Consider the following 223,175-nt stretch of genomic DNA (forward strand, 5'->3'; position numbering starts at 1 on the left):
TAAAAGTATGAAATTAGAACACTCCCTAACACCATACACTAAAATAAACTTAAAATGGATTAAAAACCTAAATGTAAGGCCAGACACTATCAAACTCTTAGAGGAAAACATAGGCAGAACACTCTATGACATAGTCACAGCAAGATCCTTTTTGACCCACCTCCTAGAGAAAAGGAAATAAAAACAAAAATAAACAAATGGGACCTAATGGAACTTAAAAGCCTTTGCACAGCAAAGGAAACCATAAACAAGATGAAAAGGCAACCCTCAGAATGGGAGAAAATATTTGCAAATGAAGCAACTGACAAAGGATTAATCTCCACAATTTACAAGCAGCTCATGCAGCTCAATATTAAAAAACAAACAACCCAATACAAAAATGGGCAGAAGACCTAAATAGACATTTCTCCAAGGAAGATATACAGATTGCCAACAAACACATGAAAGAATGCTCAACATCATTAATCATTAAAGAAGTGCAAATCAAAACTACAATGAGATATCATCTTACACGGGCCAGAATGGCCATCATCAAAAAATCTACAAACAAGAAATGCTGGAGAGGGTGTGGAGAAAAGGGAACACTCTTGCACTGTTGGTGGGAATGTAAATTGATACAGCCACTATGGAGAACAGTATGGAGGTTCCTTAAAAAACTAAAAATAGAACTACCATATGACCCAGTAATCCCACTACTGGGCAAATACCCTGAGAAAACCGTAATTCAAAAATAGCCATGTACCAAAATGTTCATTGCAGCTCTATTTACAATAGCCAGGACATGGAAGCAACCTAAGTGTCCATCAACAGATGAATGGATAAAGAAGATGTGGCACATATATACATGGAATATTACTCAGCTATAAAAGGAAACAAAATTGAGTTATTTGTAGTGAAGTGGATGGACCTAGAGTCTGTCATACAGAGTGAAGTAAGTCAGAAAGAGAAAAAGAAATACCATATGCTAACACATATATGTGGAATCTAAGAAAAAACAAAAATGGTCATGGAGAACCTAGGGGCAAGACGGGAATAAAGACACAGACCTACTAGAGAATGGACTTGAGGATATGGGGAGGGGGAAGGGTAAGCTGGGACAAAGTGAGAGAGTGGCATGGACATATATACACTACCAAACGTAAAATAGATAGCTAGTGGGAAGCAGCCGCATAGCACAGGGAGATCAGCTCGGTGCTTTGTGACCACCTAGAGGAGTGGGATAGCGAGGATGGGAGGGAGGGAGACACAAGAGTGAAGAGAAATGGGAACATATGTATATGTATAACTGATTTACTTTGTTATAAAGCAGAAACTAACACACCATTGTAAAGCAATTATGCTCCAATAAAGATGTTAAAAAAAAAAAAAGATAGGACTAAATGATTGCTAAATTCATTGGTCAAAATTTTGTGGTTTCTGTTTTTGCAGAGGCATTTATTAAATATTCACTTTAAATGAACAATACTGGAAATATGGAAGAGTGACATTTACACATTTTTAATTTTCAAAATCAATAATTCTAAGGTTTCCATTCCAATACATTGCATTTCAGTTTTGAGACATGATGTTGAAATGTTCTATTACGTTTAAAAAAAAAAACACTGAGTTGCAGGAGAGAGGTGGCTTAACGTCAGTGCCTAAATTTACTGTTACTGTTAGAATTTACAGAACATTTTGCTCCCTTAGAACTGATTTTGGCATAAAACATGTTGACAAGATTTCATGTGTTTTCGACCACAATATATTCCTTTGCCTGTTTTCAGTTTTAGTTCACCATTGACTTAGGCCTTTTTGTGCTTCAGCTATCCATTTGACTCTCATTATGTATAGTAAGATGTGAGTTTTTAAATACAGCGATACTCAGATAGTGATTTTACATATAGCTTATTTTATGAGAATTTAAAAGCTGGGTTCACTCAGAAGAGCTTGAGAACTTATGGAAATTATGTTCTACCTATTTTCAAAATTTAAAAATTAACACAGATAAGAAAAAGTGAAGTAGCAAAGTAAAGAGAATTTATATTAAGTTATATAAACCAAGGCAAAGAGGAAAACATAATTGATTATATAACTCTTGGTCTAATAATGGGAAACATAATTGCTATCATTAGTTCTTCAAGAGAAAAATGTTTTTCTGGTCTTTGTTTTTTATTTTATTTTTAAATTTTTTTTTTTACTAAGCAATATTTGCACAAGATTTGAAATTCAGTGAAAAGTAAGTCTTCTTTCCTCCCCTGTACCTTAGTCACTCAGTTCATTTTTAGGGGGCAGTCATCATTACCAGTTTCTTGTGTGGTCTTCTAGAGCTATTCCATGTATCTAAAATATAAATATAATTTTTCTTCAACACCTAAATCTTAACCCAAACTGCACCTTATTTTTGTATTGGCACATATAGAATTTTCTCAATAAAAAATTGCTGTGTGATATTCCATTGTACAAATATTTTATTTAATCATTCTTAAATTGATGGATATTTAGATTAATCAAATTTTTCGTGAGGATATAAGGAATTGGTCAGAGTGTATGTGCATTTAGAATTTTGATAGATGTTGCCCACATATCCTCCAGAGATACTACCAATGTATACTTCCACCAGTGTTCTTTGAGAGAGGCTGTTTATGCCCTTAACATCGTATTTTATCTTTTTTGCCAATTTGATGTTTATTAAAATGATATCTCATAGTGTGATATTAACATTTTCTTGTTCTTTTCTCTTTTTATAAGTGAGGTTGAATGTTTTTTGATTTGCTTACAAGTTACTCTATTTCCTTTTCTATGAACTGGCTGTTCTTATTTTTTGTCCATTTTTTTATTGGGTGTTTGGTCTTTTTAATCTGTGAGAGTTCTTTACATATTAAGGAAGGTATTAGGCCTTTGTGATATGGCAGATATTTTCCCCAGTTTTTCTTATTTTTTTGTCTCACAGAAATTAGATTTTTATGTAGTCAGTTTTTCACTTTTGAGTTGTGTGTCCTGTTTAGACCTTCCCACTCCATGATTATTAAATTCTCCCATTTTTTCTTAGAGAACTGTAAACAAGTGTAATTTTATGTTTAAATCTCTCCATCTGGAATTTATTTGTATGTTAACCATGGCCTTGAGTTTTGAATTTGACAAAGGGCCCCTGAGTAAGAGGTGTCTCAGAAGGCAGTTAGATGAAAAATGCCAATGTATTCTATCTTATATCAGCCAAACTCTAAAGGCAAGTTCTATGTAGGACAATTAGTGAAATATGGTAGTATTATAGCTAATGCATTTTTCTTCATGAAATTTGGGGTTTCTTCATTCATTTACTTAATAAATATTAGATATTTTTTGTTTAAATCAGCCAGAATTGGATTCTGTTTGTAGTGACACCAGAATCCAGTTGAATGTCCGCTTTTCTCTCTAACCTCAAAAGAATTATTCTAGTCCTTATTTCAGTTGTCATGTTAATCCTCTTTTGTGTCCCAAATCAGCATATTAAGCTCTATCACCCATGCTCCAAACCCACTGCAATCTGTTTTACATTAACAATGTCATAGTTTTATCAAATATTTTACATATATAAAACCAAACCCATTTTTCCCCAAATTGGTTTCCTTCTTCTACTTCGTTTCTCTTAATGTCAGAACCTTCCTCAAAGACTTACTCTCATAATGACTACATATCTAGTCAGTTGCCAAATTATTAATTCTATAACAGGTACGCTCAAGTGTCAGCAAGTTGTACTCTAAGAACTTGGAAATTAGAGAAATAAGTTTTTTTTTTTTTTGGCTGTGTTGGGTCTTCATTGCTGCACGTGGGCTTTCTCTAGTTGCAGCGAGTGCGGGCTACTGTTCATTGTGGTGTGGTCCTTCTTTTCTGCCTTCATTTGCATTAACTGAATATTTATTTTTAGCATTCCATTTTAATTTATCTATTGGCTTTTAAATCTGTATCTCTTTGCATTACTTACTTAGTATTTGATCCATGGATTACAATGTGTATCTTTAACTCTTTATAGTTTATTTAAGGCTAATATTGTATCACTGTGTTAAATACAAAAACATAGCAATTGTATAGGTCCATTTACCCCTACTCATCATTCTTTATGATACAGTTGTTCTATGTATTATACACATATACTATGAACTCCATAATAACTGTTAAAATATGGTTTCATCAGTCATCTGTAATTAAAGAAACCAAGAGAAATCTGTCTCTTCTTTACAAACATAGTTACCATTTTCAGTCCTGAAGTTCCAAATTTTCTTCTTCCTTTAGTCCAAAGAACTGCCTTTAGCATTTCTTTTCTTTTTTTTAAATTAATTTAATTTAATTTATTTACTTTTGGCTGCATTGGGTCTTCATTGCTGTGCACAGGCTTTCTCTAGTTGTGGCGAGCAGGGGCTATTCCTCTTTGCAGTGCACGGGCTTCTCATTGCAGTGGCTTGTCTTGTTGCGGAGCGTGGGCTCTAGGCACATGGGCTTCAGTAGTTGTGGCTTGCGGGCTCTAGAGCGCAGGCTCAGTAGTTGTGGCATACGGGTTTAGTTGCTCTGTGGCATGTGGGCCCTTCCCGGACCAGAGATCGAACCCGTGTCCCCTGCATTGGCAGGCGGATTCTTAACCACTGCGCCGCCAGGGAAGACCCTAGAGAAATAAGTTTGCTCTCAGAATTAAACTATGGAATCTTCAAGACCCCTTACTAATAGTAGCTAACATTTACTGTATGTTACAGAAACAATAGGAAGGCAGAAGAAGCCAGCTTGGAAATGCATAACCTAGTTAATTAGTTCCACAGCCCCAGACAGCAGGGACCATAGGAATGGTCTCATGGTAGGAGCCCACTGAGATGAATGAACTATCACCCTTCTCTATCCTTATTACTTGGTCAGGATTCAAAGTCAGGGGAGAGAGTATTCTACTGACCTAACTTAGGTCAGTGTCTGACCCCGGGATGTGGTAGCATCCGGGGGAAAACGTCAGTACAGTTATCTTTGGCTTCTGCAAGAGGAGGCCAGGAGGCCTACCAAAACTGCATACAGTGTAGGAGAGGTAATTCCCTCAAAGAGGTTGAGATGCTGCTAAGAAAGGGGTATAGCTGCTGGGCAACCAAAAACAAGGAATGTACATTGTAATTTATGACTTGCTCAAAGTCATACTACTAGGAAACAGCCTATCCGAAAGTCAAAATAAGTCTAACTCCAGAATCCATGCTCTTATATTAATGAAGTGGTTCTCAGCTTGGGGTGATTTTGCCTCCCAGGGGACATTTAGCATTGTGGAGATATTTTGCTCATCACAATGGCTAGGGACAGGTGCCACTGGCATCTAGTGGATAAAGATCAGGTATGCTGCTAAACATCCTAAAATGTACGTTACAGCCCCCCATAACAAAGAATTACTGGGCCCAAAATATCAATAATGTTTAGGTTAGAAACTCTAACCTGGGAAAATATGGCATAGGGCCATATTCTTTAAATGTGTCAATCAGAAGTGTTGGCAAGCAATAGAGTATGGTAGGAAAAGGATCAAAATGGAGCTAACTTTGGTTTAACCACTCAAGCCCTGCTCAAGGGAATGAGGGTCCTTCTTAGATTGGTCCTGATAGTTGATCCTAATTGTGGAAATGGTTGCACGAGGCTATCTCGGTTTGATGCTTTAAATACAAAATGAACTCTTGTCTGATCTCATGCACATCAGTTATCAATTTGTTGATAGTTTGATTTCCCAGGTACTTTGGTTATAGCCAGATCAATACAATTGTCTGGTCTCAATGGAAGTAGTAGTTCTCATTGTAAATTCATATGTTGTCATTGTGATTTTTATACATCAGTTCCTTATGAGATTTGTTAGTGTCAGTTAAGATACTTCTGTGTAATTAAGTTTGGAAAACTCAAATTTCTTTTTTCCCCCCAGTTTTATTGAGATATAATTCAAGGTGTACATAATGGTTTGACTTACATACATTGTAAAATGATTACTGCAATAAGTTTGGTTAGCATCCATCATCTCATATAGATACAATTAAAACAGAAAGCAAAAAGAAAAAAATTTTTTTCCTTGGGATGAGAGCTGTTAGGATTTACTCTCTTGACTTTCATGTGTATCATATATCAGTGTTAACTATAATCATCATGCATGTATCCCTGATACTTATTCATCTTGTAACTGGAAGTTTGTACTTTTTGACCACCTTTCTCCAATTCCCCCTCCCCCAACACTCTGCCTCTGGGTAACCACAGATCTGATCTCATTTTCTATGAGTTTGTTTTCGATTCTATAAATTCGTGAGCTCATACAGTGTTTGTCTTTCTCTGTGTGACTCATTTCACTTAGCATAATGCCCTCAATGCCCATCCATGCTGTTGCAAATGGCAGGATTTCCTCATTTTATTTTTTTTTGGCCACACCACGCAGCATGTGGGATCTTAGTTCCCTGACCAGGGATCGAACCTGTGCCCCCTGCAGTGGAAGTGCGGAGTCCTAACCACTGGACCTCCTGGGAAGTTCCCAGGATTTCCTCATTTTTTTTGTGGCTGAATAATATTCCATTATATGTATGTATGTATGTATGTATATGTATATATGCACATATATATGTATACCACAATTTCTTTATCCATTAATCCATTGATGGACACTTAGGTTGTGGAACACTCAAATTTCTGAGCTTCCAAGTTTAAGTTGCTAAACTTTGTCATAAGTTCATGCAGGTAAATGTCACTATGGTAGTTTCAAGATGAATTCTTTGACACTCCTCCCATCAGGAGGTTGGGGTGTATTATGTCCCCTTCTCTTGTATCCAAATGTGCCTATTACTGCTTTCACCAATAGAGTACCACAGAAGTAATGCTATTGATTTATGACACCAGGTCACACCTTCTGTCTTATTCACTGAAACACTCAATCTTGGAACTCTAAGCTACCATGTAAGACATTTGATTACCCTAAGGCCACTGGAGACGTTATGTGTGGGCATTACAGTTGATGGTCCCAGCTGAGCTCCCAGTTAACAGCCAGCCTCAACTGCCAGTTTGGCAACACAATCAAATTAATATCTTGAAAATAATTTACATATTAGTCATTTTTCCGCTCAATTTTTTTTCAATATAAATGGAAAAAAGTAGAATGTGAGTGAGTCTCTTGGACATCTAGCCATGATTTTATCCCTAACCAACTGCTATCAGACTGCAACCTCACGAGACCTACAAGTGAGAACCACCTAGCTGAGCCCAGTCAACCTACAGAGCTGTGAAATACAGTAAAGTGCTTTTTGTTTTATTTACTTATTTATTTATTGTGCTGTACACTCAACCTATAATGTTCTATTTTAATTGTCCTAATTGTTTTCAAATTTGTCTCCCAGTTACAGGTAGTGTTGTTCTTTTTTTTTTTTTAATTTTTATTGGAGTACAGTTGATTTACAATGTTGTGTTAGTTTCAGGTGTACAGCAAAGTGAATCAGTTATACATATACATATATCCACTCTTTTTTAGATTGTTTTCCCATACACACCATTATAGAGTATTGAGTAGAGTTCCCTGTGCTAGACAGTAGGTCCTTATTAGGTCGTTTTTGTTTTAGCCACTAAGTTTTGCAGTAGTTTGTTTTGCAGCAATAGATAGCCAGAATAGCCACTTGAGAGCCTCTCTGGGTGGGTTACTGGCTCTTCCTAAGTTGCATCTTCAGGTGTCTTCTTAGAATTTCAGATCTTCCTGTAGAGTGTCTTTTAGTTTCTTGTGTTCATCTTCATTCCCACTGACACCATTCTCTTCTGTACTCTTATTATCTCCCATTGCCCAACTGATCTTTCAGCCTTCAGTGTTTCTTCTGGAAGAATATTCGTATATTAATTTTCTTAAAACACAGTTTTCATCATGTTTCTTTCGAAATCAATATTTTTGCCAATATTTGGAACAAATGTAATTCCATCTCCCAGTACAGTTTAGATCTAATCTTGAACTTTTGCCATGACCGTAAGCTTTATACCTTAAACAGTCATGAAATTATTTTTTCAGATACAAAACTCCAGGATTTTATGTGACACTTATAAAAGATATTTGAAAAATAATTTTATATATGAATGACCCAAGTTTATTTTGCATAGATATTGATTTGCTGCCTTTGTGCAAGTAACTGCAATGCATTGTACTGATATTTAGGTATATGGAGGTTCTTCAAATCTTAATAGCCCCCAACTTGCAAAATTACTGGAAACCACATGTGCTATATTGGTGCCAGATATGTCATTTATAGATCACTCTTTCATAAGCCAGCAAACCAATTCATATGCCCAAATCATTTCCTTTCTGGAGAAGGTACATTGTATCAGCATGGTTACCATGTGTGGTAATTGATAATGTCTGTGCCACATGGCTTACTTTACCCTTGTCCAACCCAGCTATTCTACCACTTATGATTACCATATGTTACAGCACTCTAGGTTAATGGAATCGTTTCCATCTTCCCCTCTAGTCACAAATGTCATTGTGGCTCAATTCCATCAGCTCCACACTCAGTGAAGAATAAAGTGTTTGGTATTATCTGAGCATAGGAGACAACTTTGTGTGGAGTTTTCATATTTAGTTGTCTGCTTCTTTTTCATTTAAAAAAGCAGTTGGATTTTTTGATGAATGCTCCAGAGTGGGTAATGGGCATCTGCTGACTAAAAGAGAACATGATCAATATCACTCGATTCTTGCATGTATTTATTCTAAGCAAATATATAAAGGGAATTAGGGCTTCCCTTGTGGCACAGTGGTTAAGAATCCGCCTGCCAATGCAGGGGACACGGGTTCGAGCCCTGGTCTGGGAAGATCCCACATGCTGTGGAGCAACTAAGCCTGTGCGCCACAACTACTGAGCCTGCACTCTAGAGCCCGTGAGGCACAACTACTGAGGCCGCGTGCTATAACTACTGAAGCCCGCGCACCTAGAGCCTGTGCTCCGCAACAAGAGAAGCCACTGCAATGAGAAGGCCGCGCACCACAATGAAGAGTAGCCCCCACTCGCCGCAACTAGAGAAAGCCCACGCACAGCAACGAAGACCCAATGCAGACAAAAATAAATAAATAAAATAAATAAATTTTTAAAAAATTAGATAACATAGGTTTTTTTAACCACCATATAGTGCTTTTGGTTTTTGCAAAGTGAAAACTAGTAGCAAAATGTTGAAGTGGATTTTTTTTTTGAGTCAATTCGTTTTATTTTTTAATCCTTTTAAAATTAATTTATTTATTTGTCTGTGCCGGGTCTTAGTTGTGGCATGCGGGATCTTCGTTGTGGCATGTGGAATCTTCGTTGCAGCGTGTGGGATCTTTAGTTGTGGCATGTGGGATCTTTTAGTTGCGGCATGCAGGATCTTTAGTTCTGGCATGCAATCTGTTAGTTGCAACATGTGGGATCTAGTTCCCTGACCAGGGATCAAACCCAGGCCACCTGCATTGGGAGCATGGAGTCTTAGCCACTGGACTACCAGGGAAGTCCCTGGAGTCAATTCATTTTAGAAGAACCATTTATTATAGAAGGAATATATTACATCTTTGCCATTTATAGTATCCTCATCAGAAAGTACCATCAACCCCTGCCCTCTTCCTATTTCATAAGCATGTCATAATAAGTTAAAAAAAATTTTTTTGATTCCTCAAAGAGCTAAGCAAGGTAAAAATAAAAGATTGTTATCATTAATGGTTAAAACATTAAGAAAAAAAGTTAGAACCTGTTTTAGGGACTTCTTTGCTTTTTAAGACTGATGAAAATAATGCATGTGGACCTGTTATTACCTGATGTGAATTTTAATTTTGACAGCTGTGGACTCTTGCTGCAGTATGAACATATTAGCCATCAAGAGAAGAGGAATAAAAATTAATATAGCAGTAATATTTTTGGCAGCAAATGGATATGATTTAAAAGTTATATTATTAATCTAGGATGTAGAGGATGTAGGTAGGGTATATTGAGAAGAAAGGAGGAAGATGTTCTTATTTGGAAACATTTATGTGCTCAGTTTTTTCAGTTGACAGGTATTCTCTTGCTCCCTACTAGTCAGTTTGACAACACAATCAAATTAATATCTGAAAAAGTGGGCTTCCCTGGTGGTGCAGTGGTTAAGAATCTGCCTGCCGATGCAGGGGACACGGGTTCGAGCTCTAGTCCGGGAAGATCCCACATGCCGCGGAGCAACTAATCCCGTGCGCCACAATTACTGAGCCTGAGCTCTAGAGCCCACAAGCCACAACTACTGAGCCCACGTGCCACAGCTACTGAAGCCTGCGTGCCTAGAGCCCGTGCTCCGCAACAAGAGAAGCCACGACAATAAGAAGCCCGTGCACCGCAACGAAGGGTAGCCCCCGCTTACCGCAACTAGAGAAAGCCCGCGCAGCAACGAAGACCCAACACAGCTAAAAATAAATAAATAAATAAATAAATAAATAAATAAATGTATATCTTAAAAAGTACTTATATATTAGTTATCCTTCCACCAATTGAAAAAACATGAATGAAAAATTACACATTTTTATATATGCAATATAACATTTGTCATTAGGCCTAGCCTTAAACATTTGCCTAGGCACTAGATCAGAGATATATGTAAGTCCCTCTCACAGTTTCCCCAATTATTATTAACATCTTACATTAGTGAGGTACATTTGTTACAACTGATGAGCCAATATTGACACATTATTATTAACCAAAGTACATAGTTTACACTAGGATTCACTCTGTGTTGTATGTTCTATGGCTTTTGACAAATGTCTAATGATTTGTATCCACCATTGTAGTATCATACAGAATAGTCTTTGCTTCCCTAAAAATCCCATGTTCTACCTATTCATCCTTCCCTCCTTACCCTTGAACCACTGGCAGCCTATTCATAATTTTTAATTCCAGGAAATCATTTACTGCTGACTTCAAGTAAACTCAGTGTTTGAGTAGTACCTTTGAAGACCTAAACTTGCTTTAATGTCAGCTTGATCCATTTATAGTTCTTATATATATATATTTTATCGTTCTTTAAAGTATTATTTGTTATTGTATCAATTGAGATCCAGTTAAGAAAACAGAGGGAATAAAATCAGGAAATTGGTTACACAAGTGATAGAAGAGCTAAAAAGCCAAAAGGGAAGGTGAGGCAGTGTCTTAGTCTGGTTGGGCTGCTAAAACAAAAAAACCATAAATATGGTGGCTTATAAACAACAGAAATTTATTTCTCACAGTTCTGGAGGCTAGGAGTTCCATGAATAGTGTTCTGGCAGATTCAGTGTCTGGCACAGACAGCAGTCTTTTTACTGTGTTCTCACATTTAGAAAGGAGAGGGGTCTCTCTTGGACCTCATCTTTTTTTTTTTTTTTTTTAACATCTTTATTGGAGTATAACTGCTTTACAATGGTGTGTTAGTTTCTGCTTTACAACAGAGTGAATCAGCTATACATACACATATATCCCCATATCTCTTCCCTCTGTGTCTCTTCCCTCCCTCCCACCCTCCGTATCCCACCCCTCTAGGTGGTTGGACCTCATCTTTAATGGCACTAATCCCATTCATGAGGGCTGTGCCCTCATAACCTAATCACTTCCCAAAGGCCCCACCTCCTAATACCTTCACCTTGGGGGTTCGGATTTAAACAAATGAATTTTTGGAGAACACAAATATTCAGTCCATAGCAGGCAAGATTAGGAAGCTAAAACCAGCTACCATCTCTAGGCTGATGGACAAATGGAAGAAGATGTTTCTGGAGCTCAGGGACTGGTGTCACAGACAAAAGCTGGAATTGCAATGGACAGGTTCAGAGGGAGCAAAGCTATAAAGGAGATGCAGCAAGCATTAGGACTGAGGTAGGGGACAGGGAAGAAATATCTTGGCTTTTTTCCTTTCCTTCCACCTTCCAATTTCCTGCTGATGTCGCCCACTGGGCAAATCTCAGCTGGAAGTCAGCTGTCAAGGAAGCTGGTGAATGCAGCTTGAAAGAGTCAGTACCCCTACAATACAGAGGAGAGCAAGGTAGGAGAAGGAATGGATATGAGAACAAAAAAAGGACTAAACAGTAATCAATTCTTTTTAACTTTAAAAATCAACTTTATTGAGGTATAATTTACATACAATACACTTATTTAAAATGTACACTTTATTTTTGACAAGTACACCTATATAACCACCCAGTCAAGATATCAAACATTCTAATCACCCCCACAAAATTCTGTCTTAATCCTTTGCCATGAATCATCCACCCCACATCAGTCCTAGGCAATCACTAATCTGCTTTCTGTTACTATAGATTAGTTTTGCCTATTCTAGAATTTCATATGAATGGAATCATGGAGCATGTACTCTTTTGCGCCTGGATTTTGTTTTACTCAGCATGTTTTTTTTTTTTTTATAAATTTATTTATTTATTTTTTATTTTTGGCTGCGGTGGGTCTTCATTGCTGTGCACAGGCTTTCTCTAGTTGCGGCGAGCAGGGACTACTCTTGGTTGCGGTGCGCGGCCTTCTCATTGTGGTGGCTTCTCTTGCTGAGGAGCGCGGGCTCTAGGTGCGCAGGATTCAGTAGTTGTGGCACACGGGCTTAGTTGCTCCACAGCATGTGGGATCTTCCCGGACCAGGGCTCGAACCCGTGTCCCCTGCGTTGGCAGGCGGATTCTTAACCACTGCGCCACCAGGGAAGTCCCCACTCAGCATGTTTTTGAGATTCACCCATGTTGTTGTGTTTATCAGTAGTTGATTTTTTTTTTTTTTTGGCTGAGTTGTATTCCATTGTATGAATATACCACAATTTGTTTATCCATTCATCTACTGATGGACATCTGGGTTATTTCCAAGTTTGAGCTGTTATGAATAAAATAAAACTATTGAAAAAATTTATATACAAGGTTTTTTTGGTGATGTGTTATCTGTGTATGTGTTTGGTGGATATGTTTTCATTTCTTGTGGGTAAATATTTGGGAGAGGGATTACTGGGTCATATAAGAAACTGCCCAACTCAACAATTCTCTTTAATCTTTATTTTTTAGATTTTTATTCTTTTGGCCGCACTGTGTGGCTTGTGGGATCTTAGTTCCCCGACCAGGGATTGAGCCTGGGCCCTCGGCAGTGAAAGCACTGAGTCCCAGTCACTGGACCACCAGGGAATTCCCCTCTTTAATCTTATAAATATCATCATTACAATGAATGTCTATGAAAGAACACGTGCATTTCCTCCAAAGAGCTAAGGGTTAGAGGGAGAACAATTCTTACGACAAATCTCAAAAAAAAAAAAAAAAAACCTTAAAAAAATTAAAAACACTTAATACATATGCTTTTTATAGCTCAATATTTTAAAATAGACAGCAAGAAAGGGGATTAGGGAAGTATAAGAGGAGAGGAACTAAAGAGGAAAGTAAAGCAATGCAAAATAGTGACTAAAAAGACTTCTTGACGATGGCAAAATCATCCTACACAGCTGCTCTGAGATCCCAGCACTGCTGTCAGCAACCTTCTGGCAAAGCTACTCTGTCAAATGGATGCAATAGGATCCATGCTGATCTTTTGTAAAGAAATATCTTTATTAAACTAAGCAAACACACCTCTCATTTATAGTAATGTGGAGGTGTAGCCTTTTTCTTTTAGTAGTAATGTTTCCCCAACATATAACACTTCCCTTTGATATGTGGGTTGAGTCATAAATTAATGTCACAGATGAATGTCATCTAGGTGAAGGGGGCAACTACATTACAAAATAGGAAGGTGTAGCTGGATGTGAATTGTTACAGTTGACAGCTATGTACTCTTGAACTAAATGTCATCATGTCAAATTCTGAGATATTAAATAGTTGTTGGAATGTAAAATTGTGGACATTTTGATGTTTTGCAGCCTTATAAATTTTGTCAATCTTTCCTAGACATTCTGAAACGGAAATGAACAGGTGAGTTGAAAACAAAGACAAATGAGGAATTTAAAGACTTTCTTGGCATCTCATAAAGAAGTTGCTCTACACTGGTGATGTTTTAAACAAAACACGTATAAATACATTTAGCTTGTCTGGAAACAGACTTATTTATTAGGTCTTTCCATTTACTTTTGAGACAAAAATAAGTAGTTACAGAGGACTCATGTGCATTACTCACTATATGCTTTCTATCGTGTATTAATTAATCTCAAGCTAGGAGAGAATGGATGTCTGTTTTACATGATGCCATAATGTACATTAGTGAGCTCAAGCCATTTACTCTTAAAATAACAGTATCACGTCAGGGATTTAGAATACAGTATTATATGAAAACAGTTGGCAGGGAGACTCCTTCTGCCATTAATAACTGACTAGAAATGGTATTTCAGACCCTAAATCCAACTGAAACCCAGAAACAATAAATGGAGAGGATGGGGTGGATATTTTGTGAACATGTTTTTCAAAGTAGAGAAAGAATCACTATATTTTTGCTGAATTATATGTTGCCATGGACATGGCAGTATGCAGTAATGATGCTGTCATCTATACCGCTGTATAACAACACAGCTTCTCCCTCTCCCACCCCCCTCAGTAAGGCTTGAAAATAGTAGGTTTGTGTGTAGTTTGGTAAGAAAATTAGAATAATTTAAAGTTGTTTCAGTTTCAATCTACAAAAGAAAGAGGCTCAGGGGGATGGGGAAGAAGAGCAAACAAAATGTACCAAAAAATACATATTATGTAATAAAGTCTAATATATATTACGCAGACACTAAAGAAGGGTGTCTTGGTGTGCTGGAAAACTGATGGCTTTGCAGTGAAAAGACCTGGATTTAGTCCTCGTTACATCATTTGCGTGTGACCTTGAGCAAAGTCGCAATGTATTTAAGTCTCAGTTTTCTCATCTATAAAATGGAATCATGGTAATATCTTCTAACTTGAGGCGCTATTGTAAGGATTAAAGGGATGAAAATGACTCGTAAACTATAAAGCCCTTTAAAAATAAACCTTTATAGACGTATTATTACACTGTTGAATCTTCAGAGGCAGAGAAGAGTACAGGAAAAAGGGTCTAGACAGGCTTTGGAAGCTTACAACCTGGGTTCTAATTCCAATGCCATGGCTAGTAGCTTTGACACCTTGAAAAAAGGAAATGTACTTAGGGACTTCCCTGGTGGTCCAGTGGCTAAGACTTCGTGCTCCCAATGCAGGGGGCCCGGGTTCCATCCCACCTGCCGCAACTAAAGGATCCTGCACGCGACCGGGCAGCCAAATAAATAAATAAATATTAAAAAAAAAAAAAGGCGTGTACTTAATCCTGTTTCCTCTTTTTGAGAAATGAGGATAACACCACTTTCTTCACGGAATCAAATGAGAGAATGTAGGCAAAGGAAACTATCACTTGGTAGGTGTTGGATGCCTTCCCCTGCAAACTATTAAACTAGTGTCATCAACAACAAAAGGTGTTCACACTGTGGTATCTTTCAACAGATAAGCACCCTAAGGCAAGGCAGGACGGATAAGGAAAACTGAGGTAAATCCAATCCAAGTGGGAACCAACAGCTAGACCTGGAGATGTCTTAGTTCTGTCTTATACACTGGAGGTTAGGATATCCATACAATGAAGACATTCAGAGTTGGAGAGGGGACAAGTCGAGTGCCCTTTCGACTCCGCGGACTCGACGGGAGGGACCCTGAAATTCTTAATTAGAGCCGGTTGCCATGGCGACAGTCTCTAGGCAGCGTGGGCTGAGCTCTTCGTAGGGCTAGAGGGTGGGCCGTCGCTGGACCCCGCGCGCGCGCCCGCGACCAACTTTCCCTCCAGACCAGAGAGGGGCAGCGCGCTCCGCCTCCGCCCCCGGGCCGCGCACGTCCGGGCTCGGCGGCGCGCACGCCTGCGGGAGCCCTCTCCAAGCAACCTAGTGCTGATCGCTTGTGCCGGTGCGGCAGTTAACCGCCCTTGCAGGAGCCCGTGGCTCGCGAGCAGCCCCCTCCCCTTCCTGGGCTTCCCCCACCCACTTCCCGGTCGGCTCCGGGGCATGAGCAGCGATGGCCGGCTGCAGCCCCGAGGAGAAAACTTACCGGCGCTTCCTGGAGCTATTCTTGGGCGAGTTTCGCGGACCGTGCGGCGGCGGCGAGCCCGAGCCGGAACCCGAACCCGAGTCGGAGCCCGAGCCCGAGCCCGAACTGGTAGCGGCTGAGGCGCCCGAGGCTTCGGTCGAGGAACCCGGGGAGGAGGCGGCCACTGTAGCCGCGACGGAGGAGGGGGAGCAAGAGCAGGAGCAAGACCCCGAGCCCGAGGAGGAGGTGGTGGCGGCGGAGGGCGAGGAGGAAGAGGCGGCGGCAGCCCGGGGGCAGTCGGCCGTGCCACCGCCGCCGCCGCAGCCCCAGCTGCCGCCGCTGCCCCCGCTCCCGCGGCCGCTGTCGGAGCGCATCACCCGCGAGGAGGTGGAGGGCGAGAGCCTGGACCTGTGCCTGCAGCAGCTCTACAAATAGTTAAGTAGCGGGGCTCGGTTGGGGGTGGGCCCGCTGTCCCCGCCGCACCGGCCTCGACGCGGCTCCCTCGGCCCCTCAAACTGCTCTTTTCCGCTCTTCATGCCCCCCCACGCCGGTGCCTGGCGCGGTTAAAAGCGCCCCCGCTGCTCGGACTTGGGCTGTTGTCTGCGAGCTGCCCACGCCCGCCGCGGCCCCCGCGCCTCCTGCCTGGCCCGGGAGCCGCCCCCCGCGCCCTCCCGCCGGGCCCCGTCCCCTGCTTCGCGCTTCTCCCCGGCCGCCCACTTCTTGCTCCACTTCACACACCCTTTCCCCTTCGTGCCTTGGAAGGTCCTTCCTTCCAGTCTTGAGAGCTCCCTCTTCCCAGCTCTCTTCTTCCTCCTGGAGGTTTCTTCCCACCCGGGTCTGTCTTTTCCCAGCCTGAGTCCCTTGTTGTTTGGCGGCGGAGAGACGCGACTCCTTTCTGGGCAGAGCTGCTAGGTGCCTCCTGCGTAACCGCACCAAAGATGATAATCCCAGCCCCAGATGCACAGGAGGAGAGACTGGAGTAGATTTTCTGTCGGGCACTCGGTGTTGAAAGTGTAGATGGCTTAATACACGGAAGCCTAGTATCTTCGTCTAACTCACAATTGAGGGAGGTGGGAAGGAATTGGGAGGGACGGGTAAGCAAAATTTTACATGCGAGCCTTCAGGTGAAAGACAGTTGTAATTCGTTAAAGTGGAAAACTCTGGCTGGTTTGATTAAATTGCAATTAGGTGCAGTATTTTCAGTCCATTAAGTAGATGGGGTAGGGGAGAGAAAGCAGATGGCTTAGCTACACAGATGAAAGTCTAAAATAGAAAGGTCAAGGCTTTTCCTTTCCTCCCAGTTTTTATGGGCTTGAAATAGAAAGTTTACAATTGCTTTTCTTTCTAAATGGAATTGTTCTGAAATAATGACAAAGGAGAATACGAACAAGTTTCCGAGAACACTGGTAAACCTGGGGAGTCTTTCCCCATTCTGCTGATAGTTGTAATGAAAGGTGTTACTCTGTACCCCTCAGAAAGTTTACTACTGCAAGATTCACTGCAGTTAAATTCACTTCTTGGATCTTCTCAAAAACCTAGATTAAGAGAAGGACCTGGAAAGTAAATGTTTTGTCTTTATCCAGCCTAACAGACACCTGATCAAATCACTCTTCCTGTTAAAACAGAGGCTTGTCAATAGGGAAAAAGTATTTAACATGTCTGCTGTAGAAGTGGACTGTGTTGATGTCCCACACTTTATATGCTATTTAAAATTTAATTTTGAAATACTATCTGGTTACCAAAGTAATAATGCTTTTTGGGAAATGCAAAAGATAAAATGGCATGTAATACCACTACCCAGATATAAACAGTATTACCATCTTAGAGTATTTCTTCCTAGTGTTTGTAAAGTATCATAGAAAAGGGCTTATGAAATGTCATTTTTAATACTATATAAAGACACTTAAGATTTCCTGCTTAAAATAAAATGGAAATGTTTACCAAAGTGGAAGGATTTATCTCAGCATCAGACTAATTCTATTTTGACAATTCTTACCTTTACAAATGCAGTTGCAGAATTAAAGAAACACACATTTAAATATTAGAGAAGGTCCATTTTAAAAAAAAGAGTCATTACTTTAGAACAACTTTGAACATGTGCCATTGAAGGTTTTTTAAAAAATGAAATCTATGTAAAGATGATGGTAAGTAGATGTGTGTTTTTCCACATGGAAAGGAAGCAAGATTTTCAATACATGTATAAACTAGAAAAGTATTCAAATTATAAAATGGCCATCTAATTGAGAACAGAAGTTTAGATTTGAAGTAAAACTAGCAAAATTAAAGTTGGAAAACATTATTTCACCTTAAATCAGAGATTTCATCATATATACTGTTTTGTGCAGAAGCTATTAACCTATTTTTATTCAGATATAAAATGGCTGGCTTGTTTATGTAAAGTATCTTCAAGGTCCTTAACAGATTAAAAAAAAAAAAAACCCCAAGTCTCACAGTTTAAAAACACATACTTTTAATGCTTTTATTTTTTATTTTGTTATTTATAAAGGAAAATCATATCACTTAGCCACAAGAATCGAGACTGGAAGACATTGGAGGGATAGATCATTTTCCTGTTCGCTTTATTTTACAGATGAGAGAACTGAGGATCCAGATTCAGAAATGACAAATTATGTACAAATGATTCCAACATTTCCATAATCTCTGAACCTCAGAACTCTCCGACATATTGAAATGTTGGGTTGTCAAATTTCCTAGGAAATACTTTGAAATAATTCTGATTAGGGATATGTTGGAATTGCTAATTTGGAGAAGGTGAAGATTTTTTTTTCCCAAAATATTTTCTCAAATACCCACTCTGTTTATTTTGGGAATTCTTAATATTCTTTAAAACCTCTGTCATGCTTGTCAAATAGTGCTAAAATTCTTAAATGAAGTTACTTGAAATATATATTCACCAATTTCACAGTTGGGACTAATGTAAGAAGAGAATAACACTGCGTATAATAACAGTTTCATGAATCTCTAGCGTGTTTTTTTCTGTTAGTATTTTAGAAATATACAGTATGAAACTGCTAAACAGACAGGTTCGCTGAAGAAGAAAAGGGTGCTTACCTTCTCAATACTGTTTATGTATACACTGGCTGAAATTTTACTTTTAAAAATGTAGTGAATGTCTTTGTCACTATTTTGCTTCTCTCAGAGTTTTTAGAATAAGAACAGCAGATATATTTATCATTCTTCATTTTGGTAAACACAAAGCTTAGGATTAGCTTGAGATAAGCAGTTGCTTAGATAAGTAAAGGATCAAGGTTTAAATGGACAAAATATGGTTATAATTAGCAACTTAAAAGTTTTTCAGTGTTCGGGACAGAATTTTTGCCATTAGGCTTCAAAATAGGAAATGTGTACTTAGATATTTCTCTGCTAGATATAAACATGTAACATTTTGAAAGAAAAATAATTCAAAATGGTAAAACTCCCCTTGGATGAGAAAGATGTCTGTTGTGGGCTATAAATAGTTTTTTTTTTTTTTCATGATTCTTCCAGTAATTTTTTTTTTAAATTTTTATTTATTTATTTATTTATTTTTATTTATGGCTGTGTTGGGTCTTCGTTTCTGTGCGACGGCTTTCTCTAGTTGCGGCAAGTGGGGGCCACTCTTCATCACGGTGCGCGGGCCTCTCACTATCGTGGCCTCTCTTGTTGCAGAGCACAGGCTCCAGACACGCAGGCTCAGTAGTTGTGGCTCACGGGCCTAGTTGCTCCGCGGCATGTGGGATCTTCCCAGACCAGGGCTCGAACCCGTGTTCCCTGCATTGGCAGGCAGATTCTCAACCACTGCGCCACCGAGGAATCCCTTTTTTTTTTTTTTTTAATTCATTCATTTATTTTTGGCTATGTTGGGTCTTCGTTGCTGTGCCTGAGCTTTCTCTGGTTGCTGTGAGCGGGGGCTACTCTTCGTTGTGATGCGCCGGCTTCTCATGCGGTGGCTTCTCTTGTTGTAGAGCATGGGCTCTAGGCGCAGGCTTCAGTAGTTGTGGCCTGCGGGCTCTAGAGCGCAGGCTCAGTAATTGTGGCACACGGGCTTCGTTGCTCCGCGGCATATGGGATCTTCCCAGACCAGGGTTCGAACCTGTGTCCCCTGCATTGGCATGCGGATTCTTAACCCCACCAGGGAGCCCCCCTACATACTTTTTTTGAAGGACCATTTAAACAAGTTTGTTTCAACTAATTAAACCTTAAGAATCAATAATAAATTCATGCAATACTTTAGAACTATATCACTGAATTCGTCTATTACTTGTCAATAAAATATTCCAATGATTTGGAACCTTTAGCTGTTAGTATAAAAATTATCTCCTTTACTCCCTTAAACTAAAATGCCCCCCCAAGAGATTAAAATAAATACTTTCTAATGACATAATATTAGGATTTCTGAGGTTAATGAATCTCTTTGAAAAGGTGGAGGTGAGATATTTTATAACTTGAAATAATTTACAAATAAAATTTACAGCTGATCTTGTAGCAGATATGAATAACCTTGGATAGGCTACATGGGTCAATACTGTATTCTATTTCTCTATATTTTACTGGGGATAAATCTATTTGTTTTAACCCAGCAGAAACAAATACTCTGAAGTCTTTATTAGAACTGTATGTCATTACGTTTTTAGAGCAGTTTTTTTCCTTAGTTGTTCATTTAGTCTGGGTTGGACTTCTCAAGGGGGAGACAGATATCCCAGCAGCCTGACAAAGTTAAGTACTTACACATGGTTTACAGTAGTAATGAGGGTGGGCACTTTAAAAATGGCTTGGAAAAGAAAATCATTGTTTATAGTTACTAATAATTCAGTTATATTGAGTTATGTGCCTCATTAATGACTTTGAGATAGGTTAGAAAACCATTAAACTTTGTCTATGTATATATATGGAAAAATACATGGATGCAAGTTATACTACTCATTTAGAATACCTTTTTTTCGTATTAAAAAGTAGTAAGAAGTAGCAAAAAGAAGACAATAAATACCAACCATTCAGTGTAAGCCATACTTTTCAGGTTTTTCTTCTGCCTCTCAGGCTGCCACTTCTCTGTGAGCTTTTAATACTCTGCCTAACCCTTTTATATTGGTGTTTGGTCCTTGGCCTTTTCTTTCTTTCTTTTTTTAAAAAAAATATTTATTTATTTATTTGGTTGTACTGGCTCTTAGTTGCAGCAGGTGGTCTCCTTATGGTGGCTCACAGGCTTCTTAGTTGTGGCTCACTGGCTCCTTAGTTGCAGCACATGAGCTCCTTACTTGTGGCAACTGGGCTCCTTAGTTGTGGCAGGCAGACGCCTTAGTTGTGGCATGTGAACTCTTGCTTGCGGCATGCATGTGGGGTCTAGTTCCCTGACCAAGGATGGAACCCGGGCTGCCTGCATTGGGAGTGTGGAGTCTTATCTACTGTGCCACCAGGGAAGTCCTGGTCCTTGGCCTTTTCAAGTCTGGTTGACTTATTTGTCTGTAGTGAACATCAATCTCTCCCATGATTGTGGTTATTGTAGTTATTCTAATGGCTCCCGACTCTGTCTCCGTCCCTGCTTTGACTGCTAATTGAATGGCTCTATCTAGATGGCTAAATATCTTCTCAAATTAAACTGTCCAAAACTGAATTTAATCCTCCACCTCCCTCTCTCTCCCCTGCAGAAGACAAAACTAAAACCTAATTCTCTTTTTGGTGGGTTCATCCCTGATTTCTCCTTCTCTCACCCTCACATTCAGTCAAATTTTGCCTTATAAATATCTCATAAATATGTCCTTCACCATCCCCACTGTTACTGTCATCTCTTCCAGTCTTACTCTTCAAAATATTCTCCCCAGTGTAGCCAGTGATTCCTCTAGAGTCTAGATTATGTAGATTGACTAATTGTCACCCACTGCTTAAACATTTTTACTCTTTCCCTGGAGTTAGCCAAACTGTGAGGTCAAAGGCACAGTCCTCCAGAAAGCCAGGTCTGCCTGAGGCAGAAGTTTGCAAGGAGTTAGGGTCGAAATACAAAGTTAGAGGGAAGAGTTCACAGAAGACCACCCTCACTTCTGACACTGACTATAAGTTTGGGGTTTCTCAAAAACACCTCCAGATTTGATAATTCACTAGAAAGAACTCGCTGAAAGCTATTATATTAATGGATTATGGTTCATTATAAGGAAAAGATACAAATTAGAACCAGCCAAAGGAAGGGATGCATGAGATGCTATCTAGAAGGGTTTCAAATGTGAAGCTTCCATTGTCCTCAGGAATGTGTTTCTCTCTCATGGAGTATTGCCAACCCAAGAAGCTCACCTGAGCTGCAGTGTCCAGAGTTTTTATTGGGACGTACTGATTGATTGCTCACATGGTTGAACTTAGTTTCCAGTCTCCCCTCAGGCTGATACCATGTGATCCAAGGGGCCCACCTGAATAACGAAGACAATCCTGTTACTTTAGAAATAGGGATTTAGAGGTTACTCCCAGGAACTGAGGACAAAGGCCAGACCTCTTTTTGGGCAAAGCCAATTATTTACTGTACACCTTCATCACCTATTTCTCCATTGCCCTCCAGATAAAATCCAAACAAAGCTTTATAATCTTATCAGCCTCATCCCTGAATCACTATCCACCCACTCCATCCCACCTCTAGAAGCTACGCTTCAGCTGTTTTAGACTATTAATATATTAGTTTGAATGTGCTGTGTTTGCTCTTACTTCTGCACCTTTGGATATAACATACTATTCCTTCTTCTTGATCTACCATGCTATCCCACCCTCACCTCACCCAGTCCAATCTCTTACCCATTCTTTAGGTCTCCATTTAACATCACTTCCTTTGTTCACCAACCTCACACATAATGAGTTAGGTGTCTCTTCCACATCCTCTTACAGAATACTCAGTGCTTATTCCTTTTGTAGCACTTGTTTAATTTATTATTTTTTTGTCCACAAATATTTATATATCTTTTACTTGACTAGTGGTCTTCAAAATAAGGTGTACCCAAAATAATCCATTTCAGTGAAGGAATAAAATATTAAAATCTTTTTCCTTGTATACAAAATATGAACTTAAGGGAATTCCCTGGCTGACCAGTGGTTTGGACTCAGTACTTTCACTGCCGTGGCCTGGGTTGAGTCCCTGGTGAGGGAACTAAGATATCCTGCAAGACATACGGTGTGACCAAAAAAAAAAATGAACTTAGGTGCTAGTAATACTTGATGTGGGAAGCATGCAGTCTTAGCCGGAGGTAACTCCTGGAGGAGACAGTATGTCTCTCACAAAAAGCAAAGCCCTTACCTTGGAATACACTCTTTTTCCCAGGCCTGAGGAATGTAAAAGAGATTAGCTAAGCTATCTCAAGCCAGGAGACCTCAGGGAACTGAGAGTCCTGGTTGTTCCCTATGGCTGGGGGCTGTGTGTGAGCCTGGTTAAGGGAAGATAATGTTCAAGGATAGTTGTTGTAAACTTGTTGACGTCCATGGTAGTGACTGAACTGAGACGATAAGCAATTCCATGGGATTATTGTCTAATAATAAGTTCCTTTTCTGTCTATATAAGATTCAGTAAATTCTAAATAAAGTGCCTAGCAACCATCAGTTGTCTTGGTCCTTCTGACCCCATTCTCACGGTGCTATTCAGTCCCTTACCCCTCTCCATCGGGACCTGGAAGACCCCCTGCGGTGGCCGGACCATCGCAACTTGATATATTGATTGAGGTTGGCAGCTTGTTCTGTATGACAGCTGACTTCATGTCAGACATGGTAAATGAGGTATCCTGATGAAGTGCAAGTTTCTTAGCTTAGAAGAGTTGACAGTGGCACCCTTACTCCAGTTTTCAGAACATTATGAATTATTGCAGTTTACCTGCTCTGATTAAATCGATTCATTGATTATATTTACTGGTTTTAACAAAATTAGCCCTTACAAAATAGACAATTGACTTTAAAGATTCCTGCAAAGTGCTCGCTTTGACAGCACATATACTAAAATCGGAAGGATACAGAGAAGATTAGCATGGCCCCTGCACAAAGATGACACGAAATTCGTGAAGCGTTCCTGAGGAGACTCTGGTGCTCGCCATGGCTGACGAAAAGCCCAAGGAAGGAGTCAAGTCTGACAACAACGGTCAAAATAATTTGATGGGGCAGGATGGTTCTGTGGTGCAGTTTAAGATTAAGAGGCATACACCACTTAGTAAACTAATGAAAGCCTATTGTGAACAACAGGGTTTGTCAATGAGGCAGATCAGATTCCGATTTGATGGGCAGCCAATCAATGAAACAGACACACCTGCACAGTTGAAAATGGAGGATGAAGATACAGTAGATGTGTTCCAGCAGCAGACAGGTGTCTACTAAAAAGGGAACCTGCTACTTTACTCCAGAATTCTGTTCCTCCAGGCCAAGGAGACATTCTCAATTAGAAAACTGCAATTTGGTTCCACCACATCCTGACTCCTGCTGTGTAGTTTCTCTATTCTTTCATTTTCCTCTTCCCCATTCCTTTATTGTACATAAAGTAAATGGTGTATATGCACAAGCATATTGCATTTTTTTTAAGTAAATGGCCAATGGTATGTTTTGATTGACATCAAATGGAGATGGAATGGGGAAAAATACTGGTTCTGTGAAAATACCCGCTTTTGTCCATGAGTGGCATGCTCATCAGCTCTTATCTTTATATTCCAGTAAGTTATTTTGCTCTCACTGTTTAACAAAAAAAGAACAACATAAAAATTCTTGCATACCTTGTTCGATTGGAGAATTTTAATGTTTTTCATTTATCATTGTAAAACCAAGGACAGTTTTACAACTTTTTTGTATGTAGCTGTTACATGTTCATGTTACAATCTGTCTTTAAGTAGGGATAAATTACTCTAAAAGAAATGAATCCTAGATAGTTTTCCCTTCAAGTCAAGTTTAAATAAACTTCTTGTTTAAAATGAAAAAAAAAAAAAGATTCCTGAAAAGAAATCATGGGTTGAACATAATATTTGTAATGCACATGTAAAAAGGAACAAAACTTAAGAGCCTATATTTCTCCCATCCTTACTTATGTTAGATTTTTTTAAAGGTGATTATATTTGATGAGAAATCCACAAAAATGGAACTATTAAGTAGATTATGTGGAATACAGCTTACTCAACGCAATACTAATATATTGCTGGTGAGAGTGGTGTGTATGCATGGATGTGTATGTATGGAATTTATATTTGTATATATGCACACATGAGAAATGTGTATCTACATTTGGGGTGGGGGTATTCATGATGCTCCACAGTTTTTTTTTTATTCTTTTTTTTTAAACATCTTTATTGGAGTCTAATTGCTTTACATTGTTGTATTAGTTTCTGCTGTATAACAAAGTGAATCAGCTATACATATACATATATCCCTATATCTCCTCCCTCTTGCGTCTCCCTCCCACCCTTCCTATCCCACCCCTCTAGCTGGTCACAAAGCTCCAAGCTGATGTCCCTGTGCTATGCGGCTGCTTCCCACTAACTATCTATTTTGTGTTTGGTAGTGTATATATGTCAATGCTACTCTCTCACTTCGTCCCAGTTTACCCTTCCCCCTCCCCGTGTCCTCAAGTCCATTCTCTACGTCTGCCTCTTTATTCCTGTCCTGCCCCTAGGTTCTTTAGAACCATTTTTAAAAAATTTTTTTAGAGTCCATATATATGTGTTAGCGTACGGTATTTGTTTTCTCTTTCTGACTTACTTTACTTTGTATGACAGACTCTGGGTCCATCCACCTCACTACAGATAACTCAATTTTGTTTCTTTTCATGGCTGGGTAATATTCAATTGTATATATGTGCCACATCTTCTTTATCCATTCATCTGTCTATGACACTTAGGTTGCTTCCATGTCCTGGCTATTGTAAACAGAGCTGCAATGAACATTGTGGTACACGACTCTTTTTGAATTATGGTTTTCTCAGGGTATATGCCCAGTAGTGGGATTGCTGGGTCGTATGGTAGTTCTATTTTTAGTCTTTTAAGGAACCTCCATACTGTTCTCCATAGTGGCTGTATCAATTTACATTCCCAGCAACAGTGCAGGAGGGTTCCCTTTTCTCCACACGCTCTCCAGCATTTATTGTTTGTAGATTTTTTGATGATGCCCATTCTGACCGGCGTGAGGTGATGCATCATTGTAGTTTTGATTTGCATTTCTCTAATGATTAGTGATGTTGAGCATCCTTTCATGTGTTTGTTAGCAATCTGTATGTCTTCTTTGGAGAAGTGTCAATTTAGCTCTTCTGCCCATTTTTGGATTGGGTTGTTTGTTTTTTTTGATATTGAACTGCATGAGCTGCTTGTAAATTGTGGAGATTAATCCTTTGTCAGTTGCTTCATTTGCAAATATTTTCTCTCATTCTGAGGGTTGTCTTTTCATCTTGTTTATGGTTGCTCCAAATTTTTTGATAGAGTGCTTGAGCAAGTGTTTGGAGGCAGTTGCATTAGATTATTAGCTACATGTTTGCCATCACATCCCTAGGTCAGTAATGACAGGGACGTATACAACACACAGTAAATATTTGCTGATCCAGTGAATGAGCCAAGAGATTAAAAATAAGATATTATTCTTACTACTTTAAACTGCTTTTTAAAAAACTTAGTAAATTTTGCTATTCTCATATTTTTAAAACTTTTTATTATAGAAAATTTAAAGTATATAAAAAATAGTGTCCTTACCACCCAACCTCAGCAATGATCAATTTGTGGCCAATCTTTTTTCATCTATATCTTCACACGTCTCACCCCACCTCCCATTATTTATATTCTGTGTAATTTTTAAATGAATACAAAATAATTTGATCACAGTTCTATTAAACATTTTAGGTGTTACCAATTTTTGGTTGCTCTAAGAATATTTTGACGGTCATCCTTTGAGCACACCTTTGGTTTTCTTAGAGTGTATTTATATATAGTATACAGTGTTGTGATTACATTTAGTATATTCACATATTTAAGGCTTTTGGTACATAGTTTTTAAATGTCTTCTAACAAGGTTTTACTAGTTTACTCTCTAAGCAGCTATAGATAAGAAAAAGATTATTGGTGTTATGAAATGATTTAAACATTTAGAAAATAACAGAGAATAATAAAAATATCCATATACCCACCATTCAGTTTCAACAAATTATCATAATTGTTTAAGATTATTTTAAGGAAATAAAACATTTCGTATGGAATTGAAGACTTTGTTGTCACTGCCTTCTATGAACCCATTCCCTTTTCTTTCTTTCCAGAGGTAATCTGTGAGTTTGGGGAATGTATCCTGCTCTATATTTTTATATTTTTACTACACACATATTTGTATGGTCAGTATATGGTGGGCTTTTTTTGTTTTTGTTTTCATAAGTAGCTATCTTGAGACTAACCTTTTTAAAAAAGATTTATTCATATTGATACACATAGATATAGTTTTTTCATTTTAGGTACTATATAGCATTCTATATGAGTGTATTTGTTTTGTTTATCTAATTTCCTATTGATGGACAGTTGAGTTTCTAATTTTTGCATGTTATGCACTATAATGGTTAAAAATAGCTGCTCTAGTGGGTAAATCCTGAAATCTCAAAAGCTTAACATAATGTTAGTTTATTTCTTGCTCATAGAGTACCTTCAATGGAGAAGGCACTGTGTTCTATGGAGTGATTAAGGGACTCAGGCTAATAGAGAGTCTGTCATCTTAAATTTGTGGTTTCCAAGGTTGCTCTAGGCATCAAAATACATCCAGCAAACATAAGAGTGGAGAATGGTATTGGAGGTTTTTAGGGGCCAGTCCTTAGAAGTGGCATATATAATTTTGTTCACTTTCCATTGACTAGAATTTCAGTCACGTGACACCACCTAGGGCCCACATTTCCCAGCAAACAGGACTGGGAAATGTAGCCACTGGCTTGGCAGTTAAGAAACAACTTTATACAATGTAGAAAAAACCACATAACTTCGGTGGATAGCTGGTATTCTCTGCTTTACAAATAATTCTACAGTTTGGACATGTCTCCTTGTGTATGTGTTCATAGATTTCTTGTGTATATACCTAGAAATGGAATTGTCAGATTGAAGTTACATACACTTTTACTTTGTTAGATATTGACAGATTACTTTGTCCAACAGCACTGTATGAGAGGTCTGGTTTCTCCATGTTCTCACTAATATTTGAATTGCAGTACTGCTTGTCTTGTATTTCTACACAGCTGTGTGCCGTTAATGCCACTGAACTCTGTTGGAAAGAGGAGAATAGTTATAGGTGACTGTGGTCTTGGTTTAGGGCATTTTGGAGGAGGACACTTGCCTAAAAGTCTAGACCAGTGCTGTCCAATAGAAACATAATTGAGCCACATATATAATTTAAAGTTTTCTATTAACCACATTTTAAAAATGGAAAGACAGTGAATTTAGTTTAATAATTTATTTCATTTAACCCAATGAATCTAAATATGTTATCATTTAAACATTAAACATGTTTAATGTTAAATATCTCAATAAAATATTATTGAGATATTTTTCATTTTTTATAGCAAGTTTTCAAAATCCTGTTTGTATCTTACACTTAAAGCACATCTCAATTGGAATATCCCATTTAAAATATTTAGTAGCCACTTGGGGCTAGTGGCTACTGTATTGAATGGCACAGGTTTAGATTTAATAACAAAAACTTTAATTCTATAACACATATCTGACATTTAATTTCAAAGTCATATTCATTTATTTATTTAATATTTATTTATTTATTTGGTTGCCCCGGGTCTTAGTTGCGGCAGGCAGCCTCCTTAGTTGCAGCTCTAGGGCTCCTTAGTTGCAGCTCACTGGCTACTTAGTTGGGGCATGCAACTCTTAGTTGCGGCATGCATGTGAGATCTAGTTCCCTGACCAAGGATTGAACCCAGGCCCCCTGCATTGGGGGCACGGAGTCTTATTCCCTGTGTCACCAGGGAAGTCCCTCAAAGTCATATTTAAATGGATGCTCACTCCAATTACCAAATTCATATTTATCTAGCCTTTGGAGAAACAGCAAGCTGAATTGGTTTTTCCTAGATTTCTTTCTTTGACTAGAGAACTATATATATATATATATATATATATATATATACACACACACACACACATATATATACACATATATATGTAAGATCTTTTATTTATTTCTTTTGGCCATGCTGTGCGGCATGCAGAATCTTAGTTCTGTGGCCATGCTGTGCGGCATGCAGAATCTTAGTTCTGTGACCAGGGATCGAACCCATGCCTCCTGCAGTGGAAATGCAGAGTCCTAATAACCACTGGACTGCCAGGGAAGTCCGGAGAATAATATGATTTAGATTTAGATTATCGAATTGTTAATTTCTCCTCACATAGTTTATAGTGTGGTAGTTTTCTATTGCTGTGTAACATGCTACTGAAACTTAGTGGCTTAAAACAACATCCATTTATTATCTTACAGTTTTGTAGGTCAGAAGTCTGGTAATGTTCAGCTGGGTTCTCTGCTTAAGGTCTCGAGTCAAGGCTGAAGTCAAAGTGTTGGCCAGGCTGGACTCTTATCTGGAGGCTCAGGGGAAGGCTCCACTTCCCAGCCCATTCAGGTTGTTAACAGTCTAGATCTTTGTTATAGATCTGAGGTTCCCATTTCCTTGCTGGCTGTGGGGTGGTGATGAGGTGGGCTGATTATCTATTGATAGAAACCACCCACTTTCCTTTTCATGTGGCCCTCTCTATCTTCATACCAGCAGTGGCACATCAAGTCTTCCTTATGCTTCAGTCTCTCTCGCTTCCCCTGCTATCAGTCAGAGAAAGCTCTATGCTTGTAAGGGCTCATGTGATTAGATCAGGTCCACCAAGATAATCTCCCTGTCTTAAGATCAACTTGCCATATAGTATATAACACAATCACAGGAGTGATATCAAATTAGTATTCACAGATTTTAGTGAGCATCTTTGGGGGACCATTTTGGTAATTCTTTGTGCTACAGTAGAGAAGGAAGATGGAAGAACATTTTAATTATTTTGTTTAGAGGTCTTTCAATTTCACTTCTAAATGAAAGAAAAATACTTTGCCCATTTCTTTTTGTCTCTACTCCCACCAGTGTGGTCCAAGCTTCCATCACCTCTTGGCTGGCTGTAGCAGTACTCCTAACTGCTATTTCTTGTTCCACGTTTCCCTCCCTTCAGTCAGTTTTCCATATAACAGTCATCTGGGTCTCACCTTGCTCAGCCACTATGCTTTAGTCACAGTGGTCTTGATTTAGTTCCCAGAAACTGCCATGCTCTGTCCTGCCTCAGGGACTCTGTATTTTTGTTTTCTTTGCCCCAGCAACTTGCCCCCTTCTCTACAACTGTCCAACTCAACCATTAGGTCTTATCTTAAATATCTCTTCCTCATAGAGGTGTTTCTTTACCTATGGTCTAAATTAAGTCTTGGTTTTTGGTTTCCATGGTATCCTTTACTTTTTCTCTATATCCACTTATCATAATTTATACATATATGTATTCATGTGTTAGTTATTTGATGTCTCTGTCCCACACTGAGGGCAACAGATAAAGAATGTTTTGTTTACCTTTGTGTATCCAGCACCTAGTACAGGTCCTGGCACATAGTAGGCACTCATTAAATATTTATTGAATAAATGAATGAATCTTCAACTTTTTCTCTGCTCGGTCCAGGTTGTTTCCTTTCTAGATTTTTATAGGCCTATTCTCATTACCTTCTTTCTCTTTGTTATTATTTTCTTCCTTTGCTCTACTCTGAGTGGTGGAGGAACGTGGCTTCCTGTTTTATGTTATTGTTGGTATGTGTTAACATTTTCAACTAGCAGCAGAAATATGTTTGCAGTTTTTATTACTGATTAATACTCCACAATTTTGTAAATGAAAATTTTTGTGGACTTAGAAGAGTAGTCTTATGTAAATTTGTTGAGAATATTGTGAACAATGACAATTTTGAAGCATAATAATACTTTGTAGAGAGTAATGAGCTAGTAGTTAAAAGGTTGAGAGTATTCTTTTTTTAAAAAAAAATCTTATTTATTTAGTTATATTTATTTTTGGCTGTGTTGGGTCTTCGTTTCTGTGCGAGGGCTTTCTCTAGTCGTGGCAAGCGGGACCCACTCTTCATCGCGGTGCGTGGGCCTCTCACTATCGCGGCCTCTCTTGTGGAGCACAAGCTCCAGACGCGCAGGCTCAGTAGTTGTGGCTCACGGGCCCAGTTGCTCCGCGGCATGTGGGATCTTCCCAGACCAGGGCTCGAACCCGTGTCCCCTGCATTGGCAGGCAGATTCTCAACCACTGCGCCACCAGGGAAGCCCGGTTGAGAGTATTCTTAATTCCTTGTGTGTATTTTCACTTAAGGTTTTACCTTCTGGTGTATAGCTCTGTGGAAAACCAGTCCATTACTTCCTATCTTAGTTTAAGCCATCAAAGAAAAAGAACCGAAAGACTTTAACACAACACTGTAAATCAACTATACTTCAATAAAAAAAAAATTAAAAATAAAAAGAACCAAAAGACTAATCTGCTGGGTTAGAAATAGCAAAGAAGAGCTTTTCCTAGTGACTTGATTTCATAATGAATTATAAGATTCCTACAGAAACATTACAGTTTTTGTCTTTTATAGATTTGAAGCATTTGACCTACTTCTACCACAAGGCACAGCCTCTGATCTTTGATATTTATTCACATTTTTCTACTTTGTGAATCTAAAAACAAAAACTAAAATAAAAACTGGTTTTTAATAAGCTTGTTTCTTGAGAAGTATATTGTGCTACAGCCAGTTTTCACATTTGCATATAAAAATAAGCAACAAAAATGTAATGCTTTTAAGTTGATATATATATTTATAAAATTGTCTTTGAGGTGTGTGGTATATAAAATTCTTTCTTAGGCTAAAACTCTAGAGGGCAAGAATCATGCTGTAAACATGTTCTTCATTGAACCTAACAAGTTATCACATAAATATGAGAGGTGATAGTCATTAAATCAGGCTATCACTGATTTTGCAATAGGAATGACCTCTGAAGTTTTGGAATTTGATTTCTGGCAACACTGAATATTTATTAGTTCATATAGTCTTGGTTTAGGCAGCTTATAAATAATCTCATATACTACTTAGAAGGAGACTTGTATTATTCACAGTCTACTTATACAATCAGAGGAACATAAATATTTTCAGTTTTTCAAGGTCATATGGAAAGTTAGCTGTGCATCTAAAAATAATTTTCAGTCTTTTAAGACAGATAAATACAACTTTGCATTTAAATGCCCTTTACTAGGGTAGTCTGTAATCATAAATATCTTTCTATAAGACTTAGTTAGCAGTGTAAACCAGAGGTTTACACCTCTGCACCTGAAATAATAATTGTAGAACTAGTAGTAGTAAGCTGCTCCTGTTTCTGTTGTTGCTACTACATTTATTGAGAGCTTGCTCAGGCACTGGTTTATATTTAATACCTCAGTTAATCCTTGCAAAAACTATTTGATGTTAGGTTCTATTATTAGCCCAATTTGCAGATGCGAAGGCCAAGGCACAGAAAGTTTAAAGAACTCAAGTTTCCACCATCAGTGGTGTCACTAGGACATGAACCCAGGCAGACTGATTCCAGGGGTTATAGCTATAAAGTTCATTTTATGATTTTCATGCTATGTTACAAACATGTTTCTATAGGGAAGAATCACAGTGAAGATGCAATTCAATTGTTTGATTTTTGAGCACTGCCATTTCTGAGTTTAGGCTCTTTATTTCTTGCCTTGATTACTTTGGTAGCCTCCTAACTAATGTGCCTGCCGTTAGTCTCTTTTCCCTCTAATCTAGGCTCCCTGGGTTTTCTGACATAATTGAATTCACTGCAGTTCTCTAAAGATATCAAATTATTTCTTGCCTCTCTGCCTTTGTAGATGCTGTTTCTTCCTCATGGAACATCACTTTCTTGGCTAACTATAACTAACCTACCTTTTGAGGGAGAGAGGGTGGTTGGATTTTTACTATCTTCAACCATAAAGTGCTATGTTATTAACTATAAATAAAGAACATGCTAAGGTTTTTGCACCAAATATTTTTCTAAACTCTGGCCTCTAATGAAAGACAAGAAAAAACTAAAAATTCATGCTGCTTATTAAAAACACAATTGAAATCCAGAAATTCTTTAAACAGTAGACTGACAGAAAGTTCACAACTTGGTATATAGCTCATAAGGTGCCTGGAGATTATTTTTTTCCATTTTGTACTTGACTAATCCTGCAATCTATTTCGATTTTTTAACTTCAGTATTAATTGTTGAAGTAGCCAAAGGCACCTATTTTCTATAGAGTTTTAATGCCTAATATAATAGCCATCTACCCAACACAGTGTTTCTTGGAAAGAAATCCTTTAAAATTTTTTTAAATTAAGTATAAAGAGAAGTATTCTTTTGTTCTGTTAGTTTGCAATCTATACTAATGTCATATATTCAGTATGTTATCTTTTAAAAGCCAGTAAAATACATATTGATCATTAATAAGCAGTGGATTATAGATTAATATGAAGCAGTGATCACTTGTTTTCTAGAAGTGTATTCCCATCATTGGGTCCTTATGCTGTAACATGGTTTTGGAATCATTATCATTGTAAAATCATTATTTCTTTGCATAATGCACTCAAGAATGGCTCAAAATAAAGCCTGTCCTTTAGTCAGAATTCCATTTTATATATTAAAATATCCAGTTTATGTTCAACATATACATGATGTTAAAGTAAAACTATCCTTGACTATCAAGGAGAGGGAGGAGGAAATAGGACAAGTGATATCACCTTCTAATGTAGGTCTGTAAAAATATATTGAAGAAGTGCACAGGTGCGCAGGTCCAGCGAGCGCAGGCGCAAAAAGGGCGCAGCTGGAGCGCAGCTCGGTGTCCAGCTTGCGGGTGTCCGAGCTGCCGCGGCCGGAGAGGAGTGGCCGGACCTGCTTGAATATCCACATTTCAGTTTCTACACCTATCAAGAGTTTTAATTCATCATGGATAATCTGTTAGCAGAAGAAATTCAGCTGAGGGCTAACCAGGTTACTGATGAGTCTCTGGAAAGTACAAGGAGAATCCTGGGTTTAGCCACTGAGTCTCAGGATGCAGGAATGAAGACTATCACTATGCTGGATGAACAAGGGGAACAACTAAAACGCATAGAAGAAGGCATGGACCAAATAAACAAAGACATGAGAGAAGCAGAGAAGACTTTAACAGAACTAAACAAGTGCTTTGGCTTTTGTGTATGCCCATGTAATAGGACAAAGAACTTTGAGTCTAGTGAAGCCTGTAAGGCAACATGGGGAGATGTTGGAGACAACTCTACTAGCAATGTAGTATCTAAGAAGCCAGGCCGAGTGACAAATGGTCAGCCTCAGCAAGCAATGACAGCAGCAACCAGCGGCTGATACATTAAATGTATAACAAATGATGCCAGGGGAGACGAAATAGAAGAGAACCGGACTCAAGTGGGCAGTATCCTAGGAAATCTAAAAAACATGGCCCTGGACATAGGCAATGAGATTGAGGCTCAAAATTGACAAATAGAACGGATCACAGAAAAGGCTGACACCAACAAAGATCGTATTGACAATGCCAATGCCAGAGCAAAGAAACTCATTGACAGCTAAAGCTACTGCTGTACTTCTTTATCATTTATTCACCTCCCTAGCGCCTCCTTCAAAGCCATTACCTTTCCAGAGTTTGAAATTTGGTTCCACACTCTTCTAATCGGGAGATGATGTGGAAGAAGATCTAGGAGTAACAGCCCCCCTATTCTTTTATTTTCTCTTTTTCCCTTGAGGGTAGACTGCTGCTTAGTTTTCCTTCTAGTATTTTCTTTCTTGGTCCATACTCTTAGGTTGGTTTTCATACATCATATATAGTGTTATTTTTCATTCTCTCCATTTACTTAGCAGGTTCTCCTGCTTTCAAAATTTGGAAGCATTGCCAAAGGCAGCCATGTAAAAGGCAATGGGGGCAGGCACAAGGAGGAGAGGCAAGAGATAAGAAGTTGTTACCTCAGTAAAACCTGCAGACCCTAAAGCCAAAAGTTGCATAACCACAGTGAAGATCTAGTTGGGTTTAATTTCTATTTAAGTTGCAGTTATTGCCAATTTAGGCCAATGCTTGGTTTTGGAGCCTGTATACACAATATTTTTGTTATACATCACAACTCTGCAACCTCTGCTTCAAAAAAGAATAGAATGAGTTTTCTTAAAGTGAGCTTAATTTCTGAACTCCTGGTGATTCATCTTATGTACATAGATTCTATGATCCCATTTCATATTGCACCATATAGGAATACATGGTATAAATGAATGGCTTTTTATTTTCATATTATTAATAGTATCATGGTCCCATTACAGGCCGATTAACCTCATAAATTTGTCATTAGTCTTTGAAGAAAAAACATGTAAATATATATATATAATATGAGAATTTCTCTCTACAGCAGGGCTTAAAATTTTTTGGAAAAGTTTGACAAAGTACATCACGTGAATTCAGATTTACCTCAATGCCAAGAATTATGTTTAGATAGGAAAAAAGAAACTTGTTTTGATCTCAGGTAGAAAATAGTTAGATTGCTTTGAGTTTTATGTAGCTTTAAACTATTTTTAAAACTAGAATTTATTCTGTTTCACTAAAAATGATTCAGAAAATTATGTCTTTGGTTTACTTATTGATGATTGCACTGTGATTCTCTTAGCCTTTTGTATTCAACTTCCAGAATCACATTTGTTTAGATCCTGAACAGTGTTATAAGAATCTGATTGGTATTTGTCACCTTTATTTAAAAACTAGCTTCTGCACACTTCAAAGCTATTAATGTTGATTGGTTTGACCAATAACCAATGTTTGATCCTTACAATTAAATTTTGTAACTAAAAAAAAAAAATATATATATATATATAAGATCAAAATACATTGAAAATCAAGTGTAAAATAAAAGCATTCTCTCAGAATGAGGCCTTATAAATACTCAAACCAATTAAACATTACAGTGGAAAAGTTCATTAAATATTACATTAAGTAATTAGTAATTTTTATATTCCTACATAGGTCAAAATTACCAAACCATGAAACTGAATTTCTTCTCATTTCCCCAAGGACTATGAAAGAGATTTTAATTAAGCTTTGCTATGTTAAGAATTTCCTTGATTTTAGAAAGCTGTTTGTATGTTACTACAGCTTTTCTAAGTGACTGTCTACATAAAGATAACCTTATGTGTGGCTTGGTAATTTTGTGGTTAATGTATACCATGGAAAAGTTATTATAGGAATTCAATTCATGAAGCATGTATGATCAGCTATGTTCAAGCAAGATATTGAATCATTTGGTATTTTGTAATATGTATAATTAGTAGTAAGTCCTAATATGATTAGAGTTAAAGACAGTGTCCTTTCTTGAAACTAATGTTAATGGCGGTTGTTTTCTTTACTTATTCACTTGTTTTTCACCTCATTATAGAAAGGATTTCAAGTGGCAAGTTAATTTTACTATAATGGGAGTAATATTTATTTAGTCATCAAAAAAAGTTAAGTATCTACCATATGCTAAGCATTGTGCTAAATGCTGCTTATACAGAAATAAAATACATGTTCCTTTCCTCAAGAAGTGTGTGGTTTAGAGGAAAACTCAGACAAGTTAACCAGCAAGTACAGTACAATGTGAGTACAATAAAAATTATTATTAACTCTGTTATGTAGGAGGTGATATACTAAGCGCATTACATTGTTATTTTCTATTTTTAAATCAGGAAATTAATATTTAGCAACATTAGTTAACTCATCTAAGGTCACACAGTAAGTGGTAGAATCAGAATTTGAACTCAGATGTTTCTGACTCCAAAGCTTTTTATCTTGCTGCCTCTCTATACTGGTAGGAGTTAAGACAGAGTGATGCAGAGGATTTATGGGGACCATAAGGTGGGTGTGCCAATGTAGGCTATTAGGTTCTGGAAGAGGATGCTTAAATTGAGTTTAGAAGACTAAATAAGAATTAGCCAAGAGGAAGAGGGAGCTGAAAAGCATTCCAACAGAGAGACCAACTTGTGCAAAGGCATAGAGATGAGAAAGCGTAGCCCACTTGGGGCTTGTAAGCCCTTATTTCTCTGAATAAAGGAGAGTAAACCTGCAAGAAAAACTGGAGAAATAACCCTCAAATCATTCATTAATTCATTTATTCAGTCAACACTGGGCACTGTAGACTGTATTCACTGCATCTCTGGGATGATACTGGAATTTTTAAAACTACAAGTCATAGAAATGCCACTAATGTTAACAAAATGCCACATAATCAGGAAAGAGAAGAACTTTATGCTCTTTTGTCCTCTAATTTGTTTTATTTGGCTTTTAGAACAATGGCTTCTAAATTGTAAAATCTCTCTCTCTCTCTTTCTCTCTTTTTTCTGATCATTTCTCTCATCATACTACCTGATGCCAAACTGTGTGGAGATTTTAGAACTGAAGACTGCCTAAAGTGTTCTCAATTCAACTGTGCTAAATTCTATTTACTTCCTAAAGACTTAAGAAAGGCTAAGTATGTTTCTCTGTATCAGTATCCCCTGTATGACCTTATCTTTCAGAGGATAAATGTACTAAAAGTACTAAAATAGATCCTTTCAAGGACATGCTTGGAGAGAGAGACGCACATCAAGCTGCTAGATGGATATACAGGACAACGCAAGACCATGACCCAGATATAAATCAACATATAAAATCTAGGAGGTAGGCAATGGTTTTTCTGAGTTTGAAGGAGTGATGTTTATCATTAGACACATTTATCATTCAGTGATATGATTATTAGTTTGTTTTCTCCATCTTTACAATCTAAAGAGACAGTCTTCAACATTCATTTCAAATGCTGTCTTCTAGTAGAAGAATTTCCCTGAGGTCAGCTGGAAGTAATTATTCCCTCTCCTGAACTTCCCAGCATTTTATCTGTATCTTTTTAAAATACATCCAATAATTCCTTTTTATAATGTCATTTATATGCATGTCTCATCTCCTCCTTTAAACTGTACGTACCTTCATGTTTGATCCCCAGCACTAAGCTTTGTACATATAAGGCATTGAGCTAATATTTAATGAATTAAAGCATAGCATCCCTATCATAAACTAAATCATTAGGGCAGTGTTTCTTAAAGTGTTGGACATGAATTACTTACTTCAGGATCACCTGGAATGTGTTGTTCAAAATGCAAGTTCCTGTGCTTCTGCCCACACCTACTGAATGAGAATTTCTGTGGTTTCCAGTAATCTTGTTTTGAGTAAAAACACTAGATAATTATGATGTACACTAAAGTTTGAGAACCCACTGCCTTAAGGAGAATGCAAGAATCCAAATTAAATTTACATTGAATTGCAGATGTGCTTAATGCTAAAAATAATAAAGTATAAACCATAATGGAAAAGAATATTCAAAAAGAATGTATGTATGTGTATAACTGAGTCACCTTGCTATACAGCAGAGATTGGCCCAACATTGTAAACCAACTATACTTCAATTAAAAAAAAAAAATAAATAAATAAAGTAGCGAGACTTCCCTGGTGGTGCAGTGGTTAAGAATCCGCCTGTCAATGCAGGAGACACGGGTTCGATCCCTGGTCCAGGAAGATCCCACATGTTGCAGAGGAACTAAGCCTGTGCACCACAACTACTGAGCCTGTGCTCTAGAGCCTGCAAACCACAACTACTGAAGCCCGCATGCCTAGAGCCCGTGCTCTGCAACAAGAGAAGCCACCGCAATGAGAAGCCCGCGCACCACAACGAAGAGTAGCCCCGTTCGCTGCAACTAGAGAAAGCCCGCGTGCAGCAAAGAAGACCCAACGCAGCCAATAAATAAATAAATAAATAAATATTAAAAAACGGTATTTTGTACATAGCATATAAGATGAAAATATAAGAAGAAAGAAATGAACAGGAAGATATTTTCAGTGAAGTTTATCTGTATGTCAGGAAAGATCAATGTTCAATATTCTGGAACTTTAGTCTTAAAAAGCATATTTAGATGTAAATAATTTAGAATATTGATGACCATTTTCTTTGAATGCATTTGAAGTAAAACACCATGGTTTTATAACTAAAGACTAAGAAAAGATGCTTTGAACATTCTTATTGGCACATTCTTGTATTGCTGTATGCATAGATGTCTTTTAAGGCATGATTTCCTATAATATAGTTTGTGACTCATAGTTTTATTGTAAGAAATAGTGTGGTTTAGATACCATTTAACAATATATGCTTCTCCTTATCTTTAAAAACACACTGTATTTTAGATTTACTTGTCTGTGAATGTTTTTATCTGTGATTTTTAAAAATATGAAATTGTTGGTAGAATGTCAACTATCTTGACTTATGTATTGTTTAAATTGATAAGGGCTAGGATAAGCTGTAGCAAGCAAGTCCAATATAGATCTTCATCATCCAGGTAGTTCTTTTATTTCTGAAATATAAATTGTTGGGCTTCCCTGGTGGCATAGCGGTTAAGAATCCAATCCGCCTGCCAGTGCAGGGGACACGGGTTCAATCCCTAGTCTGGGAAGATCCCACGTGCCGTGGAGCAACTAAGCCCACGTGCCACAACTACTGAGCCTGCACTCTAGAGCCTGTGAGCCACAACTACTGAAGCCCGTGCGCCTAGAGACCGTGCTTCGCAACAAGGGAAGCCACCACAATGAGAAGCCTGAGCACCTAAACAAAGAGTAGCTCCCGCTTGTCACAACTAGAGAAAGCCCACGTGCAGCAACGAAGCCCCAACACAGCCAAAAATAAATAAAAAAAAAAAAATTAAAATATAAATTGTTTTATAAACTTAAGCTGTTATAATAGTAATAAAAATAAGAAGCGCTTATAATGGAGAGAACTGGTCCAGGTACTATGTATATATTAATTCATTTAATTCTCACAACAACCAAATGAAGTAGGCAGTGTTATCAACCACACTTTGCAGGTAAGGAAGCTAAGGTATTGAGAAAGAAATTTGTCCAAGTTCACATAGCTGGTAAGTGGCTAGGATATGAACCCCTACAGAGTAGCTTCAGAGTCAGCACTCTTAACCACTCTGCAATAACGTTATTATTTTTTTTTAACTAGCACATAACTTGACTTTGTCTTAGTCACTATCAGGAGCATTTTCCAGCAATAATAATAATAATTGGCAAATGTTTCCAAGTAAAAATTTTAAGCAAATTCAGCGTATATCTAAACATCATCTTTTTTGAATGGTCTTAATGCTATTCCTACTTTTACTGATTTTACGTAGTAATATCAAGATTTCTTACTTAAAATTAGTTGGCTGTCAAAAGATTGTTTTGGCGATCTGATTGACACGAGTGAAAGTCCAGTAAGTTTATTTTATTTTTTTAATGTAATTTATTTTTAAAATTTTATTTGTTTTATTTTTTGGCTACGTTGGGTCTTCATTGCTGTGCACGGGCTTTCTCTATTTGTGGTGAGCAGGGGCTACTCTTTGTTGCGGTGCACAGGCTTCTCATTTAGGTGGCTTCTCTTGTTGCAGAGCACGGGCTCTAGGTGCACGGGCTTCAGTGGTTGCAGCATGTGGGCTCAGTAGTTGCAGCACGCAGGCCCTAGAGTGTGTGGGCTTCAGTAGTTGTGGCATGTGGGCTCAGTAGTTGTGGCTCATGGGCTCTAGAGTGCAGGCTCAGTAGTTGTGCAGCACACGGGCTTAGTTGCTCCATGGCATGTGGGATCTTCCCGGACCAGGGGTTGAACCCGTGTTCCCTGCAGTGGCAGGTGGATTCTTAGCCACTGTGCCACCAGGGAAGTCCCAGGTCCAGTAATTTTAATTTTCAGAAGCTATTGGAACACTTAATCAGATTTTTAAAAAACTATATTTATTTATTTATTTTTGGCTGCGTTGGGTCTTTGTTGCTGCGTGCTGGCTTTCTTTAGTTGCGGCGAGTGGGGGCTACTCTTCATTGTGGTGTGCGGGCTTCTCATCATGGTGGCTTCTCTTGATGCGGAGCATGGGCTCTAGGCATGTGGGCTTCAGCAGTTGTGGCATGCAGGCTCAGTAGTTGTGGCTTGCGGGCTGTAGAGCGCAGGCTCAGTAGTTGTGGCGCATGGGCTTAGTTGCTCCACGGCATGTGGGATCTTCCTGGACCAGGGCTCAAACCTGTGACCCCTGCATTGGCAGGTGGATTCTTAAAAGCCACTGCGCCACCAGGGAAGCTCCACTTAACAGATTTTTAGAAAATAAAAAAGCTAGATAAATTTTCACACTGATTATTTTTAAAAATTATATATAAAAGATGTTTAGTAATATATATTCTTTTTGATAAAGCACTGGAGTTTTTCTCTACAAAAAGTACATTTTTTTAAAATTTATTTTTTTGGCCATCCTGCCGCAAGGCATATGGGATCTTATCAATAGTTCCCCAATCAGAGATCGAAACCGTGCCCCCTGCATTGGAAGCGTGGAGTCTTAACCAGTGGACTGCCAGGGAATTCCCAAAAAGTACATTTTTTTAATTGGTGTTTCTGTGGTACACATGAATAAAATATTTGTCCTTGGTCTGTGTCATTTCCTCATTTTTAATTCTATAAATTGGTCATTTTAGGTGTCATTAATTGTTTTGTTTCAATAAATAAATACTGAAGGTGATTTAAGTACCTTGTAAAAATAGCTAACTTATGAATGCTATATATTAGGCTGTGTTTTAATATGTTAATTGTTTTTAAAAATCTATCCCATCAAAACACTAACTTGTTTAAAAAGTTCAGTTTTAAAATATCACCAACCTCTGTTATAATCAGGACAGCTCAGAAGAAGAGGAGATGTAAATTAGAGAAACCCAGAATGGAAAATAAAGAAGAGATTTTTTTACCCTTAGAATAAAGGGTTCCACAATGAGGAGGTGGGCTCTAAGAATCTTGAATAAGAAGATCATAGGTATGCGCAATTAAGTGGCTCTTAATAGCATTATTTTTATTTTTTCAATGCAAATTTATAATCTAGTAAACTGAAAAGCAGATGAACATGGAATTATCTGTGGAATTCTTAAGGAAGGGTCACTTTTATATGGGAAAAGATATTTCTTGTACTTTTATCTTTTGATCTATATTTTGTCATTTTGTTAATGGTGGAAAGAGAATAAACATCATTTTTTATGAACAAAATATTTTTTTCTAAGTTTGAAACCAGTATGAACCTTGCTGTAAATATTTAAGTTTTTAAAAATATAAATTAAATATTTGATTGTGCTACTAAACATATCATTTTACATGATGGCTAGGAGGAGTCAAACATAGTCAAGAGGGGTACCTAATGAGTACCTTTAGAGAGTACATAAAGCATTTAATAACTGTAGGAAGAATGATCATGTCTTATTTCTCAAATAAATAGAATTTTAATTTACTTATACAAGGAAGTTATTCTGTATTTACTTATTTTATGTAGAGTTTCCTACTAGAATATAAGCTCCCTGAAGGCAGGGACTATGTTTTACTCACCATCCTAGCCTCAATACCTAGAATACTGAATGCTTAGTACATAGTAGGTTTTCAGTAAGTACTTGATTAGTAAATGAATAGATGTTTATACATGTTTTTTTATCGTGGTGACATATACATAATAATTAACATGTTTTAAATGGCATTTTTATATCTGGTTAGATAAAAGACACATGCTCACTGTAGAAATATTTGAAACTATTATGGAACAGAAAAGTTACTTGTAGTTTGCAACTTCAAATAGCCGTTCTTTAGGAATATTTTCTTCTAATTCTTTTTTATGCAGATATATTTATAACTAAATTGAGATCACACATACACATAATACATATAGTTTTGTGCCCTGCTTTTTTAATTTAATACTTTCAAGTGAGCATTTTTCTAAATCATTAACTATTACTTGAAAACATGTTAAAAGGTTGTTAAGGGTCTAAGTGCAGTTTTGCTCAAAATTCACAGTAATAAATACATTTTACTTTGTGATTAAGACTATACATAAACATTCAATTGTATTAAAAATTGTAAAGCAGTAGTTATGAAGTGTGATGATTCTGATTTTTTCATATGTTGTTTTTTGAAATATGCTTGTCACATCCCTCCAAACTGATTTTGCATCTCAGTAATGGGTTGCAGCCTACAATTGGAAAAGTACAGTTCTCTTGTATGAGTATTCTGTAATTCAGTTATGCCCCTTTTATTGGACAAATTCGGTTCTTTCCATTTTTTTGCCGGTAGGTATAAGTTCTTAAAAGTGTGTTTGAGCATATTTACCAAAGTAATTTATGCTGGTTATAATAAATTGTTGCTAAAGTGTTAAAATGTAAAAGTCTTCTTTATCAGTTTGATGTATATCCTTTCAGATTTTCTTTTTTTCATGCAAAGGTGAGATACACTGTCAAATTTTTAAAATTATTTTTATGGCCCTCAGTAGAGTTTAATAACTTGGCTTACATTGGTCCTGGGCATGGGCGTTTTGTAATTTTTGTTAATTTTTTCCTCCAGTTTTACTAGGATACAATTAACACATGATATTGTGTTATGCAAAGTGTGCAAAGTGTAAAGTGACTTTCAGATTTTTCTGTGCAGTCATTCACTCTCTATATCAATCTCTATACACACATTTTTTCCCCTAAACAAAAATGCTGTTATTCTAACACCTTTTAAGTTTTTTAGTTAATGTATCATGGATATCTTTTCATATCAACATGTAAAAAGTTACACCATTCTTTTGTCTTCTGCCTAGTACTCCGTTATAGGTAGATCATATTCTAACCTTTCCATTGTTAATGAAGATTTGTGTTGCTTTTTTTTTTTTTGGCCGCACCACGCGGCTTGTGGAATGGTAGTTCCCCAACCAGGGATTGAGCCCAGGGCCCCCAGCAGTGAAAGTGCAGAGTCCTAACCACTGGACTGCCAGGAAATTCCCAGTTTGTACTACCTTTAATAGTATATGAGGGAAAAAATTTCCCCATAGTGTTAACATTGGATATTTTCAACCTCGATTTTTGCCAGTCTGATGAGCAAAAAAATCTCTTTTATAATTTGAATGTATTGGATTAGCATCTTTTCATATGCTTATTGGCGATTTATGTGTCTTCTACTAATGCTTGCTTATATCCTTTGTGGATTTTTCTATTTATTATTGATTTGTAGGAAATCTTTATGTATTATGTTTATTAGCCTCTTGAGTATTATATGTTGCAAATGGCTTCTCCCAGTCTATAAATCATCTTTGAAACCTTATTATGGAATCTTTTTCTATATAGAAGTTTAACTTTTTGTACTTGATCAAATCAGCTTTTTGTTTTCTTTATGGATTCTGGGATTTGTATCATGTTTTAAAGGGTATAACTGACCTTCTCCACTTACTTTCTTATATTTTCCTCTATACTTGCAGCTTTTCTTGTTTATTCATTGAGAATTAATTTTTGTATTTTTTGTATTACATTTGGCTACTTAAAGTTGATATAATTATTACTTCTGATAACTAAACAACTCATAATAAGGAAGATTAGTGAGTTTCTTTTTTGTGACTTTTTAAAAAAATTTTTACACGTTTATTTTTATTTTTTTGGCTGCACTGTGTGATATGTGGCATCTTAGTTCCCTGACCAGGGATCGAACCCACGTCCCCTGCTTTGGAAGCGCCGAGTGTTAACCACTGGACCACCAGGGAAGTCCCAATCAGTGAGTTTCTGAAGGGAGTTCTAATTTTGTTAAAATGCTTGACTTGATGGTAAATATAGTTGGTTTGAGCATGAATCTAAGCTTTCTAAGGAGTTGGAGTAAGGGTAGATATTTTTTGGATAGGAAAACGTTTAAACAAAAGTGCAGATTTCTCAGCAGGCTTCACGGCCAATCAAGTTCATTTGAAACATAACAGTAGGTTATTTGACAAATTGTTGCCTTGCTGACATTTTCTCTCTTAGACTATAAGGGGAAAATATTTATATATATGTATGAGAAAAAATCTTGAAGGGTATACACCAAATTATTACCAATGATTTTCTCTGGATGGAGAGATTTCAGATATATTTAATTTTTTTTTCTACTTACTGTGTTTTACATTTTTATCACCAAAAATGATATTTGTTTAGGGACGTCCCTGGTGTCACAGTGGTTAAGAATCCGCCTGCAAGTGCAGGGGACACGGGTTCGATCCCTGGTCCGGCAAGATCCCGCATGCTGTGGAGTACCTAAGCCCGTGTGCCACAACTACTGAGGCCGCATGCCACAACTGCTGAAGCCCACATGCCTAGAGCCCGTGCTCCGCAACAAGAGAAGCCACCACGATGAGAAGCCCGTGCACCGCATTGAAGAGTAGCCCCCGATCACTGCAGCTAGAGAAAGCCCGCGCACAGCAACGAAGACCCAATGCAATAAAAAAAAAAAAAATGTTATTTGTTTAGTAAAAATAATATAGCGGGGAGGTAAAGAATGCAATGAAGGATACTGCTACTCTGGATCTATTTATAGCCAATAAGGAAGAATTGCTTGGTGGATAGAAATGAAAGAAACCTTTGGAGACAACATGACCATATCATTATATAGTTTGTTATAGCTGGGGTAGAGAATTCTAGAAGTGGTCACATATATACATACTCTAGATTGTAGGAATAAAACTTATAAAAAGTAAACAAAAATATATATTGTCATGACCTTATGACCTGAGACTAGGAAAGGTGGGAAGAACACAAAAATAATTGTACAATTATACAATTACAGATTATAACGAGTTTTTTAAAAGGCAAAAGCAAATAAAACTACTTTGACTCCACTTGGAGCAATCTTAGCTCAGGTTTTAAAAGGACGTTTATAGAAGATGAATATATAAAAGTGACACAAACATTTAAGTGTGTCAGAAAAGCTAAAATCCGAAAATCACAGATGTGAGGAATATGCTAAAGATAATTATAAAATCTTACAGTTATATTCAGAAACAATAATAAGGAAGATACATGCTTACTTAATATTAACAGCTCTTATTGGTTTCCATATTTTCTATCAAGGAGAACAATCTTTATGCTGTAACAACAACAAACAATTACCTAGTAAAGAATAATTAAAGTCCAGTATAGGTGAAATTAATTAAGGAGGCATCTAACTGCTCAATAGGACTTTTTTTCATAACCTGAACTAGTTATATCTGAGGATGCTGTGCATACTTGTAGGTGAGAAAGCTAAACTTTGAGGAATTATTGGGAATAAGAAGAATGGAAGTGAGCAACAGGTAAGGACATTGACAGCATGTTGATCAAATTCAGAAATGACACAAAGCTTGTTGGACTTTTATGCAAGAAATGAAAACAATTTGTAAGTCCATGGCAACAAGCATTTAACAGATTGGTTTAAATAAGAAATTTAGTATAACTAAATATGTAATCCTGCATTTGGGTTAAAAAAAAAATGAGTTGAAGAATTGATGAAAAAGGATAAATAGCCTTGTGGTAGTATTTATGACAAAGGAAATTTCCCTGTTGGTAAACTTAATACGAATCAGCAGCATGATTTGCCTGCCAAAATTTGATTATTATGGTTTTCTGAACAAGGGAAGTTAGTTAGGCCACACCTAGCCTGTATCCAGATTTAGGTACCACGTTTGAGGAAATTGGCATAAGTCCCAATGACAGCAGTATCAGGCATTTGTGGTGTAGAAAAAGAAGTAGACTTAATGTGAACCATAAAGTAGCTCTGGTACCAAAGATTATAGAAAAACAACTTTCAAACCAACAGAAGGAAGAATTTTCTAGTGCTTAGAAAATAAGAGGCTGCCTTGAGAGGCATTGGTTTGTGTGTGTAGAGTTTGAGCAAGGCTAGTTTACTACCCAGGTAAAGGTGATACAGAGGGTGTTAAAATTTAAACGACTTTTTTTTTTTTTGGCTGTGTTGGGTCTTTAGTTGCTGCATGGGGCTTTCTCTAGTTGCGGCGAGGGGGGACTACTCTTTGTTGTGGTGTGCGGGCTTCTCATAGCGGTGGCTTCTCTTGTTGTAGAGGGCGGGCTTCAGTAGTTGTGGCTTGCGGGCTCTAGAGCACAAGCTCAGTAGTCATGGCGCATGGGCTTAGTTGCTCTGTGGCAAGTGGGATCTTCCCGGACCAGGGATTGAACCCGTGTCCCCTGCATTGGCAGGCGGATTCTTAACCACTGCGCCACCAGGGAAGTCCTTAAATGACTTTTGAATGTATTGGTTTTGCATTTTTTCATATGCTATTCATCATTTGTATATCTTCCTTGGAGAATATCCACTCAAACCCTTTACTATTTTTTACTTGGGTTATTTGTCATTTATTATTGGGTTGTAAAAGTTTTTTATATATTCTGGATACAAGTCCCTTATCAGATATATGATTTGTAAATATTTTCTCCCATCCTGTGGGTGTTTCACTTTCTTGATAGTATCATTTGCAGCACAAAAGTTTAAAATGTTTTATATAGTCCAATTTACATATGTTCAGGCATACCTTGGAGATATTGCAGATTTGGTTCCAGACCACTGCAATAAAGCAAATATTTCAGTAAAGCAAGTCACATAAATTTTTTGGTTTCCAAGTGCATATAAAAGTTAACGTTTATACTACACTGTACTCTATTAAGTATGCAATAGCATTATATCTAAAAAACAATGTACATACCTTAATTAAAAAATACTGTATTGCTAAAAAATGCTAACCATCACCTGAGCCTTCAGTGATTTTTAATCGTTTTGCTGGTGGAAGGTCTTGCCTTGTTGTTGATGGCTCCTGACTGATCAGCTGGTGGCTGCTGAAGGTTGGGGTGGCCGTGGCAATTTTTTAAAATAAGACAGCCATGAAGTTTGCCACATCAATTGACTCTTCCTTTTACAAACAATTTCTCTGTAGCATGCAGTGCTATTTGATAGCATTTTATCTATGGTGGAACTTTTTCAAATTTGGAGTCAATACTCTCAAACCCTGACACTGCTTTATCAACTAAGTTTACATAACATTCTAAATCCTGTGTTGTCATTTCAACCGTCTTCACAACATCTTCACCAGGAGTAGTTTCCATCTCAAGAGTAGGTTCCACTTTCTTTATGCATTCATAAGAAGAACTCCTCATCAAAGTTTTATCATGAGATTACAGTAATTCAGTCACATCTTCAGGCTCTACTTCTTTTTTTTTTTTCGTTTTGTTTTTTTTTAATTTTTAAATTTATTATTTATTTATTATTTTTATTTTTGGCTGTGTTGGGTCTTCGTTTCTGTGCAAGGGCTTTCTCCAGTTGCGGCGAGTGGGGGCCACTCTTCATCGCGGTGCGCGGGCCTCTCACTATCGCGGCCTCTTGTTGCGGAGCAGAGGCTCCAGATGCTCAGGCTCAGTAGTTGTGGCTCACGGGCCCAGTTGCTCCGCGGCATGTGGGATCTTCCCAGACCAGGGCTCGAACCCGTGTCCCCTGCATTGGCAGGCAGATTCTCAACCACTGCGCCACCAGGGAAGCCCTCTACTTCTAATCTAGTTCTCTTGCTCCTTCTACCACATCTGCAGTTATTTCCTCCACTAAAGTCTTGAACCTGTCAAAGTCATCCCTGAGGGTTGTAATCAAGTTCTTCCAAAGTTCTGTTAATGTTGATATTTTGACGTCTTTCCATGAATCACACATGTTCTTAATGGCATAGAATGGTGAATCCTTTCCAGAAGGTTTTCAATTTACTTTGCTCAGATCCTTCAGAGGTATTGCTATCTATAGCAGCTATAGACTTAAGAAATGTATTTCTTAAATAGTAAGACTTGAAAGTCAATATTACTCCTTGATTCGTGGGCTGTAGAACAGATGTGTGTTAGCAGGCATGAAAATAACATTAATCTTGTATATCTCCATCAGAGCTCTTGGGTGACCAGGTACATTGTCAAAGAGCAGTAATATTTTGAAAGGAATCTTTTTTCTGAGCAGTAGGTCCCAACAGTGTGCTTAAAATATTCAGTAACCCATGTTGTAAACAGAAGTGCTGTCATCCAGGCTTTGTTGTTCCGTTTATAGAGCACAGGCAGGATAGATTTAGCATACGTCTTAAGGGCCCTAGGATTTTAAAGGCTACTGCAAGGTTATTAATTGGCCTAATTTCAATATTCTCATGTCTCAGGGAATTAGGAGGCCCAAGGAGAGTGGGGGAGAGAGGTGACCGGCCAATTGGTGGAGCAATCAGGACACACACAACATTAGTAAGTTTGCTGTCTTATATGGTTCATGGCACTCCAAAACAATTACAACAGTAACATCAAAAATCACTGATCACAGGCCATCATAACACAATATTAATGAAATATTGCAAGAGTTACCAAAATGTGACAGTGACAGGAAGTGAGCATACGCTGTTGGAAAAAATGACACTGATAGACTTGCTTGACTCAAACAAGGTTGCCACAAACTTTCAGTTTGTAAAAATAAGCAGTATCTGGGAAGTGCAGTGAAGCAAAGCCCAATAAAGTGAGGTATGCCTGTATTTTTTCTTTTACTTGTGCTTTTGGTGTTGCCTAAGTTAAGTTCACAAGGATTTACTCCTGTGTTTTCTCCTAAGGGTTTTATAGTTTTAGCTCTTACATTTAGTTCTGTGATCCATTTTGAGTTAATTTTTGTGTATGGTAGGGGTTAGGGTCCAACTTCATTCTTTTGCATGTGGATATCCAGTTGTCCTAGCACCATTTGTTGAAAAGACTGTTCTCTTCCCCACTGAATTGTCTTAACACTCGAATTTTTAAATAGTATAACTTTTATTTTTAATAAGAAATATCAATATAATAACTATGGAAGATGAGAAACTAATGCATAATTCTACCACCCTTGCACAACTTCACTATTTTGTGTATTCCCTTCTAGTCCCCATCCCATAAACATATACATTTTATACAGTTGCAATCATAATGTGCTAATTATATATATTGCCTTTTTCACTTAGTATATGAATATGATACACACTTTCCATATTACTATATAGATTTCCAAATTATTTTTTGTTGTTGCCTAAATGTTCCGTCTGCAGGCTCTTACATAATTTAATAAATCAGTCCCTTATTTTAGATATTAGGGTTTACTCTAATTTTTTATTACTTAAATAACATTGTAATGATAATCTTTGTGCATAACCTATTAGGCTACTGTTGGATAATTTCCTTAGATAATTTTCTGGAAGGATTTCTTCCAACAAATATTGAAAACCAACTAGAGACTAGCTATATAACTTTGATTTGGGGAATCCTGGGTTGCATGTGTTGTAGTTGTTGGCTCATTTAAGATAACAGTAGCAGCTGATACCTCTGACTGTGGTTCAGGCAATGTGCCAAATAGTTTGTGTGTGTAGTTATATTTAATTATCCTACAAATTCTATTAGATAAGGTATTCAAGGCCAAAGTTTGATAACTTGTCCAAAATTATATAACTAATAAAAGGCAAAAATGGCATACAGGACTGTGTGGCTGCAAAACTCCACTGGCTCCCAGACCGGACATACACAATTATAATGGCAAGATTCTTACAGAGTAGGCTCTATTAGGTTAGGTATTTTGTGCAGAAGTTCTCTGAATACACATGACTTGTTAAGTACGAATGCATTATTGGCCCAAAGGTTGTTTTTAAAAGATAGGAATTAAGACTGATTTTTCTCTGTAAATTTAATGAGTCATTATTCTTGGACCCCATGAACTAATCATTTTGTATTATTTCCATTTGTGTAGTGTTGCCATTCCAAATGGTCTAGAGAGCATGCATAACCAATATAGAAATTGTTTCTTGACTCAATGCAATAAAAAAGAAAATGGAAAAGGAATTAGAAATCTTTGATACTTAAATGTAAATCAAAATTTCCTGATATCTTAAATATATAAATTTTAGTATTTGGGGGAGAATATACACAATAGCATTTCTGATCAAGACATCTAAGTCCTATATAATGTATATTTAATTAATAGTGTTCAGCTGTTAGTAGCTATTTCAATTGTAGAATTATTAAATGTGTTTAGTATTTGAAATAATTGCCTACAAGTCATAATTATTGCTCTAGCCTGAAATATAAAGAGGAAAATCAGAATTATAAGAATAAAATGATGCTTGAAAAGAAACATTAATTTTGAAATGCTAATAGTCTGAAAAAAACGGCTCTGCCACGTTCAGAGATAAGTTTTCTTTAAAGCATGAGAATGCCACTTCTTTATAGAAATTCTTGTTGCAGGTTTCTGTTTTCACAGTCTTTCAGTACATCAGACTACGTAAAGTCTCTCCTTGATTTTCATCCAAAGAGGCTCTTTTCTTAAGGTGGCGACTGGAGTAATTTGTATGCCCTAGACAGAAGAATGAGCCTCTTCAGTCTGGTGGAATGATATTTTCATCAAGGTGTAGCTTCAAGAGGGATCACATATAACTGTGAGGGAAGAAGGGTACATTTATTTTGCTGAAGAAGTCCATTTCACCAAATGCCAATTCCCTGAATTTGCTTCTTTTTAACTAGAGTTAGTTGATCAGTTTTCATATTTTTAAGTAACATTTCAAAGAATATTCAATTTGTTTCTCCTCTAATTCCTTGCTGCCGTTAAGGAGGTGGACAGAGAAAAACTTTTCATATTCAGGAATATAATTGCAATGAATATATTCTTTATCAGTGGAGAATTTGGAGACTTTAGGCCTAGTCCTCTTCCTTTCTCTGCCTCTCAGTCTCTGGTGACATTAGCGGGGATTTAGGGCAAACAAATTGAATGTTCCTTTAAATGCTATTATGAAGACAAATCCTATCAACTCAAGACTTAAGGTGAATTCAGTGAATTGGCCTTTAGATAAAATGATTTTTGGTAAATTTACTTTTGGCCAATGACTCAGAGCTCACCTAACCAGCCAGATCAACTGAATTAATCCTAATAATGACGTGGCAGATGCTTCAGGTGTATTATTTTCATATCCTCAAGATTGAGAATTTTCATGATGACAGATCACAAAACAGGCTATCAAACTTAACATGAACGATGGCCTAGTAAAAGCAATTAGATGACCTTTTCTATCTTCTATGATGATAGACTTCTACACCTTGAGCCTTTCACTCTCACTGGAGCTCAAGCCCATATTTCTAAGAGAACATAGGAAGCATAGTCACTTTTCTTTTTAGTACATCCAAATCAAGATTCTGCCTCTTTCCTCACCAAATAGCACCTCTTTAGAATTTCTAAAGACTCAGTCATCTCATTCTTTTCCATCCCCACTTCTATTCAGTTATTCCCCACTTTCATTCTGTCATTTTTTTGAAATGTCTCAGAGTCTCTATTCTTATTGCAACCACCTTAGTTCAGGTCTTCATTTTTATGCCTTGTAGTTGTTTTCCTGCTTACATCCTTCTCTCTGGTAGTAGGTTAAATTTACACTGCTCTCATCATGTCTCTCTCTGAGGTAATCCCAGGAACTCTGCAGAATTCACTAGCTAACCTGTCTGTCTCAATGTGTAGGATGTTTTATCAGAAGAGCGATGATCCAGTAGTGCTTTTCTTGTTAACTTATCTACCTGCTGTCTGAACAAAAGGCATCTTATTCTCATTTTTTCTACTTAGATGACTTCTAGATGTGATCTTCTGCATGGTACTTGTGATCCTAGCCTATTGCCTTCTCCTGATGTGATACACAAGAACCCTGTTGCCTATTTCAGACATTCAACAAGCATTTGATTTTTATCTAATTCCATGCTCTCAATTTATCAAGTAATCTAATTTCTCAGGCTTCAGTTAGATATCATTAAGATCTCTTCCCTTACCACTGGCACCATCACCCCCGCCCCCTCAAGACTGGGTTAGACATCTCACCCATGTTCAGTACAGTATATATCTCACTATTTTGAAATAGCTAGGTTTTTTTTTCCAGATATAATTGACATATAACAGTTTCAGATGGACAGTGTAATTCAATGTTTGTATATATTGAAAAATGATGACAGTAAGTCTGGTTAACATTCATCACCGTACGTAATTACAATTGTTTTTTTTCTTGCAATGAGAACTTTTAAGATCTACTCTCTTAACAACTTTGAAATGTACAGTATGGTAGTACCATACTGTACATTTCAAAGTTGTTAAGTAGTACAGTCACCATGCTGTACCTTACATCCCCCCGACTTTATTTTATAACTGGAAGTTTGTACCTTTGACTCCTTTCACCCACTTCTTCCACCCTCACCCCCAGCCTCTGGCAACCACCAAATCTTTTTTTTTTAATTTTTAAATTTTTATTTATTTATTTATTTTTGGCTGTGTTGGGTCTTCGTTTCTGTGTGAGGGCTTTCTCCAGCTGCGGCAAGCGGGGGCCACTCTTCATCGCGGTGTGCGGGTCTCTCACTATCGCGGCCTCTCTTGTTGCGGAGCACAGGCTCCAGACGCGCAGGCTCCGTAGTTGTGGCTCACGGGCCTAGTTGCTCCGTGGCATGTGGGATCTTCCCAGACCAGGGCTCGAACCCGTGTCCCCTGCATTGGCAGGCAGATTCTCAACCACTGCGCCACCAGGGAAGCCCCCACCAAATCTTTTATGAGAGTTCGGTTTTTAATTTTTTTTTAGATTCCACGTAAAAGTGAGATCATATGATATTTGTCTTTGTCTGACTTATTTCACGTAACATAATGCCCTCAAGGTCCATTAATATTGTTGCAAATGGCAATATTCCTTCTTTTTTATGGCTGAATAGCACTCCATTTTATATATATATATATATACTACATTTTCTTTATCCATTCATCCATTGATGAACACTTAGGTTACTATCATGTCTTGGCTATTGTAAATCATGCTGCAGTGAACATGAGGGTGCAGATATCTTTTTGAGTTAGTGTTTTCATTTATGGAAGTTCCATTTTTATTTTTTTGAGGAATCTCCATGCTGTTTTCCATAGTGACTATATCAATTTACACTCCCACCAACAGTGCACAAGAGTTCCTTTTTCTTCACATCCTTGCCAACACTTGTTATTTATTGTCTTTTAGATAATAGCCATTCTAACAAGTATGATATCTCATTGTGGTTTTGATGTGCATTTCCCTGATGATTAGTGATGTTGAGCATTTTTTCACGTACCTGTTGACCATCTGTATGTCTTCTTTGGAAAGATGTATGTTAAGATTCTCTACCCATTTTAAAAATCACATTGGTTTTTTTGCTATTGAGTTGTATGTTTTGGAATATGAACACCTTGTCAGATATGTGATTTGAAAATATTTTCTCCCATTCAGTAGTTTGCCTTTTCATTTTGTTGCTGTGCAGAAGATTTTTAGTTTGATGTAGTGCCACTTGTTTATTTTTGCTTTTGTTGCCTTTGCTTTTGGTATCAAATCCAAAAAATCATTGCCACGACCAATGCCAAGGAACTTACTGCCTATGTTTTCTTCTAGGAGTTTTATGGTTTCAGGTCTTATGTTCAAGTCTTAATCCATTTTGAGTTAATTTCTATGTATGGTATAAGATAATGATCCAGTTTCACAGTTTTGTTTTGTTTTTTTTAAGTTTTTCCCTTTTTTAAAAAAAATTTTTAATTTTTTGGCTGCACCATGCAACATGTGGGATCTTAGTTCCCCGACCAGGGATCGAACCCACACCCCCTGCATTGGAAACATGGAGTCTTTAACCACTGCACCGCCAGGGAAGTCCCAGTTTCAGAGTTTTGTTTGTTTTTATCTTCGCCACCAGAAAGTAAAGTTCTTGAGGGCAGGCACTACGGAATTTTCACTCTAGCACAACGTGTGGCAGTTCTTGTGTACTTGTGAAATTGTTATTGAATAAATGAATTATTGAGGACTCAACTATGTGACAGACACGGTGATGTACATGTCATTGAAAAAGGCAGATATGGTTTCTGCCTTTATGATCTGGTGGGAAAGGCAAATGCTAAACAAATGGCCAGTTAGGGTAGTCTGGTAGACACCATCAATTCCTTCCCTTTATATCCATGCATACTATTTTTCATGTCAAGAAGTAGAATCTAGTTCTCCTCACCTTGAGTCTGAACTGGCCTCAGTTCCTTGACCAAAACAATGTGGCAGAAGTGATGTTTTGAAACTTTTGAGACCAAATCTTAAGAAGCCTTGCAGTTTCTACTTGGGTCTCTTAGAATGTTTTCTCTTGGAATGATCCCTCTCAAAACCCAGCCACTATATTGTGAGAAACTGAAGCCACATGGAGAGGGTTTGTGTAGGCACTCAGTCCTAGCTGAGCTTTGATAACATCAACTTGCCATGTGAGAGAGCCCTCTTGGACAGCTAGTCCAGTTGAGCCTTTAGATGACTTCATTCTCCAGGGCCATCTGACTACAGCCACTTGTGAGAAGATCAGGTGAGAACTACACAGCTAAGCCTTGTCCACCCACAGACTCTTGAGAGAGAATGAATTGTTTAAAGCAGCTAAATTTAGGGGTGGACATGAACAGGAATAAAGGGAAAACCTAATTTAGATGATCAGAGAAGCCAACCTATAATTGTTTAATAATGTTTTGTCTTTCCTGCTCAACTATACATTTCATGAAGGCAGAGACTATATCTGTCCTGTTCTTAACTGTATCCCCAGTACATGGCATATATGCTTAATACCTGCTGAAGTAACGGTGAAGAACTTTTACTAGATTCTCAAAGAAGTCTATAACTACAAAAGGGTTAAATTTACTTCATTAGCAGAAAAACATTCCTCCTTGTCCATCTTGTATAGCAATGCTTCATTCTATTCAAGCACAAAATTCCAGGTTTTCTGGACTGACTAAATACCCTACACCCAGGACTCAGGTGATTGGGGCATTATTTTCCTTCCAAAGATTATGGCTGAGCACTAGGCCTTTGAACAACTGTGGGAACTTAATCATGATGGGGCACATCACATACATAGATGAGGTTAGGCAGATGATGAGAGGGACTGATGCCAAAGAGCACAGAAGTGGGCCTACTTACTGGAAGAAAACTAAGGCTCAGATGAAGTCTGTTATTCTATCATATCCTCTGTAACCCTTACCTATTTTATTTTCTATTATTCCCCACATGAACTGTCTGCCTAATTTCATTTTAGTATGGTCCAGGAAGTAATTCTTTACTCAGGTTTTACTTAACATTGCTTCTTCCTCACACACCATTCTTATTCCCACCTTTGTGTCTTTCTTTGCATGTGTCTTTCCCCTTCCCTTGATTAGCCTTTCCTCTCCTTTCTGCTTATATATATCTTTTGGGATCTATTTTAAGTCTGCTTCCTCTCTGAAAAGTCCTGGAAGATTCCAATTTAAGTATATCTCTCTTCCCTGAGATTTTTTTTTTACTTTACATGAAGTTTACTACCTTTTTAAAAAAATTAATTTGTTTATTTATCTTTGGCTGCGTTGGATCTTCATTGCTGCTCATGGGCTTTCTTTAGTTGAGGCGAGCGGGGGCTACTCTTCCTTGCGGTGCGTGGGCTTCTCATTGCGGTGGCTTCTCTTGTTGCGGAGCATGGGCTCTAGGTGCACAGGCTTCAGTAGTTGTGGTGTGCAGGCTCAGTAGTTGTGGCTCACGGGCTCTAGAGCGCAGGCTCAGGAGTTGTGGTGCATGGGCTTAGTTGCTCTGCGGCATGTGGGATCTTGCCGGACCAGGAATCGAACCCGTGTCCCCTGCATTGGTAGGCAGATTCTTAACCACTGCGCCACCAGGGAAGTCCCAATTTTGCCTATTTTTAAGTTGAGTTGTTTGTCTTTCTTGTTACTGAGTTGGATAACGGTCTTTTTTAATTTAATTAATTAATTGATTGATTGATTTTTGGCTGCATTGGGTCTTCGTTGCTGAGTGCGGGGCTTCCCTAGTTGCAGCGAGTGGGGGCTACTCTTCATTGCAGTGCACGGGCTTCTCATTGCGGTGGCCTCTCCCATTGCAGAACACGGGCTCTAGGCTTGTGGGCTTCAATAGTTGTGGCTTGCGGGCTCCAGAGTGCAGGCTCAGCAGTTGTGGCACACAGGCCCAGTTGCTGTGCGGCATGTGGGATCTTCCTGGACCAGGGCTTGAACCCGTGTCCCCTTCCTGAACCAGGGCTCAAACCCGTGTCCCCCGCACCGGCAGGCAGATTTGTAACCACTGCGCCACCAGGGAAGCCCGTGGATAACAGTCGTCGTTTGCGAATATTTTCTTCTATTGGGTGAATTGTCTATCCATTTTTTTTTTTCTTCTTCTTTTTTTATTAGCTGCGCCATGCGGCTTGTGGGATCTTAGTTCCCCAACCAGGGATTGAACGTGGGCCCTCGGGAGTGAAAGCACAGAGTCCTAACCACTGGACTGCCAGGGAATTCCCTATCTATCCTTTTTTTAAAATGGTGTCTTGAGCGAGCAGAATTTTTAAAATTTGATATCAGTTTTTTCTTTTATTGTTACTGCTTTCTTGCTCTAAGAAATCTTTGCCTATCCCAAAGTTGCAAAGATACCACTTTTAACCTTATGTTTAGGTCTCTGATCCATTACAGGTTAATTATTGTGTTCAGTGTGAGGTAGAGATTGAGGTTCACTTTTTTTCATATGGATATTCAGTTGTTCTGACATGATTGTTGAAAAGATTTTCCATTTCCCATCGGATTGCTTTGTTGCTTTTCTTGAAAATCAGTTGATTAGACAAATAAGGTTTTTTTTTTTTTCATTTTTCTCTGTTTTGTGATCTGTTTGTCTTTTTATATGCCAGGATCATGCTGACTTGATTACTGTAATTTCATGCTAAGTCTTGAAATCAGGTAATGTAAGTCTTCCAACTTTGTTTTTCTTTCTCAAGATTGCTTTGGATTTTTTAGGTCTTTTGCATTTCCATATGAATTTTAGAATCAAGCTGTCTATTTCTGCAGTATTCCTGGTAGGGATATGCATGGGATTGCATTGAATATACACAGATCAATTTAGGAAGAATAGAAATCTTACTAATGGTGAGTCTTCTAACCCATGAACATTATATATATATATATATATCTATATATATATATATCTATATATTTAGTTTTCAGTGTAGAGGTCTTGCATGACTTCTGTTAATTTATTCTTAACTGATTTGTTTTTTGAAATGATTGTAAATACAATTAAAAAAATATTTTCCCAATTATGTACTACTAGTATCTAAAAATACAACTGATTTTTTAAAATATGTATCTTACAACTGATTTTTGCATGTTGACCTTGTATCCTATAACATACAACTATTAGGTTTAGTAATTGTTTTTTTTTTTTTTTTTTTTTTTTAAATTTTTTTTTTTTTTTAATTTATTTTATTTATGGCTGTGTTGGGTCTTCGTTTCTGTGCGAGGGCCTTCTCCAGTTGTGGCAAGCGGGGGCCACTCTTCATCGCGGTGCGCGGGCCTCTCGCTATCGCGGCCTCTCTTGTTGCGGAGCACAGGCTCCAGACGCGCAGGCTCAGCAATTGTGGCTCACGGGCCCAGCCGCTCCGCGGCATGTGGGATCTTCCCAGACCAGGGCTCGAACCCGTGTCCCCTGCATTGGCAGGCGGATTCTCAACCACTGTGCCACCAGGGAAGCCCTAGTAATTGTTTTATATATTCTTTAGGATTTTCTATGTACCCAAATTATGTCATTTGTGAGCAGGTACAGTTTTACTTCTTCCATTCCAATCCTTGTGCTTTTTTCCCCCCTTGTCTTATTACACTGTCTAAAACCACCAGTACAACATTGAATAAAAGTGGTAAGAGTGAACATACTTGCTTTGTCCTTGATCTTAGGGGGAAACTGTAAATCTGTCACCATTAAGTGTGATGTTAGCTGTAGATATTTTACTTGTCCTTTGTGAGATTGGAAAAGTTCCATTCTGTTTCTGATTTTCTGAAAGTTTTTTTCATGGATGGATATCAAATTTTGTCAAATGTTTTTTCTGCACGTATTTAAATGATTGTATGTTTTTTGTCCTTTATTCTGTTAATACAGTGAATTACCTTCTTTTTAAAAAATGTTAAACCAATCTTGCATTCTGGGGATAAACCTCCCTTAGTCATGATATATTGTCCTTTTTATGTATTGCTAGAATCAACTTACTAATATTTTGCTTTAGATATTTACATCTTCATTAAGGACCTCAGCCTGTAATTTTTTATTTTTCCCTTCTTTTCCACTCCCTCCCTTTCTCAGTCTTAATCTCTCTCTCTCCCCGCACGCTACCTCCTCCTTCTCCTCCTTTTTCTTTTTTGCTTTTTAGAAATTTATTTATTTTATTTATTTTTATTTTTGGCTGCGTTGGGTCTTCGTTGCTGCGCATGGGCTTTCTCTGGTTGCGGCGAGCGGGAGCTACTCTTTGTTGCGGTGCGCGGGCTTCTCATTGCAGTGGCTTCTCTTATTGCAGAGCACGGGCTCTGGGCGCGCGGGCTTCAGTAGTTGTGGCACGCGGGCTCTAGAGCGCAGGCTCAGTAGTTGTGGCACACGGGCTTAGTTGCTCTGCGGCATGTGGGATCTTCCCGGGACCAGAGCTCGAACCCGTGTCCCCTGCATTGGCAGGCAGATTCTTGACCACTGCGCCACCAGGGAAGCACCTCTCAGACTAGGTTTAATTCTCAGTTAGCCAGATTTTAGTGAATTATCCATATAGTTTATCAATATTTTATAGATCTTTGGAAGACATGGAAGTAGTAAGAGAAGGAAGATGGCATTTCAAGTGCATAAAAATAGTTTTGACTTCACATGTTGTGATCCACTTGTTTCATTATTATAATAAATTTGATTGAACTTTTAAAGATAGGCCATCTACTTTTTACAGTTTCTAAATATTATGATCAGGTATAATAGTTCTTTGATACTCAGATTGTTTGAGAAAATATTAGTTAAAATATACCCTGTTACAGAATCTTTTTGCTGTTGCTCTCAAATGGTGCCATTATCCTCATATAAATACATAGATCCACTTGTATGTACTGATATAATTTTATTCCAGATATTCTGTGATAATATGTGACTTTACCAAAATAGCCCTGAGTGGGAGGAAAATTAACATACTAGTAGTGTTATAGGTATCAGAAAACAAACTACTCTCATTTTCTGATCGTTAAGGATCTGGAAATATTTTTTTCTTTTAATATGAAGAAAGCAAATATGCTATCCTTGCGTCTATGTAAAATCATTGCACCTATAAGAACAGGTAACCTAAAGGTATATGATTTATTAAAATATGGATCCAGAGAAGTTCTAGTAACTTTTTAGGGTGAGGCTCAGACTGTTCTCATACATATTAATATATTGATTTTGATGTAGTCTTTTTATAAAAACAAGTTCAACTTGTTAAACAAGAGGTATGGCTCATATGATCCCATTCACTAAAGAAGTATGACACAGATTATGGTGTTTTAGACTTATGAAACTAAATAATCGTTAGAAAAGGATTCTTTTTTAAAAAAAATTAATTAATTTATTTTTGGCTGTGTTGGGTCTTTGTTGCTGTGCGTGGGCTTTTCTCTACTTGAGGCTAGTGGGGGCTGCTCTTCGTTGCGGTGCGCGGGCTTCTCATTGTGGTGGCTTCTCTTGTTGCAGATGGGCTCTAGGCATGCAGGCTTCAGTAGTTGTGGCACTCGGGCTCAGTAGTTGTGGCTCACAGGCTCTAGAGCGCAGGCTCAGTAGTTGTGGTGCACGGACTTAGTTGCTCCGCAACATGTGGGATCTTCCCAGACCAGGGATCGAACCCATGTTCCCTGCATTGGCAGGCGGATTCTTAACCACTGCACCACCAGGGAAGTCCCAAGGATTCATTTTTTTTTCAACATTATATTCTCTTCTATATTCTGTCAGGTACACAGAAAGTACCTGACTTTCTGTGTAATGTGTATGTTTTGGACTCTGCAAAGGCAACAGCATAGGTATGAAGGAAGAGTTGTTTTATAGCTTAGGATGAGAATTGATAATTAATTTTTAATGTATTGATTTTGATTTTCAATGAATGAATTGAGTTCAGATACTCAGTACTTATACTATTACATTTTCTTCCGTATTCATTATCTTATTTCATACTGGCTTGTCCTCCCATCTATGGAAGAGTCAACAGGATCCAAAATTGTGGTTTCATGAAGGGAAATAATAATTACGTGTAATATGAACAAAATATTTACCAGTATTAGTGTTAAGTCCTCTTTTCTAGCAGGTATGTAAGGAAAATGCTATACAAAAATGTAAAATTATTCTCCCCTTTGGAAAGTTAGTCCTCACTAATTATTATTTACGTAAGAAAAAGGTAGAATTTAAAACACATAGGACACGTTTTCAGTAAAAAAAAAAAAAACTATTTAAATCAAGACCATTTTTTCATATGGTTTTTTGTTTCAAACCCCTAAGTACTAAATGTAATAATTTTTGACAGCAGCAGTTCATGCGTTAAGTTTTGGAGTTTAGAAATATTCACTAACCATGAGTAAATCTCAGCAAGGAGTCATCTAGGTAAGAAGAATGCCATTTCTGTAAGAAAGATGCATTTAATCTAGTGATACTCTATGATGTCAAATGGTATAAAACATTTATTAAGCTGTGTAATAGATAGGACTCAGTTCTACTCTATCCCTGGAGCTCTAATAAATTTTTAACAAGGAAAATAGGAAAACCAGGGGTGTCTTCCCTTCTACAGTGCCCAAGGCATTTTTCTATCTTTGAGAAAGCCAGAAAAATATGGGCTAACTTTTCAAATCTTACATTATAATGTTAAGTCAGATTCTGGTATGTCTAGGGGATCTCAGGTACTAGTTCCATAGCACTAGAGAAATTCTTTTGCTTTGGTTTGTCTTTTTTGTTTGTTTGTTTAAGATGTTGTGTGTGTCTAGTTTTAAAGCTTTTAGTCTGTTCAGAGTTTCCCTTGTATTTCCATAGCCACCAGGAGGAAATATTAGATAGTGATGAGCCATTTTAATGGAATAATCATGAATAATCATGAACAAGAGCCTAATGTCAGATAGACCTAGGCCAGCTCTGCCAAGTTAGCATTGGACCAGTTAGCTAACTTCTTCAAGCCTCAGTTTCTTCATCTATGAAATAGTGATAGGATTATTGTGAGCATCAAGTGATCAAATTATATGCAAAGCACCTAGCACAGTGCCTGGCATATGGCAAGTTCTTCTTATTATTAAAGATTTAAAATATACCATACTTTATTAGTAATAAACTAAACATAAGAGAGTTGCTGTGTTAATTTTTTAAATTAGCTCAATTAATGGTTTTCAGTTTTGTTTATGTGCTTCATGTTAATAAAACATAGAAAATGTAAAAAATGTAAAGATAATTCTAGCGATGTTCTTAATGATTCAAAGATGATGCTTTTGTCATTTGTATATGTATGCATGGTTAGAGCAAGATGAATTGTTCATACCAAGCAGGGGGAATTTTTATATAAATTGGTCAAGGAACGTGCCACCTGATAGGACGTTAGAGGAAAAATAAATTGGTAAGACTTACTATATATCAAGTGCTATATATACTCTGTCTCGTTTAACTTCTTTAACAGGCCTCTGAAACTAGGAAGTATTTCAGTTTTGCAGCAAACAGGCTTCAGGAATTAAAATAACTTGCTAAGGTCACGCAGCTTGTAGCGTCAGAATTGGGATTCATACCAATCGACTCCAAAATCCATGTTCTTTATTACTATCATTTTGCTGAGAAAATTAATAGGATCAGAAATGTAAACTATGTAGAAAAGAGGCTAAGATGGGAACAGTTAGTTGACAGTATAGGGATTTAGTTGAAAGAGTAATTAGATCCCTTTTCTAACTAATAAATGGTAAAAAAATATGATGGGAGAAAACTCAGTGTGTGAGAGTTTTTAGCTTTCTGCTCTTCCTCTGTGTGTTAATGACAGTTCTGCCTTTGCTAATTCAATTTCCTCCATTTTCCCCTCCCTCCAAGGAGGGCTTAGCATATGTCAGACTAGGTCTTTGGTGATTTGTAATGTAGAATTGAGAGACAGGGATGAGGTAGAAGGAATATGAAAGTAGCCACTGCAGGATAGTCTAATCATATTATTCCATGTTTTCTGCTTTGTACCTTGTCATGGTTGCATTAAAAAAAAAAAAAAAAACTTTTTGGGACTTCCCTGGTGGTCCAGTGGTTGAGACCCCATGCTTCTACTGCAGGGGTTGCAGGTTCGAGCCCTGGTCTGGGAACTAAGATCCCACGTGCCACATGGCCAAAAAATTAAAAATTAAAAATAAATAAGTTAATTAATACATAAAAAAAAAGTTTTCAGTGGAGTTCTTCAAATCTCACAGTGAATGCTAGTAGCTCCTAATTGTAGCAGTGTTAGAAAATGTTTTATGTTGATAATACTTGAACTTAGATATTTGAGTTTACTATGTTATTCTCTCTACTTTTGAATATGTTTGATGTTTTCTATAATAAAGAAAATGTCTTAGTGATCATACTTGATTGTTAGGATCCTTCTGTAATCCTGGAATGTCAGAACTATATCTTGTATATTGTTATATATTTTTGAGTGCCTTACATGTAGTAGTCACTCAATAAATAAACATCTGAGTTGAACCGAATATAATATTTTGTTGCTCAATTTTTTAAAAATTTATTTATTTATTTATTCTTGGCTGCGTTGGGTCTTCGTTGCTGTGCATGGGCTTTCTCTAGTTGCGGCAAGCGAGGGCTACTCTTCGTTGCAGTGCACGGACTTCGTATTGTGGTGGCTTCTCTTGTTGTGGAGCGTGGGCTCTAGGCGCATGGGCTTCAGTAGTTGTGGCGCACGGGCTCAGTAGTTGTGGCACACTGGCTTAGTTGCTCCGTGGCATATGGGATCTTCCCGGACCAGGGATCGAACCCATGTCCCCTGCATTGGCAGGAGGATTCTTAACCACTGCGCCACCAGGGAAGTCCTGTTGCTCAATTTTAAATGTAAGGAATATTTAAGTAGTGGTTGATATATAAAGTAAAAATGGGCTTTTTGGTTAATGCTGTTAAGGTGAGAAAATGTTCTGAAATTAGATAGTGGTGATGTTTGCAGAACTCTGTGAATATACTAAAACATTGAATTTTGAATACTTTAAGTGAGTACGTTTTATAATATGTGAATTATATCCCAGTTTTCAAAAAGAATATAAAAATATGCAGAGACAAGATGTAAACTCGGAGAAGATAGTTGTAACACATACAACTGATAAAGGAAAGAACTCCCACAAATCAATAAGGAAAGACAACTCTGTAGATAAATAGACAAATTACAGGAACAGGCACATCACAAAGAGGAAACAAGAGTAGCCAAGAAATACTAAAAAGATGCTCACCCTCATTAGAGATCAAAGAAATGCAAGTGGTAAATTCAATGAAACAGAATTTTTACACTTACTGATTTGTAGAAATTAGAGTTGGATCATCCCAAGTATTGACAAAGATGTAGAGGAGCAAGAAGGCTTATATGTTGCTGGTGGGAATGTTAACTGGTACAGTCACTTTTTTTTTTTTATAAAGAGATTTCTTGTTTTTATTTATTTATTTATTTATTTATTTATGGCTGTGTTGGGTCTTCGTTTCTGCGCGTGGGCTTTCTCTAGTTGCGGCGAGCGGGGGCTACTCTTCGTTGTGGTGCGTGGGCTTCTCATTGCGGTGGCTTCTCTTGTTGCAGAGCACAGGCTTTAGGTGCGCGGGCTTCAGCAACTGTGGCACGTGGGCTCAGTAATTGTGGCTCGCGGACTCTAGAGCACAGACTCAGTAGTTGTGGCATGCGGGCTTAGTTGCTCCGCGGCATGTGGGATCTTCCTGGAGCAGGGATCGAACCCGTGTCCCCTGCATTGGCAAGCGGATTCTTAACCACTGTGCCAACAGGGAAGTCCCAAAGGTCTCTTTTCAAAAAGCTTAACTACGATACCATTTTCACACCTAGAGAGATTAACAACAATTCTTTAGTGTCATCTAACATTTAGTCAGTTTTCAAAGCACTATTCAAAGCAATCTATACTTTGCATTATTTTGATATGTCTCTTAAATCTCTTATAATCTGTAACAATTTCCTGACCCTCCATTTTTTTCTTGCCACCTATTTGTTGAAGAAACCAGATCATTTGTTGGTAATCTGTAAAATGTTTTTTGTAAAATGGTAGGTAGTTCTGGAGCAGCACATGCTGTCCAGTAGAAATATAACATGAAACACAAATGCAAGCCACATAATTAATTTAAAATTTTCTAATACCTGCATTAAAAAAGAAAAAGGTGAAATTAGTTTTGACACATTTTAGTCAACCCAAGATATCAAAAATATTATCATTTATGTACTCAATATAAATAATTATATTTTACATTCTTTCTTATTTTTTGAAATCTGTTGTGTAATTTACACTTACAGCATATCTCAATTCAGAGTGGGTGTATTTCAGGTGCTCGGTAGCCACAGGTGACTAGTTAGTGACTACGCGATTGGGCAGTGCAGATCTAGAGGCTTGATCTGACTTAGGTTTGAGTCTTTGTCAAGAACAGTTCATAGGTGGTGCTTTGTATTTTATATTGCATTCCAGCAGGAGGCAAATAATGTCTTTTTTTTTTTTTTAATGTTAAGCTTGGTCCAAAGTTTCAGTTACTGTCAACATGATCATTTAGACTTTCACCTAATGGTTTTAGCTGCCATTGATGATAATTGCCTACATTCATATCTCATTAATTGTTGAAAATGGTGACTGTCTAATTCTGTCATTACTTCTGCATCTAATAGCTGAATTTTTCTGTGAAGAAGAATTTTCCCTAATCAGTTGTTTGCTTCTCTATTAAACTATTCTCTATCATAGTTATACTTTTTGTTATTAGTTTTTAACTTAATTGAATAGTGGTCAGAAAATATGGTCTGTATATGATGCAGTTTTTGAAATCTATTGAATCTTGCTTTATGGCCTATTGTATAGTCAGTTCTCAAAAATATTTCATGTGTGCTTGAACAGAATGTGTATGCCCTAGTTGTTGGGTACATTGCTAAATATGATTATAAAATAAAACTTGTTAATTATATCATTCACATTTTTAGTATCTGTACTGATTTTTTTGTCTGATCTATCAATTACTGAGAGATGAGTTATAATTTCTTCTATTATGATAGTGAATTTATTGATTTATTCATGTAATTCTATTGGTATTTGCTTTATATATTCTGGCATTTGGCTATTAGTTACACACAAGTTTAGAACTGTTATGTCTTCCTGGTGAATTGAACCTTTCATCATGTAGTGACCCTCTTTACTTTAGTAATACTTTTTGCGCAAAAGTTTATCTTGTTTGATATTAATATTGGTTAGTATTGTCTGGTACAACTTTACTCATCTGTTTACTGTCAATCTCTTTTCTTATATTTTAGATGTCTTTTGAGAACATATATAGTTGGATTTTTAAAAAATATTTATTTATTTGGCTATACTGGGTGTTAGTTGAAGCACGCGGGATCTTCGTTGCCACATGCAGGATCTTTGTTGAGGCATGAGGGATCTTTAGTTGCGGCATGTGGGATCTTCGGTTGCTGCATGCGAACTCTTAGTTGCGGCATGTGGGATCTAGTTCCCTGACCAGGGATCGAACCCAGGCTCCCTGCATTGGGAGCGTGGAGTCTTAGCCACCATTGGGCTACCAGGGAAGTCCCTATAGTTGGATTTTAATATTAAAAAATCTAGATTGACAGTCTTTTTAATTATAGATGTTAGTCCATTTATAGTTTCTTTTATTACTGATATAGCAGGTTTATTTCTACCATCTTTTATGTTTTTTATTGTCACACTTTCTCTGCTTGTTGTTGTTGTTCTTATGGTTCTTCTCCTCTCTTCCTCCTCCCTTCCTCCTCCCTTCCTCCTCCTTGTTTTCTTTTTCTTGTCCTTCTTTGGAATATATACACAATATATTTCTTCTACTGGTTATTCTAAAAATGTTAACATGCATATTTAACCTAAAACCCAAAGTTAATCAATATATTTACCCAGTTTCCTTATATGACAAGGACTTCTGAATGTTTAAATGCTGATAAATTTTCCTTAATGGTGATTGTTTGTTGTCTGATATTTTAGTTCTATTTTTAAAAAATTTAATTCTACAAAGTAGACATCATTGTTATCATTTTATAAATAGATGTTTGTTTAGATTTATTCATGTTTATCTTTTTGTTGTTGTTAGAATTCCTGCATCTCAAGATAGACCTTTCTTCCAAATTCCCTTCTTACTAAAGTACGTAATTTAGAAGTGTGCTTAAAGATCTCTTAGGGGACTTCCCTAGTGGTCCAGTGGTTAAGGCTCCATGCTCCCAACATAGGGGGCCCGAGTTGGATCCCTGGTCAGGGAACTAGATCCCACATGCATGCCGCAGCTAAGAGTTCCATGCCGCAACTGAAGATCCTGCATGCCGCAACTAAAAGTTTCCCGCATGCTGCAGCTAACAAAATCCCATGCCCCAACGAAGATCTGCAACTAAGACATGGTGCAGCCAAATACATAAATAAATTAAGTAAATAAATGTATATATATTTTTTAAAAAAAGGTCTCAGTACTTAATGCTATCAGTTTTTGTTTGATCATGTCATTATTTGCTCTCACACTTTAAAGATTGTTTTATGTATTTCAACTCCAGGTTGGTGGTTATTCTTTTAGCTCTTTTATAGTTATTATTCCTCTGTCTTCTGAGTTTTATTGTTGCTGTTGAGAAATCAGCTGTCGGTCTGTTTATCAGGTATCTGTTTTTTCTCTCTTGTGGCCTCTAAAATATTTTCTTTGCCTTTGGTTTTTCCAGTTTCCCCCACACTGTATATAGGGTGGTTTTCTTTTTTTATTATCTTGTTTGTGATTTGTTGGGCTCCCTGAATGTGAGAATCTATGGTTTTCATCAAGCTTGAAAACTTAGCCATTATTTCTTCAAATATCGCCTCTTGTCTAGTCTCTCTGTTTTCTTCTTCTGTAACTCTAATTGGATTAAACATTAATTAGATTATTAAACATTCTTACTTTTTCCTCTTTGTCTTTTTTTTTTTTATTTATTTTTTTATTTATTTATTTTTGACTGTGTTGGGTCTTTGTTTCTGTGTGAGGGCTTTCTCTAGTTGTGGCAAGTGGGAGCCACTCTTCATCGCGGTGCGCGGGCCTCTCACTATTGTGGGCTCTCTTCTTGCGGAGCACAGGCTCCAGACGCGCAAGCTCAGTAGTTGTGGCTCACGGGCCTAGTTGCTCCGCGGCATGTGGGATCTTCCCAGACCAGGGCTCGAACCCATGTCCCCTGCATTAGCAGGCAGATTCTCAACCACTGCGCCACCAGGGAAGCCCCTCCTCTTTGTCTTTTAACTTCATCTCTTTTATGTCTCCATTTTGTATCTGAGTAATTCTTTAGATCTCTCTTCTAGTTTAAACTGTGAATTTTCACTTTAGGTTCATCTATCCTGCTGTGTAACCTGTCTACCAAGTTTCTAATTTTAATTATATAACCAGTTTCTAGAAATTCTATCACGTTCCTTTTCAAATCTGCCTGCTTATTGAACGGAGTTTGTTCCTTATTCATATTTTTATATCCTTTCTTGTTTCTTGAAATGTTATTCTGCAGCTATTAATTTTCACTGTCTTTGTGGGCATGAGTTTCATGTTTATTATTTTTGCTGACCCTTAATCACAGTGGCTTGTTTCCTATGTTTTGTGATTTTTTTTTTTTTCACTTTAAGCAAAGTCTTTATTTTCAAGGAAAAAGTATATTTTCTCATTTTCTGTTCTTGGCATAAATTTTAATTATTTCCAGTGGAACCAAAACCTCCTGAACCCCTTTCAGTGTCATCTAAAACTTGAACTTCCTCTATTTCTGGGTGAAATATCCGTTCACAAATGAGCTGTGCAATTCGATCAACCTTTTTGACTTCAAACTTTTCTTTGCCAAAATTAAACAGTACAACACCAACATTTCCTCTATAATCTTCATCTATGACACCAGCTCCTACATCTATGAAGTGTTTTGCAGCCAAGCCAGAACGTGGAGCTACTCTCCCATAGCACCCAGAAGGAAGAGCTATCTGAATGTCTGTTTTCACAAGGGCTTTCTCCATAGGTGGTACTGTGTAATCATAGGCACTGTATAGGTCATAGCCCGCGGCACGCTCGGACCCCCTGGTCGGAGCGGTGGCGTGCTCCAAAAGCCGGACAAAGCGGAGCCGCATGCCGCCCTCCTCTGCAGGCCGGGCCCGTTTGCTGGGGGAGATGACTTGTGCCTCTTGAGAGCAGGGCATGGCAGGGCAGAATGTTAGCACAAGAGGAAGCAGGCGGAACAGGAGAGAGCAGGATGAGCGCAGCGCACCGGTTCTAAACTTCCCGACAACAACTCCCCGCCCCTCTTTTGTGATTTTGATTGTGAGTTTATGTTCATTTATCTCAAGATAGTTTTCATAGTTTAGCCAGCATTTTTAGGTGACTTATAAGGTTTTTTTTCAGGGTACATTAGTGTTCTATTTGCCTGAAATGGAAGATATAAGATATTTTTAGTTAATTAATTAGGAAAAAATAGGAGAAATAATGTATCTACAGCAATATAAAATGAGACTCTGCCTTTTAAAATAGAAATTTTAGAATTCATTCTTTGCATTGTCACATCTTTTGTATGGTTAACTGTTGTCTTAAACTGTAGGCATCTAAGTGTGAAGTGTCCTGTTTTACCTGTCTCTGTAAGATATTACTAATTATTGATTAGCAGGCATAAAGTGAATGCATTTGTGCTGTTCCTCTAATGTACATTTTCTTTTTAAAGTTCATATCATTAGCTGGAGAAGAGAATACAATTCATGAAGTGGAATACAATTCATGAAAAATGAAAATAATCTCCTCCTTTCCTTCAGTTTCTGTGGCTCAGTCTTAAGGACCAAATAATGTATGGGTTATTTAGGGCAGCGGTTCTAATCTGTGATGTAGCAGTGAGATGAGAGAAATATTTTGAATCACCAGCATTAAGATATGATATTCATTATTATTCTGAAGTTATTTCATATGTTTCATATGTTTTCTCCCCCAAAGAAAACCCAGGCTCTTTTATGGGAGAGACTGTCTTCTATTTTGTTTGTGTATCTCTATCTTCTTTATGTCAAACTTCAGGCTCATATAAATCTCCAGCTTATTTAAAATACTTTTGTCTTGACTAGCTTGTACAATGGGACCTTTTTATCCTATTTCTCACGAAAACCTCATATTCTGGCATTTTTCTTACTATCATAGAAAAACTGTGCACATGGTGGAGAAAAGCCCAATTTAAGTCAACTTAGTGGGACTTCCATATCTATGGAAAAATCCTAAGATGTCTTTCTGGGCCATTTGCTTTTTGATATATCCATATTGTTCCTTATCCCAGTGAAAACAGATATGAGAGACTGTACTAGTCCTGTAATTAGCTAGTCCTGTAATTCTTGCCAGGATAGTAGGGGTTGCTCATTGTGAACACATTCTGCCGCCAACAGCTGAGTTGGAACATTGTGTTTATTTGTGAGAGGATTTAAATATGAACAATTTGGTATAAAGATTAAATAAGGGAATAAATTCTACTGATAAACCTGATGAAATCATTAGTCTTTTAAAGAAATATTACTAAATTAGAGAGAGGAGTTCATATTGAATATCACACTGAACATTGTAGAAATTGAAAAATCTTTGTATATTTCATTTAGAAGAGTTTTCTGGCTTTCTTGTTGCCTTTTTTGAGCAGTGGACAGATGTACTGGAGGCAACCTAGTTTGGTGTAATAAGCAACAGATTGGAATATAGAGCAGAAGTAGGTATATAATGTCAGGAGTCCAATTCAGTGTATATTTACTATGTACAAGAAACTTTTTTTTCTTTTTAATTTATTTTTGGCTGTGTTGGGTCTTCGTTGCTGCACGCGGGCTTTCTCTAGTTGTGGCAAGTGAGGGCTACTCTTCGTTGCGGTGTGCGGGCTTCTCACTGCGGTGACTTCTCTTGTTGCGGAGCATGGGCTCTAGGCGCTCGGGCTTCAGTAGTTGTGGCACGCGGGCTCAGTAGTTGTGGCACTCAGGCTCAGTAGTTGTGGCTTGCGGGCTCTAGAGTGCAGACGTAGTAGCTGTGGAACACAGGCTTAGTTGCTCTGTGGCATGTGGGATCTTCCTGGACCAGGGCTCGAACCCATGTCCCCTGCATTGGCAGGCGGATTCTTTTTTTTTCTTACCTCAAATTATATTTCATTATATTTTGAACATATATTTCAAAAATATACTTTTTTTTAAACATCTTTATTGAAGTATAATTGCTTTACAATGGTGTGTTAGTTTCTGCTTTATAACAAAGTGAATCAGTTATACATATACATATATCCCCATATCTCTTCCCTCTTGCATCTCCTTCCCTCCCACCCTCCCTATCCCACCCCTCTAGGTGGTCACAAAGCACCGAGCTGATCTCCCTGTGCTCTGCGGCTGCTTCCCACTAGCTATCTATTTTACATTTGGTAGTGTATATATGTTAGTGCCACTCTCTCACTTTGTCCCAGCTTACCCTTCCCCCTCCTCGTGTCCTCAAGTCCATTCTCTAGTAGGTCTGCGTCTTTATTCCCATCTTGCCCATAGGTTCTTCTTGACCATTTTTTTGGTTTGTTTTTTAGATTCCATATATATGTGTTAGCATACGGTATTTGTTTTTCTCTTTCTTACTTCACTCTGTGTGACAGACTCTAGGTCCATCCACCTCACTACAAATGACTCAATTTCGTTTCTTTTTATGGCTGAGTAATATTCCATTGTATATATGTGCCACATCTTCTTTATCCATTCATCTGTTGATGGACACTTAGGTTGCTTCCATGTCCTGGCTATTGTAAATAGAGCTGCAGTGAACATTGTGGTACATGACTCTTTTTGAATTATGGTTTTCTCAGGGTATATGCCCAGTAGTGGGATTGCTGGGTCGTATGGTAGTTCTATTTTTAGTTTTTTAAGGAACCTCCATACTGTTTTCCATAGTGGCTGTATTAATTTACATTCCCACCAACAGTGCAAGAGGGTTCCCTTTTCTCCACACGCTCTCCAGCATTTATTGTTTGTAGATTTTTTGATGATGGCCATTCTGACCGATGTGAGGTGATATCTCATTGTAGTTTTTTTTTTTTTTTTAATTATTTATTTATTTATTTATTTATTTTATGGCTGGGTTGGGTCTTCGTTTCTGTGCGAGGGCTTCCTCCAGTTGTGGCAAGTGGGGACCACTCTTCATCGTGGTGCGCGGGCCTCTCACCATCGCGGCCCCTCCCGTTGTGGAGCGCAGGCTCCAGACGCGCAGGCTCAGCAATTGTGGCTCACGGGCCCAGTTGCTCCGCGGCATGTGGGATCCTCCCAGACCAGGGCTCGAACCCGTGTCCCCTGCATTGGCAGGCAGACTCTCAACCACTGCGCCACCAGGGAAGCCCTCATTGTAGTTTTGATTTGCGTTTCTCTAATTATTAATGATGTTGAGCATTCTTTCATGTGTTTGTTGGCAATCTGTATATCCTCTTTGGAGAAATGTCTATTTAGGTCTTCTGCCCATTTTTGGATTGGGTTGTTTGTTTTTTTGATATTGAGCTGCATGAGCTGCTTGTATATTTTGGAGATTAATCCTTAGTCAGTTGCTTCGTTTGCAAATATTTTCTCCCATTCTGAGAGTTGTCTTTTTGTCTTGTTTATGGTTTCCTTTGCTATGCAAAAGCTTTTAAGTTTCATTAGGTCCCATTTGTTTATTTTTGTTTTTATTTCCATTTCTCTAGGAGGTGGGTCAAAAAGGATCTTGCTGTGATTTATGTCATAGAGTGTTCTGCCTATGTTTTCCTCTAAGAGTTTGATAGTATCTGGCCTTACATTTAGGTCTTTAATCCATTTTGAGTTTATTTTTGTGTATGGTGTTAGGGAGTGTTCTAATTCATTCTTTTACATGTAGCTGTCTAGTTTTCCCGGCACCACTTATTGAAGAGGCTATCTTTTCTCCACTGTATATTCTTGCCTCCTTTATCAAAGATAAGGTGACCATATGTGCATGGGTTTATCTCTGGGCTTTCTCTCCTGTTCCATTGCTCTATGTTTCTGTTTTTGTGGCAGTACCATACTGTCTTGATTACTGTAGCTTTGTAGTATAGTCTGAAGTCAGGGAGCTGGCAGGTGGATTCTTAACCACTGCGCCACCAGAGAAATCCCTGTACAAGAAACTTTGACAGACACTCTAGGCAGGGAGGGAGGTGGAGGTGGATATAAGGATGAATAAGAAATAGTCTTTTAAGTAATGTAAAATCCAGTGGGAGAAATAGGATCAGTAAATAATAGAAAATAGAATTAAACGAATGTTAAACAGAATTTGCAGTAATGTGCCATAGGGGAACATAGGAAAGAGCAATGAAGATTGATTAGAGAATCAGAGAAGGTGTCAGCAAGAATGTGGCATTTAAGTTGATTCTGGAAAAGGAGTAGTATTCGGATAGATGGCAGGTGTTGAGAATAGGAGTGTGAGGATCTCATTTTGGGGGATTGGTAAATGTGAAGGCATGCATGGTTAAAGCCCTGATTTTATGGAAGGATAAAGGAGAATGTAAGGCCAAACTATATGAGTATTTAATTTTTACTCTGTAATGTTAGTAACAACTAACATTTCTCGAATATTTTCGTGTACTTGTTTGAGACTTATAAGAACAGCTATGGGAGGTATTATTTCTAGCCCCAATTTATACATGGTCTTGTGTGATTTAGTGGAAATATCTGGATTTTTTATTTACTTTTTAAATTGAAGTATAGTTAGTTTACAATGTTGTGTTAGTTTCAAGTGTACAGCAAAGTGATTCAGATATACATATGTATATGAATATGTATTCTTTTTCAGATTCTTTTCCATTATAGGCTATTAGAAGATATTGAATATACTCCTTGTGCTATACAGTAGGTCCTTGTTGTGTATCTATTTTATTTTATTATTTTTTAAAAAATATTTATTTATTTGGCTGTGCTGGGTCTTAACTGCAGCACACGGGATCTTCGTTGCCATGTGTGGGACCTTTGTTGCAGCATGCAGGATTTGTAGTTGCGGCATATGGGATCTTTAGTTGCGGCATGCGAACTCTTAGTTGTGGCATGTGGGATCTAGTTCCCTGACCAGGGATTGGACCTGGGCCCCCTGCATTGGGAGCGCAGAGTCTTAGCCACTGGACCACCAGGGAAGTCCCTATCTATTTTTTTGTTTTTGGCTGCATCAGGTCTTAGTTGCAGGATCTTCGTTGCAGTATGTGAGATCTTTTGTTGCGTGGGCTTCTCTCTAGTTGTGGTGCGTGGGCTTCTCTCCAGCTGTGGCGCGTGGGCTCCAGGGCTCGCAAGCTCAGTAGCTGCGGCAGGCAGGCTCTCTAGTTGTGGCACACAGGCTCTAGAGTGCACAGGCTTATTAGTTGCCCCATGACACGTGGGATCTTAGTTCCCTGACCAGGGATTGAACCTGTGTCCCCTGCATTGGAAGGCGGATTCTTAACCATTGGACCACCAGGGAAGTCCTATCTATCTGTTTTATATATAGTAGTTTGTATCTGTTAATCCCAAACTCCTAATTCATCCCTCCCCCTTCCCCTTTGGTGACCATAAGTTTGTTTTCTTTTTTTCTTTATTTTTTATTTTTATTTTTTAAATTTATTTGGCTGTGCCAGGTCTTAGTTGCGGCACACAGGATCTTCGTTGCAGCATGTGGGATCTTTTTTAGTTGCAGCATTTGGGATCTTTTAGTTGTGGCATGTGGGCTCTTTCGTTGCAGCATGCGGGATCTAGTTCCCTGACCAGGGATCAGACCTGGGTCCCCTGCATTGGGAGCGTGGAGTCTTAACCACTGGACCACCAGGGAAGTCCCAAGTTTGTTTTCTACGTCTGTGAGTCTTTCTGTTTTGAAAAGTTCATTTGTATAATTTTTTTAAGATTCCACATATAAGTGATATGATACTTGTTCTTCTCTGTCTGACTTACTTCAGTTAGTATGATAATCTCTAGGTCCATCCATGTTTCTGTGAATGGCATTATTTCGTTCTTTTTGTGGCTGAGTAATATTCTATATATATATATGGACGTTTAGGTTGCTTCCATGTCTTGGCTATTGTAAACAGTGCTGCTATGAACATTGGGGTGCATGTAACTTTTCAAATTAGAGTTTTCTCCGGATATATGCCCAGGAGTGGGATTGCTGGATCATGTGGTAACTCTACTTTTAGTCTTTTTAAGGAACCTCCATACAGTTTTCCATAGTGGCTGCACCAGTTTACGTTACCACCAACAGTGTAGGAGGGTTCCCTTTTCTCCACACCCTCTCCAGCATTTATTGTTTGTGGATTTTTTGATGATGGCCGTTCGACTGGTGTGAGGCGGTACCTCATTGTAGTTTTCATACCCATTTCTCTAATATTAGTTTTTAAGTGACAAAGTCAACTGGATTTGAAAGTTGACTTTGTCACTTAAGTTTCGTGACCTTACTTGATATTACTGAGTATTAATTTTCTCATCTGTCAAATATGGATGGCACCTTCTTCAGTAGTTTGTTTCCAGGGATGCTACATAAGCCGTGCACTGCATTATTATAGGGGCAGCATTCACACAGACTAGGGATTGGCAGTTTTTTTCTATAAAGGGCCAGATGGTAAGTATTTTAGGCTTTCCAAGCAACAAGGTATCTGCCTCAACTGCTCAGCCCTGCTGTTGTAGCACAAAATCAGCCATAGGCAGTATGTAAAGACATGGGTGTGGCTGTATTCTAATAACATTTCACTTACAAAAACTGGTGTTGAGCCAGATTTGGCCCACAGCCCAGAGTTTGCTTACTCCTGACAGAGACTGGGATATGAATGGTGCGCCCTTGAGCTCTGCACTTACGTGGTATAGGTTGTTTGAAGGAATAATACGTGAGTTATAGGAAATATTTATTCACAGCATGGTAATAGTTCTAACTTAGTGCATGTGGGTGTTCAATGGTAAAAGTCCATCCACTTTCCTCTACATTCCCTTTTAAAGTTATTGCCATTGATTTCTTGGGTAAACCACGTAAACCTTTGCCCTTAACTTCAGAATTCTCAGTTAGTTGTGTAAGTCAGAGTGAAATCTTGAATGATGTTTTGAACTCCTTAAAATCAGTGTTAACTGGAAATTATGGCTGAGACATGGTTATAACTGAGTGCCACTCTATCCAGCAGTCTTAAACACAACATGATAGAAAGCTTGAAGTTTAAATTGATGGTACTGTTATTCAGTGTCTCATGTGATTTGTGTTTGTGTAAGCTAGGATTTTTACCTGGAGAGTGTATACTGCTTTGGCTCTCTTCAGAATTAGCATATGGAAGTAGTGCTGTCCTGATTTTGATCCCTGCCACATCAGACCACCACTGTATCGTTCTTGAATGCAGTTAATAATTGGGAAAAAGCATATGTTCTATTAGAGATACCCAGAAGGGGTGAAGTGAATATGGGCTTTCTCTTGACTTTACTTAGTTATAGCTTTGTTAATGCTGTTCCTTTCAAGGCTTTTTTTTTTTTTTTTTTTTTTTAAATATTTGGAGATTTTTATCAGTCGTTTTTCTGCAGTTTTCATGGTTTATTTTATTTCATGTATTTATTTTTGGCTGCATTGGGTCTTCGTTGCTGGGCGGGCTTTCTGTAGTTGCGGTGAGCAGGGGCTACTCTTCTTGTGGTGCACAGTCTTCTCATTGCGGTGGCCTCTCTTGTTGCGGAACACGGGCTCTAGGCGTGTGGGCTTCAGTAGTTGTGGCATGCGGGCTCAGTAGTTGTGACTCGCGGTCTCTAGAGTGCAGGCTCAGTAGTTGTGGCACACGGGCTTAGTTACTCCATGGCATGGGAGATCTTCCCGGACCAGGGCTCGAGCCCATGTCCCCTGCATCGACAGACGGATTCTTAACCACTGCACCATCAGGGAAGCATCTCAAGGCATATTTTTTATTTTTTTGTTTTTTTCTCAGTGCTTTGAAGAGTTTTCATATCAGATTATGTAAATCAAATTTTGATTATCTACTAGGGCTGATTTTTGACATTCCTTTTGAGTCTTGGTTTAGGAATAATAAATTAATTGCTGTTTTTAGGATATTATTTGCTAATCATTGTTGTGAGAATATTTTGATGTTGAACTGCCATACATAGTTCTGTTCTCCCACTCTCAATGTTAAAATAAAGTTTTTATAGTTGTCATTTGGAATAAATGATGTTCTCTAATTTCTACATTTGAAAATATTTCTCTTTATTCTATATAATGTATACATTCGACTTGCATTTTGTTTTTCAAAAAATTTTTTATTGTGGTAAGATATATATAACATAAAATTAATTTTAATTATTTTTAAGTGTACAATTCAGAGTTCAGAGGCATTAAATATAATCATAGTGTTGTGTTACTGTCACCGCTATCTCCAGAACTTTTTCATCATCTCAAACAGAAACTCTGTACCCATTAAATAGTAACTGTCCATTCCCTGCCTTTCCCTCTGCCCCTGGTAATCTCAAATCTACTTTCCATCTCTATGAATTTGCCAGTTCTGTACCTCATTCATGTAAGTGGAGTCATGCAATATATGTCCTTTTGTGTCAGTTTTATTTCACTTAGCATAATGTTTTCAAGGTTATTCATGTTCTAGCATGTATCAGACTCTCATCTTTTAATGGCTAAATAATACTCCGTTTATGTATGTACCGTGTTTTGTTTATCCATTATCGTTTTTTTGTTTTTTTTCCTGGCCACGCTGCATGGCTTGTGGGATCTTAGTTCCCCCACCAGGGATCAAACCTGGGCCCTCAATGGTGAAAGTGTGCTGTCCTAACCACTGGACCACCAGGGAATTCTCTATCCATTATATGTTAATGGACACTTGTGCTATTTCCACTTTTTGACTATTGTGAATAATGCTTCTGTGAACTTTGGTGTACAAATTATCTGAGTCCCTGCTTTCAACTCTTTTTGGTGTATACCTAGGAGTGGAATTATTGGATCATATGATAATTCTGTGTTTAACTTTGAGGAATCGCCAAACTTTTTCACAGTGACGGCACCAGGTGTTATGTTTTAAAAGATAGTTTTGGAAGGCTTTTTGTTACCTGTTTTTGAAAATATACTATTTTCATTTTAACATATGAAGATGGCTTAGAATTTTATAAATGTGTTATTTAGGAGCAATAACATTTCTAGATTTGCCTTTTTAGTACTTTGTGGTTTTTCATTTCTGTAAATTTGAAGGAAGTGTTTATTTGTTGTTGTTTTGTTTTGTTTTTTTTAACATCTTTATTGGAGTATAATTGCCTTACAATGTTGTGTTAGTTTCTGCTGTATAACAAAGTGAATCAGCTATATGTATACATATATCCCCATATCCCCTCCCTCTTGCACCTCCCTCCCACCCCTCTAGGTGGTCACAAAGCACCGAGCTGATCTCCCTGTGTGATGCAGCTGCTTCCCACTAGCTATCTATTTTACATTTGGTAGTGTATATATGTCCATGCCACTCTCTCACCCTGTCACATCTTACCCCTCCCCCTCCCCATATCCTCAAGTCCATTCTCTAGTAGGTCTGTGTCTTTATTCCCATCTTGCCACTAGGTTCTTCATGACCTTTTTTTTTTTTTCCCTTAGATTCCATATATATGTGTTAGCATACTGTATTTGTTTTTCTCTTTCTGACTTATTTCACTCAGTATGACAGACTCTAGGTCCATCCACCTCACTACAAATAACGCAATTTCATTTCTTTATATGGCTGAATAATATTCCATTGTATATACGTGCCACATCTTCTTTATCCATTCATCTGTTGATGGACACTTAGGTTGCTTCCATGTCCTGGCTATTGTAAATAGAGCTGCAATGAACATTGTGGTACATGTCTCTTTTTGAATTATGGTTTTCTCAGGGTGTATGCCCAGGAGTGGGATTTCTGGGTCATATGGTAGTCTATTTTTAGTTTTTTAAGGAACCTCCACACTGTTCTCCATAGTGGCTGTATCAATTTACATTCCCACCAACAGTGCAGTTGGGTTCCCTTTCTCCACACCCTCTCCAGCATTATTTGTAGATTTTTTGATGATGGCCTTTCTGACTGGCGTGAGGTGATACCTCATTGTAGTTTTGATTTACATTTCTCTAATGATTATTGATGTTGAGCATCCTTTCATGTGTTGGTTGGCAACCTGTATATCTTCTTTGGAGAAATGTCTATTTAGGTCTTCTGCCCATTTTTGGATTGGGTTGTTTATTTTTTTGATATTGAGCTGCATGAGCTGCTTGTATATTTTGGAGATTAATCCTTTTGTCAGTTGCTTCGTTTGCAAATATTTTCTCCCATTCTGAGGGTTGTCTTTTCGTCTTGTTTATGGTTTCCTTTGCTGTGCAAAAGCTTTGAAGTTTCATTAGGTCCCATTTGGTTTTGTTTTTATTTCCCTTTCTCTAGGAGGTGGGTCAAAAAGGATCTTGCTGTGATTTATGTCAAAGAGTGTTCTTCCTATGTTTTCCTCTAAGAGTTTGATAGTGTCTGGCCTTAAATTTAGGTCTTTAATCCATTTTGACTTTATTTTTGTGTATGGTGTTAGGAAGTGTTCTAATTTAATTCTTTCACATGAAGCTGTCCAGTTTTCCCAACACCACTTATTGAAGAGGCTATCTTTTCTCCACAATATATTCTTGCCTCCTTTATCAAAGATAAGGTAACCATATGTGCATGGGTTTATCTTTGGGCTTTCTATCCTGTTCCATTGATCTATATTTCTGTTTTTGTGCCAGTGCCATACTGTCTTGATTACTGTAGCTTTGTAGTATAGTCTGAAGTCAGGGAGCCTGATTCCTCCAGCTCCATTTTTCTTTCTCAAGATTGCTTTGGCTATTCGGGGTCTTTTGTGTTTCCATACAAATTGTGAAACTTTTTTGTTCTAGTTCTGTGAAAAGTGCCATTGGTAGTTTGATAGAGATTGCATTGAATCTGTAGATTGCTTTGGGTAGTATAGTCATTTTCACAAAGTTGATTCTTCCAGTCCAAGAACATGGTATAATCTCTCCAACTGTTTGTATCATCTTTAATTTCTTTCATCAGTGTCTTATATTTTTCTGCCCACAGGTCTTTTGTCTCCTTAGGTAGGTTTATTCCTAGGTATTTTATTCTTTTTGTTGCAGTGGTAAATGGGATTGTTTCCTTAATTTCTCTTTTGGATTTTTCATCATTAGTGTATAGGAATGCAAGAGATTTCTGTGCATTAATTTTGTATCCTGCTACTTTACCACATTCACTGATTAGCTCTAGTAGTTTTCTGGTGGCATCTTTAGGATTCTCTATGTATAGTATCATGTCGTCTGCAAACCGTGACAGTTTTACTTCTTGTTTTCTGATTTGGATTCCTTTTATTTCTTATTCTTCTCTGATTGCCGTGGCTAAAACTTGCAAAACTATGTTGAATAATAGTGGTGAGAGTGGGCAACCTTGTCTTGTTCCTTATCTTAAAGGAAATGCTTTCAGTTTTTCACCATTGAGAACGATGTTGGCTGTGGGTTTGTCATATATGGCCTTTATTATGTTGAGGTAGGTTCCCTCTGTGCCCACTTTCTGGGGAGTTTTTATCATAAATGGGTGTTGAATTTTGTCAAAAGCTTTTCCTGCATCTGTTGAGATGATCATGTGGTTTTTATCCTTCAGTTTGTTAATATGGTGTATCACATTGATTGATTTGCGTATATTGAAGAATCCTTGATTTCTGAAGGAAGTGTTAAGTAGCCATTTCTTTGATATACATCCACTGAGAAGCTAGAAAAATTCTTACATTCCAGCAAGTGAAACATGCTATAAATAAATTATGCCACTTCTCAAACTAGTTAACACTCAGGGTTTCCAAGCATTCTGAAACTTTTATGGTAATAAAACACTAAATTTTGCTTGTCTCCTAGAAAGTACTTGAGTTTCCCAAGAGGAATAAACTCTCTTTTTTTTCCTAAAGTTAAATTTGTACTGGATCTTGTCCATTATGAGTACCTTAGTTAAAAAGTTAATAATATTAAACAGGGTGAAAAAGAGATAGTATTTAATAACAGATAAATTTTATTCAATACTTACTGTGTCCGGACTCTGTGCTAAGTACTTTAAACACATTATCTAATTCAACCCTCATAGCAACCACCAAGTAGGAGCTCTTCATTATCTTTATTTTACAGATGAGGAATATGAGGCATACAGAGAGGTTAAATAAGTTACCTAAGGCCACTCAAGCTAACAAGTAGTAGATTCATATGTAATTCAGAACATCTTTACCCAAAAACATATTTTAGTGACTACTTGTTGGCACTAACAAAGATAATAAATGTATCTTTATTCCTATCTTAATGAATTTACAGTAAAGGTGAGCCCAAACCACTTCAGATTACTATTGTAAGGATACAGGGAAAAAGATAATTGATTTTAATTATAGATATTTGCGGGGTATTTATTTCCATATACAGACTTTAATTAGTATAAGCTTTTATTTAATATAGTCCCCAAGTTCAGTATCTTCTTGGTATCTCATGCATTAGCAATCCATATATAAGCCAGTGATATTAGATTACATAGATCCTGGGTAAAATTTACTATTGATGGTTACTGTCTCCATTTTGTACTTTGTTATTTTGTAGTGCCTCTCTCACTTTCTTGAAACTTTCTTGCTTCCTGGAAATACCTCTTTATGTAAGCTCCATAATGACAGGAATCTTTGAACAATGCCTAGTACATACTAAGTGCTCAGTAAGTCCTTGGTGAATAAATTTGTAAAGCTCTCTTTTCTCTTTATAAATCCTTATCAAATAAGATGATGAAATCTTGTACTATAAATGTTGTTATGGTTGTTGACTCTCCATAGCCATACTTCTAATTACATGTTTTTTCTTGAATAGATGAGAAACAATAAAACAGTGATAAAGGGCATGGATTTCAGTATCAGAAGGACTTGGAATTAATTCTGGCTCCACTTACTAATTATGTAACCTTGAGCAAGGCACTTAACCTCTCAAACCTCAAGTTTCTTATCAGGAGAATAGAAATCCTAACAGGATTGCTAGGAGGATTAAATAATAGAATATGTGTGATGTGCTAAACTAAATCCAGGACCCATTTGAATGTGCAATAAATGTTATTTTTCTGTTTCAGATTACTTATTACTTGCGAATCAACTATATAAGACATGATCAATGTCTTAAAGGAATGTACCTATTATGCTGTAAATAGAAAACACATATATACATAACTTTAAAACTCTAACAAAATATTTGAATAAGTTAGAATGAATAAAATGGAGACTGAATACACATTACTATTTTTAAAATTAAAAAAATTTTTGTGTATTTTTGACAAAAATATGTATTTAAGGTATACATCTGATGTTTTGATATATGTCTACATTATAAAATAATTACCACAATCAAACTAATTAACATATCCATCACCTCCCATACTTACTCTTCTGTGGTAAGAACACTTGAGATTTACTCTCTTAACAAATTTCAAGTACAATGCATTATCATTAACTATAGTCACCATGCTGTGAATTTATTCATTTTATAACTTGTACTTGTACCCTTTGATCAATATTTCCTGTTTTCCCCTACCCCCTGGTCTCTGGTAATTACCATTCTACTCTCTCTCACTGTGAGATTGACCTTTTTTTTGTTTGTTTTTTAAAAGACTCCACATATAAGTGAGTTAATATGATATATATCTTTCTGCATCTGGCTTATTTCACTTAGCATAACATCCTCCAGATTCATCCATGTTGTCACACATAGTAGGATTTACTTCTTTTTTAAGGCTAAATAGTAATTAAATATATATATCTATTTTCATTATCCATGGATCAGTCCATTAACACTTAGGTTGTTTCCATATCTTGGCTACTATGAGTAATGCAGTGAACATGGGAGTGAATATGTCTCTTCAAGATAGTGATTTTATTTCCTTTGGATATACACCCAGAAGTGGGATTGCTGTATCATATGGTAGTTCTATTTTTAAATTTTTGAGGAACTGCCATATTGTTTTCCATAACGGCTGTAGCAGTTTACATTCCCACCAACAGTGCACAAGGGTTTCCTTTTCTCTACATCTGAGCACTTGTTATCTTTTGACTTTTTGATAATAGTCATTCTAACAGGTATGAGGTGATAGCTCATTGTGGTTTTGATTTGCATTTCCCTGATGATTAGTGATGTTGAACATCTTTTCATGTACCTGTTGCCCATCTCTTTGTATTCTTTGGAAAAATGTCTCTTCAGGTCTTTTGTCCATTTTTAATCAGGTTGCTTTTTTTTGTTTGTTTTGTTTTGTTGGCTTTTTTTTTTTTTTGCTATTTATTTTAGATATCAAAGTATGACTTGCAAATATTTTCCCCCATTCTGTTGGTTGCCTTTTCATTTTGTTGATTATTTCCTTTACTGTGAAGAAACTTTTTAGTTTGATGTAGTGCCACTTGTCTATTTTTACTTTTGTTGCCTGTGCTTTTGGTGTCAAGTCCAAAATGATCATTGCCAAGACTAATATCCTTTTTTCTCCATATTTTGTTTTATGAGTTTTATGGTTTCAGATCTTACATTTAAGTCTTTAATCCATTTTGAGTTCCCATCAATTATTTCATCATAGTGTCCAAATTGTGCTAAAAGCTCAACAGAATTATTGTCTATGTGCTAAGTTATTTCATTTGGTATACAAATAAGTATTTAAAAATAAATACATTTAAAGTATATCATGAATAAATGAAATTACTTGCGGGGATAAGTCATAATTAGGAGTTAGTAGCAATAGTCCTACTGATTACTGTGCTGTATGTATAACAAACTATGATACTAAATTTTGTGTTATAATAAAACAAAACATGACTTAGTCTGAAACACTTAATGGTGTACTTAATTCTAACTGTAAGGTATGATGTTTCAAGTGTAACTGGTAAGCAATCCCTATAAGTGATTATACTCTATCTCTCTCTATATATAGGTATATATATAAAAAATTAATATTAATGTCCTTCAGCTAAACTTTGTGTTTTTATAGTCACCTGATTAGGAGGAAGGAGTTCACTAGAAAAAGAAGAAGCAATTTCATTTTAATATGAAGATTCCTACATTCAAGCCTCTTTTCCAGTGGGTGCCACTCAGGGGCCAGAATAATCATATATCTTTGTATAAACACTTTAGGTGTTTGATTTAACTTAGCTTAGAGCAAGTGGGTACTTTCCCAATATAATAGAAATGGACTCTTCATTGTAGAGCAAATATTAGGGCCTCAGGAAACTAGAAGAAAAGATGGAAATAGAATAATAACTAAAGTCCTCTTCAGCAGTGAAGGGAACTTATTTTAAGAACTGATGGGATTGGTGAAAGGGTTTTCTTAGGCTTACTAACTCCATTATTCTTTGCTAGAGGCAGGGATGGGAGTGAGCTGAATTGTGTGAAAACTGTCCTTTCCTAAGTTTCTCCCCTCATTCCGTCTGTAATGACACCAGTTATTCAAGAGTTATGCACCTTTTAGTACAAACTACTTTAATCAATTAGCTTTTCTAATAACTATGTGAGATGCATCAAGGTAAAGATTTTGAAAGGTGATCAAGGAAAAAGTAAGATAATTTTAAAGCATTTTAAGGCATGAGTTGGTGAAGGCAAAGCTTTAAGTGGGAGTTGAGATGGCAGCATCAGGGAGGAATCTGGCAGGCAGAAGATAAAGACTGCCCAGATAGAGATGAGGATTACTAAAAAGAGAGATGGAAAGAAAGATATAATAATGGAGGTGGGCAAGTAACAACAGCAAAAACAAAAACAAAACAAAAATAATGTGGAAAATAGATCAAAGAAAGGAGGCACTGAAACAAGGCACTGAATGAGATAAACAAGTATGTGAATAGGAACAGGCGTTATAAAATGTGAGCAGTGGTGGGTTGTTTACTTAGAAGGATAGTTGCTAACACACTCTCTCTCTCTCTCACCCTCTCACCCCAGTCCCCCTCCTCCCCCAAAGCAGGAGAGAATATGAGCCTGCCTCTGATTTTGTTATGGGTTTAGCTAATATTTAAGGTTAGAACAAATCAAAAATATTTGTGGGAATTCCCTGGCTGTCCAGTGGTTAGGACTCGGTGCTTTCGCTGCCATGGCCCAGGTTGGATCCCTGGTCAGGGAATTAAGACCCCAAAAGCTGCATGGCACGGGCAAAAAAAAAAAAAAAAAAAAAAAAAAAATTAAAAAATAAGTAAAAAAAGAAAATATATTAAAAAAAAAGCATTTGCCATATTGTTAGCTGGTAGGAAGAATGTCAAAGTTGGATGTTCTTCTGTTTCCATTTTCTATTTCCATTTTGTTCTGGCCTCATACTAGTATTTAAGTGTTTCCTAAAAATAGAGTGTATTCACATTCCTAAAGGTATAGCCCATAGGCATTTATAAACTTGCTCTTTGATTAAGATAATTCCTATTTTAAACACTGATTGGCCATGAATAGAAAATGTGAAAGTTTGGGTCTAATAGGTGGTTCTTTTCTGGAATACAATGTGCTTTTTCTTTTTTCCCTGTAGGGAAATTCTGATTATAACAAGCATAAGTTTAAGCCTCTGGTTGATAAACCTATGATATCAGACAGGTCTGCCATACTGCCAGGACTTGCTGCTGAAGAATATAGATTGTAATTGATTTTGTTGTTCAGGGTCTGTAACAACTGCAGGCTGCCAAAGTCAGTTGCACCACTCTTTCCCCCTTGTCACTTAAAATAGGAAGGCAGCAAAGTGTTGTGAAAAAGGTATGTCAGGAGAGCTGAGTTCTGATTATTCTTGCTCTTCTGGTTTGACCTAGGGCAAACCCTTCTAGCCTATTTTTTTCTGATTTTCAAAATGAGAATAATATCTCTCTTACCTATGTCAGCACATTATTTGTACACCAGATAATATAGTGTATGTGAGCACTTTTTAAACTATAAAGGCAAAGTATAAGAATAAAGTCTTAATTTCATTTTTGTCACCCAAGGAAAATTGTATCTAGTTGAAGAGAAGCTTAAATGGACATATTTCTGCCATATAAGCACTTCTGATAAATTGTTCAAGGAATGGGCAGGAAAGGAACTATAAAAGTAACAGGAAAATAATCATGTGGGTACTTGCATGAAAGGCAGACTTACTTGAAATTCCAGGCACAGGAATAGTTTCTTAGATTGTAATTATGCTGTTCTCCAAAAGATTTAGGTGAAAGGGAAAAGGCCTCATTTAATAATTGGATATGTTTTATATCAAAATACAACAGAAATGAATATAGGAGAATAGTTCTTATGCATCTATTGTTAACCTGTGAAATTTGGAAATAACATTGCTGCTGCTGTTTGGATTGCCCGTTGTTTGGTTCTTAATTTTATTTCCTTAGGAAATTGTCTTTTGTACATTCTTTAATTTTGTAAAATTAAGCATAGATTATGTTAAATATAGACAAGGTGGAAACTTAATTTTCTTACAAATTAATAGACTATCCCCAAATATACTGATGTTTAAGATACTATATTTGCTTTTAAAACATATGAATTATAATTGGAGAAAGGGGTTTGAAAGGAGATGAGCACATAGATGAAAATCACAATCCAGGGTAGAAAAATGTATGTAACAATATCAGTCAAAAATTTTATTTATACGTAATTTAAAACTTTTTTTTCCCTGTGATTAAAAACTGTAGGTTGACCTAAATATAGAGGTCTTAATCTGAGTGATCTGTTGAGCCAACACTTGTGAGACTGTGTAGCATGGGCACTCTATGTAAGAACTGCTAATCAACTGCTGCGTGCTGAAGAATAAACCTTTTATTTTTAAATCGTTGTGTACGCAAAAACTCATGTCAGAGAAGATAGACATTTCTCCAGTCTAAATATTATTAGTCATTTTAATTAAACCAATATAATCATTTTGAAAAGAGAAAGGATTCAGCTATAAAATATTTATTCTATTTTTCTGAATGAATTTAATTTGCCTTAGCTGCTGATAAATGTTGTTTTATGTAAATGCTAATGTTTACTTCTTTGTGGATTGTCTCACTTTTTTTTTTTAACTATGGAGAGAAGAAATTCATTTAAAATATCTAAGCATATTTCAATTCAGAAAAAGGTTGACAGTTTAAAAGCTTCGTGTTTATATTGATATTTCTTCAGGAAACAATGCTGGCAGGCATTTTCTGACATTCTATATAGTTTATAGTATATTTAAAAATATAAAAATGTTTTAATGGTCCCTGACATTTTTCTCAAGTTTATTCAGAACAAATGAAAACTCCTTTTGTGTCTTATAAAAGAATTTAGCTGGACAGATCCAGCTGTTGCATTTATAAATAGCTACAGATATCTACAGCAATAAAGGGTTTACTCAGGTTGTTATGGCAACTAAAATTCAGCAGAACCTCAAAGATAAGCTATATTGAAGGAGGAGAGTACTTTAAAGGTACATTTAATCCAATTATATGATAAAATTATTGCTTACTATCTATCATTTTAGATTGCAAGAGAGAAATTAGTTTTTTTTTTTTTTAGTTAAATGCTCATTCAATAAACATTTATTAAGCACTTACTGTGTACCAGCATTGCAATATGCTCTCCCAAAGGATACAGAAACGAATGGCCATAGTCCTTGCTCTGATAGAACTCACACTTTAGTGGGAAAAATGTCATATACAGTAGATAATGATGTGATGGAAATACAAATAGATAAATTACAGAGGAAGAAGCAGTAAACTGCACCTGAAGTAGTTGAGGAAGACTTCATTGGTATCACTGTTATTATTTCTGATTGTTATAAATGTTGTTATTATTTCTGATTGTTTTAAATATTTATAGGAGTTTAGGTTATTAGACCATTGCTGAGATTTCTTAACGTTTCCTCTGTATTACATAATGGTTTTATAATTTTGAGATTAAGGGTGTAGATGATTCTCATCAATTACATGCAAGAAAAAAATGACATTAAATGTATTTTCTTCTGGAAACAACAATATTAGTAACGTCATCAGCCTACATTTATTGAGCACTTCCAAGCTGCTATAAGCATTGTCTTATTTAATCTTTTAAAAATAGCTTTATTGTTATATAATTCACATTCAGTACAATTCACATACCACTTAAAGTATACACTTCAATGGCTTTTAGTATATTCACAGAGTTGTGCAACCATCACAATCACATTTTCATCACTGCAAAAGGAAACCTCACATCCTTTAGTTATCTCCCCCAATCTCCCCCACCCCCCAGATGGAGGCAACCACTAATATACCTCTGTCCCTGTGGGTTTGCCTATTCTGGGTATTTCATATAAATGAAATTACACAATAGGTGGTTCTTTGGGAATAATTTCTTTAATTTAGCATAATGTTTTAAAGGTTCATCCTTGTTGTACATATATCAGTACTTCATTTCTTTTTATTTCTGAGCAATATTACACTGTATGGATATACCATAATTTGGTTATGCCTAAAAGAATGTTTCTTTTAGTTAGTGAGTATAATGAAACCTTTTTGATGCAATGCTAAATGTCCTTCCTGCCTGTTTGACTGCCTTTGGTATTTCTTACTTTTCCTTTGGTCTTACTGTTGCTGTCCTAGTCTAGACCATCTACTAAAATGGCAATCTCTTTTTTTTTATTATTAAATTTTACTGGAGTATGGTTGCTTTACAATGTTGTGTTAGCCTCCACTGCACAACAAAATGAATCAGCCATACACATACAGATATCCCCTCCCTTTTGGACTTCCCTCCCATTGGCAATCTCTTAATTGGTGTCAGTGGCCCTAATTTCTTTGAAGGAAAGACAATAAACAGTTATTGAGCACCTACCCTCTGCAAGGCACTTTATATTATATCTCATTTAATCCTTACCAGACAGGTTTTCTCATCACTTCAAGTTGAGGAAGCTGAAGTTCAGGGAGGTTAAGTAACTTGTCCCAGCTTTACAACTAGGACTTGCCAGAGTTAGAGTTTATGATTCTAAAATCTATGTTTTTTCAACAATACGTGGTTGCTTCCAGTACATTTTAGAATTTTATCATATCTAGTTCAGTGATGAGTACATAGTGGGTGGTCAAAAATGCTTGCTTACTTGTATTGAATTCCTGTTTTAACACATCCTTACAGCATTTAAAAGCCAGAGAAGGACTAATGATCCTCTTACTATAAAATAATGATGCCTAAGGACTCACTCCACACTTCTTCTTAGAGTAGACCTCTGTCCCTGGTATCTCTGCCCTTGAGTGTGTGGTGGTGTTTTTTAAAATCTCTATATACCCTGTACCAAGCACAGGCCTGGCACATAGTAGGTGCTCAATAAATATTTGTTGAAAGAATAATCAATGAGTTAGGTTTTAGTGGTCTCGAATCCATCAAAATTGAAAACAAAGGTCTTTAATTACATACCTTGAGGGTAGTTGTTCTTCCAGTGGTTGTTTCTGGATCTGTGTTTGCAGTCACCCCAGAGACTACAGAGAATCTGTGAATCTAATGTAATAAAATATTCACATGCAGAAAATAGAGATCTTGAGGAGTTACAGCTTACATGTGAAGAAGGAGCCTTCACATCTTGAGAGTCTTGCTGTCTTAGAGCAAGCTTGTTTATTCAGAAGGAAAAAAAAAATACAGGGAGAAACTAAAAACAGACAAAAGCTAAATGGATAACTCTTAGTAATGGGATCATATCCTGGGTTCTGTTCCCAGCCTGGCAGCTGATTTACTTGGCTGCTCCCAGCCCCTGGCTTGCTCCCCCAGTAGTCTCATTTGCTTTACTAGTAGAGGAGAGGGCTGTGGTGAGGGCATGAAGTGAGCATTGTGAAACCTTGAAGACATCGGTAGGCTGATGAGTTACCACCATAGAGACCAGTGTCATGCTCATCCTCTGGCAGTCTTGGTTTATTGGAAGTTGGAAGGGCTCTGGAAATACCTGTGAGCATAGTTTGAAAAGTAAAATTTTCTTGAGAATGAAGGAATATAGGGTGGGTTTTTGTTTTACGAATATTAACCGTTGATCCCTTTTCTGGGGTTTTTAGTCATGGTCAGGAGTATTTGGAGATGAAGGAATGCTATTCTTTTATCTTTTGTTTGTTTGTTTGTAACTGCTTAATATTTGGGAATTGATGAACAGATCCAGCTGTTGCATTTATAAATAGCTACAGATATCAACAGCAATAAAGGGTTTACTCAGGTTGTTATGGCAACTAAAATTGCACAGAACCTCAAAGATAAGCTGTATTGAAGGAGGAGAGTATTTTAAAGGTACATTTAATCCAGTTATATGATAAAATTATTGCTTACTATCTGTCATTTTAGATTGCAAGAGAGAAATTAGTTTTAACTTGTCAATGTAAATTATTTTCCTTAATGTACAAAGATTCTAACTTACTGTCTGACTTTTTTAAGGAGGCTTTGGACTGTGGTGATGTAGTGGTGATGGATTGTACTGACCCATTTAAACTCTTTCTTAGTTCTCTTTGTAATGAGTTGAATGCTTATTTAAATCTACTGTCTAGGATTGAGGGTGTGTTTTTGAGTCCATGGCATATGGCAAAGCCTGCATTGGGCTTTAAGTCCATGATCTTACACTAATGGTTTATCCAACTGAACTAACCAGTTAAAATTTTTTAAGGCCATTGAAATACGTAGATCTATTCGTTTATTGTTACACAGTAGGTCTGGAAGTAGAACATTGGAAACTGTAGATTTTAAAAATAATTTCATTTTTATTTGATGTAACACCTGCAGTTTTTTAGGGTAAATTGAAATAGTATACTGTAAAGCTTATAATAAAAAAGAGCAATCTCTTACCCTTTTCTTCTCTACCCACAATTCCTCCTCAGAGGCAACTTTTTTTTTTTGGTTGCACATGCGGGATCCTAGTTCCCTGACCAGGGATCAAACCCCACGCCCCCTGCAGTGGAAGTGCTGAGTCTCAACCACTGGACCACCCGGGAATTCCCTGAGGCAACTATTTTTAATTCTTTAAGTTCTTTCTGGGGTATACCTCTATGTCTCTAAAGAATGTTTCTATTGCTGTTTCATGCTTTTTCAATTTTATAATCTTTGTTTCTTATTCTAGAAGGTAAAGATTTAACAATCTTACACAACTCCTGCTACCACTTACCCCCATCCCCCAGTATAATTATACTACAACTTTGGGTTGTAGGTTGAGAGTTATAATAAAGTAAAAATAATTTAAAACTTTTATTTTGAAATAATTTTAAACTCACATAGAAGTTGCAGAAATAGTAGAGAGTTCACATGTATTCTTCACCCAGTAGAAACAACTATCTCTATAGGACTGATACACAGATTGGCTGTCATCAGAAAAGTGTGGAAGAAAGGTGAGGCAAATCTGCTTTCTTTGCCAAGCCTCTGAAGCATACATTTCTACCAACAAATAAATGCAAATAGCAGGCATAAAAAGCCCCAAACCAAATTCATGTATGAGTATAAATGGATGAAAATTTATTACTACCTGTATCTGTGTGTATATATTTTGTTAAGATACTGAAAGAGAGAACTATAGGCTAAATTATATAACCATAGTATAATTATCACAACCAGAAAACTAACATTAGTACAATACTATTTATTAACTAAACTACAGACCTTATTTGGATTTCACCAAATTTTACATTAACTCTTAAAAACTTTTTTTCTGCTGTATAGGTCTATGAAATTTTATTACATGTATAAATTCATATAACCATCACCACAATTGGGATATAGAACTCCCAGAGAAACTCCCACATGCTCTCCCAACCCTAACCTCTAGCAGCCACTGATCTGTTCTGTATCACTGTAATTTTGTCATTTTGAGAATGTTATATAAATCATATAATATGTGACCTTTTGAGATTTTTTTTCACTCAGCAGTATGCCCTTGAGATCCATCTACACCGTTACATATATCAGTAGTTCATTCGTTTTTGTTACTGAATGGTAGTCCATTGTAGGGATATTCCACAGCTTATTTTTCCATTCATCCATTGAAGGATATTTGTGTTGTTTCTAGCTTTTGACTATTACAAATAAAGCTTATTATGAACATTCATGTGGAGGTTTTTGTGTGAACATGTTTTAATTCTCTTGGGTAATACCCAGGAGTATGATTGTTGAGTTGTGTGGTATTTGTTTAACTGTATGAGAAACTGCCAAACAGTTTTCCAGGTGACAGTACCATTTTACATTCCCAACAGCAGTGTATGAGAGATCCTGTTGCTCCATGTCCTTACTAGCACTTGGTATTTGTATTCGTTTCCTAGGGCTGCCGTAACAAATTATATAAACGGGGTGGTAATTTATTCTCCCATAGTTATGTAGGCTAGAAGTCAGAAATCAGGTGTTGGCAGGGCCACGCTTTGAGGAAAAAAACCATCCCATGTGTTTGCCCTATCTTCTGGTGGTTGCCAGTAATCCTTGGTGTTCCTTGTGTTGTGGCAGCGTAACTCCAGTCTCCGCCTCTGTCTTCATATGGCTGTCTTCCTCTGTGTATGTATCTGCTCTATTTCTGTATGTTCACGTGGTCTTCTTATAAGGACATCAGTCATTGAATTGAGGGCCTATCCTGCTCCAGTGTAACTTCATCTTAATTAATTACATCTGCAAAGACCCTCTTTCTAAATAAGATGACATTCTGCATTCCAGGTAGATATGAATTTTCAGGGGGCACTATTAATCCCAGTACAGTATTGTCAGTATTTTTTTTTTTTAAACATCTTTATTGAAGTATAATTGCCTGACAATGGTGTGTTAGCTTCTGCTTTATAACAAAGTGAATCAGTTATACACATACAATATGTTCCCATATCTCTTCCCTCTTGTGTCTCCCTCCCTCCCACCCTCCCCATCCCACCCCTCTAGGTGGTCACAAAGCACCGAGCTGATCTCCCTGTGCTATGTGGCTGCTTCCCACTAGCTATCTATTTTACATTTGGTAGTGGATATATGTCCATGACACTCTCTTACCCTGTCACATCTCACCCACCCCCTCCCCAGTCAGTATTTTTAATTTTAGCCTTTCTAATACATGAGTAGTGGTGTCTCATTGTGGCTTTAATTTGCATTCTATGATGGCTAATGATGTTGAACATCTTTTCATGTGCCTATTTGCCATGCATTTATCTTCTTTGGTTACATTTTTGCCTATTTTCTAATTAGATTGTTTATTTACTGTTGAGTTTAGAGAGTCCTTCGTATATTCTGGATATAATTACTATGTCAAACATGTGATTTGCTAATACTATTTTCTTCCAGTTTGTGACTGGTCTTTTTATTCTTTCAACAGTATCTTTCACAGAGCAAAAGTTCTTAATTTTGATAAAGTCCAACTTTCTTATTTTATGAATTGTACTTTTGGTGTCATATCTGTGAACTTTTGGCCTAAATTTAGGTCACAAAGAGTTTCTCCTATATTTTCTCCTAAAAATTTTATAGTGTTACCTTTAGATCTATAATCCCTTTGGAGTTAATTTTTGTATAAATTGTGAGGTTTTGGTCAAGGTTCATTTTTTTGGATATAGATGCCTATTTGTTAAAAAAGACTGTCCTTTCTTGATTGAATTGCTTTTATGCCTTGCCAAAAATTAGTTGTGTCTATATGTATGAGTCTATTTCTAGCGTCTTTATTCTGTTTTATTGATCTCTGTGTCTATCTCTCTACCAATACCACTATCTTCATTACTTTTATCTACATAGTCATTTTTTTTTTTAATTGGAGTATAATTGCTTTACAATGTTGTGTTAGCTTCTTCTGTACAATGAAGTGAATCAGCTATATATATACCTATATCCCCTCCCTCTTGGACTTCCCTCCCACCCCTGCCCCCCATCCCACCCTTCTAGTTCATCAAAGAGCACTGAGCTGAGCTCCCTGTGCTACATAACAGGTTCCCACTAGCTATCTATTTTACACATGGTAGTGTATTTATGTCAAACCTCATCTCCCAATTCGTCCCAGCCTCCTCTTCTCCCACTGTGTCCACATGTCCGTTCTCTATGTCTGTGTCTCTATTCCTGCCCTGCAAATAGGTTCATCTGTACCATTTTTCTAGATTGCACATATATATGCATTAATATGTTTGTTTTTCTCTTTCTGGCTTACTTCACTCTGTATGACAGACTCTAGGTCCATCCACATCTCTGCAAATGACCTAATTTCATTCCTTTTTATGGTATGAGTATATATGAGTAATATACCATTGTATATATGTACCACATCTGCTTTATCCATTCATCTGTCATTGGACATTTAGGTTGTTTCCATGTCCTGGCTATTGTAAATAGTGCTGCAATGAACCTTGGGGTACATGTGTCCTTTTGAATTATGGTTTTCTCAGGGTATATGCCCAGTAGTGGGATTGCTGGGTCATATGGTAGTTCTATTTTTAGTTTTTTAAGAAACCTCCATACTGTTCTCCATAGTGGCTGTATCAGTTTACATTCCCACCAACAGTGCAAAAGGGTTCCCTTTTCTCCACACCCTCTCCAGCATTTATTGTTTGTAGATTTTTTGATGATGCCCATTCTGACTGGTGTGAGGTGATACCTCATTGTAGTTCTGATTTGCATTTCTCTAATAATTAGTGATGTTGAACATCTTTTCATGTGCCTCTTGGCCATCTGTATGTCTTCTTTTTTTTTAAAAAGCACTAGGCCTAGACTGGTTTTTTGTTGTTGTTGTTGTTATTTATTGACTTTTATTTATTTATGGCTGTGTTGGGTCTTCGTTTCTGTGTGAGGGCTTTCTCTAGTTGCGGCAAGTGGGGGCCACTCTTCATCGCGGTGCGCGGGCCTCTCATTATCGCGGCATCTCATTGCGGAGCACAGGCTCCAGACGCGCAGGCTCAGTAGTTGTGGCACACGGGCTTAGTTTCTCCGCGGCATGTGGGATCCTCCCAGACCAGGGCTCGAACCCGTGTCCCCTGCATTGGCAGGCAGATTCTCAACCACTGCACCACCAGGGAAGCCCTGTATGTCTTCTTTGGTGAAATGTCTATTTAGCTCTTCTGCCCATTTTTTGATTGGGTTGTTTGTTTTTTTGATATTGAGCTGCATGAGCTGTTTGTATATTTTGGAGATTAATCCTTGGTCCATTCCTTCATTTGCAAATATTTTCTCCCATTCCGAGGGTTGTCTTTTCGTCTTGTTTATGGTTTCCTTTGCTGTGCAAAAGCTTTTAAGTTTCATTCGGTTTCATTTGCTTATTTTTGTTCTTATTTTCATTACTCTAAGAAGTGGGTCAAAAAAGATCTTGCTGTGATTTATGTCATAGGGTGTTCTTCCTCTCTTTCCCTCTAAGAGTTTTATAGTGTCCAACCTTACATTTAGGTCTTTAATCCATTTTCAGTTTATTTTTGTGTATGGTGTTAGGTAGTGTTCTAATTTAATTCTTTTACATGAAGCTGTCCAGTTTTCCCAGCACCACTTACTGAAGAGGCTGTCTTTTCTCCATTGTATGTTCTTGCCTCCTTTGTCATAAATTAGGTGACCATATATGTGTGGGTTTATCTCTGGGCTTTCTATCCTGTACCATTGATCTATATTTCTGTTTCTGTGCCAGTACCACACTGTCTTGATTACTGTGGCTTTGTAGTATAGTCTGAAGTCTGGGAGCCTGATTCCTCCAGCTCTGTTTTCCTTTCTCAAGATTGCTTTGACTATTTGGCGTCTTTTGTGTTTCCATACAAATTGTGAAACTTTTTTGTTCTAGTTCTCTGAAAAATGCCATTGGTAGTTTGATAGGCATTGCATTGAATCTGTAGATTGCTTTGGGTAGTATAGTCATTTTCACAATATTCCTTCTTCCAATCCAAGAACATGGTATATCTCTGCATCTGTTTGCATCATCTTTAATTTCTTTCATCAGTGTCTTATAGTTTTCTGCATACCGGTCTTTTGTCTCCTTAGGTAGGTTTATTCCTAGGTATTTTATTCTTTTTGTTGCAATGGTAAATGGGAGTATCTCCTTAATTTCTCTTTCAGATTTTTCATTGTTAATGTATAGGAATGCAAGAGATTTCTGTGCATTAATTTTGTATCCTGCAACCTTACCAAATGCATTGATTAGCTCTAGTAGTTTTCTGGTAGCATCTTTAGGATTTTCTATGTATAGTATCATGTCATCTGCAAACAGTCACAGTTTTACTTCTTCTTTTCCAATTTGTATTCCTTTTATTTCTTTTTCTTCTCTGATTGCCATGGCTAGGACTTCCAAAACTGTGTTGAATAAGAGTGGCGAGAGTGGACATCCTTGTCTTGTCCCTTATCTTAGAGGAAATGCTTTCAGTTTTTCTCCATTGAGAATGATGTTTTCTGTGGGTTTGTCATATATGGCCTTTACTATGTTGAGGTAGGTTCCCTCTGTGCCCACTTTCTGGAGAGTTTTTGTCATAAATGGGTGTTGAATTTTGTCAAAAGCTTTTTCTGCATCTATTGAGATGATCATATGGTTTTTATCCTTCAGTTTGTTAATATGGTGTATCACATTGATTGACTTGCATATATTGAAGAATCCTTGCATTCCTGGGATAAATCCCACTTGATCATGGTGTATGATCCTTTTAATATGTTGTTGGATTCTGTTTACTAGTATGTTGTTCAGGATTTTTGCATCTATGTTCATCAGTGATATTGGTCTGTAATTTTCTTTTTTTGTGATATCTTTGTCTGTTTTTGGTATCAGGGTGATGGTGGCCTCGTAGAACGAATTTGGGAGTGTTTCTCCCTCTGCAATTTTTTGGAAGATCTGCAGAAGGATAGGGATAGCTCTTCTCTAAATATTTGATGGAATTCACCTGTGTAGCCATCTGGTCCTGGACTTTTGTTTGTTGGAAGATTTTTAATTATAGTTTCAATTTCATTACTTGTGATAAGTCTGTTTATACTTTCTAATTCTTCCTGGTTCAGTCTTGGAAAATTGTACCTTTCCAAGAATTTGTCCATTTCTTCGTGGTTGTGCATTTTACTGGCATATAATTGTTTGTAGTAGGCTCTTATAATCCTTTGTATTTCTGCGGTGTCAGTTGTGATTTCTTCTGGCCTGCAGAGTTTCTGCTGAAAAATCAGCTGATAACCTTATAGGGATTCCTTTGTATGTTATTTTTTGCTTTTACCTTGCTGCTTTTAATATTTTTTCTTTGAATTTAATTTTTGTTAGTTTGATTAATATGTGTCTTGGTGTGTTTCTTCTAGGATTTATCCTGTATGGGGCTCTCTGCACTTCCTGGACTTAGGTGACTATTTCCTTTCCCATGTTAGGGAAGTTTTCCTCTATAATCTCTTCGACTATTTTCTCAGACCCTTTCTTTTTCTCTTCTTCTTCTGCGGCCCTTGTAATTTGAATGTTGTTGCATTTAGTGTTGTCTCAGAGGTCTCTGAGATTGTCTTCAATTCTTTTTTCTTTATTCTGCTCCTCAGTAGTTATTTCCACCATTCTGTCTTCCAGCTCACTTATTTGTTCTTCTGCCTCAGTTATTCTGTTAATGTTTCCTTCTAGTGTATTTTTCATTTCATTTTGTGTTGCTCATCTCTGTTCGTTCTTTAGTTCTTCAAGATCTTTGTTAAACATTTTTTGTATTTTCTCAATCCGTGCCTCCATTCTATTTCCAAGATTCTGGATCATCTTTACTATCATTACTCTGAATTCTTTTTCAGGTAGGTGGCCTATTTCCTCTTCATTTATTTGGTCTTGTAGGTTTTTACCTTGCTCCTTCATCAGTGACATATTTTTTTGTCATCTGATTTATTTTTTTGATGGGTGAGATTGTGTTACTTTCTTACTGGTTGTTTGGCCTGAGGCTTCCAGCACTGGAGTTTGTAGGCTGTTGGGTAGAGCTGGGTCTTGGTGCTGAGATGAGGACCTCCAGGAGACCTCACTCTGATGAATATTCCCTGGGGTCTGAGGTTCTCTGTTAGTCCAGTGGTTCGGACTTGGAGCTCCCACCACAGGAGCTCTGGCCTGACCCCTGGCTTGTGAACCAAGATCCCGCAAGCTGTGCAGGGTGGCCAAAAAAAAAAAAAAAAAAAAAAAAGCTGAACAATAACAAAGAGTAAAAAATAAAATAAGTTTAGAAAACTAACAGATATGTTAGAAAAAATTTAAAATAATAAAAATATTGATGAAACAACAACTGGAAGGTAAAACAGAACCACAGTAGCAAAAAAGAGGAGGAAAAAAAAAACCCGGGAAAGGCCTTGCCTGTTGGGGGCAGGGCTTATGCAGGGGCGGGGTTTAGGTGGTGGGCAGAGTCTCTGCTTGGGACCCACAGGGCAGGAAAAGGCCCTGGGGTGGGATGGGGGGCTTAGGCTCCTGGGCCAGGAGGGGCCCAGGAGTGCCTCTGGCTTAGGAGGGTGGAGGACCAGGTCTGGGACCCCAGCAGGCTCCCTGGGCCCAAGTGGGCAGGGGAAACACCCTCCTCACCTCCCCTGATCCTCCAGTCCTGCAGGGTCCCTCCCACCATCTGCTTCTCCTCCTCTTCCCCCCTCCTCCTTCCCATGCCCCTAGGACCCACACGGCCCAGAGGAGGCGTCAGAGGGCAGAGGACCTGGCTTGGGAGCCCAGCAGGCTTCCCAGGGCCTGACTGGCCAGGGGGAATGCTAGGCACACTCTCCCCTGATCCTCCAAGCCCCCAAGGGTCTGTCCAGGCATGGGTACCCCTCCTTTCTCCCAACCATCCTTCAGGGGCACTGGTCCTGTCCGGCCTCCACTTCTCCTCCCCCACTTACTTCCCCCCGCGTCCTACCCAGTTGCTCGGGGGTTCCTCCCATCTCCTTGGGCGTCGAGGTCCCCCACCAGCGTTAGGCAGGTGCCCTAGTTGTGGGGAGATGTGAACTCTGCATCCTCCCACACTGCCATCTTGACTCTGTCCCCCCATACATAGTAAGTCTTAAAAAGGATAGTGTGATACCTCCCATTTTCTTCTCTTTTTTTCCAAAATCATTCTAGCTATTCTACCTTCTTTGCCTTTCCATATAAATTTTAGAAACAGCTCGTCTATATCTACAAAAATATCCTGTTAAGATTTTTATAAGAATTGCATTAAACCAATTTCAGATAAACTTTGAGAGATATTTACTATGTTAAGTCTTCCAATTCATGAACATGTTATGTCTCTCCAGTTACTTAGGCCATCTTTTATTTCTTTCATCAGCATTTTGTAGTTTTCAATACACATATCCTATATGTATGTTGTTAGATTTATATGTAAGTATTTTTATGGGAGAGCCAACCTCTACAGTGGCCCCCAGTGACCCCACCTCCTATGTTTATGCCTTTGTCTAGTCATCTTTCACATTTTATTGTGGTGGGCCTATATAACCAATAGAATATGATAGAAGCATATGACTTCTGAGGCTACCTCATAAAAGACATGTGGCTTCTCCTTGCTTTCTGTCTTAGATCACTTGTTCTGCCAGCTGCCATGTCATGATAACACTCAAGCGGCCCTATGTAGTGGCTGGCATGGTGAGGAGCTGAGTCCTTCTGTCAACAGAGGCTTCTTGCTAACAGCTGTGTGAGTGAACCTTCTTGGAGGCAGATCATCCAGTCCCAGCAAAGCCTTTTGATGGCTGCAACCCCTGGTCAACATTTTGACAGCAATTTCATGAGAGACCCAAGTCAGAACCATCCAGCTAACCCACTCCCAAATTCCTGATACACAGAAACTGTTAGATAATAAATATTTGTTTTTTTTAAGCCACCAAATTTTAGGGTAATTTGCTATGTAGCAATAGATAACTAATACAACACCCAATCTACAAATCATGAACACTATGTTTTTCACAAGTGAAAAGTTATTGGTAACATCTATCATGCCAATGAACAAAACCTATGGCATTAATTTAGATAAAGATGGCTGAAGAACTTATAACTCCCATTTAGACTGTAGACTTTCTTTAATTCTAAACTCTAAATCTCTACCTTCCAAACCAGTGCTGTCAATTAGAAATATAATGTGAGCCACACAGGTAATTTAACATCTTCTAGTAGTTACACTTAGAAAGGTAAAAAGAAATTGGTGAAGTTAACTTTAATAATATGTTTATTTAAGCTAGTATATTGCAAAATATTGTGGTTTCAATGTGTAATCAGTATAAAAAGTTTCGAGATATTTTATATATATTTGTACTAAGACTTTGAAATTTGCAGTATATTTTATACTTATAATACATCTCAATTTGGACTACCCACATTTCAAGTGCTTAGTAGTCACACGTGGCTAGTGGCTACTGTATTAGACAGTACAGCTCTAAACTTTAAGGTGCAGGGGACTTCTGGGTATGGGAGAGTGAAGAGGTCAGCAAATATTCTCTCCAAAAGCAATTATAAACTGGACAAAATTTTCAAAAACAACTATTTCAGTGCTCTGGAAAAGGCAAAAAATTGAGAAGTATTTATTCATGAAAAGCTGCTGTAATTTCAGGTAAGAAAACAGTGGGAGCCTGTGACCTTTTCTGGGGCTGTTCCCATTCCTTTCCCAGCTTTGTCAGCATGGTAGTTTTAGCAAGATGCAATTGGCCTTGAAAACCAGAAGCTTTATTACTAGAGGGGGCAGATATGATTTTGAGCTGAAGATGAAAACCCTGACAACGTTATTGGTAAAAGTAGCAAATTTGATAGGAAATGAAAATCTGAAACTGTGCTAGCCTGAAGTTGCAGTCCCAATTAGGGTGAATGGAAGACTAGCCAGAAATCTGATGGGGAGACTCTGGAAATGAGAAAGCCATAAAAGGGCTAGATAAGTTTTCCACCCAGTCTCTGGAAGGCTGAAAGAAAGCAGAGGAGAGAATTGAAAGAGCCCAACAGAAACTCTGGATGCACACCCCTCAACCTATCACAGAAACATCAGAAGAAGGTGGAAACCTAATGGGCTTGATATGTTTGAGCACAATCTCTGTTCAATCATTGGCTGATCACTAAGCTATGCAGTCAATGGGGTGATTCCTGGGAAGCAGGCTAAAAAAGAAAAATAATACAAGAATGAAAAGCAAACAAACTGAGTAGATAAAGTAACAGCTGCACATCATGGGGAAGACAGTTTCTACAGATTAAGTCCAGGTAACCACAACAACCTTCTGGAAAAAAATGGGAATTCGGAGTTGCTACAGTATATTATTTAAAATTTCCAGTTTTCGAGACCTTCAAGATGGTGGAGGAGTAAGACGTGGAGATCACCTTCCTCCCCACAAATACATCAGAGATACATCTACATGTGGAATAACCCCTAGCGAACACCTACTGAACGCTGGCAGAAGACCTCAGACTTCCCAAAAGGCAAGAAACTCCCCATGTACCTGGGTAGGGCAAAAGAAAAAAGAAAAAAACAGACAAAAGAATAGGGACGGGACCTGCACCAGTGGGAGGGAGCTGTGAAGGAGGAAAGGTTTCCACACACTAGGAAGCCCCTTCACTGGCAGAGACGGGGGGAGGTGGTGGCGGGGAAGCTTTGGAGTCACGGAGGAGAGCGCAGCAATAGGGGTGCAGAGGGCAAAGCGGAGAGATTCCCGCACAGAGGATCGGTGCCGACCAGCACTCACCAGCCTGAGAGGCTTGTCTGCTCACCCTCCGGGGCGGGTGGGGGCTGGGAGCTGAGGCTCCGGCTTCGGAGGTCAGATCCCAGGGAGAGGACTGGGGTTGGCTGCATGAACACAGCCTGAAGGGAGCTAGTGCCCCACAGCTAGCCGGGAGGGAGTCCGGGAAAAAGTCTGGAACTGCCTAAGAGGCAGGAGACCATTGTTTCGGGGTGTGGAAGGAGAGGGGATTCAGAACACTGCCTAAACGAGCTCCAGACACAGGCGCGAGCTGTGGCTATCAGCACGGACACCAGAGACGGGCATGAAATGCTAAGGCTGCTGCTGCAACCACCAAGAAGCCTGTGTGCAAGCACAGGTCACCATCCACACCTCCCCTCCTGGGAGCCTGTGCAGCCTGCCGCTGCCAGGGTCCCGTGATCCAGTGAACTCTTGCATGGGAGAACATATGGCACGCCTCAGGCTGTTGCAACGTCACGCCGGCCTCTGCTGCCTGCAGGCTCGCTCCGCATTCCGTACCCCTCCCTCCCCCACCCCGGCCTGAGTGAGCCCTAATCAGCTGCTCCTTTAACCCCGTCCTGTCTGAGCGAAGAACAGACGCCCTCAGGTGACCTACACACAGAGGCGGGGCCAAATCCAAAGCTGAACCCCAGGAGCTGTGCGAACAAACAATAGAAAGGGAAATTTCTCCCAGCAGCCTCAGGAGCAGCGGATTAAATCTCCAGAATCAACTTGATGTACCCTGCATCTCTGGAATACCTGAATAGACAACGAATCATCCCAAAATTGAGGTGGTGGACTTTGGGGGCAACTGTAGACTTGGGGTTTGCTTTCTGCATCTCATTTGTTTCTGGTTTTATGTTTATCTTAGTTTAGCATTTAGAGTTTATTGTTGGTAGGTTTATTTATTGATTTGGTTGCTCTCTTCCTTTTTGCCTTTTTCTCTTTTTGTGAGTGTGTATGTGTGTGCTTTTTTGTGTGATTTTGTCGGTATAGCTTTGTTTTTACCATTTGTCCTAGGGTTCTGTCTGTCTTTTTTTTTTTTTTTTTTTTTTTTTTTTAGTTTTTAGCACTTGTTTTCATTGGTGGATTTGTTTTTTGGTTTGGTTGCTCTCTTCTTTCTTTCTTTTTTTAAAATTACTTTCCAATTTTTTCTTATATTTTTAATAATTTAAAAAATTTTTTATTTTAATAACTTTATTTTATTTTATTAGTTTTTCTTTCTTTCTTTCTTTTTTTCTCCCTTTTCTTCTGAGCCATGTGGCTGACAGGGTCTTGGTGCACTGGCCGGGTGTCAGGCCTGTGCCTCTGAGGTGGGAGAGCCAAGTTCAGGACATTGGCCCACCAGAGACCTGCCAGTTCCACATAATATCAAATGGCGAAAGCTTCCCAGAGATCTCCATCTCAATGCGAAGACCCAGCTCCACTCAACAACCAGCAAGCTCCAGTGCTGGACACCCTATGCCAAACAACTAGCAAGACAGGAACACAAGGCCACCCATTAGCAGAGAGGCTGCCTAAAATCATAATAAATTCACAGACACCCCAAAACACACCACCAAACGTGGTCCTGCCCACCAGAAAGACAAGATCCAGCCTTAGCCTCACCCACCAGAACACAAGCACCAGTCCCCTCCACCAGGAAGCCTACACAACCCACTGCACCAACCTCACCCACTGGGGGCAGACACCAAAAACAACAGGAACTACGAACCTGCAGCCTGTGAAAGGAGACCCCAAACACAGTAAGTTAAGCAAAATGAGAAGACAGAGAAACACACAGCAGATGAAGGAGCAAGGTAAAAACCCACCAGACCAAACAAATGAAGAAGAAGTAGGCAGTCTACTTGAAAATGAATTGAGGTAAATGATAGTTAAGATGATCCAATATCTTGGAAATAGAATGGAGAAAATACAAGAAATGTTTAACAAGGACCTAGAAGAACTAAAGAGCAAACAAACGATGAACAACACAATAAATGAAATTAAAAATTCTCTAGAAGGAATCAATAGCAGAATAACTGAGGCAGAAGAACGGATAAGTGACCTGGAAGGTAAAATAGTGGAAATAACTACTACAGAGCAGAATAAAGAAAAAAGATGAAAAGAATTGAGGACCGTCTCAGAGACCTCTGGGACAACATTAAAAGCTCCAATATGCGAATTATAGGGGTCCCAGAAGACGAGAAAAAGAAAGGGACTGAGAAAATATTTGAAGAGATAATAGTTGAAAACTTCCCTAATATGGGAAAGGAAATAATCAAGTCCAGGAAGCGCAGAGAGTCCCATACAGGATAAATCCAAGGAGAAACACGTGAAGACACATATTACTCAAAACTTTCAAAAATTAAATACAAGGAAAAAATATTAAAAGCAGCAAGGGAAAAACGACAAATAACACACAAGGGAATCGCCATAAGGTTAATAGCTGATCTTTCAGCAGAAGCTCTGCAAGCCAGAAGGGAGTGGCAGGATATATTCAAAGTGATGAAAGGGAAAAACCTACAACCAAGATGACTCGACCCAGCAAGGATCTCATTCAGATTTGACAGAGAAATTAAAAGCAAAAGCTAAGAGAATTCACCACCACCAAACCAGCTTTACAACAAATGCTAAAGGAACTTATCTAGGCAGGAAACACAAGAGAAGGAAAAGACCTACAATAACAAACCCAAAACATTTAAGAAAATGGGAATAGGAACATACATATTGATAACTACCTTAAATGTAAATGGATTAAATGCTCCAACCAAAAGACAGACTGGCTGAATGGATACAAAAACAAGACCTGTATATATGCTGTCTACAAGAGACCCACTTCAGACCTAGGGACTCATACAGACTGAATGTGAGTGGATAGAAAAAGATATTCCATGCAAATGGAAATCAAAAGAAGGGTGGAGTAGCAATTTTCATATCAGACAAGATACACTTTAAAATAAAGACTATTACAAGAGACAAAGAAGGACACTACATAATGATCAAGGGATCAATCCAAGAAGAAGATATAGCAATTGTAAATATTTATGCACCCACCATAGGAGCACCTCAATACATAAGGCAAATGCTAACAGCCATAAAAGGGGAAATCGACAGTAACACAATCATAATAGCGGACTTTAACACCCCATTTTCACCATTGGACAGATCATCCAAAATGAAAATAAATAAGGAAACACAAGCTTTAAATGATACATTAAATAAGATGGACTTAATTGATATTTACAGGACATTCCATCCCAAAACAACAGAATACACTTTCTTCTCAAGTGCTCATGGAACATTCTCCAGGATAGATCATATCTTGGGTCACAAATCAAGCCTTGGTAAATTTAAGAAAATTGAAATCATATCAAGTATCTTTTCTGACCACAACGCTGTGAGACTGGATATCAATTACAGGAAAAAATCTGTAAAAAATACAAACACATGGAGACTAAACAATATACTACTTAATAACCAAGAGATCACTGAAGAAATCAAAGAGGAAATCAAAAAATACCTAGAAACAAATGACAATGAAAACACAACAACCCAAAACCTATGGGATGCAGCAAAAGCAGTTCTAAGAGGGAAGTTTATAGCAATACAGTCCTACCTCAAGAAACAAGAAACATCTCAAATAAATAACCTAACGTTACACCTAAAGCAATTAGGGAAAGAAGAACAAAAAAACTCCAAAGTTAGCAGAAAGAAAGAAATCATAAAGATCAGATCAGAAATAAATGAAAAAGAAATGAAGGAAACAATAGCAAAGATCAATAAAACTAAAAGCTGGTTCTTTGAGAAGGTAAACAAAATTGATAAACCATTATCCAGACTCATCAAGAAAAAAAGGGAGAAGACTCAAATCAATAGAATTAGAAATGAAAAAGGAGAAGTAACAACTAACACTGCAGAAATACAAAGGATCATGAGAGATTGCTTCAAGCAACTATATGCCAATAAAATGGACAACCTGGAAGAAATGGACAAATTCGTAGAAAAGCACAACCTTCCGAGACTGAACCAGGAAGAAATAGAAAATGTAAACAGACCAATCACAAGCACTGAAATTGAGACTGATTAAAAATCTTCCAAGAAACAAAAGCCCAGGACCAGATGGCTTCACAGGCGAATTCTCTCAAACATGTAGAGAAGAGCTAACACCTGTCCTTCTCAAACTCTTCCAAAATATATCAGAGGGAGGAACACTCCCAAACTCATTCTGCAAGGCCACCATCACCCTGATACCAAAACCAGACAAAGATGTCACAAGGAAAGAAAACTACAGGCCAATATCACTGATGAACATAGATGCAAAAGTCCTCAACAAAATACTAGCAAACAGAATCCAACAGCACAGTAAAAGGATCATAGACTATGATCAAGTGGGGTTTATCCCAGGAATGCAAGGATTCTACAGAATACACAAATCAATCAATGTGATACACCATATTAACAAATTGAAGGAGAAAAACCATATGATCATCTCAATAGATGCAGAAAAAGCTTTTGACAAAATTCAACACCTATTTATGATAAAAACCCTCCAGAAAGTAGGCATAGAGGGAACTTACCTCAACATAATAAAGGCCATATAATGACAAGCCCACAGCCAACATCATTCTCAACGTTGAAAAACTGAAACCATTTCCTCTAAGATCTGGAAAAAGACAAGGTTGTCCACTCTCACCACTATTATTCAACATAGTTTTGAAAGTTTTGGCCACAGCAATCAGAGAAGAAGAAGAAATAAAAGGAATCCAAATCGGAAAAGAAGAAGTAAAACTGTCACTGTTTGCAGATGAAATGATACTATACATAGAGAATCCTGAAGATGCTACCAGAAAACTATTAGAGCTAATCAGTGAATTTGGTAAAGTAGCAGGATACAAAATTAATGCACAGAAATCTCTTGCATTCCTATACACTAATGATGAAAAATCTGAAAGAGAAATTAAGGAGACACTCCCATTTACCATTGCAACAAAAAGAATAAAATACCTAGGAATAAACCTACCTAAGGAGACAAAAGACCTGTATGCAGAAAACTGTAAGACACTGATGAAAGAAATTAAAGATGATGCAAACAGACGGAGAGGTATACCATGTTCTTGGATTGGAAGAAGCAACACTGTGAAAATGACTATACCACCCAAAGCAATCTACAGATTCAATGCAATCCCTATCAAACTACCAATGGGATTTTTCAGAGAACTAGAAGAAAAAAGTTTCACAATTTGTATGGAAACACAAAAGACGCCAAAGAGTCAAAGCAATCTTGAGATAGAAAAACAGAGCTGGAGGAATCAGGCTCCCAGACTTCAGACTATACTACAAAGCCACAGTAATCAAGACAGTATGGTACTGGCACAGAAACAGAAATATAGATCAATGGAACAGGATAGAAAGCCCAGAGATAAACCCACGCACATATGGTCACCTTATTTTTGATAAAGGAGGCAAGAATATATTGTGGAGAAAAGACAGCCTCTTCGGTAAGTGGTGCTGGGAAAACTGGACAGCTCCATGTAAAAGAATGAAATTAGAACACTTCCTAATACCATACACAAAAATAAACTCACAATGGATTAAGACCTAAAAGTAAGGCCAGACACTATCAAACTCTTAGAGCAAAACATAGGCAGAACACTCTGTGACATAAATCACAGCAAAGATCCTTTTTGACCCACCTCCTAGAGAAATGGAAATAGAAAGAAAATAAACAAATGGGACCTAATGAAACTTAAAAGCTTTTGCACACCAAAGGAAAACATAAACAAGATGAAAAGACAACCCTCAGAATGGGAGAAAATATTTGCAAATGAAGCAACTGACAGAGGTTTAATCTCCAAAATTTATAAGCAGCTCATGCAGCTCAATATCAAAAAAAAAAACTACCCAATCCAAAAATGGGCAGAAGACCTAAATAGACATTTCTCCAAAGAAGATGTACAGATTGCCAACAAACACATGAAAGGATGTTCAACATCACTAATCATTAGAGAAATGCAAATCAAAACTACAGTGAGATATCACCTCACATCAGTCAGAATGGCCATCATCAAAAAATCTACAAACAGTAAATGCTGGAGGGGGTGTGGAGAAAAGGGAACCCTCTTACACTGTTGGTAGGAATGTAAATTGATGCAGCCACTATGGAGAACAGTATGGAGGTTCCTTAAAAAACTAGAAATAGAACTACCATATGACCCAGCAATCCCACTACTGGGCATATACCCTGAGAAAGCCATAATTCAAAAAGTCATGTACCACAATGTTCATTGCAGCTCTATTTACAATAGCCAGGACATGGAAGCAACCTAAGTGTCCATCAACAGATGAATGGATAAAGAAGATGTGACACATATATACAATGGAATGTTACTCAGCCATAAAAAGAAATGAAATTGAGTTATTTGTAGTGAGATGGATGGACCTAGAGTCTGTCATACAGAGTGAAGTAAGTCAGAAAGAGAAAAAGAAATACCGTATGCTAACACATATATATGGAATGTAAAAAAAAAAAAAAAAGTGGTTCTGAAGAACCTAGAGGCAGGACAGGAATAAAGACATAGACGTAGAGAATGGACTTGAGGACACGGGAAGGGGGAAGGGTAAGCTGGGACGAAGTGAGAGAGTGGCATGGCATATATACACTGCCAAATGTAAAATAGATAGCTAGTGGGAAGCAGCCACATAGCACAGGGAGATCAGCTCAGTGCTTTGTGACCATCTAGGCGGGTGGGATAGGGAGGATGGGAGGGAGACGCAAGGAGGAGGAGATATGGGGATATATGTATATGTATAGCTGATTCACTTTGTTATAAAGCAGAAACTAACACACCATTGTAAAGCAGTTACACTCCAATAAAGATGTTAAAAAAAATAAATGCATAAATAAAATTTCCAATTTTCAACAAGAAATTATGAGCCCTACTCAGGAGAAAAAGCAGCCGTTAGAAATTAACTCTGAGTATGCCTGGATGTTGGATTTAGCAGATATAAGATTTTAAAACAGGTATTATAAATATGTTCAAGTAATTAAATCAGTAAACAAATAGAAACTAAAAGAACTAAATGGAAATTCTAGATTTGAAAAGTACAATAACTAAAATAAAAATTAAGTAGATGGGTAGCAGAAGGTTTGAGATGGCAGAAGAATGAGTTGGTGAATTGAAATTTAGATTAAGAGAAAGTATCCAATCTGTAGAACAGAGAACAAGAGACTGAAGGAAAATGAACAGAACCTTAGAGACTTGTGAGACATCAAATGTGTACCCCGTAAGTGCAATAGGAGTTCCAGAAGGAGAGAAGAGAAAGAGGCAAAAGAAGTATTTGAACTTATAATGGCTGAAAACTTTCTAAATTTGATGGAAAAACATTAATCTGCAGATCTAAGGAGGTCAGTAAACACCCAAGACCCAAAAAGATAAACACAAAGAGATCCACGCCTAGATACATTACAGTCATAATCAAACTACTGAGAGAACCAAAGGCAAAGAGAAAATCTTGAAAGCAGCAAGAGAAAAATGACTCATCGTGTAAAAGGGAACAAAATGAATAACTGTTTCAGTGGAGGCCAGAAGGCAGTGGAATGCTGGGGGGAAAAAAACATTGTCAGTCAAGATTTCCATATCCAGCAATACTATGAGGGTGAAATAAAGACACTCCCAGATAAATACTGAGAAAATTACAAGATATACCAAAAGAAGTACTTCAGGCTAAAGGGAAATGGCACCAGACAATAACTCAAATACACAGGAATAAGAACACCAGAAATGGTAACTATTTGGGTAAATGTAAAAGATAGTCTAAACATTTTTTTTTCTTTAATTTTCGTAGTAGCTTTTCAAAATATAAGATTGTTGGGCCTTCCCTGGTAGTCCAGTGGTTCAGAATCTGTCTTGCAATGCAGGGGACGTTGGTTCAATCTCTGATTGGAGAACTAAGATCCCACATGCCGCGGGGCAACTAAGCCCTCACGCCACAACTAGAGAGCTTGTGTGCCACAACTACAGAACCCATGAGCTCTGGAGCCCGCGTGCCACAACTAGAGAGAAGCCTGAGTGCCACAATGAAAGATCCTGTGTGCCTCAGCTAAGACCCAATACAGCCAATAAATAAATAAATAAATAAATAAATAAATATTTTTTAAAAAGGATTATATAAAGCAGTAAATATAATACTGTTTGTTGGGCTTATAATGTATAGAAATATTATATATATATAACAATACTAAGACAAAAGAAGGAGAAGAAAATGGAGCTATATTATAGCAAAGTTCCTATATTTTACCAGAATTAAATTAGTATTAGCATTAAGTAGATTGTGATAAGATATGTAGTTTAATCTCTAGAGCAACCAATTAAGAGAAATATACTAGAAGATAATCCAAAATTATAGTTTAAAAATAAGAGAAATTAAAATGGTATCCCAAAAAATTGTCTAACATAAAAGAAGGCAGTAAAAGAAGAATAGAGAACCTAAAAAGCTGTAAGACATACGGAAAACAGATAGCAAAATAATAAACGTAAATCCAACCATATTGGTAATTGCATTAAATGTGAGTAGACCAAACTCCAAAATTTAGAGGGTAGGATTTTTTGCTTTTGTTATTTATGTGTGTGTGCATGTATGTATGTATGTATGTAATTCAAATACCTTGGAATGGATATCTGAATTATGGTGATTCAAATATTAACTAACTGCCCTTAGATTAAGGATGCGATTTGTCATAATGGGGATGGGTGGTGAGGAGAATGTTCTTTTGGTATTTTGAGCAGGACAGTTTTTCATTAGGCAGGCTGTCTTATGTGTTACAGGATATTTAGCATCCCTGAATCCTGCCCACAAATGCCAGTGACAGCCCCACCCTCACCCCCAGGTTATGTTGTAGTAACAAAAGCTACCCCTCCACACAGACCTTTCTAATATTCCTTGCGGGAGCATGCCACTTCACCTGTTACCATCCCATCTCACCCCTAACCTTCTTGAGAAACAGTAGAAGAGATTTAAACAAACCATCTCACTGTATACTAAAGCATTTTAAAGTATTTTTTACGGATAATATAACAAAGGAGAAAAGAACATATGCAAAGATCCTGAGGACAAAATAGCTTGTCATGTTTGAGGACCTGAAAGGACACTGATATTACTGGGGAATTAGTGAGTAAAGAGGAAGGTGGCATATGATAACACTGAAAAGAGAGGCAGAGTTCAGACTGTATAGGGCCTTTATAGATCATGGTAAGGTTAGATTTTATTTTAAGTGAATTAGGAAGGCACTGAAGAATTTTAGGCATGTGAGTGACATGATCTGATTATTGCTTAGGTAGACATATATAGCAATGCTTTTAATCTTTTTTTAACTTCAATCCACAGTAAGAGATGTATTGTGACTTACTACACTTCAATCCACAGTAAGAGATGTATTGTGACTTACTACACACATGCACTCACACACACACAAATACAACCTGAAATCAGTTTTATGAAACTTAATACAATGATGAACTCTGATATTTCTATTCATTTTTAAAAAACATTGTTCACTCATAGATTGATTTTACAACTCATAAAACAGACCCTCTGTTTGAAAGACATGATTTATATGGCATACATGAAGAATATACATTTTTTTAGTTTTAGGGAAGACAGCTATGAAAAGTTATGAGTGAGGGGATTTTGAAGATAAATAAGACAATTCAAATATAAAATTGAGTTTGTGTCTGTATGGTGTTAATACCTGATACATTGATAATTTGTTCTATTCTAGAGCAAATGCTATAGGCATTGAGTAAATTCTAAAGAGGAATGAGGTGAGAATGTTTTTCTTGTCAGTAGGAAAAATTTTCTGGGCCAGATATCTTTAATTCTGCCCAAATAAGGGAATTGTCTCTGAAAACAGGAGTTGACCCACTATTTTCCAAGTCTGTAAGGGTACAATATTTATTTAGATTCTATGTTAGTATCCTTCCCTCCTGACCTAATAGAGATCTTGTGTATAATATAAACACCAATAAATTACCTGCATTATATTAGTGATTTTATTTAACACTTTCTTAATTTGAATACTGGTAGGAAATAATACTTTTTCTTTCCTGAGTGACAGTTTCTATAACTGCATTTACCAAGGAACTCATTCTCATCTTATATTCATCTCACAAATATATATGTATTAAATATTTAAGATTAGACTTGAAGGAGTTGAGAGAGATCTAACCACATGAAGAGTGTTGGGGACAGGGGTCCAGACAGAAGGGCAGAAGCCATGAGGCAGTTGAGAGCCACCATCATGGCTGAAGCTTTGTGGATGAGGAAGAGGGTAACCAGATATAAAGTTGGAAAAGTTAGGCGGGAGTCAAGTCAGACCCTCATAGGGCCTTTGTGACTCCTATAGGGAGTTTGAATTTTTTTCTTAAGCAAAGAGGTAACATGATCATATTTACATTTTAAGAAGATAACTCTGGCTGCTATGTGGAGAAAGGACTGGAAAAGGGTAAGAATTGAAGTAGGGAGACCAATTGAGAGGCTGTTGCAGTAATCTGTGTAGGCTAGGAATAATAGTCATTGGACTATGGTGGTAGCCGAGGAGATGGAAGTGGATGGATTCAGGGTATATTTGGGGGATAGAATCAACAAAAGTTCCTCATAAATTAGATGTGGGGATGAGAGAAAGAGCAGAATCAAGAACTCCCAGGTTTGTGGGAGCAACTTGAGCAACTGGGTGAATGGTGGTGCCATTTACTGTTTGGGGAAAATCATATAGGGCAGGGGAAGAGTTCGTGAATATATTAGTTTCCTAGGGCTTCCATGACAAAGTACCATGAACTGTTTGGCTCAAAACAACAGAAATTTATTCTTCCACAGTTCTGGAGAGTAGACTTCAAAATTAAAGGGCCGCTCTAGACCTGTAGAGGAGAATCCTTTCTTGCCTATGCCTAGCTTCTGGTGCTGTGCCAGCAATCCTTGGAGTTCCTTGGCTTGCAGCTGCAGCACTTCAGTCTTCTTCCATCGTTACATGTCATTCTCCCCATGTGTGTATATGTCTGTGTGTGTTGTGTGTCTGTGTTTCAAGGATTGGAGCAAAAAATATACAATATCAGCCTGGATCATCTTGTAGTGGCAGAAAGTAAGGAAGGACTTTAAAAAAAAAAAGCATTAGTGGGGGGTATGTCAAAGGGGCAGAGGAACAAACTGAAAGAGCTCTTGATGGGCAAGCCTGGAAACATTTGAAAGACAAAAAATAATAAATAATATAGTACTGTATAAAATAAATATCTGTGAGTCTATACTGATACAAATGAATAATTGGGTAAATTAATAAATGGAGATGAAGAGACAAATCTCTTCATACAGAATAATACCAAATTATGCAGGGGGGCATAACTCCCCACTCCTTAAGTATGGGCTGTGTACAGTGACTTCATCCAAAGAATACAGTGTGGAAAGTAGGAACAGGGAGACACAGAGAGTAACTTTATGGGAGAAATCTGATGAACACTACTTCAGCCAGATGATCAAGGTCAACATCAGTAGTCATAAATCATTATAAATAGTATGTACCTTTGATATGCTGTGATGAAAATGGTACTTAACCTCTATGATCTTCTTCGCAAAAGTCCTTAATCCCAGTCTAACCATGAGAAAAGCATCACAAAAATTCTAATAGAGAAGCAACCTGCAATTTACCTGACCAGAACTACTCAAAACTGTCAAGATCTAAAAAGAAACGAAGGAGCTAGAGGAGTCTAAACAGATATGGTGACTAAATGTAAGTGGTATCCTAAATGGGATACTGGAACAGAAAGAGGCCATTATGTGAAAACTAAGGAAATCCAAATAAACCATGGACTGCTTAATAACGTTTCAATATTAGTTCATAAATTGTAAGAAATGTACCATACTAATGTAATAATAGGGGAAACTGTGTATGTGTGTGGGGGGGTGGTAATAAACTCTGCTATATGCCCAGTTTGTCTTTAAATCTATTAACTGTAAAAATATTTTTTGATTAACAAAGAGATAGTCCTGTGGAACAAAGAAGATCATAGGGAAAATGGTATGTATGAAGTGATTAGTCATAACTAAGAGCCCCAAGCATACAATTTAAACAAATGTTAGACCTTCAAAGGAAGGGGCAGGGTTTGTTTTGCAAGTATTTGTTTTAGGCAAATCATTATAGTTTCTGTCACAACATTTTCATGCGTTTCTGTATACCATATTACAGTTGAATATGGAGATGCATTATTTGGGGGATTCAGTCCATAAGAATTTAATACTGTTTTTTGAGAAGTGTGTTCCAATGTTATTTTACCTTATATATGTCCTGAGATATAAGAGAATTTTACTCATTTTAGAGATTAAAAACAAGCATCTATATTTGCAAATGTATTGAATTATTATCTGAATTTATTATGAAGATTTTCTGATATGATGAGTTGATTTAAAAAGCTACCGGGAATTCCCTGGTTGTCCAGTGGTTTGGATTCCACACTTCCACTGCAGGGGGCCCAGGTACGAACGATGGCTGATGGTCGGGGAACTAAGATCCCACAAGATGTGTGATGTGGTCACAAAAAAATAAAAGTTACCAAGATTTCTGGTATAAAATGAATTACAGGTAATTGTAATTTATATTACAAATGGGTATATGGACTTGAATGATAAGGATAACATTAAAAGGAAGAAAGTAAAGTGTTTTAATAAAGATGAGAGTATAATGTTTATAGATTAAAACAGTAGTGTCAGGTATAATTTTTCAGTTGAGATTAAAAACTATGAAGAAAAATGTAAATAAACATTGTATGAGTGCTGGCCTGTATAATATATCCTTCAGTGTCTTCTTTAGTTTGAAAAGAATACATATTTTTAAAAATTTATTTATTTATTTATTTATTTATTTTTGGCTGTGTTGGGTCTTCGTTGCTGCGCCCGGGCTTTCTCTAGTTGCAGCGAGTGGGGGCTACTCTTCGTTGCGGTGCGTGGGCTTCTCATTGCAGTGGCTTCTCTTGTTGCGGAGCACAGGCTCTAGGCGCGTGGGCTTCAGTAGTTGTGGCACGTGGCCTCAGTAGTTGTGGCTCGTGGCCTCAGTAGTTGTGGCTCGTGGGCTCTAGAGCTCAGGCTCAGTAGTTGTGGTGCACGGGTTTAGTTGCTCCGCGGCATGTGGGATCCTCCCAGAGCAGGGCTCAAACCAGTGTCCCCTGCATTGGATTCTTAACCACTGCATCACTAGGGAAGCCCCCCAGTGTGGGCTTTAAAAGATAGTTTACCACCTCTCCACATGGGGCTTTGGAAGGCTGTCACTAAACTTATTTCCATAAAAATGTGTTAATGGAATTTATTTCACTGTTGAGTCTTATTTCTACCTAGAGTCTTTTATAGAGGCAGTGTATTTTATAAGGATTCAATGAAAAAAAGACATCAGCAATCAATCTTTGAAATATTGGACATTTGCCAAAATGTGATTTTTGTGATATTTGCACCTGAATAAGAAAAACATATACTAACTGGCATATCACATGATCCTACAGACAATTTGGTTTGAACTAAGACAGACCAGTGGTATTTAAAGGTTAAATTTTTTAAGTTAAATATTTCTGCTGATAATCTTTTATTCAAGTATTATTGGATGTTATCATTTTTCATTAGATTATTAGACTGGCTTCTCATACATGCATAGCTCATTTTATTGTCGTTAGCTTTGTTGTACTTTGCAGATGCTGCATTTTTTACAAACTGAAGGTTCGTGGCAACTGCACATTGAGCAAGTCCATCAGCGCCATTTTTCCAACAGCATATGCTCACTTCATGTCTCTGTGGCACATTTTGGTAATTCTTACAATATTTCAAACTTTTTCCTTGTTGTATTTTTTGTGGTGATCTGTGTTCAATAAATCTTTGATGTTACTGTTGTAATAGTTTGGGGGCGCCATGAACTGTGCTCATATAAGATGGCAAACTTAATCGATAAATGTGTGTGTTCTGACTGCTTCACCAACAGGCCATTCCCCCACCTCTTTCCCTCTCCTCAGTCCTCCCTATTCCCTGAGACAATATTGAAGTTCAGCCAGTTATTAACCCTACAGTGGCCTCTAAGTGTTCAAGTGAAAGGAAGAGTTACATGTCTCCCACTTTAAATCAAAAGCTAGAAATGATTAAGCTTAGCGAGGAAGGGACGTCAAAAGCTGAGGTAGGGACTTCCCTGGTGGCGCAGTGGTTGAGAATCTGCCTGCTAATGCAGGGGACACGGGTTCAAGCCCTGGTCCAGGAAGATCCCACATGCCGCAGAGCAACTAAGCCCGTGCGCCACAACTACTGAGCCTGAGCTCTACAGCCTGCTAGCCACAAATACTGGGCCCGTGTGCCACAACTACTGGAGCCCACGCGCCTAGAGCCCGTGCTCTGCAACAAGAGAAGCCATTGCAATGAGAAGCCTGGGCACCGCAACAAAGAGTAGCCCCCGCTCGCTGCAACTAGAGAAAAGCCTGCGTGCAGCAACGAAGACCCAGCACAGCCAAAAAAAATAATAAAGAAATAAATAAATTTATTAAAAAAAAAAAGCTGATGTAGGCCAAAAGCTAGGCCTCTTGGGCTGGTTAGCTAGGTTGTGAATACATAGGAAAAGTTCTTGAAGGAAATTAGAAGTGCTACTTCAATGAATGCATGAATGATAAGAAAGCAAAACAGCCTTATTGCTGATATGGAGAAAATTTTAGTGGTTTGTATAGAAGACGAAACCAGCCACAACATTCCCTCAGGCCAAAGCCGAATCCAGAGCAACATCCTAACTCTCTTCAATTCTTTGAAGGCTAAGAGAGATGAGGAAGCTGCAGAAGAAAAGTTTGAAGCTAACAGAGGTTGGTTCATAAGCTTTAAGGAAAGAAGCCATCTCCATAACGTAAAATGCAAAGTGAAATAGCAAGTGCAGATATATCAGTAGAAGCTGCAAGTTATCCAGAAGATCTAAGCTAAGGTAATTAATGAAGGTGGCTACACTAAATAACAGATTTTCAATATTCATGAAACAGCCTTCTATTGGAAAAAAATGCCATCTAGGACTTTCATACTAGAGAGGAGAATCTAATGCCTGGCTTCAAAGCTTCAAACAACAGAGTCATCTCTAGTTAGGGGCTAATGCAGCTGGTACCTTGAAGTTGAAGCCAGTGCTCATTTACCATTCTGAAAATCCCAGAGCCCCTCCCTTTTTTTTCAAAACAACCTAGTGTTTATTTAATTTTTGGAGGGGGGAACCTCTCCCCCACTTTATTTATTTATTTATTTACTTGGAGTAAAATTGCTTTACAACGTTGTGTTAGCTTCTGCTGTACAATGAAGTGAATCAGCTATATGTATACCTATATCCCCTCCCTCATGGACCTCCCTCCCATCCCACCCAGTCCTAGAGCCCTTAAGACTTATGCTAAATCTATCCTGCCTGTGCTCTATAAATGGAACAGCAAAGCCTGGATGACAGCACATCTGTTTACAACATGGGTTACTGAATATTTTAAGTCCACTGTTGGGACCTACTGCTCAGAAAAAAAGGTACCTTTCAAAATATTGCTGCTCAATGACAATGCACCTGGTCACCCAAGAGCTGAAATGGAGATGTACAGGATTAATATTTTCATGCCTGCTAACCAAAATCCATTCTGCAACCCATGGATCAAAGAGTAATTTTGACTTTCAAGTCCTACTATTTAAGAAATACATTTTATAAGGCTATTAACTGCTGTAGATAGTGATTCCTCTGATAGATCTGGGCAAGTAAATTGAAAACCTTCTGGAAAGGATTCACCGCTCTAGATGCCATTGTTACAGAGTCCAAGCTTGTACTGCTTGCTGCATGACAGGCCAATAAATTGAGAAACAAGGTAGTGGGGCAAGGAATAGCAATTTTATTCGGAAAGCCAGCAGACTGAGAAGATGGTGGACTAGTGTTCCAAAGAGTCATCTTACACGAGTTAGAATTCAGGCTTCTTCATCATCGGATGAATGGATAAAGAAGATGTGGCACATATATACAATGGAATATTACTCAGCCATAAAAAGAAATGAAATGGAGGTATTTGTAATGAGGTGGATGGAGTTAGAGTCTGTCATACAGAGTGAAGTAAGTCAGAAAGAGAAAAACAAATACAGTATGCTAACACATATATATGGAATCTAAGGAAAAAAAAAAAAAAGTCATGAAGAACCTAGTGGCAAGATGGGAATAAAGACACAGACCTACTAAAGAATGGACTTGAGGATATGGGGAGGGGGAGGGGTGAGATGTGACAGGGTGAGAGAGTGTCATGGACATATATACACTACCAAATGTAAAATAGATAGCTAGTGGGAAGCAGCGGCATAGCACAGGGAGATCAGCTCAGTGCTTTGTGACTGCCTGGGGTGGTGGGATGGGGAGGGTGGGAGGGAGGGAGATGCAGGAGGGAGGAGATATGGGAACGTGTGTATATGTGTAGCTGATTCACTTTGTTATAAAGCAGAAACTAACACACCATTGTGAAGCAATTATACTTCAATAAAGATGTTTAAAAAAAAAAAAAAAGAATTCAGGCTTCTTTTATAATAAAAGGGGAGAGGGTGTGGCTGGTTGTTGCAGACTTCTTGGGGCCTGCTAGACCCCAGAGGGGATGTGATAATCCTTTGTTCCTGCGGCTGTCCATGTAGGTCTGGTCACGACGTTCTTGTAAACCTCCAACAAGACAAATGTTCTCTGTTCTACAACTTTTTATCTCTATATGAAAAGTGCTGTACCTTTAAAAGTCAAGTCTGGGAGGCAGAACCTTGAGAAAGGTCTATTATGTATATGTCAGACTATAGGCAACATTATTTTTTTTAATTTTTATTTATTTTTATTTATCTATTCATGGCTGTATTGGGTCTTCGTTTCTGTGCGAGGGCTTTCTCTAGTCGCGGTGAGCGGGGGCCACTCTTCATCGCGGTGCGCGGGCCTCTCATCATCGTGGCCTCTCTTGTTGCGGAGCACAGGCTCCAGACCCGCACGCTCAGTAGTTGTGGCTCATGGGCCTACTTGCTCCGCTGCATGTGGGATCTTCCCAGACCAGGGCTCGAACCCGTGTGCCCTGCATTGGCAGGCAGATTCTCAACCACTGCGCCACCAGGGAAGCCCCTAGGCAACATTCTTTTACAAAGGTGCAGAACCAGCATGACTAAACGCAGGCAACAGAACACAAAGGTTAGAGCTAAAGGAATAGAACCAACATGGAGTCAGGTTTGTTCTCCTCTGTTACACCATTAAGAACATTCCTGATTCGTGGGAAGAGGTCAAAATATCAGCATTAACAGGATTTTGGAAGAACTTGATTCCAACCCTTGTGGATGACTTGAGAGGTTCAAGACTTCAGTCGAGGAAGTAACAACTGCAGATGCGGTGGAAATAGCAAGAGAACCAGAATTAGAAGTGGATCCTGAAGATGTGACTGAATTGCTGCTATCATGATAAAACTTTAACAGATGAGGAACTGCTGCTTATGGATGAGCAATGAAAGTGATTTCTTGAGATGGAATCTACTCCTGGTGAAGATGTTGTAGAGACTGTTGAAATGACAACAAAGGATTTAGAATATTACATAAACTTAGTTGATAAAGCGGTGTCAGGGTTTAGGGGATTGGCTCCACATTTGAAAGAAGTTCTCCTGTGGGTAAAATGCTGTCAAGCAACATTGCATGCTACAGAGAAACCATTCACGAAAGTACAAGTCAATCAATGCAGCAAACTTCATTGTTGTCTTATTTTAAGAAATTGCCACGGTCCCCCCAACCTTCAGCAACCACCGCCCGGATCAGTCAGCAGCCACTAACGTCGAGGCAGGACCCTCCGCCAGCAAAAATTATGACTTGCTGAAGGCTCAGATGATGGTTAGCATTATTTAGCAAAAAAGTGTTGTTTAATTTAGGGATGTACATGGATTTTTTAGATATAATGCTTTTGCATACTTAATAGACTGTACAGTATAGTGTAAACATAACTTTCATATGCACTTAGAAACCAAAAAATTTGTGTGACTCACTTTATTGTGATATTCATTTTATTATAGTGGTCTGAAACCGAAGCTGCAATATCTCCAGGGTATGCCTGTACAGTTGACCCTTGAACAAAACCTGTTTGGACTGCATGGGTCCACTTATACACAGTTTTTTTTCAATAGTAAATAGTACAGTACTACACGATCCGTGGGTTGGTTGAATCCTTGGATGTGGAACCTCAGATATGGAAGAACTGTGGATACGGAGGTAGACTATAAGTTAGTTATGTGTTCAAGGAATGACGTGGTCACTTTGCCCATTATAATAGGCTTTGTTTATGTATGAATGCCCAGTCTTAGTGTAGCCAATCGTATAGGAGAATTGTGTGACGAAATATGAATTTACTAGAATTTTCTGACATAGTACATATCTGGGTATATTCTGGTAGTCATCATTAATTAGCATTTTCAGGAAGGACCCAATGGTAGCATATAGCAACCTAGCAACTAGATTTACTTTACAGATTTCTTCCTCTATAATTCAGGTCATGGTTCACGATTTTCAACCAAATGGGATTAGTTCTTTAAAATGGTATATCACTGCATATAATACAGAGATCATCTTCTGGAATAACAACACTCCTTTCAAATGTGAACCATAAATCAATCTTTTGTCTCCTAATTGGAGCTACTACTATCCTACAATTGAGGCTGTGGTCTTTTGTTCAGCAATATTCAACACTTAGACGAAGCTATCAAGATAATGAATGCAACTGAAAGAAATGGGTTTGTCAGATAGGGCAGTGAATCTTAGTAAAAATATTTAGTAGAAATGCTTATTCAGATTACTCTGCTCTTAAGAGTTAGTAATGGAATTTCAGATGAACTTATTTCTAAAGGGGCTACTTATTTTTTTAATAATATAGGAATATTTTCTCGAAATAATGACCTTAAAATTCAAATTGTAAACTATATAGGAGAAAGCCTAGAATTCTAGAGTTCTACTCCGAAGCTCTTTAGTATAACTTCCTGGAATAGCACTTAATAGAAGTTTAAAAAAAGATAAATAAAAATTTAAGTCAGTAAATTATTCAATTCTCTGGCCACTTGTGGTTTAAAAAAACATTTGATAAAACTTCTGTTGTTCTAGTAACTTGTGGAAGCTCCTCTATCATAGCAAATAATTTACGGTAAAACTGCAATATGTTTACTATAAACACTACTTCCTATATATTATACTTCATTCCTCTAATAAATATTTCAAAAATTTTTTTCAGGTATATAATATCACACAAAGAACTGAGAACATTTTGGAGTTTTGTTTTACTTCCTTAAGAAATTACATTATTACCAAATCTAAAAGATGTGATTGAAAATATAATGCTCTTGATTTTTCATTCTTAACCTTTTTTTATAACGTCATTAAAATTTCTACTCACATTACTTATGCCATTGTAGGTCTAAACTCACAATTTACCCAAAACAACTTCAATTTACTGCAGATAAATTTTCATAACTCTCTGTAGGTTGCTCTGGCTTATCATTTCAATATCAACAAAATTTAGGAATCACCCTCTGATATTTTCTGCAGATACATTCACAGATTGACAGCAGATATTTTACTGCACTATTTAGTTCTAAGTTATACCGTCAGCATTATTGTTTTTCTAAAATATAGCACAATCTTTTCTTAGGTTATTATTTTCAAGTGATCACAGTTCTCAAGAAAGAAACTATACCAATGTGAGTCTGAAACATCAAATATTGAAGTAGAATACCAGATTTGTCTTTCAAGTGATGAAAAACCGTTTGTCAAAAGAAATAAAGTGTTTCTGGTGAGCTGATTGGCAAACAGAACAATAGCTAACAGCCAGATTGAAGTGTGATCTTAATTGGATTAGAATAAAATGCTCATAATGTTAGTTTTCTTTTTGCATGATTTTTGCACTACTGTGGAAATAAAGCCCACCCAAGATGAGAACAAACAGGCTATAAATTCAAAGCTTGGCAGTAACAAGAAAATTACCACCATCACTTGCATTTGGCAGATTCACATGGGAGTGGGCAAGTTTTATGGTGAAAAAGAAAAGATACGCTGATTGGAGACTGTTTGGCATGGGGAAGCTGAAATGCTAACTAGAAGCCAGTCATCTTAGGTAATTGGTTTGGGAAGCATATTTGTCTTTCTCTGGTTGGTGCTGAGTTGAAAGCGTGTGGTGGGCTGTGGAGAAAAAAAAGGAAGCTGGCAGTCATTGACCAAATCCTAACTTCTGAACTGATTGCTGCAGAGATGGTGATTTGACTTCCCAGGTTGTTTGCCCTCCAGAGAGACTATGTGTCAGAGTTGTATATGATCTGGTCATTGTCTATTTGTATAATCAGTCTCTCACTACTGAAGAACAAATAGACTTAATGTTTTATGATTTTATCACTGATTATATTCCTGTAGCTTTGAGAGTTCTATCAAGATTCTAATAGTTATAGAAATCTCCCCAGATGAAAATAGTATTTCATGTCTGAGAATATAAGATGAATTATGCCAGAGGGTTCATGCTGTAAGATGTCTATATGAAGATGTCATTACTCAGGTAGAAGTGGATTCTGGACCTCAGAGATACCAGTTAACAATAATAATATGTACCTATGTGGGTCTTTTGAGAAGTTAGTGAGAACCTGGTTTGGACTACATCAGAGAGCCTTTGGGTATTTTCTCAGTGACTTACTGGATAATTGGGACTTTAAAGATGTGTGGGAGAAAGTAACTGGCCTTTCCCCATTGGAAACTCTGCACATTGTGATTTACTATACAGCCTATAGAAAGGAGATTGGTTGGCTGTGATAAGGAGTATATATGAGTTCCTAAACAGTTTTTAAAAATTTTTATTTTGAGAAATTCCAATATTTAAATATTTTAAATAAAAGTAATAAAACGTGAATGTATAAAGCTAAATTACCCTTTATCCTCTCCCCACCCCATCTTTGTCTCATTTCTGTCTCTTTCCATGAGAGGCAACCTGTCATGAATTTGGTGTGCCTAACTCATGATTATTTCTAAAAACAATAGAACTTCTCTCTACTTAGCTAATTATAAATGTAAAAACAGAAGGTCTGAAAGACTGCTCTACAGATTTCTTTTAGATTAGTAAATTAATACAGCATAATGAACTTGAGAAACAGAACATTTTCTACCAAGTAGCTCTATAACCAAGTAGCTCTGTATTATATGTTACATAATATATGCTCTTTGTATCAATATCAATTTGTCTAATTAGCAGCAGGCAACTAGGAAAGAAAAGGTTTGGGGAAAAGGACCTTATGAAAGAAAGTAAGGTTTAAATTGATGGCTTGAGGAATGTGGACAAAAGTGAGTCAAAGGATATCCTCTCTTGATCTTGGCTGAACCTGTAGTTAGGTCTCATAAATTTACTTTGATCTTTCTTTGCTTGGCTCTTATAGAAGCAATTCTTTGTTTCAAAATGAACAGGCACAATATACACAGTGGTCCCCCTTATCCTCAGTTTTACTTTGCGAGATAAACAAATTCATGCTAGTTTTACGGCCACAGTGCTTGATACAATGCTTAGTTAAGATGGAAAAGGCATTAAATTTGTACAGTATTTTGAGAGAGACCACATTCACGTAACTTTTATTACAGTATATTGTTATTATTGCTCTATTTTATTATTAGTTGTTGTTAATCTCTTACTGTGTCTAATTTATAAATTAAACTTTATCCTAGGTATGTATGTATAGGAAAAAGCATAGTATATCTAGAGTTCGCCACTATTCATGGTTTTAGGCATCCACTGGGGGGTCTTGGAACACATCCCACACAGATAAGGGGGGACTCCGTACTGTACTTGTAAATCCCAGTGTTTCAGGTATTGCCGTTTTTAGACCCATATGGCAGAACAAAGTTCACTTTCCTAAAATTGTAATCAATTCTCCAAATATACGTTATCTCGTAAAGTCCCATATAAAAAAACTTTGGTCCCAGACATAATTTAATAGACTCCTATTCACCTTGTTTTTAAACACTCCTGTAATTTTCATGGGCAATCACAGTTGACCGAATGAAGAACTATATTTAGTAACTTATTTGAAAGGTACTGTAATTAAGTCTGTTTTAGTTCTAACCTTACTAACATCATGGGTAATACAAAAGGGGGGAAATGCAGCTCATCAAAGAAGAGACCCTGGAGATGGGATACAGTGAGTTTGAATCTCAGTGAAACATCCCGAGGATGTCAGCACATCTGCACTGTCATTAATGAGAGAGATTTTACAAATACCTCATCTGAAGAGAATTACTCCCTGGAGTACATACGAGTATACATCTCTTCAGTGGATAAAGAGTTTATGTTTTTCTGTTGTTGGGATGTTACATTTTTTTAAACTGACTGCATGATGAACACTGTGGTTTGTGGTTTAAATGTATTATGAACACGAGATTTTATTTTGCTTCAAGTTTCGTTTTTGCCCTTAAGAAGCACTCAAAATGCTATTCATACAGTAGTAGGGGTATTTGTAGTTTGTAGCATGCTTTCTTAGTTTCTCTTTCTGATAGTTTGCTGTTAGGGTATAGAAATGCAACCGATTTTTTGCATATTGATTTTGTATCCTGCAGCTTTACTGAATTTGTTTATTCTAACAGTTTTTAAATAAGTCTTTAGGGTTTTCTACATATAAGAGGATGTCATATGCAAACAAATAATTTCACTTATTCTTTTCTAATCTGGATGATGTTAGCTGTGGGCTTGTCATATACGGCCTTTATTATGTTGAGTATATCCCCTCTATACCTACTTTGTTGAGAGTTTTTTTTTTTTAAATCGCAAATGGATGTTGAATTTTGTCAAATGCTTTTTCTGCGTCTATTAAGATGATCATATTTTTATCCTTCATTATGTTAATGTGGTGTATCATATTGATTGATTTGTAGATGTTGAGCCATCCTTAAATCCCTGGATTAAATCCCGCTTGATTATTATGTATAATCCTTTTAATGTATTGTTGAATTTGGTTTGCTAATATTTTGTTGAGGATTTTTACATCCATGTGCATCAGGGATACTGGCCTGTAATTTTCTTTTCTTCTGGTGTCCTTATCTGGCTTTGGTATCAGGGTAATGCTGGCCTCATAAAATTAGTTTAGAAGTGTTCCTTCCTCTTTTTATATTTCTTTTAAAGTTTAATTTGTTTTAAGTATCTCTTGGAAATATTTTTTTTCTTAAAATTTTCTTTGCATGATTTCTTTCTAGCTAATTGCTTTGTATTCTCTTATTGATTTTGGTCTCTATCTTCCATATATAGACTTCCTTTAGGTTATCTTGTCATCTCAGCTGGCTGTTCTTTTTTTTTTTTTTAATATTTATTTATTTATTTGGTTGTGCCGGGTCTTGGTTGCGACAGGCAGGCTCCTTAGTTGCGGCATGTGAACTCTTAGTTGCAGCATGCATGTGGGATCTAGTTCCCCGACTAGGGATCGAACCTGGGCCCCATGTGTTGGGAGTGCGGAGTCTTAACCACTGGACCACCAGGGACGTCCCTCAGCTGGCTGTTCTTAAGATTGGGAGGCCTAAGCACAAGAATAGGAGTTTTGAGTTTCATTCTAGTATAACCTGGTTGGGTCATTTATTAGGGAATCTTCTGACCCTAACCCAGATTCATGACAAAAAAGTTTTCTAATCTGTCTGGCTCAATAGAATGGGGGAAGAGGACCACTAATCTTAGAATTCAGCATTTACTTATGCATGAAATCATTTAATCCCTTTGTTTTTCACTATGGTACTTATGCCCTTAACTGCCTGGTGTCCCCTAATCAAGAATCCCTGTTTTACCCTCTCCAGGGGATAAGTGGCAGACTTCGGCCAGGATTAGGGAACTAGGGAGAGGCAGTCACCTAGGCACGTAGAACGGAGAGAGGGGACCTAGGGATCTAACAGCTTCTTAAACAGTTTCACCCAGTTCTTATTTTATCCATCTCACTCCCCACTTACCTGCAGTTCTACAGGTACCTAAGTGTTGCCAGTTCTTGTTTGTTTAGAGGATTCTGTGGTATATATTGAGTTTGTTCTCAGCTTTCCTCACTGTTGGTTTTAGACTTGGCTTTCTCTCATCTGCTAAATCAGTTACCACTCTATCATCTACTTTCTGGTATCCAAAAATCTGTTGTTGTTGTTTTCTTTTTCTCTTTGCCTCCTCACTCTTTGGGATTATGTATTTTAAAAAATTCCCTGTACTGTTGTTTTAGCGGAGTTTCTGGAGGGAGTAAATTGAATGTTCACGTTCAATCTGCCGTCTTAGCCTGCCCTCTTAATATGATTTCTTTGGTAGAGAGGCAGCAGTACATAGTTGCTGAGAGTGTGAGTTATGGCACCAGACTGCTTGGGTTTGAACTCTGGCTCTGATACTTACTAGCTATTCGATTAACTTCTACATTCCTAATTTTCCTCATCTATAAAATGGGGGTAATAATAATACCTACTTCATAGGCTGACCGGAGAATTAATTAGTTAATTAATTTAAATTAATTTACTTAAAGCACTTAGAGCAATGCCTAGCACATATAGTATGCCTTTGATAAGTATTGGTTATTATTTTCTTCCATCTCTTTTCTTTGTCCTCTTTTCCTGGAACTCCTGTTAGTCAAAAGTTAATCTCCCTAGATTGGTTCTTTAACTATCTTTTCTTTCACTTTTCCATTTCATATTTAGTTCTACTTTCCTGAGGATTTTCATAACCTCTATTTTATGCCTTATTTCAGCAATTATGTTTTAAGTATCAAGTATCTCTTTTGATATCTGATTTTAATCTTTCATGATTTCCTTACGTTTCTGATGACTGTTGATGGTCTGTATATATTTGTTTTAAACTGATTAAAAGCTTTTTAGGAGTAAGAAGATTTATTGTGAGTAGCCTCATTTTGGGATGGAGACATGGCCATACATCACTCTGAGGAAGACTTTTCTCTAGGATTGCTCCATTCCTCCAGATGCCTCCAGAAAAAGACCTTACAGATTTCTTGCCAGGGCAATAAAATGCAAGTGTTTAAGGGTGGGGCGGGGGGTGGGTAGAGGAATGGTTAGAGGAATTAAAGTCCTGCCATTTGATATTTCGATAAATCCCTTTCTTTTTATTCTGTCTCACTTCTAGTCTCTACCTTGCCCAGTGTCTCCTAATCTAGAACACTCCTTTTCAATTTCTCTAGAGGTAAACTTTCATTCTCTTATCAGGGCTGGAGTATGTGCACTTAGCTGCTGGCATTCTATATGTGGGAGTGGGGAGGGGAATCAACAATTCACATACATACACTTTTTAAAAAAATTTTTTTATTGGAGTATACTTGATTTACAGTGTTGTATTAATTTCAGGCACATACATACACTTTCATCCTGTTTTTTCATTTTGTCCTTCCCCCCTCCACCCACTTGGTACTTCAAAGTCTGAGTCTTTCCCAGGTTCTTTGGGGGTGAATTGGCTGTCTTCTCACCAGGGTCCCTCTGAGGTTATAGTTTCTTCCACTTGATAAATCAGATACCACTCCTCCATTTGTTCTCCCTTTTCCAAAAGTGTATTGAAATATTTTATCTACTGTTGCCTTCTCTTTGGTTGCTTTTTCCTTGTGGATTTAAATGTTTTAATTTGCTGTCATTTTATACGGAGAAGGGATAAATGCATATACCTAATCTGCCATTTTTTAACCAGAAGTCATCAGATGAATGTTATTTTAAAAATATTTTATACTTGCTTTTAGTTATACTGCTTAATTATATAACGGATTGGCAATCTCTAACACACCGGGAAAGAAAAGACCAATTTTCTTCCTATAGATGTAGAGGGTGGCTGCCATGACCTCACCTTCCTCCTTATAGCAAGCAAGTAGTAGTGAACAAACTCAGGTCATAGGATCCAGTGGAAAGAGTTTGAATTCTTACAGCCAGGGCAGGTTCCTCTACCTACAGATAATTCACTGGAGCTTGACTTCTCCATCTCTGCTAGGAACAGGTTTTACTCAACCACAATTCTGTTTCCTTTTCTTCCCCTCTTCCTCTTACCAATTCTAATTCTTGGCATTCATTGAGGGCTTCTCTTTTCTGACACATAAGAAAGATAAGGTCCCACCTTGGCAACTCTAAACAACATGTGGTATATCCATATAATAGAATACTATTTAGCAATTAAAAGGAAAGTGGTATGTCCATGTAATGTAATACCATTTATCAATAAAAAGGAACAAACTATTGATGCATGCTTCAACATGAAGGAACTTCAAAAATATTATACTAGGGACTTCCCTGCCAGTTCAGTGGTTAAGACTCTGCGCTTCCACTTCAGGGTGCACAGGTTCGATCCCTGGGGGTCAGGGAACTAAGATCCCGCATGCAGTGCAGCGCAGCCAAAAAAATAAGAGTTGTTCTCCAAGGTGACCAATGAGCTATTTTTAAAAATTAAAAAAGCTTTTAATTTTTAAAAGCTATTCTTTCACTAGGTGAAAGAATCCAGATGCAAAGGCTAAATAATTGTGATTATGTTTATATTAAATGTCCAGAAGAGACAAATCTAGAGAGAATAGAATGACTGTTGGTGGGGGAGGCTGTGCATGTATAAAGGCAAAGGGTGTGAGGGAGCTCTTGTGCTGTGAGCCTAAATTGCTCTAAAAAATAGTCCGTTAAAATGTAAATTCAAAAGGTCTTAAAATGGGATTTACACTTTAAATTATAGGAATGTAACCATTGCATATATAAAGCTCTTTGTATCCTGGCTAGCAAATTTAAAATTATTATAGCATATAATTATTAATTTTTAGATTAACTTGTAGAGGTTTAGGTTTATTGATCTCGTAAGTGAGAACTTCTTTTAATATAATTATTTGGGGACTTCCCTGGCAGTCCAGTGGTTAAGACTCCAATGCAATGGGCACAGGTTCGATCCCTGTTTGGGGAACTAAGATTCCATATGCCACACTGCCACGGTCAAAAAATATTATTTGGATTCATTTCATTCATAATTTACCAAATGTTTATTGAGTATCTTTTATGTGCCAAGTACTAGTCTAGATCCTAAGGATATAGCCCTGAACAAAAACAACGCCTCTTCTTTCCAGGAACTTAAGTTCATTCTAATGGGCAAAAGACAGAAAATATTCATTCTAATGGGCAAAAGACAGAAAATAAACACTAAATATTTCAGTCAGGTGGTTTTCATAAGTGCTATGAAGAAAAAAATAAAGGCAAGATAAGGGACTAGAGAATGATGAGGTAGGGGTGCATAGGGAGTTTGATTATTGTTTTATAAGTTAATCAAGGAAACCCTCTCTGATAAGATTAAGTAGATATCTGAAGTAAGTGAAGGAGTGAGTGATGTAGATATCTGGGTGAAAAGCTTTCTAGGCAGAGGAATCAAAAAGTTCAGGGACAGTGAGGTGAGAGAATGCTTATTAGCAGGTTTGAGGAACAGCAGAGAGATTTGTGTGACTTAGAGTGAAGTGAAAGAAAGAAAGTATAAGAAGACAAGGTCAGAGAGGTGGCAGGGAATTAAATCAAATAGGGTCTTATAAACCACCATCAGAATTTTGAATTTTTCCCTGAATGAGATGGGAAGGCAATAGAGGGTTTTGAGCAGAGGAAGGACATGATCTGATTTATTTTTTAGCGAATCACTTTGGATGCTGTGTGGAAACTAGAGTATGAAGAAAAAAAGGTAGAAAAAGTGAGAGCAGTTTATAGGCTAACACAGTTGCCCGAGTGAGAAATGATGGTGGCTTAGACCAAGGAGGTAATCTTGAATGCAGTAAGAAGAGGTCAAGTTCTGCATATATTTTGAAGGAAGAAACAATAGGATTTGTTTATGTGGTATATGAGAAAGGAAAAGAGTCAAGGATAAATCCAAGGAGTTTGGTTTTAGCAATGTGAAGAATGAAATTGCCATTTACTAAGATGGAGAAGGCTTGGAGAAAAGCAGGCTTAAATTTAAGGGAAAATCAAGAGGTTGGTTTTGGACACATTCAGATGTGGCACCTATCTGAGTAGAAATACTGAGTGTGTGGTTGGATATAAGAACCTGAAGTTCAGAAGAGAGGTATGACTGGAGATACAAATTTAAGCATTATCTATAAGTGAGTGATATCCATGGAACTGGCTTTACAGTTACTATCTATACAAAAATGAAAACTTGTACTGTTTTTTCTTGCATTATGGGATGTTGATCTCTTGTTCTCTTCTGACCTCTTCTCTTTAAACAGTGATTTTCATCCTTCTTTTCTGTATTTTTAAATAGAATTTGAAATTATCAGAAGACTTTTATCTGTTAGCATTGTCAGTCTCATTAGCTTCTGAAAACTATCTTCCCAAACTATAAATGAATATTTAAAATGTGTAAGATGTAGCTCTTAATTGTAGAACTGTTGAATATAATTTAAAAGATGCAGGCCATTTACCAAAGGTGGAAAACGTGGCATTATAAACTTAAAATATAACATTTCAATTAGATAAGGATTTATGACATCATGACCCAAGTGTCTATGTGTTCTTTTAGGTTCATTTTAGTTTTTCGCTTTCTTTATTCTAATGAAAGAAAATGTGAATTTTTAAAGTATGTGCTTCAAAGCTATTGGTATAATTAATTACATGAAATGTAAATGTTAAAAAAAGTCTTCATAAAGTATTAAACAGTACAACTCACTTGTTCTACCTTTCTGTAAAGATTAACCTTATAGCAACATGACTGTTAAAGGATATTACCTGCTTTTTTATTATAATGAGCTACTTTGTGTGTGGGATCTTCTTTGTTTTTTGCTCATTGGAATCACTTTGGGAAAGTAATAGTTCAGTTCTGTTAACTGATTGAGGAAACTGTTAAAAATAATCTTGGGATTTTTCTAATGCATAGTTTTTACCATACTGCTTTTGCCATTATCCACAATAATACCTTGTAGAAATAACTAAATCAGTAAAATTGTGCCACATCTGCTTCTGTAAATTTCTACTCCATCTCTTAAGTGGTTGCAAATATTTTAACTATCTTCAGAGCAAGGTCTTTTTGCCCCCTACTAGAAACTTCAAAATGCCTCATAATATCTATGCTATTTAAAGTCTTTAAAGACTGTAAGTATGCATAATAAGCTGTCAGTTATCTTTATTATAGTTAATTATTCATTACTTATTCAAGACAAGGTACTATGCTATGTGTATCTAATCAGAGTAGTCAGTGGTTCCTATAAATAAATTTTATTCAAAGAAATATTTTGTTAACTAATGAATACATACAAATGCACACACACACTGTTGATTCTCATTATTCACAGTAGTTATGTTCTATAAAGTCACCACAAACACTGAATTAGTGAATAATGAGCCATATTTCCTAGGGGAAATATAGAGTTAGGTTCCTGTGAGCCTCTCACAACGTTTTCATCAACCAATCAATACACCTCGTTTTATGTGTGTTTCTGTTGATGCATTAATATTGAACTTACAGCCAACAGCACTATAACTCATGCCTGAATGAAGGTTATCGAATACACGTATTTTCTCCGTAAGGCACAACACAACCTTCCTGTTCTTAGGAACACTAGTTAGCACTTCGGCACTATGCTTGAGGACCATTTTAAACAGCAAAATCACCAACACAAAGCACAAAAATGAGACAGATGTGGCAGTAAATAGACTGTGAAAAGAACACTTTATTTACAGTATGAAAGCTGAAACAAGAAGGCAGAGTGGTGAGTATTGCCTTGTTTGACCTCATCTTGTAATGTGTGCTTGAGGCAACTCAAGTTTTTTGTCACTCTGTGTATGTCCATAAATGACTGAGAAAATAGTAACTTCAGGGTTACAAGTAAATTTTAGTGAGTACATAGGTGGATTTGCAAATAGAGACTCTGAATAATATGGACCTAATATATATATATATATTTTTTCATTCCTGCCTGAAGCACATTTTCCTTTCTTTTCTATCTCTTGACCTTCTACTCATTATTCAAGTCCCATCTTAAAGATTATCCTATCTCTGAAACCTTTCCCAGCTCTCTCAGACAGATTTAGCCTTCCCTCCAGTACTCATTGAGTGATCTCATATCGCCTTGTACATTTTTATAACATCTATTACATTTTATGTTAATATTTTTCAGGATTCTTTAGGCTATGAGCTCCTGAAGAACAGGGATCCTTTCTCATTCATTTCTGTATCCTTAGTACTTAACACAGGGTCTTTCACATAGTTAAAATTAAATAAATTATAATTGAATAACTCAATTAAATCTCTCTGCAAATGGGTCTGTCTTAATTCAAAATTGCAGACTATATTGAAGTGGAAATCGTTACACATTTTATACTAGTGAATATCTCTTGTTATCTCTGTTTTTATTGGTTCTTTTTTCATTTGGATGAAGCTGCTTTATTTGGAAAGGCATGAATAATGAACCAATCAGGTTTTTTTTTAAATTACCTTTTAAAGTTCTTCTGTGCAAACATGGACTTACTGAGCACAGTAATGCACTAGGCTCTGTATCAAACTATCCTGATTCTAAACTGCAGAGGAGAAAGTTTATACTCAGGAAAAAATTAGGATACATGCTTATGCTAGATTTTGATTTTGAAATTTCCAAAAATACAGACTAGTATTGAAAAACTAACAAAGCAAACACCACTAAACCCATGACCCATATTTATTGTTTTGCTATATTTAAAGATTTTTTTAAAACTAAGCCTTACAAATCTAAGTTGAAGGTCCTCTACATACCCTTCCTTAATCCTGTGCCTGCCCCTTCCCTGAATTTTGTATTTATCTTTTCCAGCTAAGCCTTATATATGGGTAGATTTTAGGATGCTAGGGCTCCTTCAGTGGTTTTTTGTTTGTTTGATTTTTAACAAAATATCATTCATTTAGTCTAGCACGTGGGATGAAAGTAGTCATGTGTCAGTTTCTATGTATACGCCTTTCTAGGGAACACTTAATGAGATTGCTTTTTTCTCCCACGCCTTCAGATGTTTTGTTTGTAATCCCTTAATCTAAATTATCAATTTATCTTGCAGTATTATACTTCTTATGATGATGAACTTTTTATTAACAGCCATAATCAGTTCTGCCCATAAAGCCATCATTGTTTTGCTTCCAAAAAAAAAATCTTTTTAGACTTTCAAAATGCAACAATTTCAATCATTCTGCTATAGGGGCTGTGAGGCACAAATAATATAAAAATGAACATTGAAAAATGTATACTAAAGTATATTAGAAACATACAGATTCATATTGTCATGTTTAGTTAGATAATTTATACCAAAAATTCATATTTTTTAAAATGTAATATTATTTTATTTCTGATAAATTAAATCTGACTTTGAATTGCCCAACCTGGTAAGATGGTGATTCATATTAGTCATTATGGGAGCCCATGGAGAAGAATGAAGCTCCCTTTCTTTCCTTCCTTTCTCCTCCCCACCCAAGAATTTAAGAGCCTTTTAAAAGAAAACAAAGTGGGATGGGCTCACTTGTCTGCAGTTTATCATGATCCTAACTGCTGTTCTTATTTAAAAAGCCCATATGTTCCTTAAAGTAAGACAACATTACTGCTTTTCGGCGAAGTTTGTGCATGAGAGTCTCTGCTGATTTTGAGCTCCCCCAGGACCTAGAGTATAGCCTCCCAAGGTGCTCCATGTAGCCATTCTTCTTGGTGGTCTTGCTATTTCCTCAAAGCACTGCTATGCAGTAGGATTCAGGTATCTGCTGTGCCTGATATTGCTGAACCTTTTCCATTCTGGGGAAATTGCCTTTGGGAGGCTCTTTCCCAGTCTCCCTGACAGCCCTCAGAAGCTTTGCCTTTAAATCAAACTCCCAAAAATAAAAGTTAGAAGGCAGATTATCCATGAGTAACTTCTATTTTCCATTCAGTAAAGATCTTCCATGAAATACGGAGCCCAAAGACCTGGTTACCTATTTAGAATGGGGAAGGGAGAAATAAATGGAGAACAAAATGCAAATTAAAATCTTAACAAGTTACCCTGAAACTCTTACATGGTCATCCATAGATGTACAGTTGCCACCCCATCTTTCTGCCTAGGGTTAATTATTAGTTGTTCAGTTTTTATTGAGCACTTATGAATAATGGAAACATGAATAATAAAATGAGTAAGCTGTATATTATATTTCTCTTGCTGTAAAAATCAGAGTAAAGCATCCTATTACATAGGCTTTTTTTCCTCAGTCATTTAGATGGCAAATAATATCTCCCAAATAAAATATATCATTATTGTATATTTTAATATACATTAAGGAATGATAAAGTACCACAGATCTATAATGAGTCCATAAAACCCAGATCTGTTACGTATCATTATGACTTTTACTTGAGCTTGAAATAATTTCAAGAGCACTCAACAGGGACTTCCCTGGCAGTCCAGTGGCTAAGACTTTGCGCTTCCACTGCAGGGGGCATGGGTTCAATCCCTGGTTGGGGAACTGGGGAACTAAGATCCAGCATGCCTCACGGTGTGGCCAAAAAAAAAAAAAAAAGACTGGAGAATTTAAGAACACTCGACAGTCATTATTGAGGCCTATACAATTCTGAGAGCTGAGATAGAGAATAAATTTGAGTACAATATGTCTTTACCCTTAAGAATCTTACAGACTAGTGAAAACTATACAAGCAAATAAATAATTCTAGTGTAATAAATGGAAAAGATGCTATGAAGGTATACAAGTAGAAAGAAAGGAGTCAAAGAAGTTTCCTGAAGCAGGTAATGCTTTAAATGAGTTTTTTAAAGCCCAATAAGGGTTGTTGACTAGGTGAAGAAGAAAAGAAAGGTGGTTCAAGCTGAGGAAATGACATCTATGAGTGTGTGTTAACATAAAAAAAACAACAACACATAGTTATGGCTGCCTCTACTGTGTAAGTAGTTCCATGTGACTGGAGCAAAGGCTGCATGAGAGGGATAGGTTGAAGGCAGAGAGCATGGACCAGATATGATACGTTCAGGTGTCTGCGGGCCTTTTGCCTACTTCTCCAGTAATCTTCCCACTGAAGACCTCCTTAGAGAAATAAAGCTGGAAGAATTTTATTAAACTGCCTTCCTTTACTATTTTGTTAAGTTTACCTTAACTCTTATGTAGCTACCTGTAAGTTCCTAATACAGTGCTATCCCATGGAGGAGCTATCTCTTAGCACCGTAATGACATACAGGTAAGAGCTACCTTGATATTTTATTATCTTGTTGCTAATTATCTATTACTTTTCACTATACATAATTTAATTCTATCAAACCACTACTGGCAACTGTGTTATTAAGTATTTGAAGTAATGGTGTTGTTACTCAGTAGAATGGAGTAAAGGAGAAGAAAAAAGTGAAGAAAAGCAGTTAAAAGAATGGCTTTTATTAAACAGCAAGATCAGTTATAAACCTACACTATGAAAGTGACAACATTTATGTGAATACTTGGGGATAATTTTGAATAATCAGTCATTCTACACTAATGATTTGTTTTCTCTAGTTAACGATGAAGTACAGTTTCTTTGCAGTTTATTCTAAAGGTAGCGCTAGTAACCAGATACAGCCAAATGTCATACATTAAAAATCAGTTACAACTAGGAAGTATTTAAAAAACTTCAGCCATTGGAAAAGCTGGTATAATTGTAACTGTTAGTCTGCCAAGAAGTGTACTAATTAGCCTGTGCCCTCATTGAAAGCAAGCAGGGTTAATGTCTTTGGCTTCATTAATTAATGTTTATAAATGGTATGCCTACTTTTCTGATTATAGCTAGAGGGAAGGTAAGGGAGACCATAGCTATGATGTTGCTTTAACTAGATAAAGTGGTTAACAATTGAGATAAGGTGAGAAACTATTAAAATTCTTAGAGAACTGAATAAATTTTGATACTCATCTAAATTTTTAAGAAATGTCCTTCATTTTACATTATGTATGTCTTATCTATGTGTATTTTATTATTTTATATAAAACACCAACAGCTAGAGTTTTAATTCTCATTTTTACTATGATTTTTTTTAACTTTTTTTTTTTTTTGGCCAAGCCTCCTGGCTTGCGGGATCTTAGTTCCCCAACCAGGGATTGAACCCACACCCTAGGCAGTGAAAGCACGGAGTCCTAACCACTGGACCACCAGGGAATTCCCTTTACTATGATTTTTAAAATGAGCATATTAATACTTTTATAATAAAAAAACAGGATATTTCCATTTTGAAAAAAAGATGACAGTTTAAACTGAGGTGAAACTTTTCAATTTGCTATATAAATCAAAACTTTAATTAAAATTATATTGTTGAAATACAATAAGATAATTTCGGGTTGAGAGATTTCTCACTTATTCAGCAAGTAAATATAAAATTTGCATTGCCAAAAATCCTAGTGCCTCTGTTTTAATTATTATTATTTTTTAATTGAAGTATAGTTGATTTACAATGTTGTGTTAGTCTCAGGTGCATAGCAAAGTGATATATATATATATATATATGTTTTTTTCCACTATAGGTTATTATAAAATATTGAATATAGTTCCCTGTGCTATACAGTAGGTCCTTGTTGTTTATCTATTTTATATATAGTAGTGTGTATCTGTTAATCCCAAACTCCTAATTTATCCCTCCCCCAACCCCACCTTCCCCTTTGGTAATCATAAGTTTGTTTTCTATGTCTGTGAGTCTGTTTCTGTTTTGTAAATAAGTTCATTTGTATCATTTTTTAAGATTCTACATATAAGTGATATCATATGATATATTTGTTTTTCTCTATCTGATTTACTTCACTTAGTATGATAATCTCCATCCATGTTTCTGCAAATGGCATTATTTCATTCTTTTTTATGGTTGAGTAATATTCCATTGCATATGTATACCACATCATCTTTATCGATTCATCTGTCCATGGACATTTAGGTTGCTCGCATTGTCTTGGCTGTTGTAAATAGTGCTGTAATGAACATTAGGGTGCATGTATCTTTTCGAATTATGGTGTTCTCCAGATATATGCCCAGGAGTGGGATTGCTGGATCATATGGCAACTTTATTTTTAATTTTTTGAGGAACCTCCATACCGTTTTCCATAGTGGGTGCACCAATTTATTTTCCCACCAACAGTGTAGGAGGGTTCCTTTTCTCCACACCCTCTCCAGCATTTATTTGTGGACTTTTTAATGGTGGCCATTTTGACAGATGTGAGGTGGTACCTCATTGTAGTTTTGATTTGCATTTCTCTAATAATTAGTGATGTTGAACATCTTTTCATGTGCCTGTTGGCCATCTGTATGTCTTCTTTGGAGAAAAGTCTATTTAGGTCTTCTGCCCATTTTTTGATTGGATTGTTTGTTTTTTTGATATTGAGCTGTATGAGCTGTTTGTATATTTTGGAAATTAATCCCTTTTTTAAAAATGGCATTGTTTGCAGTGACTTGTTAGCCAGCAAACACCCTTTGCCACATAGTGAGGAATAAATAGTAATGATCACTTAAACTTATAGCGCTTGAGATACATCAAATATAACTTAGTTGTTTTTTGTTTGGCCACACCACGTGGCATCTGGGATCTTAGTCCCCTGACCAGGGATCGAACCTGCACCCCCTGCAGTGGAAGTGCAGACTCTTAACCACTGGACCTCCAGGGAAGTCCCTAACTTAGTTTGTTTTTATTATTATATATCCAAACTGGGAGAGGGTGACTATCAACTTTTAATCATTATAATATGAGAAAGAGATGTCATACAGGTGAGTTGAATTCCGATATAACTGGATGACTTTATTTCCCCTTTTTGTATCAGCCTACTATTATATGTTGCATGTCATTAACTGGTCTAGTATATATTTACAGATCTACCTTGAATTTGCTTCTGTAGGAATATAGTTGCTTAACTACGCTTAACATATGGATTTACCTTCCTCTAGGCACTCTCATGAGAAACAGCAGTTTAAGGAACTGCTAATGAGCAAAGATTGTCTTAGCCCCAATTCTTACCATTTTCTGCCTCTCAGCTGCCAAAGTGTTACCTGTGTCCAAAGATCTTGTAATTACCCGAAATTGCCCCGCCTCCAAAATTGTTAATTCAGACATTCCATTCATCAGCCACATCCTCCTATTCTCCAGATTCATTTGTTCAAGCACCCTACTGCAACAGTTCTTTGATTTCATTAACACCTTCATTCCATTGGTTCCCTTTTATTTATTTATTTATTTTTAAATTTATTTATTTATTTATTTATGGCTGTGTTGGGTCTTTGTTTCTGTGCGAGGGCTTTCTCTAGTTGTGGCAAGCGGGGGCCACTCTTCATCATGGTGCGCGGGCCTCTCACTATCGCGGCCTCTCGTTGCGGAGCACAAGCTCCAGACGCACAGGCTCAGTAATCGTGGCTTACGGGCCCAGTTGCTCCGCGGCATGTGGGATCTTCCCAGACCAGGGCTCGAACCCGTGTCCCCTGCATTGGCAGGCAGATTCTCAACCACTGCGCCACCAGGGAAGCCCTCCCTTTTATTTTTACTCTCAAATTTATTCAACCTAGATTTTACCGTTCTTCATTATAATCATGCTCTTGTATATACGATCAGGTCCTTTGCCCTTCTCTCTTTGTATACCATCTGCCTAGCAAAACCCTACCCCCACTTTCTCTGTGACTACTTGCAAACAACTGAGCAGTGCTCAAGAAAAATCCATAACCAGGCTTGTGAGCTCACTGTAAAATCATGATAAACAACCTCAGCTGAGTAATTATTAACTCATTTTCTCTAGTAAGTTCACTCTTCTGCACTGCATATTTTCTATTTCATACTTTTTTGTCTGCTTAGACTTCCCGATGCCCTCTCCCTCCTTACCGCAGCTTGTCTCATAATTCATAGAGAAAATAGGAACAATTGAATGAAAATTTCCTCTCCTCACAGACAGGAGTTCTCCAGGCTCATCTGCATCTATCTTCTCCTCCTGTCCTCCTGTCAAAGACTGACCTCTCCACATGTGACCTAAGTTACATCTTTTTCTGCTTGCTTAGAGAGAGGTCTAATTCCATATGCTATTGTCTCTTCTGCATCTTTAGCTTTTTTTTTTTTTTTTTTTTTACTGGAACTTTATTATCAGTATTCAAAGATATCACTTTAGTCTCTCCCATCTTAAAAAAAAAAGCCCTCTTCTAATTACTATTATCACACTTTTTTCCTCCTTTATAGCCAAACTTCTCAAAAGATTCGTTTCCGTATCCTCACTTCTCACTGTTTTAAATTTTTTGAAAACAATTTTTAAAGTTTTATTTTGACTAACAGGGCTTCCCTGGTGGCGCAGTGGTTGAGAATCTGCCTGCCAATGCAGGGGACACGGGTTCGAGCCCTGGTCTGGGAAGATCCCACATGCCGCGGAGCAACTAGACCCGTGAGCCACAACTACTGAGCCTGCGCGTCTGGAGCTTGTGCTCCACAAGAGAGGCCGCGATAGTGAGAGGCCCGCGCACCACAATGAAGAGTGGCCCCCGCCTGCCGCAACTAAAGAAAGTCCTTGCACAGAAACGAAGACCCAACACAGCCAAAAATAAATAAATAAATAAATAAATAATAAAAAGAAAGGAATTCCTTTGGGAAGAAATCCTTTATTTTGACTAACAGAGTTTTTAACTTTAATATAATCAAATGTGTCAAACCTTGAAGGTTAGTGTTTTGTGTGTCCTTTTTAAGAAAACTTTGTCTACACCAAGGTCCTGAAGATTGATTTTCTAATTTTAAACTACTATTGTTTTCTGGAATAATTTTAACTTAGTTATGGTATATTATTTAATTTGCTAATATTTTCTTTTGTACTTTTACAAAAATAGACTATTTCCTTTTCTTTTACTGTCTTCTAATTTTGTTAGATTTTTGGTATCTAAGTTGTCCCTTTATAAAGAGAATTGGGATTTATTTCCTCTTTTTTTACTCTCTAGAATAGTTTGTGTAAGACTGGTGTTATTTTTTCCTAAATGTTAGATTTAATTGTTGAAGCCACCTGGACTGGAATTTTTCATGGGAAAGTTTTAAATTATGAATTCAAATTCTTTAATAGATGAAGGTCTATTCAGAATTTGTGTTCTATTTCTTCTTACAGAGTTTTGATAGGTTGTATTTTTCTAAGAGTTTATTTACTTTATCTAAATTTTAAAACTTATTAGCACCGGTTTTTCTTAAAATCCTTTTGGTTATTTGTTAACCTGTATGATTTATAACTCTATACCATTTTTCATTCCTGTTATCAGTAATTTATGCTTTTTTTCTTTTTGCCACACCAGGGTTGATAAATTTTATTAGTCTTTTTTTAAACTAGACTTTTCATTAGCTTAGTTGATTTTTGTTGTTGTATGTTTAGTTTTTTCATTCATTAATTTCTTCTCATTATTTTCTTCCTTCTTCCTTTTTTTGTTCAATATTCTGTTCTTTATCTTATTTCCTGAGATAAATGCTTAGAACATTGATTTTTTATGCCTTTTTTTTCTTTCTAATATATCCATTTTATAAATTTCTTCTAAGTGTGGCTTTAACTGTGTCCCACAAATTTTGACATATGGTGTTTTCATTATCATTAGTTCAAAATATTCTCTATTTTCCACTGTGATTACATTTTGACCCATGGATCATATGGAAGCAAATTATATAATTTTCAAACAAATGGTGACTTTCTAGTTATCTCTTAAATATTGATTTTTAGCTTAAGTTCACTGTGGTCTGAGAACATATTCTGTGTGATTTCTAACACAGGTTGTTGGAGCCTAAGTGAGGTGAGGAGAGTATCCATGTAGAGGAGCAATGTGATGTCAGGTTTTGAGGGTATCTGCATTGGTGGGGGGAAATCTATGTAGAGAGGTGATCCAAGTGGAGTAAGGAGAGCATCTATGTGGGAGGGTGGCCTAGAATAGGGAGAAACATGTTTGCGTGAGGTCATGGAAGCAGTAGCTCTGTCCCATCGTGGAATGTCAAAGCCCAAACAGCATGAGGAAGGTGTCCACGTCAGAGGCCTCTTGGCACAGGTTGTCAGAACTTGAATCAGGTGAAGTGGGTATCCACATAAAAGGGCATCCTGGCATTGATTGTTGGAGCCCAAGTGAGGTAAGGAGGGTGTCCATAAGCAGGGGAGAGGGCCGTTGGTGGATGGTATGGTGGGGATATAAGAGCCTAAAAAGAGTGAAGAGGGATTCCATGCAGGAAGGTAATAGTGTCATCACACTATGAGTGTTAGAGACTAACCTAGGGTTAGGAGAGTATTTGCAGAGAGTGGAGGCACCTTTGACCAGTGAGGGGCATTGGTGTCCAAGCAGGATGAGGAGAGCAAGCACTGGAGCAAGGTGGGGGTGGGATAACGGTAATGGGGAATTGACTACGTACAAGAGAATTGTTCATATCAAGGATATATTAAAGATAATAGGAGGTAGGGCTTCCCTGGTGGCGCAGTGGTTAAGAATCTGCCTGCCAATGAAGGGGACACAGGTTCGATCCCTGGTCTGGGAAGATCCCACATGCCGCAGAGCAACTAAGCCCGTGAGCCACAACTACTGAGCCTGTGCGTCTGGAGCCTGTGCTCCGCAACGGGAGAGGCCGCAACAGTGAGAGGCCCGCGCACCGCGATGAAGAGTGGCCCCCGCTCGCCACAGCTGGAGAAAGCCCTCGCACAGAAACGAAGACCCAACACAGCCAAAAATAAATAAATAAATAAATAAATTTATTAAAAGAAATCTTTAAAAAAAAAAAAAAGATAATAGGAGGTAAATATATTAAGGATAATAGGAACCAAGTTTCTTACTGTCGGAATAGAGAGTTAGACATATGGAAAGGAAGAAACCTAGAATGGGCTTTGTAGTGTTAAGTTGGAATTAGAGATTATCAGTGTGAACACATGGTTTTCTGTATCTGTGGACATATATATAGAAATAGAGATGAAATGTGTATATGTGTGTGTTCGTGTGCACGCAGATATACATACACATATATATTTTTTCATACATATATTCTCTAGCTCTGTCTACTGAGAAGGCCTGGAGGTAATTATATCCAATATCAGTGAGCACAACTAGTGCCCAAATATGAGTTTCTGAATACTATTACCCACTAAAAGGAACCAGAGTTATCTGTAAGAGTTGCTGATTCCAAGCTGGGGAAAGGATATAAAAGTCGATCCTAGAATATGTTGTGCCTGAAAATAAGAAGATGCTCAAAGAATGATGGAAAGATGTCAAAAAGACAGAAATAACCATTTTGAAAAAAAAGATGAAGCAGTTTCTTATGAAAGTAATCATATATATACCTAACCAATACTCCGTCTTTATATCTTCAAATATTGCCTCTTCCTCATTGTTTCCTCTCTCCCTTTGGAAGTGTGATTAAATGTTAGACCTGCTCTTTCTATCTTCCATGTCTCTTAACTCTCTTACTTTTTTTAAATTGAAATATAGTTGATGTACAATATTATGTTACTTTCAGGCCTACCACATAGTGATTTGATGTTTGCATGCATTTTGAAAGGATCACAACAATAAATCTAGTACCCATCTGTCCCCATACAAAGTTATCACAATATTATTGACCATATTCCTTATACTGCATATTACATCCCCATGCCTTATTTATTTTATAACTACGGTGTGTCCTTTTTTTTTGATTTTTACTTATTTATTTATTTGGCTGCGTCAGGTCTTAGTTGCGGCATGTGGGATCTTCATTGCAGCATGCAGGATCTTTCGTTGAGGCATGCGGGCTTTTCATTGCAGCATGCGGGCTTCTCTCTAGTTGTGGCGCGTGGGCTGCAGAGCGCACAGGCTCGGTAGTTGTGGTGCCCGGGCCCTAGAGCACGCAGGCTTAGTTGCCCCACGGCATGTGGCATCTTAGTTCCCCAACCAAACCTGCATCCCCTGCATTGGAAGGCAGATTCTTAACTGCTGGACCACCAGGGAAGTCCCCAGGTTTGTACTTCTTAACCCCATTCATCTAATTCCCCCCCCCCCCCGCCAACCTGCCACCCCTCTGGCAACTACCCATTTCTTCTCTGTATCTATGAGTCTGTTTTCATTTTGCTTTGTTTATTTTGTTTTTTAGATTCCACATATAAGTGAGATCATATGGTATTTGTCTTTCTGTTTCTAACTTACTTCACCTAGCATAATACCCTCTAGATCCATGTTGTCACAAATGGCAAGATTTCATTTTTTTATGGCTGAGTAATATTCCATCTTCTTTATGCATTCATCTATCATCAGTGGACACTTAGGTTGCTTCCATGTCTTGGTTATTGTAAATAATGCTGCAGTGAACACTGATGTGCATATATATATATTTGAATTAGTTTTTGTTTTCTTTAGGTAAATACTCAGAAGTGAAATTGCTGGATCTTGTGGTAGTTCTATTTTTAATTTTTTGAGGAACCATCATACTGTTTTCCATAGTGGCTGTAACCATTTTACAACTCCAAACAGTGCAAGAAGGTTCCCTTTTCTCCACATCCTCACTAACACTTGTTATTTGTGGGCTTTCTGATGATAGCTATTCTGACTGATGTGAGGTGGTATCTCTTTGTGGTTTTGATTTGCATTTCCTTGATGATTAGTGATGTTGAGCATCTCTCCATGTGCCTTTTGGCCAACAGTATGTCATCTTTGGAAAAATATCTATTCAGGTCTTCTGCCCCTTGTCTAATCAGGTTGTTTGCTTTTTTGATGTTGAGTTGTATGAGTTCTTTGTATTTTGGATATTAACCCCTTATTGAATATATCATTTGCAAATATCTTCCCTCATTCAGTAGGCTGCCTTTTCATTTTGTTGATAGTGTCCTTCACTGTGCAAAAACTTTTTAGTTTGATGTAATATCATTTATTTATTTTTGCTTTTGCTTCCCTTGCCTGATGAGACAGATCCAAAAAAATATTGTTGAGACCAATGTCAAAGAGTGTACTGCCTATGTTTTCTTCTGGGAGTTTTTTGGTTTCAGGTCTTACATTTATATCTTTAATCTATATTTGAGTTTGTTTTTGTATATGGTATGAGAAAGTTGTCTGCTTTGATTCTTTTGCATTTAGCTGTCCAGTTTTCCCAACACCATTTATTGAAGAGGCTGTGTTTTCCCCATTGTATATTCTTACCTTTTCTGTAATACATTAACTAACCATATAAGTGTGGGTTTATTTCTGGGCTCTCTATTCTGTCCCATTGATCTATGTGTCTGTTTTTAATGCCAGTACCATACTGTTTTGTAGTATAGTTTGAAATCAAGAAGCATGATGCCTCCAGTTTTTCCTGCTTTCTCAAGACTGCTTTAGCTATTCAGGGTCTTTTGCGTTTCCATACAAATATTAGGATTCTTTGTTCTAACTCTGTGAAAAATGCCCTTGGTATTTGGCAGGGATTGCATTGAATCTGTATATTGCCTTGGGTAGTATGGTGATTTTAACAATATTAATTCTTCCAGTCCATGAGCACAGACAGTGTGTCTTTCCATTTGTTAGTGTTGTCATCAGTTTCTTTCATCAATGTCTTATTAGTTTTCAGACTACAGGTTTTTTACCTCCTTGGTCAGATTTATTCTTAGGTATTTTATTCTTTTTGATGCAATTGTAAATGGGACTGTTTTCTTAATTTCTCTTTCTGATACTTTGTTATTAGTGTATAGAAATGCAACAGATTTCTGTATATTAATATTGTATCCTGCAACTTTACTGAATTCATTTATTTTAATAGTATTTTGGTGGTGGCTTTAGGATTTTCTATATATAGTATCAAGCTGTCTGCAAACAGTGACAGTTTTACTTCTTTTGTTCCAATTTGGATTCCTTTTATTTCTTGTCTGATTGCTATGGCTAGGTGCTCTCTTACATTTTTCATCTCTTGCTTCTCTGTGTTGCATTATGGAGAATTTTTTTTCATATTTATATTCCAATTTACTAGTATTCATTTTAATTGGATTTATTCCCCTCTTAGTCTGATCCATTGAGTTTATATATTTTTTTAAAAATTTATTTTATTTATTTTTGGCTGCATTGGTTCTTTGTTGCTGTATGCGGTCTTCTCTCTAGTTGCGGCGAGCAGGGGCTATTCTTCGTTGCGGTGCGCGGGCTTCTCACTGCGGTGGCTTCTCTTGTTGTGCAGCATGGGCTCTAGGCACACAGGCTCAGTAGTTGTGGCTCGCGGGCTCTAGAGCACAGGCTCGGTAGTTGTGGCGCACGGGCTTGGTTGCTCCATGGCATGTGGGATCTTCCCGGACCAGGGTTTGAACCTGTGTCCCCTGCATTGGCAGGCGGATTCTTAACCACTGCGCCACCAGGGAAGCCCTGAGTTTATATTCTTAATTTCTAGATGTTTGGTTTGATTTCTTTTGGATCTGCTTGGTTTTTTTACTTAGATTTTTCAGGTCTTTTATTTTTTTTTATTTTTTTTTTGATGGATGTTAATTAAATTTACTGTGGTAATCATTTCACAACATATACATTTATTAAATCATTAAGTTGTACACCTTAAAGTAATACAATGTTATATCTTAATTATTTGTCAATAAAATTGGAAAAAAAAAATCAAACAGGCCAAGTGCTTCCTTCTCCCCTGGTCAGGTATGACCACACCCATCAGAGTCCTTTCTTAGTGCACACCTGGTACATACATTTATCACTACATTTTCTAAATTATTTTTCTATACTTAAGTCATCATCATCACTTAGCACATTGACTGTGATGTGGTCAGTATTGAAATCAAGGTTTACTCCCTTTCTTTTTTTTTTTTTTTCCACACACACACACTGTATTTTATTTTTACAAGAGATCGATAGACTGACACCAAGCATTGTAAATGGATGACCACAACAAAAGCAACAATGATTGCAATTACCAAACATGAAACACACTCATGCTATGTCATAATATTGACATTCAGTCCAGTAATCCTCTACTGTAACAGCTCCTTTACTTTGCAGTGAAAATTGATTTGTATATTCTTTTTTTACTTAGATTTTTCAGGTCTTTTATTTTTTAAAACATACTAAACAGAACGATTTTATAGCCTGACACGGTAGTTCACATATCTGATTTTGAAGTTCTGTTATCTTTTGTTTCTACTGACTGTTGCTCATGGTGACTTCTTTCCTTGTGTGCTTTGTACTTTTGACTATGAGCTATAATTTTCCTTGAAACTTTATGTGGAAAATGATTTGAGGCCTAGAATGAGGCTTGGATTCATCCAGACAGGATTTTGAGTTTGCTTCTGTTGGGTGCCCTAAGGGTATTACCAGATAACTTTCAAGTAAATTATTAACATAAATTTTCTTGGACTTTACAGATAGTATGATATGGGTTGCAATCCTTTGTGTGAGCCACATTGAGGTTTTGAATTCACACGATTTTTTTTTCCATCTCCACTCAATGCTGTGATTTAAAACAGGTTTTCTTCTAGCATTTGAAGTTGGGAGGGTGGCATTTCCAGTTTACCTTTACTCTGAGATGGGTGGTTTGGGAAGTCCCTGCTTTATGAGGGTATCATTTATTAGATTCCCTGTTTGGGAATACTCTGGGCTTTGTCTCTTGACCTCCAAATCAATCTAAGCTCTGAAAATCAAAGCTTAGGTCACCAGTTAGCAAATGTCCTCAAGACAAAAGCTAGCTTCAGTGTTCATCTTACATCTCTGGGGGCTCCCTGCCTTCACTTGGTTTTTTGGTGAGTATTGCATGATTTTTGCTAACTCATGGATATGTTAAAGAAGATTTTTAAATAGCATTTTTAATTATTTTCAGTGAAAGAGTTAGTCTAAATACGTAGTCTCATGCCAGAAGTTGAAGTTTACATAAACTATTTTTAAAAATTATTTTTAATATTGCACATGATACAAATTCAAAAGATACAAGTGGGGGGACTTCCCTGGCAGTTCATTGGTTAAGACTTCGCCTTCCAATGCAGGGAGCACAGGTTCAATCCCTGGTCAGGGAACTAAGATCCCACATGCCTTGTGGCCAAAAAACCAAAACATAAAACGGAAGCAATACTGTAACAAATTCAATTAAAAAAAAAAACTTAAAAAACAAACAAACAAAAAGATACAAGTGGGTATATAGTAAAAAGTATGTCTTTCTCTCACCTCTGTCATTCAGCCTCTAATTCAGTTCCCATAGGAAGCCATTGTTATAGTTTTCTATAACTGAATTAAATATACTTACTCTATAATTCAGTGTCAGTTGGTTATTTTACACTAAAATAATCCAAATTAGTTTGTTATTTTCAGATTTCCTTTTTCAGGATCATCAATGTTTCCTCTAGTTTTCTAAGCTGTAGCTTTTTTTGTATAAAAGTGATCTTTTATACATGAAATGACCAAGAATGTTTCAGAATGAATTTCAATTTGTGAACCGAACTCTGAGAATTTTTATTTTTCATCATGAGAACTGCTAATGCATGAAAAGCATAAGGATGAAGATAATAGATTTATTTCTCAGGAAAAATATGTGGGTTTCTCTATCTCCAGTTTTTCATTTTAAATTTTGTAATAGAGTTCTCTTCATGGATATTCATTTAAGTTAATAATCAAAAAACAATTTATGCTGCCCCAAAACTTTTTTGTTATTCCTTTCTTCCTTCAGGTAACAAATATTAGTTATTTTACTACTCTGTGCCAGATATTGTCCTTTGTACTAGGAATATAGCAGTGAACAGATTAAGTCCTGGCCTTCATGGAGAGCACTACTTTGGGGGAACAGACAGTGAACAAAAACAAACATATATAATATATAAGGTAGGATGAGTTTATGGAGAAAAATAAAGGAAAGTAAGGGTCCTAGAAAGCACGAAGGATTGGGGAAGAGACTGCGGCATGATATAGGGTTAAGGTAGATTTGTGTCTCATGAAGTAAGGTTATACTTCTTTCAGATAGAGGAGAAGTGCCTGGTATATTTGAGAAACAGGTGCCAGTGTGTTGTAAAGGAGTGAGTAGTGGGGAGAGTTAGGGCTAAGAGTTGGTAGTGGGGAACAGACACAGATTATTCAGGGCATTGTAGACCATTGTGAGAACTTTGGCTTTACTTTGAATGTAATGGGAAGCCATTGGGTTTTGAGTGAGACATAATTTGACCTAAAACATTTTTCTTCCCCACTTTTTATTATGAAATTTTCCAAACATTCAAAACAGTTGAAAAAATAGTAAAATGAGTATCCATTTGCCCACCCTCTGGTTTCAGCAGCTCTTAACCTTTTGTCTTAATTGTTTTGTGTCTGTCTATCTATCTATGTATTTTTGCTGAGCCATTTGAAAATTACAATACTTCATACTTAAAAAATAAGCATATTCACTTACATAACCACAGTGCCACCATTTCATCTATTGACTCAGATATCCATTAATCATTCTTGCCTGAATTCATCATTTCACTGGAGTTTGACTTTGGTTTGGAGTTTGAGCTATTTGGTTACAGTGTGGGAAATAGACTGTAAGTTTGTGTGGAGGCAGATTCCAGCTATTCAGCTATCACAGAAGATGGACTAGGGTGGTAGCTGTGGTGATGGTGAGAAGTGGTCACAATCTGGATATATTTTGAAGAAAAAGTCACCTGGATCTGCTGATGTAGGACTGAGAAAGAGGAGTCAAAGGTGACTTGAAGGCTTTTATCAATAAATGGAATTGCCATTTGCTGGAATTGGGAAGATGGTGGGAGGATCGGGTTTGGGAACTGGGAGTCAGGAATCTGGCTTTAGTCATATTAAGTTCAGAACATCTATCAGACTTCCAAGTTGAGTTATTGAGTAAGCAAGAGGAAATGGAGGCCTGGGGTTCAGATGAGAAGTTTGGGCTAGAAATAAATATTAGGGGGTCATAAGGAAATAGTGGTATTGAAAGCCACGAGATGAGGTAAGATCATCTAGGGAATAAATACAGACAATAGTAGAGGTTCAAGGACTGACCCCTGGGGTACCTCAAAGTTTAGAAGTCAGAAACAGAGGATGAACCAGAAAACAAGACTGAGGAGGACATCACTATTTATTTAGAGAAACCAAGAGAGAGAGAGGTGGCCTAGAAATTATATCAAGAAGGAGGGGAGAGATTATGTCAAATGCTACCAATGGGTCAAATAAAATAAGATTTGAGAAATTATCACTGGATTGGTCATTGGTGACCTTGTCAAAAACAATTTTAGTTAACAGTTGGTTCAAGAGAAAATGGGAAGAAAGGAATTAAAGACAGTAAGTAGAGACAGTTCTTTCATGGAATTTAGTTGTGTAGGAGAACAGTTAAGTGAGGGAATAACAGCCTTTAAAAAAATATATTGGAGCTATCATAACATGTTTATATGCTGATAGGATAACCTATTGAGATAGGGAAAAATTATGATAGAGTAGGGGCAGTTCCTGGAGTGCTGTCTCTCTTACCAAGAGTGAAGGAAATATAAAATAGGACAAATTATGGTTGGCAATGAGCATGTGGAAATTCTCCATAAGACAAAAGACTTACTGGTAGAGCCAGAAATCCCCTTTACTGTGGGAGTTGTGTTATATATATAGCCAAGATAAACTCCCTTGTGAGTTCAATGATAGTAGAAATTTAAAAAGCAAGGTAAATGACATTTAAAATTCTTTATTCTCTTGTTGAGTACTGTGAGTATGTACTAAAAATTCCATTGGCATAATATTTTAAATCAGGCATTCCTCTTTAGAGACTATATTGAGATAAAAGAATAATATGGAAATTGTGAATTGCAGAATTATTATAGTGTGAAAATAGCATTGGGTAAGAACTGACAATTCTTCAGAAAGTGAGAGGCCTATAGCTAGGTACTTTTATATCTTCACATTCTGTAGACCTTTTATTTCCTTTTCTTGCCTTGTTGCATTAACAAAGACTTCCAATAAGATGTTGAAAAGAAATGGTGGGGGGAGGGACATCCTTGCTTGTACATGATCTAAATGAGAAAGCTTCGAGTATCTCACCATTAAGTATGATGTTAGAGGTGTAGGTTTTTCCTAGATATTCTTTATCAAGTTGAAGGAATTTCCCCTATATTCCTGGTTTACAAGAGTTTTTATCATGAATGGGTGTTGGATTTTGTTAAATGCTTTTTCTGCATCTCTTGATATGATCATGTGATTTTTCTTTTTTAAGTTTGTAGATGTGATAGATTACATTAATTGATTTTCAAATGTTGAATGAGCCTTACACACCTGAGATAAATCCCAGTTGGTCTTTGTGTGTAATTTTTTTTATACTTTAAAAAATTTGATTTGTTAATTTTTTTTTTTTTTTTTTAATTAATTTATTTATTTTTGGCTGTGTTGGGTCTTCGTTTCTGTGCGAGGGCTTTCTCTAGTTGCGGTGAGTGGGGGCCACTCTTCATCGCGGTGCGCGGGCCTCTCACTGTCGCGGCCTCTCTTGTTGTGGAGTACAGGCTCCAGACGCGCAGGCTCAGTCGTTGTGGCTCACGGGCCTAGTTGCTCCGTGGCATGTGGGATCTTCCCAGACCAGGGCTCGAACCCGTGTCCCCTGCATTGGCAGGCAGATTCTCAACCACTGCGCCACCAGGGAAGCCCATGATTTGTTAATGTTTTATTGAGGAGCTAGGTTCTTAATCTATAGTATAAATTCCTTTCTTCTAGAAGAAAAATCTCCTTATAAAGCTACTTTTGTGTTCTTCCATTAAAAAAACTATTTTGATTGATTTTGAGAGACAACTTATTGAAGTGACTAAGAGCAAAATGCCTTATTTTTTTTTTTTTTTTTTTACCTGTAACTCCAGAACATTTTAATTCTAAAGAGCTTTAATAAATAAAAAGCCCCAGTTTCCAAATATCTATCAAAAAGAGAATGAATAACGAGTCCCATCAGAGCTGGGGAAAAATTTTTTTTTAAAAAGGAAGGGGAGGGATGAAGGTAGATAACCTTTTTTTTCCAAAAAGATAAAGATGAAACACTGCTTCCTCAAATAACCGCTCAGAATGTCACTTGAGATGAGTAGGCAGGAGGAATATAACTGTCCGTATTTGCCTTGTATACGGTATTGGGCAACTAAATGCCAACTTAGCTATTTAGGAATGGCTTGCTAAAACGTTGAAAAAATGAAAGACTTCATCCTTGTCATAGACCGCCACGTCGGTGGAACATTCAGTGCACATGACTGGGTGATAGATTTCTTCCACATCTGTCTCTGCCTGCTCCGCAGCATCTTCTTGGTTAGACCTCATCTTCTTATGGCCTCGCCTTTTCTTCCTGTTCTCTGGGGTTTTGTATCTTAGAATCTCTTCTTTGTTGATAGAACAATTCATTACAAACATTGCTCTATACTGAGTTTTGTATGATTCATGCCTTTGGCAATCAAGACACAGTGTGGTCATGCAGGCAGGGCAATTCAAGACAGCATCACTATTTGGAAAAGGCTGTTGTTGTTGACATCGCCGCTGTATTCCAAAACCATGGTAGCCTCTTCTTTGTGCATCAACCCAGGCCTGATCTCTGTCATCTTTTTCAGGATCATATAGTAATTCATCATTTGTCGGAATTCTGTGTTGTTTCTTCTTCTTTTTCTTGGTCACCTGTGCTGCTTTGTCTTCATCCTCAGAATCAGAATCAAAATATATATCGTCATAGTACTTTGTCGGAGCTGTTCCAACTTTCCCATTTCCTGAGGAAGACCCTGTTTCTAGAGAGGATAACTTGTCCTCCATTGTTTTTATGGTGGAATTTAATTCAGCTTCCATTTCTTTTTCAAATTCATCTTCACTAGAGGATTCACTTTCTCCAGTAAGACATTCTCTGATAAGTTTTCGTTTTTGGTCGGGAGTTCCATGTAAAAGCACATCCACCTCATCTTCAGAACTGCTCAAAGCCGGCTCCTCGTCACTAGGCTCTTCAACTGCGTAGGGGTCATAGTCATCTTGGAGGCGGTTCATGGCGGCCTGTCCCCTCCGATACCGTCCATAGGCGTCGGCAGAATACCTGCTTTCTCCACAGGTCCCTTTCCTAAAGCGCTCCAGCACAACTTCCGCCCGCACGTCCGCGCCCTCACTGCGCGCCTGCGCAGATCTTCCAAGCGAGAGGCTGGGGGAGGAAGCGGGGGAGGAGCCAGGAGAAGGGGCGGGGAGGGGGAGGGGGAGGGGGAGGGGGCGGGCAGGAGGGGCAAAATGCCTTATTTTGAATCATCTGACTCTTGGCAAGTTACTTATACTTTCTGTGCTTCAGTTTCTTCAGCTATCATAGTATCTATCTCATAGAATTGTTTTGAAGATTAAATGAGTTATTAAATGGAAAGCACTAAAAATAGTGCCTAGAACATTGTAAATGCTGAATAAATATTAGTTGGCAATTTTTTTTTTTTTTTTTTTTTTTTACCTTGAGGAAAAGAACAAGCTGAACTTAAGAAACAAAGCAAAACATATTTTAATGTTTTGTTACCCACCTGTTACAGGAAACTGTCCTAGCCGTCTTTTGGATTTCTATTGCATCTAACATGTAAGTCTGTCTTAATTTTGTATAAAGATTATATAACTAAGGTATCCTCCCCAGAAGTCTCTAATATTCTCAAGAGAAGAGACCATGTGCTATTCATTCATTCAGCCAGTCAACAAATATTTCAGTTCTATTTACCAGGCACTATGGATAAGCAGTGAATAAAAAAGATAATGTTTTCACTGAGTTTGCATTCTAAAGCAGGAAGCCACCATATCTTGGCTATTGTAAACAGTGCTGCAATGAACATTGGGGTGCATGTATCCTTTTGGACCACGTTTTTCTCCAGATATATGCCCAGGAGTGGGATTGCAGTGTCATATGGTACCTCTATTTTCAGTTTTTTAAGGAACCTCCATACTGTCCTCCACAGTGGCTGTACCAATTTACATTCCCACCAACAGTGCAAAAGGGTTCCCTTTTTTCCATACCCTCTCCAGCATTTACTGTTTGTGGATTTTTTGCTGATAGCCATTCTGACTGGTATGAGGTGATATCTCCTTGTAGTTTTGATTTGCATTTCTCTAATAATTAGCGATGTTGAACATCTTTTCATGTGCCTCTTGGCTATCTGTATGTCTTCTTTGGAGAAATGTCTATCTAGCTCTTCTGCCCATTTTTTTTTTTTTTTTTTTTAAATGGGATTTATTTATTTATTTATTTATTTATTTATGGCTGTGTTGGGTCTTCGTTTCTGTGCGAGGGCTTTCTCTAGTTGCGGCAAGTGGGGGCCACTCTTCATCGCGGTGCGCGGGCCTCTCACTATCGCGGCCTCTCTTCTTGCGGAGCACAGGCTCCAGACGCGCAGGCTCAGTAGTTGTGGCTCACGGGCCCAGTTGCTCCGCGGCATGTGGGATCTTCCCAGACCAGGGCTCGAACCCGTGTGCCCTGCATTAGCAGGCGGATTCTCAACCACTGCGCCACCAGGGAAGCCCTTCTGCCCATTTTTTGATTGGGTTATTTGTTTTGATGATATTAAGCCTCCTGAGCTGTTGGATAAAGATGTGGTACATATATACAAGGGAATATTACTCAGCCATTAAAAAGAATGACATAATGCTATTTGCAGCAACATGGATGGACCTAGAGATTGTCATACTGAGTGAAGTAAGTCAGACAAAGAGAAATATTGTGTGATATCCCTTATATGCAGAATCTAAAAAGAAATGATACAAATGAACTTATTTACAAAACAGAAACAGACTCACAGACTTAGAGAAGGAACTTATGGTTACCAGTGGGGAAGGAAGGGGAGAAGGGGTAGTTAGGGAGTATGGAATCAACATGTACACACTGCTATATTTTAAATGGATAACCAACAAGGACCTACTGTATAGCACAGGGAACTCTGCTCAATGTTATGTGGCAGCCTGGATGGGAGGGGAGTCTGGGGGAGAATGGATACATGTGTATGTATCGCTGAGTCACTTTGCTGTGCACCTGAAACTATCACAACATTGTTAATCGGCTATACTCCAATATAAAATAAAAAGTTAAAAAAATTTTTTTTAATGAAATAAACATTTGAAAAGTGAAAAAAAAAAAAAAAAGTAGGAAGCCAGACAGTAAACCAAAACAATATGATTACATCTTTTGCTGAAAGCTATGATGGAGTGTCCAGAAGTAGAGGTTAGGTTGATGGAGTGGCAGAGCACAAAACAGATCTTCAGTAACATTTCTTGAACTAGTAATAAACTAAGTGTAGTGGATGAGAAAGGATGAGTTAATAGTTGATAGCGAGTAAAATCTCACACAATTACCACCATAGAAACCCTCTAAATGAAATAATGTTATCATTAGGAGTTTACTATAAGCCAGGCATGCAGTACTAAGTGCTGTAGCTCTATAATAATAAGTACTATATGTTAATTATGCCGTTTAATTCTCACAACCGCCCTGAAAAGTAAGTAGTGGGACCATTTTACAGAAGAGTAAAAAGCTCAGGAGTTTAAGTGACTTGTTCAAGGTCACATAGGTAGTAAGTATCAGAACACAGATTTTAATCCTGATTGAAAGCCAGTGCTTTTAGTCAAGATATACGAGCTGGTAAATTCTTCTAAACAAGCAGCTAATTTGGGAGAAGGGTAGTGGTATGCTTGTGCTTTTGGGTTTGGGGCACAGTTAAGTCTGTTGAAGGTTAATCCTATAAATCAGGTTCAAAATGTAAAAATACCAGCCAGTAGGAAAAAAATTACTACCCTTGCTAGAAATAATTTCTACCTCCTCTGATCTCCTGTAGATTATGACTACACCATCCTACCACTTGCTCTTTGCAAGAACTTAACCTCTTTCAACTCAGATTTCTTCATTTGGCAAGTAGAGATGATAATACCTGCCAAGCCTCTACAAGTGAAGTACTGTATAAGAAAGACTTGTAAAATGGAATGAAGTTTTAATTATTTTAATGGACTGTAAACTACTTTTTTTTTTTTTAATTTATTTTCTTTATTTTTGGCTGCGTTGGGTCTTCCTTGCTGCGGTCGGGCTTACTCTAGTTGCGGCGAGCGGGGGCCACCCTTCGTTGTGGTACATGGGCTTCTCATTGCGGTGGCTTCTCTTGTTGCCGAGTGCGGGCTCTAGGCGCGCGGGCTTCAGTAGTTGTGGCGCATGGGCTCAGTAGTTGTGGCTTGCAGGCTCTAGAGTGCAGGCTCAGTAGTTGTGGCGCACGGGCTTAGTTGCTCCATGGCATGTGGGATCTTCCCGGACCAGGGATCGAACCCGTGTCGCCTGCATTGGCAGGTGGATTCTTAACCACTGGGTTATATATTTTTCTATGCCCCACAGCACAAAAAAGGATCATTCTATGATGTTTTGCAGGCACTTAGTGAATATTAGTTGAATAAATGATTAATCAAGCTTTTCACTCATTTTAATAACTTGGAATATGTGGGCTGGCACAGATTTGTTAGTAATTCCAGTTATCTTGATACCTTTGAGTTCACCTGAGCTGTACTGTATCTTGGACCTTAATTGTAATAAAGACAATTGTAATTGGACCTTAACTGTAAACCTTAATTGTTTCTGAGAACCCATTTTAGTTCATTTTTAGCATTTTGCCTGATGGGTAAACAGTTTGGCAGAGAGTGGGAATGTGATACAGTGGAAGCAGTTGGCTTGCTGACGCAAGAACACTTTGAGTTTGTGATGCTTAGCTGTAGGTGCAGATGAGATACCATGCCACGTGCTGTACAATATGCGTTAGAAACAGGTAGATTTTAATATGACCGTCTGAACTAAAACTAGCTTTTAGGCTTTTGTCATCCAAGTTAAAATCTGACATTAAAGATTTAATTTTAATAAATTAAAGAAATTTAAGAATATAGTATAATTTGGCACCATTATTGTCTGAATAACATACTCCTATCAAATCTGAGAAATTAGTTTTAGATATGAGCCCTTCATATTTTAAAATATCACTGTTCCAAAGTTATTTATTTCAGGGTATCCTCTCCATAATGTACATATTCAGAAAAACAGCTTTAATTTCCTGCTTTGGCTCTGATCATATTAATTTAAATGTCTCTCTACATTTCTTCCCTCAGTTTTCATTGTAACACAAGAATAGTGGATAACCTTTAACCACTTCCTGTGTACTAAAGAATAGTGTGGGCCTTAGGACCAGATGAAGTAAGCAACAATCTATGCATGCTTTCAAGGGGTGGTCTGAAGGCTGTTCTATTTTTAAATACTTCTACTGGTTAATAATGATATCTAAAATTACAACACAAGAGGTTTGTTCCTTTGATTTAAGGTTTTGTTCTTGTTAAGATGTAGATACCCATGAAGGATTTTTAAAACCTGTTTTTAGGTACTGTTCTAGGTAATGGAAACAAAAGCAGTGAACAAAACTGACTGTGCCCCTGTGGACAGACAATATATTCACAAATAAGTAATAAGAAGAATGGTAAGGAGCTGTTTTTTTCTTACAAACTGGGTAAGAAAAATCCCCTTTAATAATGTTACATTTGATGGTGACTTGAAGGAAGTCAGGGTATGAGCCATTTGAATATCTGAAAGATCGTTCCAAGCAGAGGAAATGATGCAAGAAACAAAGGGCCTGAAGTGACTGCATGATGGGTATGTTTGAGAAATAACAAGGAGGCCAGTATGACTAGAGTGAACTGAAGAAAGAGTAGAATTGTAGGACATGGTCAGCAAGGTAATGAGTGAGTTTATAAGTATGTAACCTTGAGCAGATTTTTTTTTAAATAAACTTTTTTGTTTTGAATAATTTTAGATTTATAAGAAGCTGTTAAGATAATATTACCATCTACCTCTTACTCAGTTTTCCCTAATGTTTACATCTTACATAACCATTATACCTTTGAAAAAACTAAGAAACCAGCATTGGTACATTGCTATTAAATAAAATCCAGATTTAATTTGGACGTCATAGTTTTTCTGCTAATGTCCCTTTTCTGTTCCAGCACCCAATCCAGGCTACCATATTACATTTAATCATCATGTCTCCTTAGTCTCTTCTGGTCTATGACAGTTGCTCAGTCTTTCCTTGTTTCCTATGACCTTGACAGTCTTAAGGAACTCTGGCCAGGTGTTTTTATAGCATGTTCTTCAACTGGATTTATCTGATAATGTTTTCTAAATGACTAGACTGGTGTTACAGGTTTTTTAGAAGAATACACAGAAGTGAAGTGCCCTTTTCCAGGAGGTGAGTTAACCCTGTCCCTGCCTTGAGGGCTGGCTCACTTCCAAATGAAAATGTACGGGGAAACCTGGCAAACACTGTCTTAACCAAGTGGTCAAGGTTAATATTACCGGTGATAAGTCATGTTGATAGGATGTAATCTGTTCAAGTCATGTTGAACAGATTTTGATATAGAGATAACATGTGAACAAAACCTGAGAAAGCTTTGTCCACTTCATGATTTTCTATAGACTACTCACTAAAAGTACACATAATCTGTGGCAAAGTTAATTTACATCTAGATTTTTGACATTTCTCCTTATCTTCCATGATTATTCACTGTTCAGCATCAAAGGTTGTTGTCATTTTGTGGTGTGTGTATATGAGAGAGAGCGGGGAGGAGGGAGGAAAAGAGAGAGAAGGGACAGGGAGACAGGCTTTGTCTGTTTATGCCTGAGTTTGTAGTAGTCCACAAGTATATCGTATCAGTAGTTGCAATGACCAAAGACTGTATTGAATCACGTATGGTCACTAGTTAGTTAATTTGAGAAGTCCTGAGTTTCACATCTTTATAACTCTCACTCAACTCAGAGTTGGCTGTGTTAAACACTATTATTATATCCCAAATAGTTTTATTTTTGTTGTAAATTCAAGGGACTTTAAAATGTTTATCTCTATTAAAATGCATTGTAGTTTATTTACTTTGCAATATGGAATGGAATAGTATTGGACTAGTGGATTGAAGATCTGTGTTCTAGGTTCTGTCCCATTACTTTGTAAGTGTGACTAATTTACTTAACTCATTTTTTATATCTATAAAATGGGAATAATCATATCTTATCTCCAGCTATGCCTACTATTCAACATGCATTCTCAGAGGTGCTCCATTTAAATAGATTTTAAAGGCCATTAGATAGTTTGGGAAAAAATAGTTTCTAGCAAAATATTTCAATTAAGCTGTTAATAGCTGCTCCTTACAGGTTGTTGTAAGGATTAAATGAGATCATATACATAAAGACAATGCCTGGCACATAATAAGTTCTCAATAAACAGAAAATAGCTGATAGAGGTAGAATTTTCTATTGCCCTGTTTTCCTGATCCTATTTAAGTAAATATTCAGTTAAGCCTTGTTCATTCTTCGTAAGCCTTTGATAATTCCCTGTTGCTAAATAAATTTTATAACAGAAGCTAGCTAATCAGATATTATGGATACTATAGAAAGAATTCCTACCTAAAAATTGAAGGTTGACTACATAACTTCTATGCTTCCTTCTGTTTTATGTTTTAATACCTATTATACCTACCCCACAGGGTTTGGTAAGGGATAACCAAGATAATATATGTGAAAACCATTTGTAAACGTAGAGTAGGATACAAATATATGATATACCACTAATTAGCTAGTTGACAGAGATTCCTTCAGTAACTATAAGAACTATCTATATTCACTGGAAATTAAAGGGTGTACCTGATGTGTTAAGATTTTCTTTTTTCTGGTGAGACCTAGAGTTTATTATTACTATTGTAATTGTTGCTATTGTTACTGTCTTTGTTTATATTTGTTTCCCTAGCTAGAGAATTATAGCACTTTTTAAATATAGCATCCATTCAGTCCATTTACTTCTACGATAGTTTTTCCTGAGGCGATGCCGAGAGGTGTTGCTATGGTTAAGGTTATAATTCAGCATTTCCATTAAGGAGACGTCTTTCCAAAAACCATTTTAAAATAGGCAGTAGCTCTCTGCAATCAGATTCGTTCAGCTTGATGCCACTACTCTTGGTTTTAACTTAAACAGCACAGACCGATTTTATGGTGACTTCAGAAGGGAAGCTATAGATGGAAAGCAGAATGATTTTGAGCCCTACTCCAGTGTCTAGTGCCAATTATTTCTTCTTCTCATTATGAGAATAACACATGCTTTGTACTGTTATGGTTCTTCTGCAAAAAAAAAAAAAAAATTTACGACCATTTTTTTTTTTTTAAGTTTTGTTCAGTTTTCATTTATTGACCTTACCAGATCATTTCAAATTCAAATTATACCACTATGAACAAAGGTCTTTTCCTAGATGTTTTTCATGTAATTCCTGAAAATAATTTCTCAGATCTTTCTCAGTATCAAAAGCCAGTGTGAGATTGACATTTTGTCGCTGGTTGCTATATTTTGTTACTTCCCCCATCAGCATTGCTATTTCTTTTCTTTTCTGTTTTTTTTTTTTTTTTCTCCTTCTTCCCTAGTTTATTTTCTGAATTTAACAGTGGGGAATCCATTTGACTGTGCTCACAGCAGGTAATAAGTACTATAGTCACTGGATTGGTTTCTTTGGATGGTTAAAAGAATAAGGGTAATTAAGCTTTTCTGAAGCTGCCAACTGTATTGGGGGTTTGGTGCATATTTAAGGCTTATTTAAAAATAGGTCCTTCAGAAATTGAACTATTTAACTGGTAGAATTCCTAAGGGCATATTCCTTTATCAGGTAGAGATTACTTAGATGACTGGAATTTGTGTCAAGTAAAAGAAAATCCTCTTTCACGTAAGGCTAGATTTAATGCTGTATTATCTCATTATGACTTATCATGTTTAATTTATAATTTTAGTTTGGTGTTTTTTACCTACCATAAATTTCCTAAAATAGCTTTTTACAAACTGAATAAGAAACATTTATTTAGATACTTTCAAAGATTCGGATTCAGGGGGATCTTTGCTTCTTGAATTCAAAATCTAAATCTAGGTAAAATATAGAAAAGACATTGTTTTGGGACTTCCCTGGCGGCGCAGTGGTTAAGAATCTGCCTGCCAATGCAGGGGACACGGGTTCAAGCCCTGGTCCAGAAAGATCCCACACGACACAGAGTAATTAATAAGCCCGTGCGCCACAGCTACTGAGCCTGCGCTCTAGGGCCCACAGACCACAGCTACTGAAGCCTGCGCACCCTAGAGCCTGTGCTCTGCAGCAAGAGAAGCCACCGTGATGAGAAGCCCATGCACCGCATCGAAGAGTAGCCTACTCCCAGTAACGTAGACCCAACGCAGCAAAAAAAAAAAAAAAGACATTGTTTTTATAAGCTATAGTCATGAGATCTAAATTTTATTCTAAGTAAACTGGGATGTTGGTATCTTTAAGACTCCAGGCATTCTAACAGAGCCATAAATAAGAGCAGAGCTATCATTATTTCTAGTCAATATAGCACTGCCCACTTTCACCACTTCTATTCAACATAGTACTGAATGTTCTAGTCAGAGCAATTAGACAAGAAAAAGAAAAGGCATTCATATTGGAAATGTAGAAGTAAAATGATATGTTTACAGATGATATGAGCTTATATGTAGAAAACCCAAAAGGTTCCACCAAAAAAAAAAAAAAAACAACCTGTTAGAATTAAGAAATGAATTCTGCAAAGTAGCAGGATACAAGGTCAACACACACAAATCAGTTGCATTTCTATATGTGAACAATATGAAGAGGAAATTACAAAAACATTTTCATTCACCATAGCATCAAAAATAATAAAATACCTAGGAATTAATTTAACCAAGGAGGTGAAAGACTTTTATAATGAACTACAAAACATTGCTGAAAGAAATTAAAGAAGACATATAAATGGGAAGAAATCCCATGCTTGTGGGTTGGAATATGTAATATTATTAAGATATCTACCCAAAGTGAAATACAGATTCAATGCAATCCCTATCAAAATCCCAATTATGTTTGTTGCAGAAATAGAAAAACCTATGCTAGAATTCATGTGAATCTCAAGGCATCCCAAATAGCTAAAACAAACTTGGGGGAAAAATAGAACAAAATCAGAGGACTCATATTTTGTAATTTTAAAACTTACTCTAATGCTTCAATAATCAAAATGGTGTGGTACTGCATAAAGACAGATATAAAGACCAATGGAATAATATAGAGAGCCGAAAAAAAACCCCTCATGTATATGGTGAAATTATTTTGGAAAGGGTGTCAAGATCATTCAAAAGGCAAAGGAAAGTCTTTACAACAGTGGTGCTGGGAAAACTGGATATCCACATGCAAAAGAATGAAGTTGGACCCTTACCTAACACAATATACAAAAGTTTACTCAAAGTGGATCAAAGGGGACTTCCCGGGTGGCGCAGTGGTTAAGAATCTGCCTGCCAATGCAGGGGACACGGGTTCGAGCCCTGGTCTGGGAAGATCCCACATGCCGCAGAGCCAGTAAGCCCATGTGCCACAACTACTGAGCCTGTGCTCTAGAGCCCACGAGCCACAACTACTGAAGCCCACACACATAGAGCCCGTGCTCCGCAACAAGAGAAGCCACCGCAATGAGAAGCCCGCGCACCGCAACGAAGAATAGCCCCTGCTCGCCGCAACTAGAGAAAGCCTGAGTGCAGCAATGAAGACCCAACGCAGCCAAAAATAAAATTAATTAATTTTTAAAAATGGGTCAAAGACTAAAATGTGAGACCTAAAACAGTAAAACTCCTAGGAGAAAATCTAGAGCAAAAGCTTTACAACACGGGATTTTACAATGATATGTTGGATATGACACCAACAGCATAGGCAACAAAAGAAAAAATCAACAAATTGGACTTCATAAAAATTAAAAATTTTGTGCATCAAAATATACTATCAAAAGAGTAAAAAAGCAACCGACAGAGTGGAAGAAAATATTTGTAAATCATGTCTGATAAGGGATTAATATCCAGAGTACATAGAGAACTCCAAAAACTCAACAACAAAAAAAAACAAACCCAATTCAAAAATGAGCAAAGGACTTGAATAGACATTTCTTCAAAGAAGATAAGCAAATGGCCAATAAGCACATGAAAATATGCTCAACATCACTAATTATTAGGGAAATGCAAATCAAAACTATAATGAGATACAACCTCACATCCATTAGGATGGCTGCTATCGAAAAGAAAACAAAAAATAACAGGTATTGGTGAGGATATGGAGAAATTGGGACCCTTGTGCACTGTTCATAGGAATGTAAAATTGTACAGCTGCTGTTGAAAACCGTATGATAGTTCCTCAAAAAATTAAAAGTAGAATTACCATATTAGAATTACCTAAAAGAATTGAAAGCAAGGTCTCAAAGAGATATTTGTGCACCTATGTTCATAGCAGTATTTTTCACAGTAATTAAAATATGGAAGTAACCCAAGTGTCCATCAACAGATGAATGGATAAGCAAAATGTGGTAAACAATGGCATATTGTTCAGCCTTAAAAAGGAATGAAATTCTGACATGCTACAACATGGATGAACCTTGAGGACATTATGGTAAGCGAAAAGTCAGTCACAAAAACAGAAATCTGTATGATTTCCCTTATATGAGGTACTTAGTGTAGTCAAAATCATGGAGACAGAAAGTAGAATGGTGGTTGCCAAAGGCTGGGGGAGGAGGGAATGGGGAGATAGGAGATTTGTTGTGGGGAGTTTTATGAGTATAGAGTTTCAGTTTTACAAGGTGAGAAGAGTTCTGGAGATTGATGGTGGTGATGATTGCACGACATTGTGAATGTATTTAATACCACTGAACTGCACACTTAAAATGGTTAAAATGGTAAATTTTAATGTTATGTGTATTTTAACACAATAAAAATTTTTTAAAAAGAGACAATGGAATAGAGAAAGTAGAGACAGCAAATACAAATTGCTCTTTCAAATTTGGTTGTAGCAGGCAGCAGAGAAATGGAACATTGGCTGGGAAGGTGAGATGTTGGTCAAGAAACTTGTATTTTAACATTGGAGATACTTTATACTGTTGGGGCTGATTTACAGAGAGAAAAATTGATAATATGAGAAGAAAATTGCAGGAGTAATATCCTTGGTGGTTTTAGAGGGGATGGAATCTGGTAGATAAGTGGAAGAGATGGCCTTATGTAGGAGCACGGACAGTTTTATCATTGTAATAGGGAGAAAGAGCTTACAGTTACAGGTGTACATAGCTTATGTGATGGGAGCTTATGTGAGTTCTAATCATTTCTGTTTTCTTAATGAGAATGAGGAGAGGGAAGGAAGAGAGAGTAAGCTGATTTAGAAAATATATAGTAAGTCGTTAAGCAACATTAAGGGCCCTCTTAAAGTTAGTGGTCATGAATTAAAGGAAGACAAGTCAGTGTGTTTGAATTTTACTTTTGTCACATTCGGCTGTTTGTGTGATGGCTGGAGTAAGGAGAGAGTTGGAGTTAACCAGGATTTTACAAAGTGAGTTTGGCAGGATAAGTGACTTGAGAATTTATGCAAGGGGGTTATTATAATGATGGACCAAGAAAGGAGAGTAGTGAAGACTGTAGGAAACATGGATTAAAGGTCCTGGTGGAGTTAAATTGTTGATGTCCATATTCTGTAGGGAGTGACTTGGAAAGGTAGGAGCTGGTAGGTGGAGAGTGAGATGCTTGAAATGGGTATTATGAAGGTTCTTAGTAATGACATGGCCTAGGGGATGATCATGGAACTGACTTGAAGTGGAGGACAGGATCATTGGAGGTGAGGAGGCCCATCTCCTCTGAATGTTGGAAGGATCATCTGTGTAGACACTGAAATCACTAAAATTTATGAGTTGTGGTGGAAGGACAGTAATGTAGGTGCTAAATATTTGAATAATGAGACCATATGATGTGGAGGTCTGCTGAAGACTCTAATGGTAGTAGGTAGTGAATGAAATAGTCCAATAGCGTAGTTTTAAAGGGTTTTAGGGAGAAGGTAGGTGGCAATGACAAGCAAGAAACACATCTAACCTATCTCAAGGCCAGGTGATACAAGTGATGAAAGAAAAAACTGAGAGGGCTCAAGGAAAACAGTATCTTCAAGGGAGTCAAGTATTGGTAATGTAAGAAGGTGAAAGGAATGGAATACTCAGAGAAGAGGCTGAAGATATGAGATTTGTTAACGATAGACCTTTAGTTCCAGAGAGCACAGTGGAAGAGTTGGGGAGGTTGAAGAGGAAGGATATGAGTCCAGATTATTTTAAGGGACATACAGAGCTTAATGGAGATGAGAGACTGTGATATAAGGGATTACCTGGGAGATGTTGGCTTTTTGAGGTGACTGAGATATAGGGCATAATTGGATTGATTCTTGGAGGAGATGATTCTCAAACCCTAGCCACTGTGTCACCTAGGACTTCTAGATAGCTCATATAGTAAAAACTGTCAGGCTTCCTGGTTATGCCACTGATTTATTTATTTTATTTCTAAAAGTAATATTATGTTATGATTACAAATTCAAATAATACAGAAAAATGAAACTTTTCATTTCGTACTACTGCTGTCCAGTTATTTAGAAGTGTGTGTACGTGTCAACACCTAAATCCCTTTTTAAAATACTGATACTATTCTCTTACTTGCTTCTTTCTCTTAACAATATATCTTGGACATCTGTCTGCAGCAGCAGAAGATATAGGTTTACCTTATTCTTTTTACTGGCTTTTTTTTTTTTTTTTTTGCTGTGCCACGCAGCTTGTGGGATCTTACTTCCCCAACCAGGGATCGAACCTGTGCCCCCTGCAGTGGAAGCACAGAGTGCTAACCACTGGAATGCCTGGGAATTCCCTGGCTTATTGATTGATTGATTGATTGATTGATTGATTGATTGCTGTGTTGGGTCTTCGTTTCTGTGCGAGGGCTTTCTCCAGTTGCGGCAAGTGGGGGCCACTCTTCATCACGGTGCGCGGGCCTCTCATTATCGCGGCGTCTCTTGTTGCGGAACACAGACTCCAGACGCGCAGGCTCAGTAATTGTGGCTCACGGGCCTGGTTGCTCCGCGGCATGTGGGATCTTCCCAGACCAGGGCTCGAACCCGTGTCCCCTGCATTGGCAGGCAGATTCTCAACCACTGCGCCACCAGGGAAGCCCTCCCTGGCTTTTTAATGCATTGTGTTCCATTGTATTTAACCAGTGCCCTATTGATGGGACAGTTGGATTACTTCTAGGTTATCTCTGATTGACTAGAACTAAAAGAGGAGGGAAAAGGACTGCTGCTTTTTATTATAAGTCCTTTTGTATTTTTGATTTTTTATATAGTTAAAAATATATATATGTTTGTACATATATTTTTGGTTTTTATATATGCTATCTAAAAGTTATAATAAAGAAACACAAATATTAATACCCTTCGAGACCACAACCAATTAATTGTGCTGCCAGATTATTTTGTGTTTGTGTTCATCTCCTAATAAACTTTGCCACTTGTATTTAATTGAAGAGTAGCTTGAGATTTTAGAAGAAGCCCATTTAAAAAAAAAAACTGTTACTATTTACATGGCATTTGTCAAAATTGGATTGTCTTCAGTACAACATAACAAAAACAAAATAGAAAAAGAAAGCTAGATATCAAGGCTGATAGAACTTTGCAACAATATCTACAACTTCAGGTTTAAAGTGTTTACATTAATTAAACCAACCTCATTTTCTAATGGAATTGACTTATTATTTATTTATTTATTTATTTTTAAATTTTTGGCTGCTTTGGGTCTTAGTTGCTGTGCATGGGCTTTCTCTAGTTGCAGCGAGCAGGGGCTACTCCTCATTGTGGTGCGCGGGCTTCTCATTGCAGTGGCTTCTCTTGTTGCGGTGGCTTCTCTTGTTGCGGAACATGGGCTCTAGGCAGGTGGGCTTCAGTAGTTGTGACTTGCAGGCCTAGTTGCTCTACAGCATGTGGGATCTTCCCGGACCAGCGATCGAACCCGTGTCCCCTGCATTGGCAGGCGGATTCATGACCACTGGGCCACCGGGGAAGTCCCTGGAATTGACTTTATAATATGTAAATGTTATAAGTTCAAATGTATAAAATAAATGTGTACTTAAAACAAGTTATTCAGGGACTTCCCTGGTGGTCCAGTGGCTAAGACTCTGCACTCCCAGTGCAGGGGGCCTGGGTTCGATTCCTGGTCAGGGAACTAGATTCCACATACTGCAACTAAGACTTCGCATGCTGCAACTAAAGATCCCGCATGTCGCAACTAAGACCTGACACAGCCAAATAAATAAATAAATATTTAAAAAATAAATTTATTTATTTATGGCTGTGTTGGGTCTTCATTGCTCTGCGCGGGCTTTCTCTAGTTGTGGCGAGTGGGGGCTACTCTTCATTGCAGTGCGTGGGCATCTCATTGTGGTGGCTTCTCTTGTTGCGGAGCACAGGCTCTAGGTACACGGGCTTCAGTAGTTGTGGCATGCTGGCTCAGTAGTTGTGGCTCGTGGGCTCTAGAGCGCAGGCTCCGTAGTTGTGGCGCACGGGCTTAGTTGCTCCGTGGCATGTGGGATCTTCGCGGACCAGGGATCGAACCCGTGTCTCCTGCATTGGCAGGTGGACTCTTAACCACTGCGCCACCAGGGAAGTCCCTAAATAAATATTTTTTAAAAACCAAGTTATTCAAATTATAACATGAAAAATAAACAGTTGATTTTTTAAATGTTGACTAACACTGAATCAGAGGCTTTGTGCTTTCTTTTTAATATCTTAAATCACAATTTAGTTTTTTAAACCTGATCTAGATTTGTCAGAATATATGGGCTTGTAATAAATAGATTTGCTTTCAAATATATTCATTTGTATACTATAAAGATATATGAATATTACTGACTTTTAAACTGGCTATATAGTGTGTGTGTGTGTGTGTGTGTGTGTGTGTGTGTATACACACACACATACATACTTTTAGTCTTTTGGCCTCCTGTAGCTACCTTTGCAAAAATAGTTAAATAATGGAGTCTTTGAATCACAGTTTCTTCACTGTTCTAAGTTTCCCAAAATAGATACATCAGGTGCCTTTGTTACCATAACAGTGGGACCTCAAATAAATTCATTTAATTCTTTGTTTAACACGGAGTAATACTTTTTTCTCTATCTTTAGAAGTCTCTCACATATCTCATTTATCAGGGTTATACTTTGAGGGATTATTTTATAGTTTGATGGTAAATAGCTAAGGTTAAAAGTGTGAAACACAGATATGTAGACACTAGACAGGAATGGTGAGGGTACCATAATTCCACACTTCATGGATGTATGAACTGAAATACAGTATGATTAAGATTTATTCTCTTGAGTCCTATGTCTGTACTCTTTCTAATCTGAATAGTTCCTACTTTCATATTGCTTTCCTGCTAGAACTGCCATTAGAGTTAGCAAAGGCCAGGGTCTTAAAGAAATTAGTTTGGAACTAAAAAAAAAAAGTTTGATGAATACCAGGTTTTAATATGAAAGTATCTTACACCATTAGTATTATATTGTGTTAGTTTTCTGGGGCTACTGTAACGAAGTATCACAGACTTGGTGACTTAACAGAAATCGATTTTCTCTCAGTTCTGCAGGTTAAAAGTCCAAGATCAAGGCATCGGCAGGGTTGGTTTCTACTGAGACCTTTCTTCTTGGCTTATAGATGGCCATCTTCTCCCTGTGTCTTCTTGCGGTGTTTCCTCTGTACCTATATGTATCCATATTTCCTCTTCATATAGGGATATAAGTCATAACGGGTTAGGCCTACCTTTAATGACCTCACTTTAATCTTTTTTAAAATATTTATTTATTTATTTGGTTGCGCTGGGTCTTAGTCGCGGCAGGTGGGCTGCTTAGTTCTGACATGCGAACTCTTAGTCGCAGCATGCGTGTGGGATCTAGTTCCCTAACCAGGGATCAAACCCAGGCCCCCTGCGTTGGGAGCGCGGAGTCTTAACCACTGCACCGTCAGGGAAGTCCCAACGTCACTTTCACTTAATTACCTCTTTAAAAACACTGTTTCCAAAGACAATCACAATATAAGGTACTGGAGGTTAGGCCTTCAACATATGAATTTTGGGGTGACACAATTTAGCCCATAAAATTTGCTAATACTGATACTAATTCTTCAGGTAGGTAAAATATGGCGGCCCAAGTTTTTCTTTGTTTTATTTTTAAGCTATTATGTTGTGCTTGCTCTGTGCTAAGAGAACTAAAAGTGAAAATTCGTAAAGGTGTATTGGGATGTTTTCCATTGCCTTCCCATGAAAAATAACTTTGTAAAAAGCATTTTTAGGAATAGTCTATGTTTGTTTAAAAAAAGAAAAAAGGGCCACCTTTTACTGGAAGGTCTTATAAAATATATTATCTTTATAAGGCTAATGATGAAAATAGTACATCTTTTTGGTGGAACCAGTTTTAGGTCTCCATACTTTTAAATTTCACCTACCCTGAGTAACTTTTCCTTTACTGCATCCATAGTTCTCTGATAATGAACCTTATTAGTTTAATAGTTTTATATAAATTTGCAATTCTATAACATTTTTTGACACATATTGCTGTTGCTAAGGTCCATGAGCAAATATTTTCCTTCTTTGGGTCATATTCCCCCATAATATGACCACCTGAAGCAATTTGTTTCCATGAATTGGTATCCTCTCTTCTGTTTTCTGTCACTTTAGAATTCATTCATGGCATAAAGCTATTTCTGCTTTAAACCAAAGATTATTAGGGTATTGACTATAAAGGTACTCTCAGGGTTTTCAGATATTAATTAGTTAATATGTGACATTTGTTTTTCTGACTACTTGAAAATATAAAATTTACATGCTCTTGTTCATTAATGCAGGTGTAGTAAAAGATTGTCACTTAATGTGTTTGCTTTTTAAAGTGGAATTGCTTTGTCTGGCAAATGTAACCAGAAACAAAAAAGCTTCTTACTATGGAAAAATTTACTATTCAGATTAGAAGCATTCTGATACTGTTATGAGGATTATTTGACATTTGAAAGAAATTATATTTATTATTATTTATTATATTACTGTTATTTATTATATTATCTCAACTTTTAAAAAAAAGACTTGATTGCAAATTAAAATCACAGCAAGATACCACTACACACCCACCACAATTGCTAAAATAAGAAGACTGACAATACCAAATGCTGATGAAGGTATGGAACAACTGGAACCCCATACATTGTCAGTGTGGTCATATAAAAATGGTACAATCACTTTGGGAGAAGGTGTACAGTTTCTTAAAAAAAAACTAAACATATACCTGCCCTATGACCCAGCAATTCTACTTCAAGAGAAATGATAACATTTGTCTACAAAATTGCTCACACAAGAATATTTATAGCAACTTTATTTATCACATCCAAAAACTGGATACAGCCCACATGTCCACAAACAGTAGAATAAATAAACTCTAGTATATATTGTTAGTTGTTTATTTGTTTATTGTACATTTTTTCCTTTTTTTATTGAGGTATAGTTGATGTACAATATTTTAATTACAGGTGTACAACATGGTGATTCACAATTTTTAAAGGTTATACTCCATTTATAGTTTTTATAAAATATTATCTAGATTCCCCATGTTGTACACTATATCCTTGTAGCCTATTTATTTTATACATAGTAGTTTGTACTTTTTAATCCCCTACCACTAACTTGCCCCTCCCTACTTCCTTCTCCCCATTGGTAACCACTAGTTTTGTTCTCTATATCTGTGAGCCTGTTTCCATTTCCTTATATTCATTCTTTTGTTTTATTTTTTAGATTCCACATATAAGTGATAACATACAGTATCTGTCTTTCTCTGTCTGACTTACTTTGCCTAGCATAACACCTTCCAAGTCCATCCGTGTTGTTGCAAATGGCAAAATTTCATTTTTTATGGCTGAGTAATAATATTGTATATATAGACAATATCTTCTTTATCCATTCATCTATCGATGGACACTTAGGTTGCATCCATATCTTTGGTATTGTAAATAATGCAGCTATGAACATTGGAGCGCATATAGCCTTTTTAATTAGTGTTTTTGGGGTTTTTTTTGATATATATCCAGGAGTGGAATTGCTGCATCATATGGTAGTTCTATTTTTAGTTTTTTGAGAAACCTCCATATTGTTTTTCACAGTGGTTGCACCAATTTACATCCCCACCAAAAGTGTACGAGGGTTCCCTTTTCTCCACGTCCTCACCAACATTTGTTATTTGTGTTCTTTCTGATGATAGTCATTCTCATAGGTGTGAGGTGATATCTCATTGTGCTTTTAATTTGCATTTGTCTGATTATTAACAATGTTGAGCATCTTTTCATGAACTTGTTGGCCATCTGTATGTTTTCTTTGGAAAAATTCTATTCAGGTTTTCTGCCCATTTTTTTATTGGGTTGTTTGTTCTTTTGATGTTGAATTATATGAGCTGTTTATATATTTTGGATATTAACCCCTTATCAGCCACATCATTTGAAAGTATTTTCTCCCATTCAGTAGGTTGTCTTTTCATTTTGCCAGTGGCTTCCTTTGCTGTGCAGAAGCTTTTAAGTTTAATTAGGTACCGTTTGTTTATTATTGCTTTTATTTACTTTGCTTTAGGGTGCAGATTCAAAAAAATATTGCTATGATTTATGTCAAAGAGTGTTCTGCCTGTGTTTTCTTCTAGGAGTTTTATGGTTTCCAGTATTACGTTTAGGTCTTTAATCTATTTTGAGTTTATTTTTGCATATGGTGTTAGAGAATGTTCTAATTTCATTCTTTTACCTGTAGTTGTCCAGTTTTCCCAGCACCACTTATTGGAGACTGTCTTTTCTCCATTGTATGGTCTTGCCTCCTTTGTCATAGGTTAATTGACCATTAGTATGTGGACTTATTTCTGGTCTCTCTATTCTATTCCATTGATCTATGTCTCTGTTTTTGTGCCAGTACCATACTGTTTTGATGACTGTAGCTTTGTAGTATAGTTTGAAGTCAGACAGCATGAATCTTCCAGCTCTGTTCTTCTTTCTCAAGATTGTTTTGACTCTTCAGGGTCTTCTGTGTTTCCATACAAATTTTAAAATTACTTATTCTAATTCTGTGAAAAATGCCCTTGGTATTTTCGATAGGGATTGCATTGAATCTGTAGATTGCCATGAGTAGTATGGTCATTTTAGTAGTATTAATTCTTCTAATCCATCAACACAGTGTATCTTTCCATCTGTTTGTGTCATCTTCAATTTCTTTCGTAAACTGCAGTATATTAACACAATAGAAAACTTCTCAGCAATAAAAAGGAATGGACTATCAGTATACAATAATATGGATGAATCTCAAAAACACTTTGCTGAATGAAAGAAGACTTACATAAAAGAGTGCATGGTTTTATGAGTCTGTTTATATTAAGTTCAAGAAGAGATGCAACTAATCTGTGGTGTGAAAAGTGAGAACAGTGGGAGGCTAGAGGTGGAGAATAACTGGAAAGGAGCATGAAGGAACTTTCTTGAGTATTGATGATGTCCTGTAGCTTTGTAGAAGAGTTACATAGGTACATGCACTTGTTGAAATTCAGTGAAAATACATATAAGATTTGTGTATTTTATTGTATGTAAATTTTGCTAGAACAAATATTGAATTCTAGTTAGGAATATGCATATTAAAATATTTAAGGGGAAGTATACTGATATCAGCATGTTGCTTTAAAACACATAAAAAATAAGATGGATTGATGGATTAATCAGTAAATAGATGGGTAGCAAAATATTAATGGAAGAATCTAAGTGATGAGATTCTGAATAGTTACTGTAAAATTCTTTCAACTTTTCTGTACATTTGAAAATTTTCATCATAGAATACTGAGAAAGCAAAAAGCATTTAATACCCTCAAAAGCAATTGCTTCCTTATTTACTTCACAGAGTGAAGCAATATAAGCAATTACCTTTGAAAGTTAAGTTACTTATGTTTCTGGCTGGATGTAAGTTTTCACAAAACTAATATGAAACACTGCTGGATTTATTTATGTTACCATGTTATTTTGTTTATATATGTCATTGAGAAATTAACTTATCTAATCTCAACTCATCATTTCAAATTCTGGTAAGTTTGGAAGGTCTTAATGGAATAAGTTGTCATTATTTTCAGTATCAGGAAAATTTCTTCCTACCTCTGTCCTAAGAATTTATTTGAGGTTCGGTCACAATTTATAAGAACCAAGTACAGGAGTTCCCTGGTGGGGCAGTGATTAAGACTCCACACTCCCAGTGCAGGGGGCCTGGATTCAATCCCTGGTCAGGGTACTAGATCCCACATGCATGCTGCAACTAAGAGTTTGCATGCCACAACTAGGGAACCCATGTGCTGCAACTAAGGAGCCTGCAAGCTGAAACTAAGGAGCCTGTGAGCCACAACCAAGGAGCCCGCCTGCTGCAACTAAGACCCGGGGCAACCATATAAATAAAGAAAGAAATATTAAAAAAAAATAAAGAAGCAAGTATTTGCAAGACTACTTGTTGGAATTTCTATATAATCATGTGGATTAAAATAAAGTAGGAAAGTAAATTACAGCTTTTTCTCCTTGGTGATTTATTTAAATTCTGGTGAATGCAGTTGGTTTTGCACATATGTTAGCTATACAGACTAGAAAGAAGGAATCTACAACCTGCTACAGATTTTGCCTGGCTTCAGTTTTCCTTGGGCTTATTGGAATAATTTAGAGGGCAGAAAGGAGAATAAAAGGTAATTATAAACACTTCATAAATTTTGGTTGATTTGATATTTACTCTCAATATTACTCAGTTGCTACAAATTTATATTTAAACAGGGTCTCTACATTCCATCCAAAATACATGCAACAAATAACTAAAGATTTTAAGTTTACAGAGAAGAATCTGAGGGCAAAATGCCTAATACAGGGTCATAGCATAAATTAAGTAGCATAGAATCGGAGTTTAGAATTACAGATTTTTCTCACACATCAATCTTCCTTCTGGAATCATTTCGTTCCCTAATTTATTATGCTTCATAGTTGAATGTATTTGATTCAACTCATTGAATATGCACTCCTTCAAGAAAGTATTATTTTGTCTTGTTTGCCATACTCAAGAATCAAGATAGACTTAATGCATGTGCCTCAGTATTATGAGAGTAATTATCACTCTCTGTCTGAAAAGCAGTTCAGAGAGTGATAAAAAATAAGGGCTCATTACAGACTTTAAAACAGTAGAATAACAATGACATTGTCTGCTTCTCTTAGAAATCGCCAGGAAAAAAAAGGAGGATGAATAAGAAAGAAAAATGCAAACTCCATCTTCAGTAAGAGTAGGATATATCTGTTAACACCAAATCAGAAAATTAAGGGCTACCAAATGCAACAAAGGCCAAATGGGTTTCATAAAATGATGAGATAGAATGCTTTCATCTGAAGATCTCAGTGAAAGCCAGTAAGGTGTATGCTCCAAAAAAGGTGGTATTCTTTGGGGGGGGGCAGAAATAATTTTGGAAACTTTCACAGGCTACTAGCAGGGACTTCTCAATACCTAGTTTGGCACCAAGAAAGAAAAGAAGATAAGCTGAATGAGGAATTGGAAATACACCATATTTTTTAAAAATTTATTTATTTGGTTTTATTTTTGGCTGTGTGGGTCTTTGTTGCTGTGTGCGGGCTTTCTCTAGTTGCGGCGAGCGGGGGCTACTCTTCGTTGCGGTGCACGGGCTTCTCATCGTCGTGGCTTCTCGTTGCAGAGCACGGGCTCTAGGCGCACAGGCTTCAGTAGTTGTGGCTCACTGGCTTAGTTGCTCCACGGAATGTGGGATCTTCCCGGACCAGGGCTCAAACCCATGTCCCCTGCATTGGCAGGCAGATTCTTAACCTCTGCTCAACCAGGGAAGTCCCAAGAGACTCTGTATTATTAGCAGCTTTGTTGGCTAGGGAGAAGTCAAGAATAAAATAACTCCCTCACACAACCTTCGGTCCTCAGGAACTTCATTGTGAGCTACATGAACCTCTTATGAAGAGCTGGTCCAGGAAAAACGTACTTCATTTATAGATTATTATCATAAAGGAACCAACAGGGATTTTATATAAAGAGATTACAATTTTAGAAAGTTTAAGTAGGGACTTCCTTGGTAGTCCAGTGGTTGAGACCCTGCGCTTCCACTGCAGGGGGCGTAAGTTCGATCCCTGCTCAGGGAACTAAGATTGCACATGCCGTGCAGCATGGCAAAATAAATAAATAAAAAAATAAAAAGTTGACGTAAACGAAAATAAAAATAAATGGCAATTGAAAAATATTCCTGATGAAAGTTGCAGTAAGATATATTGTCTTGAATGATAATTTTTAAAAATTAATCTTGCAAGTTCTTTGATAAAACTAGAACTCAAAGCAGAGGTAGGTCAAGGAAGGGTTAGTGCAAAAGGTGAAGTTTAGCTAACAGAGCTCGAAAAATAAGTGGAAGAGAAAAAATAAATGTCAATGAAATGAGGGGCATATTGGAAGCAGGGAAAAGAATAGACACTTCTGGAAAACACAGTAAGGTACATGGAGGGTAAAATTGAGAAAAAATGAACAAAATGAAATAGAACTTAACCACATGTCTAAAAGGAGTAAAGAACCAGTGTTAGATGTGGCACATGGGTAAGGAGAATAATTGTTGTCCTTGAAGAATAAAACTCAAGTAATACAATATAATATTTACAGGTATTTTTCAAAGAAACTGCTCAAAACAAATGCAGATTTGAATCTATAGATTGACAGGGCACATCATGAGCCAGGAAGAATTTACATAGAACAATTAACGTTAAGGCATAATCTAGTAATGTTATTGGACTACAAAAAAAATTTCTTTAAAGTGACTCCAGAGTAGAAGAATAAACATGATGGGGAGAATGATTCAAATTGGCTTCAGAATTCTCAGAAAAGTTCAGTGTCAGAAGACAGTAGAGCAAGATCTGTAAAGTCCTCAAGGACGGAAAGTGTGACCTAAGAATTTTATATCTACTCAAACTGTTGTTCAGGTGAAAAGGCAACGTTTTTAAACATGCAAAAACTCAGAAAATATAATTTCCCTAATGCCTTCTTGAGAAACTACTAGAGGACACACTTTAGGTAACCAAGTGATGAAAATATAGCAAAAGACTTGATATGAGCATTGAATCCATAGGATTAATGGGGGGCTTACTATTCTAGGACAGAATTTATATATTATAAACTCTGATATGTAGATATTATATGACTCAAAAGCATTGGGAGGATCGGGGGGGAGATAGTAGAAAGCTGTAAAACTACAGAGGATGTACCCTAGCAAAATCTAAAAAGCTAGTTGATAAGAAAAGAAGATGAGGGATCTAGGAAATGGGAAACGAAACACAGAAGAGCTCCATAAGAAAGTCCCAGGGTGTCATTTGTACAGCAAGACTGTAGAGTCCAGGGTGTTTTCCAGGAGAAAAAATAGAAACTGATTTGCTTGAACATATGGAAAATATCATTGAATCGTGTGCCACAGTGGTGTTGGAGCATTTGGAAAAAATTACTGATAGGTATGTTGAAAACAAAGCAAATGGGAAAAAGTGAGGCAGTCATCAACTCTAGGAAAAAAAAGTTGTACAAGAAAGGAGTTGTGATCTTAGTATACGCTTCAGAAATTCACACTCGTTGTATACCTGGAATATTTTAAAGAGTTTTTTTTAATATATAAATTTATTTATTTATGTATTTATGGCTGTGTTGGATCTTCATTGCTGCGCATGGGCTTTCTCTAGTTGCGGCGAGCAGGGGCTACTCTTCGTTGCAGTGCGTGGGCTTCTCGTTGCGGTGGCTTCTCTTGTTGCGGAGTACAGGCTCTAGGCACAGGGGCTTCAGTAGTTGTGGCACGTGGGCTCTAGAGCACAGGCTCAGTAGTTGTGGTGCATGGGCTTAGTTGCTCTGAGGCATGTGGTATCTTCCCGGACCAGGGATTGAACCCATTTCCCCTGCATTCGCAGGTTGATTCTTATCCACTGCGCCACCAGGGAAGTCCCTGGAATATTTTAAAACTTACTGATTTAACCAAAAATTGGGGGGGAGGGGAGTTGGGTTTGTGAGAAGAATCAGTAAATCTTCACTATGGAGAAAAGATATGGCTAATATTGATAAATCAAGAACTAACACCTCCTCTACCATGGGAAGAAGATAATATATCTGATATCTAATATTGATAAATTAAGAAATATCAATATAGGGCTTCCCTGGTGGCACAGTGGTTAAGAATCTGCCTGCCAATGCAGGGGACACGGGTTCAAGCCCTGGTCTGGGAAGATCCCACATGCCACGGAGCAACAATGCCTATGCACCACAACTACTGAGCCGGCACTCTAGATCCCGCGAGCCACAACTACTGAGCCCACGTACCACAACTACTGAAGCCCACGCGCCTAGAGCCCATGCTCCGCAACAAGAGAAGCCACTGCAATGAGAAGCCTGTGCACTGCAATGAAGAGTAGGCCCCGCTTGCCACAACTAGAGAAAACCTGCGCACAGCAATGAAGACCCAATGCAGCCAAAAATAAATAAAATAAATAAATTTTTAAAATTTTAAAGAAATGTATGCCCATGTTATAAAAAAAAAAAGAAATATCAGTATAAAGATTTTACTTAGAAATATGGAAACAGGAGAATGGCTAGAAAAGTTGACGCTGGTATCCTCTTGCAGCATAGAGAACAGTGGGTAAGGGTTTTCTGTCTTTCATCATGAGTCTTTTAGTTCAACTTTACTTTAATAAGTATATATATGATTGCAGAATTTTGATAAAAATTACAGTTATTTAACAAATAATGGATTATATATCTGTGCAGTGTGCACAAAACGGGATGTAATGATGTTCACTGAAGCATTGTCTATAGTATTAAAAATTATAAATAATCTGTCATTGATAGAGAAACTGTAGCAACTTAAAATAAGTTTTGTGTTTGTGTGTGTGTGCGTTCATTGGCATGGAAAGTTCCGTAAAACACATTGCTAAAAAAAAAAAAAAACAAAAAAAAACACATTGCTAAGGGAAAAGTACATTTTGTAATAGTTACATATATCATTTCATTTATACTACAATAAATCCAAAACAAAGCTATATTTTTCTGTTTGTCTGTAAACACTTAGAAAAAAACTCTAGAAGGATTTAGCAAACTGATCATTTTTACCTTTACTTTTTACTTTAAGTATTTCTGTATTCTTTGATTTTTTTCAAAAACAGTGTGGTATGTATTATTCTTTAATTAAAATTAATGAAATAAATGAATAAATACATAAGCTATGTTCATGGGAAAACTAGGTTAAGGGACTGGAATTCACGAAATATGTTTCTTGTAGCCACCATGTTGTTGATTAGCTATACAACTTTTAGCATATTGAGTCTCTCTTTTCTTAATCGGTAGAATCTGATTATTATCACATGTGTTCCTGGGGTAAACAATTACACCATTAGGGGTTTACAATATAGCTTTCAAGACTTACACCTGGATTTAAAATGTGGCTCCACTTTAACCTCTCTAATCATCAATTTCTTCAGTTAAGAATTTCAGAAACGCCCTATTTCACAGTGTTACTGTGAGAATTAAAGGAGATAAAAGATGTTAAGAATTTCCTACATTAGCTGGCAGGTAATAAGAACTCAAAAAATTGTAGCTACTTTTATCATTTTTCATGAAAATAAGATATATTGTTGTATCAATATTGTATTCAGAATGTATATGTAACAGCTTATGACCTAAAGTAATATCTAGAAATAGTGATGTGGATTAGTAGAATCATTAAACAGGGTTCTATTTCTGGTTGTGTTTCAAAGAATAATTGTGTTTCATCTTAGTAAAGCCCCTGTTTTTTTTTTTTTAAAAATATATAGTTGGATATATAATATTATGTAGTTTCAGGTGTACTACAGAGATTTGACATTCGCATACATTATGAAATGATCACCACAGTAAGTCTAGCACCCATCTGTCCCCATGCAAAGTTATTACAATACTATTGAAGAGTATTCCTTATGCTGTGTATTACATCTCCACAGCTTATTTATTTTATAACTGAACGTTTTTACCTCTTTATCTCCTCCACCTATTTTGTTCCCCACCCCCACCCCTCCCCTCTGGCAACCACCTGTTTGTTCTCTGTATCTATGAGTCTGTTTTCATTTTTTTGTTGTTTTTTAGATTCCACATGTAATTGAGATCATACAGTATTTGTCTTTCTCTGTTTGACTTATTTCCTGAGCATAATACCCTCTACATCCATTCATGTTGTTGCAATGGCAAAACTTCATTTTTTTATGGCTGAGTAATAATATTCCATTGTATATATACACCACATCTTCTTTATCCATTCGTCTATTGACAGACACTTAGGTTGCTTCTATATCTTGGCTATTGTAAAAAGTGCTACAGTGAATTTCGGGGTATATGTATGTTTTTAAATTCATACTTTTTAAAGGTATATACCCAGAAGTGAAATTGCTGGATCATATGGCAGTTCTATATTTAATTTTTCGAGGAACCATCATACTGTTTTCTATAGTGGTTGTACCATTTTACAATCCCACCAATAGTACACGAAGATTCCCTTTTCTCCACATCCTCACCAACACTTGTTATTCGTGGTCTTTTTGATGATAGCCATTCTGACAGGTGTGAAATGGCATCCCTTTGTGGTTTTGATTTATATTTCCTTGATGATTAGTGATGTTGAGCATCTTTCCACGTGTCTGTTGGCTATCAGTATGTCTTATTTGGAAAAATGTCTATTCAGGCCCTCTGCCCATTGTCTAGTCAGATTGTTTGTTTTTGTTGGTGTTGAGTTGTATGAGTGCTTTGTATACAGTAAGTCCCCTACATATGAACCTTCAAGTTGCGAACTTTCAAAGATGTGAACGTGGTCTTCAGCAACTTAGTGACCCTCAGTGAGAAGCTGGAGCTAGATCTGCAAGAGGACGACTTCATCGAACTCCTTGCTGTGCAACACGAGGAGCTTACTGATGAAGACCTGATGGAACTGGAGGCCCAGAGAAAGGACTAAGAAAGACAAGAGGAAGAAGTAGTAACTGAAGAACCGAAGAGATTCACGATGCAGGAAATGGACAAGGGGATTTTCTTTATTTGACCAGGCACTGTTAGTTTTAGAGGCAAAGGACCCGAACGTAGAATGGTACATGAGGGTTGCAGCCGCCGTTCAGAATGCAGTCCAGTGCTACTGTGTCATCTATGATGAGAAAAAAAGAGCTACTACCCAGACATCACTGGGTCATTTTTTCAGGAGGGTAGATAGAATTGAATCCAGCAAGGAACCAGAACCTGCACCATCAACGTCAGGCGTGAGTGAAACTGCAGCTTGCCCTCCATCTCCTATTGCTGACAGTCCTTCAGCTCTACAATCTCCCACCTCCTCTCCCTCCTCCAATAAGTCTTCTTGCCTCTTCACTTGATGCCAGCCCCTGTATGCCAGCTGTTGTACTGTACTACTGTACTTTTCAAGGTACTGTACTGTAAGATTAAAAGTGTTTTCTTTATTTTTTGTGTTTATTTTTTATGTATTATTTGTGTGAAAAGTATTATAAACCTATTACAGTACGGTACTATATAGCCGATTGTGTTAGTTGGGTACCTAGGCTAACTTTGTTGGACTTATGAACAAATTGGACTTACGACCGTGCTCTTGGAACAGAACTCATGTGTATGTAGGGGACTTACTGTATTTTAGTGGTGGCTTTATGATTTTCTATATGTAGTATCAAGCCATCTGCAAATAGTGACAGTATTACTTCTTCCTTTCCAATTCGGATTTATTTTATTTCTTTTGCTTGTCTGACTTCTGTGGCTAGGACTTCCAATACTATGTTGAATAAAAGTGGGGACAATGGGCATTCTTGTCTTGTTCCTGATCTTAGAGGAAATGCTTTCAGGTTTTCATTGTTGACTGTGGGTTTGTAACTGTTGGCCTCTATTATGTTGAGCTATATTTTCTCTATACCTACTTTGATGAGGTTTTTTTTTTTATCACAAATGGATGATGAATTTTGTCAGAAGCTTTTCTGGATCTGTTGAGATGATCATATGATTTTTATTCTTCAGTTTTTTAATGTGGCGTATCACATTGATTTGTGTATATTGAACCATCCTTGCATCCCTGGGATAAATCCTACTCGATCATGGTGTATGATCTTTTTAATGTGTTGTTGAATTCAGTTTGCTAATATTTTGTTGAGGATTTTTGCTTCTATGTTTATCAGTGATATTGGCCTCTAATTTTCATTTTTTGTGGTGTCTGGTTTTAGTGTCAAGGTAATGCTAACCTTATAGAATGAGTTTGGAAGCATTCCTTCCTCTTTAAATTTTTAGAATAGTTTGAGAAAGATAGGTGTTAACTCTTCTCTAACTGTTTGGTAGAATTTACCTGTGAAGCTATCTGATCCTGGACATTTATTTGTCAGGAGTTTTTTTTTTTTTTTAAACTGATTTAGTTTTGTTACTAGTAATTGGTCTGTCCATATTTTTTATTTCTTTCTGATTCAGTCTTCAAGATTGTATGTTTCTAGGAATTCACCCATTTCTTCTAGGATGACAAATTTATTGGCATGTCATTGTTCATAGTAATCTCTTATGATCCTCTGTATTTCTCTGGTGTCAGTTGTAACTTCTTTTTAATTTCTGATTTTTTTTATTTGAGCCTCTTTTTTTTTCTTGATGAGTCTGGCTTAAGGTTTATCAATTTTGTTTATATTTTTAAAGAACCAGCTCTTAGTTTCATCAATCTTTTCTATTTCTTAGTCTCTATTTCATTTACTTCTGCTCTTATCTTTATTATTTCTTTCCTTCTACTAACTTTGAGTTTTCTTTGTTCTTCTTGGCGTTTCTTTAGATGTAAGTTTAGATTGCTTTTTTGAGATTTTTCCTGTTTCCTGAGGTAGGCATGTATCACTAGACTTCCCTTTTAGAACTGCTTTTGCTGCATCCCATAGATTTTGGATCACTGTGTATCCAATGTATTACTGTCACTTTCTCCCTATATGTTTGTTAATATTTGCTTTATGTATTTAGATGCTTCTATATTGGGTGCATATATATTTACAATTGCTATATCTTCTTGTTGGATTGATCACTTTATCATTATGTAATGTCATTCTTTGTCTTTGTTACAGCTTTGTTTTAAAGGCTACTTTTTTAATATAAGTATTGCTACTCCAGCTTTCTTTTTGTTTCCATTTGCATGGATTAACTTTTTCCATCCCCTCACTTTCACTCTGTGTGTATGTTTTTTTTTTTTAAAGAAATTATTATTAATGTTCAAAATTCTTTAACTTCAAGGATAATTAGAACATGAATGAAAAAACCTCCACATGATTTTAAGAGTCTCCTATAATTTTTCTAATAGTTTACTATGTCTATTTTATTTTACATTTAGATCCTAATTCATTAGGATTTTATGTTTGTGTGAGATATGCAATACAAAGGGATTTCCCCTGTTCAAGTGGAAAACCAATTGTCAACCATTCATTGAGTAGTTCTGGCTTTCCCGGCTGACATGAAATGCCTTCTTTCTCACTAGCTAAACCCCCATTCCTAAGATGCCTCTTGAGTGTGCCCTGGAGTGAGTGAGGTAAGCTCACCAACCTGGGCTCCTCTTCTACAAGGTACAGCTACTATCATAGCCTCTGCAGAGACAGCAGGGAGCATGCAACACATAGAAGTGCTCAGAGGCCATCAGCAAGAACCCCGCCCCATAATAACCAGGCAGTGTGGGAGCCTCAAGGCTCTGGTACTGACCGCAGGGTGGGGGCTAAGGGGACAGCCGCCTGCTCAGGTAGGGGAAGCTCACTCTCTTCAGCTGGTCCCGCTTCTCCTGCAGCTTGCACGCCTGGCTGTCCAAGCAGCTGACCCTGTGTCGCAGGGTCTTTAGCTTGCTGTTCTTCTCCGCCTCCGCCTGCTCCCATAGGAAGCACACTTTGTTCTTGTTCTGCCAGGATGAGAAGCAGCAGGACTGCAACAAACTGACGAATTTGTAGGCCCCAATGCTGACAGGATGCTCTCCTTGATGAACATGGGGCTGGTGTCCCTGTGCTCACTTAGCACAGCTTCTGTGCCTGGCTTCAGGGTAACATCTGTTGGAGGGGTGGAGGGGCTCTGGGAGGGCTTCTGAGGCGTTGCTGTGAGGGACAAACTTGTGGGGCTCTGTGCCAAGCCCTTGTTGGGCCCCAGGCTGGTTTTGCTGCAGTCAGGCTCCATGTCTCTCTTCAGCCTCTTTCGGTCAGCAGGTTCTCAGGGGGACAGACAGCCTCTTTCCAGCGTGCTTGGAGGAGAAACTGTAAGAATGAAGTGAGCCAGTAAATTTGCAAGCCCCAGATACTGCGGGGGATAACGTCATCCATGGAAATGCCACTCTTATCTACCAGGCCCCCATCCGGGGAGGTGGTGTTCTGATTGCCAGCACCTGCAGCAGACATGTTTGCTTCTCCCTGGCTGTCTAATGCTGCGCTAGCCAGATTGGCTTCTGGAGTACTTCCAGAGGCTGCTGCACCAGTTTCTGACCAGTGGCTTCTGGGGTGGCCCTGGGTGCAGTTTTACCCTACAGTGCAGCTCACTTCAACTTGCAGGGCTCCAGCTTGACCCCTGGGTTTTCACTTGAGGATGTTGATGACCCTGCAGCTCCTTTCCTGTCTGCTTCACTCACATGTCCCCTCAAGCCCCCTGAGGCCTTTCTGGTACCCTTTCTCCTGGTGCATCCATGGCCTCCAGCTCGCTTCTTCTCAGTCAGGTGGAAGATGGAAGCCACGGCCATGATCTTGAGCAGTCAGTGCTGATCCTCCAGCCTCGTGGAGAAACTTTCTTTGGTGAAGTGTTCACTACTGTGGAAAGACTACTTAGTGGGGGTCCATTTATCCTTCTGAACAGCCTTTAATAACTGGATCAGACATTTTGAGTCCTTTAGGGGGAAACCTGTAGCAGGAGACAGCGTGCTTCTCCCCCTTGCCCTGCCAGTTGGAGTAATTTACAGCTGCACAAAAGATCACCATCTCGGGCCTTGGGCTGCCCTGCCACTGCCAGGCTCCAGCCCTTTCCTCGTTGAGCCCAGACCAGGGCAGGACCGCCCTGAGGGGAGGGTGCAAGGCAACATGGCTGCAGGACATGGGAGCCAGGCACACAGCTCCCACTGTATGGCAAGATGGCGGCACCCAGCTGCCTGCCACCTGGCAACCAGCCCTAGGCCTGTCTTTGTGTGTCTTTAGACCAGAAACGAGTCCTTGTAGGCAGTGTATATATGGGTCTTGTTATCCATTCAGCCACGCTGTGTCTTTTGATTGGCACATTTATTCTATTTACACTTAAAATAATTATTGATAGGTATGTACTTATTGCCATTTTAGTTGTTTCCTGTTTGTTTTTGTAGTTCTTCTCTGTTCCTTTCTTCTTCTTTTGCTCTATTCCCCTGTGATTGGATGACTATCTTTAGTGATTTGTTTGGATTCCTTTCTAGTTTTTCTATATGTATCTATTGTAGGTTTTTGGTTTGTGGTTACCATGAGGTTCATATATAACAGTATATATATATATATATATATATATATATATATATATATATATATATATATATATATATGAATGATTATTTTAAGTTGATTATCTCTTAAGTTCAAAGGCATTCTAATCACCCTACATTTTTACTCCCTTCACCACATTTAATGTTTTTTTGTTTTGTTTTAATTAATTGATTAATTATTATTTGTTTTTGGCTGTGTTGGGTCCTCGTTGCTGCGCGTGGGCTTTCTGTAGTTGCGGCAAGTGGGGGCTACTCACTGTGGTGGCTTCTCTTGTTGTGGAGCATGGGCTGTAGGCACGTGGGCTTCAGTAGTTGTGGCATGCAAGTTCAGTAGTTGCGGCTCGCGGGCTCTAGAGCGCAGGCTCAGTAATTGTGGCACGTGGGTTTGGTTGCTCCACGGCATGTGGGATCTTCCCAGACCAGGGCTCGAACCCATGTCCCCTGCATTGGCAGGTGGATTCTTAACCACTGTGCCACCAGGGAAGTCCCCACATTTAATGTTTTTGATGTTAAATTTCACATCTTGTTGTTTTGTATATCCCTTAACTACTTGTAGATATAGATGGTTTTATTAGTTTTGTCCTTTAACCTTCCTACGAGCTACATAAGTGGTTGATCTAGTACCTTTACTGTATGTTTGCCTTTACTAGTGAGATTTTTCTTTTCATAATTTTGATATTTCTAGTTGTGGCCTTTTTCTTTCTTGCTTAGAGAAGTCGCTTGCACATTTCTCTTAAAGCTGGTTTAATGGTGCTAAACTTTTTTAGCTTTTGTTTGTAAAACTTTTTGTCTCTGCTTCAAATCTGAATGATAACCTTGTCGGGTAGAGTATTCTTGGTAAGTTTTTTTTCCTCTTATCACTTTGAATATATCATGTCACTCCCTTCTGGCCTGCAAAGTGTCTGCTAAAAAGTCAGCTGATAGTCTTATAGGAGTTCCCTAATTCCTCACTAGTTGCTTTTCTCTTGCTGTTTTTAAGATTTTCTCTTTCTCTTTAATTTTTGCCATTTTCATTATAATGTGTCTTGGTATAAGTCTCTCTGGGTTCATCTTGTTTGGGCTTCTCTGTGCTTCCTGGACCTGGATGTCTGTTTCCTTTCCCAGGTTAGGGAATTTTTCAGCTATTATTTCTTCAAATAATTTCTCTGCCCCTTTCCCTCTCTCCTCTCCTTCTGGGACCTCTATAATGTGAATGTTATTATGCTTGATGTTGTCTCAGAGGTCTCTTAAACTATCCTGCTTTCTTTAAAATTCTTTTTTCTATTGAGTTTGGGTGATTTCTACTACTCTGTTTTCCAGATTGCTCATCCATTCCTCTGTATAATCTAATCTACCATTGATTACTTCTAGTGTATTTAAAAATTTCAGTTATTGTATTCTTTAGCTCTGTTTGGTTCTTCTTTATATTTTCTCTGTGTTGAAATTCTCACTGTGTTCATTCTTCTTCCACATTTGGTGAGCATCCTTATGATCATTACCTTGCACTCTTTATTGGGCAGATTGCTTATCTCCACATTTAGTTCTTTTTCTGAAGTTGTCTTGTTCCATTGTTTGGAACATATTCCTCTGTCTCCTCATTTTGCCCAATTATCTGTTTATTTCTATGTGTTAGGTCAGTTGATTACGTTTCCTGATCTTGGAGAAGTGACCTTTTTTAGGAGACATCCTGTGGGGCCCCACAGCACACTCCCCTCTGGTCACCAGAGTTATATGCTCTAGGTGTGCTCCCTATGTGGGCTGCATGGTCCCTTATGTTGTGATGAGCTGACTGCTGTAGGTGCACTGGGAGGCAGGGCTGGCCCCTAGCCTGGTTGGCCGTGAGGCTGTGTGTCTTGTGCAGTGGCTGTGCGCCCACTGGAGGGCAGGTTGACTGTGCAACCCAGGAGGTACATGGGGCTGCTGCTGGCCTCCTGGTTGTTGGGCTGGGGCCCCGCATGGCTGTCTGCACAGCCTAGGGGTTTTGGAAGCCCCTGCTTTCTTAAAACTAGTCAATGGTTTAAAAATATTGGTTGAATTAAAGTTCCTACTAAAAAGCCATACATGTTTTAAATTTTTGAATACATTATCTCTTAGTGAAAGGGACTAGAGATAGCATAAACCAGTTACTTGAGTTGGAAACAAAAGTGTAAATATGACCATAGTTCCTGTTTGCCAATGGTTATCACCTGTTTACTAATACTAGCCCAAGTTTCATAGCCTACATGTAAGAACTCAACATCACGTTATGTGACATACTCTTATGTAAATGTATTGATTTTCTCCTCTCAAGCAACATTCATTCTAAGAAGTTAGGGAATGGCTTAAATATATACTGATATAAATCAGAAAGACAGAAGTTTATTTATTCAGCAAATACTTATTGATCACTGTGTGCCAGGCACTGATCCGGGCATCAGACATCAATGACCAAAAGTAGACAAAAACATCTGCAGTCTAGTGGGAGAAAGAATGCAGTCATAAAATAAATGATAAACATAATAAATAAGAAATGCATATTGTATACAAGAAATTGATGAAGGCTATGCAAAAAGAAAAAGAAAAGACTTACAGCATGGTAAAAGGAATTCCAAGGGCAGGAAGAAGAGAAAGAACCATCAAATGAGATTGAGAAGACAGAATCCTGTGAGTGACATAGGAGAATGTGATGTTCTGGAAACCTAGAGAAGGGAGTGTATCATAGTAGAGGGAATAATCAGCAGTCAGATGCTTCTAAGTGAGTCAGATCTGAGAACAGACTGTAGGAGTTAGCAACAGGAAGGTACATTGGTGATGTTGACAAGTTTCAGTTAACTTGTGCAGTTTAATTCCTTTTGGTCATGGAAGAATAATGACAAAAAAGAGCTACTGCTAAGCTCTCTTCTTTTTGTGGTCTTATGACACTAGTGGTAGTTTGATCTTTGGTAAATGTGTAACATCTAGGTTGCCATTCACAGAAAACTTAAGATCCTGTTGGCTATGCTTGAATATCAACCCGGTCAGAGTGAACAAATGATTGTTAAGATTACACTGATAGCAACAGTAGGGAATGAAATTTCTGTTGTAAGAACCCCAAACCCAGCACTTCAGGAGCCAGTTATTTGGTAGTTGGCATTATTTATATTCAACAAGGCTAACTAAGAGACTCTGCGATGTGTGTGCATTATAATCAGCTGACTCCAGGTGGCGTTCCTGGAGGCTGCTATAGAAAGAAAGAAAATAACTTAAAGAGGAAAAATTTCAACCCTGAGTTTAACTCCCTTTGGGCCACTAAGAAAAAGAATACCAAGTCTGGTGGAGAATTTGCCTTCTTTATTTTAATTTAATGTGTATTCTAGATTTAGAATACATATGATTAACTTGGGGGAGGGGAGTGATCAGAAACTTAACATTTACATGTTGTCACCCTAGCAAGGGCATATTGAGTAGACAGCATCATCGTGATATGTGGGCTGAGGTGAGGCTGCTTCAGATGAGTTTCTCTCAGAGTTAATTGACGGAAACTGCCCACCTTCAAGAATTTTTATTACCTTAGGAATGCTATGCCAAGACTGCTGAAACGCGGCTGTGGGTGCTGTGCTTACGCCCACATTGTCAGTGTCAGGAAGGATGTACTTTTAAACCTCTAATTTCTCTAATAATGTCTTTAGTGATTTGTGTAGGTTTGGCATTGTGAGGAAAATGCTTCCTGGCTTGGTTTATAGCAAGAATTCAGTTGGCAGTCTTAAAATGTGTATTGTCTTAATATGCATGTGGAAGATACTAACAAGTCAAGTTAGAAAAAAGATCTGACTAAAATACTATCCTGTCCATCTAACAAAACTTACCCACCCATGATATTTGAAAATAAATGAAAATTAAATGTTTTATGCTAGAATAATATATTTTATCTATTGGTTCCTGTTTTATACCAAGATGGCAATATACAGTGCTGAAAGAGAGCCAGCTTTTATATTCAATTCCAATCTGACTCCTTTCCTTTTCTCTAATGGAAAAATTGGATTGGACTCACGTCAACCTATAGAGTGGAGAAAGAATAATAAGCTTTTGTAAATAAATATTTTTAAAGAGGTAAGAAATAGTACTCTTTTGTTTGAAATATAGAGCTTCATAACCAGTTGGTAACAATATTATTTTATATGATGTTTATGGCCTGTTTCTTTTAATATATAAAATCTGAGGGATTCTTTCCTAACTGGTAGATTCACTGCAAGGATTGATTATATTTATCAAAATAAATATACATTCAGCTTTTAAGTAGACACTAGTACATAAAGCAGAATATCCCCATATTGCTTACAAAAGGAATATATAGAATTTATTTCCATTCTGCTGGTGTATATAAAAACATTTGTTTGGATCTGAAGTGTGTTAATTTATACCTTTACACTGCCTTTGTCCCATCTTACAAATTCAAAACCTTATTGGAATAGAATCATAGAATTAGAATTTTAAACCTGGAAGAGACTTTAGAGTTATTTTATTTCAATTTCTTAATTTTTCTATTGAGGAACTAAAATCCAGAGAATTTAAGAGTCTTTTTTCAGGTTATCCAGCTAGAATTAGAACCCAGCTTTCTAACTCCTTATATTTATGCTATAACCTGTCTCCAACAAGTTAGTTGAATAGCAATTAAGTAAGTTGGCAGAAACTTTAGGTCTCACTTGTGTTTATGTCCAGGCTTCAGAGTCAACAGTGATCCCTAATTATTCTTCATCACTTAAAAAATTTTTTGCAAGCACATTAGGTGAAAGTAATGCTAGGGATTCTCCTATGACTTGGTCCTGTTATGAAATCTAAAGAAATCAATGCTCATCTAGAGCACAAGACATGAACATACTCAGTACTGTAGTTTTCCTTCGCTATGCTCCACTAATTATGATAATGATTTGAGTAGTTCCATAATGATTGTCTTAGTCTATTTGGGATGCTTTAACAAATTACCATAGACTGGAAGCCTTATAAACAACAGAAATTTATTTCTTACATATCTGGTGGCTGGGAAGTCCAAGATCAAAGCCCGGGCAGACTTGGTATCTAGTGGGGGCATGCTTTCTGGCTTATAGATAATTGTCTTATCCTTGTGTCCTCACCTGGTGGAAGGGGCAAGGGAGCTCTCATGGGTCTCTTTTTCATAAGGGCACTAATCTCATTCATGAGGGCTCCACCCTCATCACCTAATTACCTCCCGAAGGTTCCACCTCCAAATACCATTACATTGGGGATTAGAATTTCAACATATGAATCTGGGTGGGGGGGGACAAACTTTCAGTCTGTAACAATGACTTAACATCCACCTCACCCTTAAATACTGCTCCCAGATATACTGTATGGCTTTTTAAAGGACTAATTTGGGAAAATACTGATTAAAATAAACTAGTATAAACATTGACAAAGTACTGAACTGTTCAAGGTCACTAGGATACAACTGTATTTTTATAATTCAAAATCTTCCACCAAGCATGTTTTGGGCTGTGGTTATTTCTGAAATAGAATTGAGGAGTCGAGACTGACCTACTCAGATAAATAGTCTGAGGATAAAGATGACACTAGCCAATATGAGCAGCAGGGAAGAAGAGTCAGAACATTTATGAATCTGAGTTTTATTTTGTGTGTCTGAAGAACTATTGTTAGCTTAAAGCAAGACCCTGTGCTTTGTTTATAGAGTTCAGTGTATGAAGTTTAATAGAGCTGGATTTCTGTTTCACAATACATAACATTGAGAAAGTCAGTATACACAGAAATCCAAATATGCATTCATGTATTCATTGACAAATAGCTTTAATGAGGTGGAATTTTTTTTCTTTTTTTTTTTTGCGCCTGCGGGATCCTAATTCCCCGACCAGGGATTGAACCCAGGCCCTCACCTGGGCCCTCGGAAATGAGAGCAAGGAGTCCCAACCACTGGACTGCCAGGGAATTCCCGTGAAGTGGAATTTTTTTATGTATGTGACTAAACTTAAAAAATAAAACTAACCAGGGAATTCCCTGGTGGCACAGTAGTTAAGAACCGCCTGCCAATGCAGAGGACACGGGTTCGATCCCTGGTCCAGGAAGATCCCACATGTCGCGGAGCAACTAAGCCCGTGCGCCACAACTACTGAGCCTGCGCTGTAGAGCCTGCAAGCCACAACTACTGAAGCCTGCGCGCCTAGAGCCCATGCTTCACAACAAGAGAAGCCACTGCAATGAGAAGCCCGCGCACTTCAATGAAGAGTAGCCCCCGCTCACTGCAACTAGAGAAAGCCCGCGTGCAGGAATGAAGACCCAACACAGCCAAAAATTAATTAATTAATTAATTAATTAATTAAAAATAAATAAATAAATAAAATTAAAACTAACCAGATCCCTAATGATATCTCAACATTGTTCAAAAGGTGTTTATGCATATAGTTTGTATATGACTTAGACATAAACTAAAGATTTTATCTATGACTATATAAAGTCTGTACTTGTATTCCCAAAACAAACAAGAAAGTAACAAATTGATATGTATGAAAACATATTTCCTCTTGTTCACAGGATGTGAATTGCTTGAAGATAGGAATGGTAATAACCACTTAGAAATATCTGTTAATACAAGTAAATAGCAAAAGAGTGTTCTTGGACTATATTTGAAGGGCCTTAACAAGATTAATTTGATTTTAAAGGAGCCAGTCCCCCAAAATGACACATACTGCAAAAGTTAAAAATTTTCTAATCATACTCTTCTTCAGCAATGTTCTCAACATAGTAACATTTGTAATCCCAGTTCCCCAGATTGCCTTGATTACTGGCCCTCCTCTGATATTTGCTATGTAATACATTTGCCAAACTTTAAAACTCTAAAACCTGCTGTATAGGGATCTTTCAAGTATTGTATGAGAAATGATGAAAGAAAGCAGTTTGCTATGTTATTATCATGTTAGTTTCTCTCGGTAGTTCTCTTAGAAATGACAAGCTTTAATGATAAGCTTTTATTTGAGTTGATCAAATATTTTCTGATGTGACTATGTTTTAAAATATATTTGCAATTCTGATTTTTCAGAAGTAATCACTTTCAATCAGAGTCAAAACCATAAGAACTTATTCATGCTAAGTGTTGTAGCTTTCTGACATGTAGGAATAGCTGATGTGGGTGAGGTGTCTAGCTTGATGTTTTATATCTAGCTATTAGCTAATCCTCCTCCCTACTTCACCGAAAATATTTTCATTCTGTCTGACAAAAAGTAAAAAATTACATTAACTGTGACTAAAAATGTACTGCAGATGACACATTAATGAGACTAATGGTTCTTGCCTCATTCTCTAAAGTTTTCACATTCTTACCTTTGGTGAACCGAGATCCAGACAGTTTAATAATTATACAAAAGATATCCTTTTTGGGGGGAACTCTTGGGAACAAGGTTGCAATAAAGATTTTCAGATTTTTTTAAACATAAATTTTAAAACAGCAAAGGGACCAAGTAAATGTTATAACTATATACTAAAAGTCCGCTTGGGCAAAATATCTGGATGTGTCCAGTTAATCAACATAAAGCGTGATGAAAGGTAAAGACAAGCAATGCTGACAAAGAGTTTAGGTCTATGAGGGAAGATTTTGACTCATCAAGAAAAATTCAGTTAACTTAGCATGAAAGGAGAAATGGTAATATTGTTTATAGAGCATTTGGATTTCAAGGGATGCCATCAATTTATTTCATAATTGTTAAAGGGCAGTAACTTTCAAAATTTTTTTTCATCATAATCAGGATTCAGTATATACTTAATATATATCTGGAATACTTAGCTTTACCTCATGCACCTTATTCTATTTCCTTTTTTTAAAAAAAATGCTGCTCACAATTCATAAATTGATTTACCCACTAATGGATCATAATCTACAATTTGAAAAATACTGATGAATGATAAACAGAATTTTCTAAGTTTTTTTTTTCCCCCTTGGGGACTTAGAACGTAAACATTTTAATTTTATCTCTTTCTAAACCACTCACTTTCTTGGTCCCACCTAAACCTTGTTACCACAAAAATTGCACCAGCTCCAAAATCATACACACAAGTATCCTGTTCTCAGACTACAACACTCCATCCTTTTAGGTTATATGCCCAAGTACTACCACTACCACTACAATTCTTTTTTTTTTTTTAATATTTCTATAGTGTTATTTTATTTTATTTTTTTTTTGGGTGCATTGGGTCTTCGTTGCTGTGCGCGGGCTTCTCATTGTGGTGGCTTCTCTTGTTGTGGAGCACGGGCCCTAGAGCGCGCGGGCTTCAGTAGTTGTGGCTCGCGGTCTCTAGAGCGCAGGCTCAGTAGTTGTGGCGCATGGGCTTAGCTGCTCCACGGCATGTGGGATCTTCCCCGACCAGGGCTTGAACATGTTGTCCCCAGCATTGGCAGGCGGATTCCCAACCACTGCACCACCAAGGAAGTCTGGCATAAAAGTTTTTAATTTTGATGTAGTTCAGTTTAACTCTTTTTTACTTTTGCTGCTTGTATTTTTGGTGTCATATTTAGGAAAGCCATTGCCTAATCCAACCAAGGTCATTAGGTTTTACTGCTATGTTTTCTTTTAAGATTTTTATAGTTTTAGCTCTTATAATAAGGTCTATGATCCATTTTGAGTAAATTTTTGTATATGGTGTAAGGAAAGACACTAACTTGATTATTTTGTGGATATCCAGTTGTCCCAGCACCATTTGTAGAAAGTACTATTTTTTTCCCCATTGAATTGTCTTGGCACCCAGTCAGTGATGATTTATTTACATGTTATTAAATTCAATATCTAATTTTTCCCTTATCTTGTTTGACTTCTCAGTAGTGTTGACACAGTTGACCATTCTGTTCTTCAAATATTCTACTCTCTTGGTTCACCTTTTACTTATCTTGCTATGTCTTTTCAGTATTTATAGGTTCCTTATCTTCCACCAAGCTTCTCAGTGTTGGGTTTTCAGTTATTATGGCTGTGTAACAAATTAGCACAGAACTTAGTGGCATAAAACAATCATTTATTATGCTCATAGTTTCTTTGGGCCAGGAATTAAGACTGGGCAATGCAGGGTCAGCTTATCTCTGTTCCAGGATGTCTGGGGCCTCAGCTGGAAGACTCAGGCTGGGACTGGTATCACCTGAAGGCCTTTGCCATTACATGTCGAGCAGTTGATAATAGCCATTGACTGGGAGCCTCAGCTGACACCCACATGAACCTGTCCATGTCCCAGGGGGAGGGGAATGGCAGAGGAAGGGGAGGAAAAGGAGAAAAGGGAGGAAGAGAGAGGAAGAGAGAAGAGAAAGCCAAGGGGAAGTCATGTAGTCTTTTATGACCAAATCCCAGAAGTCACACAGCATCACTCTTGCCACATTTTTTTTCCATCAAAGTCTCATTCACATTCAAAGAAGGGAAAACAGATTCTGCCTCTTCATTTGGAACGGTAAAGTTCTTAAAGAGCATGTAGGACCAGAAATATTGCTGTGACCTTTTTTAGAAAAACAATCTGCCACCGTCTGTTCTGGCTGCACAATTCACATCCTTCCCGCATGCAAAAAAATCACTCACCCTGCCCACAAAGTCTCCCAAAGTTTCATCCCTTAATGGCATCAGGCTCAGGCTTGAGGTTCAGGATCTCAGTGAGGTCAGGTCCAGGTGATATTCCTTGGGTATAATTTCTTGATGACAGCTCCTTGAATATACTTCCATTTGATTTGAAAACTTGGGGACTAAAGAGGCATATTATCTACCCCCTTCCCCACTACTACCCAACATACAATGCGTATGTTGGGAAGGTACTTAATATTCCAAAAGGGGGAAAACAGGAGGCACATAGAAGTCACTGGTCCATAATAGTTCTCTTTTTATGTTTTCTCTATGTGATCTATTCTATTTCCATAGTTTAAAAAAAATTTTTTTTTTTTTTGGCCATGGTTCGCGGCTTGTGGGATCTTAGTTCCCCCCCCACCGCCCAGGGATGGAACCCGTGCCCCCTGCAGTGGAAGTGCGGAGTCCTAACCACTGGACCGCCAGGGAATTCCCCTCTATTTCCATAGTTTTAAATACCATCCATATGTTCATGACTTCCAAATTTCCTAACATCTCTGAGCTCCACACTAAAATATATAATTAGCCATCTGACACCTTCACAAGGCTATCTCACAGATTTTTCCAACTTAACATGGCTAAAATGAATTCTTATTTTCTACTTTACCCTTTTCCTCCACAAATCTGTCTTTTCCTGGTTTCTCCGTCTAGGTGAATGATGCCACCATTCACCGAGTTGCTCAGACCAAAACCTAGGACTCAGGCTCATTCTTTTCTGTCTCTCACCTCTACATACAGTAATCAGCAAGTTCTATATTTTCTTTCTCCAAAATCACTTTTTTTTTTAATCTCACCTGGATTACAACAGTCTCCTTATTGGTCACCCTCCTTCATTCTTGTTCCCGTCCAATTTTCTTTGACACAGCAGTCAAAGTAATATTTTAATTAATATGTCTGGTTATGACACTGTCTAGCTCACAATCTTCCGTTACTTCCCCCTGCATTTTGAGTAAAAGATCCATATAACTGGCCTGTTCCTGTTCCTCTGACCTTATTCCTCACCACTTTCCCCCTTACCCACTATACTTTATCTTCTTTGGGCTTCTTCCGGTTCCTCAAACATACTAAGCTTTCCGAAAGGGCCTGTACACATGCTGTTTTCTCTGTCTGGAATATTCTCCCCCAGCTTCCCACTCCCACATAACTGCATCTTTCTCATCCTTTGAGGTATGGCATTCCTGACTATTCTAGGTAGGTACTTCCCTTTAATACTTTCTATCCTATTTGTTTCCTTTATAAAACGTATTGCAATTTTAAGTTATATCCTATCTGTTTACTTATTCATCATCTGTCTCCCTAACCAGACTGTAAGCCCCACCAGGTCAGGGGCCATATCTGTGTTATTCACCAGTGTATACCCAGTGCCTAGGCAGACTGCCTACCATATAATATGCTCTCAACAAATATGCAGTGAATATTGTTTAAAGGTATGATTTTGTTTTGAGACAATATGTTAATAAGTAATTAGTAATAATTTAAAATGTGATGGTTCCTAATTCTTACTGAAATAGCCTTTTATTTTTCTCTTTTAGTAACTGCCCTTCCTTTTTGGCTGCTGCTTTAGCCAGAGCCACATCAGATGAAGTCCTTCAGAGTGATCTTTCTGCACATTATATTCCAAAGGAAACCGATGGCACAGAAGGGACTGTGGGTAAGTACTTTTCTGCATTACTTATTTTAAAATATTAAAATCTTCTCCTGTGTAGTGATTCACAGAAAATGTCTACAAAATACTATATCTAATTATGTTTACCCACTGGTTGATTTTATAGTAGTATCAAGAGAAAAAAAAGCAAAAAATTTTTTTTCAAACTAATCAATAAAAGTAGGGAAAAGAGGGAAAAATACAGGCATATTTTGAAACCATATGAAGGTAACTGGAGTGAGAGATTATCATAACCGTATGTTATCATAAATAATATCTAGATAAATGGAGAGAGTAAATGAGAAATGTGAAGCCACAGCAGAAAAGATGACTAAGTGAGGGCAAGGAGAGTTTGAGCAAAACCTATTTTCAAATTTCAGCTTGTCTTTAAGAAGTCAAGTAAAAAAATCATATATACAAATTCAAGAAATCAGTTGTAACAGAACTTCTTATTAATTATATTAAATTTTATATCTACCAATAAGTAAATAGAGCTCTTTATGACAATTTTGTAATGTGATTTAATTGCCTGGATCATTGTACATCTTTTTTCCAGGTAAATTTTGAGGCTTTATTTATTAACGAAGGCATGTTTATTAATGTATTAGGCTTATACATATTTGACAGACTAAAAACATACCAATTTTTATAAAAATTAGGGAATGGCTACTCAAAATTGTTGGGAATTTTAATATTTCACTCTATTTGTTCTATTTTAAGCATTTGCCTTTAAACATGGTGCAGAAGGAACAAAGCATATATTAATGAATCAGGACAGCTAGATTCCAGAGAATGTGAGGCAGATACAAAAATAAACATTCCTATTCTTCCTTTATCTCTCTAGATAATTTTTGATAGAAAATTGGCAAAGAAGGAATTCCTCTGCTTGTTTTTACTGAGAGTAATTGATTTCCTTGGAACCAAATTGTTCCAGAGTCAAGTTGGATGGAATTCCTGCTACAAAGCATTGGTCTTTCCTCTTGTACTGATGCATGAAGTAAAAGCCCTATAATGAAAAGATGAGGGAAATTAAATTCTGCTTCACTGCAGCCAGGGTGATGGCTGGCTCAGCTCCAGCTCACTACAGTGACATTAACGACTGATGAGTAATTTACAGCTGTGAGGGGGTGGACTGCTACTTTGGACAATTTTCTCTTTTTCGCACCCTTTTAAATTTTATTTTATTTTTCCATTTCAAGCAGCAATAATTTATATACTGAGGTTCTCACACCACTTCCTGCAGGAGAATACTTAACGTAGCAAGATGGAAGTGTCGCCCTACGTGCCTACTTTGGAAGAATTTTCTGAACCCCCATAAGATAGCAAAAGTGAAATTAAGGATTTTTCTTTTGGTGGATATCATTGGTCATTCAGATTTCATATTTTTCCAAGAGATTACCCAGTAATGTCTCCATGCCACTGCTGTGATTCAGAATGATCTGTTATAGTTCCAAACTATTTGCACGTCCTTAATCTATTTAACCCAAATCACTCAGTGTGAACTGCACTGAGGAGAATCTCTACAGGGCATACTGTGTTTAGCCATACATCAGAGTGGAAAATGAGCATACTGAATAAGGCCTGCTGTCATTGTCTTAAAGGCACTGAAGTCCCCACTGAAATGCCCTTTGACTCTTTTCTTAGGTGTTTCCAAAAACAGACTTAAAGAAGAAAAATCCTTACCTTAAAGTTCTTTTTATGTTTATGTCATCCCTAACAGAATGTTTGTTAAACAACCTTGCATTTCTGTTGGCAGACATAACTCCTGTCCAGAAAACCTAAAATCAATTTAAAATATCTCAGTGTAAAAATTAAAAACAAGAAGGTGAAAATGATCACTAATACAGAGGATATTAAAAGAAATTATGAAAGCTTTGTGTAAATAAATTTGAAAACCTGGGTATTTTCTAGAAATATACAAGTTAACAAAACTTTACCTAAGAAGAAAGAAATTGAGAAGATTGTCAAAAAGGACGAAAGGAGTAGGTGATTCTACAGGTGAACATTTTCAAACAAAGACAGATAATCCCATTGCTTTTTAAAATGAATTATCCAATTGCATAGGGAAAGAAGGAAAATTTGCACAGCATAACACTGATACCAAAACTTGCCTAAGACAAAACTAAAATAAGGAATGAGAGATAAGTCTTAGTAATCAATGTAAAAAATCTTAAGTGAAATATTTGTATACTGAGTACAACAATTAATTCATTTAATGAGTATTTTATTGAGGGCTTACTATAGCTTAGCACTGTCCTGGGGAAACAGCAGTGAAAAAAGCAAAAATATTGGGATATTTATTACATAATTTGTATACTAATAGGTCAAAAGAAAAAAACAGAATAATCTCTAAGGATGCCCAAAGAAGCATTTGATAAACTTCAATATTCATTCCTAATTTTTAAAATACACTTAATAGAGTAGAACTAGATGGATACATCTTGGACACTGTAGGACCAAATTTGGCTCAAACCAAAAATCTAGCAGGTATGCTTAAAGTATATACTAAAGAATTTTTTAGTTGCAAGTGACCGCTGGCTTCAGCAAAACAGAATTTATTGGCTACCCTTCAGGTAAGGGCTACACAGCTAGATTCAAGGCTTCACAAGATGTCATAAAGACCTGGCATTTCTCCAACTCTCAGCTGTACTCTTTTTCATTTTGATTTTATTTTCAGGCTCTGTGGGATGGCAAAATGACCGCTAGGAGCACCAGATCTTCATCTGCCCAGGTTCAAAACAAGCAGGAAAATAAGAGTAACTTTACTCAGTTGCTCTTACATAAATCACAGGATTCATTGTAATCAGCCCAGCTTGGGTTATTTCCCTTTCCTGAACGAATAACTATGGCCAGAGGAATGTGGTTCCTAGTTGGCTAGACCTGAATAACGTTTTACCCCTAGATGCACATGGACTGAGGGTAGAGAAGGAAATGTTCCTGGTAGAAAGAGGAATGTTTGCTAGGTGGCAAATAACACATTAAAACAAAGTTCTGACTCAGCGTAGCAAATAAATAAAATAACTAGGAATAAATTCAGTAAGAAATAAGAAGGACCTATGTTAAAACTCTATGGAGCAACATAAAAAGGATTTAAATTTATGAAACAATATAACTTGTTCCTGAATAAGACTTAATATGAAAAAGAAGTCAATTTTTTCCCGCATAACTCTGTAAATTCAATATGATCCCAAACACAACGGCAACATAGTTCTCCCTCAAACTTTGACAAAATAATTAGTTCATTTGGAAGAATAAACATGTCAAACTACACAAGTGACATCTTTTAAAATTAAGAATAATAGGAAAATTAGTCCTTCTTATGTTAAAGCACGTTATAAAGTTATAGTAATTTTTAAAGAATGACATCATTGTAGAAACAGTTCAGTGAAGAAGAATTAACAACCAAGAAGCATACAAATATTTTAATATTTTAGTGGTTATTTATATAAGTTTGCTTATTCATTTATTTAGTCAACATCTTATGAGCTCCTGCTATCTGCTAGGTACTGTACTATGACTAATCCAGGACAATTAAGACACAGTCTCTATCTGCAATCTAATTTGGGAAAAGTAGAGTATGGGTGTGAGTCAGATAGACCTGGGATTGAGAATGGTATTGCCTGTTTGTGAAATGTTCCAGAGACATAGAATGTAGCAAATAGTCAATAAATGTTATCCATTGTTTAAAAATGTGGTAAGAGCTATAATAGATGGTGTGAACAAAGACAGATCTAGTGGTTTACTAAATATTAGAGAAAGCTGGTATTGCTTCACTTGACCAATTTAATCTGTCTACACCAGGGCTGTCCAGTAGACAGCACAATGATGGAAATGTTCTCTACCTGCGTTGTCCATTGTGGTAGCCAGTGGCCATATATAGTTACTGAGTACTTGAAATATAGCTAATGTGACCAAAAAACTGAATTTTAAATTTTATGTAATTTTAGTTAATTTAAAGTTAAATAGCCACATGTAGCTAGTAAGCTACCCAACTGGACAGTAGAGGTATATATACTAAGAGTAATATAAAAAGTAATAATTAAACCAAAGTATGATATAATGTTTTATATTATTATCTGGGAATCTGGGAACTATCCTGATAGTTAGTATCAGTTATTTGTTTCACCCCACCCCATGCTCCCTCAAAGTTTCTTAATTCACTTATTGTTTTGCAGTCTTCTGTTGTGATTGAGTCAAATGCACACCCAAATGTAGGGTCTGGATTTGGGGGGATATGCTGTTTCAGAGACCAGATGGGTTGGAGAGATACAAATAGGTAATTGCTGGCTGAAAGAGACAGTCTCTGGTAACTGGTGCTTTAAACAAACAAACAAAAAGATTGGAGTTGCTAAAAACAATCAAAATGTTGGGTTGTCTACTGGCCTCAGTTTTTCCCTCTTATATACACCTCCTCAGGTTGTACTTGCTCTTTGAACTTCTTTTCTCTTTCAAATGTACCCTTGACTTTCAGTTATATAAAAATGTCAAAGGGGACAAAGTCACAAACATGGTTTGCCACCCTGTACTATGTTAATGAGAAAAAGAAAAGCAACAAAAACCTTGAGACCAGATTTCTGAATATAGTCACTGAAAGAAGAATTCTGAATAAGAATACAGGTAAAGTTACAGATTAAGGCAACAGCAGGGTAAAGAATAAAAAAACGGGAATCTAAGTTCCCAGGCCATTCTAGAACACATAGTCTCTCATCTTTGAGATTTGTGCTCTAGATCAGAAGAGGTATGTGCATTACATGTGTGCCCATCTGGCACACATTTTCTCAGGCTGTCAAGCTATATCTGATTTAGTAAAGTAAAAAAAAAAAATTTTTTTTTTGGAGAATTCTAAATTTTTTTACTTGGGATGTAGGGGGACCCTCTATACTACTGGCCTGAGATAACCTAATCTTCCCTTGGTTATTTCAACAGCTGCAATTTGAGTAGAGGACAGCTTGAGTGGAGATGATGTGAGATACAATCTCTTCAGTACTATTCAGTGTTGCTTGAAAGGCTTACACATCTGTCCATCCACTGTGGAATGCAAGGGAGCCTCAGAAGGGAGCTAGTCTACTCCACTTAATGGGTCAAGTAGTAGACTTACTAGTCTAGGGTGAAGAATCCTCTGATTGCTATCTCCTTTCTTCTATCTAGGGCTATACACATAGACAGAATGTAAGCATGTTTTCCTTAGAGAAATATCAAACTTTTAGACTCATTTGTTAACCTCTTGGTTAAACTATTTAAGCTATTGCCTACCACTTTAATTTAAAAATACATCAAATAACAAAAATATATAATTTAGCTCTGAATTATAATCAGTTACAGGAAAGAAAAGTAAGGGAACTGGAGTGAGGTAAAGGAAAAGGTCAGGAAGAAAGAGAGAGACTAAGACAAATGGTAATCAAAGTAAACTCTTCTTATTCCTGTTGTTTATAAATAAATGATCTATTTTCATAAGGCTTTCATATTCCAATTAGTTGGATGACCACTGTTCATATTTCAGTCATTCTTCTAAGCACAGGGGGCTTGGGTTTCCAGATGATAACCTTGGCAGCCAAACAAAAGTGCTCTGAACTAGATGGTGTTGCCAGAGCACTTCACCGGCTGGAAGAACCCCAGCCTAGGAATAGACCCAGCCCTGCTCAGAGGTTTTCTCCTCATGACATAAGGATATCTTAGTGGCAGCTACTGGCTGATGATTTTCTACTAGATAGGTTTTCATTTTCTCTCTTCAGAAGCAACATTTCACTTCTCTTGAGAAGGAGGAATTTCTTCTATTAAGGAGGAGCTTGACTAAGGTGACCTACTTCTGTCTTTACCAAGCAGGCAAGTGAAAAGCAGTTTTACAAGGCTCTTCATTGGGGGTTTCTGTTTCTTTCACAGAGATTGAGACAGTGAGATTGGCCCGTTCTGTCTTCAGTAAACTACACGAGATTTGCTGCAGCTGGGTGAAAGACTTCCCTCTCCGCAGGAGACCCCAGCTTTATTATGAGACATCAATCCATGCCATCAAAAACATGCGCAGGAAAATGGAGGACAAACATGTCTGCATTCCTGACTTTAATATGCTCTTCAACCTAGAGGTAAAGGACACTTCTGAAGTGTCAGTGAGATGTGGAAAGCAAAACACCATCACGGGCCTGTTTTCTACCAAGAGAACTTCTAATATATTGTAATAGTATCTCTGATAGGTTCGAATAGGACTAAGGGCAAAGTGGCACAAATTTGCTTCCATTAGATGAAAGGAAAGGAACTATTTTACGTTATTTTGAATAGGTAATGCATTCACATGGTTTAGAATTGGAAAATAAAAATCCCTCTCTTATCCTTGTCTCTCAGACACTTCATATCCCCTCCACGGAGGCAAGCAAACTTACCAGACCTTGTGTAACCTTCCAGAGACATTCTATAAACATATAAACAAAAAAGAAAGCTGTTATATCTCAATAAAGCTGTTTTTAAAAGGAACCTATTTCTATAGTATAATCAAACGTTGTCTATTAAGTTCCCACATTACTATGTTTCTGAAGCAACACAAAACACAAACATAAAAGAATAAATTTAAGACTAAGACAGTTTTCTGATTTCATGTGATTTTACTTCGTAAATCTTGGTTTCTGAGATAGGAAAGTAGCTGGAATTACATTTCATGAATCTCTGTGACTGACAAATTGGATCATATGAGCCTTGTCAACTTAATAACCATTTTCTTGTTATCTTCCTCTTCTTTTTCTATTATGTTAATGCAAACAGAGGTAGGTTTGTTTCCTATGCCTGTCACTTGCTGCTTTTCCTCACTGAAGTCCATAACTTAAAAATTACAATGTAGTGATTTATACAAAGCACACTGTTTCCTTCATTTAGCAGCTAAATTTAAATTTTAGCTGACTGTCAAGGTCTGATAAGCAGTGATAGTGGGCTGGTAATTGGTGCTTACGTTACAAGAAAGATCAGCTGATGCCACGCCCACGCAAATGTAACCCCTAAAGGCTGTAGTGTGATAAACAGCCTTACATCACTGCACCCACTTGAAGACTATACTCAGGTTTGAGGGCATCATGGCTGTTTGTTGACCTGGTTGGTTTTCATTTTGCCTCAAAAATCAACCCAAAGGCCTAACTCAGAAAGGAGCACTTTGCTGTAGTGAAACAGACCTTGAGGGCAATTTGGGAACACATATTTAGAACCTTATGAATTTTCACACCCTTTTAAAAATTTTTTATTTATTTATTTTTGGCTGCATTGGGTCTTCGTTGCTGCGCATGTGCTTTCTCTAGTTGCGGCGAGCCGGGGCTACTCTTCGTTTTGGTTTGCTGGCTTCGCGGGCTTCTCATTGCGGTGGCTTCTCTTGTTGTGGAGCACAGGCTCTAGGCGCACGGGCTTCAGTAGTTGTGGCTCGCGTGCTCTAGGCGCACGGGCTTCAGTAGTTGTGGCTCACAGGCTCTAGGCGCACGGGCTTCAGTAGTTGTGGCTCGTGGGCTCTAGGCGCACGGGCTTCAGTAGTTGTGTGGCTCACAGGCTCTAGACGCACGGGCTTCAGTAGCTGTGGCGCACGGGCTTAGCTGCTCCACGGCATGTGGGATCTTCCTGGACCAGGGCTCGAACCCGTGTCCCCTGCATTGGCAGGTGGATTCTTAACCACTGAGCCACCAGGGAAGCCCCTCACACCCTTTGATTTGATAATTTCACTTTTTAAAAAAAAATTATTTTATGTATTTAATTTTGGCTGCATTGGGTCTTCATTGCTGCGCGCGGGCTTTCTCTAGTTGCGGCGAGCGTGGGCTACTCTTCGTTGTGGTGTGCAGGCTTCTCATTGCGGTGGCTTCTCTTGTTGTGGAGCACGGGCTCTAGGCTCACAGGCTTCAGTAATTGTGGCTCGCGGGCTCTAGAGTGCAGGCTCAGTAGTTGTGGCGCACGGGCTTAGTTGCTCCGCGGCATGTGGGATCTTCCCGGACCAGGGCTCGAACCCGTGTCCCCTGCATTGGCAGGCGGATTCTTAACCACTGCGCCACCAGGGAAACCCGATAATTTCACTTTTACTTTTATAAGGTAAAAGAAATGCAGAAAATTCTTACATATGTTTTGTTTGACAAATGTTTTACACAACACAGTCAATAATAAAAAATTGGAAATGATCTGAGTCATATATAGGAAATGATTACTATGATATGCTCATCAGATGTATAGTACTTATCCATTTAAATAATGACTTGGGGGAAATGCTAATGATATGGCAAATAACAAAAAGCAGGATATAAAATTTTGTGTACATTATGATTCTAATTTTATTTTATTAAAAATTTATATTTATAGAAAAAAGACTGGTTGTCTGTGGATGGTGGGATTAGAGATATATATTTCCTTTGTACACTTCTTTATTAGTCCAAATAAACATACATTATCTTTTTTTAAAAACTGAAGTATAGTTGATTTACAATGTTGTGTTAGTTTCTGGCGTACAGCAAGGTGATTCAGTTATTTTATATATATATATATCCTGAAGAATACATATATATATTCTTTTCCAGATTCTTTTCCATTATGCCTTATTACAGGGTATTGAATATAGTTCCCTGTGCTACACAGTAGGACCTTGTTGTTTATCAGTTTTATGTATTATAGTTTGTATCTGCTAGTCCCAAACTCCTAGTTTAGTTCTCCCCACCCACTTTCCCCTTTGGTAACCATAAGTTTGCTTTCTGTGTCTGTGAGTCTGTTTCTGTTTCATAAATAAGTTCATTTGTGTCATATTTTAGATTCTACATATAAGTGATATATGGTATTTGTCTTTCTCTGTCTGACTTACTTCACTTAGTATGATAATCTCTAGGTCCATCTATGTTGCTGCAAATGGCATTATTTCATTCTTTTTTTTATGGCTGAGTAATATTCCATTATACACACACACCCCAACACACAGACACACTCACACACATACCACATCTTTATTCATTCATCTGTCGATGGACATTTAAGTTGCTTCCATAGACATACATTATCTTTATAACAGGGAAGACATCAGTATTTTTTTTTAAAGAGATCCACTTGGCTCCTTTGTTTCTTCTTATGTTATATTGTTTAAGAATCTCCTCACCAATCTCACACTGTTTAAAGTTATATTCTCATGCCCACATAAAGCTATTATTGCCCCCTTCCTCTTTGTGATGATCCCATATCAGTCCACTCATCATTTAAAAACTGCTTGGATGAATGGGGAGATTGGGATTGACATATATACACTAATCTGTATAAAATGGATAACTAATAAGAACCTGCTGTATAAAAAAATAAATAAAATTCAAAAATTCAAAAAAAACCCAAAAACCAAAAAAAACTGCTTGGACATGCAGTTTTTCAATTTTACCCTTATCCTGCCAATTGAGCTGTTTAAAAATGAGTACATTAAAATAATTTACCGCTATTTATTTTAAATAAGAATTTTTTATCGAGGTATTTTGATTTATAATTAGTTTCAGGTGTGCAATATAGTGATTCAAAATTTTTATAGATTATAGTCCATTTAAAGTTATTATAAAATATTGGCTATATTCCCTGTGCTATACATTATATCCTTGTAGCTTATTTATTTTATATATAGTCATTTGTGTCTCTTAATCCCCTACCCTTACATTGCCCCCCCTTCCCTCTCCCCATTGGTAACCACTAGGTTTGTTCACTGTATCTGTGAGCCTATTTCCATTTTGTTATATTCATTTCTTTTATTTTTTAAATCGCACATACAAGTGATAACATACAGTATTTGTCTTTCTCTGTCTGACTTGTTTCACTAAACCTAATGCCCTCCAAGTCTATCCATGTTGTTGCAAATAGCAAAATTACCTTCTTTTTTATGGCTGAGTACTATTCAATTTTGTGTGTGTGCGTGTGTGTGTGTGTGTGTATGCATACACACCACATCTCTTTATCCCTTTTTTAAAAATTGAAGTATAGTTGATTTACATTATAATATTAGTTTCAAGTGTACAGCATAGTGATTCAGTATTTTTATAGATTATATTCCATTAAAAGTTATTAGAAGAATAATGGCTATAATTCCCTGTACTATATAATATTTCCTTGTTGCTTATTTATTTTATACATAGTAGTTTATATCTCTTAATCCTATATCCCTATCTCACCCCTCCCCTCTTCCCATTCCCCACTGGTAACCACTAGTTTTCTATATCTGTGAGTCTGTTTCTGTTTTATTATATACATTTGTTTGGTTTATTTTTTAGATTCTACATATAAGTGATATCATATAGTATTTGTCTTTCCCTGTTTGACTTATTTTACTAAGCATAATATTCTCTAGGTCTATCTGTGTTGCTGCAAATGGCAGAATTTCTTTTTTATGGCTGAATAATATATATATATATTTCACATCTTCTTTATCCGCTCATCTATTGATGGACACTTGGGTTGTTTCCTTATCTTGGCAATTGTAAACAGTGCTGCTATGAACATTGAGGTGCATGTATCTTTTTGAGTTAGTGTTTTTGTTTTTTCTGGATATATACCCAGGAATGGAATTGCTGGATCATATGGTAATTCTGTTTTTAGTTTTTTGAGGAACATCCATATTGTTCTCCACAGTGGCTGCATCAATTTACATTGCCATCAACAGTGTAGGAGGTTCCCTTTTCTCTACATTCTCTCCAACATTTGTTGTGTTCTTCCTGATGATGGCCATTCAGATAGGTGTGAGGTGATATCTCACTGTTCTTTTGATTTGCATTTCTCTGATAATTAGCGATGTTGAGCGTCTTTTCATATGCCTGTGAGTCATCTGTGTATCTTCTTTGGAAAAATGTCTATTCAGGTCTTCTGCCCATTTTTTTTGATTGGGTTATTTGGGTTTTTTTGATTGACTTGTATAATAACTATTTATATATATATATAAATATATTTATATTTTATATATTTAATATATTTTAATATATTATATATATATTTAATATGTTTTAACATATTATATATATTTTAATATAGTTTGGATATTACCCCCTTGTCGAAAAATGAGTATTTCTTTAGTACAAGGTAGAAATTCTACATGTCAAGACTTTTTTTCTAAAGAGTTGTTTATCAATGTCATCTTCAATGGCATTATAGGTGGTTTGATTATATTGCTAAATTAACTAGTTGTAATAATCTGTATTAGATATAGATTTCATAATATTAGTTTGTATCATTACTCTATGGACATTTATATTTGGTACTTTTGTAAATGTAGTAGTTCGTTTAAAAAGAACTTTTTCAAAGCACAAATACACCTGTTGTTTTAGTATATTTTAGTAGTCCTTCCAAATCCCCATGAGATACCAACTCATCCCTACCTAACAGATGAAACAACAAGCACAAGAAGATTATATGCTTTACTCTGTGTATTTTATTCACTTTGAATGACAGGGCCTGGACTCAACTGAACTCTCCAAGAGCCCAAGGAAGAAGTCACAGCTTCCAAATGAAAATCATTAGTGTTGCCTAAAAGGAGCCCAGAACTCAGTGAGAGTTCAGTGAGTTACAGATCTCCTAAGTGAGCTAGAGCTGAGATTTAAACACTTGAGTTGAAGAGAAAGAAAAAACTAAGTATTTAATGAGTTAAATGTACTCTTGTGATTAGGCTTCCATTGTCAAGACAAGTCACAGGTTTGGAAGACTCTCTTCTGGCAGTTGCCATAGGGCTTTGAGCAGAGGGTGAGCTAGGAAATGTGAAGCTACATCTTGAATTAGGGGATTAGGTAAAGACATATAGACATCTGATGTGGTTCAAGTTTGGGTAACCAATTTAGAGACTGTGTTATTTATGGTGAGAATACAATGTGACCATGAATGACTTATGAAGGCGATATTATAGTTTAGAAGTATGTGTATGCTTTCATTTTCTCTGTGTATTTTAAACAGTCTAACATAATTGGCCTCGTGCTTGGAAGGCCAGTTATTTCCTATTGTTCTCAGTTTCTAATTTTATTATTAAAGTACTTTCATTTTGACAAAAATCCTCAATCCACAACAGCCTTTGCTTAATTCCTCCTCATATCTTCTCTTTCTCCCCCTCCCCACAACTTATAACAGCAACTTTGAAGCCAGTGTATGTAGGTGGTTTCCATGGTACAAGACAACAGCTTTCACAGTGAGAGAGGGCACTTCAGCCTGAGCTAATTGGGCATGATGTGTTCCAGTGTTCTGGTGTGTAAACACAGATGCCCTAATGTTGCAGGTATTTTAGCATTTGATCAGGCACGTCAGAAAAGGGAAACATTTAGTCTCATTATCTGGGTGACAAAGCAGTGGAGGAAGATGGGCAGCAGTGCGGGGGATTGGCTCATTTTGAGTCATGCTACACCTAACTCCCTTAACTGTTTCTGTGTTCCTATTGACAGGACCAGGAAGAACAAGCTTACTTTGCAGTGTTTGATGGCCATGGGGGAGTGGACGCTGCCATTTATGCCTCCATTCACCTGCATGTTAACTTAGTACGCCAGGAGATGTTCCCCCATGATCCTGCTGAGGCCCTGTGCCGGGCCTTCCGGGTCACTGACGAGCGGTTTGTACAGAAGGCAGCCAGGGAGGTATGCCGTTTCCACATAAATTCCAGCCATGATGCATTAGCTGAGATCTACTTGTTCTGTGGTTAAAAGGCTATTTTGGATTTTCTCTTGTGGTAGACATTGTTTAAAGCTCTCTTCCAAACTATATTCTTGACACACAGTATTGGATTGTTGTAGTTCTAACTCCCTCTTTAGGAATAGATTTAGTGGGGTGCTATGATGTACTGTATAGAAACTCCCAAGCTATAATTTTCTAGAAAGCCAGTCCATTGCTGGATTTGGCAGGTGACTTTTATCTTATTCACCATTGCCTGTCAGGTTCACACCAGGACCATCTCTCTAAGCAGACTTTTGCTGACAAAATCTGGATATGGTGGTTAAAACAGTGGTCTATAAAAGAGAAACAGAAGCTGGGATTTCTCCATACAGTTGGTTCTAAATGGGTTGGCAGTGTTTTGCTGTGTATCTCTTGAAGAAAGTTTTGCTTGGAGAGAGTGAATCCTTAGATGATCCTTGAACTGATTTTCTCTTAACAGGAAGAAAGGTCAGAGCTCATGTCCTGATTTCTTAAGGTTAATCAGACCTAAGGTTTTACTCTGAACGAATGACAGGGGCTCTAAATTAAGATCTAAAAGTAAAAATTTTAATCTATTATCATTCTGGGCATTGGTACACAATTAACTACAGGACTTTATATTCATTTCCAACTAGGGACTAACAGAAAGAGAATAACTTTTAATTTTAAAAAGTAATTGCAGAATTATATACACACAGAAAATACGACTCCTGCCCTATGACTTAAACATTAACTCTTTTTGAAATGGACTTGGAGAGAACAGGGTAATCATTGAATCCTTTTCTTTGATCTCATAGTTACGCTACACAGCAACAGTGGGGTTTGGAATGAATGAAGCAATAATTCAGAACTACTTGGTGTTAAGCAAGGGCAATATTCTCTATCTCCCCACCTGCACCCCAGGTTTAGATTAATATGCAAATCCAACAGTAGTAACCACTATGGTCTGCAAATAGAGGTGGGGCTAGAAAACAAAATACAGTTGTTGACCTCAGACTTTGCCAGTCTGTGGCGGGCCGGCACTGCTTGGCTCTGCCTGCCTTGGAGCTGCCGGCTGTCATCATTTCTGACCGAGGACAAGACCTGGCCCCTGAGAGGTGATCTGTAAATCATCAACGTGAAACTAAGAGAATCACCTTGTCTTCTTCATCCTCCGTCCTATCCCTTTTCCTCTGTGTCCTCAAAGTCACGGCTTTTTTTCTGACCGTGTTCACCTCATTTGCTTTGCCAATGATGCTAGTGTCTCTTAGTCTTGCCAACAGTTCTCGTGAATAATTTAGGTTTGTCTCAGCAGTTACTTTTCTCCTTCTTGTGCTTCCATGTGCTGCTAACTGCTGGGAAGAAAGGAGCTATTCCTGTTGTGCAGCAGCCCTGCCTCCTGTTCTCTCTGGGGCATATGTACTGAAGTGTCTTTATCGTGTGTTCCAGGGGGCTGAGGTTTTGAACATTCTGTGTGGGAAGACATTTTATTGGTGGGTGAGGATTTATAACAAACTTTCCCTATATAGGGAAAATGAGAAGTTGTTTTCTCATTGGATACAAGGGGCCTTCTACCATCTTGACGCATTGGTTCTAATTTAGGCCAAGTCCTTAGTAACAGAAAGTCATGCTCGTTTGGTAGTGACTCATGTCAAATGGAGATGTCATTTTAGGATAGTAGTATCAAGACATTAAGTACAGTGGTACTGAGCTATTGTGATGAAATTCCAGGCTGTTTGTTTTTTTATGCAATGTTCCAAAAGCAAAGGCCCCTAAAATTATTGTAGGAGATTTTTTTTTTTTTTTAGAGGTACAAGCAACTTAGCACTCCAGGGAATGTATGTAATCTCTTGGCTCCTGTTTTAATATCCAGAGTATGCAAGCATTTGTTGTGTACACACCAGATGCTTTGTATGTTATTTTGTAAAGCCAGGACTCTCCCCCTGAACATACAGTAGGTCAGTAACAAAACAGAGACCAGAGTATGGAAATCTTTACTCTTAAGGATTGATATAGTGGCTTAGCACTGGACTAGGAGGAAAAAATTTCAGTTCTGTTCTAATCAGTTACCTGATCTTGGGCAAGTCACATAACCTGCCATAGTACCTGTGTATAAAATGGAATTGATAATTGTCTCTGCCTTGCATATCACAGATAAAATGGATCTGTATGTGTGTGTGCACATATAAATACATACAAGCACATAAGAATGCATTGAGAAATGGGAATTGCTATTTATGAAACCGAGTTATTAGTAGTCTAGCTTTCAACTGAAAAGTCTGTATTACCTATAAATTGCTTCTCAATGAGAATTTGATGTCTACTTATTTTTACTGACTCTTATTTAAATTACTTTCAGAGCTTAAGATGCGGGACCACAGGAGTGGTGACTTTTATCAGAGGCAACATGCTACATGTGGCCTGGGTAGGTGATTCGCAGGTTATGCTTGTGAGAAAGGGCCAAGCTGTTGAACTAATGAAGCCACACAAACCGGACAGAGAGGTAAGTATGGTCTGTTCTGTTAGGGCACATGCCACAAAGGCAGTTTTCTAGTCACTGGTTTTCACTTATTATTATAATTATCACCATTATCTCAGTAACCATGCCCACCTTCCAAAGGAAAAATAAAGAGAACCCTTTCCAGGAAGCTGATGAGTATTATATCTGTTGTTTACTGTTAAGGTAGATGAATAAATCCTGAATCCAATTATTTGCTTCTTTCTATTACATTACTGTGCAGGATGAAAAGCAGCGAATTGAGGCCCTTGGAGGTTGTGTAGTCTGGTTTGGTGCCTGGAGGGTGAATGGAAGTCTGTCGGTCTCCAGAGCTATTGGTAGGAAAAACCGATTAATTTTTGTTTCTCCAAACTTCCTTTTCCAGAACACTGTCTTATATTAATCTGATACAACAAGGGAACCTGAGATAATAACAGATTTTCAGAATGCTTATTACTGTTTAAAATAACATTTGGATAATGCTTCTTTTAATTAATTATTTAACCTACTCATTTATATAAATTCCATTCTTAAAAGAGAACTATATTAAGAAATGTTCTCTTACTAGTTTCTTTTTTTTTTTTTTTTTAATGGAAACCTTTAATCTTTGGCATACAAATCTGCTTAAAACCACAGTGATCCTCATTTTTCATTCCATTTTGGGCCATACTTAGCTTAAATCAGTACTTTCCATAAAATAGAAGCTTCCCCCCCCATATTTTACCTTGCTTATATCTTTAATTTTTTCAATGAATTCTAAAATAACACAAATAATGTGCTTTTTAGATGAAAACAATTTTTACTATATTAAAATTAGAAAACTAATTTTACTATATGTGGAATGTAGTAATTTGTCAGATAACCCTGGGGTTTCAGCGAATCTGCTTCCCTGGACCTGAATTCTTTAAAAGAAGGGGAAGTCGATAAAACTCTCTGTCTAAAATTGAGTGAGTAAACAGCTAAGCTGTTTGGACAAAATGCAAAGGTGTAGTTCAAAGACTAGGGCTATAGTACTGTTTCTGTCTGTTTCACTTTTGCACCTGGGTCTATTGCTTTAGGCTTCATGGCTCAGCTTCACTTTCTGTTTTTTTTTAAAAAGAACAAATCAATGTGCGTGTGTCTATATGGGTGGTATGCATATATGAATATATACTGCAGTTCTCAGTCACTGCCTCCTAAATAAATGAAGTAGTTTGACATAGGGATAACATGGATAAATGGAATTGAGGTCTAATCCCCAAATTTTGCTTATCATTACCAGAATATTCCAGGAACATTAACAGAATCTCAAAGGACTGATTTCAGTTTCACCACTGATGTGATTTCCCTCCTACTCTTTGGGAAGGTGCTGGCAAGCTGTGAAGTGGCCCAAATGGGAGCAGCAGAGGCTGGGAGAGAAGGAGGAAGCTCAAAGGTTCTGCAGTACCTCTTGAAAAACTGAGAGCTGGCCTTACCTTAGACTGAGGGAGTTATTAGGAACTCTGGAATAAGGCCAAAGGGGAGAAATTTCTGATTTCTAAAACACACCCTCAAATAGAATTATTTTTGACAACCCCAACCAAAGACCTCTTCTCTTGATCTGTCTTTGTCCGAGTATTGAGAGGTAACTTTAATGCTTGTTATAGAACCAACTTTATCCTAGAGGATACTTGTCATTTCTTGCTTCTAAAAATATGACACAAGGGGGAAAAGCAGGGAAAGAATGTCCTTGAATAAGTGACAATCTAAGAGAAAACCAGGCTGACTTCAGAGAGGAAGTGACGTCTGAAGTGGACATGGAGGATAGTATGCAGAGAAGGACATGCCAGGTATGGCGAATACAAACACATGGGCATCTCAAAGGGCATGTCTTGTTTTAGGAACAGTGACAAGTGCAGGAGGCTGGGGCAGAGGGTGGGAGTGGGAAGAGGTAAGTGTTGGCACCAGAGTGCAAAGGGGCTTAAATGCCAGGCTAAGTGTCTGGACTTTGCCAGGTGAATAAGACGAGGGCTCATGTGGTCAGGTTTGTATTTATAAATATTTGTAATAATCATGGAAGACGAACTAGAGTAGAAGGCCTAGATGAGAGGTCATTCAGGAAGCTGTTGATACAATTTGTTTCAGAGATAAGGACAGCTAAAAAAGGGATACAGAGGAGGGTATAAATTGATGAGACAGAAACGACAGTTTGTGGGGGAAGAGGAAAGTTAACTTCCAGGTTTCGGACTTGTGTGACTGAGAAGATGATAAAACATTTGTAATAAAGCAGCAGCAGCAGTTTGGGAGTGGGGAGGAGGGCAGATAATGAGTTCATTTTGGACATATTTTATATTCTAGGTGCCTGTGGGATATCTTGGAAGAGGTAATTTATATGAAATTGGAAATACAGATCTGGAGCTTAGCAGAGTTCTGAGTTAGAGACAGAGATATGGGAATTCATCCCATTTTGACAATAATATTAGCAACCTGTGAAGTGATATATATATGTGTGTGTGTGTGTGTGTGTGTGTGTGTATATATATATTAGTTGAAACTATAGGAATGGATGACATTGCCCAGGAATATTTAGTGTGAAGAGAGACCAAGGATGAGACTCATTACTTGTTGTAGAATAACATGAAGTCATGCTCTCTGGGTTTGTATCTTGGCTCTGCCACTTTACCAGCTGTGGGTCTTGAGAAATTTACTGCACTTCTCTGTATCTATTTGTCCCTTTGTAAAGCAGGAATAGTAACAGTACCTAACTCATAGGGTTTCTGTATTAAATGGCATAATACACACACCACACTTAGAACCCTGCCTGGCACAGTCTTAGCACACAATGATTTTTGGTGATTTTAAGTGAAGGAGCCAGTGAAGAAAATCAGGAAGGGATCAGAGACATAGAAATGGGGTATCACAGATGCTAGGGAAGGGGGTTTCTAGGAGTATGTAGTCAACAGGGTCAAATGCTGCAGAGGTCAAGTCATAGAATTTTGAAAATAGAAAATGGTTGTGGATATAGGTGAATCACTAAAGATTTTTTTTTTTTTAAGTCGGGAGGAGGAATTGAGGGAATTCGGGCCTGATAGACTGAATTTTCTTTGAAGTAGGAAATTAGGCCATCTACCAAAATCCAGTTAACTTAATTGGAAAGAGCTGAAGAATGTGAGAAAGATTTGGAAAGCTCGTGGAATAAAATAGGGGCTAAATAAGGACACGAAAGAGGACTCCTGGGACTTCCCTGGTGGCACAGTGGTTAAGAATCTGCCTGCCAATGCAGGGGACACGGGTTCGAGCCCTGGTCCAGGAAGATCCCACATGCCGTGGAGCAACTAAGCCCGTGCGCCACAACTACTAAGCCTGCGCTCTAGGGCCCGCGAGCCACAACTACTGAGCCCACACTCCACAACTACTGAAGCCCACATGCCTAGAGCCCGTGCTCCGCAACAAGAGAAGCCACCGCAATGAGAAGCCTGCGTGCCGCAACAAAGAGTAGCCCCCGCTCGCCGCAACTAGAGGAAGCCAGGGCACAGCAATGAAGACCCAACACAGCCAAAAATAAATAAATAAATACATTTAAAAAAAAGAAAAAGGACTCCTGAGCAGAGTTCAACTCTACTTAGAAAGTAAATAACACTTAACACTTTAAAAATAAAACACTTTTCAACTGTTTCTCCCCATGAGCCCTTCAGATTTATGATCCAAAGTTGACAAGAGGCATGATATGTTTTCTAGCATATGGAGAGAGGAGGTTTAAGACAAAAGGATGTTGCCATTTCTACAATGAAATGGATAATCATGCCCTCCCACCAAATTTGGGGGCGAAATGTCATTAATTTGACATCCAACAGTAGATCAGGTGAAAAGCCAGAATTTTGGCAGCATTTCCTCTGTGCAGATCTTTGTATGTTCTGTTCCAAACTAACAGTTGCAGTAGCCTTTTAATTGAAGCACTAAAACAAGATTTTTGGGAACAGTATGACTCAGATCACATTTATTTTTAGAGTTGGGATTCAGAAAATAATGATGATAATAATACAGTCAGGTGGAGCAGGGAATGGCGAAATTTAGTGAAGTGGATTGGTGGAGGACACTGACTCCCCAGTGACTGGAAGTGTTAATTAGCTGTAACAGGCTATTGGGAGGTGCCACAGTATAGCAGTGAAGTTGACGAAATCAAAAGCGTACTTGAGGAAGATGGTTCTGGCTACCTTAGTCTGTGAAAAAGACTAGTTTCTTACCTTGTAGATAAACTAACCCAGGTAGTTAAATATTAAGTAAGTATCTGTTGTTCAGGGTATCCCGTCACGCAGCCTGCTGGATAGGGTATGTGGCCCACAGTGGTTCTAGCAGAGTTATCCATAGGGTTCCCATTGAGCTTTTTGGGCCTATTTGAGGATTAAACAGGGATGTGAAATATTGGAGAGAACTTTACTTGGGTAGGAGAGAACCTATAACAGATATCAGAAACAGTGACAATATGGCCACATCGTTTAAGTAAGTATACGTAACTTCATTTTATCTTCCCCTAGTCAGATAGTTCAGTTTTAGTACAATAAAATGGACAGGAATGAAGAGGGTTTGTAAGTAACAAGTGCTGAGATCCGGATGCGGGCAGTCTGACTCCAGGGCTTGCATCGTTAACCACTAAGCTATATGCTACCACTTTAAGAATGATAAAGCATCTTGTAAAAAAAATTTTTTTCAAACTACTGTTTGCCAGTGAACTATGATACCCTAAACTAGGAACTATTGCTCAATACTCCATGTTTTTTATGTAAAGAAGTAAATGAGTATCCCCTGTAGTAATGTTATTTGGTTACCCAACAGGCGAAGGACCTGTTTGCTAAGGCTCTCTTCAAGTACTAAAGGAAAACAACGAATATAAACAAGCAAGGGATCTGGAAGTGCTCTGGATCTGAAAGTTCCAAAATGCACTGTAGATGATCAATTATCTCCGTAATCTGGTGACAGAAGCCTAGCTTAGTTGGGCCCCAGGTCTCCAGTCTGTTGCCCCTCCAAGCACCCAATATTCAACTACAAATTACTCCCTTAACAGTTACCTCTGTATCTTTGCTGATACTGTTCCCTCAACAGAGGACCCTTCTCTGCTTAGGACATTTGAGCTGGCCGTAAACATTTTTACATGCAAGATAAACCAAAATCTGACCTATTTTCTGATTCCCACAGGAGATGCTGAACATAAGCCATATATCTGTGGGGATGCAGATTCTGCCTCTACTGTTTTGGACGGAACTGAAGACTACCTCATTCTGGCCTGTGATGGCTTCTATGACACCGTGAACCCTGATGAGGCAGTGAAAGTTGTTTCTGACCACTTGAAGGAGAATAATGGAGACAGCAGCATGGTTGCCCACAAATTAGTGGCATCGGCTCGTGATGCTGGGTCAAGTGATAACATCACTGTCATTGTGGTGTTCCTGAGGGACATGAACAAAGCTGTAAATGTTAGTGAGGAATCAGATTGGACAGAGAACTCTTTTCAAGGAGGGCAAGAAGATGGTGGGGATGATAAGGAGAATCATGGAGAGTGCAAACGCCCTTGGCCTCAGCACCAGTGCTCAGCACCAGCCGATCTAGGCTATGATGGGCGTGTGGATTCATTCACTGATAGAACTAGCCTGAGCCCAGGGTCCCAAATCAACGTGCTGGAAGACCCAGGCTACCTAGATCTCACACAAATAGAAGCAAGCAAACCTCACAGTGCCCAGTTTTTGCCACCAGTTGAGATGTTTGGTCCTGGTGCACCAAAGAAAGCAAATCTTATTAATGAGCTAATAATGGAGAAAAGATCAGTTCAATCATCATTGCCTGAACGGAGTGGTGCTGGAGAGTTTCCCTCTTCTTTTAATTTGGGTTCAGCAGGGCAGCAGATATGCAGAATGGAGAGCTTGTCTCCTGTTTGTTCTAGGTTGGAAAATGAACAGTTCAAATTCCTGGGAAAGAGAGTTTCTAGATTGTCTCGTTTACACTACCACTACTCAAAGAGGCGGCACGGATTCAGGTTTAATCCAAAGTTTTATTCTTTTCTCTCTGCTCGAGAGCCTTCCCACAAAACAGGCACTAGCCTGTCCTCACTTATTCGAAGTGGGAAGAGAAATGGGATGTTAAGAAGTTCTCTGCCATGGAGACAAAATAGCTGGAAAGGGTACAGTGAAAACATGATGGGGAAGCTTAAAAAGAGTAATGCTATTCCATACCCAGCTCTTCCCTGGAGCTTTAAAATATAATAAATAACTTTCTCTTTAAAGTAGGCTAGCTAGCTCTCCCCCAATAAAAGCATCACTATCAGAGTAGAAACAAGGTAGACATTTCTGAAGTATTGTGTGCTTCATTATGATGAGCCATGGACGGCTCAACTCTTAAATGTAAATAGATCTCTAGGAAACTCACTACAGTGTTTTCAATCTAATAAAAAAGTACTGGCGGTTTCACTAGCAAATTTATACACCTGGTGCCAGTGACGTGTCTCTCTACCTACGTACCACCCCCACCCCATGACCCGTTCACGTCACTAGTGGAAGCTTGTGAGTTGGTTATTTCAGTCAGGAGATGCAGTGTTGAAATCTCACGGCAGGTGAAATCTGTTCTGATGTGCCTAATATATCTCTGGAAAACTTAATGCAGAATAAGATCTAGTTGGGGAATGTTCCTCAAAAGACTGGGGACTATGAGGGAAAGCCCCTCCCCTTTTTTTGGTAGGTAAAAGGCTAAAAGCCACATGGGTTTTTAACTGGTAACAATGAAAGTAGAAAACTAGTGTAAAAATGTCATATTCTCAGACTTGTGAGGTGGTATATAGTCAAACAGATTCACTGATTTTTTCCTGTAACATAAAAGACCAACAATGAAAATTGTTTGAATTAAAAAGTATTTCCTAGGGCTGTAGCTATTTGGGAGTTTCATAACCTGTTATGGTGCTTTTGACGGAATTATTATTATTTTTTAGAAGACTGCTGTCAATTGGTTTTAACCTATGACGCTAATGTGTTTTTCACTGTACCTTCATCTCAGGAGTAAAACTTCTTTAATGGAGATGATTTCAGGTACAAATATACTAGAATCAAGTTGCCATTTTAAAAGAAAATCAAATAGTATTTCTATTTTTTTCTGCTTTTTTTTTAAACAAAGTTCAGACAGCAAAGGCACGTACTACGATCAAATAAAAAGTGGTGTTGGAGAAAGAAAAATACTAGTTTTAACTTCTCTAAAATTGTTTCCCCCAAGGGAATGAAATAATTGGTGTGGAAGAGGCTGAAAGTACTGCCTAAAGTGAGCCCAGAGGCCAAGTGCAAAGGAGACTGCAGATTACTGCAGCGGAGGTCTGTTTAGTTGTAAATTTGAGTCCGGCAGCTTCAGACCAAATAGTACACGTTTCTCTTTTCAATATTTATTTACATTTGATATATTCTGAAATTGTCTGCTTTTTGTCATTTCTACAGTTTCAGGTCAGAACCATATCTGCAACTAGAGGCGGCAAATAAACTAATAATCAGATTCATTCAGTGAAGCAGCCTGATTCTCTGAGACTCATGAGTGTCTCCACATGACATTTTACCCTCCCCCAGTCGAGCACAGAGCAGCCTCGCCAATGCGCAGGAGCTGCCTGCTGCAGGGCTCACTCCCTCATCCTGCTGGGAGGTGCTACGTGCTCTTGCTGGGAAACGTGCACTGAGCAATCCTGTTTTAACATAATACTAACACACTAATACTAATTACTTTATGTTCCCCAGACTCAAAATGGAGGACTAAAAGATTCCTGGATCTTAAAAACATAGAGGACTGTAGCGTATTTTGGGGTGCCAGTGTAGCTATATCAAACAAATAAAAACAGATTCACTTTAGCAACAGATTGATTGATGATAATCTACAGATTTTACTTTTAAAAATTTGGATGTAAGTAGAGATTTTCAGTATTTGTTTTCCCTTATTTTGAAGCCATTTCTTCTCAAGTCTTGTGACACATGGCTGAAAAGGAGGGAGCACCCATGGCTCCAACCGTAGTTCCAGAATCTTTTCACCATCCTGATGCTTTACCCCCATACATGGACCTCACTCACATCTGTCATTTTTGGAAGCCTAGATCTTGTTAACAATCCCATCAGGTGCAGTGTCAGTTTCAAATCATATCATCATCTAAGGAAACAAGAAAACAGGCAGCAGAGCACTGGTATATATTATAGCCCAAAGCACTAAGCTAAGTTAAAAATTTTTTAAAGATTTTTCTATAGTTGTCTATTGCTAATGATTTTGATCAGAATAAAGAAGAAGGTGAAAGGAAATAAGGTACAAGTGACAGGTTTTTTCAGTGGGGAAAAATGGTTGGATGAAATTGGGACTAAGAGGCCACATCTTTAAGGGTCTGAATTTTGTAGGTGTAACTACATAAGCAGTGTTAACTCCATTTCTGATACCAGTAGCCCTCTAGAAAATAAAGCAAAGTAGTTCTAGTGTGGTCACGTTATAAGCCAATATTGTAAAAAATAGCAACCACTATTCATTTGTTCACGACATGCATATTTTATAGAATAGTTAGGTACCACTTGTAAGGTAAGTCCTTTAAAATTCTATAATACATATATTAAAGTAGCGGTTATTGGTCTGATATGTACTGCTCTTGGTTCTATAAACTAGATAAAAAGCAGTGCTTTGTGAAATGCAGTGTTATATCTTAATGCCACTGGTGATAGAAAGTAGTTCCCTTCAGTTCAAATCCTGTGCCCTCATCTGCTGCTTGCTGACGTAAGCAATAAGTCCCCCCTCTTACTAATGGTATCTACACATTTCTGTAACTTGTATTTAATGATGGTGTATCTGGTGATTGTAAAAATATTAGACAGATATAAAAGTATATAATATATATTAACCGTTAATGCTGAGGTACAGTCTGTGAATTATGTGTTTTGTACTTTTATTCATTGTGTAATTTAGTGATGGTGGAAGTTCTACATTCAATCCTTAAGATGGCAGTATCCCTTTTACAGTTTAACATGATCTGCATCAACTTGTTTGCTTGCTAAGGTTTTGTTTGTTAGAATAGGAAATAATAAATATAAAAAAGAAAGTGCAGTACTGGTTAGGGAAACAGACTTCAAGTCACTAACTGAAGTCAATACAAACTCCTTGTACATTCACTGTGAGTTTCAAAGGGAATCAGTCCCTAATTTAAAGGTTTCCTTTGTTCACTTTCCGGATGTGTGCTTTTGAGGGATATCTGAGGTTAAGCAACATTACAGCACCACACACTGGGGCTATTAATCCCATTTAGGTCTGTACTGAAAAGGATGGTGGAAATACATGTATATATCTTTTCTTTACCTAAAAGTGCCATCCATTGTCCTTGAATGAATATAAAGTTACTGTTGCATTTAATTTAACTAGGAGGATCCTCGAAAGTTAACACCTTTTCCAAGGACAATGTCAACAATGTCAATGTCAACACTGAGTCTGATTCTGACCACATTTATAGTGGTACTACAACGTCAACATGGTGGTATAGTGTCACACTGCATCTTCATGACAACCATACTCCTTTGTTGGAACACTGTGCCAGTAAGAAGCGCAACATCCAACGGGCAGATGAAATGATGCATAAAGAAGTTAAGTGTTTGTTTGTTTGCAGATAAAACTGCTGTGGTTCAAGTACTTCCTTCCCCATCAAAGGCTTGCTGAGGCTTTGTAAGAAAGTGATCTAAATTATTATTTTAATGTTTGTTTAAACATAATTCGTTCACTCAGTGATCATTCACACCGAAGCAATGCCATAAAAGTTTTGGTCATACCATAATTTAGGAGAATTATTCTTTGGATCATAAATTAGAAAAAGAAAGAACATGCTTCTTTTCACCTTTTAAAATCACATGACGTTAAAGGACAAATACCCACTCTTCTGTTCTGACCCGTGAATAGCGTAAATGCTTTTTTCCAAAACAAGATACTGCCAGTGTTACGACTCTTTCCCAGAAATGGTACTGTGTTGAAAAATAATTATTGTTACTTCCTCTAGCAGCATTTTATCTTCTGTTTTAAAGACTATTATTTATATTATACTAATTAGAAAATATGAAATAAGATAGGGAGCTCCAGACTGACACAGCAGTTGTTCTGGAAAAGGAAAATACTCTGATAAACTTTGATGCATGAGATAATGTACAGACACGTCAGTGTTACCTCTTACTCTAGGTGCTCTTTGGTGAGAGACAGGCTTTGTTCTCTTGTTCATGACATTTCTCTGCAAAGAATTCTCTATGGAGTGGAGCAAATGAAGTGAATCATTTCTTACCAAGCAAATTTATCAATTTATAAATCTTCTCTACAGCTCACTTTTGAGTTCAGTTGTAATCATGAGTGATCCTTCATATTTTATTAAAACTGTTCATTCAGGTAAGAAGTATGTTCACATTTTGCCAATATCTTAATAAAACCCAGCAACTTAAAACCACTAGGCAACTGTCTTTTTATTCAAAGGAAGGTTACTTAGTGCTGGGATTTAGGTTGATTCCCTCAGAACTGAAATTAAAATCCTGAGGTGGCAGTTTTCTAAACCTTAAAGTGGGAACATTTTAAAAAGAAAGTTTGCTAAGTGCTGCTACAACTGTTATTCCCTCCCCAGAAAAACCAGAAGAGATATATCTCATCTTACACGTTTCCCCCATCAGTTTAATGTTGGGGGCAGGGGGTTATCCTAAAATAGATGAATGAGGAACAGGACCTGCCAACGGCTAAGTGCTGACTCCTCCAGTCTCCCAACTACTTTATTCTTCAAACTCTGCGTCCAGCCCAAGTTCTTCCCTCTCCCTTAAGTCTTTCCCCTTTTCGTTTCAAACTGGAAGAAAGGAAATAAATCAGGTGAATTGTGGCTGAAAGTCTGTTAGGAAGAGTAACAGGAGATAAAAAGAGAAAGAAAGGACAATGTGGGGGACAAATAAAGCTGATAAAACAAGACATCTCCATCTAAGGGAATGGCATTAAACCTGAAAAATAAGTAAACCTAATCAATACACTGCATTCTTACACTCCTCTCCCCACCATAGTTGTTATAACAACCTTAAACTCCTAATTAGATTAAATTCATTCAAGTACTTAGTATGACTTTATATAGAACCCAAAGAAAGAATAACTGAGAAAACAAAGGTCTGCAAGAATCATGTATTTGCAAGAGTTTGCTAAAGCAGGGAATGAAAGAAAAGCAATATTTTCATAAGTATTATTTATACTTGAAAAAAATCCCCTATTAGTATTCTTAGTTCAAAAGGAACATCTCTTTCTGAAGCAGTAGCACACAGCAAGATATTAAGCAAACCATTAAGCATACTGAACTCATTTGACTTTAATAGAAATTTATCTAAATTACCAGATTATCCAGTATGATTGCCTGAAATAAGGTGTTTAATTGTTCATTTCCTTTTTCCATTACAAGTTTGTCCTCTGTCATTTTAACAGCAATTAGTAAAGAACACTCTTCTATTGCACTTTAGGAAAACCTACTTCTGCTTGGCCAAGGAATAATCTCATAGAAGAGCCTTTTTAATTTATATTTCAAACAAATCTAATTCCTCTCAGACCCAAAACTGTTAAGTGGTGATCAGGAGAAAAGTGCTCTCGTCCTGAGCAGCTGAGTTTAGCATCCCTCTTATGCTGAGTCTAAGACCCCCAGTCATGAAACCTCCAGATGAGATGTGCCCTGCTTCATGGTGCAAGAAGGGGCCCTCACACACAGGTTCTGATTTTTCTTATCCTGCTTTAGGACTAGGGAAAAAATAAATGTGAAATATGTCAGGAATTATATGTACTTGGAGAAACCATCTTTCAAATGAGTAACTGGAATTTAACCAAAGATGAGAAAGTTGTCCCTGCCAGTTGTTACACTGGGAGATCCTGGAGCTAGGGCATTCAGGGTGGGCAATTAAGCCAAATAAGAGTTGCTATGGGATCAAATGAAACTGAATAGCAGGGAGGCCTATGGAGTAGGCTTTCCTAAATGCACATAAGGAGACAGACTTAACTGCCCTGCAGGACTCAGGCAAGGCTGGCTGGGCAGAGGCTCTGCAGGAATGGAAGAGAAGACTCTCTAATAGGAAAAAACACATAAATGTGCCAAGTGGAGAAAAAGGTTTTTAGAAACAGAGCAGACCATATAATTTATGTCCCAAACTATACAATGACGGATGTCACCATTTGCTCTTAACCCTCCCTAGACAGAATTTTAAAACTTCTACGAAACTTCCGTAAGACTATGAAGCCATGTATGGGTTAATGTGGGAACTAGCGATAAATGAGGGGAAATCTAAAAATATCACTATGAAAAGACTAAAAGGAACACAAACACACACATGGCTCTTTCAGTTTTGTACTTCCCAAATTTTCTATAATCTTATCACCTTTATAATTAAAAGAAAAATAAAAAATTCTTTTGGATAGAAAACTAAGAATGGCTCATTACTTTCTGAATTGTGACTGTGAAATTAATTACACTTACTTTTTAATTCAAAAAATATAATTATATATATTTTGAAAACCACAGTACTTCCAGCTTCCAATTCTGAAATGTAGAGCTAAAGGGAATATTGCTTCCACCCTTACAAAAGAAAAAAAAAAAAAAAAAAAGTCCAGATTAACTTCAAATTACGACTTTTTTCAAACCCATCAGAGAGCTGAGGTTGCAACTGGCCCAAATCTAAAGAGGGGCAGGCACCTGCCGGGAAAGACGAGCCATCAGCACTAGTTTACATAGGGTAGCTATAAGCAGACACCGGAAAAAACTGTTTAGCATGAGTTAGTAATGAACTGGTGCTGGCAGGACAGTGGGAAGTCCTGGGAGCTGCAGAAATTAGTGGAGTCTGCACTCTCTTGCAAACTCTACCAGGTGCTCAAAGAAAAGATTAGAAACAGCCCTAAGGGTCAACTGTGGGGCAGACCCAGCAGTGGGATGTGGGAGAGTCAAGAAACTATCAGACCCTTTCTCCCATCTCTCCTACATAAATGTTATTCTATGGGGGAAAAGGGCCACAAATGCTGCCACCCTTAGGGTACCTGTGAAAAGTCACTGCAGCTGATGAAAGGGAACAGGGAAGAAAAACCCTGCTCTGGGGGAGGCAGGAATATCACCGGGCCTACAACTAGCTGTGGAGGGGCAAGTGAATCAAGACACAGTAAACTGAAACACACAGTGCCTAAAGCTTCCCCTTAATCCGAGAATGTCAGCCCCTCCCCTGCCTCCAGTCAAGCTTCAAATAACAGAACACTTCTGGGAGAAGGACAGGAAAGCAACAACAGCATGCAGAGACTTAAGAACTTTCTGAGGCACAGTACAAAGGGAAGCCCTAAACTCAAGGTCAGAAGAGACACTGCTCTGGTAATCCATCCCCAATCAGGAATGCAATGTATTGCTATAGGAACTCGAAGCCACTAGGTTAATCACAGCAACCATGAACCTCAAACCAAACACAACTCCTAACTAGATTAATTCAAATTCTGCAGTAAAGGTCTAAGCAGCAGGAAAGGCCTGCCCATTTTTAGGCAGAAAACCCATTCATCAATCTACTGTCCTACACAAAATGTGTTTTCAACAAAATACACAGATGCATCTGAAAACAAGAAAAAATATATTCTTAAGAGTGAAGTAGGGCTTCCCTGGTGGCACAGTGGTTAAGAATCTGCCTGCCAATGCAGGGGACAGGGGTTCAAGCCCTGGTTTGGGAAGATCCCACATGCCGCGGAGCAACTAGGCCCGTGAGCCACAACTACTGAGCCTGCGCGTCTGGAGCCTGTGCTCCGCAACAAGAGAGGCTGCGACAGTGAGAGGCCCGCGCACCGCGATGAAGAGTGGCCCCCGCTCACCGCAACTAGAGAAAGCCCTCGCACAGAAACGAAGACACAACGCAACCAAAAATAAATAAATAAATAAATAAATAAATAAATAAATAAATAAATAAATAAATAAATAAATAAATAAATAAATAAATAAAACTATTAAAAAAAAAAAAAAAAGAGTGAAGTAACCGGGGTGGTGGGTACTGGCAGGGAACCTGCCTCTCCCAGGTTCTCTCCAGGTGGCCTCCCCTCCCAGGCCCTCCTTGGGGACCTTTGTAACTTGAGCCAATTAAATTTGAGCTTGGTGGGAATGTAAACTGGTACAACCACTATGGAGAACAGTATGGAGGTTTCTTAAAAACCTAAAAATAGAGCTACCATATGATCCAGCAATCCCATTCCTGGGCATATATCTGGAGAAAACCATAATTCGAAAAGATACATGCACCCCAATGTTCACGGCAGCACGATTTACAAT

At 37.6% G+C, this 223,175-nt stretch overlaps 4 protein-coding genes, 1 non-coding gene and 2 pseudogenes across 7 annotated transcripts; 4 read left to right on the top strand and 3 right to left on the bottom strand.

The window, feature by feature from the left end:
* The first annotated feature begins 15,941 nt into the window (after positions 1–15,941).
* Positions 15,942–215,115, top strand: PPM1E (protein phosphatase, Mg2+/Mn2+ dependent 1E). The gene is made up of 7 exons (XM_068530378.1): positions 15,942–16,387; positions 193,691–193,809; positions 199,684–199,883; positions 206,184–206,372; positions 208,766–208,909; positions 209,148–209,241; positions 214,055–215,115. Exons 1-7 carry the CDS (start codon positions 15,942–15,944, stop codon positions 215,113–215,115), a joined length of 2,253 nt encoding a protein of 750 aa, XP_068386479.1.
* LOC137755718 (U6 spliceosomal RNA) lies at positions 23,883–23,988 on the top strand. Its single transcript, XR_011072101.1, has one exon. It is a non-coding gene; the product is annotated as a U6 spliceosomal RNA (small nuclear RNA).
* On the top strand, positions 23,988–24,363 carry LOC137755155 (small ubiquitin-related modifier 2-like). Of its 2 annotated transcripts, XM_068531159.1 has the most exons (2): positions 24,003–24,150; positions 24,208–24,363. In XM_068531159.1, exons 1-2 carry the CDS (start codon positions 24,003–24,005, stop codon positions 24,279–24,281), a joined length of 222 nt encoding a protein of 73 aa, XP_068387260.1. In that variant the 3' UTR covers positions 24,282–24,363. The 2 variants fall into 2 exon arrangements, with proteins under 2 accessions (XP_068387261.1, XP_068387260.1); XM_068531160.1 differs by having other exon boundaries at positions 23,988–24,363.
* On the top strand, positions 33,828–34,656 carry LOC137755133 (synaptosomal-associated protein 23 pseudogene; annotated as a pseudogene).
* LOC137754858 (deoxyuridine 5'-triphosphate nucleotidohydrolase, mitochondrial) lies at positions 68,500–69,060 on the bottom strand. The gene has a single exon (XM_068530782.1). The coding sequence runs from the start codon at positions 69,045–69,047 to the stop codon at positions 68,553–68,555; it is 495 nt and encodes a 164-aa protein (XP_068386883.1). The 5' UTR covers positions 69,048–69,060; the 3' UTR covers positions 68,500–68,552.
* Positions 150,054–151,259, bottom strand: LOC137754774 (E2F-associated phosphoprotein-like). 2 transcript variants are annotated; one of them, XM_068530637.1, is made up of 2 exons: positions 150,804–151,259; positions 150,466–150,685 (listed from the first exon to the last, which is right to left on the bottom strand). In XM_068530637.1, exons 1-2 carry the CDS (start codon positions 151,152–151,154, stop codon positions 150,614–150,616), a joined length of 423 nt encoding a protein of 140 aa, XP_068386738.1. In that variant the 5' UTR covers positions 151,155–151,259; the 3' UTR covers positions 150,466–150,613. The 2 variants fall into 2 exon arrangements, with proteins under 2 accessions (XP_068386737.1, XP_068386738.1); XM_068530636.1 differs by having other exon boundaries at positions 150,054–151,248.
* On the bottom strand, positions 180,850–182,083 carry LOC137755492 (peroxynitrite isomerase THAP4 pseudogene; annotated as a pseudogene).
* Positions 215,116–223,175: the final 8,060 nt, after the last annotated feature.

Source organism: Eschrichtius robustus, chromosome 20 (assembly GCF_028021215.1).
Source record: "Eschrichtius robustus isolate mEscRob2 chromosome 20, mEscRob2.pri, whole genome shotgun sequence".
NCBI lineage: Eukaryota > Metazoa > Chordata > Mammalia > Artiodactyla > Eschrichtiidae > Eschrichtius > Eschrichtius robustus.

Excerpts from the sequence above, each read along its gene's own strand:
- LOC137755155 (XM_068531160.1), top strand. The coding sequence starts at position 24,003 with ATGGCTGACGAAAAGCCCAAGGAAGGAGTCAAGTCTGACAACAACGGT.
- LOC137754858 (XM_068530782.1), bottom strand. The coding sequence starts at position 69,047 with ATGCCCTGCTCTCAAGAGGCACAAGTCATCTCCCCCAGCAAACGGGCC.
- PPM1E (XM_068530378.1), top strand. The coding sequence starts at position 15,942 with ATGGCCGGCTGCAGCCCCGAGGAGAAAACTTACCGGCGCTTCCTGGAG. Across the intron at positions 199,884-206,183 it reads ATATGCTCTTCAACCTAGAG|GACCAGGAAGAACAAGCTTA; the intron begins GTAAAGGACACT and ends TCCTATTGACAG. Across the intron at positions 209,242-214,054 it reads GTCGGTCTCCAGAGCTATTG|GAGATGCTGAACATAAGCCA; the intron begins GTAGGAAAAACC and ends TGATTCCCACAG.
- LOC137754774 (XM_068530636.1), bottom strand. The coding sequence starts at position 151,154 with ATGAACCGCCTCCAAGATGACTATGACCCCTACGCAGTTGAAGAGCCT.